The 268,412-nt window shown below is 29.4% G+C and overlaps 28 protein-coding genes, 3 long non-coding RNA genes and 3 pseudogenes across 71 annotated transcripts; 11 read left to right on the top strand and 23 right to left on the bottom strand.

Annotated features, from left to right (window-relative positions):
• Nucleotides 1-6,113: 6,113 nt before the first annotated feature.
• On the bottom strand, nt 6,114-15,687 carry LOC149891239 (uncharacterized). Of its 14 annotated transcripts, XR_016451291.1 has the most exons (5): nt 15,323-15,687; nt 8,529-9,369; nt 8,013-8,077; nt 7,321-7,603; nt 6,114-6,305 (listed from the first exon to the last, which is right to left on the bottom strand). It is a non-coding gene; the product is annotated as an uncharacterized LOC149891239 (long non-coding RNA). The 14 variants fall into 14 exon arrangements; XR_016451298.1 differs by lacking the exon at nt 8,529-9,369 and having other exon boundaries at nt 7,915-8,077; XR_016451292.1 differs by lacking the exon at nt 8,529-9,369.
• Nucleotides 15,688-21,329: 5,642 nt separating this feature from the next.
• On the top strand, nt 21,330-22,688 carry LOC149891238 (uncharacterized). Its single transcript, XM_090083642.1, has one exon. The coding sequence runs from the start codon at nt 21,445-21,447 to the stop codon at nt 22,636-22,638; it is 1,194 nt and encodes a 397-aa protein (XP_089939768.1). The 5' UTR covers nt 21,330-21,444; the 3' UTR covers nt 22,639-22,688.
• A 5,315-nt stretch (nt 22,689-28,003) lies between these two features.
• On the bottom strand, nt 28,004-29,138 carry LOC149891237 (uncharacterized). Its single transcript, XR_016451157.1, has 2 exons — nt 28,746-29,138; nt 28,004-28,262 (listed from the first exon to the last, which is right to left on the bottom strand). It is a non-coding gene; the product is annotated as an uncharacterized LOC149891237 (long non-coding RNA).
• Nucleotides 29,139-29,312: 174 nt separating this feature from the next.
• On the top strand, nt 29,313-33,464 carry LOC145180385 (fibroblast growth factor 18-like). The gene is made up of 5 exons (XM_090083616.1): nt 29,313-29,565; nt 30,094-30,133; nt 31,026-31,215; nt 32,118-32,230; nt 32,970-33,464. The coding sequence occupies exons 1-5, from the start codon at nt 29,516-29,518 to the stop codon at nt 33,255-33,257; spliced, it is 681 nt and encodes a 226-aa protein (XP_089939742.1). The 5' UTR covers nt 29,313-29,515; the 3' UTR covers nt 33,258-33,464.
• Nucleotides 33,465-41,675: 8,211 nt separating this feature from the next.
• On the bottom strand, nt 41,676-61,481 carry LOC145180334 (rho GTPase-activating protein 19-like). Its single transcript, XM_090082782.1, has 9 exons — nt 61,256-61,481; nt 60,768-60,848; nt 60,348-60,563; nt 58,089-58,285; nt 50,608-50,700; nt 46,349-46,408; nt 45,350-45,514; nt 43,131-43,181; nt 41,676-43,053 (listed from the first exon to the last, which is right to left on the bottom strand). The coding sequence occupies exons 1-9, from the start codon at nt 61,458-61,460 to the stop codon at nt 42,073-42,075; spliced, it is 2,049 nt and encodes a 682-aa protein (XP_089938908.1). The 5' UTR covers nt 61,461-61,481; the 3' UTR covers nt 41,676-42,072.
• A 1,503-nt stretch (nt 61,482-62,984) lies between these two features.
• LOC149891236 (uncharacterized) lies at nt 62,985-66,078 on the bottom strand (annotated as a pseudogene).
• A 4,098-nt stretch (nt 66,079-70,176) lies between these two features.
• On the bottom strand, nt 70,177-70,794 carry LOC149891235 (uncharacterized; annotated as a pseudogene).
• A 1,465-nt stretch (nt 70,795-72,259) lies between these two features.
• Nucleotides 72,260-76,198, bottom strand: LOC145202354 (small ribosomal subunit protein eS4-like). The gene is made up of 6 exons (XM_080075265.2): nt 76,093-76,198; nt 75,882-75,959; nt 75,507-75,687; nt 73,044-73,141; nt 72,664-72,910; nt 72,260-72,461 (listed from the first exon to the last, which is right to left on the bottom strand). The coding sequence occupies exons 1-6, from the start codon at nt 76,093-76,095 to the stop codon at nt 72,289-72,291; spliced, it is 780 nt and encodes a 259-aa protein (XP_079931391.2). The 5' UTR covers nt 76,096-76,198; the 3' UTR covers nt 72,260-72,288.
• Nucleotides 76,199-79,542: 3,344 nt separating this feature from the next.
• Nucleotides 79,543-81,591, bottom strand: LOC149891234 (zinc finger BED domain-containing protein 4-like). The gene is made up of 2 exons (XM_090082054.1): nt 79,775-81,591; nt 79,543-79,615 (listed from the first exon to the last, which is right to left on the bottom strand). The coding sequence occupies exons 1-2, from the start codon at nt 81,589-81,591 to the stop codon at nt 79,543-79,545; spliced, it is 1,890 nt and encodes a 629-aa protein (XP_089938180.1).
• Nucleotides 81,592-84,781: 3,190 nt separating this feature from the next.
• LOC145202554 (exportin-4-like) lies at nt 84,782-100,991 on the bottom strand. Of its 4 annotated transcripts, XM_090081806.1 has the most exons (22): nt 100,618-100,991; nt 100,310-100,415; nt 100,036-100,177; nt 99,151-99,289; nt 96,263-96,379; nt 95,998-96,156; nt 95,535-95,654; nt 94,489-94,646; nt 94,209-94,380; nt 93,150-93,329; nt 92,644-92,836; nt 90,151-90,363; nt 89,614-89,953; nt 89,145-89,319; nt 88,574-88,867; nt 88,075-88,141; nt 87,839-87,943; nt 86,389-86,489; nt 86,129-86,259; nt 85,679-85,808; nt 85,301-85,483; nt 84,782-85,139 (listed from the first exon to the last, which is right to left on the bottom strand). In XM_090081806.1, the coding sequence occupies exons 1-22, from the start codon at nt 100,660-100,662 to the stop codon at nt 85,026-85,028; spliced, it is 3,384 nt and encodes a 1,127-aa protein (XP_089937932.1). In that variant the 5' UTR covers nt 100,663-100,991; the 3' UTR covers nt 84,782-85,025. The 4 variants fall into 4 exon arrangements, with proteins under 4 accessions (XP_089937932.1, XP_089937933.1, XP_089937934.1 ...); XM_090081807.1 differs by lacking the exons at nt 96,263-96,379; nt 99,151-99,289; nt 100,036-100,177; nt 100,310-100,415; nt 100,618-100,991 and having other exon boundaries at nt 95,535-95,642; nt 96,050-96,067; XM_090081808.1 differs by lacking the exons at nt 84,782-85,139; nt 85,301-85,483; nt 85,679-85,808; ... (3 more) ...; nt 88,075-88,141; nt 88,574-88,867 and having other exon boundaries at nt 89,163-89,319; nt 89,614-89,688; nt 89,813-89,953.
• Nucleotides 100,983-101,984, bottom strand: LOC145202518 (ciliogenesis and planar polarity effector 2-like). The gene has a single exon (XM_080075487.2). The coding sequence runs from the start codon at nt 101,982-101,984 to the stop codon at nt 101,157-101,159; it is 828 nt and encodes a 275-aa protein (XP_079931613.2). The 3' UTR covers nt 100,983-101,156.
• Nucleotides 101,985-102,662: 678 nt separating this feature from the next.
• Nucleotides 102,663-108,561, top strand: LOC145180282 (uncharacterized). Of its 2 annotated transcripts, XM_080055148.2 has the most exons (5): nt 102,664-103,006; nt 103,176-103,259; nt 104,283-104,456; nt 107,554-107,691; nt 107,794-108,561. In XM_080055148.2, exons 1-5 carry the CDS (start codon nt 102,799-102,801, stop codon nt 108,342-108,344), a joined length of 1,155 nt encoding a protein of 384 aa, XP_079911274.2. In that variant the 5' UTR covers nt 102,664-102,798; the 3' UTR covers nt 108,345-108,561. The 2 variants fall into 2 exon arrangements, with proteins under 2 accessions (XP_079911273.2, XP_079911274.2); XM_080055147.2 differs by lacking the exons at nt 107,554-107,691; nt 107,794-108,561 and adding an exon at nt 105,734-107,122 and having other exon boundaries at nt 102,663-103,006.
• Nucleotides 108,562-111,410: 2,849 nt separating this feature from the next.
• Nucleotides 111,411-130,323, bottom strand: LOC145198432 (nuclear pore complex protein Nup107-like). 11 transcript variants are annotated; one of them, XM_090081882.1, is made up of 38 exons: nt 130,093-130,323; nt 129,960-129,999; nt 127,575-127,688; nt 126,672-126,697; nt 126,473-126,538; nt 126,090-126,174; nt 125,898-125,989; nt 124,870-124,934; nt 124,615-124,692; nt 123,419-123,476; nt 122,932-123,098; nt 122,482-122,563; nt 122,293-122,343; nt 122,120-122,182; nt 121,807-121,897; nt 120,682-120,767; nt 119,914-119,973; nt 119,742-119,819; nt 118,946-119,025; nt 118,315-118,363; nt 118,110-118,179; nt 117,556-117,617; nt 117,423-117,467; nt 117,024-117,062; nt 116,840-116,936; nt 116,695-116,748; nt 116,548-116,600; nt 116,355-116,390; nt 116,092-116,194; nt 113,980-114,068; nt 113,720-113,791; nt 113,473-113,526; nt 113,070-113,144; nt 112,827-112,871; nt 112,636-112,713; nt 112,414-112,527; nt 111,719-111,769; nt 111,411-111,584 (listed from the first exon to the last, which is right to left on the bottom strand). In XM_090081882.1, exons 1-38 carry the CDS (start codon nt 130,261-130,263, stop codon nt 111,468-111,470), a joined length of 2,856 nt encoding a protein of 951 aa, XP_089938008.1. In that variant the 5' UTR covers nt 130,264-130,323; the 3' UTR covers nt 111,411-111,467. The 11 variants fall into 11 exon arrangements, with proteins under 11 accessions (XP_089938008.1, XP_089938010.1, XP_089938009.1 ...); XM_090081884.1 differs by having other exon boundaries at nt 112,642-112,713; XM_090081883.1 differs by having other exon boundaries at nt 125,898-125,986.
• Nucleotides 130,324-130,366: 43 nt separating this feature from the next.
• Nucleotides 130,367-131,811, bottom strand: LOC145202565 (gamma-glutamyl hydrolase-like). The gene is made up of 2 exons (XM_080075545.2): nt 131,020-131,811; nt 130,367-130,907 (listed from the first exon to the last, which is right to left on the bottom strand). The coding sequence occupies exons 1-2, from the start codon at nt 131,708-131,710 to the stop codon at nt 130,603-130,605; spliced, it is 996 nt and encodes a 331-aa protein (XP_079931671.2). The 5' UTR covers nt 131,711-131,811; the 3' UTR covers nt 130,367-130,602.
• Nucleotides 131,812-133,517: 1,706 nt separating this feature from the next.
• Nucleotides 133,518-144,861, bottom strand: LOC145200457 (uncharacterized). Of its 5 annotated transcripts, none has more exons than XR_016450791.1 (6): nt 142,731-143,263; nt 141,901-142,140; nt 137,340-138,647; nt 137,031-137,081; nt 135,196-135,222; nt 133,518-134,101 (listed from the first exon to the last, which is right to left on the bottom strand). XR_016450791.1 is itself a non-coding variant. In XM_090082130.1 (6 exons), the coding sequence occupies exons 2-6, from the start codon at nt 142,975-142,977 to the stop codon at nt 133,539-133,541; spliced, it is 2,385 nt and encodes a 794-aa protein (XP_089938256.1). In that variant the 5' UTR covers nt 142,978-143,015; nt 144,641-144,861; the 3' UTR covers nt 133,518-133,538. The 5 variants fall into 5 exon arrangements, 2 of the variants coding, with proteins under 2 accessions (XP_089938256.1, XP_089938257.1); XR_016450792.1 differs by lacking the exon at nt 137,031-137,081 and having other exon boundaries at nt 137,340-137,751; nt 138,336-138,647; nt 142,731-143,247; XM_090082130.1 differs by lacking the exon at nt 137,031-137,081 and adding an exon at nt 144,641-144,861 and having other exon boundaries at nt 142,731-143,015.
• On the top strand, nt 143,167-151,162 carry LOC149891233 (uncharacterized). Its single transcript, XR_016450794.1, has 3 exons — nt 143,167-143,295; nt 143,541-143,614; nt 150,672-151,162. It is a non-coding gene; the product is annotated as an uncharacterized LOC149891233 (long non-coding RNA).
• Nucleotides 148,660-150,303, bottom strand: LOC145180511 (chloride intracellular channel protein 3-like). Its single transcript, XM_090083480.1, has 2 exons — nt 150,085-150,303; nt 148,660-149,662 (listed from the first exon to the last, which is right to left on the bottom strand). Exons 1-2 carry the CDS (start codon nt 150,241-150,243, stop codon nt 148,991-148,993), a joined length of 831 nt encoding a protein of 276 aa, XP_089939606.1. The 5' UTR covers nt 150,244-150,303; the 3' UTR covers nt 148,660-148,990.
• Nucleotides 151,163-155,543: 4,381 nt separating the features above from the next.
• LOC149891232 (uncharacterized) lies at nt 155,544-156,894 on the top strand (annotated as a pseudogene).
• A 901-nt stretch (nt 156,895-157,795) lies between these two features.
• On the bottom strand, nt 157,796-159,143 carry LOC145180600 (gamma-glutamyl hydrolase A-like). Its single transcript, XM_080055512.2, has 2 exons — nt 158,373-159,143; nt 157,796-158,303 (listed from the first exon to the last, which is right to left on the bottom strand). Exons 1-2 carry the CDS (start codon nt 159,061-159,063, stop codon nt 157,981-157,983), a joined length of 1,014 nt encoding a protein of 337 aa, XP_079911638.2. The 5' UTR covers nt 159,064-159,143; the 3' UTR covers nt 157,796-157,980.
• A 5,703-nt stretch (nt 159,144-164,846) lies between these two features.
• Nucleotides 164,847-171,592, bottom strand: LOC145180758 (uncharacterized). 2 transcript variants are annotated; one of them, XM_090083466.1, is made up of 4 exons: nt 171,533-171,592; nt 171,289-171,366; nt 170,009-170,161; nt 164,847-166,475 (listed from the first exon to the last, which is right to left on the bottom strand). In XM_090083466.1, exons 2-4 carry the CDS (start codon nt 171,332-171,334, stop codon nt 165,049-165,051), a joined length of 1,626 nt encoding a protein of 541 aa, XP_089939592.1. In that variant the 5' UTR covers nt 171,335-171,366; nt 171,533-171,592; the 3' UTR covers nt 164,847-165,048. The 2 variants fall into 2 exon arrangements, with proteins under 2 accessions (XP_089939592.1, XP_089939593.1); XM_090083467.1 differs by having other exon boundaries at nt 164,847-168,821; nt 169,041-170,161; nt 171,533-171,564.
• Nucleotides 171,593-178,263: 6,671 nt separating this feature from the next.
• LOC145196770 (lanC-like protein 3) lies at nt 178,264-184,352 on the bottom strand. Of its 2 annotated transcripts, XM_090082984.1 has the most exons (6): nt 184,086-184,352; nt 182,313-182,528; nt 182,079-182,193; nt 181,698-181,982; nt 179,438-179,779; nt 178,264-179,353 (listed from the first exon to the last, which is right to left on the bottom strand). In XM_090082984.1, exons 1-6 carry the CDS (start codon nt 184,125-184,127, stop codon nt 179,121-179,123), a joined length of 1,233 nt encoding a protein of 410 aa, XP_089939110.1. In that variant the 5' UTR covers nt 184,128-184,352; the 3' UTR covers nt 178,264-179,120. The 2 variants fall into 2 exon arrangements, with proteins under 2 accessions (XP_089939110.1, XP_089939111.1); XM_090082985.1 differs by lacking the exon at nt 184,086-184,352 and having other exon boundaries at nt 182,323-182,528.
• A 314-nt stretch (nt 184,353-184,666) lies between these two features.
• On the bottom strand, nt 184,667-185,101 carry LOC145200438 (uncharacterized). Its single transcript, XM_080074495.2, has one exon. The coding sequence runs from the start codon at nt 185,099-185,101 to the stop codon at nt 184,667-184,669; it is 435 nt and encodes a 144-aa protein (XP_079930621.2).
• Nucleotides 185,102-187,197: 2,096 nt separating this feature from the next.
• Nucleotides 187,198-188,784, bottom strand: LOC145200437 (GPI alpha-1,6-mannosyltransferase 2-like). Of its 2 annotated transcripts, XM_080074493.2 has the most exons (2): nt 188,535-188,653; nt 187,198-188,190 (listed from the first exon to the last, which is right to left on the bottom strand). In XM_080074493.2, exon 2 carries the CDS (start codon nt 188,117-188,119, stop codon nt 187,244-187,246), a length of 876 nt encoding a protein of 291 aa, XP_079930619.2. In that variant the 5' UTR covers nt 188,120-188,190; nt 188,535-188,653; the 3' UTR covers nt 187,198-187,243. The 2 variants fall into 2 exon arrangements, with proteins under 2 accessions (XP_079930619.2, XP_089937860.1); XM_090081734.1 differs by having other exon boundaries at nt 187,198-188,784.
• A 367-nt stretch (nt 188,785-189,151) lies between these two features.
• On the bottom strand, nt 189,152-201,091 carry LOC145200436 (triacylglycerol hydrolase DDHD2-like). 2 transcript variants are annotated; one of them, XM_090081733.1, is made up of 19 exons: nt 200,736-201,091; nt 198,654-198,944; nt 197,834-198,414; nt 196,408-196,615; nt 194,412-194,501; nt 194,178-194,316; nt 193,969-194,071; nt 193,480-193,585; nt 193,310-193,344; nt 193,082-193,170; nt 192,872-193,001; nt 192,653-192,751; nt 192,080-192,303; nt 191,144-191,213; nt 190,287-190,298; nt 189,958-190,048; nt 189,656-189,817; nt 189,351-189,525; nt 189,152-189,242 (listed from the first exon to the last, which is right to left on the bottom strand). In XM_090081733.1, the coding sequence occupies exons 1-19, from the start codon at nt 200,959-200,961 to the stop codon at nt 189,191-189,193; spliced, it is 2,883 nt and encodes a 960-aa protein (XP_089937859.1). In that variant the 5' UTR covers nt 200,962-201,091; the 3' UTR covers nt 189,152-189,190. The 2 variants fall into 2 exon arrangements, 1 of the variants encoding a protein (XP_089937859.1); XR_016450710.1 differs by lacking the exons at nt 189,152-189,242; nt 189,351-189,525; nt 189,656-189,817; nt 189,958-190,048; nt 190,287-190,298 and having other exon boundaries at nt 193,074-193,170.
• A 1,779-nt stretch (nt 201,092-202,870) lies between these two features.
• LOC145180755 (bromodomain and WD repeat-containing protein 1-like) lies at nt 202,871-226,718 on the bottom strand. 4 transcript variants are annotated; one of them, XM_090083445.1, is made up of 40 exons: nt 226,213-226,718; nt 226,056-226,114; nt 225,918-225,947; nt 225,678-225,737; nt 225,170-225,323; nt 223,665-223,754; nt 223,498-223,586; nt 222,753-222,827; nt 222,501-222,641; nt 222,182-222,262; nt 222,061-222,089; nt 221,404-221,475; nt 219,130-219,200; nt 218,909-219,009; nt 218,498-218,538; nt 217,810-217,908; nt 215,420-215,474; nt 215,143-215,311; nt 214,561-215,016; nt 214,168-214,378; nt 213,906-213,987; nt 213,528-213,766; nt 213,214-213,291; nt 209,927-210,170; nt 209,722-209,850; nt 209,255-209,362; nt 209,082-209,154; nt 208,930-208,981; nt 208,770-208,852; nt 208,566-208,677; nt 208,347-208,405; nt 208,124-208,246; nt 207,627-207,771; nt 207,250-207,375; nt 207,048-207,111; nt 205,688-205,762; nt 204,447-204,497; nt 204,180-204,275; nt 203,910-204,062; nt 202,871-203,828 (listed from the first exon to the last, which is right to left on the bottom strand). In XM_090083445.1, the coding sequence occupies exons 1-40, from the start codon at nt 226,244-226,246 to the stop codon at nt 202,992-202,994; spliced, it is 5,046 nt and encodes a 1,681-aa protein (XP_089939571.1). In that variant the 5' UTR covers nt 226,247-226,718; the 3' UTR covers nt 202,871-202,991. The 4 variants fall into 4 exon arrangements, 3 of the variants coding, with proteins under 3 accessions (XP_089939571.1, XP_089939574.1, XP_089939572.1); XM_090083448.1 differs by having other exon boundaries at nt 214,531-215,016; nt 226,213-226,377; XM_090083446.1 differs by having other exon boundaries at nt 226,032-226,114; nt 226,213-226,359.
• A 248-nt stretch (nt 226,719-226,966) lies between these two features.
• LOC145180424 (dehydrodolichyl diphosphate synthase complex subunit DHDDS-like) lies at nt 226,967-230,906 on the top strand. 3 transcript variants are annotated; one of them, XR_016451183.1, is made up of 7 exons: nt 226,967-227,209; nt 229,018-229,160; nt 229,372-229,488; nt 229,565-229,666; nt 229,782-229,900; nt 229,994-230,101; nt 230,488-230,906. XR_016451183.1 is itself a non-coding variant. In XM_090083251.1 (7 exons), exons 1-7 carry the CDS (start codon nt 227,021-227,023, stop codon nt 230,713-230,715), a joined length of 933 nt encoding a protein of 310 aa, XP_089939377.1. In that variant the 5' UTR covers nt 226,967-227,020; the 3' UTR covers nt 230,716-230,906. The 3 variants fall into 3 exon arrangements, 2 of the variants coding, with proteins under 2 accessions (XP_089939377.1, XP_089939376.1); XM_090083251.1 differs by having other exon boundaries at nt 229,018-229,091; nt 229,782-229,896; XM_090083250.1 differs by having other exon boundaries at nt 229,782-229,896.
• Nucleotides 230,907-236,798: 5,892 nt separating this feature from the next.
• On the top strand, nt 236,799-238,014 carry LOC149891231 (uncharacterized). Its single transcript, XM_090082525.1, has one exon. It carries the CDS (start codon nt 236,892-236,894, stop codon nt 237,768-237,770), a length of 879 nt encoding a protein of 292 aa, XP_089938651.1. The 5' UTR covers nt 236,799-236,891; the 3' UTR covers nt 237,771-238,014.
• A 705-nt stretch (nt 238,015-238,719) lies between these two features.
• LOC145202266 (putative peptidyl-tRNA hydrolase PTRHD1) lies at nt 238,720-239,775 on the top strand. The gene is made up of 2 exons (XM_080075155.2): nt 238,720-238,949; nt 239,113-239,775. Exons 1-2 carry the CDS (start codon nt 238,758-238,760, stop codon nt 239,281-239,283), a joined length of 363 nt encoding a protein of 120 aa, XP_079931281.2. The 5' UTR covers nt 238,720-238,757; the 3' UTR covers nt 239,284-239,775.
• A 49-nt stretch (nt 239,776-239,824) lies between these two features.
• Nucleotides 239,825-242,843, top strand: LOC145202265 (mitochondrial pyruvate carrier 2-like). The gene is made up of 5 exons (XM_080075154.2): nt 239,825-239,958; nt 241,794-241,834; nt 242,073-242,157; nt 242,325-242,436; nt 242,522-242,843. Exons 1-5 carry the CDS (start codon nt 239,874-239,876, stop codon nt 242,571-242,573), a joined length of 375 nt encoding a protein of 124 aa, XP_079931280.2. The 5' UTR covers nt 239,825-239,873; the 3' UTR covers nt 242,574-242,843.
• Nucleotides 242,844-242,924: 81 nt separating this feature from the next.
• LOC145202264 (tryptophan--tRNA ligase, mitochondrial-like) lies at nt 242,925-244,298 on the top strand. The gene is made up of 4 exons (XM_080075152.2): nt 242,925-243,200; nt 243,292-243,372; nt 243,490-243,575; nt 243,657-244,298. The coding sequence occupies exons 1-4, from the start codon at nt 242,925-242,927 to the stop codon at nt 244,231-244,233; spliced, it is 1,020 nt and encodes a 339-aa protein (XP_079931278.2). The 3' UTR covers nt 244,234-244,298.
• Nucleotides 244,299-249,145: 4,847 nt separating this feature from the next.
• On the bottom strand, nt 249,146-251,089 carry LOC149891230 (uncharacterized). Its single transcript, XM_090083050.1, has 3 exons — nt 251,056-251,089; nt 250,612-250,860; nt 249,146-250,525 (listed from the first exon to the last, which is right to left on the bottom strand). Exons 1-3 carry the CDS (start codon nt 251,072-251,074, stop codon nt 249,396-249,398), a joined length of 1,398 nt encoding a protein of 465 aa, XP_089939176.1. The 5' UTR covers nt 251,075-251,089; the 3' UTR covers nt 249,146-249,395.
• LOC149891229 (uncharacterized) lies at nt 250,944-251,814 on the bottom strand. The gene has a single exon (XM_090083051.1). It carries the CDS (start codon nt 251,791-251,793, stop codon nt 251,248-251,250), a length of 546 nt encoding a protein of 181 aa, XP_089939177.1. The 5' UTR covers nt 251,794-251,814; the 3' UTR covers nt 250,944-251,247.
• A 2,557-nt stretch (nt 251,815-254,371) lies between these two features.
• On the top strand, nt 254,372-259,471 carry LOC145202522 (uncharacterized). Its single transcript, XM_090082659.1, has 9 exons — nt 254,372-254,494; nt 255,037-255,169; nt 255,239-255,291; nt 255,693-255,765; nt 256,510-256,663; nt 256,928-257,065; nt 257,182-258,664; nt 258,790-258,864; nt 259,028-259,471. Exons 1-9 carry the CDS (start codon nt 254,372-254,374, stop codon nt 259,313-259,315), a joined length of 2,520 nt encoding a protein of 839 aa, XP_089938785.1. The 3' UTR covers nt 259,316-259,471.
• Nucleotides 259,472-263,623: 4,152 nt separating this feature from the next.
• On the bottom strand, nt 263,624-266,379 carry LOC149891228 (uncharacterized). Its single transcript, XM_090083565.1, has 4 exons — nt 265,398-266,379; nt 264,960-265,229; nt 264,551-264,844; nt 263,624-264,417 (listed from the first exon to the last, which is right to left on the bottom strand). The coding sequence occupies exons 1-4, from the start codon at nt 265,450-265,452 to the stop codon at nt 264,266-264,268; spliced, it is 771 nt and encodes a 256-aa protein (XP_089939691.1). The 5' UTR covers nt 265,453-266,379; the 3' UTR covers nt 263,624-264,265.
• Nucleotides 266,380-268,412: the final 2,033 nt, after the last annotated feature.

The raw sequence follows: 268,412 nt of genomic DNA, 5'->3' as shown, positions 1-268,412 counted from the left end.
CGAGCACCTTGTACAATTCCCCAGTTTTGGTTACTTTTTTAGGTTGCTTTATCTCATTAATAGAATTTATGTTCTTGTATTTAAAACTTTTTTCGATGCTTATCTAATTTTCACCGTTGTTTTTACATTTATACCATTTTATAGTTGTAAAGAAAAATGCTCGTCTTTATAAGTAAAGATTGCATATTTCTTTTCTAACATTTTTATACAAAATGTCCAGTTGTTTGAACTTCTCACTTTCTTTCTTTTCGTTTATTTTCTACTGGATGCTTTGAACTTTGAGCTGCTGTCTCAACATTCTTTTTAGATCTTCTTCTTACAACATGAATCTTTGGTTTCTGTTGAATCTATGGTATAGTTTTAGGCCAAGCTGTTTTAAGAAGACTTAAAGAAGGCCATATCAAGTGGTTAAGCTATGGTTTTTGTTGGTGGTAGGCCAACAAACTTTATTTCATTTTCTAAAGAAGCTTACAAAGCATTTGGGGAGATATGTGAGGACAAGATATCGCCAAACAGAACGTCATGTTCTGACATCATAAAACAAGGTATAGCTAAAGAAAAAGCCATCCTTTTTGAGTGCTGAATTATTTTGCTACTTTGGGACGTCCTATGCACCCTAATTAAACAAATCATGAAATAAGAGCTGCATTAAACGTTAGTAGCCCTGTATACTAATTTTATACAAGATCAATATTGATCTGAAACATATAAATGATTAATTGAATTGTCTCAATCGTATACCATAGTGGTCAAAAGTATTTTGACTGTCATTTTTTGTGCATCAATTTTTTATCAAAAAATATTTAAACAACTCTTTCTTTGAATAATTCCTACTAGGGTCCGCTTTTTAAAAAACTGCAGAAAAAATGTGCAATGGGCGTAGCGACACTAGCGGTTTTTTACAACCGTTAAACAGTTTTTGACCGTAATTTTTTCCGACTGCTAAGTTTAAATTTGATATTGATATCTTTGATATTTTTGGCAAAAGTTAAAGCAGTTTATCTGCAGTTCATCTGCAGTTCATCTCAGGCGTCTTCCTAGAAATATTCTTTCTTTGAACGAACTGAAATAGAGTTTTTTTGAATATATTTCAACTTATAGATTTTAATAAATAAAAAATGTTAAAATAAATTAATTTTTCTATACTTGTCGTTCTTTTCTTTGTTTAGGAATAACTTCGTCAACAAAGATTCCAGATATCCAAAACAGAATCTGAACTGTATATCCAAAACAGAATCTGAACTGTATATCCAAAACAGAATCTGAACTGTATATCCAGAACAGAATCTGAACTATCAGTGTCATTTTCTGTATCAGAACTGTCCTAATTGATTTGAAAACAATACAAAAAATCAACTCATTCTTTAATTTGAAGCACAATTGAAAAATTTAATTTACTGGCTGACACCGCAGATATGAAGGAAATTCCGATGCGACTTGAACCGGAAATATCCTTCGATTAACCCGAAGCACATTTGAAATTACGGCTGTGTTATCCGCTCAAATTTTTTTATAAAATTGATTTTTGGTTCATCTTGGGATAAATAGTAGGAGCTAGTTTTATAAAACTGACCCCTATACAAATATGGTTTTAACTGGTAGAAGTTTTTTTTGTTTTTATAAGTAATTGCATCCAGTTTGCAATGTTTTCTTAGATAACTTTAGTTCAAAAGTATTTTTAATGTAATCTTTGAAGTAACTATCTACAAATTCTTATATTTGCAAAGAATATTTTCAGCAAGTTTCATTAAAAATTACTAAAATCTCAATCAAAAACGGGAAAGTGCAAGTAAAGATCTTTGAAATTCAGTAGTAAAAGCAGTTAATAATTTTGGAATAAGCGAAAGCAGCTCATCCATTGAGATGAACATCCATCCTAACGAGTTTGATGTGCATGGATCAAGATACAAGCACGCAAGGGAACTTTAGAAACAAAATCCAGATGCGGTAGACCAAGAATAACTACTGAAAGAGACCATTATCATGTCAAATGTAAAAAAGGTGATGGTCGCACCGTCAAAAGGTGATGGGATGGTCGCCACGACTTCACCGCAAGTTACTTCTGTATGCCATGAATATTCAGAAGAAAAAGATCTGATTCAACTGTGAAAAGACGTTTATGTGACGATAATTAATTTGGAAGACTTCCTAATTGAAAACCGTAGAACTCAAAAACAAACCGGATGACCCAGAATGTTTGCCCAAAAGCCTTTACACTGGATTAAACAAGATTGTACGATAACTATCTCATTCAAATGCAAGAATAGTATTTCGAAGAAGTCTATCTTTCATGTTACGAAATTGAAATCAATCAAGTTCTTTTAAATATTCCAATTCATCAGGTAATGGATTGCATACACTTGATGATCTGGATTTAGAAGCAAGTAAGTTTAGGTGGCCATCTGGTATACCAGAAAAGACAGATGTTGGATAGTTGGAAAGCAATGAGCAGACACATTGGAGTTTGCTAATTCACAACCACTATTATAGTCTTGACCATGCTATTGGAACCACTGACATAAATATGTTTTATAACTCTATGCTTACATTCATCGCTTGATGTGTATCTAAAACGCTATGGTAAACTAAAATGGACATTACTCCACTTACACATTCTAAAATCACAACTTTATCAGTTCAAACTGATTGAAATTGTCTGAGGGAACCTGCTAGACCATCTGGAGTTACATAACTTATCGTTAGCAAAATTGTCAAACTGTACTAAGAAAGTGGGACACTTCCACCCCGGAGAAAAGTTCGCTGCTGGTTGTTAAATTCCAATTCAAGAAATGAAAGTTTTTCTACTGTAACAGAGCTTCGGAGATGAAGAAAACAAGCGCGCAGTGAAATATGATCTTGCAATGCGTAAGCTCGAGAACAGTTAGACGATGCCTACTCAATGCTGATCAAAACCTGTGGTCTATAGTTAAAACTAGGTTGAGAAATCGTGATTGTACGCAAAAAATAAATCTGGGTGAATTCATCATAAACATATGGCTATTTAATGTAGAAGTCCAGAATGTACCAGACGCTTATTCATTCTGTTCCAAACTGTGTTTCATTATTCATAAATGCTTAGGGAGAACACGTTAGGTATTAGGTGCTGTGTATTGCTTAAAAATGCACATCTAAGCGACATTTTGTTTATTTTTAGGACTGATTCCATTAATTTGAGCAGTGCAATAGTATACAGCTTTTTCAAACCACAATTCTTCAATCAATGGTTAAATAAAACTTTGAAACATAAGCAACAGCGATAACATAGCATTTTGTTTTTTATAAGCTGCAACAAATGGAAAAATAGCTTGAACTTATGTTTTTAACGATTGAATTTGCATCAATCGTTGAGCAGTATTACTTATGATAGATCTACGCCTATGAAAACAATTTGATACAATGGTGCTTTAACTTGCATTTTACTGCATTGTTTCACTATATGTGAGAGATGATGCAGTAAAACGCAAAAGGAGACCAATTTCTTAAACTTAAATTAAGATAATAATAAAAAAATATATATAAAGTCAAACTTGATGTAAAAAAGAATAAAATTTATCCTAAAACATACATTTTTTACTTGCAAAAAAATTATATAACTAAGGTGTAATAAATCCTCAAAAAAGGTATTATCAATTTAATCTCAATGTTTGCCAACAGAAGAATTTTAAACATACACACTACAATCCTTTTTTTTAAAAAAATTGTTCATTAGAAACTTATACAAACTTTTAAGCTCCTATAAATAAAAGTAGAACAATTTCTGCAATAAAATTTTCTTTCTTTTTTTTTTTCCATCAACAAAAGTTAACAAAGATATTGTAATTGCTAAAATGAATATATACGTATATGTATGATGCTATAACTTTAGCATCATGCATTTGCATATACATTCATTTTAGTAATTGAGGATAGAAAGGTAGCTGGCTTACTTAAGTAGTACTCAATACACTTTTCTATATTCTCTCCATTTTAAATAGCATGGTTTTCTTTGTTGATACTTTTAAAGGTTTATAAAAACTAAAGAGCAGACTTATAATGTGACATATTCACAAGAGATGAGCAGGACAAATAGAAAACACCATTTATGGGGTCACTATACATAGCTTTACAACATGTAAATTTTGAAAAGGGTCTCTTATTGTAGGTGGCCTGTCTTTATTTTAGCTTTTATATTTGCTTTAAAAATGTTATGAAACATACATTTGTCATGCAGATAAAGAGGTTCACACAGCAAAATAGAATTCACACTTCCGTTAAGTGTATGTCAGCTCATTCGTTCTCAAAACTTCAGCTTTGCGTGCTTTTTTTAGAAAGGCTGAATAAAGTATAAAACTAGTTTAAGCCTCTGTGTGCGGTTATTATTTGAAGCATAATCTAAATATTTGCACTTAGACCTGTATAAAGTAGTGAACAACTGTGTACTCAAGCATGTTAGCTTTGTATTAATACCAGGAAATAATATTACAATTTTAGGTCCTTTTAAATAGGATGGGATTTAAAAGTACACAATTGTAATGCAAAACTTGCATCAAACACTACCTAGTACCTAGTACCCAGTACCTAGTAAGATAACCATCTACTAATATTTGTTCAAAGGCTCTTTTCGATTGATGATTTAGTGAGTATTAGCCTGCCTTTTTTTTTGTATAATGAGGGTACCTGTCACAATTATTCTGTATAACTGTGACATATATATGTCACCATTGAAATTAGGCAAGATTCTGGAAATTGTTTTCAAAGACACTAAAGCACCCTCACTTTTTTAGAAGATCAGAAAAACCGGAATATTTTGAATAAAAACAACTTTTAAAAGAAAAAATAAGCTATGAGTAGATTGGATCAAATCCTCTTCCCCTGACGGTCCAGATATAAAAACAAAAACTTTAAATCAGCTTTATCAACCTTATCAACCAAGCACAAGAAGATGCGCTCTATATTTAAATGAAAAAACTGAAATTGCCATCTATAGAGGCGCAAATTTATTAAACAAAAAGCAAGAGCTGGTAAGTAAGTGTAGGCATATGAATAAATACATGCTTGCGTCATTTGACTGTAAAGACTAATTTGAAGCCATTAATAAGAACAATTCTTTTTTAACGACATTTTTAACGGTTTTTTCGTTTTCTTTAATGTTTTCTTTTTGTAACGTTTTTTTCATTATGTATTTTGGCTGATGATTGCCGGCACGCCGGTATGAAACTTTAAGTTCCAACAAAGTTGTCATCCTTCGCTGTATCTTCTATGTAATTGCTCTTGCCAGCAGGCTATTGAGCACTCTCGAGTGAAGAAGTCTTTTACTAATCATAAATATATATATATATATATATATATATATATATATATATATATATATATATATATATATATATATATATATATATATATATATATATTAGGGTGGGGCATAAAACACCAAAGTCAATAAAAAAATACCATAATAATTTTTCTGGTTCTTTTTGATATGTGTGTTAAAAAAATGTAATTTTTTTAATTAATTAATTTTTTTAACCCATAAAAAAAAAAAAAAAAATTTTTTTTTTTATGGGTATCCCTATGGTCAGTCCCAGCAGTCCGAAAATTAGAAAATTTATGAATTTTGTAAATAATAAGAGGGGCAGGGTCACTTACAAATATTTTAAAGCCATTGGAAATCTAAATTGAAATTTCGTTACTTTGCCACCTAACCAAAGAACTGCTAATTGTATAAAATATACAATTAGCAGTTCTTTGATGAAATTTTCCTGTACAAAAATTTGTTTTCAGCTACAAAAATTAGGTCTTAAATTAGCTCAAACAGCGAAGTAAATAGTTTATCTAAAAAAAATATTGAAGTTTTTATTGGTCCTAAAAGCTGGTTTTTATTTGATCCCAGTGGGCAAAGCGACGTCGGAACAACGTCGGATCGATGTCGGAGCTGACGTCGGATCGATGTCGGATTTACGTTGGAAATGGAAAGGTTGGGCGACATCGAAAAAAAGACATCGGGCGACGTCAGAATTCCGATGTCATTCAACGTCGAGCGATGTTAAACCAACGTCGGAACGACGTCAGATTACTGACGTAAAGACGATGTCATTATGTGGTAGAGCGATGTTAAACCAACATAATAAATACAATTAAAGAATAGCACATATTTTCTGGCATAAAAGCATTCATTACAAAAAACAACTTTCTATTTTGCATCAGTATCTTTCTGGAGACGCCCACCATCCCCGCCAACAACTTTGCTAGGGCCTACCGCAATACCTTTTGAACTTCCACTTTGATATCGACTACCGTAACCTCGCTTCTTTTCGTCATGACGCTAGCTAAATAGAAGTTGAAAGTATAAAGGCATAAATATATAAAGACCAACTTTAATTAATTTAGAATTTTAAATCATATAAGTAAAGTTATTTCGGTTACAAAAACAAGCAACTAATAAAATTTAAAAAAAAGTAATCCATTGACTACCCGACAAGAACAGCTTAAATTGACTGAAAACGTTAAAAACTTTCAGAAAACTAGACCCATTTACCATCTTTATAGGTAAATAAAACAGATTTATATTAAGTCTGTTTTGTTACTTCAGGGTTTCGCCAATGTCGAAATTAGCTAAATTATTGTCAAATTTAGGATCCAATTGTTAAAGGGATATATATATATATATATATATATATATATATATATATATATATATATATATATATATATATATATATATATATATATATATATATATATATTATATTTCTGATTATATGTTTTTTTCTTAGAAGAGGATCCCTTTAACAATTGGATCCTCCTCTAAGAAAAAAACATATAATCAGAAAAATAAGCCACCATAAAATCAACAAAATTTCTGTCCCCTAATAATTATAGCCACTGAAACTGTGAACTCCCTAAAATTAGAAAAATGAAATCAACAATTTTCTTTTATTGACTTTTATAGTCTAAAAAGTTGCTGAGTAATTTTAAAGTATACTTTTAATGTTTTGAAAATAAATTTTTTTAAATTTGCACCAGCTGATGCCTTTTTTTTTACAAAATTTGAAATTCTTAGTGGTTATCAAATATCTGGAGACATGAGTGTGCTACAGACAAGTATATGACATATTTGGTAATTGATCATGTCAATGTGATGTGTAAAAAAATTTGAGTACCTATTTCTCTTGCATCACCTTGTGCCAAATACTTTTTAAAATTTAGTCAAAAAAACCAATCTCAATCAATCAATCTTTAAAAAGTGCAGATTTTGGTGCAAAGTGTTGCAGCTGCCATAGAGACCTAAAAAATGTTTTGCAAGCTCCTTAAGAAAATATATTACCTTTAAAATATATATACTTCAGTTCTTTACTGTGGAGGGAGCCTATTTCCCAATATGACATGTCCAGCTCGCCATCTCTGTATGAGGGATATTGCAGTCATTTTATTGGTTGTATCCATATCATCATCAAAATCTATTGATAAATAAATATTCTTAATTATCAAATATGCATATGCAAACTTACATCAGTTCTCATGGTTTACCCAATATCTTCTTTAATAACAGTAATGGTCTGTCCCTGATATCTGGTTCTCAAATGAAGTGTGTATCCATTCTCTGTATCAGACACTGAAGTTGATTCTAAAAACAAAAGATATTGTTTTTGAAATCAATATATTAATAAATAAATATTCTTAACTATCAAATACGCATGTCAGTAGCACACTCAGGTCTCCAAATATTTGATAACCAGTGAGAACTTCTGATTTTTTTAAATGTTTCTGCTGATGCAAGGTAAAAAAATATTTTTTCAAAAATTCAAAACATACTTTGAAATAACTCATAAATAGCCATTTTTTAAGTTTGCATAAAAGAAATTGTTAAAAAAATTAACATCATGAACTACAATAGCATAGACAAATAAAATTTTATAAACTTGAAAGTTACTCTACCATTAATACGCTTTGACAAATTTTTGTGTTTGTTATTATATTGCCCATTTAATGTTTACTCAGTGCTATCAGTCCCCACAAAAGCATCATAATATTACCTTTCTATTATGTTGTTAATATTTTCTTTTAATTTAATCCCACTATCTCTTAAAAGACGAGCAACCTAAAAGAAAAGCATTAAGATACTATTGATATTATGTTTTATTTTTTATCTTATTGCTTGTTTTACTGTAAATAGTATAAAAACAGATATTTTTATTATACAATTTGTTAATAATTTTAAATTATACTAACAAGACAGAGTTTTTATGTCTATTCACCCTAATTTTTAAACCCTAGTTTTTATGGTTGTTGTGATGTTGATTTGATATGATTTGAGGGATGTATTGAATTATTTTTTTATAAGGATGACTAATAATGTAATAAAACAAAATTAATAACACAACAAAATTCTTACATATTTTAATATGTATTCTAAAGTCTACCCTCTTATTTACAAAGTCATTCACAAACTTGGATCCCTTAACTGTACCAACAGGTTATTGTATTAGGGAGAGTGACCCTAATACAATAATAATGATATTTGTTAATTTTAATAAATAATGATCAATTACTACTGTTAGCTGACTCAGAACGAAGAGATTCAACTTAATTGTTAACAAATTGTACATTGTCATCAGAATCTTTTCGCAGAGCATCATTAATTAGATTATTGATTTCTTGATTCTGGGCTCTCCAATTATTAATGTAAGACATCTAAAGAATAATGTTAAAAAGCTGTTGAAAAAGTTATAGATTGTTAAAAGTTATAGAATTAAACATTGATTGCAAAATAGTTCACTCTGTTAAGAAACACAAAGCGTCCCTTGAGACATTCATTAAGTTCTTCTTTTTGTTTAACAGCTTCTTCAATCACTAACTTTCTAATATTCTCTCTCCAGAGAAACAAAGTTAATTGAATACTTACAGTCTTTCTATTTGTGGAGCAACTCTTTGGTGCTTGGTGGTGGCACGCCTAGCTTTCTACTAAGAATATGTAGCACAGTGCCAGACAATTTTAGTTGGGAGTTAGGGGATCATGAAGTTATATAGTTTAAGGGAAGGTAGAGGAGAGCGCAAGGGAGGTGATATATGATTCTCAGTGATAAGCAACAAAATACCCTATTGCTTATCACTGTTTTAAAGGCCTAAAAATAACATGTCAAACTCCTTGTCCTCCAGTTGGTGCAAACTACAATTCCCATTGTGTCTGGATATCCTACAGCTTTCAGACCATCCTGGGACTTGTAGTTTTGTAACATCTATAAAATCCTTATGAAAATTATGAAACTTTGAAAGATTTTTTTTAAACCGGAGTCGGAGTTGGTACAATTTTTCCGACTTCGACTCCAGCCAAAATGAGCTCCTACTCCGACTCCACGACTCCGACTCCGACTCCACAGCCCTGCAAATAACCTTAAAAACAGTGCAATAATGAATTAATAAAAAAAGTCAGATAAATATTTTTACTAATTTAAATACATACATTATACATACATACATACATACATACATACATACATACATACATACATACATACATACATACATACATACATACATACATACATACATACATACATACATACATACATACATACATACATACATACATACATACATACATACATACATACATACATACATACATACATACATACATACATACATACATACATACATACATACATACATACATACATACATACATACATACATACATACATACATACATACATACATACATACATACATACATACATACATACATACATACATACATACATACATACATACATACATACATACATACATACATACATACATACATACATACATACATACATACATACATACATACATACATACATACATACATACATACATACATACATACATACATACATACATACATACATACATACATACATACATACATACATACATACATACATACATACATACATACATACATACATACATACATACATACATACATACATACATACATGCATACATACATACATACATACATACATACATTTATATATATATATATATATATATATATATATATATATATATTAGGGCCCTGCGAATCGGCGTTTTTAGTTTCGAATCGAATCTCGAATCGGAGCAGGTCTTGATTCGCGAATCGAATCGAATCACGAATCGAATCACTAGTTGAAAGAAATTTAAGTTTTTTATATTTATTTTTATGTATACTATACAAAATATTACAAAATTTGAATGTTATTTGAACAAACTCTTTTTGTTACTTCTAGCCCAAATTAATCGTTCTCTGCCAAAGTAAACATTTCTGATTTAAATCGAGGGTCTAAGAAAGTAGTGGTAAGAAAAACGTCTTCACTTAAATCAAACCTCATTTCCAACTGCGTAATAAGATCGTCAACAAATTTACCCATCCCTCTTTTATCCATCAAGCGAAGATAATTTTTCAAAGTTGTAATGCACGGATAAACTAAACTAATGCTTACGCTTTTTTCCGCACTTAGTATAGTAGTGGCTTCAGATACTGCATTTTTTATAGGAGCGACTGTTGTTAATAATTGCACTTATGTTTCAGTTGGACAAGTCGGTGGCACTTTCATACAGTTTTTTTTTTTGTGAACACTCAACTAGAGCAATCTCTATAGAATCATTTTTTTTTTAAACCCATTTCAATAAGCTAGAAGTGCTGTTAAAGCGCGTTTCCACATCCATTGGAGGCTTTGACTCAGGTTTTCCTTGAGAAATCTGATACTTTTTGAGAGTTGTCTGTCCAACTGATGATGAGTGAAAAAATCCTACTATTTTATGAGCCTTGCTAATTAATATAACAAGAATTGGTTGGTTGTGTATAGCTGATTTCACACAAAGTTGGAGTTTATGAGCACAACAGCCTAGCCAATCAAGCCCAAGAAGTTTAAGTGTGCATGGCATACTGGGAGTAGTATCGGTTGTAGCTCGGAAAATATTATCTGAAGTCAAGTCAAATTTTGACAGCACGTTTCTTAAAAGTTCTTCAGTGGAAGTAGCTTTGTGACAAGCATTTATTACTTCCAGATTTACAACTGATAAACAGCATAACTCTAAAACCCAAGAGGATGAAATAAAGTGGCAAGTAGAAACAAGAAAGTTATCGCCATTGTCGGCTTTAAAGTGATCAAAAGTGATGCTAGTGTGAGGGTGGCGTTTTTCTTATATGTTATTATTATTCTATTTTCTTTTGCAGTAAAGGGGAAGGGGAAGGTTTGGGTTTAGTGTTATGCTTGGATTAGGTAGATGGAGGTTGGGAACGAGGTTAGTGGTCTGGGAAGTACTTTGTCAGGTAATGGCGAGGTTTAGGGATAGTTTGGTTAGGAATGGGCAAGGTTTAATCTAAAAGGGCTAAACTTATAATCGCCGTCCTCAGTATATTCTATAATGTAATAAAACTCAACAAATGTTCTATTAATGTGTAATGGTAGCACTCTTACTCTTATAACTTTTATGTAATACAAATAATATTCTCTTACGCTTCTTGCAGTGTTCAATACTGTTTATTTCAATTACTCCTCTTTCTTTTATATTTTCTTTTATTACAAATATCTCTTCTTTAATTAAATCTTCTGTTTATTCTCCAACAATCAATATTAAAATCTTCTTTTCTTCTTTTATTCAACTGCTTATTAAACTGCTTATTCCTCAAAATACTCTTCTTATCACAAAATTCTTTCTCTTCTTTAAAATCCTCTTTAATTCTCTTAAAAATCTTCTTTTAAATCTCTTTAAAACTCTTTTCTCTTAAAATTCTCTTTTGAATCTCTTCTTCAAAAACTCTTTTCTCTTCTCCAAAAAACTCTAATTCTTCTCCAATTCTTCTCCTAACAAAAACTCTCTCTCCACTTAACTGTCAGATTCTTTCTTTTTTGAGCTTTTATAGTTTTTGCTTGTTTTCCTGTTGCGATATCTTTTCATTTATTTATATGGCAGGTTGATGAGTCTTCGTGTTTACGTCTTTTCTCCGTTGTTTTTAACTTTTCTTCTTTCCGTTTTATCGTCTACTTACGTGATAGATCGGTGAATCATCGTGTATTAGTCTTTTCTGATCGTTGTTTTTAACTTTTCTAATTGTCGCTTTATCGTTTACGAATCTCCACGTTTACGTCATTTCTCAGTTGTTGTTTTTAACTTAATTCTTTTTGCTTTATCATTTATTTATGTGAATAGTGGACGAGTCATCTTGTATGTGTCTTTTCCGATCGTTGCACAGTGGAGTATATCACTTGAAAAGTTGAACAAAATTATTTTATGTTTATTATCGATGTGATATGTAGTAAAAAGAAGTTTAGGGTCATTATATTGTATTAAAAACAATTGGTCATGTATTTTTTGTTTTAATATATACATTTTTTACATGAAATGTAAAAAATTTATATATTAAAACAAAAAATACATATTTTTATACATCTTACATACTTTACAAATATCTATAACTTTACAACTATTTAACATAATGATAAATAACTAAATTTATAATACTAAAAAGGATAATCACACTTGAAAGTTGCATCTAAACCTATACTGGGTTTCTCAATCATTGAACTTTATCCTTAGGTTATACCTGTTGTTATGAATTATTTTTCGTTAAAGGATTAAATCCTATGGTTAATCCGCTACAAGGGGCTAATGATTTGACAACCAAACAGTTTGAAATTAACAATCTAAATTTATTATTATAGCCCTATATTTAATCCAAAATAAAATAAAATATTTTTGTACATGTCAATGCAATCATTTTCAATCAGAATCAATATCTGATATGTCGTCAATCGTCATCGCTTGTGAGTCTTCTAATGTTTCCGGCATCAAGAGTCCTATTGTCTCACTGGAGAACGGTTTTCTTTTTGTCTGGGGCCTTTTTCTCATACTGCTTAGCAAAGGATCCGAAGTTAGCAGAAGTCTGTTTTATACGACATATGCAGCAAGGATTCAAAAACTCTGATTCTTGCGTGCAGTATTGATAGCCCAAAGTTCAGTGTTTCACGGCTTTCTGTCGTTTTTTTATTCAAGTCATTAAAATCTTTTGAAGTTTGCCCACATATATGTTCCCTTAAAACCCTTGTTTTTCGCCTTCTCGTTGGTAAACTCGATTCATAAAATTTTTTTGACGGTCGGCCGGGTTTTGCTACCGTCCAAGTTGGTAGAGCTATGGTGGTGTTGAGCCATTGTTTGTTATTTTTTAAAAAACGCTCTCTTATACGGCTAGCGTTTTCCCATTTTTGTTTAAATTGGAACTTAAAAGGTGAAAAAATGGTTTTTAGTGCACTTTCTTCATTTACAGGGCATTTAGTTATGTTTTTATAATAAAAACATAACTAAATGCCCTGCAAATGAAGAAAGTGCTCTAATAAAAACACGAATTTGTCGTCAATTTTTTCCTCGGAACTTTGCTCCAAGACTTCATAAAGTGATTGTCTAGTCATCTTTATTGTGATAGCTTGAGATTCTACAATAAAAATATGAATTAAATTAAGTAAAAGTTTTAATCACAAAAAAAATGTATTTGCCTTATTGACTAAAAAAGTTAAAAAAATCTTAGGGCGCGTACATGCGCAACTTTTTTTTTTTAAATGGTAAATAGAATATCTAAGGTTTACGTGAAGCACAAGCTCGTAGCTTAATAAGGCTTAATTGATATTCAAAAACACTTTTTAATATCGTGTATATAAAAAAAAACGTTAAATTTTTTACATCAAATATAATTGATGAGAAATGTGACAGTAACATATAAAATAGAGAAAATAAATATACCAAAAAATTGAGCTTACCTTCTTTTTCAATATCCATTATGGTTTTTAAAATTTGTCACTAACCACAAACTCAAAAAACGATTTGTAATAATGCTCGTCAACAGGAACGTTGAAAAACAATTGAATTCATTACCACAATTACTCGATTTTTAAAGCTGCCCCAATAAGGTGGGAGGGAGATGGGTAACCGAAATGACCATTTAGGGATGTAACCTTTATTAAGCTTTAACAATGCACCAATAAAAACAGATTTTGAAAAAATTTTGAAAATTGACTTTGGATCAACTTTTTCGTATAAATACTCCACTGTGCGTTGTTTTTAGCTTTTCTTATTATCGCTTTATCATTTACGCGTCTTCGTGTTTACGTTTTTCCACAGTTGTATTTAACTTTTCTTCTAACGCTTTATCACTTATTTATGTGAAGAGTTAGTGAATCATCTTGTGTATGTTTTTCTATCGATCGTCGTTTTTTATTTTAGTTTTCCCTCCTCACACTAGGTTTGGAGATTAACTGGCTTTTTATACTTTGTTGGAGGTTAATATATAAATCATCGACCATGTCACCTAAATTTCGAGATAAAGTGATCGGATGTGGTGGATGATATTACCCTTGAGTAAGCACCGAGCACAGATTAATAAAGCCAGATCCAGAAGTTGTCTCAAATGATTTTCCATCTTTAATTACAAATCTAAGCACTGCATGATCGTAGTTTTTTTTAATAACTGTATCTATTGGAGGTCGAATAAAATACGAATTTAACAAGGAACTTAATGATTGCTCGATTATGTTATCGGAATTCTTTTATCTTTTAGTAGCAGATGTGCGCTTTTTTGTTGCTTCTACGTGTAGTTTTTTATGGTCACGTTTTAAATGGTTCCATAGATGAGATAAAGTTCCAGTTTTCTGAACAGAATACTTTTTGTTGCAATTTTCTTGTTTGCATTGCCAGAATACTCCTTTTTTTTCAAAGAATTCTTTAACTGCCGATTTTTTAGAAGTCATTTTATAGCTTGATGCGAAAATAGCTTGATGTAGCACAAACAAAAAATATCGAATTTAAAATTACTTTAGTGAAAGCGAAGTCAAACATTAATGACGCAAAAAATAAAACCTAACTTTTGCGTTACTAAGTTGCGTTCCGCTCTGTTTAAGTCCCTAAATGAAAAGTATGTTTACGTTCCAAAATTACTCTACCGCTGAATTTTCTGATAACATAAATATTGATATTTTGAAAACTTTTTAACGCCGTTTGTATGAAAACATAAAGTAACTTAAATAAAAAAATGATTCGAAAAACTCGAATCATTTTTTTCGAATCGAATCTCGAATCGAAGCGACATTTGATTCGCGAATCGAATCGAATCGAAGCGATTCGCAGGGCCCTAATATATATATATATATATATATATATATATATATATATATATATATATATATATATATATATATATATATATATATATATATATATATATATATATATATATATATATATATATATATATATATATATATATATATATGTTTTAAAGTATCACAATTAATTAAATCAAGTAAAAAAATAAACGAACTTTCGCTTGCCATAAAAAGCATGCGTTTTATGGTTTGTTAATATGTTATGGCTGTCAATAGTCTTATGTATTAAATTTATATCTTCCCGGTAAATTTACTTTTTTCCAATAATAATAATTTTTCCGGTAGAATAACTACTTTTTTCTAATAAGATGTTTATTTTCCGGTATTCAAAATTCCAGTTCAAAAAAAATATAATAAAATTACCGTGGTGTTTACATAAAGTAAACATTTAGAGAAAAAAATTTAGTTCTTATATCTAACTAGATATCTAGTTAAAATAACAAAGTTATTTTCCGCAAATGTTTCTTTTACATATACGAAATTTGTCATTTCTTAAATTAGGACTTACTTAAAGCATAGGACTTTGTTAGGTCACACCACGGTATGTAAATTTTATTTATTAGTAAAATTGTCCATTTACGTTATATTTAGGGCAAAAGACATCGCACGATGTCAGAACAACGTTGGTAAGTCAACGTCGTTTTGACGTCGCTATCGCGATGTTATAACAACGTTGTAATAAGTCGGTTGATATTGCCGATGAAAACCCAACGTAAACCCGACGTCTGTTTGACATCGGGTGCCCACTGGGATTTATTAACAATGACATTACATGAGACAGAATGGCTTAAAATCAGTTCATCAAACTGGGAAAAATTTTCGGGTTATATAAGATTTAAAAATTATGTCACTGGTCTTCTAGTTGTAAATGATAGTGCAGAACGTGCTATTAAACTTGGTCAAGACTTCATTGAAACTTTCAGAAACGAAGAAGATAGCCTAGCTAATTTATTAGTTGTTGCAGATCATCAACTAAAATTTCAGACAACAGAAAAAAAATCTTGGTTGAAAACTTTAAAATAATTTTTCTTTAAAAAATAAATGCAAATTTAAAAATATTTTTTATTTAAAATACATTGGAAAAAAAAAAACGCCCCCCCTACCTCCCAAATATAAACATGTATTTAAATGGGTAGGGCTGACTATTTCCATCATCTTTTGCATTAAAACAAAACATAATCTAAAAATAGATATATCAGGCTATAAAAATAACCCTTAAGATATTTTTAAAATATTTGTAAGTGACCCTGCCCTCCTTATTATTTACAAAATTTATAAATTTTCTAATTTTCGGACTGCTGGGACCGACCATAGAGGTACCCATAAAAAAAAAAATTACATTTTTTTAATACACATATCAGAAGGAACTAGAAAAATTATTATGGTATTTTTTTTATTGACTTTGGTGTTTTATGCCCCACAATACAACCGTGTTTTGTGTAAAAAAGTAAGTTAAAAAAAAAATTGCTTTTCAATTTATTATAAAGATAAACTTTCATAGAGAACTCAAGTCTCAAATACTAAGATTACTAAAGTTTAAAGTTTACTTCAGCTGAAAATTTCAAAATATTGGTAATGAAAACTGTAAGACAATTTTCGCATGTTAATGCATAACTTCAGTAATGCGTTAATTTGCGCACGCTTAGTATTATTACGCCTGCGCATTGTAAACATTCACAGAACAAGTCATTTTATGGTGCGTTCGCAGACATCAAGCCGATGATGTTTTCCGATGGAACATAAGTTAATTTACATGCCGCTACATGGTTTTTAGTTTAACGAGGCTGCTGATTGAAACTAGAAACCATGTTTAATATAAAAAAAAAGTAAAAACAATTAGTTTTTTACTTTTTTTTATATTAAACAAAAAATGTTTTCAATTGTTCAAAAATTGTGTCAATGCAATGACTTTTTGTTTACTGTGAATTGTCATTTATTGTCACTAATCGTAAAATTTATCGTAAAATCTTAATTATTGGAGAAATGATTTAATAATGAACAGAAATAATGTAAAGCTTTTCATAACTTAAAATACGTCATTTATGAATTCTACAACGTGTATAATAATTCCGTATCTTTGTAATTATTTTAATAAACAATGCAATTTTAAAAAATGCCAAATCAAAAAAAAGATCTCATGAAAAAAAACAACAACAGAAAAAGTGTTTGCATTCTCTGCATGAAGAAACCACTCCAGACCACTCTCAGCATTTCAGACAGATAGAATTAAGTAAAATTTATAAATCCACATTGATTTTCTTACATGCAAAATATAAACCTCAGGAAATATGTGAAGCATACATAATTGCCCTTTGCAGGAATCAAGGTGTAAAAAGATATTTTCTCATTTGTTTTGTTTTACCTCAACCCAAATGAAAATAGCTACCCGAGATTAAGGATGCTCTTCCTAAATCTGTGAAACCAGCTGCTTCAAGCTGAATGAAAGAACCCATCAGACATCAGAAACCTAATATGATGTGTACACTGCTTTGGCATTCTTGGAAATTTTTAAAGGGAATCTTAAGTAGCTCGCTGTAAAAGATAGCACTGCAGCAGATTATATTGTATCATATGTTATTCCTACAAGAAGCAAGGAACCGAGCAAATACATCAGCCTAAGGGAGGTTGTTCTCTGAAAGTCAATGTGAGTAAAACTTAAATATCATAACATCTTCGAAGACATTCAAGCTTCAAGAAGTTAGTTATGTAATTTATTAGCTCCCCAAACAAAGGTACGTAATGTTTTTACTTTTTTCAATTTAAAACTTTTTTAATTTTACCTTACAAAAAAGAACTAAGGAAAAGTGGTCTGTAGCTGTTTAAATGCCCACGTATTACAGCCAAAGATCTTGCTTAAATTTAGCTTCACTCAATTTTTTAAAATTCAAAAAACATTAAGTTAACAACACCATGAACAAACTTTCAAAGTCATGAATACCATATCCAAACTTCGAATCAAAGTTAAAAATGAGATATCAATCAAATAATAGCAAAAATTGCAAAAATTTGCTGACATCTGTGAAAAAGTTCTTCAAGCCCGTGAAATTTATTCTGATAACTTGATGAAGCCTGAAAGAGACAGAGAGGGTGGTTGCTTAAAAGTCTTTCTTAAAGCATAGGACTTTTTTAGGTCACAACACGGTACCAAACTTTAGTTTTTGAATCTCAATTAAACCCATTTATTAAGGTACTTAAAGAAGTCTCAACAATTTTTATTTAAAGCAGTTTTTTTTTATGTAAAAAAATAAAGATTTTCTTTATTTAATTAGTTCATGAACAATGGATCCATTCGGAACTCCGTCTCATCGGATTTTTCTCGGTTTTTCGGAGTTTCGGAGTTCGAGAGAAATCGAGAAACCTCGACGGAACTTCGACGAGGTTTTTAGAAAATATCAATTTTTACTCGTAAAATAATTAAAGTCTTATTTCATTTCTACGCTGCTTTTACAATAGTTCATGCTGTTTTCAAAATATAAGTGTTCTCTTTGTTCAATATCAACACTAATTTACATCGCAAAGCAATTAGTAATGCACAGTGGGACAGGTGGTGGTGGTGGAAAAAACCTCAAAAAAAAAAGCTTGTTCTATTCAAAACCATATCATAAAACACACTTGAAAGCAAAAGGAGAAACATTTGGACTAACAGGTGACGAATGGTGTAACAATTGAGGTAGAAGATACTACAATTTAAATGTTCATCACGACCGAACATATTGTTTAGAAATGGTGAAGTTGCCATCTTCTAGTTCTGCCAAAACATTTAACATTGTGATAATGCAAAAATTAAAAGAATTTGGTATAGATGATGAAGATGTTGCAGGTAAAACTACGGATGGCTGTAGCTGGATGGTGAAATTGAATACCATATTTAAGTTTCCACATCAAATCTGCCAGAATCATTTAATTCATTTGAGTGTTTGTGATTTGATATACGCTAAAAAAGATTGTCGCGAAATTCTGAACAAAGAAACTGAATATTGAAACAGAAACGGGAACTGATGGAGAGACTGAAGGAGAGTTTCTGTTTGACTTTTCGGAGAATGAAATTGAGTATGAAGAAAATTTCGAAAAAAGTCTACAGAAACTTTGAATACTAATTAAGTTTTTAAAATATTCATCGATATGAAGTTCTTAAAAGAATGATACACAAAATTTACTGATCTTCGCATGACGAAGGACTGTTGCTCAACAACCGCACTAGATGGAACAGTGTTTTTCAGATGATCAAAAGATTTTTGGATTGCTTAGAAGCTGTAAAAAAAAAAAAACACTCGAAGAACTAAACTGCTTAAACATGTTAGATGAAATTGACTTGGATTTCTTAAAATCGCTGTCTGACTTATTGGAAGTCATTGCTGACGCTGTAGTTTGCTTGGAAAAACCAAGTACAACAATTTTGGAGTGTGACATCATTATGGAAACGTTAGTAAGGAAACTGAAGGTTGTAGAAACTGACATCAGTTCTAATTTTGCAGAGGCGTTAATCTCCAGATACGAAAATCGTAAAAACATTATATGGTATCATTGAGTCGTTATTTGCACAATCCCAATTTTTTTAAAAATAAAAGCCACACATTTTTTCACGCTTCCAAAAAAGATATTCAAGTTTATGCTGCAAAATTATTTGATCAACTATTTGCAACAAAAGAATATAGTCTCCAAACAAAATCAGATGATCGCGCTAAAAAGCAAACAAGAAGAACCATCACAATCGACATCTTTTTTTGTCGAAATTCAAGAAGTTTTATATCAAAATCAATCAACAGCTAAAAAGCCAAAAAAAGTCAAGACCTTCACCGATCAGTTAAAAGAATACGAAGTAACTGGTGTGAAATCAGAAGCAGTTTTGAATTTTGAACTAGCCCTCCACAGAATTCAAGCAACTTCCTCGGAAGCAGAAAGAGTTTTCTCCTCGTCTTCCAGATTTGTCACAAATTTTCGTAGTTCGCTTTCTGATGAAATGATAAATGTTTTCATCTTTTTAAAATATTATTTTAAAAGATCTTCAGAATAAATACTTTTTTAATATTCTTTTTTTAGTTTTTACTATAGGTACCCCAAGAAGTGTTAATTACAGAGCACCGCGGAAGGGCATTTAATTGAAAGTTCACGCCTTCTTCCTAACCGATGCCGGTTAGAAAGCAATTTATTAGATAAAACTTGTTTGTTAAAAGATTGCGATAAGAAAGATATTTAAGTACTAAGGAATATAAAAATATAATTTTTTTAAAAATTTATTATAAATTATAAATCGAAATATATAAAAATAAAAAAAGTAAATATAAGAACAATGTTTAATTATCAACTAGATAGTTTAATTTTTTTATTTATAACAAAGTTTTATCGAAGCTCCGATTTTTTCTCGACTCCGACGGAGTTTTTTCTCGATTTTTCTCGACTCCGTTTTTTCTCGATTTTTGATCCTCTGTTCATGAATTTTAAACGCTCGCTTAATATATATATATATATACACACACACACATACACACACACACTGTCAGCGAGCGTTATATATATATATATATATATATATATATATATATATATATATATATATATATATATATATATATATATATATATATATATATATATATATATATATATACTGGGTTCTTCAACACTTAATGAGTCTTACAGGTCTTTAAGTATTAAACACCGATCTTCATCGAAGAACAAATCATGGAAAATATTCCAATTCTTTATCTTCGAATTTTTATTGGTGCGCCAGCTCATTCGTTGTTTTTGACATTGTTTTTTTTAATTGTTGGAACCATTCACTACAACTTCTTTCGGATGGAGTTCACTTAAAATTATCGCAATAAATCTCTAGCGAATGTTGAATTGTTGGCAAACAAGTTGACACATTAAAATTTAGTAAAACAAACACTTGTTGAGAGATTATCCGAAAGACAGCAACAAATTATCAAATCTCATTTACAGTATTATCAATTAAAGTAGTACCAATATATTTGACACTCGGTTAATACTAATGACAATGTTGGTTAAAAAAGCGGATGAAACTTATTCATGCAATTTTAAAATTCATGGTAACAGTAGTGGTTTAGCAATACAACATGGGACCTTTGGCATAATTTCAGATTTGAGCTCTTTAAAAAAATGAAGCTTGTTGTTAGTTTCGTAATTATGCGTTACTTTAATCATAGTCATAAGAAATAGATAGTCTGGTCACTTGGGCCGTAATATCTGGATTTTTCTTATAATCATACGAAACACTTGAAATTTGTCGGGCGGCCAGGAACTGAGTGCACAAAAAATGGAAACGCAGAAAGAACTCTATGGTGAATTTGATAAAGAAGCATTATTTTTTTCTTTGGAGAATGATATTCTTTTTGAAGACGAAAATTTTGTTAAAGATTTAGATGCTTTGGTGTTGGAGTTATCTAGTGAACAAGTTGATTGCACATTTTCTTGCACAATTTGTTCTAAGAAGTGCATATCTCAAAGAGGACTTACAAGGCATACAAATTCAAAGCATCAAAGTATTCCTTTAGATTTAACGATACAAAGTCCTAAACCACCTATTCTTCTTGATGAATTTAAAAATCTGCTTGATAAAAGTATTACTACCTTAATCAACGATGAATGCTATCCTGATTTGTATAGAGATGAGTTAAGGATTAATCATGCAATAATTTTAGATACTTCACAACAAACTCTATCTCTATTAGAGACAGTAATAGCTGGTTTTAAAGCTGATGGTGATGCTGAAAGATTTTATCCTAAATTTTACAAAACTGTTAATCAAGGAATTTTATTTAGCAATCTGACTAAAAAATCGACTAGACTTCTTGGCTATGAACTATGCAATCATGTTTTAGCATTTCTTACAAACTCACTTTACAATACTTCTTTTTTAAATTTAAATGGTTTATCACCTGTTGAATTTTCTGATAGAGACAAAGAAATTATCTTTTATCTAAGTGGTTATGTATTTAGCACATTTTATTGCAGAATTCGCAGTTCTCGATTATGGCAGCAAAAGTTAAGCACAGACTGCCTTTCACTTCTTAATGCTGGTAAAACAGAACAATTATTTGAGAGTCCAGAAACATGCACTGAAGCTTATGATAAATTTGTGAATGCTAAAAATCGTGGTGGTTTGTGGAAAGTGTCTCCTCCAGTTTTAGAAATTTTTACAAAAGTTGAGTTTCTCTTTCGCCATCAAAGTAAAAGTTTTGTAAAAAAAATTGATTCAGAGTTAATTGTAGCTGAAACCTTAAAAAACAGTGGAGTTTTGGCTAACATATCTGAACTTCGTGGTCTTTGCACAAATCGAGTTTCCAAAGAACTGTCTTTAAACTTATTTTATCATCTGATTACACTTTATGTCAGAGTAAGATCTTTTTCGTATGCAAAAGAAAAACTAAGTATCCACAAAATCAAAGAGAATCAAACAAAGTCAAAATCCCTCCGCTCAAAAATGAAAAAAACATCAATTGGATTATAGAAGTTTAGTAGAATATTACACTTAAAAACGGTTATTTTCATAGCCACAAATCTCATGAAAGCATGCTTGGCATAGTAACTTTAGCAACTATTTGTCATTAAAAAGATTATTTTTTAAAATTTTTGTTATTTGTTTATAGAAATAAAAGCTAGGTAAGAGACCCTCCCTTATCTAAAAGAAAACAAAAAATAGTTAAAAATGAAGTCCAAAATTAACTATGCACACTAGTTTTATATTTATAATAAACAACTAATAACTCATAGATCAAAAACAACTCAAAGATCAATTCTACCCCTAATATATATATATATATATATATATATATATATATATATATATATATATATATATATATATATATATATATATATATATATATATGCATACATCAACTAATCTTAACTTAGATCTGCCTGTGAAATCACTAGTTTTTTTGGGGCAAGTGGATACCTGTGGAGGTTTTATAAAAAGAATAATAGGTGCCTGTTTATATTGTAACAAAAGTAAATGTAAGGAAATGTCTACAAAATTAACTGAAATTTAGTTTATTACAAATATAAAAAAAATTCTAATGTAACTAATCAATATTTTATGCCATTTAACATTTTTAATAAGATTTGTGGCTATGAAAATAGCCGTTTTTATGTATGTTCTTTTTCTTTGTTTTCAGCAGTACAAGGAGACATAAGGGAAATTTTTATTGAATCACTTGAAAAGTCAACTTTTCATATTAATACATTTTTCAGAGTTGGTCCATTTTCTGCGTGGTATACGTGTTGTACTCTCCCTTGATATTTTGTTTGATTCATTGACATTTTGACAGTTACCTGCAATTGGGTGAAATATAAGTTGATTTCGAATGGTATTATCATTGAAACCAAAATCAAACAAGGAAGGATTATCTTTTCTTCTACCAATTGACCGTTGTTGTCCAAAGTAATTTTCTAAAGGATCCTGACAAAACCTTTCAGTTAATACATAACTTACATTGTTGTTAATTAAAAAGTTGACAAGTTCAATAACAGAATTAACTGTGATTTTTAAACCTTCATGAGTTTGCCAAGTAATAAACATATTACTTCTCTCACTTTTTGAAAAATTTCCAGATCTTGATTCAATAGAAAAAAGCCAATCAGAAAGATACTTTAAAAATGTTTCTCTAAGCCATGTAAATCGAACATCATTTGTGTCAGAAAATGGTTTCAAAAAAGAGTTGCATTTTAATATACAATCATTTGTATTCCGAACATTTAAGCAATCAAAAAAATCATTAAAATATTTGCAAAATTGTGCTGTCCCAGCTGTATCTGATGGTGCATAGATTTTTAATGCAGTACTACATGAATCACTTAAAACTTGTGCAGCTAAACGAACATTCATAGCTGAAAATGGAGTTATTTTAATGTGCTCAACAGTTAGCTTTGGACATGCATGTAGTTGACATTTTAAATCTTCATAAAATAAATCAGAAATATGGGACCATAAAATATGTTGACCCTGATTCCACATATAACGATTGCTTTTACCAGCTCCAGAATGGTAAAGGTTGTTCCTTGCTGTTTTAATTAAATGAGGAACATCAGAAATAAAATATATAAATCTTTTATCATCATCATCAGCAAATAGATTATCAGTGCGGTAAGTCACATCAACATTACTATTAATATCTTCTTCTTCAGTCAGATTAAAATGCATTTTAAAAAATTTTCTATTCGATGATGCTCCATCACAAGTAACAGCAACTACTTTTAAACCAACAGAGATTTCTAAAATTCCTACAGCTTTCCAAAATAGAGAAAATAATTGCACTGATGTAATATTTGTAGTAGCAAAATTTGAAAAACTGTATTTAAAAGGATTTACAATACTTCTAATTAAAAAAACTAAAACATGAGAAGCAAGCTTATCAGCTTGTTGTAACGTTGCAAAATTAACACTAGGATCACCCAAATCAACATAACCAATTAATTCTCCAGAATGTTTGTCCCAAACAAGATTTTCTTGAATTTTCATTTCATCAAGAACTAGGACTATAAATTTCTCTTGAACTGAAAAATTAATGACTTTATCTTTTAATTCTTCTATTATGTTTTTATTGAATCCCAACTTGGGCTTTACATAGTTTTTATAGTCACGCAATCGCCTACGACTTGGTAAAATTAAAAAACCAGAATGAGTTTTCTCATTTAACCTTATTGCTTCATAAGCAGCTGGTGATTTTGCAGCTAATCCCAAACAGTAACGTATTATTGCTGGATGATAACGAATCCCTTGCTTTGAGCATTTTAAATATTTTTGCTGCTCCTCCCAAAACAGGTTCATAAATGGAGAAATCTGACTTTTATCAGCTTCTGCCATTATTTGAACTAAATCACTTTCAATATTTTTACTAATAGCTAGTGATGAATTTTCAATCTCTTGCTTCATCAAAGCTAATTCTTTTTTTAATTCTTTATTTTCTAGACGAACACTCTGTAATGTAAGCTTCAGACGATCTGGAGATGTAAATGTAATTGGTGCATTTAATTTAGCAGGGATACTAGAAGTAGCTAATCTTTTTTTCAAACATTTAATTTCACTTTTTTCAATACTTTTACATTGTGAACAGCATAACATCCACTCAATCAGCATAATACATGACTGAGATCGAAAATACTCTGTCTGGTTTAAGGGAAACTCACTCCTAGATGAAAATAAATCAAATTTTTTTGAAATACAATGTTTAATATAAAGATTTGATTTTAATGCAAAGACATCAGTTATTCCAGAACAAAGGTTAAAAGAAGTAACAATAGATAAAAGATTAGATGCTGAAATATGTCGCATAGATCTTCTGTATTTTGTATATATTAAATGATCATCTGGAATGAGCCAAGAATATACACGAATGGTGAAAGCAAGACTATCATCAACATATATTTCATATCGAGGACATGTGTGGATTGTATCATAAAGTTTAAACTCTGCCACAACAGGACTCACACTCATGGTCCAGTCACTAATTTTTAACTTGCTAATACGATTTAAGAACTCTTCAAATGATTTATATATAGGCTTAAAGGCAGTAATATTATTTGAAGTCGTTAAAGCATCTTTTTTAGCAATGATGGCAGAGGCAGATTTTCTTTGTATAGGAATTGATGGTGTGAAAGATTTTTTTGGTAAGCACAGAGTCGGCAATGATCCAGGTTTTAATGTCTTTTTTTTATCATTATAAAGTATCATTTCTGGAAGATAATGCTTTTCACAAATAAACAGACGCTTATTTTCTATTTGAGTCTTCAAACTTAAATCTTCATAACGATCTTTGAGAATAATGGCAATCAGACTTTCCCTCCAAGACGTATTAAAACTGTCGTTAGAAGCAGGAACTTTAAATATTGAGACTCCCTTATGCCTCCTAGAAGTACTGCATCTATAAATAGAACAATTAGCACCAGGCATTCAAAATATTGGATGAAAAAGATGTAATTTAAACAAGCAGTTCGTAGATAAACAATCGATGAAAACAAATTTTGTGCACTCTGAAGCGGACTGGACACGAAAAAAATACGAACAAAGAGTTGATCAAAGGAATACCGCAAGTGGCCAGACTATCTATTTCTTATGACTATGCTTTAATTCATATATTAAGTGCGTTCATGCGGAACTATTCAAAAAACGGGTGTGTTATTAACGAGTTTCTTTCACGATAATACATAAGGATCAATTATTGTTGAGTTAAATTGGAAGAGGTATAAGGAGAATAACTTTTTTGAGATGGATAATTGAAATATCTGACTCATCATTTAGGAATGCGATTTGCGCCCTTGCAACGAACTGGTATAGCTATTATGAGTTATCTCACGCTGTTTAAAAAGCTATTGAATATGTTATGTGCTGTGCATGGCCGCCGAGAGAAATTTCGGGCCCCGGGGAAGTTTTCTTAAGGGGCCCTCATTATGATCAATTACATACTCAGGACCAAAAGAAGCGTGCTCTGGCCATTGTAGATGAAAAATAAAATTTAATTAAATCTTTTAAAAGTCAAAACTATTTAAGTATTTTAAAAGTTACTTTAAAAAATTGTTTGTACATACGCAGGGCCCCGGGAATCTTCCCCACCCGCACCACCCCCCCTCTCGGCGGCCATGGTGCTGTGTACTATACTATACTATAGTGTCTAGTTAATCACCCGTCATCCACGAGATTGCTTTGCCCACACACTAGCTGCTCAGTACCAGTGCTCATATCATTATTTTAAAACATTCCGTTCCTCCTTTTTTTAGAGAAACCATTTTCTGATAACTTTTTAGAGTTGAAAGGGGGCTAACATCTTGGGGTAATTTTTTCGAATATCTTCATTTTAATGTCATTGTGATTTCTTCTTTTTAAGAAGTTTAGCATTTATCCGATAAATGCAAAGGTTGAAGTTAAAAATCAAAATTTAATTTGTAAGGTTCTTTTTCGAAATACTTTGTAATGGCAGTGTTTATTTGTTTTTTTTTATGTAAAAGGTCTATAGATGAGTTAAGGAGGTATGTGCTCTATGGTTAAATGGAAAGAAATGTGGAGGTTGGGGTTGAGGTTGTATTTTCCATCCTCAGTATAATCTATTATACAATAATTCTCAATATAGGTTCTAATAGTGTGTGATGGTTAAGCACTCTTTTATTCATTACTTTAATAAAGTTACAAATAATCTTTTTTTACTTTTCTTGTAGTGTCAAATATTGTTTTCAAAAATTTTAAAAATTAAGGTTGTACTTTTTTATGAAAAAACAGTTCCTCATACCAAAGTAGACCCTTTTGTGTGTTTGTGTGTTCTGTAAATTTCGCATTATAAACTGATTGAAATGAATTTGTTTGTATATAATATCGTTTTTATTCCGTCCCCCAAAACATACTTCAATGGATAAAATAATCAAAACTATTGATAGATCAGCGCACTTTTGCAGTACGAGGGGGTTAGACAAGGTTCTGGCAATTGTTTTTTAAAACACTAAAGCACCGTCATTTTGTTAAAAGATCAGAAAATCCTAAATTTTTTTTAAAAAAAATTACTTTTTTGAAGAAGAAATAAGTTATGAGTAGATCAGATCCTCCTCCTCCTATGATGGTCCAGAAATAAAAGTAAATAATTATTTTTAAGCGAAGGAAGTTTTCAAACGCCAATTTTTATGTAAAAGGAAGCGCTGAAATTGAGATTTAGTTTTCTTTTGTTTTGTTCAAAAAAACGAATTAAACGATATATGTATTATTTACGATATAAACGAATTACGATATATATAAACTAAATTACGATATATATAAACTAACTTACGATATATATAAACTACAATAAGTGTAATATTTAGATTTTTAAAAAAAGAAATGACTCGAAAGGTTTTTCATTACCATCCGCTAGAGACAATGTATTTATTTTGCAAATTCTCCATAAAACTAGCTGTTAATATCATAATGAATACATAATTGTGCTGTTCAAAACAGATAACTGTTTTCTATTGCTTTTAAGGGATAAAAATTCTTTCCGACATATTTGTGATACAGACAACCGTTTTCACGAGGATCAGTAGACAACAGACCGGAATCGTTTCGTTACGCTAAACAGCATTGAACTTGAAATAATAAATACGTCAGAGTTCCTTAAATGAAAAATTTTTTTTACAGGTTCAATTTATTGAGAAAAGATCGGTTTTTTATTTTAACAATCTTTACAATGTAAAGCATCATTTCCATCAGAGTTCGTTCTGTTAATTTTTTAAAAGAATCAATTTTACAAAATTTTCTGGCGTAGCAAACAGTTGCAAAAACCTTTAAATGAAGAAAATTATTTTTTGAAAAACAAATTGTTATAATGAAAACCCACCAAAAAAAACTCGACCAAAATAAGATGAAATCATATTAATTTTTAGTTACCATAAAAATCCGATAAATATTTGCTTATCACTATCTATAATAAAAAATTAAAAAACTAACACAACAATACAAAGACACGGGAGATATTAATCTATCAAAGATACGGGAGATAATAATCTATCAAGATTTAAAATGCAAAAATTTAATCATCAAGATCGCACTTTTGCTTGAATGGTTTTAAAAAAAAAAAATTGAAATCTTTTTCTTACCGTAATTTATTAAGGCTATTTTCTCATATCCTTCAAGATCTCTTGGCGCCTTCCGCACTCACGATGATGATGTTTTTTGATTAGTTGGTTTGTTGCTTATATAATGGCTGCTTATATAATGGCTGCTTATAAAATGGCTGCTTTGACGGCGCATTTTTATTTTTTATCCTAACATATTCTTAACTTGATCATCCTGTTTACATTTTCAACAAGTTTGAATAAATGTAACAAGAAAATAAAATTTTAAATTCATTCTTTAGGTTAGAAAATAAATAAATATATAATCTATAAAAATTGGACTAAAAAAATTAAGTATATCAATTAAATCTTATTTAAACAACAATTTCTAAGAATGTGAACTGTTAATGAGAACTGTTTACCTCAAAAATACAGTTTGCATCTTCCAGTTTTCTTTTCTTTTTTTTTTTTTTTTTTTTTTTTTTTTCAGGCTGAACACCTTATCAATGCTTGTTGCGTTTGTCGAAAAAAAATGTCAAAAAAAAACCAGCAACAAACACAAAAAATGTTCAGGAAATAATTTTGTCTTACTTTTCTTATCCTGACATTTTTTAGAGATAATAAAAGTGACTTTGTCAGCTCACAATACGTTAACGATTCTAACGATTGTAGTAAACGCCTCGTGAACGGAAAAAGCGTCGGTGCTCATAGAATTATCACATTAGCTTGTCACTATCCGTCCTTAACAAATCTGATGAAATATTTAATGAAACTGAAACGCACATAACAATTTTATTTACTACTTGTATAGAATGAGAATTTGCAATATATTTCACATAATCACCTTCGGTTTTGTGTTAAGGTAACAGTATTTGACTCTGCGTTCGCTTTATCTAGTAACTTTTGTTAAAGAGCAAGTGCAAATAAATGAACTTTATTTTATCTTGTTCATAGCTCTTTCTTATGCTATATAGTAAAGTATTTTTATATGTAATAGCAACAAATATCCCTGAAAATTCAATAGTTCCATTCAAAATTATTTTTCTTACTACTATTTTTCTCTTTTTTTCTCTTCCTGGGTATTTAACAATCGAGATCGACTGGTGTCCATCAATCTTTTGTTTTCTTGAAGTTTCATTGAAGAAATATATTTAAGAAATATTATTACTATTAAGATTATTAAATTACTTGGGAATAGTCTATTACATTAGGATCGCAAAACGTGGCCTGCGACCAAAAAAAGTCGAGGAATGCTGGTTTAGATAATGGTTTTTACTTAAACAATAAACTTATACAGTATTTTTAAACTTTGCTTTTAAAGTAATTTTTGACTTTTTTTTTTTTTTTTTTTTTTTTTACACGTTTTAAAATTTGTTACTCTATGTTTTAGATCAGTTGTTCCAACAGTACAAGCAGATATTTTCAGTAAGGTAAGGGATAACAGTGAAATAACAGTGAGATAATTGTGAGATAATAGTGTAAACCGTTTTAAAAAACTCTTTTAACCATTATGGTAACAATTTTTTAGAATAAGAACAATATTTTTATTTTTGAAAAGCACTATTTAATAACCAAACGCTTTTTTGGTTTCGTCGAATACTTTCTCTATTATCATCTTAATTACACCAACAAATAGTCATTAATAATAGTATATATGGTTAAGTAAACTCAACTAGAGTATAATGAAGTCGAAACAAATTTAACTAGAGTGTAAGGAAGTCGAGACAAATTATTTCTTCAGATCAACCAAGCTAAATCCTTTGGAATAGTTTTTCATGTTGCGTAATCTGCTACGTAAAATGATCTGCTTACGGTAAAATCATTTGACCAATATTTTCTATTGCCAATATTAAAATCAGAGTTGGTCTTGCGGAAGGATTAAAAAACAGAGCCATGATGGTTTTATGGCAACATTAGGTTTGTTAAAAAATGTAGGTCAGGGTTTATTTTAAAGCAAGGCATTCTTTTTGTAATTTTAATAACAACGAAAAAGGTTCTCAGTGTAAACTTGAACCATTCAACTTAGACGTTTTTTTGCGCAGGGAACGATTCAAATTCATAACCAAAGACCAATCTGCATTGGGTCTTTGATTATGAATTTTAATCGTACCCTGCGCCATCGTAATCGTAACACGCCATTTTTGTTATCAATCAAAAAGTTAAATAAATTGTAAAGCTATCATTAATTGTCTTAAGATGTTAATAATTGATTTTGAAATGTTGTTAATCAAAGATTTTAAGAGTCAGTAATCAAAGATTAACCAGTGCAGGTAAAAAAACCACGACTAAATTTGTTCGTTTTTCTTTTTACTTGAATGATAGGAAAATCAACAATTAAAACTGTTTGATCAGCATTATCACAACAGCTTGAGATCATCAGACCCTTATAGCACGTCTTACAAAAGAATAGCAAGGTTATTTCATGGGCTCATGAAAAAAAACTCCAGTTACAGACATGTTTCCATGAGCAACAATACAGTGAGTACAATTGATAACGATAGAATACCCGAAGGTAATTCATTTATAAATTCTCTTTTACTGCAATTAGCTAGGGACCAATTGACAGGATCTTGTATTAAGCTCTTATTGAGTGTAAAAATTTTGGGCTCCGCTGAAAATGAGAGATTTTATTTGAGACATTTTTTTCATTTTGTTTTTGTTTGCTTTGCGTAAATTTTTCTTCGAAGGTTTCCCCATAAATCATTAAAAAAAGGTTCATTCTTAGAAATAGAAATAGAAATAAAGGATAGCAAGAATATTTTTCCTAATAATAAATTCATTTTTGTTAATTTTAAACTTTTTTTTAACGGAAAGTTTTTTTAAACGACTTATCCGAATGTTATTCCGTGGGATAACGCGCAGCATTGGTTTGATTTGTTGACAAAAAAAATTCCTCATTTAATAATATGAATTGATTGTTTTTATTTGCGAAAAAAGTATTGTCGACGAATAAAATTTAACTTTATTAAAATTTCAAAGAACAATAATTATTCTTATTTAAAAGTTGTTGTTTTTTTTTTTTATTGAAGTTTATTGTAAAGTTCGTTACATTCGCTGTAACTAAAAGTAATTGTTAAGTTCGTCGTAATAAATTTCCAAAAAGCCTTTATAAAGTAACATTTCTGAACGTGTAATTAAATAAGTTTACTTGTAATTTATATCAAAATTTAGATTATATGAAAAAAACAAGTATTTGAAAAATGGAATTATAGCTAATAAATATATAATTTTAATAGTATGGGTTCATGCTGTAAATTTGGAAGTCTGTACTTTTCTCGAGATTCTGGGATCTTCGTATTTTTACTCGTCATTAATTTGTTGGAGCCAGCACGCCTTTGTTTAAACTTTTATTCTCATTGCAAGCATCGCTTAAAGGAATTTAAAAATGCGATTACATCAAAAAATTTTTTTTAGCCCATTTGGTTATTGAATCAGATTCGTTCGGACGCATAAGAATTCATAGCTTTAAAAATCCAACCCACTACCTTTGTATTCGCGATGACGGAAGACCTGTCGGAATACTAAAGGTAATATTTATAAAAGCATTTGGCACTTAAAGAAATATTTTTCTAAAATCAATATTTTTTAATCTTAAGGATTAAGATTGTAGTAAATAGGAAATTATTCTCTAATCTAAGAGATTATTTAAGTGCTTTTTGAGAATAAAACTAAATGCTTAAAGGCTATTTATATACTTCGTTTTATTTATTTACTTCGTTTTATTTATTTACTTCGTTTTATTTATTTACTTCGTTTTATTTATATACTTCGTTTTATTTATTTACTTCGTTTTATTTATTTACTTCGTTTTATTTATTTACTTTGTTTTATTTATATACTTCGTTTTATTTATTTACTTCGTTTTATTTATTTACTTCGTTTTATTTATTTACTTCGTTTTATTTATTTACTTCGTTTTATTTATTTACTTCGTTTTATTTATTTACTTCGTTTTATTTATTTACTTCGTTTTATTTATTTACTTCGTTTTATTTATATAGTTCGTTTTATTTATTTACTTCGTTTTATTTATTTACTTCGTTTTATTTATTTACTTTGTTTTATTTATTTACTTCGTTTTATTTATTTACTTCGTTTTATTTATTTACTTCGTTTTATTTATTTACTTCGTTTTATTTATTTACTTCGTTTTATTTATATAGTTCGTTTTATTTATTTACTTCGTTTTATTTATTTACTTCGTTTTATTTATTTACTTTGTTTTATTTATTTACTTCGTTTTATTTACAATATTTACATATTTAGAGCGATTTGGATTCTGGTAAGAAAGATATCGATAAATGTATTTTTCAAGAAATATTCAAGGATAAATACGTGCAGTTCAGATCAATAAAGTTCTACAAAACATCAACAAATACAGGATGTTTAGGCTTTAACCGGTTTGGAGTTGCTCGAAAAGTGACGCGCTCCAAGTGCTCTCACAGGAGTACGTTTTTTATTGAGAGGTTTTCAAGAATAATAATCGATGTCAATAAAAACAAACAATTGAAAAAGAAATTACTCAATTTCCTGAAATATACTTTTATAAAATAACTTGTTTAAAAGATTTTTATATCAAATCAGAATTTTCCTACTTTAAGAAATACTTTTTAAACAATGTATTAAAAGTGGCGATGACTTTTAAAGACATTGTTTGAAAGCGAGATATTTTTGGGGAACATTCATAATGATCAGTTTAACGCATTTTACATTCGGAAAAATTAATTTTATTTATGATTTCAAATATACAATTTAGATATTGAATATTTATAGTTATGGTTTATGGAAAACTTATTTTACATTGAGAGTATTACAAGTTCCAATATGCTTATGTATGTGCATATACATATACATATAATTACATATATGTATATATATATATGTTCTCTTATTTTGTAAAGAACATAAACAAGACAATTTGTAAAAAAAAAAAGAAAAAAAGAAATTTATAAGCGCTGAAAGTGCCAAAACTTCCTGGTAATATAGGTTGTAAAATAGGCAGGAATGTAGTGTGGTGAATGTGGCCAGAAAATAATTAAATAGTAGTGGATTTCGTTGTCATTTAGTTATTGATATAATAATCAGAAAGATTTTAAATGTGCTTATAAAATGAATTATTCACAGGAAGGATATCAGGCCTCCATCGTTAGACAACGAGACTTTAGATCAAAGCTGTTTGATGATTACTGAGAGGGATTTTATATCTTCTTATATATTTATAAAAATTATTTATAGAATTTGTAAATTTCTTTAAAGTCATGAAAGTTTCATTTCTAAATATTCAAAAACATTTAATGTTTGTAAAAGTATTTTTTTAATGAAAAATCCTGCATAGTTTTTTTAAAAACATAATTTGTGAATAAAATAAATTTATGTTAATAAAATTGCATAGAAAGAAAAAAAGACACGTTTTTAATTCATGATGTTTAGCCGTAGCCCTTTCGCTATTATAAACTTCAATACGCAGGGTAGTTACTGGGGGTGAGGAGAGGAAAAGTCTTTACTGTAAGCGTCTGCGTCTCGGAATCGTTTTCTCGAAATGAACCGGGACAAGTGTCACGAAACGAGAAATTCCCGGGAAAAAAATAACGAGACAAAGGAAAAGCTTTTCCCGGAATAAAGTTATAAATCGGGACATGAGTTTTGTCCCGGAATTTAAAAATTGTGTCCCGGAAAATTATCAAACGTTACGAGACTGATCAATTATATTAACTAGATATCTAACTCGCGCCTTAGCAGTGAAGAAAATTTTTTGCTAGCCAGAAAATGACGTCACAGTGACTCAAAACAACAAAAAAACAAACCCTTCACAACTTTTTTGTAAATGTAGTGCACTTTTTTTAATTATATTAAATGAAAATGATCATTTATTTAAAAAGTAAAAACAGTTTTTTCATAAAACTTATATTTTATATTTTATGGTTAAAAGAAGTTAAAAACTTTAATACCATTTTCAAAGAAATCTAAAAAATGAGATTTTTATTTTGTAAAAATGGAGAACTTTCAATCTAAATTAAAGTCTATATTTACTTTTAAGATAATCTTTTAACTTTATATATTTCAAATGTATTGGATAAAAAAATTTCATCCTGATTTTTATTGTTCAAATTAGAAGAATTTTCTAAAATAATATAGAATACATATTTTTTTGTTTTAAATACCAGCTAAAAAAAATGTTCCACCGAGTTCCAAGGAGATTTTTTTTTCAGTTTATTAACACTTTTACTTTTAGAATATAAAGGAATTTGCTGCGGTCACCTGCGGTATAGGGAGTTATTGAAGAAATACAAATGTCAATAAACCCATAAAAACCTTGTTTTCCGCCATTTTTAAACAGTAGTTTATTAAATCAAAGCAAATGAAAATGGCGGAAAACAAGGTTTTTATGGGTTTATTGACATTTGTATTTCTTGAATTTGATTTTTTCAATTGTATGGCTTGTTTTAACATATCAAATATAGTTTCAAGAAATATATTAAAATGAAATTTGTTAAAATGTTTTTTTTTTTTATATAATGATTTACTATTCAAGAAGTGCTGGATATTTGAAATAGCATTACTTAACAACTTCAGTATTTCCTGTAATGTACAAGTAACATTATTTACTTAAACATTATAGGAAACTTAATTTGATAATTGTCAAAGAAATAATAGCATAAAATGTTAAACAGTGTAAAGTGAAAAATTATATAAAGTACTCAAAAATGTTTCTTATAAGTATATATTAGTAAAATAAAGATTAGATCTTATCGCGAATATACGTGAATTAAGATTGGATAAATTACGATTTTGGAGGGATTTACTTAACGAAATCATATAAAACTGAAGAGAGTAGCAAAGAGAACATACTTTAGATACATTTATTTCAAAAAACTAAAACAATGTAGTAGAAATTGATTCTTTTATAGAAAAAGAATACCAATGGCTTCAAGAAAATCTTAAGACCGATAAAAGTAGCCATTTTGGCTCTGGGAAACCCCATAAACAACGGGTCGTTTTTGGAGAGCAAAGCAAAAGAGAAAAAATAAATGTACTAGGTATTGAACATCATGCTCTATTTTTAGTCTCTACAAGAAGAACATTTTTTAAAAAAAATCAAATGTTTTATAGATCAAAAAAGTTAAAGACACTTTGGATAAAAGCTTTCCCTTAAATATGAGTGTAAAACAAACTCTTGCATTAGAAGCGAATACTGACCTCAGCGACAAACAATCAGAAACTTAGCCCTTGGATACATATTTATTCCCTTCTTGCACGATATTTTAGTGGAAAAAAAAAAATACTATCCTAAAAATAATTTTTTTTCTCTGATTTCAGCTGCTACCATTAATATTGCTGTGTTTGTATAAATGGTATAACAATATTAATAGTAGCAGATGAAATAAATAATGGTAACTCTGCCAGAAACTTATTACTAAATTTTTACATTAAGGATTAACTAGTATGTCTCGTTATGTCTCGTTATGTCCCGTTAAAAAGATATATATTCCGGGAAATTGTAAAGCTCCTACTTTGTCCAGGACATCTCGTCTCGTCTCGGTATCGTCCCGGATTTCAACTGAAAATTTATAATTGTCTCGATATTTATCGCTAATCGGGACAAAGCTTTTAGGATCGCCTCGTCTCGAATAAAAAAATAACGAGACGCAGACGCTTACTTTACTGCCTAAAATTATTACATAATAGATTTGTACTGTATATTATTACATAATAGATTTGTAACCCGTAGCTTTTGCTTTCTTTTACAAGTTTCCTTAATTATACAGTTTCTTTTTTAATAACTGTATGAATGTTTTTTGCATTCAGTACCGGGGTTAAGTCCCGTGAAACCACAAAATATCTTTAACCACACACGTTTTTTGATAATCAAACTTCGATGCGTGCGAAAAATAATAAATTGCTCTTTCAAACCAATACAACATGATTTTGCAAATAAATCATTCATCATCAATCATTCAGCTCACGTTACAGGCGAAAAAAAAATTATCCAGAAACGCAGTTATTCCGAGTTCCAGGTTTCTAAATAATACGTAAAGAAAAAACTTTACGTATTATTTAGAAACCTGGAATTCGGAATAAAAACCATTGAATAGCTTAAAAATATCAAAACAAGAGAGCAAAGTTGGCAGTTTGATTTCGAGGCCATTGTTGAATCTAATGGTTCTCTGAGTTACTGAACTTTTAAAAAGTGTAAATTGAAAAATATTGAATAATGTAAAACCGTTTCATTTAAAACTACATTAGGTTTGAAGCAGAGTTAAAAAAAAAAAAGATGAAAAGTATGATAAAAGTAGAACGGTTGTGTTTTAAACTGTTTTTAAAGACGATAGATAAGAAAGTGGTTAAAGCAAATGATCTATCTTTCCTTTAAACTACTTGCATCACAGTTATGCGAAATTTGCAATAAAACTAACATTTAATAAGGGAGTAGTTGACAGAAATAATAAAAAACAACAAGGAAGCCATAGTAAAAGAAATTAAAAAAAAAAGGTAACTGAGAAGTAAATCAAAAACAAAATGAGAAATTTCCTACGCTTTAAACACAAGTGGCTCATTGAAAATTTATAGTAGGCGAGACCAACCGGAGATATTTAGCTACAGGAGTAAGTTGACACACTGAGTTTAACTTCGGAGTTTTTTACCAAAAATTTCTTGAATTCACATGGAACCTTTCTACTTAACTAATTCATCCTTCATTGAAATTATAGGATCTGTCGGCCATTTTATGAACAAAAGACTTTCGGGGTTAATTGGCATAATAATCATGGGACTAATTGGCAACATGTGCCAACTTACCTCTCCTATTTACATTGGTTGTTAATTGAAGTTATATTACTGCAGATCTGCAGACATGAAAAACTATAAAAGCAAAATAGATAGGGCTAGAGCCTCCCAAAATATTATAAAGAAAGGTGTTTTTTCTATTTTAAAAAGCAGCAATAAGAAGCTATATATCACAGCGTTCCTGAAGTTGTTGAAGAAGTAAGAAAAATGTCTAATTTACTGCTATAACATTTTGGAAAATTCAGATCAGAAAAAGATGAAATATGCTATGAAATAGCATATTCTATCTTTTTCTACATGATCTGAGATTTCCAAAATGGTATAGCAGTAAATCATAGCCCAGAGCAAATCAGATTTATGATCGACTTTCCTATTTCAACTCTTCCGCTAGTAGCGGTAACTACTTAACTCGGTTTTTAATCACTTTTTTGTGGGTTCTACTGCCATGAAGGCCTTTTATTCAAAGCAACAAAGCTCTGTAAAATATTGCAACTTAATAATTTAAAGTCTCAAAGTGGAGAAGTAGTAGGCCTTGTTTGCTTTTCTCCTAAATTAGCAGTTTTCAAGAGTTTAAAACTAAATTCTTTAGAACTACTGTAATTTGCGAATGGTTGGAACGGGCGTCTCCCGTGGTTAAATTTGGGTTGGTATTAATAAGACACACACTCTCCCAATGCCCACTTGGTGGGATAACATATGTTATGAGCTTAGTTAGTGATGAATAATACTGTGATATAAAGTTGTTGATTTTTAAAAAGTTTATAAGCTATTATTGGTGAACGCATCAGACGCAAGCTCTGCAAGAAACCTATTCAAAATGGCTAATGCAAAAGCTCATGATGAGTGCAGGGCATTAGGTTCGCCTTATACGTCTTGAAAAAGGCAACTCAATCGTTGAAATAAAATCAAATTCTAAAAACTTTAACAGAGTTAAATACCACTTTTTAGAATATTATTCTTGCGATATTTAAAACTTCTAAATAGGCTTTATTCAAAAAGTAGAAAGATTTTAGAAAGGGTAGCTCTTGATGCAACTAATGTTGATCCCAAAGCTTCCAGGATATACCTTAATGGATCATTTTTAAAGTTTTGTTTCAACTTTGAAAAAGTTTACTCTGAGCTCATAAATCTCATGAAAAAGAGGTAGTCTTACAGCCAAGGTTTTCATTCAAAAAAGTTTAAAGACTTAGGAGATCAAGAAATTGATTTCTTTGGAATTCATTCAGGATGCAAAGGAAATTTATGAGAACCTTGAGCAAAATATGAAGGAGACTAAACTAAATTCCATTCGTTTCCAACCCATGCAGAGGCTTACCTAGAAGTTCTTTGACAGAAGCAAAAATAAGTTAAGTTTAAAAGATTTTTACAGCTATGAACGTGATCTTCTGTATGAGCTGAGGGTGATGAATTAAATTAATTGATGACCCAAATTATACATCCGATGGAACTCCACATGCATCTTGGACTTGAAAATGACCTTTTTAAGGTTTTAGAGCAACTTTTATTTGCCCTAGATTTTAAATAAACCTTTGATAATTGGCTCAGGCCTTTTGGAGAAAAGAAATTAGAGTATTAAGGAAGCCAATTCAATGGCAATCACATGATCAAAATACAGCAAAATACAGACAAATTTAGAATGCCAATGAACAATGCCCCTTATTTTAAAAAATTGATCTAATTAAATGCCATAAGAATTTTAGAGGGGGTCAGAAATGCATGGTTTTTCCAAACTCTCGATGATGACTATCAAAGAGAAATTGAACAATACGGACACTTGTGCATGGCAGTAATAAAAAAATGTCACTCCCAAAGGTAATGTGCTACTTGTACATTTTCAATAATTTTTTGGATTTCAAAGTCATAGGTCAACAGGTCCAAACAAAAAAACTGGGTTACTGGTCAGAGCATACAATTGAATTTGTATACCATGATTTTGACTCATTTTGGGAGAGTAAAAGCTTTAAGAGACAGCTTGACCATCCAGGCTAAAATTAAATGACATTGAGATGCATCAGCTAATATGCTACTTCTCATATTTAGAATATAAACAAGAATTCTTAGGGGTTTTTTCCTTTTGGGTTTTTCTCCTTTATATTGTTTTTTCATTTTAAAATTTTTTTTAAGAATTGTTAATACAGATTAGGGCTCCTTGTGAAACTGTATGAAAAACGATAGGTTTACTTACCTTCTGGGTCCTTTGAAAAAATAATTTGCATTAAATTCAAATTGTTTCTTGGAAAAAAAGAATGAAAATTGAATATTGTTAAACAACCACTACTAGCTGAAGGGTTAAAGTCTGAAAATCAGTCATAAACCAGGTTTTCTCCGAGTCATTACTTACTGTTACACCATTTTGGAAACCTCAGCTTTATATAAGGAGTGTTTTTTTTATTTAATTGATATGTTTATGAATTTGTTTAGGTGTTCATTGATTATTATAGATTTTCTCCCAAAGTGAAAAAACTGGCTTTCAATTCTAGAAAAGCTAGTGGCATTAAAATTCTGCAGAATTGGAGTAAAAATGAACCGGCAAGGTAAGACCTGAAGCAACAATTCCAGCACGCATTTCCAGTTTTAGTCGCACTGACGAAAATAAGTTTTACCTCAATTTAGCAAAATGTTCTTAATCGTTTGAAGATGAAGTTGTTTGGAATAAATAAAGTTTAGAGAGTATTTCTTAAATGGCATTTTTAATGGAAGCGTAGGCGCTGCTTAAACCCTTCCAGTTGGATTGCTTTTACTAAAGTGCAATCTTTCAATTCAAGAGAGGTTCTGATCCATTAAAATTCACACCAAGACTAAAATGATTTAGAATTAGTTTTTATACTAGGTGCACAACGAGGATTTTTCCACAAGGGAAATTTTCTTTGGTGCATTAAACTAAACTCCCTTTGTCATGGAAAGATCCTGGTTGTACACGTGTACCTAGAACATTACACGATTGTACATCGTGTACCTAGAACATTACACGATTGTACATCGTGTAACAAGAACAGTACACGATTGTAAATCCTAACGACATTTGCTGAAGCTAAGGAGAGCTGCATCGCGATAGTAAAAACTACTCACTTGATGATCTCAGAGAGAGTGAACAGCTTTGACAGCTCACTGTAGGCGTAGAAGTATTAAGTGAGGTGATATCAATAATAATTTTTAAATGTAGGTAACCCTGATAGGTCAACGTGGCGGTCTTACAACATGTTTCCCTATTCTTTACGTTATGAACAAAAGGGACGCACACCAACACTATTTAGTGAGCGTCTTGGTGCACTGGAGTTTGTCCAGTTAACATACTACGGACGATCATGTTTTTTCAGGAAGAAAACTAAAGAGTAATAACAAGAATAATGGTGGTAGCAAAATTGTTTTGCAAAACGAACCCACATAAGTTACGAACGGAAATTCAAATGGAATTCTTCACTTCAAGATAAAAATAGACTTTTTTTTTAAAAAAAAAAAAAAAATCTATTTTATTGTGGAAGGAAACTTTTTCATGAGGACATTGTTTTATGGCTTCTTCATGAGGATATTGTTTGATGGCTTCTTCATGAGGATGTTGTTTGATGGCTTCTTCATGAGGATGTTGTTTGATGGCTTTTTCATGAGGATATTGTTTTATGGCTTTAAATTATGCTTAATTCACGTTTACAAAACAGTAAACAATAAAAATGAACTAACTGCCAAAATAATAAAGGAAAAAATTCGGTTTTGTAAAACTTTCAGAAAAATAATCCTTACATCAGAAGCTTTTTTACAAATATATAGCTATATATTGTTTCATATTTTTAAAACATAAATATTTCTATAATCTTTCTATAATCTTATATTTATTACAATAGTATTCATTTAATTCCAAGCTAAAAAAAAAACTTAAAGATGAAGAAACCAGCTTAAACAGAAACCAGCTTTAACAGAATCTAAACACATTAACTCACGTTTCATTAAAAGTGCGAACCTATAGCATAAATAACACATACAGCATATATTACATATATGCAACACATAAAGCATATATTATATTTTAACTGATATAAAACATCAAAACAGTAATAAAAACAAAGTATACTTGCAAGGAGTACAAGATCAAGAACCGGTATCAGTGATTTTATTCAAAAACAGACGCTTCCATTCATTAAAATGACGACCAGACAAAAGATTTTTAAAAACAACAACAACATTCCAAACACAAAAAGGCTTTTTTTTTCTCCTTTAAAACTTCTTACTTATGTTAGACTCATATGACTTCTTAGTTATGGAAACTTTGTCATTACAAATATTTGAATCACCTTTCAAGTATATTTTTCAAAAAATTTTCATTAGCAACAATATAAATATAATCTAAACAAGTCTAAATACATCTACGGGGGGAATTTTTATCGCGATAAATATATTCAAGTTATATGTACAATATAAGAAACATCTTAATTCGCAAAAGAAACTGTAAAAGCTAAATCTGAATTTCTATTTCTAAAAATCGTCAGTAATTTTACAGGTTGATGAAAACACAAACTACATTAATCAGGAAAATTTAAAGAAAAAAAAAACAAAAAAAAAACAGAGCAAAACAAACTACCTGCATGCTAAGTTATGAAATCATGTCGTCATTTGCTACAAGGACACATTTTTGTAAACCCCCTGTTTCGTGGTTAGCTAACCCATGTTCTGCTAACTTTCTGTAGCTCCTTCGTTCTTTAAATTTTGCATAAGCAGCTTCGTTTAATGTAAGTTTATTCTCTTCTAATGTAAGTCTATTCATTATATCACAACAGTCAAAATTAGTTACTATTAAAGCAGACGAATTAGGTTTTACAATTGTAGGACGAATATCTTTCTGAGCTTTTTTCTTTGACCCAAATCTCTCTGCGAAATTCTCTATTTTACCTTTCTTTTTGAGGTCTGGATAAAGACTTTTACGTATAACAGGAGTTCTCTCTAAAGACTTGCTTTGATCGTCCGAAATAGAATTGCAGCCGAAGTTGATGACCTCTTCATTTTTTTCTCCAAATTGAAAACGGATAGGGCCACCATCAGGAGGTTGCAATTCCTCTAACGTTCTGTTAAAGACTCTTCCTTCGCTAAAAAGTGCACTCTCCCCTCTTTTAAATTTATCACCGTCAGGTGTCAAATCAGTTTCTGAAAGACTTTGCTTCTTGCGTGATAATATAGGAGTACTTACAGATTTTTTCATTACTTTGCCAGAAGGCACTTTGCGTCGGAACACCTCTTTCATTCGTAAAAACATAGGAACATAAGGATCTGGTTTTTCTGGTGTAGGCATTTTAGCAGCTTTTGGTTTAAAGATCTCTGCACTTCTTCTTCGCAATCGTTTTAAGCAAAGTTTCATTCTAGAACCGGGACTGCTTGCAGCTTGTGGTGGAATAGTTTTAGGAGTAGGAGTGATAGTTAATAAATTAGGACAATCTTCTGTTGAATTCACAATGCCAGGAACAAAGGTTTTTGAAGTGTTTATGTTAGCATCACCATTATCAAAATTTATCTTTGATGAATACAAAGGTGTATTCGGGCAAATGTCATCAATAGAGTTCATTGATTCTTTTCGCCTGTTCTAAAATCATTAAAAAAAACAATTGAGAGATCAGCTGAAATAAATCATTTACAGAGTTTATTAAGCAACAATTTCACCTGTATTGATAACGGTATGAACAGAGGGGTACCAGGGTAGCTTTCTTTAAACTAGAAAAATAAAGAAAATTCTTCTTAAATTTCTCCTAAAGCTTCTTCTTGTTACTAATCTTCTAAACAAGAGATATCTTTCTGCTCCTAATGATACAAAACTATATCTACACAAAAATTGTCGGGGCAATTGAAGGATAAACAATAGTACATTCATTTCTACTTACAGCAGGTCTAAATGCATATTTGTCATTTTTACAGTTGGTCAGTTTATGAAATGTAGTTTTTAGTATTTATTTACTAAAAATTTAATAACTGAGAAACTTTACAACCAAAAAAAGGTAGAGTAACTGATGGCTAAAGTATAGTATGAGTAACTGATAAAGTAAGTAATAGTTACTCATACCTTACTTTGTTACTGATATGCAGTAACAAAGTAAGGTATGAGTAACTGATGGCTAAACGAACAGAAGAAATTCTTTGTCATTAGAATGTACACTTTTTGTTACAATTTAAAACACATATAACCTTTTTTTTTATTAAAGAAGTTTTATATTTGTTTTTCTAACCCAAAGATTTTAAAAGCAAGATAAGATTTTTCACAACTTTAATCAAAATTTGAGGTTTTTTGTAATAAAGTTAAAATAAACTGAAAAAGCAACCGTTGAAAGCTGTTCAGAATGAATATTTATAGATGACCAAATAAATAATGTAAGCTTAACAAGTAGATATTGTTTTCATAAAAAAACAATGTAATAATTTGTCACAAACTGAGCATCCACAAAACATCAGTGAAATGATCAGAAACATCAACAAAAAGTTTTTGTAAAACAGAGTTCCATACAAGTAGCTGTTTGCTGTCACAAAAACAAGTTTGCCAAGTACAATTTTTTCTCAAGCAGAATTAGTAAAAGACTTTATGATTGATGGTAATTAAAAATGGGTATTCTTGTCAAATAGAACAGTAACTCACTAGTCTAACTAAATTTCAAAGAGTCTAAAAGAGCAAATACTTCAGATCAGCAGTTAATCTAAGTAATTCCTTTTGACACCAGTTAAGAGCACAAACATACAATATAAACATTAAAATAATCATTATACAAACATTTAAATAATCATTAATTTTAGGAATTGTTTTAAGAAAAATTGTTTAGTGAATCAAATAAAGCCATCATCGAAGGACAGGCTTTGTAAAATTAGACTTTAAAAAAAGCAATTGTTAATCCGTCCTGGATTTCAAAACATTTGATTAATTCTGTCACTTAAATGGTGGATAAAATGAAACAATTCAGAAGTTTCTAAAGGAAATTTCCAGATTAACACATGTTTATTGGCCTTGGAAAAAGTTTTAAAAACAACATGCAATCTGAAAGAAGAAATTATATTGGGAAAAGAAATGGACTTTGACTTTTTAAAAAGAAATAAAACAAAAACAAAAAATAGCTTTTTGATTTGACACTTGTTGTTGATTTTGTTAAACTATACGAACTTAGATAATAAATGTAGGGCAAAAGTATTTTAGCACAGCAGTCACTGGTTGAAGTTAAATCACTTCAAATGCAATTAAAAAATCAATGCATCTCTCTGTGTTGCAGGCACAGTCATAATAAAGGAAACATTATCTTCAAGGTATTAATCTTTAAGCAGACAATACTTTGAAGACTATTTTGAAAAAAGTCTTATGCATAGCATAGATAAACTTAATAAAATGAAAAGTTATGCTAAAAAAATGCAGCTTGGTTCTACATACATCTGTGAATAGACATATTTTCAAGCTTACTGACTCAACTTCAAAAAAAACTGTCTATAAAGTTTGTCTACAAAACCGTAAAAAACAAATTTGGCTTTTTTTAACTAAAGTTTTATAACTATGCATATATACAAAACAAAATGTATAAAATTTGATCAGCATTAAAACAGTCAGGAAATGTGCCAGAAAGTACTTTTTTTTCTACATATTTAAAGGTTTAGTGCCCCCTTCATAAATCCCTCTTGCCTCTTTAATGCAGCTACCTGTCATGCTACCCACTAATGCCACTCTTTCTTGTTGTAGATATTGTTATTTTATATGTCATTTTAAATTTGTATATTGTATTTACTGTATTAGATTAAGTTAATTTTAAAGTATAAGAAGAGTATAAAAAGAAAGTTTATTTATTCTACTAATTTCTTTTTTCATTAGAATTATAAAACAAGGAGTCTTTACATGAACAAATTTATTGACTTACTTTTTCCATAAATTCTCTTTTCTTTTCTCCATCAGGAAGTTCCATCATATGCGCATATAAAAGTATTAATGCATCATCTGTATTATTTTTAGTGTTTTTACGAAATTGCTTGGGGTCAATTTGCCGACAAAATGTTTTCTCCATTGGAATCTCTGCATCTTTTTCCTTAAAATTAACCTTATTCTTTAAATTTTCTTTTATTATTGTAAAAAGTTCAAAGAACTGCCATCAGCTGTAAAGAGGTACTTCAAAGTAGTAAATTAGGTTGTTTAAAAATTTACTGTACCTCCAATATAAAATTTTTGCATTTTTAGTAAGTTTATTACTTGAAAACCATTATTTCACAAGATATTTGTTTTTTTCAAAACTGACAAAAAATTATTTTTTTTTCAAAAAAAGCTTAATAATGAATTTTTTATTAAATAAAATTTTTCAATTCTGAATGATCGACATTTATATTTACCATATTTAAATGTACTATGCAAAGCTTGTACATTGATTTTCATGCCTTTTTTTGGCTGTTTTATTATAGGTATAAAAAAAAGAAGTCACAAAAGATTAAAAAATGAAAAGTACTAATTTTGCTAGATTTTTTTTTTTTTTTATTAAATTTTATATTAACTAGCATGCTTGCACATACAAGAAATTTATGTAACAGTTATCTAATTATCTAATTATATGATAAGAAATTATATATCTTTAAGAAATTTGTTTGATTAGAAATTACATACTTTCAATAATTTATTTAGTAATTTACATTTAAAAAAAAAAGGTAAAAAAGCTTCATTTTTTTTTTTGTTACTAAAAGCAAATTTAATTAATATTAATGGGATTTAGTTAAAGATTTGCATAAAAAAACATTTAAATTATAGCCTCAAAAGTTTAAAATAAACTATCTTATTGTTGATTTGTGAAAAATTAATTTAAGTATTAACATTCTAGACTTTAAAAAATCAGTTAGACAAAAAATTTTCAGTAAGAATTTGTGCGATAACCAACCTTGTTTACGGAAATTTTCTGTAAATATTGCTTTACTTCAGTAAGGAACTCTGATGGAATCTAAATTTAAAAACTTAAAGTCAGAACGCTGAACTGCATTAAATGAAGTGCAGTATGATAGCTCTATTTCAATTTGAATGTTTTATATTGTTGACAGCAATCTTGTTTCTGAGATGTGGGTTGAGTAGAAGAGAAAAATCTTTCTTAAAAAGATTATTTCTTTATTACCATACACAAAATCATGGCCTACTTTATACACGGCCGGATATGTTGCAAAATAGGCCGAAAATTAGAAGGCCAGTTTTTCATGGTTTTTTTTGGCAAGAACGTCATGTTGATCAAGTTTCCAAATTAGTTGTGAGAAATATGGTAAATAAACGCGCTGTGGTTAATTGTCGAACTGGCTATAAATTTAAAAAAAGTGAACCTAGTTCTCTTTATCCAAGTAAAGCTGTTTTTAGTTTTCCCAAAGATACTAATTTAGAAGAAAAATGGATTAAATTTGTAAACAGAAAAGATTGGAAACCAAGCAAACATTCAGTTATTTGCATCGATCATTTTGAAGAAAAATATTTAAAAATATTTATATTTAAAATATGGAAAACGAGTTACTTTAAAACACGAGTTAAAACCTGTTCCATCTATTTATTCTGAAGAAACTTGTATTTTATCTTCTGTAATGCCTAAAGTTTCTAACTTTCGTAAACCACCAACTAAACGAGATTCTACTATCCCAGATGAAATTCATTCATTTCAAGAAATGGATAAAATAAAAAACATTGATATGCTTCATGAATCTAACTCTCCAAATGGATTTAGTTTTCAAAGATATGAAAGTTTTGTTTTATATTATCGTTTGTTTTTTGTAGACTCCACTCCTTTTATTGAATCAATAAGTGTTGATAACAATTTGCATGTAAAACTGCATTATAAAAGTTGTCCACTTCCACTTCCTTATTGGTTTAGAACTATCAACAATTGTAAACTCACAAGTTTATCTATTTTAGATAATTTGGTGTCTTATATGCACAACCTTGTTGAAGGAAATTCCTATTATTTAGTTAATGAACTTTCAAAACTAATCTTTTTTAAATCTAAAGGTCGACCTCCATATTCTTCAAAAGTGTTAGGTTTTGCACTAATGCAAAGATATTCATCATCTCAGGCTTATTCGCATCTTCTGGAACAACTTCCTTTACCGTCAAAGTCACTATCAAAGAAGTTAGTATCAGGTGGAATTGATTCAATAAAATCATTAAAGTTATTGTTAAATGAGGACAAAATAAGCAATGATTGTGTTATTCTTTTTGATGAAATGTATCTGCAGCAATCTTGTGAATACCACAGTGGTAGATTAACTGGACAAGATAAAGAGGGTAATCTCTACAAAGGAGTAATTGTCTTTATGATTGTTGGCCTCAAGAAACCAATACCTTATGTAATTAAAGCCATCCCAGAGACTAATATCACTGGAGATTTCATTAAAAATGAAATAGAGGAAAGTTTAAATACATTAAGATCTGCAGGTTTTAACATTTGAGCATTGATTGCAGACTACCATCCAACAAATGTCTCAGCTTATTCAAAATTGCTTAGCATTTATGGGTCAGATAAGCCAGAAGAAAATTTCTTTATCACTTGTAATGATCATAAAGTTTATCTGATGTATGATAGTGTTCATTTGCTTAAAAACTTAAGAAATAATTTTATTAGTACTAAAATGTTCATTTTCCCACCATTTCAGTTCACTGATTACAGTTTTAATATGAAAGTGTCTGCAGGGGATATCTCTTGGGCTTTGCTTCATAGAGTACATGAAAAAGACAAAACTCTTTCAGCAAACTTAAGAAAGGCATATAAATTAGGGGAAAAGACTCTATATCCAGGTAACAATAAACAAGATGTCAACTTGGCATTAAATATATTCCATGAAACAACTTCAGCTGCAATTCAAAATTATTTTCCTAATGAATACTCAGCATCAAAATTTTTAAAACTCTTTAATTTATGGTGGGTAGTATCCAACTCAAAAATGAAATACTCTAATAATGTTAAAGGAAATGCAGCTGTTATGGGGGATGGTAAGCCACAATTTTTACGTGCACTTGCTCACTGGGTTCAAGAGTGGCAAAATTTACAGTACAGTTCCACTGAAAGATATTGTCTCACAACTCAAACTTCTAATGCACTAGTAATAAAATTGCAAAGTACTTCTAGTCTAATTGAAGATCTTCTATTTGAAGGATATAATTATGTTCTAACCTCACGTTTCCAAAGTGATCCATTAGAGCGACATTTTTCAAAGTATTGTCAAATGAGTGGTGGCAGGTTTCTAGTTGGATTACGTGAAGTAACTACTTCTGAGAAAATTTTGCAAATGAGATTGTTATTAAAAGAGAACTTTGACTTTTGGAAACTGGATTTAAAACCTTTTCATTCAGATGTGAATCTGAATTCAATTTCAGAACTTTTTAATAATGAAATTCAGGAAAGTGAGTTAGATGAAGACAGTAAAGAGGTTACAATTTTTATTGCTGGATATATATGCAGAAAGTTACTTAAAAAATTGAAATGTGAATTGTGTACTTTATTGCTAAAAAGTGATGTCGTTGACATAGATACAGAATATATTGACCTAGTATCCAGAGGAGGTCTCTTAACTCCCTCAAAGTTAATTGCAAGTCATGTTATTAGTTGCTTTGCTATGCTTGATGCAGTGAAACAAAGTCTACTTACGTTGGAAACTCTTGAGATCAGAAAAGTTAGCGAAAATATTTTATATGAGTATAATTAGAACCAAAAATTTCTTTGTGATAGTCATTTTGAGTGGGGACTTTCTCTTGTTAATAGAACAGTAATAAATATTTTTTATAATAATGAACAAAAGATTGTAAGTGGGAGTAAACACAAAGATACTGTATTATCTTTCAAAAGGAGACAAAGAGAAAAGAGAAAATAAGAAATGTAGTGAATATATATATATATATATATATATATATATATATATATATATATATATATATATATATATATATATATATATATATATATATATATATATATATATAAATTGTTTATACAAATAAATTGTTTTAACTACAAATTTGTTTATAAATTCAATATCGTTAATATCTCAACTCCAAATGCTATTTTATAAATGCATCTGTTATATTTTAAATGTTAAAAATTATATATTTGAAATGAACTGTAAAATATAGTTTTTACTTAATATTTGATAATTTAATTTCTAATAAAATATTTAACACAGATGAATTAACCTAAAAAATTTTTAATAAGGAATACTTAATAAACTTTAAACTTAGGAAACGTTAAGCATTACTTTTAAAACTATTTTACAATTTTAAAACACAAAAACTTAAAATACTGAAAAACTGGCCTTCTAATTTTCGGCCTATTTATGCAACATATCCGGCCGTGTATAAAGTAGGCCATGCACAAAATACTTGTTAAAAACTACTTAAAAAGACTTTTATTTAAAAAAACATCATCAATTCTTTGCATAGTAATTAGTAAGAACCAATGTTCTTACTAATTACTATGCATAATTATTACTTTGCATAATTATTACTTTGCAAAAAGTTAAAGTGGTGCTGGTGAGTTGAAAATAACTGTTAGGAAACATTACAAAATTTCACAGTGAAAATAATTTTCTTAAGTTCTGATATTTGTTACCAAGAAGAAGAAGTTGTCTTATGTAGAACCTAAGATAACTAAATACAATTAAAAACAATAAAAAATTGAATAACTTATCCTAGTAATTACAGCTTTATTTTTAAGATAATGTTAATTATATCAATTAAAACTACATTTAATATCTGTTACTTTTACATTAAGTCGCTAATGAAATGACTGTGAGGCAAGTTTTTCAGATCATTATGAGTATTCTGCTAACTTTTTTTATTAGTAAGCTTGATTGCATTAACATAAAAAGTAATTAACTTTACATTTGGTTTGTTTAGGCTTTATTTTTGTAACTAATATGCTTCTAGATTGAATAAATTTTTTTAAACTGATGAAGTAACATAAAAAAAGTATAGTAAAACGCAGTTAATAAAATTTAATTTTAATTAAAGAAATTTTCATTCTTTAATGAAAAGCTTCTAAAATACAAAAAATTCAATTCAACCGTGATATCTTTTTTTGAGTACAAACTTGCAATGATACAGACTTGGCATTTAGTAATAAATATTTTGAAAAATTTGTAATTCAACTAATAGTAAATTGGTATAATACTTTACCTGGAATAACTCAAAAGAATTTTCAATGATAAAACTAACAAGATCAGTGAATGGCTCAACATTATCGGTGAAATCAGACAAGCAATTCATAGGCTGTAATGTAAAACAAAGTTTGATTATATTACAGTTATTAAAACTAATTATCAATTAGTTATATTATAGTTACTATAACTAAATTATAGTTTGATTACAACTATTTTATATTTTATATTGCAATCATATATATTATATAACCAAATTACAGTGGCTTTCAAAAATGTAAGGCCACTTAGATTTTTTAGCAATTACTTTAATTATTTCCATAAACATAAGTTAATTAAGCATAATTTTTTAAAATAATAAAAAAAAAGAAGGGAGATTTTTTTAAATTTTTTATTTGGAATGTGTTGCATAATCGAAATAAAAAAAAGTTTAAAAAAATATTATTTTGGTACCAAAATCAATCAAAAAATAGAATTAGGTCAAAAAACTATACTAAAAAAAGTGTCAAAAATATAAGGTCAGTTAATTTAAACTTAATAACTCTTAAATTAATCCTGAAAATTTGTACTTGCTTTGACCAATACGAATTACAAATAAATTTGAAAAAAAATCAATTTCTAACCAGCATTTTAAGAGATATTTCAGTTGGTAAATTCTTGGCACACCAGAAGCAGAAAAATGAGCAGAAAATTAGTATCACAAGAGTTCATATGCCAAATAGTCTATCCAAATATTTCCATCAAAAGATAATTCAAAAAAGTCAAAAAGAAATAGCAAGAATATGTGGTGTTCATGCTATGCTGTGTCCAAACAATGCTGAAAAACTACAAACTTTCAAATGATGTAAAAGATAAAAAGGTATTGACTGTTATGTTGCTGCCAGAAATGTGCTTTTAAGGGTGACAGGATTAAATAAAATAATTGGTGTAAGGAAAAACTTCACTAGTCATAAGAAGATTGGTCTAAGTTCATTTTTAGTGATGAATCAAATTTTGAGGTGTTTAATCATAAATCAAGAAAAAGATTTTGGATGCTTCACTGACACTGATCACTGACTGACATCTACTTCAAATCTTTATTTTTTCTTTGTGAAAGAAAGATTTCTTTTTAAAACCATCTTTATTTCGTTTGTTTGCACAAAGTTTTTTTGAAATATAAATAAAAAGTTTGAATTTTCTTGATTGAGTCTCTTCATACATATTTCTATTCAAAATTTTGTTTGCTAAGTTTTCTCTTTTCTCTTCTCTTTTCTTTTCTCTTTTAGCTAGAAAAATCAAGGAAAGATTTTGTGTACCAAGAGTAAAAGGCGGTGGCAGCTCAATAGGTTTACAGGGATGCATTTCTCATAAGGGGATAGAATTTCAAAATACTTACATAGGGAGAATTAGACACTATAATTACAAAAAGACTTAAATAAGCTTTAAGCTAAAAAAAGTCAAAAGTTGATCATTTTTTTAGAAGGCATAAAAATTGGATTCTCCAACAGGTCGGTAAAACTGCACATACTGCCAACTCAATGAAAGAGTGGTTTCAAAGGCAACATAGTACTCTTCTACCCTGTCTAGCATAATCACCAGACCTGAACCCTATCTAAAATATTTGGTCATGGATAAACAAGAAATTATCAAGAAAGAATGTGGAAAGTTTATTTTTGACAGATTTTTTTTATTATAGTTTTTTGACCTGATTCTTTTTTTTCGTTTGATTCTGGTACCAAAAGTGATACTTTTTTTTTAATTCTTTTTTTATTTTGGTTATACAATATATTCCAAATAAAAAATGTAAAAAAAACCTCCCTTCTTTTTTTTATTTGTTTAAAAAGCATAGAAACAATTTAAATAATCACTAAAAAATCTTAGTGACTTTACCCAGCAAGCACAATCATACAGGACCCAAACGGGAACCATCTGGGATGTCAAACAGGAACTATACAGGATTTGGCCGCGGGAACCATATGGGCAGAATAAAAAAAAAAAACGAAAAATCTTTCCGGTGCTTTTTTCTTTTCCCTGTATTGACCCCAGATTTCTCTTGAATGTATTTTAAATAGATTTAATCTATAGATTTTTTTTAAATTTGATTATTTATAATTTTTTAATTTTTTTTGATTATTCATAATATTCATTAAAGTTTGTAGACAAGCTCTAAAAAAATGTAAAATATAAACAATCATTATAAATAAACATTAAAATTTAATGTTTGTTTCATTTTAAACCAATTAAATGACCATTTAAATTCTGGTAGAGTGATTATTTATGTAACTTGTAAAAGAAAAATTTGTAGCATGCTTATATGCAAATTAAAAATACAAGGACATATATAAGTATATTTTTATATTTAAAAACTGCCAATAGTTAATATCTAAAGAAGTCGTTGACAACAACAGATTCTAAATCTTTAAAAAAGAATTTTTAAGGAGCTAACTTCAGCACTGCATGAGATGAGGTGTAAGATTCCAGAATTTTTGTATCTAGAGAAATTTTCGCTAAAGTATTCTTAGTATTATTAAACCTAATTCTCTAAATACATTTTTTGGAATTGTGATTGGAAGTAGAATATGAAAAAAATATATAGTAAAACAGGGTAGAATGAAATAGAGGGTAGAATGAAATAGTTATGACTATGCGTATTCTTTTGTTCTTAATTAGTTATTGAATAAACTTTTTGCAAATATTTTTTGACAATGTTGTAGAGGATTTTTTTCTGAATAAGATAATATCAAATTTTAATTTAAAAAAAAAAGTTTTTTGATGATTTGTTAAGCATTCGAATGCAAGATGATATTTTTTTTCTTTTTTTTTAAAAATGGACATAAAACTCTCGGAAATTAAATTTGATATTAATGAACTTAATAAGTATACTGGTAGAACTTTTTACACTGGTCAAGAATCTTTTTTCAAAATTGAATTTGCTATTCAGGGAAAAAAGTTATGACATAAAAACGAAAACGGAGACATGTCGGGTTGAATGAAATATGCTAATTGCTCACTTGTTAAATGCAGCTTTTATTAATTAAATCTCAAGTGACCAATAAATCTCTGTAAATTTTGTGGATAAATTTTAAATTACTTATCATTAAATCTATTCTAATATAAAATATGCCTCGAAACAACTTGCTCTCAAAGAAAAAAGAAAAACTATACACCGAAAAGCAAGTTGCGCTTGCAGTGGCCATAGTACAAAGTGGTGAATTTTCACTTAACAAAACTCCTCAATCATTCAGCATACCAGTAGCAACTCTTCACAGGCGTGTCTACGGCATAGGTGAAACATTTGGGAGTGGTTCAAACACGAGATTGTTGCAACAACTCCTAATCAAATTATCCGATTTGGGCTTTGGTAGAACTTACAATGACATCATCACTTTAGTTACCAACTATTTGCAACACCAAGGTCAATCTCATTTGTTTCCTAATGGTACACCAGGGAGAGATTGGTATAAGCTTTTCATAAACCGGTGGAGTCATAAGTTAAGCATAAGGGCCAAAGGCAATATTTCATCACTCAGAGCTGCTTCTTGCACACAAGAAATAGTAGCAAAGTATTTCAACTTACTGCAAAGAGAATTCAACGAAGCAGGAATCAATGAAAATACTTCATGTCATTTGTGGAATTTTGATGAAATTGGATTTTCTGGTGATCAAGGCAAGCAACATATAGTTTGCCGGTGTGGTGCAAAACGACCATTGAAATTGGTTGGCAACAATGAAAAAATCCATTATACAGTTGGAAATTGCATCAATGCTGCTGATAATTGTCTTGGTCCTATATTATTTTTAAATCAAAAAAACGCCTGTATAGAAATTGTTGCTTAAGTGGTCCAGACGATACCTTTTACACCAGTGAGCCAATTCACGAATTGCTTATGTCCTCCGGATGGATGGAAGATAAGCAATTTGTGAATTGGCTCACTGGCGTGTATGTTCCTGCCATTAAAAGAATCCCAGGTAATTAGTTTAATCTTTACTCTAATCAATTAATTACTTAATTAAATAAATCTAATTATGCTTATACAATTATAGGCATTCATATTTTAGTCTTAGATGGACATGTGACACATGTCACCAATCGGGTCGTACTTATTTGTATCGAAAACAATATCTTTTTAATTTGCTTACCAGCTCATTTGTCACACATTCTGCAGCCACTAGATGTCAGTGTTTATTGTCATCTCAAAAGAGTTTGTTTGGTGTTTATTGTCATCTCAAAAGAATTACTTCAACAGTTTTATACAGAGACAAAGTTCAGCAACTTATCAAAAGAATGTTTTAACCAACTGCAAGCAAAACTTTTTAGCTCTGGTGAAGTTTTTACACGCACCCAAATAGTTAGTGGATTTCAGAATACTGTCTTGTTTCCACTCGACATCAGTAAAATTGATCAGTCAAAATTGCAAATTGCTAATACGTTTGAAACACTGTCATCTCAACCTGAGCCTTCATCATCTCAACCAGAATCTATGAAAGTACCACCACCACTACTAGCACCAGGAACTACACTATCTCAGCCACTGCTATCTGAATCTATATCAACAACATCTAGCATTAGAATGTGTTGCATAGCATCAGCTTCAAAGTCACCTCCAAAGCCAACTCGCCTGCAAACAACCTTCAATAGTCTAGTAACTCCAGCTATTCAAAAGGAAATTCAAAAAGAGATTGTAAAACAAAAAATTCAAAAGGAAATTCAAAAAGAGATTCAAAAACAATTGTATTTGGCCCAATCACTTGCAGCAGCTTTGCAACAAATGTTTTGCATCCAACGCGTTGACAAAAAAAAACGAAAAAATTTAGATGTATCAAGGTTCAATGGGGAGTGTCTCAGTAAACCTGAAATACTCAAAAAATTGAAAGATGCTGAGAGCAAAAAAGCAGCAAAGCAAGCTAAAAAACAACGTAAACTAAGCTTTAATGACAAGCGGCAAACAAATCAAGCAACAGCAGCAACTCCAACAAAAATAACACCTGCAAACCAAGTCAAGTGTAAAAAGTGCCATAAAATTTTAGGCGAAGCTTCAACAAGTCAATACATGGAATGGTATCAGTGTGAAAATTCAAAATGCAAAGTTCGGCTTTGTCAAACATGCATACCAAAGCAATATGTAAAAGGCGCTGAGTTTTATTGCACCAAAAAGTCCCGCACAAGTGTCAATTCAGCTCAACCTCTAGTACCTCTCTACAACTCAACATCATTACAAAAATGAAGTTTTTTTTATTTGGTTGTTTTTTAATTGTTATTATTGGTTGTTTTTTAAATTTTTATTATTGGTTGCTTTTTGTTTTTTTTAGTCAAGCGTTGTTTTAATTAAATATAGATTTGCGTATTTCATTCTCCCCGAATGTGAGGGTAGAATGAAATAACTTTTTTTTTCAATTGAATAAAGTTTCTTAAAAAACTAAAAACTTTTTTTACTTGATTTGTATATATTTAAATACACCTCAAATTTCTTTACAACTTTAAAAAAAAAAACAACTTAAAAACCTTTTTCCCTTCAAAAAAAATTAAAATTCTTAACTATTTCATTTGACCCCATTTTACACTATATTTTATTGAATAAAATAACTAGTATTACACATTTATAAATGAATATATATATATATTTGTTCCCGCTTGACATCTTGTTTGGTTCCCATATGGTTGTGGTTGCTGGGTAAATTCTTGAAAGCCACTGTATTAGAATTATAGCAGAAAAAAAGAGAAAACACACACAAAAAAAAAAGATTCAAAACTTTTTTTAAGTATAACATTACAAAAATTAACATTTTAAACCTTAAGGCGTAATTTGTATAGACTTTTTGTTTTTTTCATAATTTACATAGACTTTATTTGTTGCTTATTTACAAATTATCAACATGCTATTGGATCTTTAAGGAGCCAGCTAGATTTTTGTATGTAAACTCTAGAATACTTCAAGACTCAAGAACACTTTCAAACTCTTGGACAGAACTTAAAAATTCATAAACATTTTTTTGTTTTAAAAAAAAAACCTAAACAAGAACTTTTATTCAAAAGAACAATGTAAATATAATATAAATATTACAGCACAGAATGTTCTGTAACCATTAAAACAAAATGTTAACACAATGTTTTTACTGATTACAGTTTTCTTTTACATTTTCAATTTAAAAAGTATTTCATAGTTTGTTTGTTTTTTTCCTGTTAAATTTTTTTTTTTTCAAGAAATTTCAATTTTTTTCTTTGTCATTCAAAAGAGATTTTTATTTACAAAGTCTTCCTTTTGATGAATTTCTTTGAACTGAGATGAATTTTTACTGATGTCATTGAGAGTTGAATTACAGAATTAACAAAATTGTGTTTGTTTTTTTTTGTTTACCATTTTAAGGGATAAGAAACATTTTCCATTCTTCTGATCCTAAAACTTAGAGGGTAACTCACTTTTAAATTAAATTTATAAACATTAGGATTTCTTTTCTTGTATAATCCAGGTTTCTTATCCTTTGATTTTGATGGGTTCTTGTTTTTTAAAAAACAAGAACCCATCAAAACCCATCTTTTTTCTGAAAAACAAACTTTTTCTCAATAACATTTGGACCATCCAAACAGAGTTCTTGCTAAGTTTAATATGAAAAAGAAACCAAGTAGACTAAAGTAAATTAAAACTAAGAAAAAAAAAAAAAATTATTATATTCCATTTAAATTTATTGTTATTAAAATTTTAATTTTATTTTAAATGATCAAAGTTTTTAATTACATAAAACAGTGTTTTGATACAACATGATGGCAAAAAGTTCATCTAGTTATTCTATGAAATTATTATTTTATGTAAATGTTAATAAGGAGATCTTGATGAAAACATTCAACCATGTTAGTTAGACCAGAAGAGTATTTAAAGCATTATGTTCAAATTTAAAAAAATCTTTCTAAAGTGATTGGCCAAGAAAGTATATCTTTTTTTTTTTTAAAAGTTTACTTTACAATTACATGCCATTATTTAATGCTTTTTTTAACTATTTGAACAAAATATGTTTGAGCTTGTAAACCCTTGAAAATAAAAAATTTCTTTTTTTATTTCAAACTATTCTTCACTATCTATTCTATTGCTAGCTATTTACTTAAGTGTTCCTCATTATTACTGCTATAGTTATGTGTTATAGCTATGGTAATATGATATTTCTATGGTTATGTGTAACTGACATGCTTATTTCATTTCATGTAGACGCTTTTTCATTTAACAAATTATGATGTCTGCATAAAATCAATCTCTTATGATAAAAAAATTCTTGAAATAAATATATTAATCAAAAAACAAATTGAAAATTAAAATGGAGAAAAAGTTCTTTTAATGCAGAACTAAGAGTTAGTTTTTCTATGGCACAACATTTCTGTATTTATCAAAGTACATAAAATAATGAAAATAAATTTAAAAAATTTAATAAGTATTTCTTGAAAAAAACATTTTTAATTCTTAAAAAAACATTTTAAAACATTTTAAACATTTTTTTTTGTAAAGATCTGCATTTAAATTTTATAAAGATTACCTGTCTAGTGCAGACAATATTTGGTGCAAAGACCACCCCTAGATTGTATGCAGTCATTCTGTTTGTCCCATCTTGAGCAACAATAAACAGAAGTTCTAAAAGCTTTTTTAATAGCAGTCTGTTCAATGGCGGTAACAGCAAAAATAAATACTGAAGTGTTTTTATCTTCTGACTTTTTGCGTAAACACTATCCATATCTAAAATAAAAAGACAAAATGTGGGAAAATAAAAAATCTAAAAAAATCTTTTAAAAAATGCGGAGGAATAGAAAATTTAAATTAAGAGTAGCAGAGTTATGAGAAAAATTTTTTTAGTATATGTATAAATTTTTTAAGTTATGTAAATAAAATTGAGAAAAAAAGATTCATTTCACATGGTTGCAGCATTTGACTGCTTTGGTTTTCCTAATAAATACTGAGAAGATTTGTTCACATTAAAGGCCATTTATTAGTAAACTGACTAATTCCAAGTTATAAAAAATATAAAAGTGACAGTATTAGTGTTTAGATTTTCAATATGACACTGCTCTTGCTCATAATATGATTCCAACCAAATGATCTTTTCCATGGTACTTTCAAACTTATTGTTATTCAATATTTAATTATTGATCAAGTTTCTTTTAAATTGATAAACAAAACCACAATTTAAAAGAAAAAGTAAATTTTCCAAACACTTTTTGTGAAATTGACCCTTTGGCCTTTTTTTTACCTGTAAAACCATTAAAAATGCATGAAACAATTTACTTTTTTATTTTTATTCTTTGTTCTAGTAACATTCTAATCCTATATTTAACTAAAAAAATTACAGGCTGTCTAAACTCCTAATCACAATACCTTTTATCCCGATATATAGGTTTTTGAGAATATATAGTTGTGAAACATTTATTACACTTAAATATTTTTTATAATTATTGCTAGAGATATTTTTGTTTAAACCACCTATGCACACATTTGATTTAATGGAGACAATTCCAAAAAAATGTGAGTTATGATAAGTGAGTAAGAGACATTCAAAGGGTAAACATTAAGATCAAGTTTGTTATTTAATGAAAAATACTACAAGATGTAACAGCTGCTAAAAAGACTACTTTTATTTTTTATAACTTTTTGCTTTGCAAATATAAAATTTATTGATAGAATTTGATGGAATTTCTTAGGTTGACAGTTGTTAATGTTAATTGTTGATTTAATTGGTTTCTTTACTTTCATTGTGATATTTCGTTTCTTTTTTTTTAAGAGTTTAAAAATTTTTACACCAACTTAAAATACAATTATCAACCAATTTAAACTATAAATTGTAAAACTGGGTAGATAAAAAGGAATGGTGCATAAATTGACATAAACTCATCATTCAAGAAAGTTTTACAGGTTTATCTCAGGAATTTATAATGAAATTAAATGATTTAAAGTGATCTCAAAAATGATCCGAAAAAACCAGCTGTTTAAATGGTCACAGAATTGCACAAAAATTCACAAAATTAATGGTAAACTTAAACTATGAAACATCATCTGTCTGATTTAGGACTGTTCACAAGATGTTGAATTCTTATTGGAATCATATAGCTCAAATTGAATTTGCCAAACACAAATGAGACAAAGATTTGATCTGATGGAGTGAAATACATTTGATGTCCTATATGTTGAGGATATTACTTCAACTTTAGACTGTTAGATATGGTAGAGAAAGCATACAGATTTGGGGCTGCTTCAGTTGCAACATGATTGATCCTATTCATTATATTGACAGTAGTATTGACCAGTTTATGTACAAGAAAATCAATAACAATATAATGAATCCAATTGATAAATGTAAAATGCCACTTGGATAGATTTATCTGCAAAATAATTATCCAAAACACACCATAAAATCTGTTCAAACAATACTCTAATAAATATTTGCCATCAAAAAGTTCAGATTTTAAACTGATTTGTTGTAATGCGATGGTTGTATCATAATGATTTGAAAAATGTAAAAATATTTTTAAAAATTAAGAAATAACACAATGAAAATATAGAAAGCAAATAAAGTCAACATGAAGTACTATTGATAATCTTCCAAAACAATATCATCAGTTTGTAACAATTAATTTAAAAAGTACAAAACAAAAAGTGAAGAAAGAAGCGATCTAATCTTTTTGATCACAACAGTAAGTAGATAAATATTAAACTTTAAAGACTATCTTTTTGTATATTAAAATTTGAACAAAAATCTTAGTGTTAGAATATAAATTGCTATAAATCCAGACAGTGTTTTTTTTACCTGCCAGTTGCCGATAACAGTCGTACAATTGTATTGTTAACAAAGGTTCAGGAAGGTCACCAAAAAATTGTTTTAATATCCCAGCAATATCATGTGCACTATATTGACAGTTTTCTGAACGCAACTTTATTTTACCACCTCGATTTAAAATAGATTTTAATTCATCTTGACGTTTTTTATTTCCTGATATTCTAAACAAGCCATCTGTACTTCTCTCTAGAAAAGTTTCCCAAAGTTAGGCTGTTGAATATAAACTCAAGAAAAAAAGTTCATAAGAAAAGTAATAATTAGTAAATACATTTTAATAAATGCCATTTTTTAATTTGTTACTATAAAAAATCAGAGCAAAATCTTCAATAAAAAATTTTTTCAAAATTCTTTGATAAATCTTCAAAATAAGTAAAGGTAAAAAAAACCTACTAAGTTTGAGATGCTCTATTAATTCTATAATAAGTTCAACTGTTACTGCAGAGATTGGTTGCCCAAATACAAGTGGAGGATCTGAAAGATTTTACATAATAAATCAGCAACCACAACACAGAAAACTAAGTAAATTCATTCTTTTCTATTCTGAATAATAATTTTAATGGCTTATGTACTAATTTTTGTAAGCACAAAAAAATTACACCCTGAAATTCTAAATCTCATCTAGATAGACTCTTAAAAATCTCAAGTTTACTGCATTGTATCATTAGCCTTTACTTTCAAAATAATTTATCATACACATATATATTTAAGAAATGCAATGTAACCATAAATCTATTGCTACCAGTGGTGAGTTTGAGTATTGAATGAATCTCAAAACAGAAGGGATCTCTAATTCTGCTTAACTAACAATCCTAGAACAATTTTTAATAGCAGAAAAGATCAAACAACTGTAAAACTTTCATATGCAAAATTGATTTTACCTTTAGTTGAAGAAAAATTAAATATTTTCTTCACATTTTGCTTATACAAATTTTGCTGGGCTTGATGACTTATAACTTCATGCTCTTCTAACTCAAGGTTTTGAGAAACATAAGAGCAATCCCCAAGTAACTTAAGATCCTCTAAGTTACTCATTTCAAGTAAACGTGTCAAATGACTTACACATAGTGTTGAAAGGGAATCCATCAAGTTTTAAGTATCTAAAGTTGAACTATTTGTATAAATTTGTCTGTGTACATCCTCCTTATATATATATATATATATATATATATATATATATATATATATATATATATATATATATATATATATATATATTATTTAAAAATGTATATTTAAAGATGTCTGTGAATGTTATATCTTAGTAAATTTAATCTTTATATGCACCATCAAATTTTGTTGCAGCAATAGCTGTGTACATTTTCATATATAGTATTAATTTTGTTAAATGAAATGTACCACTTGTGTTACAGATTGTTGAGTTATAATTAAATATGTAAGTATATAAAGTATCACCAGAGAATAAGTTAATTAAAAATACAATTACATTTTATCCAACAATGTGTTTTTATTAATTTAACTTCAATCATTTTTTAAAAATTTACTTCTATGCGTTACATATATCATATTTTGAGCTATAGTACTAATACTTATTGTTATCAAATCCTAATTATGCAAATAAGTTATCAAATTGAGACATTATCAAATTATCCTTATTTAAGATTTTGATTTTTATATGAAAACACAATATAGATATGTAAAATCAAGTTTCATGCATGCATTTTACGGGTACAATATGTAAATTCTTGTTGATGAACCTAAGATATTTATCTAAATGCATCTAGAAAAAAAGACATGCATTCGAAGTGAAAAGAAGAATACATCTGATTCTTTATAGGACTGAAACTCATGAAAAAGGTTTTAGAATAAACATTTAGGAAGCAAAGTTCACGTTTTGAATGCTTCGCGCTATTTACCTTGTCAATAATAGACATAATGTGCTGTTTACGTTTTACGCTTATTTGCGCATGTCCGTATTTTAGCCAACCTATAGTCGTATTGTCTCCAGGATATCTTTACGTATACATAAAAATCGAGAGGTGTGTTTTGTCTATGAAACAGGTTATTATATATAAAAGAAGCAAATGCTTAATATAAAAACAAGATTACAACAATAGTAAAATCAAAATTAACAACTTAAAGTTTCCCAAATTTTATTACAGATTTACAACATCTATGAGATTGCATGCTTGAAATCCGTCAGAAAAACTTTTCTTTTTAAACAACTTAGTTATTTGTGCTAAAAGGTAATAGCAAGTAATATAAATAGTAAAGGTCAATTTCAATTTCATTTCAATTTCATTTCAATTTCATTTCAATTTCATTTCAATTTCATTTCAATTTCATTTCAATTTCATTTCAATTTCATTTCAATTTCATTTCAATTTCATTTCAATTTCATTTCAAAAAGTGTCAAATTGTATACAAAATATTTTCATCAATGTGCTAACAATATCTATAGTGTCTAGGCCCGCAGAATACTTTTGTGATGACTGGTCCGAAAATTTAATGGATACCTTCCCCTATTCTGAGCCTTTAATAAATATAAAGCAAGCAAATATTTTGAGCCTTTTTTATTTCTACATTTTCATAGAGAAGCACAAATTAAATTTAATTGATCTTGATTTGTAAAAATAAAAGTTACTAACGTTAAACCTTAACACAGAAACACACTTTGCGGGCTTCCCTAACGGTACAATTTGAAATGGTTTCTTCATATGATATTTTACTTGCTAAATTAGATTTAATGGAAAGGATCATTAAATAGCACATTTGCTCCTGGCCCGTTGTTGAACGTAAATAATCTTTGATGATAGCCAGCTAGCTGAACGATCTCTTGCCTTCCGATGCGGAAATGAGCAACGTCAGAAAAATTCGAAGTGAAATACACTTGGAGGAAAACTGAATGCAGTCCCTTCGCATAACCTTTGTTCAGAAGTTCAAAAGGCTTCTTACTGACTAGTATATTTCTTCTTATCGAAGAAAATTGCTGAATTTCCTTAGCGAATTCTTTTTTACTCAAGTCTGCTGGGTAGAGCTTGACAAGATTATTCACTTTTATGCGCAGCTCTTCTTCTGTTAGAAATTTCGGTAAAGAGCAAAGAGTTCCATTCCTCTTCTATTAATTCTCCATTATTTTAAACCTTGCTCTTATTTGACCAGTGAGATTGTCTAGTGCAATACAAAACACATCACAAAGCTTTTTGATGTTTCATTGTGGTTGTAACCAGTAGTTTCGTCGTGGAAGATCTTCTTTTTTCGCATTTCCTTCTCAGCAAATGTAATTTCATCAAACTTTAAAATCTTTGCAACTTCTGTTGCCTTTTTTAAAGTAAGGTTCCAAGTCGAGTAGATTCGATCCAGATCTTTCAAAAAGTGACTCATTCATCATCCAGATTGAGTTGATTGGAGAAGAAGACTCAGGCTATTAACTGCCATCAAAGCATTTAAACCAGAATGTAGTGAAAATAACAAACTCAAAAGAATTTATCCATTTTATCAGAGAATCCACTTCATTGCTTGTTTCGGCAAGAAGATTGAAGTTCTTTTAGACAAATGATTTCAGGATTTAACTTTTTTAGATGGTCTAATGACTTAAACTGTAGCTGAAAAGAGTGTGGAGTTTTTTTAGATGGTCTAATGACTTGAACTGCAGCTGAACAGAGTGTGGAGTTTTTGAATATTTCTGAAGCAGGATTATACTGGAGCCGACGATTCAATAGCATGTAAACCACATAAACTCAAACTGTGGGCAGAGAAAGATATAAAAATTGTTTGGGATTCTTTTGTCTTTTAAAATCCTGAACTCTTTTGTAGATGCCATCCATATTAGCGCCATTGTTGTACCCATGACTATGATAGTTTTTTATACCAACCTCTTTCTTTTCCACAATTTAATACCAACTTAGATATATTAACCTCCATATTTTACCAGATCTTCTAGTTTAAGGAACCTCTCTCTGATTTCCCACTTGGTGGGAAATGGTTAGGTCTGAAACAACCAAACACCTACTCATAGTAAAATTAAAGCAACAATAGAAGCAAAAATTAAAAGCATTCAGTTGCTGGTATGCGGATAATACACACAGAAGAACTTTGTTCACTGACAAGATGCGGAAGAACTAATTCCTCAGAATCAGTTCTGCCGCATCTTTTCAGTAAACAAAGATGAGAGGTCAACATCCGGCTGCTGTAATATTTTTTTTGGGAGGAGGGGGAGTTGCCTTAGATGGGGTTGTTAAGCTTTTTTTTTTGTGAAAAGGGAGTCCAAAGTGTGTGAACGCAATATTATTTTATGCAAGCCATGAAGCTTTCGACAAGATTTGCTTCGGCCCATTAGGCGAATTTGAATTGAAAATCGAAAAACAACGTTCCGAAGCTCATTTCCACGAATCAGACGCTATCGCGTAGCCCAGACCAGAGTCCATCGAAATACATATTGTGGTTCCTGTTAGAGGCTATGGCTTGCTCTTCTCAACACCAAAATATTAAGTCTCTAAAGTGCGCTCTCGTCTAAGCAGTGGAAAATTTCATCATCCATGAGGCACGTGGTGTTATTTATGGCTGGCTGAACTGACTAAGCAAATATTCTACAATTTGTAGCTATTGAATGACTCAACATTTTCAAAAAAAAGGTCTAAAAAATTTTTTCCATTTACATTTAATAAGCAAAAAACCGTAAACCGAATTATTTCAAAAAATATTAGGCAAAAATAATTTTCTCAAATCCAAAACAAGAATTCATGAGTAAATATCTATCAAATTAACATAAAGCAAAATATCTTGTTAAATTTAAAAACAAATATCAGGGTGCGGTAGCGATTTTTTACATTAAAAACGATGATTTCTAGCATCATGACACACTGAGGGTGCTTGGTGTGACACACAGGTGGTGATCTGTAACCCTCTGCACTATGAATCTTTCATTTCGCCTATTGATCACACAATCAACAGTAAAAAGTTTTTCATTAATTTTTAATAATTTTTACTGTTGACTGTAGATGAAGCATGGCTTTTCAGCTGATTCAAAAGCTTTTTTGATCGCTCCAATCTTAAACTTTTTAGCCTTTCTGTTAAAAGTTGGCATGAAGGTCAAGCCACACTGACTTTTCCGAGTGTTTTTAGAGTTCTTTTGACTGTCCTCTCATCAAAATTGAATAGTTATATTGTCTTCCTAAAAGACAGTAGAATTCTTTTCAACATGCTTTTTAAGCTTTTCATTGAACTTTTTATCAACTTTTTTGTTCACTGGAGAGGGCACTTGGGTTCTCTCTAAGCACTGTCACATTTTTTCACTTTGTAAAATGTAGTTTTAGACACTCCAGAAATATGAACTACTTCACGAGCAGGCAAATCTGAGTAAATAAAATTTAAAAGTCCAAGTTCTTTTGGCTTCCATTGTACAACTTTTAACAAAAATATTTTTTATTTACAACTTTATTCAAATCTATAACGTTCATTGAACATCAACCAACAAAAATAAAATTCAGAATTTTTTTATTTACATCACGAAACCTAGCCAAAAACTAGTTCTCAAATCGCTGCCACTGCTCCATAAAATCTCAAGATACTACTTTGAGCTGTGCTAAGAAAATGACTTACATAGGCTGAAAGCCCTATGCAACCAGACTTCAAAAATGTAAAAATTGAAATCCACCTATTTTTTCTGTTGGAGAAAATTAGGTTTTATTTTTTACCTACTTTGCACAATATGAAGAAATGACAGCCTTTCAAAATTTTGCATTTTTACAGCACCATAAACTACATCGAAATATTCCAGAAACATACAAACTTGACCTGCAGACTTTTAGGAGTAAGAATAATAATAATAAACAATGATGTATTACAATTATTGCTGCTGAAGATACAGATAAGTAAGCCCTTTAATCCAGTAAATATTATTAAAAATTCATGCTTACTTGTAGTTTTTGACCCAATTTTTACCCAAACTTCAAACCCAATTACGTCATAATTTTTGCAAATTTGCAAAACCACAGGTAATCTTATAAAAAACCTTCATTTGTTTTAAAATGTGCGGCCTAGCAGGATCTTTTTTAATCGTCAAAATGCCTAAAAAAGCAAAAGATCATGAGGATTGCAGGAAAACCGTATGTTTTATGTGCATGAAGAAGGCTACTAGAGAGCTGACTCAGAGTTTCAAGCGGACAGAGTGAAAAAAATCTTTGAAGAAAATCTTAACTTCCTAGAACCAAGAGTGCCTAGAGGCATTTGTTCAGCATGCCGGATTACTCTTTTGAGAAAAGAACAAGGAAAAAATGTTGAGCTTCCCTCCCTTTTCAACTTCAAGTCTATCAATGTGAGAATGGCAACCAGAGACCAAGAATGTCACTGCATAATATGCCAGATAGGTCACTTAAAGCTGAATGAAAGAAGTCCATTAGAATCCAAGGAAATGAAGGATTGTCAGCCACAAAAACGTTGCTCTACCTGCCTGAGCCTTATTGGAAAAGGTTTGACACACAACTGTAATCAGTTTCAGTACCGACAGAATTTGAAACAACTTGCATCTGAAGACCCAAAAGTAGCAGAGCAAATTGCATAACAAGTGATCACAACCAAAGATGCAACTCCTGGTGGATTAGTCAAAATCTCTAAACCTCAAGGAGGTCGAAAACTTCGTGTAAGAGCAGGTAGCATAATGAAGATCTGATTTGCAAATTGAAAATACTTTGACTTTGTGCTCAACCATTATTTTTCTTTTCCAAATGGTAGTAAAATATTTTTTATGTTTAAGGACCATCCAGTGCAAAGAAATTATTCCATGAGCCCAACATGACAACAGAAGATCTTGTTAAAGTTCAGCTTAATACTGGGCTATTAAACAATGGAATGGAAAAGCTTGCCTCAACCATTAACCAAGTTGCTAAATCAAGGATTGATGAACCCAATTTTCGAGCCAAGTTTCAGCTAAAGCCAAAGCTTTTGTCTGACTTTTTCACTCAGACAACAATTTCATCACAACCAGAAAACAATACTGAACAGACAGAGAACCTTGTTGTTCATTGCAAAAGCTTGGAAGAGCAAATTGATGAGGTTCTCTTGTCAAGAAAAGTTCTCTCTGATCATTTGATCAAGTTTGGGATTGATGGAGGTGGTGGATTTTTGAAGGTTTGCCTTGGAATCATTGAAATGGGTCAGAGAAGGGATGTCAGCTCCCCACGTTCAAAGCAACTCTTGACTCAGAGAATAGCCAAGGACAGTTGTGTCAAACAACAGTTGATTGTTACCATTGCTGAAGAATTACCTAAAAACTATCTGAATGTCAAGCAAATCTGGTCACTAATTCAAGCAAATTCACCAAATTTCATCATTTCATGTGATTTGAAGTTGGCTAACATCATGTGTGGGCTGCGATACCATGCAAGCTCACATCCTTGCACATGGTGTGATGTGGATTCAAGATGCCTTTTAATTTGTGGCTCACTTAGGACACTTGGATCATTGATGAACTGCTACCAAGCATTTAAAAGATCTGGAGGTAATGTCAGAGTGGCAAAATCTTTTGGCAATCTGATTCATGAGCCAATAATCAATGGTTCTTCTGAATCATTGATTTTAGAGCTGATACCTCCAATGAAGCTCCATCTTCTGCTTGGTGTGGTAAATCACCTGTACAAATCTTTAAAGAATGTTTGGCCAAAAGCCAGCCAATGGCCTGCTGTTCTTCATATTAATGAAGACCCTTTCCATGGAGGACACTTTGAAGGCAATCAATGCTAAAAACTCCTAAACAATCTGGACTTGCTTCAGCATCTTGTAGAGAAAGATTCTGTCTTCCAGGCTTTTGGTTTTGTGGAAACCATGAGAAAATTTCAAGTGGTTGTATCTTCTTGCTTTGGCACAAAACTTGGATCAGATTACTCAGAAAGCATCAACCAGTTCAAAGCCTCTTTCTTGGCACTGCCAATGTGTAGTGTTACTTCAAAAGTGCATGCTGTGTTTTTTCACATCAAACAATTTGTTGAAATGAAGAGAGCACCTCTTGGCATTTTCGGTGAACAAGCAACAAAAGCAATTCATCACCAATTTAGTGCCCATTGGCAGAGGTACAAGAGATCTCCTGGTCATCCTGACTATGGCCAAAAGCTTTTGGCCTGCATTAATGACTACAACAGTAAGCACTTGTGAAGAGAACTCGAGAATATGAGAACTAAATATTTTCAGAATAACAAAAACATGATCTAATTCGAAATTTTAAGATTATTTATTTCAGTATAAAAATATTCTGTATTTTCAGTTTTAAGTAACAACAGAATATGTTGCATTATGCTTCAACTGCTTTCTACAGGAATTGAATTGTTTTGAATGCTGTAAAATGCAAAACTTTGAAAAGCTGTCATTTCATCACTATGTACTAAAGGTAATAAAATTTGAAATTGATTTTCTCTTGTGGACAAAATAGATGGACTTCAGTTCTTACATTTTTGGAGTCTGGATGCACAGGGCTTTCAGCCAATATAAGTCATTTTCTTGGCACAGCTCAAAGTAGTATCTTGTGATTTTGTGGAGCAGTGCTGCCACACCCTGTAGATTAGTGCCACCTCGCTTTATAAAACAGTTCATTTAACATTTTAATAAGTGGAAAAGAACAGATCACTAATAATATAAAAAGTTAATTAGTATAAAAAGTTTCTTTTAGTATTCATATAACATTCTCACATTTCTAAATGTGAAACAAAATGCTTAAAGCTTGGTGTCCAATAGTTGTAAGAATGTCGTACAACAGTTGCACGACAACTTTGTTTTATAATGGAAACATTTTCTAGTGTAAGTTGCACAATTTAACGTCGGTTGTAAAACAAATTTTATGTTGTACAACTGCCGTTGTGAGTTTTGAAAAAAGTATATTTCTGCAACAGTATTTTGTTTTTTGTGCAAAACGCACAGCTTGTTAATTTTATTAAAAACCACGTTGTACAAAAATAAAGTTTACAAAATATCGCCATTTTTTACAAAGCATAGCGACGGCTCCATCTTGTGTGTGAGAAAAAATCTCGAAGGCAGTTTTTATGAACAAAGTTCAAAAATTTCCAGTTCTGTATGACAAGTTTGGTAAGGAATTTAAAGAATAAAGGAAAAAGAAAAATGCATGGGATGAAATTGGTCGTCTATCAAACTTATCTGCTAATCAAGCGGAAGAAAAGTATACAAGCATTCGAAGTAGTTATGGAAGGTGGCTGAAATCAAAAAGAAATATTCCATCAGGTTCTGAAAGAAACTCAGCTCCACCTCAGTTTCTTTAGCTCGGTTGGCTAAATACTTTTATAGAACATCGTGAAACAACATCGAATATATGTTCACCTTCTGATTTCTGATTAGAAATAGCGTATTTGGAAGAAAACGTTGACGTGGTTTGTGAGCAAGTAGAAAATAATCATCATCCATTGAACAAGGAGTTAAATAATCATTTATCTGAAGATGCGACTGAAAAAACGATTATATAAATTCTTGTGAGCAAGTAGAGTCAAGTGAATCGACAATTCATACTAATAACAAAGCTAAAAGAAAAAGAAAAAAATTAGATTCTGATAATTTACTTGACAAAACTTTAGTGAAAACATTAGAAATAATTTACTCCAATATTGAAAATCCGACTGAAAAAGAGCAGTATGAAGATTATTTGTTAAATTTATGAAATCATTAATTCCACATCTAAAGGGATTAAACAACTATTCCAAAGCTTTGGCTAAAGTTCCAATATAAGCACTTCTTCTCAAATTAGAGTTTCCAGATAAAGGGGAAACAATCTAGCCTCTCTGGTTTGTTAAATATATCATATTGCCATTCAAAAGAAAGTTTGTTAAAGTATATTACATATACTCTAGTTATTAAATGGATTGTGGCCACATGATTGAACATTGTCTAATTGCAACTAAAGGCTTCCTTCACATGAATTAAAATATTCTTTAAAAGTATTTTTTATTGCAATTGCATCAAAAACAGATTTATTACTTTTTGATTGCGAGAAATTAAGCAAACATGCTTGATCTTGTAATTCTTTTTTCTAATCTCCTTAAATAACAATTCCTGAAAATACTTTCACTATCAACAAAACCAGCAGGGATATAAAGTGCTCCATCTGTTAAACGCAAATAGTTGTGAAGACAGATAGTAGCCTTTATTATATTTTCCACTTTCGATTGTTTTGCTTTAATTGGAGATTTGTAAATTCTCCATCTAGCAGCCATTTTCAATTGTTCTCCGTGCTCTTGATAGGCGTTAATTAAAAACTCTTTGCTGAACGGTAAGGTTTTTACCTGGGTATGGTTTCATTAACCATGGTTTAAGAGCAAATATATCATCTCCAACAAGGAACTTTAGGATCGATTTCAGACATTTCTGGTAAATGAAAATTTCACTTGTTAAATGCTCTACCAAATGTGCTTGCATTTAAAGTGGCAGCATCATTATCCCTTCCATAAGCCCCAATGTCAACCATTATAAAACAATATTTAGTATCACAAATGACTAATAAAATTATGCTGTAAAATCCTTTGTAGTTGTAAAAAGAAGAACATGATTTTGCAGGAGCCTTAATGGGTACATGCTTTCCATCAATAACTCCTATACATTGTGGAAAGTTCCAATTCTGATTAAACTCTTTAATTATATTTTGCCATTCTTTTATGTCATTTGGGGCTCTGAGAAACATTTTTTTGAGAACTTCCCGTATAGCACAACAAGTTTCGGATTTTCAACAAGTTTGAAGATCCGGTTAATGACAAAAGGTGTTCAAGTCTGTTAGGAGATATCGTTAAAAAAGTTCCCCAACAAGTAGCATCATTTCTTGCACCAAAGAACTAAACGCACCTTGATTGACGCATTTTTTAAGTAGTTCTCTGACCCAAAACATATGCTTTCTTTTTTTAACGCTTTTTCAGCGTCTTAAAATTAAAATTATAACAAAAAATCGATAATTTAGAAAGAGATTCTTTTTTATGAAGGCCATTTTTTGTTTGTTTACACTGTTTTTTTTTTTTTTTGAAAGACCTTTGCGCTAATTCAATGCAATGGAAAAATTGCGTTGCACAACAATTTAAACGAATGTTGCACGATTATTGTACGATGTTTCTACAATTATTGGAAACCAAGCTTAAAGCAAAACTTTAAAAGAAAATTTTTAGAATTTGAAGATCAGGATGAAATAGTTACCAATTTACTATAAAAGCATGTTAAATATTTACTCATAAATCATTTTGTTTTATGTCATATGAAAGAATCTACAACACTTGCTTTGTATATGGCAAAATCTACGTACAATAAAAATGTTTTCTGATGGATATGAAGGGTCAATAAAAATTCTACGAAAATTTTCTGAATCTTTATCATTATTACTCAAACGATGTAGGCTTTAGTGTGAATTGAGTGATGATGGAAAATCATTTCGATTTGACCGCATTCCATATAAATAGAACGCGTGATATCGTTAAATGATATTCTGTATGGGCTTAGAACCACCTATTTACTATCAGTCAATGTTATTGAAAGTTTTAATGGCTGCCGTTTAAATAGATAGCCGTCAAGAAAATAAAAAAATGTTCGCTCAATTTTTTAATGACGCGCAACGTCAAAATTTAACGGGGTAACAAGATTTTGAATCTTTCCCGCTTCACCGGAAATCTAACAAGTCGAAAACAGTAATTGACGATTGTGCTCCGGAAAAAATTTAGGTCTCTATTGTATCTTTAATTTAATGAAGAGAGGATGCAGTAGTTTAATAAAAGTGTGAATGACATTTTCAAATTTGTCTACTCTGAAAAACTTGGAGAGATCTTTTTTTTCTTACACATTAAGATTTTTGCCATAATCACTGTTTTAGAATCTATTTTTATGATGCATTTTTGTGCGAATACCTCTTTTCCAGCCTGTATGAGTACTATTTTACACAGACATTAAAACACAAGTACTGAGATGTTTTATTTTCAAAACAGAATTATTTATTAGCCATTCTTCGGTCACGTTCTTCGGCAATTGTTAATCTGACACCCTTTCCACGGGGTAAAGTAACCATAGCTTTGTTTCCTTTTCCAATCAAGAAAATATTGGAAAGACGAGTAGCAAACTGGTTACCGGCAGCATCTTTAATATGAACTATATCGTAGGAGCCTTAAAAAAAAAAGGTAAAAAATTTAACGGGTAGCTGCAGCTATTTGCTTTAACTAAACCAAATATTTTGATTTATATGAATATTCAGCAAAACGACAGATTAAAGTGATAATTTAATTGTATAATAGGTTGGAGTTATGCAAAATGCCTAGCTTAACCACTAAGAAACAATAAACTAAAGAAATCAACATTAGAATTTTACTTGGATGTCGCTCGCGGTTTGTAATGATACCAACACGACCTGTGTTACGCCCAGCAGTCACCATTACAGTGTTGCCTGTGTCAAACTTAATAAAGTCAGTTATTTTTCCAGTTTTAATATCAATCACAACAGAATCATTCACTTTGATTGATGGATCTGGATATCTAATGGTTCGACCATCATGAGTAACAAGATATGGAATAGAGTTTTGACCAACTCCACTTCTTTTCACCTTAGCTAATTTATACTTAAAAAAAAAAAAAAAAAATTGCATTATATAACAAGTGTTAGATAGCATTCATTGGATTAAAATATTCACAAATTGAATGTAAATGTTAGGATTTAACTAGAATTAAATTAAGTGATAGAAACCAACTCACTGCCGATTCATCAACTCCAATTCTGTTGCAAACAAATCTACCCTTCACATCATACAAAAGGCGAAAATATTCTCCAGTTTTTTCAATTGAAACAACATCTAAATTAGAATAGTAAAAATAAAACTAAATATCTAAAAACATTCTACAAAAATTTTTTTACTCTGTTCAGATTGTCAATAGTTAAGTTGTAAATTTATCAAATACTGACTGATAGCTATAAACTTCACCCTAGTAAAACTAAAAGAAAAATGTTAGTCAAGGTAGTCTTCAAATAAAGATTTTGACTAAAAGCCACCTATCACAGTTTTCATTTCCATTTATTTAGATTATCTTTAGATATTTTTCCTTATAACCTTCCTTTTTTTTTTTTCAAAAAAAAAAAAAAAAATTATTTCAAAACAATCATACTAAACAAGAATTACACCAGATTTTGAAGAAACGTTATTTAAACAAAAAAAAAAAGATTTAAAATATGCCATGTTTAAGCCATTGGCTAGGCAAACCAAGGTAACCCATGAAAATAGTAAAAGCTATTGTAAAAATTATCCCTTGAATGAAACATTCAAGGGATAATTTTTACAAAAGCTATTACTATTTTCATGGGTTACTTGTTGGAAGAGTAAACTTGTTGATAATTATTATCAAAAGAAAAACAATCAATTCATTTTTTTTAAAAAAAAAAAAAAAAAAAAAATTCTCTTGCTTATCAACAAGTTTACTCTTCCAAAAAGTAAGTGGTTCTTTTAAAAACTTTTTATGGGTTGAACTTTTATACTGACATTTTTTAAATTAAAACTTATTTTAAGCTGTATTAAACAAACATCAGAAATATACGTACATATTCATAACGGATATGGCAAGAAAAACTAGAAAACCTTCAATGAATCTTTACATTAACACCACACATTCATGAAAATGTCCCAAACTCCTGATGCACTTGACATAGGCCAATTTTTCCTACAACTTTAAGGCCTTTACATAGGCCTCACAGTTGTAAGAAACAGTGCAGCTTCTAGCCAGAAAACTCTGCATAACTAGCTCTTGAAGAGAGTGTGCAGTCCAATCTGGAACCTCTTCTTAAAAGCACTTTCTAAACATGCTTTATTCCACTAAAAAGCTAGTGACTTGGTTATAATTACCAAAAGTGACATTCTCTAGGGAAGCTCTGACTTGTTAAAAGCGTGCATCACATATTTATTCCTCATGTTTGTGTTATTCTTGTCTGTCTTGTAGAGTGAAGAATAATCTTAACCCACAATTATGCAAGCTTTCATGTTCTTTACTGCATTCTGGAATCTTCTGGTTCTTACCACTAACCACTAACATAACATGTGAATTGTTTCAATAGTAGTCTATTAGTTCTAAAAAAATGACCAATTGTGGTCACTTTGAACATTAATAGATAATGGTGCATTTGGGATACTGAATAGTATAACTATACCCAGCTATATTTTAAAAATATATATTTTTTTGTGGGCCCTTAAATAAGAACTTCTGTTTTACTCATGGTATCAAATCTCCAGTATGAGATATGAAACACAATATAAAAGGTGAATAACAATTTTAGTTACTTAAATTAATACACTTAAAGCTTGTAGTTGAGTACTGGTCACCAATCATTTACTACTTGTGATGTTACTATACAAAAATTGATGCTACTTGACTCCCCACCCCCATTTTATGATTGATTCTGATGGAGAATTTTATGCTGATTAAGAATTGTATAAAAACAAAGGTCTCAAAATCAATGGAAAGAATTTTAATCTGAAGTTCAAAGTAAAAGAATATACAACAAATTGCTAATACTCATCACCTATATAAATTTGAATTCAAAAAGGAGCCACAAGAATAACATGAATTTTATAGCTCATTTGTCTGTTTAATTATGCTCGAAAGAACTTTCACAGCTATAACATACCAAAAAACTTTTTTAAATGGTAGAAACCAGGCGGACAATGGTATATGGTTAAAAACAAAATCCATTGTTAAGTAAGTTAACTCAAGATGTAGATCACAAATATCAGTGCTTTGTTTATATTTGTGTACTTTTAACTTCAGATTAGAGCACTTTCCATTTATTTGAGGACCTATGCTTTTATATGATTCTTAACCAGCATAAAATTCTCTATCATAAAAGTAGGGATGTAGAAAGTAGCACCCAAAAACTTAATGTATTGATAATAGTTGGTGTAAATATACCATAATTGATACAATTAAGAAATATTGAGTTTGAGAAAGTTAATTTTGACATTACTAAAAAAATTTATTGACAGACACCTTTTTAATTGCTAGCAGTAAACTTTCTTTTTTTAAGTGATTGACAAGAAATAATTTTGCTTTAAAATAAAATTAAATATTATACAAGTCTAAAAAAACTCTTGGTTACTGTTTAAGGAAGTTACTGTGTTCTCTTATACAACTTACAAGACTTTCAAAAAATGTTACACAAATATATGTCCATACCCATAAATCCTGCTGGATAGCATACATCAGTTCTAACTTTGCCATCAACTTTTATAAGGCGCTGCTTCATTATTTTGGTTACCTCTGCATAATTCAGTGCATATTTCAATCTGTTTCTTAAAAATACAACTAATGGCAAACATTCTCGCAACTTATGTGGACCAGGAGATGGACGTGGAGCCTTAAGTAAAGATTTTCATAGAATTAGATCAAGTATAAATGAACAAAATCAGTGAAACTAGTGAAATTTAGTGAAACTGGCATAAAAAATTTAGTAAAAGAAGAGTAGAAATTTAGTAAATTAGCATATAGATTTTGTAAAAAAAGACATAGGATAATTATAAGTAATAATAATGTCTTGAAATATGTACTCACAAAGTTTCCACTTAATTTATCCAACATCCAATGCTTGGGAGCATTTAGCCGCTTGAGGTGCTTCTTTGGCCCTCGCGTCTAATAAAGAATTAACGAAATTGATAGCAGTTAAATACGCCATTTGTATATAAAACTTAACTGAATTAATTAATTAACTGATTCGTATGATAAATTGTGATGAACTTTATTTCCTCAAACATTAATTTCTCACCATCTTGGCTATCCTCTAGGTAAAAGAACAATTTGCCTCGCTTATTCCAAATAACAACAGCTCGTGAAATCGAAGCAAAACCCAAAGCCATTATTTGAACACACCAAGTTAAAGGCTGGTTTTCACTAAAAAATTTATTCAGAGTTAACGGGTCGCATCGAAAAGTTGACAACGAGAATAATTGGGAAACTACTTGAATAACAAACATATCATGTTCCTTAGTAATTTATCATTCCAGTAGGTTTTTAAAAACTAAATATACTAAACTCACAATATTTTCTTGAGCAGTAGCATTGAGTTCACGGAATTCCAGCATCATGCCATTTGAGGTCATTTGAGGTCATTGAGAATTCAAGAGGCAGATTCAATTAACTCCTTAATATCACTGTTCAATTTGTACTTTGTTAATTTTGGATGTCAAATTCGAATTTGGTATTAGTTTTAAAGTTTAACGTAAAAATGTTAATTAAAAGTTGTTTCTCTATTTGAATTGAATATGTACGCGTTATGAAAAGTGCGATATTACCAGTGCGTATGTAAAATAGTTTTGTCTGTACTATCTCAAAAACATTTCATCACACTGGAGAACTTCAGTGAGAGAACTTTGAATTACGACTTTGAATTAGCCAGAAAGATCAAGGTTTTCTTTTATAAAGACTTTTCATCTCACTGATTTCTTGATGAAACTGTTCACCATGTTCGTCAGATGCACCATATATGTTTTCAGGCAAAAAATAGGGTGGGAATCAATAAAGTGAGGTTTAAGTGACATATTATAACTTGATCTTTCATAGTATTTTATCATATTCTTGATTAGATATTCAAAATTGCATTATTATGTTGTTCAAGAATACTATTGCAAACATTTTGAAAAAAAAGTAACAACATGTTACTTTTTGAACTGGTGTCAGAGTGTCATTAATGTGCTGATCTTGAAGCAGCTGCCTCAACAAAGATCCGATGAAAACACCTTCTGTTACTTTTGCAGAACTAAATTTGTCAAAATTGTATTTGAACCTGAGTTTAGAGAAGCGGATTGAACATTCGTATATGATATGTTTCTAGTTCTCATGGCAGTAAGAGAAAGATTAACGTAGCAAAAATCACAATCATTGAAATGATTTTATGGCTCATGCCAGTTCATAGGAATACCAAATGGTATGGTGCAACCGGTAATTAACCAATTGCTTAGTTGTGAAGAAAAAAGCTAGTGAAAAATATTGTGTTGTCAAAGTTGCCACACCCATTTTTGGATCAAAGTAAGCAGTATTAATTGAACGTTGCTTCTTTTTTGCAGAATTTTTTCCGCTGGAGATGGCAAAATCCAGGACATTCTTAATCCCGAGATTTCGAGATTGAGAAAATTATCATCGGGAAACACCGGGTTAAATGGAAATCAGAAACAATAATTGGCGGTGAAGTATGTGAAAAACAAATTTAGGCACTAGTATTTGGTACAAAACACATCTGGGATTTTGATGAAGTAGCCTGGGCATTATGAAGATAATAAATTACTTAAGTTCTTTTTTTTTAAAAAAAAAGTTCTAAAATTCTTAAATTATATCAGTTACGTTTTTTTATCAGATCTGTAATTCTAACTGAATTTGTTACTTGTGAAAACAATTACCACTTTGAATAACTGTAAAAAAAAAATTTTTTTTTTTTATATAAACCTGCTGTATTTTAAAAACTTCATTAATTTAAACCGTAGTTGAAAAATTTTTGAGTATTGCTCATACATTTCGTCGCATAAGAATTATAGGGTTCTATCTAATTTTTGTTGTTGTTGTTGTGAGAATTTAAACTTTCAATTATTCTTCGTTAAAATGTCTTATTTCTGCCTTTTTTTATAGTTAAAACTATACGTCCTTTTTTTGTTACTTATGTTTCATAATTAAACTGAAAATTTTTAAAAAATTTTTCTTTTTATTATTAACTTATTAAAACTTTTATTAATAAATTCTCATAATATGCAAAAAAAGTAGTTATACCCTTTAATTCTCATGCGATGATTTGGAATTAAAATGAAGCCGAAGACACAAAATTAAATTAGTTAAAACATCGCAAAGAGAATAAACAGCTATGAAACAAATATTTTACCAAAGGCTATATTTAATAGACACTTTATGATGTATAATAAGTTAATGGCCAACTCATCTTCACTTTTCTTTATTACATTTCCGAAATCCCGGGAAAGTTTTGTAAAAAAATCCGCCGGGATTGCCTTCCCTATTTGCCACATATATATAAAAAAAAGTTGTTTCTCTCGTTTTTAATGCTGCAACGAAAGGAGGTTGCTATTTTATTACAACCTAAAGCAATAAAAATACACAATCATATTACGTACATGTAATTTAATTTAAATTCAAACAGTTGATGTTAAACCGGTTTAATTTATTGCATGTTTAGATTAAAAACCTCTATATAATGAAATAAACTTATCCCACTTTAAAACAACGGATAAAATCCGTTATATATTGATAAACATACGGCTGTTGGATAAGAATTTAGCCCGCAGACATAATAAAAAGTTTAGAAAGAGCCGAATATTTACCATTTGAATTTTGTACATAAAGGGAGTGAACTTGGTTTATTGTTGAATTTTAAAAAGAAAAAAAAAAAAAAATTCTATCACTGGAAATATATGATATGAACATTGGGCTAGTTATATTAGCATAAGTTACTATTAGTATATTTATTTGCCGTATAATATTATTTACATTAAGATTTATAATATTATAAGGCCAGGACTTCAAGAAGATCGCAATGATCTTATCACGAAGCCCTTAACAAAAATCTATTTTCTTCTTCAATAAAAACATCTATATACTATATAAAATAAATATATACCGAGAATATATAATCACTAATACCATAAATATATCATAAATTTAATACTCTACATATTTCAGAAGTGAAACTCAAAATAAAAACATGACAAATCAAGGTGTAGTATATAGCAACTGAAAGTATTTTTTTAAAAAAATCAAAAAAAATCAAGAATATTTTTCGTTGAAAAAATTATTTTTTTAACAGATTGCTTGAAAAAGGAATTGGTCAGTTCAGATGAAAAAACAAAATTAGGCCGTACTATTTCGTTCCATAGAAAAGGTCCACGATAAGATATACAAAATTGAGCTTGTTTATTTTTGCAAAAAGGTTTTTCTAAAATGCTATTATTACGTAGGTTATATTTATTTTGTGGTTTAATTTTGTAAAGGTTTATAAAAACATCGGGGGATATAAGTTCTTTACATTTGTACATAAAACACAAAACTAGTGATCGACCGAAACCGAAATTTGAGCCGAAACCGAAAGTACCGAAATTTCGGTTCAGTAAAGCCGTAGCCGAAGCCGAAATTGAAATTTCGGCCGAAATTTCGGCCGAAGCCGAAACCGAAACAGCCGAAATTTGAAAAAAAATGTTAAAAATCCCTGAACCTTTTATGATCACCGAATTAAAGCAAAAAAAACTATTTTACGTATATCTAAGCAATCACCATGTAACATAATTTGATAAAAACTATAATGTCAAAAAAAAAAAGTATAATATGTCAAGACATTTTAATAATTAAAGTTAACAATTGAAATATTTTCTCTACAGAATAAAATTTTTTCCATGTTTTCTGGCAAAAGTCTGTTTCTTTCATTTGAAAGAATGTCTCCAGCAGTTGAAAACAACCTTTCAACTTCGGTAGATGTTGGTGGAGGTGTAAGGAATCTCTTTGCCATTTTTGCCAAACCAAACTTTGCTTTTAATGTTGTTTTTTCTTCATACTCTTTCCAAAACTCTAAACAGCATGAAGATGTTGGGCTTTCTAAGTACTCGTTAAAAACTTCCTTTGCTAATTTGGAAGTTGGATTTTTGGACCTTGTATTTTGTGACTGTGCAATTATATTTTGCATCATTGAAGAAAACCCAGTGTTCTCAATAGACTTAGTATTCATCACAGGAGTAGTTTCATTTTGGCTCAAAATGGAACTGTCTAATTCCAAAAGAACTTGTTTTTTTGCAGCTTGAAAGGCTTCTTGGGATCTAAAGAAGTGGTGCTTGTATCTGGGATCAAGAAGTGTTGCTATTGCAAAATGATCAATGGTTTCTAAATCAAAAAAACGTGCCTCCATTGCTTTCTTTAAAGCATTTTTCATGCCAATCACTTCTTCGTCATCAGAGGGAACTTCGGATGATTTCAGGATAGTTGTCACAATTGGAATACATGCACTGATGCAAGCATCCTTTCCAGAGAGCAATTTGGTGGCTTCTTCGAAAATCGCTAAAATGTGTACCAGCTTTTCACACAGGTTCCAATCCTGTACAGTGAACTCAATGCCGCTGGAAGGACGGATTAGCAGCGTGGTAGCAATTGTTGATTTCAAGTACAGAATTCTTTCAAGCATGTAATATATTGAATTCCAGCGTGTTGGGACATCATTTTTGAGTCCGAGCCTGTCAAAATTGTTCATTTGAACCTCTTGTTGTTTGTAAAGCTCAGCAAAGAAGGAATTTGAAAAAGAAGCATGAGTGCAAAGCTTTCGACATTTTTCTATCAAGTTTACAGCACTCTGGAGTGAAAAAAGTTCTTTTTTAATCACTAGTTGAAGTGAATGATTTAGACACCCAGCAGACTTGTAAACACACTGTGGTTCTTTGAAAGCTGCTTTTATATTTGCAGCATTGTCTCTTAAGCAGAATGTGATCTTGTCCTTTAGCTCCCACTCTTTCACAACATTCTCAAGTCTTTGAAAAATGTTTGAAGCAGTATTTTTTTCATCAAACTTGGAACATGACAGGCAGAACTTGATCCGCTCCCATTTGTCTGAAATGAAGTGTGCCATCATGCCCAAGTACTTATGATGAAAGGATGACCAAGCGTCCAGAGAGATGGAAATAGTTTCAGCATTTTTTTCGTTAAGGATAACTTTCGTTGCAAGCTTAATCTTTTCATAGGCTGGATTGAGCATGCTTCGGTAGTATTTCTCACTTCCAATGTCAAAGTGTGGTGTAAAAACTGCATGATGGCGTAAAAATCCCGGATTATTCACAATTGACCAAGGCTGTAAGTCGAGGATAATCATTTCAAATATAGATCTATGAAACTTAAGACCTTCTTCGGAATTTGAATCAATTTTTGAGATATTGTCAACCCAGCCAGGCATTGTAAATTGCAGCATCTCAGTCCTCTGGCGTTTTGATCTGATGTCAAATAAAGGTATTGTTCTTTTTTTAATTGTAAGAGGCTCAAGCTGATCTGAAGTTGGTATATTTTCAGGATTGTCGGTAGTTGTGAGTATTGCTTTTTCAGTTAGGAGATTTTTCAGAGTAAGCTGTGGATGCCGACTTCTTAAATGTGATGAAAGTCCGCTAAGTGATTGAAGTTTTGGATTATGGGATCCACGAGATATTTTCAAATTGCAGATGTTGCAAGTTGCGTATTTGGAATCACTGGCTGTTACGGTAAAATGATTCCACAAATAGCTTTTCTTTCGATTATTTTCCATTGTAAAATTTAGCACTGAGAAACTTTGATTAAATTATTGATTTTGGTTACTTAACTTAAATGTTAACTTATTTAAAGAATGATTTGAGAATAGTAACTTGAATCAATTATGTAACGTGACTTCAATTAAAATTTCTGCAATTGTTATAATTAAAAATTGATTTACTAACAAACGATTAAAATTAGGAAATCGTCATGATCCCACTCTAAATTAAAAAAAAGTTATCTAGACTTTTAAAAAAAATCTTATAAAAGTTTCGGTTCATTTCGGTTGTGGTTTGAACCGAAATTTCGGCCGAAACAGGAAAAGTAAAAAATTGCTGACGCAGAAATTTCGGCTTCGGCTTCGGCCGAAATTTCGGCCGAAGCCGAAAGTTTCCGTTCACTACACAAAACATTAAATACATTCAGTTGATAAACATTTAAGGTGGCCATTTCTTTAAAAAGCGGTTCAGAGTTCGAAAAACGATTTTTAAAATTTATTATGCGAGCTGCGTGTTTCTGATGCCGATAAAGAGATTTAAGTTTAATTTTATGTGTACTTCCCCATATAATATTTGCATAATTGATATGACAATGAATAAAAGAGTAATATAATTGTGTTAATTGCTTTTTGTTTAAAATACCTCTAGATTTGTATAGAATTCCAATGTTTTTTGCAACTTTATTAGAAATATTATTGATCTGTGATTTCCAAGACAGATTTTCTTCAATAAGAACTCCTAAAAATTTTGTCACTTTTTCTCTTTTTAGGATGACATTGTCTATAAAAAGATCGGGCATAATTACAGGCAGTATTTGTTTTTTAAAGTTTGGATGGAAAAGTATCCATTTTGTTTTTTCAATATTTAAAGATAGTCTATTTTTTTTGAACCAAAATGAAATTTTTTTAAGTTCTCTGTTCATATTATTAAAAAGTATGTTTATATTTTCATGTGACTGAAACAAGTTTGTGTCGTCTGCAAAAATTATAGTTTTCAAATTGGATGCTTTGTTAAGATCATTTATATATATAATGAAAAGAAGTGGTCCAAGTATGGATCCTTGTGGGACACCATATGTTATGTTCATTAATGTTTGAGTTTGGGAATCTTTGCTAAAAACAAATTGCTTTCGGTTGGAGAGATAACTTTTGAACCAACTTAGAGTTTTACCAACTATGCCATAACATTCAAGTTATTTAAGCAAAATATTATGATCGAAGTCAATGAAAACACCAAGTGTAAATTTTTGATTTTTAAAAGATTCGTTAATACAACGTGTTAATTGAAGAATTGAAAAAAGCAAAAGCAAGACAGGTGAGTATATAGGCAGATAAGATCATAAAAACAAAAATACACCCAAAGGCTAACACCAATAAAACAAAAAAGTGCAATTTAAATAAAAACCTCTTGTTCAAGGGATAAAAATAGATTCATTTCCGAAAACTTCATAAAATTTTTCGGTAAATACATGCATTACATTGCATGTAAAAAATAAAAAAAAAAAATTGTCGAACAGTGTTTCATTTTAAAAATAAACTGTCATTAAAAAATGCTAAACTTCTGAAAAAATTGAGTTTAATTTTTTTAAAAAATTGAGTTTCAAAAATTTTTTTGAAACTAAAGTAATGTTTGAAATATTGTGATTGTGATCCAATAGGGAATTATTGAAGATTTATATATCGAATATTAAATATCGAGATTTATGTATCACTTGTTTTAAGATGAGATTTCCATTAACAAGTGTTCATCCAGTAACACTCTTACGAAGTTCATCGATGTAGTATTATGAAACTTGATAAAAATAAGAGAGTTTTAGTAGGTTTAAGAATTAAGGTGTGCTTGGTTTTGTATTTGTTTTAATTTTAAATACTTCGTTGACTTTAAACAACCAATTTACTTTCAACTGATTCTTAGTTAACTATTTTAAGGAGGATTTTTTTACATTTTTAAAAAATTTAAAATATTAGAATCGTCGGCAAACAAAATGCAATTCAGATAATTAATTTAATTTAAATTAATTCAAAATAAGGGGTTGAAAGCACCTCACAGTTTTTAAAAAGTTTTTTTTTCATATTGCATGGGTTTTCATTCTGCTTCTTAGACAATCTCCCAAATAAAGTCTTTGTATTCTATAACAACATTTTTTAACTTTCATGTCATGATTTACGATGTCAAAGACTTTTGAGAGATTAAACTTGATTGCTAAAAGCATTTTTTATTTCATGAACTGATGCAATTATTGCGTGGTTAATTAAGCGTTTTTTCTTAGTTTCTTTCAAACTAAGTTGATTACTATATATTGAGTTGATGCATAATTATTGCGGCTTTTTTTCAACATATTTTATTCAACAAAAACCATAAAAATATTTAACAAAAACATGCTTAAATGGTTGTTCTGGAGCGTAGTCACCATCCATTTCAAGAACTGCTTCTATTTGCTTGGCACTTGGTCGATTCTACGGGCGAAAAAGTCACGATTCTTCGAAATTGTCGTAAAGTTTGTTCCTTTACCAGTTTTTCAACAAGCGATTGACGTGGTAGTCTGTAGGAGCTTTCGGTCGGTGAATATGGCAGATGAGGGAGCAGATTCCATCCCTTGTTGGTAATCGATCCGACGACACAACTTCAACAAGAAAACTAGCGTTATCGTAGTGGAAGACGTAGTCAAGTTGAACATGACAGACGTCATTGTTAATGTTGAACTGCTGCTTGCCATTTTGTCCGGAATTCGCTATTGTTGCCGTATATCTGCGTTGTTAAACCAATAACAAATGCCGTTTGATATGATTTCCTAATGGATGGTTTCGCTTCTGTCCCACCAGATACACCACATTGCCTTCTTTCAGTGGACGTCTTTTGGAATTCCTTTGAGTGAAACACCTCGCGATACGCAAACCTTCTCTTTTGACATTTTTGAAGAAATAACAATTTTAGTGTCTATAAACCATAAATAAACCAAAAATACTCTTCAGGTTTTTACCTTCGAAGACGAAGCGAAGTTAGGCTTTTTCTGAAATGACACGTTATTAGACGGACATGTGTTTTTATGAACTTATAGTGAAATATATACCTGGATCTTCACGAATAAATTTTTATATTCATCTGCCCAAAAGTTGTTTTACTGAAAAGGTAATCCGAGAAAACTTTTATAAACATATATTTTATAGAATAACTAAAATTTCAATATATAAGTTAAAAAAACAAACATTTTTAAATAATTAATTTTGTGAATTCATCGTACAATAACTATTAGTTGATAAAATTCTAGTCCGTGTGCTAGAAACCATAAACTTAAACTCTAAATCTGCGTACTAGAAACCATAACCTCTAGATTAGGTTCTTGAACAAATTTCTGTAAAACCAAGGTTTTAGTCTTATTATTGTATAACCAATCGCATGCGGACATCAGATTGCAGCGTAATTTCATGGCGAGTCCAATAACTATTACGTTTCACTTGAAACAGAGAAACCCTTTAACGTTTTGCAAGAAAACTTCCAAATTTTTACGAAACTGTCGCAAACTTTGACGATTGGGAGATAATTTTAGATCATTAGGTGTCAACATCTAAAATTGAGATTAAAACAAAACGTGGATTTTATATTTATTTATAACAAAGCAGATATTAATTTTTTATATTTTACGTAGCTTTCTTTAAACAACTTTTTATTGGCAAACTAAAATTACTTACTTAGCGGTATATTGTGTCAAAAGTTATTTAAACTTACGTTAAAGGCTTCTGTCAGTTTTAGTTTAAACGTTTCATCAGTTGTGGACTGTTGATCAATTAGAGTATTGGCTAGCTTTAAATACTCTTCTTGATGGCAGCATATAAGTAAAAATAAACACTCAGAGGAAGGTTCAATCAAGTCAACGTCGAATTGGGCCAACACGATATTTCGAAAAACTACCTGGAAAAAACCCCATAGATTTTACAATAAACACATAAACATTCTCAGCTTCGTATTTCTTAAAAAAAAGAGATTCTTTTAAAATATTTTTTCATTAACTTGGAATCACAGTTTTTTTTTCCTGAAAGTTTTATAGAACACATTAAAATATCTCATATGAAGATGCGACTAAACAAAAAAAAAAAAAGAAAAAACCTTTAGAAATTCTTTTAAAGCGGAAAACAGTGGCTGATTAACAGGATCTTTTTTATCACACTCGTTATAACAGTACTTAGATAGCGAGCTTAATGCATCCAATGCACACTTAGCAGTATCAGATGAATAACTTTACACGTTAAAGAATTAAACAAATATTTATAAACATCAAGTCATAAGAAAATTGGATAGATTATATCAAAACCTATGTTATTAAGTTCATAAACAAAGACAAACTTAAGTGAAAGGAAATAACTCAAAGACATAAAAACAAAAGTGAGTGTACACATTAGGACTTACTACAAACACAAAGTTAGTAACAATCAAATTTGATAACAAAGATTCGTTTACAGACGCTAAGCACTAAAAATTGTGTTTCTCTCATTCAAAATTCCATAAAACCAAAGCTGCAAAGTATAAAATAAAAAGTCTGTTACAGGAAAAAGATACTCATCAACAGCCATTTGAATAGATGCCATAAAATTATTGAATAGAACGTCTGGCAAAATCTTCATTTTTTCTGGATATACTTCACAGACAAACGTTACAAGCTTAAAGTACTCACTACTTAGTTTTGGAAACTTAAAAAGAATAAAAAGCACTATTTGATTCAACAGTAAACTTATTTTAGCCAGATTATGGAAGAACATAAAAGAAAAAAATTACAATCTTTTGATTATACATTAAAAATATATATATATATATATTACTCGTATGAGCTCTTGGTTGATTAGAGGAATAATTAAATGTAAACCAAACAAAACAACTTCAACAACACTCGTAGATTCAGCAAGCTTGTCATCATCAGAACCTATTATGATAAAAAATATTTGTATAAAAGTTTTATAGCTAATTATGAACCACATTGAAGCATGTTTTAAATATTCGGCATTTTAAATATGCAGTTTTTAAAGAAAATAATTTTTTCTTAATGGGCTTTACATAAAATAATGTTTTACAAGAAAAAAACAAATGAAGATATTTATAAGTTATCTAAATAATACTTCAAGCTGTCCCATCTACAAACCTAATCAGATTTTTTTCCAATACTTAGAATCTTCATTTTTTATAGCTTAACAAATTCCTACTTCAATAGATAATTTGATTTTTTAAAAGTATAAAAAGAATATTCATCAAACTATTTCTTCTATTGAGAATATTTAACTTGAACAAAAATTAATCATTTTTTAATAAGAAAGAACTCATTTATTCCTAATAACTAATCATTATTTAATAAGAAAGATTTTTTTTATTTATTCATTTTTATTTATTATTTTCATTTATTCCTAATAACTAGGAATTATTTAGATTTGGAGAAGACTTGGGGAAGATATTATACTAAACTCTGTTTTTTTACAATTCTTTGATTCTTAACAACATAAAGCTTTTCTCACCACCTTTTAATTTTCAAATTGCTTATATTCATTTATTTCAATTTAACAAAATATTTTTTTGTTCTTAGGTATATAATTATGTGGTACCTAATGTACCATGTAGTACTAATGTAGGACTTATGTTGCAATTGCTCTGAAACATGACAGTTAAAGTAATAGTAATTTAAAGAAATATTCAAAAATTGATAAAATCATATTTTAAAATGGTTGTATAATTTCAGAGTGTAACTGTCATTAAGCTTTGACTTAAATTTAAACTCAAAGTATAGTTTTTTATATTTTCTGTCAAAATTTTATAGTTACCATATTGTTGATAGAGGCCTGTTTGCAACACTGAAGGACATTACTTGTCTCTAAAAAAACTTTTTTTTAAGGATTGAGTATACACTGACTTGACCTTGTGATGATGGCAGGAGTAAACCCCCCTCCCCCAACATAAAATACAATAGGAATGCAAGTGATTTTAATTTGAATATTATGATATATGAATATATGTAAGTAATGTAACATGTTAGTAAGGTTCTATTTATGAAAATAATTTGATTGTGGAGAGCTTGCGACTAGATCAATAAATCTTTTCAAAATCTTCCACCATGATCTAAAACTTTTCTAAATATTGATTTTGCTCTTAAAGTCTTGAAACCATTGCACTAGTGAGCATATATCATAAGTAGCAACTTTAATCTTAAAAAATTATGCACAAGCAATTACAGATTTTTATTTAGTATAAAAGTATATGTTAACAAGAATAAAAGCATTAAAATACCAAGATCCAAGTAGTCTTTGGAAAGTATTCTTGTTAAAAGTCGCATTAATAGTAAAAGATCAACATATTTCTCTTCCTCTGATGTAGAATCAATCAATCGCTTACCTATTTGTAGAAACATTTAAAGTTAATCAATTATGCATTTGTTTATCTTATTTTTCACTCTACAATTCCATTTTATAAATAGAAATATACAGACACAAAATTGATTTCACAAAAACTGAGAAAAGCTTTACCCAAATTGAACTTTGAGTATTCTGTCATCATTTCTATACATACTTTACACAATAAAGTTGAACTTGTCTAAAGATTGTAATAAATGTAATGTAATGAAAATTTTACAGCAAAAAAAACTTTTAAAACAAAACTGTATTTTAATGCAAAACATTCACAATTTGCTTTGGTTAATTAAAACTACTTATTACTAATGTTTACTTGTTACTATTGTTACTATTGTTTATTTGTCAGTAAGTTACTTTACTCTTTTGCAATTAGTAACAAAGATGCAATAAATAAAATGCAGTTTGTTACTAAAAAAAAAACAAAAAAAAAAACAACAAACTTTTCAGTGATGGATTCAATAAGAGATTTAAAATTAAAAATGAGATAAACCTTTGAAAGAATCTGTGAATGTAAATAAAATCAAACTTTTGAAATATTTGCCTGTAAAATTTATTTTCTCATTACTTTTGTGAAACTTCCATATTTAAAACAAGAAAATTATGGACAGCTTACCTTATTTAAGATACATAGTAATGACTCAACCACATCAAGAAACATCTCTAAAATAATGACTACTATTTCCACAAAATTGTTATAAACTTGAAACAACTTAACAGCATCTTGCAATATTGGGAATATCACTTCAAACAACATGTTTCCAAACTCTACTGTGCTAGCATTTGTTAATCCACGAATACATTCAAATGTTCGCACAACAGTTTCTCGAACAGCAGGTTGTTGAGATATTTGAATAAATTGTGGGTTGGAACGTAGTTCTTTATATTGAGTAACAACAGACAAAAGAATCTTTATGATAAAGAAAAAAGTAAATTAAAATTAACTGCAAGTTAAGTCACAATTTTGTTTGGTAATTTCTGCTTTAGGGAGTGTAGCGCTTAACTTACAAATTCATACATAAAATCTCAGTCTATTGCTTAAACATATCTTTAATGATCTTTGCTTTTGGAAAGGTAGACCCATCTTCATGAATTTCCATCAGATGGAAGTTTTCCCCCAAAGGCTCACCTCACTAGCTGTATATTTAACAATTTAAATAGGCATCTAACTAAAAAGTAATATTTACATTGTTGTGCACTGTTGGCTGGTCTTGATCTTTTTTAGTTGATGAATAAGCTCTCATTAATGCTTGAACAAGTTGTCGATTTACAGAAGGAGAAAGGGAACTTATATCTGAGGTATTTTTTACAAATTTTTCTGCCAATATAGGAATGGTTGGAAATGATAAGCACAGTTCTATTCTGAAAAATAGTTAAAAGTAAATACTAGTGAAATAACATTATTTCAATAAACTTGAGTCTGATAGAAGGCTACAAGAATAAAATCTTCTTAAGTGCCAACATACAGGTTAGTTCTTTAAAAACAAACTATTTCAATAAATTAAGTGGTTCATATAAATAAAAAAGCTTCTTGGCCTTAAAAAGGTTTTTTGAGTATATACTTGAATGCAAAATATAATGTTAAATCGCATGGTATATCATAACAATTCTGTTAAAACTAAAAAGGTTCCTTTTGTTTAAATTTTAAAAATTTACCGGTTTTTATTTGAAAGTAATTGAATTAGTAATTTCACAGCATCATCTGTTGTTTGAGGTTCGGCACACCAGGCACTTAAGAAAACCAAAACAACTTCTAAAACTAATTTTATAACAAATACTCCACAGCTACTCTGTAAATTAAAACATTCAGAAAGAGTTTGACTTGTATCAGAGCTTTCACTGTAAGCTAAATAACCTTGAATCCATCTTTTTAAAAACCAAAGTGTTGAAGAAGCAAGTTCAGGACTAAAAAAATGTGTTAAATTACTCCTTAAAAATTCCAGTTGAATTTCAGTTAGATGCACCACAGATGTGAATAATGCTATGACTGGATCAACTAAAAATAATACAACTAAAATGAGTCTGAAGAATTGTCTAATGAATTCAAAGTCTGAAAAACTAGATGAAATATCTTCTAAAATAAAAACTTTATGGTCTTACAAAATGATTTACTTATTATGCAGAGTTAGATAACAATAAAGCCTCATTATATGAAAATAAATCAAAATAAATTTTCTTCTAACAAAGTATTACCCTGACGAAAATCACCCTCCTTGCCCACTGATATCAGGTAACTCAAAGTGTGCCCAACACTATTAATATTACTTGATAAGAAACTTTTTGTGAAGTCTATTACTTCTAATGGTACTTGTGGACTTTCACTTACATTATCATGAGTCAGTATAAATGCAGTGACCATTAGCAACCAATGTAAGTCTTCAAACAAACATGTGGTCTTCATACTATCTAAATTTATCAGTTATTATAAAAATTTAAAGTATTTTTTACTTAATGAAAGTAAATAAAGCATAAAAAGACCATTAGCCTAACTTTTCTTGTTAGACTATTTGAATCAATTCCTCTCCTTTTAAAACAATAATTAAAAAATTTTATTAATAGTCTCCTTTATTTCATATATTATTTTCACATGATAGTAACATATCTTCACATCATAATAAATCATAAAGAACTTGTTCACATCATAGAAACTCTTAATCTACTACTGATTATTTAATTGCCATATTTATTTTCTGCTGTAAGAGCATTTATTTTATAGCAGTTTGTTGTGAACTGAAAGTCCAAGAATCTGCTCTTACAGTATCTCCATCAAATTCAGATATACATAAAGAAAAAAGTTATAGAGGTAAAGAATGAATTTAAGCGTACCTTTTTAGGTAGAAATGATGGAGACACCGTAAAGCAAAAAAAAAAAAAAAAAAAAAAAAAAAACAATTTTTATGATAAAAGGCTTTTTTAACATGTTTTGTAATTCTAAAAAACTCTAAATGCTTAAAAAATTAAGCACCAGTATAACTTTTAAATTTTATTACATAAAATTAGTTTTTTATTGATTGTTTTTTCAGTTTTTGCATAAACTGTTTTTTCTTGCACTGTTTTTACTGTGCATTCTGCACAGTAAGGAATTTTAAATTAGCCTTAAAATTATTATTTTTTAAGTAATATCTCTAATATCTGCCCTAGCTCACACAAAAATTTCATATCATTTTGTTATACTATTGCTGGAATGCATGTAATTGATGTTGACTGCTTGAAATTTTTTTACCAACTCATCATAATTTTTTATCAGTTCATCAACAAAAAAATAATTGATATTTGGTGATGTTTTTCCTCCAAAAATTTCATCCGTACATGATTCAATAACAAATCTAACACATGATGCTAGCAACCAATATTTTGTGGAAATTCTTAATTCCTGGCTGCAAACTCTTTTTAAAATATACTACAGCATAATTGTCATCAGACTCTGAGTCAGAATCAAAGATTTCTATTTGGGTTTTGCTGACAACAGTTTCTTTATCTTTGATATATTTAGATGGATGAGTTGCATTACTTTCAACTTGCAACTTTTAAAAATTTTTTTCTTCAGTGCTCAGCCATAAACCTTTTTCATTTTTTTAAATTGAAACTAATTTTTCTGTTATGGCTGGAAATTTCAGTTTTGTCCATAAAGAAATTAATTTGCAGGCAACAACTTTGCATCTTCCAAAAACAGATTTCTCTAAAGAGACTAAGTAAGTGCACCTCCTAAAAACTAGTGCATTTGGAATTCTAATAAGCTTGTCTAGTGGTTCTACAACTTTATTGATTTTTGCTCTTTTTGCCTTTGCTTTCTTAAAAGGAACTAATTTTCTATGCTAGGTTTTGTTGTTTTTGTTTATGGCATTATTGCTTGTTTTATACATCTCGACCTAAATATATTTAAATAATTACATATATTTTATATAAATTTATAAACTAGATTTTACAGTTAAGTGATACATAAAAAGTAAACAAGTTAGTTTTTTAAAAAAGTGGTCTATGGGGACATTTTTAAAACTAAGCATCAAGTTATATTTATTTATCAAGCCACTAAAAAAAAGTTTCATCTCTTAATGTTAAGGCTTTTTAAAAAAATTTAAAAATTTGAATAAATTATCACCCTAATGTGTATGTATATGTGAATACATTATATTAATCATTTGACCTATATTTTATCTCTTTTAAAAGTTTGTTTTATGAGTGTTATTTAAAATTTTTGTAAAGTTCTACTTTTACTATGTGACTAGTTTATTTCTAATTTTTTTCTTTTGTCTTTTCTTTTGTCTCAATTTGGGTCATAGCAATTTATTAGTGAATTTCTATTTGCAATGACCTGTATTTTTTTGTAACATCCTTATTATCAAGAAATGTATATATTGATATTGATATAATGATATTGACCCTAAATGCAGTACAATATTATTTTATGAAAGAAAATTTAGACAAAGAAAAGGTTTAATAAAATTTGCTAATTTAATGAGTACATCATTTACTATCTTCCTACTTTAAAAATATAAACAACTGAAGGGATTCAATCACGGGAATCAACTCAAAAGATTTATTTAAATGATCCCACAACCTAACTTTACGTTTTTAGAAAAAGGTTTCTACCCACCATAATTCCTTTACATCATTGGATACCATACAAATTCATACATAAAGACTTACCAAAATTGATAGACTTAACAATGCTCACTACAGACTTACCAAAATTGCAATTGCCTTGTTTTAAACTCAGAAGCAATTCATTCAATTTTTGAATACGAACTTGAAATTTTTCATGAAGTACAGGTAATACATGTGTTAAACATTGTCGAGCAAGATGGCCAATATTAGATAATTCATCTGCATAAGCAATTCTATCTATTTCAACTATGTCACAATCTATTTCACTAGTAACCTACAAAAAGAAGATTTAAAATAGTTACATATAAAATTTTAGTTCAATTTTGTATTTGGAAATAAATATTATGAAAACCAACTGATATAAATATTCTGAGTAAATTTTAAAAATTTACAAACCAGTTTTATTTAATGTTCAATAATAAAATACTCAAAAATTTGCTAATATTAGGAGATATTGCTATAATTCAGAAGTAAAAGAAAGATCTTTTATAAAAAAGATGCTTCAATCAATCAATTCATTGAAACTTCTTATTTTAAAAAAATATCTAGATAAACTAATATATACTATTAGAATTTACACATCGTACATTTTCTGACTTTCTAATTCCTTCTGGTGCAGCTAAATGACTCTTCAGGTATACACCGACAATTTTTAGACTATGCTCAACAAACACTCCTAATGGAAAATCATCTGCGTGTGATACAACTGACATCCATGCATCAAGCAATACATTTGCTGCTTCACCATATTCATTATCAAAGTCATCCTAAGAATATTTAAAATGTTCCTTAAACAAAATAAAATAGTTGCTATAATATACAAAAAAAAAATATCAATATTATTGTCTAGCTTTAGCCACTGACAACAAAGCAATGCAGGATCAATTATAATTAAGATCAGAATGTCGGATAGGATACTGTTTACATATTCCAATTTCAAAAGAATTAAATTTGCTTAATAAATGTTGAAAAATATTAAAAGTGAGTCAAACTTTTGGAAACAACTTATAAATTCTTTTTGGCAATTATAATAAAATATTTAAAATTGGCGATGAAGCTACAAGACCACAAATTCCACCAATTTACAAGACTACAACTTTTACTCAAGTTCTTACATTTCTTTTTGTAAACAAATGAAATAGCAAACTGAAGCATTTAAACTTTTAAGACTTAATCTATTGAAGTCTGGTAGCTAATACATTTTTGTAAAACAAACACAGTTTAGTTATCATTTTAATGGAGAACTCTAATGTGAGGCATTGAGAGCCAACTGACCTAAGCATTAATGACAGACATTAATGACTGACAGAATAAATTCTGAGAAAACAAAATAAGTTTAGAACTGAAACTATAAATCAGATGATCATGTATTGTATAAACAATAACTTTTACTAACAAATACAACTATCCTATAAATAGCACACTTTTTGAGTAGCAAGGGGAGGGGATTGAGGGTAGACCACATAAAATTTGGGAAATTTCAGGGTTAGGTTACCTTAGTTTTCAACAAATCATATAGAAATAAAATTAGAAAGAAGAATTAAAATCTGACTATTTATATAAACAATTTGAATATTCTCTTTTAGAATGCTTAGAAGTGACTCTAAAAGCAGTGAAAATAAAGAATCCAAAACAAATAAAGATACCTTGGCATGCACTGATGCTTCTTGAAATGAACAAGTAAGAAAGGTCATTCCCTCAAAAAATTTTAATAATAACTCTCTAGGTATGGATATTAAAATTTTTATAGGAAAAACATCAACAATTCTAAAAAAAATATTTGATAAGCCAAATGCTTCGTGACTACTCCAATGATGCCTAAATATAACAAAGCAAAATAAGATTTTAAAAAATCATTTATTTGTAATAAAATTTAAACTCATTATTAAAAAAAAATCTGTTTTAGAATTAAAACAAAACTCATACATGTAAATGATTGACAACAAGCATGTCACAAATTTAGTAAGATAAGTAACTGACTGCTCATCAGAACTAAAAACTGCTCCAGTTACTGACGCAAGCTGCACAAGACACTGCATGCAATGGTGAGATAGTTCACTATGACTTACACTAATAAGTTGTAACTAAAGAAAATATTATAATAATAAATGAATATAATAACATATAATAAATGAAATAATATAATATAATACAATAATGTAACCATATAATAATAATTTAATATATAATAAATGAAATAATATAATATGATAATATATAATAAGTGAAACTAAAAGTTTAACATTGAAAATTATGTTTGGTTGCACAAATCCAACCCTAAATCCAAATTCAACAAAAGAAAAAAAAACCCAATTTAATTGCTGTAGAAAAAAAAAAAATTTAAAATCAAATATTTTTTTAAAAGAAAAAGTATTCTGGAAAAATTATGTATTATAACTTAATATGCCATTATGCATAATTTATATGATAATTAATGCAGTTAAAATCCATATAACATAGAGAAGAATACAAGTTGCACTCTAGTTGTTAAGTAAAAGATTTGAAAAAAGTTAGAAAAAAGAATTTTCTATTTGATCTTTAAAACTTTTTTTAATCTGAAATTAGGTCACAACAAGTAAAATATTTTTCTTTCAAAAAATTTAGTTGAGGATTTAAAGTTTAGTTGAGGATTTAAAGTTTAGTTGAGGATTTAAAGGGTCATGGGGGGGCTCTTTACTTTACAATTACATTTTTAAAATTCTATTTTTTTAAAATTTTGTTTATAATATTACATAGTGTTATGAAGATCTCAATTTGAAAAACTATGATCAAATAAAAAACTGTATCAAACAGATTTTAAATAAACTTTAATTTAAATACCACATTTTACGCTTCCATTTTTATTCTAATATCATATATTTTATATTAATATGATAGATTATATATCATGTTTATATTTATACTACATTTCACAACTTTGTTTCATATTATAATTCTTTAATTAAGCTAAAGAACTTGAACTTAAAACTTACCTTAAAGAAAAGATCAAGCAGACTTGGGTTTAACATAATCTCTTGCCAACTCTTGTTTGGCTTAAAGATAACTTTTTGTAAAGTTTCATTGCCACAGGGAACTCTCAACTGGGAAAGAGGTAATCTTATGTTAAAGAAAATATTTCAAAAGGAAATAAACAGTATTTTTTACATGTAAAATTAAAAAAAAAAAAAAAAAAATTAAGAAAATAATACTCTTAGCTTTGATATTATTGGAAAAAAGTATGTAATAAATAATATAAGTTAAAGTAGAAATTATTTAAAAGTGATCATTCCATAAATTTAAAATAAAATCTGATTTGAATTTAAACTTACTGAAAAAGTATATATTCAGGTTTATAACCATCTTTTGCAAAATAAAAAATCCAAATGTTTAAAGTTGTTAGCTCAAAACACAGTAATACTTAACAAACTAGGATTTCATATTAATTGAAAAGATATGATTGCCACACAAGAACTCCCAATGATATATTTGTTCAGCTAAAGACAAATACCTGTTAAAAACTGCTTGATCTTGCCTAGTAAGAGATGTTAATTCTTTATTTGCATATCTTTGAAGTATCTGAACAGTCATCAAAAAAATACTCAAGAGGTCTTTAGTCTATAAGAGAAATTAAATTTAACAAAAAAATTAACAAGTCACTTTTAATCATAAAACAGCCAAAACAAGCTAGTAGACAAAAATACTAAAAAAATCTGTATGAGACCTCAAATGACTTTTTACATTTAGAATGAAATTCTAGAGTCATTCCAAAATTTGTTGATTGGTTTGTTATTGAGTATTCTGTCAACAAAGCCTTCATTATTGAACTGCATGTCAACTCCTTAAACAAAATAATATCAATATAAATCAAAAAAATTTCCAATTGAAATTTCCACTGAAAGTAAAATAACAATTCTTCATAATTTTCAAAACTCAGCAAATAAAAAAAATATATCTTTGGGTTGAGAAAACAGTTATTTTTTTCATAAATATTTTTTCAGATACTTGAAAATCTATTTTAAGAGGGAGTGCAAAGAAGTTGATTGATTAACAAAATTCACATATTGAAAATGATTTAAAAAATTATTGTCCAGAATATTTTACAAAGAAGAGCAGCTGGTGAACCTACTGCAGTTGATGACCAAATTAAAGCAGATTATTCTAAGACATTTCAAGTGATATTTCAATAGAAAAATCACTAGAAATGTCTTAGAATTGTTAAGAAGCTTGATATTTAAGTTTCAATTAAAATGGAAAGAGATTTACTTAACAAACAAATCAGTAATTGCAATATGCACCTCAAATTTATATGAATCGATTTTTTAAAAATATTATCACTGAAGAAAAAAAAAAGGCTTGTCTTCAGTAATATCAGTCACAAATAATAATGATGCAATCATAATAAACTAGAACAATCCATATCAAAAGCTGAATCACATTAAAATAAGATTGTGCTGTTAATTTGGTGGAATATAAAATTTCTTGTGCATTTTGACTTGCATCAGGAAAAGGCAATAAACAATCAAATGTTTACTGTCAATAAATAATGAAACTGAATTCTTAATTATCTGGTTTCTCACTGGTTTTTAGTATCTAAATGAGTTTAGATTAAGCACTTTTTTTTGTGGAGATTTCAAAGGACAAATATAAATTTGAATAATATACTTTTATTAATCCCCTGCAACTTTTTGGACTTTATGGGATTTCATAAATTAGAATTCCTCTAACATATAAGAACTTCATATTGAATATGAGGCATCTTTAACAAATTTTAAGAGGAAATATCGAACAGATAGATCTTGTCTATAAAATAAGATACAAAAAAAAGCAGTTGATGATAAAGCTGAGCCTAGTTCCAACATTGCAAGAAACAATTTTATAACTGTCAGAACTTCTTAGAGAAATAAACTTTTGACAAATCAAGGGAATAATTTTAGGTTAAAAATAACTGCAGAATTTAAAATGTAAATAGAATGCTACAAAATGATAGTTTGATAGAACACATTAAAATACACAAAATCTTCCAAACACCAAATTGTAATCTTTTGAAAGTCAATAATGTAGATGAATAGTCATGTAAAAAATGGTTAACAAAAACCATTTAGCTTTGAGGATTATATATCATAGTCCAGAAACATACAAAATAATAAAGACTTTATTACTTGGTTGAACTGTACTTTTAATGTTTCTTTGAAAAGTCTTTGGGAATCTACAACTAGGGTCTTACAAAAAAGTTTTGCCCTTAATAAAAGTGCTAGTGGAAACAATATACCGTATCTTTCAAATGAATTGCTTCATGAAGATTTTATTTATGTTTTCACTACTTGATTCAATCTGGAATTAAGACTTTTTCTCATTAATAAGAAGCAAAGCAGGTTGGAAAAACAATCCAATTAAAATCTTTAAAATCTTTCACTTTTTTCATTGGTCTCAGAAATTTAACTCAAGGCTACTTTGAATTACAATTAAATATTTAAACTTGCATTTGCATCACAAGATAAACTTGCATCTGAATATAAGATAAACTTGAATCTTTGAACAAATAGCAATGAATATAAGATAAACTTGAATCTGAATATAAGATAAACTTGAATCTTTGAAGAAATAGTTGAATAAAATCCTTTATATACAAGTCTTTTATTTAACACTGAAAAAGTTAACTCAATATTGAAACTCAAAACTTAAACTTATCCACAAAAACCAAATAAATGTTCTCCAATATAGCTAAACCAGTCCTTTTCCAGAATACTGTATGCAATTGCAAATTTTGTATAAGATTTGGCAATTTCAAAACAAATGTAATCCAACAATTTTTATGCGAATAATATGTTGCTGCAAAAACTTTGAAAATAATAAAAAACAAACAAACAAAAAAACACTTAAAAAGTCAAAATTACTACAAATCAGCCAATTATTGGCATTGCCTTGAAATCCCCAAATAGATTGCCAAGATGCTTAATAAGCCTGGCAGTGGTTCAAGCCCTGAATTACTAAGAATCTTTTAAGGTCGATGAGGAAAAAGGCTAAAAAGCTTTCTTTAAGTAATTAAATCATCAGGAAGGGCCTCAAGACCAGATCTAAAGCCAGGATAAAGAAACACCTTGTTTACCCCAATGTTAAAGTGAAATGGTTTCAAAGATCAAAAACCATCCTCTTCCCTGATGAGTTGATTTTGTGTCTAACAGTTAAACATATTGTTTTAATAATCATCAACAAATTGAAGCTGTTCCAAAGCACATAAAGTACACATTTGAAACTAAACAGTGAGCATCTCTGATGCTGTTTGGAGTAGTTTCTTCAGACAGCCTCAAAGTGCCTTCAGTTTTCATCAAAACTGATTTCATTGTAATTAAAATGAATACATTAAAAGTAAAAAAAAGTATATTAGAAGTAGTATACTAAAAGTATACAAAACTTCAGAGGATAATCTTATAAACAAGCAGAATGGAGCTCCTGCTCATACTTTAAAGAAGACTCAAATGTGGCTCCAGAATAACCTCCCAAACCACTGGTCAAAAGACTGTAATCACTAAAGCAGAACTTACAAATATGCTGATTTAAAAAAATGTATATGTATATTATGTAAAAATTACAAAATAAATGCTGGATTACCATTGCTGTATTTTCACTTGCTAGTAGTTGTTTTAATCCATCAACTAATTTTAAACGTGCATCAATATCATCTAGTGTTCCAAGTTTGAAGACGATTGCTATTACTTGTAGTAATTGCTCATGAACATAGTTTTGCAGACTAAATTAGTAATATTAAAAAACTGTTCAAGCATTATAATCAATTAAATCATAAAGTTTTATAATGAATATTGGGAAACAAATAAAAAATTAATAAATATGATGAATGAAACTTTAAATTGCTACATATTTTTGTTAAATTTATTTAAGTGAAACTTATAAAAAAGCAATAAAAGCAAAATTAATACAAAATTTTCTTGCTACAAAACTTTAAAAAACTGAATACACAAGGTTAAAACCTAATTATTATTTGATGAAAGAAAAGCATGATTTGATTGTTTAATTATCCATGTTCTTGTCACTTGATCATATTTAAATCATGTTTATGCGAAAAACTCACCTGTTACAGGCTCTTTCAAACATTTTAGGTATAAAGTTTAAAGATTCTGGAATGATTTTTTAACAGTTCAGAAATAAAGTAATCTTAAATAAAGTATCTTTTAAACAAAATCAAATTTTTATTAACTCTTAGAAATTTTGGAAGAACTTTAACATTTAAGCTCCTTGAAAAATTTGAAATATAAAAATAAAAACTTAAACCATAAGTTAACTTACATTGTAAACTAAAAAGAAACTCCTAAAATTATAAAGTTTTGCAACATAAAAACTTTGTAAAATCTTCTCATTTTAAGATGTTTAAAAAACATAACAACTGAAAAAACAAAAAGTATTAAAAGTAAACTGTGGTTGAACAAAAATTTAGATTTGTTCAAAAATGATTTTTAAATTAAAAAAACCCAATCATACTCCTTTCTTTCAATCGTACAACATAAAAGAAAAGAACACAATGAATCAATCTCTTCCTTTTTCAGCAATGCCCATTCACGAATAATAGCTTCTTTTAATGTAATGGCTGCTTCAAATAACACATAATCAACTTTAGAAGTTTCTAAAATAAAAAAAATCAAGACTTAGGGAATTTTGGAATTAAAACTGTCTTTGATTAATATAACTTCTCCTGCTTTTTTTGTTTAAATTAAATTGAATTTAAAGCAGTCTTCTAACATATTCAAGTACTTACCAAGAATCTGTTTCCCTAGTTCATATGGAGCTCTAGTTTTACGAAACTGTAGAAAAATTTGTTCAGCATTATGCCTTTCTTCTGATGTTACAGCTGTTGGTGGAGCCTGAAAAAATCCCAGTCTTTTTCAAAAATGAATGAAAACCTCATTGTATCTAAAGCAGAACTAAAGTAATTGTTACAAATAATTGCTGTTTATATAATCAGTGCCAATAACTTAATTTTGACAGTAGGAAAAAATATTCCCTTAAAAAATGGGAGTTTATTTTCTCTGTTCTTAACTTTCATTTACAAGCCCATCAACATACCATAACAACAGCAGCCGCCTTTTCTAGTTCACCAATAATATCCATTTATTCAAATTAATTCCTTGTAATGATATTGCATTATAAAAAGTTTTTTAAAATTAAAGTAGGAGTGACATAAATGTAAGATGTGACTAATAAGTAAAAATTATTTTAGAAAGATTTTTTCTGAGCAGTTGTCTAAAGAGTAAGTTTCAATTTTTAAGCACATAAAATAAAAACTGTTTATGCAACCCGAGTCATAATATATACACTGAGTAAAAATATCACCAATATTAGAATATTAAGATAACAGCATCTGATATTGTATATTTTTAAAATTTAATTTTATAACTTTTTTACAAATGTTTTTTTTTAAAACACATTAATTTTTCATTTCTATATTCTATCATTTAGAATGCACACATTTTTATTTACATTTATAGACATATATTTCATAATGCATGACAGATTTTATTGTCAAAAACATTTCAGGACAAATACTTAGTTTGTATAAAAGTTAAAACCACAATAACTATGAGTCAGGGTTTAATAAAATCTTATCAACAAAATGTAGATTTTCCAATATAACTATTTATATTAGTTGTTTTAACACCATCTTTAAAACAAAAATTCACTTGATTCTTTGGAATCAAACCAGCTTTAACTTGATCTCTATACCACAATAGCTCACACAGTTTGTTCATGAATGTACTGATTTCTTGAAAAGATTCAAGCAGTTTACAGTTTTCTTTATTATCATTATTTACAGTTAAAACAGGGAATTTCCAAACCTGTTCAAAGTCTTCAATCATTTTATCAGTTACTTCAACTTTATGAAAAAGAGTCTGTGTATTCTGCACATAACAATTCTGTACACCTGCACATACTTTTAGTATATTTTCACTCACATCCACTCGAGAAATTAACTTGGGTATATCTGCCCATGTAGTATAGTTTGAGAATGAGAACATATAAATAATACAATCAAGCTCTTCAGTGCAACTTGGAAGAACATGATTGTATGTATTTAAAGTCTGTTCACTTGTATCAAAAAATAAAAGTTTAAACAATACATATTGATTTGTGTCAAGTATTCGAACAGGCCAAAAAATAACTGTTGTTTGAATCCCTATGGTCTCTGGTAGATTTTCAGGGATCCTTTGACCTGAAAGCTTGAGTATTGTACTTGTTTTTCCAACAGCTGAATTACCACAGATAAACACTTTGTACTGAAGCTCAGTAGCATACAACTTTCCTGCAGTATTATTAACTGGTGATTCCAATAACCCAAAGTTTCTTCGATGTCCTTTTTTTGTCAATGGGACAAGGAGTTCTTTTATGTAATTTGATGAAAAAATGTTGAAATCAATAAATGTGCCAAATTGCATTTTGCGGTTCTTTACATGATTAACTTTCAAAAGATATAAACAATTTAAAGAAAGAAAAAAAAAGGAAAAAAAAAAAAATTACTGACTCAATAAAAAAATAGCCAATAAGAAATAGTAATACTGTGTCCACGAATGGAGAGATAATTATTTTTTTCTTAAGATTGTACAACTAATTCTTTACTCAACATTTTTGTTAAACATTAGGGACTGAACATTTAACAAAGAGTTTATACCAAATAGTGGTATTTTGATTTCTCAAGTTTCATTTTTTTTTAATTTTCGATACTTTTATTATAAATTCTAAAAACTCATTGAAAAAAGTGATAATGTATATATATGAAATTTAGTTAAATTATATGGTTTAGTTAAACACTTTATTGGCTCCATGTGGAATAAAATTGAAAGATAGCTTCCTTCTTGGGGCATTAAGGAACAAGAGATTTTTGAAAAACTATGAAAGTAAAATTGATTTTCAAGGCCTTCGCTTGTAACTTCTTGAGAATTAAATTTGATTACATTTCTCTGTTTTATGAACTGTTCAAAAACCTCGTGAACAGAACAAAATTTACTCTTTTCTACAGGTCCGAACCAATGTATTACGCGCAACATAGGCACGCATACAATTATTAAGACGACCGATTAACGAAATTAAAATCCAAAACCACTTTGAGTCTTGTTTGTATTGAAAAAAAAAAAAATTGCGCATGAGCAGTTAGAAGTTTAAAAAATTTAGAAAAAGGTGAATATCAGTTAAGAGTTCATTAGCATTAACACATAAATAGACAGATTGTAATATTATTTTGAGCTGTAACAAATGGCAATAAACAGCAGTAATTTCCCAATGCCTGCAATTGATCTAACTGGAAAACTAGTTATCAAAGCTCAACTAGGAAATGATATTCGTAAAATTCCTATATATAACGAAGAAATTACCTATGACGAGTTGCTGCTTATGTTGCAAAGACTTTTTCGTGGAAAAATTAAAAGTTCTGATGAAATTACCATTAAAGTGAAAGATGAAGGTCAGTTTTCTGTAAATTCTATAATAATAATAAAAAGAGAGAAGATAAAAAGTGCAATCGACTAAATGAAACAGATGTAAATGATAATTATCATTCTACATTCCTAATGTATTAGTTTTGAAATCAGTTTTGAAATTCTTTAACAATTTTGTTCTTCAATATTATATAGATGGAGATTTGGTTACTATTTTTGACAGCTCAGACTTGATGTTTGCCAAGTCACTAAGTCGATACCTGAAACTGACTATATTTGGTAAGTCCTGCCTTTATTTATGTAGTTGTAAATTTTTTTCTAATGTGCCTATTTCAATCTTCTCATAGATTGAGATTTAAAATAAAAAGTTTTAAACAAACTTAGAGAATTGAATGTTAAGTCCTATAATATTCACACAAAATCCTACAAAACATTTCATAATCAATTGATATTTCTGAAGACATTAATTGATTTTAAATTAAGGAGTTTCTTAAAGCTACCAACAAAACTCTTTTAAACTTCTTAAATCACACAAACATAAAAATTACCATCTAAAATAATGTCAAAAAGACTTTGTTTTGCTTTACTTTATTAAAGTATAAAATTATGGCTTGAAGGGTGTGCATAAATCAATTTTATATTTTTTGTTCTCTACTGCGGAATTGAACAAACTGTTTTAAAATATAGTCTTAACAAAGAGAAAAGAAACTATTAAAAGTTTTATAATTAGTGCATCCTATACCAGTTACACTGAGGTTCTGTTTTTATTAGACATTTTTCAGTACCTAAATTGTAATGTAAATTTTGGATATTACAATTTTGAAAAATTAGGTTAAGGCTTTAAATAATATACCTTAAAATCTAACTTCTAATAACTAACTTCTTCTTATTCTAATTTCTCATAGTGCTATTTCCTTTTTATTTAAACTTTGGGTGCTGTAGTATTTTAAATTGATGGCATTTGGGTGCTGCATTTTTTAAACTGATAGCATGCTCAACCAAAACCTCTAACTGCTGATCAAAATTCTAAAAAATTTTTTTCTACTCATAAAAAAAATTTTTCTACTTATACCTTTTGATGAGATTATCATTGTTGTTGGTGTTGTTATAACCATAAAGTAGAACAATCAAATTTTGTAATTAGGTTAGAGAAAGTTGAGTGTGACATTTTTTTTCTTCTGATAAATTGTTATGAAATTATTATATTAGAAATTATTATCATGTTAGTGTTTTATGTATTTGCTCTGGTAATTTAATGTTTGGTTTATGAAGATGTTGTGGTTTTTTTTTTTTTTTTTTTAGTTAATGGGAAGCCTGAACCTTTAGAAGATGATCAAGTTAAAGAAATAAAGAGTGAACTTATAAGTATGCGTGATAAGATCAATTCTTTGATAAACAGGCTAGATGAGTTTTCTTCTAAAATTCTCAACAACAAGCAATTAGAAGAGGTTCAAAATGCTAAAGAAGAAATTGCAAGTAAGTATTGATTTGTACAAAAATAGCTTCGTAATGATTATCAAAAAAGTGTCAAAAATTTTTTTTTTCTCTTGTGAATAAAAATATTTTATGAAATCTAACACAAGGTAGCATCTTACTAAAGCCTCTTTATAACAAATAGGAAAAAACAGACTATTGTAGTATTTATGATATTTATGATGTGACAGTAAATGAGAAATTTTGATCAATACAATTGTAATTCTGCTTAAATTATATTGCTAGAGGGTCCAAAGGTCATGGATAATATTGTTGATAAACAGTTGCTTTGAGTTTCTTCACTGTAAATTAAAGTTGTTTTGGTTTTCTTCACTGTAAATTAAAGTTGTTTTGGTTTTACTTATTCTAAAAGATTTTTTTTTATATGTATAATTGGGAGAAATTTTCTAACAACTATTGATATCAAGGTTTTAATCATAAATTTAGGATTTTTTTCTTTAAATAGCTAAAAAATGCTGAAGAAAGACTAATACATACTTCTGACAATTAGTTCAAAAAAATAATAATAATAAAGCATGTGAACAATGAGTCCATGCTGTTTAAAATATTCATCATGAAGCTTTCATTTAGAATCTTTCTAGTTTATGTTCCAGATATTTAAAATCATAGTTGCTAAGTTGTTACTTAAAATTTATTTTATTTTTAATTTATTTACTTTATTTTTCATTTATTTCAAGAACTTAATCATTTTTGTTTATTGAGAATGGATTATTGGAAATGGCTACCTTTTTCTGTGCTCATAAACTCACAGTAACATTTCAGTTAGTATCTTCACTACAATTGAGTTCATTGTTGCAACTGAAACCATCATCTAATTGCTATATTGAATGTTTAAGCAATTATTTTTTAAATGCTAATACTGATCATTTAGATTTACTTCTGATTCAATTAGTACTGATCGTCTACTTTTGCTCGTCTGATTCTATTAAATAATTACTTGCTTTTTTCTAGAGGTAATAGGCATTTAAAGTTTTTACTTTGCTTTAATATCACTTAGCTTGTTCACATCAAATATTTTAGCAGCTAATAAGTTCTTCTATGAATTTTTTTCATGTAGTTTTCATTAAGGTTTTGTGCTTTTACAACTTACTTAACAGAAATCTTTTCATCATTTAAACAGAACAATGAAAGTCTTACTTCTAGTTAATTTTTTTTATTGTTAGTATCTTTCTGGTGCTTAAAATCTTATAGCAGTTGGAAAATACAGTTGTATTTGTTTCCAAAAAAATTTTCTTATGACTTTCCTTGTTTTGTTTTAGAGGAAAATGTATCATCTACCTCTTGTCAATGCAATCAATCGACTTCGTATCGCACCTCTAATCAATCTAGCTTAACATCCATACCAGTTAATACTAGCCAAAGTAATATAGAGCTTGAGCATTTAGTGGGTATCAGAGTCACTCCTGCTTTTGTTCATAGCCATCCAGGTGCTGAGAGGAGAACTGGTAACGAATCTAATGCACAATATAAAAGATATCAATATACTAAAAACTGCAACCATGCATCTGAACAAATCCCAAGTTTTCCTTGCTCTCAATATAATATTTGTTTTGATTCACCTTCTCACATTAAAGGACAGAATAAATCAATTCAACCCAATCTTTCTCACTTGCCTGTAAATTCACCTCATCAGATATCTCCAATATCAAGCCACCACCAAAAGCCTGAAAAGTATCTCTTATCAACAACTAGTTCGCAAAAAAATAATAATCAATCAATGCTTGAATGTATAGGTGTTAATTTGCTTTCTACAGACAATGGAACTACAGTTTCTAATAGTTTTGGAAGCCACCGAATTGATGATAAATCTCAATCTGAAAAGCAGCGTGCTTACTTTACTGATTCAATGAGACTAATGATGCTTGATTGTTATATAAACCAAAGCATTGGAGAAGTAGGTTATAAACAATTTCCAAAGCCTGTTGTAAATAGACTTTCTAAAGAATTAGGTCTCACTAAGGTGCAAGTAAAACAATGGGTTAGAAATAAAAACAAGCGCGTTCGTGCATTGATTTTGAAGCAGTTGCCCGAACAATCCCCTCATGTATCAAATGTGAGTGCTTTATTTAATAGCAAAGAAACATCACAAACTTTTTCCAAGCAAAATATAGAAGAGAACATTGTTAAAGAAGAACCAATGGACGAAAATCCAGTTGTGTTTGTTTTGAATGACCAGAATATTTAAGTTCTGAAAATAAAGAGTTTTTGATTACATAAACTTAAGTGTTAAAAGTTCTGTTTAAATATCTGAAATAGTTTTTCTTTTCTAGTTTTCATCATTTATTTTAAGCTAAAGTTAAAGTAAAGTTTTATATTTATAAAAGTGAAAAATTTTTTTGACGAGAAAAATATTTATGAAATTTTTTTAGAGTCTAATTTCTAAACATATGAAATGAAGTAAATTTTCATCAAATAAATTAAAAGTACAAATATCAATCATTTCTGCAAATGCACTATTTATTTATTTGGGGCAGATATAAAAAGTCTATGGCTTTTATTCTGTAAGATGTACATTAGCAAGAAATCATAAAGCTTGTTCAAAGTACACTCTTTTTTCAAGAAGACCAAAAGTTTATGTGTCTACTTTTAAGGATCTATGTAAATATTTTATTGGAGAAATAAATTTTAACAATATGTCTTTAAAAAAACTGTTTTAATTTCCCTCTTAAATTTTACCATAGTTTATTTATAAAACTGATAGCCCAGCATTTTGTGTTTTTTTTTTTTTTGGTTATATTTGTACTAATATTCAGGCATATAACTTCGCGCCTAGCCTGCATAAAGTTTCTTCTGAAATCATTTATAAAATAAAAAGCTAATTAGTAGGAAATCTCTAAGGTTTCTTTTATAGACAGATGATGAATTTTTATCTCAAAAAACAACTTTTATAAGATATTAGTCTCAAGATTTTCTTAAAAAGCTCGAAGACTGAACTTTTAATAGGCCTTTTTTTGTCTTGGGAAAATGTTTGAAAAAGCTGGAAAAGAAAATCAGAAAGTAAAATACCTAAAAGTTTCTTTATTTTAATGGTAGGAGTTTGATTTAAAGGAGGTGTTTTTCTATTTTTTCTTTTTTACAGCATCTTTGCAAAGCCAAGTTCAACAGCGAGGGACAGCAGAGAAAACTAGCTCTGAGACTTCTCGAGTTCAAGCAATGTTTGATCCATTGAACAATCAGAAATTTGATTCTGAAAGTGCAACTTCATTTCAGCATACAGGTATTAAAGTGCTGGATGATTTATATATTTTGTTTTTAAATATTAGATCCAGGTCACATTATGTAAATTCGATTTAATTCCCCTTTTATTGAATACATTTAGTACACACCAATAACTCACCTGCTGCTCAAACAACATTAGATCGTAACATCAGACAGGAAGCCTATAATAATGATAAAAAGATTTCATCATATCAGCAACCTGTTGAGTATCCTCAACAACAACAGCTTAATACTGCCTACTCTTCAAATCAACAGCCATTCGCCTCAAACTTACAAACTTACGCCCCATCCAGCCAACCCTATACACCTGTACTAAGTAATGAGTCTAATTATTCAGTTGACTACACGCCTCAGTCTTATCAACAATCTGCTCAAACCCAATCTTCACCAGGTTACCAGCTGCCGTTTTCTAATCCCTCTGTGCAGCAGCAATTTACCCAGTCTATGCCTTCTGCTGCGAATCAGAGATCTTATACTCCAGAATATACACAGCCACAACACCAAGTTCATCATCAGCAGGGATCAAATCCGTACAGAACGCCAGCATTCTCAGGAAGGTACCCTCAATCAATGCAATCGTACGATACGCAGCCACCTCAAGGTTTAGTTGCTGGAACAGGAGTTTCATATAGCGGTGTTATCTACCAATAATATTCCAGTTAAATAATTTTCCTTGAATACGTTACAGTTTTTAATGGCTTTCAACTTTTTTCTAAATTAATTGTTGTTTTCTATATCCTTTTTTGTTTTTATGCTTCTTTAAGAATATTTCATTTAAGTTTTAAGATTGATCAAAATTCTTTGTTTTTTTTTTTATCTTTTTGTACGATGGTTGTTTGATTTTCTTAAATAAAAAATTAATTCTGGTTTTGTACACTTTATTAATAAAAAACTCCCTGTTTTTTCGAAATTTTTTGAAATGGTCTTAATATTTACATCAAAAATGATGTTCCTTTCGTAAAGATTTACAAAAATATGGAAGATATATCCTAAAGCTTATCCGGCCATGATGTTTTGTAGTTAATTCAGAGACGTGTTTCATTCTTTAAAGTTGTTTAAGATGTGTTAAAGTTGTTTAAGATATCTTTTTACATTAAAGTTATATCTTATTATCAATGTCAAATCAAATTACAATTTTAACTTATAGCAAACTTAATTTCATAGAGTTTTTTCTTTTGTTTTTAGGTCAGTATTCTTTTTTTTTTGTTTGTTTGTTGGATTAAAGTTTTCCATTTTGTAATAATTCTTTTCTATCCGGTTTGGGTATTACATAACAGCATTTTTACGGTGATTATCTGCGATATATTGTCCTCGTGATTACAGTAGAATAAAAATGGCTCTCCATTAAGAGAAGTTTTTTACATAGTAAGTCAGGAAATAACGAGAAGACATAGAGTTAAGTAACACCGAGATGTTCATTATATCGAGATTCTTCAGAATTTGAAAAGATGCCAATACTGCCAATATTGATCGGCTCAGTGCACACTAAGCTAGCGAAAGACCTAAGTGATTTAATTTTGGATCAACAGCAAATGTCATTGGGCCATTCAAATATTACTTTTATTTAAAATAGTAAGTTTTTAACCTCCTCTTTTGCCTACATTCACTTTTGTTCTTTTTTTTCTCGTCTCCAACATCAAGAACAAAAGTGGAAGTCCCAAATTTTATATACGAACATATCTAGATTTGTAGGTTAAAATAACATATCTGTTGTTTCCTATCAATTTATTTATATAAGCTTTTTGTTTATTTGGTTTTAGTTAGACTAATTAAAGGTAAGATTAATTTTAGTGTTAATTTAATGAAATATAAAATAAACGTATAAATTTATTTTATAAATAGAAATTATGGGTCGTGTAAAGCGTTGTAGTGCAGAAAAGAGACAACTAATTGTTAAGTTAAAACAAGAAGGGAAAACATACAAATTTATTCAAGAGACATTAAGTTGTTCTCCTATGAGGATTAGAAATGCTCTAAAATGGAAAAATGTAGGCGAAACAAGGGGCCGAAAACAAAAAATGACTGAACATGAAGAGAGATTGATAAAACGTGCTGCTGTTGCCGACCCTTTTGTAACTTCCCGCCGTATTAAAGATTTAAATTTAAGCGTTTCTTCGAGAACAGTACGTAGGCGGTTAGTACAAAGTAAATTAGTCGCCAGAAGCCCAAGAAAAGTTCCCCTTTTGAAAAAAAAGCATGTGGTAGCAAGATTACATTTTGCAAAAACGCATGTAGATTGGCCTGTTTTAAAATGGCGTAATATTTTGTGGTCTGATGAAAGCAAAATTCTTTTATTTGGGTCAAGTGGACGCAGGATTTATGTAAGGAGTTCTACCTAACTCTGCATACAAACCGCAATACACCATAAAAACTGTAAAACATGGCGGAGCAAAAATAAATATTTGGGGTTGTTTTTCTTATTATGGCGTAGGGCCAATCTATAAGATTGATGGTATTATGGACCAAGACAAATACCTTCAAATATTACAAAATACCATGTTGCCCTATGCCGAAGAAGATATGCCCCTAAGATGGGTTTATATCCAGGAAAACGATCCAAAGCATACCAGTCGCAGAGTAAAAAATTGGTTCATCGAGAATAGGGTTGCAGTTATGCATTGGCCTGCACGGTCACCAGATCTCAATTCGATCGAAAACCTTTGGACGGATGTAAAAGAGGCAGTCTATAATCAAAAACCAAAAAATCAGCAGGAGTTATGGCAAGTTGTCCAGAATGCTTGGAACAACATTCCTTTAGAACCTTGTCAAAATTTGATTAACTCAATGCCGAATAGATGCAAAGCTGTGATAAAAAACCGGGGGCATGCGATTAAATATTAATTTTTTACTATTGTTTAATTAAATTTATATCATTTTTTTGTCAGTAAAATAAATTATTTGTAATATAACATTAAATAAATTAATACTACTATTATTATGTCCAACCTGTTTTTTATACTTATAATTATTATAAATAAAAGCAAAAATTTAAAATTTTCTACTAATTAGTTTATCATCTCACCTATTTAATTAACAATCCAGTATTACAATTTCATTTTCAGTAACTGTTTAAAGATAATAATATTAATTCGTTAATTTTAATCACACTACTATTATTTTGTCCACAACTGTATATGTAGAGAATGAACTAGAATTTTGATAATTGAATGAATAATTATCGAGTGCTAAGTCTTTTTTGAACCTTGCCCCCTAAAAATTAGTCAATTTTCAGTTTTTAGGGACTTAAAAGAAATATTTTGTTTTTATAATTGATCTTAGTCCGTCCTCTACCTCGTATATCAGATAATAATATCGCAAAGTAGCGAGTTGTTTTAATTAGCCATTCTGGTTTAGTCGTGTTTTGTAAAATAAATAAAAATATGCTTTTTTATCAATTAAATCCTCTTTTTTTTCAATGAACATTTATATTTTATTATTATTTTCATTAAACTGAATTTATAAAACTGATTTTAGAATTGATTGAAGTTATTTTACTAAAAAAAAAAAACATTTCCTGTGAAACCACCTTAATTATTTTTGTTTGCTTTTCATTGCCAGCTCCTATCGTATTTTTTGAAAGGACTACTAAGGATTTTTTCTTGTCCGTCCAGTTCAAATATTTTAAAAAAATATTTTCTCGTCCTCCATTAAAAACATTTAACGGATTTATATATTTCCATTGCTTAAATATGGAAGCTAATCGAATAAACATAACAGTTTTAATTCAAAAACAAGTTCCGCATATTTTTATAATATTAGCCTTAAAAAAACACTTTACACCAAATCAATAGTACGCTGGAAGCCGAGGGGATCATACCCTTCTTGCAATAATACAATTGAAGAGTCTCGTAACAATTTCAAAAACTTCTGCAGCTCGATTTTTTGAAACACCTAAAATAAAAAAGTACAACGTAATCGGTTGAGTAAAAAAAAAAAAAAGCACGATGCTTGAATAAATAAAAAGACGCTACGTCGCTTTTGTTTGGGAAGTCTTAGAATACCAAACCAAAACATTAGAAAATCACCTCGTACAGCTTATGTTGCCTCGATTGAATAAGTTCAGCGAGTTGAAAACACTAAATATATATATAAATATAAGTAAATATATACGCTTATATATATATATATATATATATATATATATATATATATATATATATATATATATATATCAAGAAATTAACTTTGAATATAAGCAAAACTCAGTATTGTTATGTTACGTCCGCTTCTCTATATTAGTGATGGGGGAACCTTTTTTAAATCAAGATAAATCACTCGAAAAATTTTATTATAATTTTGATTTATAATTTTTATCGAAACGTAAAACGAGAATTTAAAAAATATATATCAGAAGGTATCGCGGGGTCATGTTAATAGCCTCGGCAGGTCCTACTTGGCCAGCAGACCGTGGTTTCCCCATCACTACTCTATGACATCTAACACCTTTTAAACGTTTGTGAGAAATCAAAAAGAACCAGTTTTGTATTGCACATTCAAAATATGCCTGAAAAACCCGATAAAAAGCACAATAAACTTAGCAAAATAACATATAGAAAACCAACACCTACAGAAAATCAACACATAAAAAACTAACATGCATCCAGAAAATTAATACATATAAAAACACAAAAACACCTTTAAAACTTGGAGTGAAATTTTTACTTAAGTTTTATTGATGTTTATAAACGTATAATATGCACAAACGACGCCGGAGCCTTACCTGCCTATGATTTTGACTAGCCTGTAAAACAGACATCAATAAGAAAGAAAGGTAAGGTATACATAACTGCCGCAAAAGAATCATTTGCTGACTGCGAGGATCACCTTTAGCAATCTAATATCAATATACAAAATTCACAAGTCAAGTTTTATAAAGAACGTCTTGCAATAAAAAAAATTTGTGAAGGTTATTAAAAGCTACGCTTAAAAAAAAAGGCAACACCATAACTGTAACATGTTTTTCATCCACCATCCAACCGCCTGGGAACAACAGAACATTGTAAATACATTCAGAAACTGACTGAAGAAAAAAAAATATATAGGTTAAATAATGAAGAAATCATAAATGGAAATAGTATAAACGCCTAAAAAAATTTTTTAAAAATTTAGAAATCTTTTTTTGCATTACTTTACCTTAACATGCGATTCTAATGTCTTTAACCATCGTGAATGCTGCAACTGAAAAACAGCGGCATACAAAGAACAGTTTAGAAACACAGATAAAGATTTTAAAAAATTAAATCCTGTTTGTGAAGAACTGTAATTCACATATTTGAGGAAGTTAACATTTTGATTGTCTGTGCAAGTGACTTTTTTTTTGAAGAAAATCTAATAACAACGTGACGATGTTTTTCTCTCTGATTTGATTATATTTACCTTATATTCTTTGGTCTCTTCTTCAAAAGCTACTTGTTCTTTAAATGATTTCCAATTCTTCTGCTCAGGCTCAGACTGACATAAAGAAAAAAAAAATCCTAGATCTCAATTGATTGAATAATAAAAAATAACCAATCAGAAAAGTCCTCTGCTCAGGCTCAGACTAACGTTAAAAAAAAAATTGTCTCAATTGATTTAGTAATAAAAAACAGTATTTTAACAGCGAAAAAAATATTTTAAGCACTTAATTTTCAAGGAGATGATTTTTCGGCAGAAAGTAGGTCAACTTTGTGGTCAGAAAAATACTTAAACGTGTATCGGAACAATTTTGAACACAATATTTTTTTGTTTAAGCATAATTGCTGAAAGATGAAACAAAAAAAAAAAAAAAAGCAGTTCAAACCGGTGCTTGATGGTGATAGTGTTGAAACCAAGCATTAAAGGCATCATGAGCATTCTATAATTACAAAAATAAATATTGTCAAAGACAAAGCATAACAGCTAAAGATAAAAATAAAAAGATATTATGTAAGATAATAACACATCTTTTAATAGACCAAAAAAAAAAATAATAATAATAAATTCAAAATTTGTTTACAAAATGTTAACAAACGTTTTAAAAAAAAAGGTATCAAGTCTCATATACACACTAAATAGGCTTTTATGCACAAGTATTCTCTTATAGCATTGTCATCTTCTAAAGGTAATGATTTTTCACCAGCCTAAAAGTATATAATTTGAAACGTTAAAATCTTTAAACTAACAAGCTAAGTAAAGTGTGCTTAATACTAATAACTTTAGTTTGAGGAAAATGAAAATAAAGTCTTTTTTCTTTATTTTAATTGCAGTTTATCTTGTGGATTTATATCTTAATAAAACTTTTTTTTTAGTAGATGAAACTTACAACTACCTTTTTTCTCCACTGCTTGTAAATAACATTGATTGAATCAGAAGGAACTCGGTTGAACAACATCTGACTAGAATCGTGTTTCTTTTCCGCTTAATGAAAAAAATTTATAGTTTGTTACTATATATTTATTGTTCTTTAGATTGCACATCACAAAACCAAAGCTCAAATGGATAATTAGTTTTCATTAGAATATTTTGTTCAACTTTTTTTTTTTATAGATATAAAAGAAAGTTCTCTTTTCAAACATTTGGAAGTAGAACAAAGAGAATGCAATAGCTCTTATACACATGCATGCTGACAGATGAAAAATATGTATTCCAAACAGATAGTTTAATAACTTCAAAAGCATCTGACTTATATTTAAGCATTGAATGTTGGTAAACAAGTTTGAAATCTTAATCCTGCAGAGTGGAATGAATACTCTAGCTCTTTTCAAAAAGGAAAACAAAATGAAAAAAGAACATGAATTAAATTTCGTATTAAAGTTAGAAAACTTTAACCATTTGGCACAAAAATTAAGATCAACATGCATGATTCAGGTTGTAGAGAAAAAAAAGGAATTCCAAATCTATGAAAATGAGAATAAAGCTCAATATTTCTTTAAAAAAAAAAAATCTTGTCATTTAAAACTTAAAAGAAGCTACTTAGTTTACCTACTTGAAGCAGCAGCCCTAACTTGACTTAAACTACTTTCAAAAATATCTAAAAATTTCAAAGTTTAATCTTAGTTGTCTTTTGTTTTTTTTTTCTGGGGTGGGTGAGTTGCACATATTTGTAAATATCACTTTCCATGATGTGAAGTAAATATGATAATTTAAACATTAAAATTTATATTGCTTCAAATGTTATTTATGAAATTAGCACACTTATTTCAATAAATTTATATTTCAATTTGTCACAACAAATTAATATGTAAAGCCCAAAGTTTGTATATGTGTATGTGGGTGCATTCTTTATAAAAATTCACAGTTTTGATCTGATCCTCACCAAATTTTGCGCATAGGTCTAATTTTTCCCAGGGAAGGTTTTAGGCCAGGTTTGGACCACCCCAGACTCCATGTTCAGGGTGCTTGTGGCTGGAACTAAGTTGCAATCCACTCCAACCACTCCTTGCCCCCTGCAAGGAGGTGATTTTGAAGCTAATAATTTTAATAGTTTTTACCAGTGAAAACCAAAAAATTATAAATACGTTAGCAGTTTTTTGTAAGGATTTTGTAGGGATATTTTTGGAAAAGTGTACAGTATAAATGAACAGGAAAATTTGTAAAGACAGGTTTTTGTTTGGAGGGAAGATTATTGTTATTTGTTATTTAGATTATTGTGATGTGTTTTTTGTGAAAAAGCTACATTACCACAGTGTGGCTTAGTTCCCAAAAACATGATTACATTGCTACAATTACATTTCTGATTAATACAGTAACACTTTATATCTGATAGCTGGAAAACCCGCTGCATTGCACCATGTATTCCAGCTAGAGTAAGTATAAAAAAAGAAACTCAATTTTCAATTTCTTTACTTTAACTAGTATATAATTATCATTTTTAAACTTTATTTTAAATAAAAGTAGAGTAAATAAAAGTATTAAAACTATTCATTTTTTAATTTAAAAAAAATAATAATAAAATAATTATTATTTTAAATTTGATTTAAAACAAAATTAAAGAATAGTAAATCTCTGTATCTGTAACAGACACTTAAAATTAAACACTTAACTAAATATTTCCAATGAGCAAAAATTAGGAATACATAAAGTAACCCAGAACTATACAAAATTAAGCTATATGATATATTAATCTATAAAAGAAACAAACACAGACGTTTTCATGTTTCAACATTTATAATGCAGTACTGTCAACAAATAAGTTTCTCTCAACAACAATAAGTTAAATATTTTCAGGATTATTTTAAAGGGGACATCTTCAAGATAAGATTTCTATTTAAAGAATTGATTACAAAACATTATATAAAGGCTTAATTATCTTTTTCTATTCTTGACGAAACTTTCTTCACATAAAATACGTTCAATTTTCTTTTGTAACTTCAAAAAGTGAATGTTAGAAATATAACTTATAAAAAGAATTTTTAAGCATTTACAATTCAGGTTAACTTACCTAAGAAACCACGAATAATGGCATTGGCCTGTTTCAAAGCTTCAGCTCTCTGTGCAGGATCAAATATCAACCAATCAATAGAATTAATCTTTTGTAAATCCACCTAAAAAAGAGTATTGAATATATACAAAAAAAAAAGGAACCATATGTTTATGAACTTTTCTTCCTATCATTTCAGTTTCAGCTTGGGAGAACTTTCTAATTATTTATTTGTATTTAAAAACAGTAAACATAACTAAAATATTACTAAAAGGGTATATTACTTGAGTACTTTTTTCTTCGTTAGTAATTTCAAAATCCTAAAAAAAAAAAAGAAACAAAAAAAAAAAATAAATAAATAAATTTTAAAGAAAGACAGCAGTAAAGATATATAAAAATAAAGAATGAAATATAATAAAATATAATAAAATAATATGATAAAAATAAAGAATGTTAGCAATTTTTTAAATCTCAAACCTTTGCTCTGATATTTTCCACAATGCATTTTGTAATTAATTGAAGATCAAGGCCTATAAAGTGTAAAAGGAAAAAAATGTGTTATCTCAAGAATAAACAAAGCTTATCTTTAAATAATTAGTAAATAGTTAGTAAATCATAGTTTACCGGCTTCATCTGCAAGGTCTAAATAACTCTGACGTGACTCAATATCATCCACATCTATATAAAAGAAAGTTATACTTCTGCATCTGTTTAATTATCTAGCATGTCTTCTGCACAAAGAAAAAAAAAGAAATGACAAAGAAGTTACCTTGTAAGAAATTAGCATAAACCTTTACTTGCATATCTGGTGGGAGACGTGCTGTATATGTTGCAACCAAATTCTTTTGTTTTATGTCTATCAGCACCTATTCAAGTGTAAACAATAAAAAATCTTAAAATCACTTTGTAATTTTGATTGCTGCTATTGTTACAAAGAAACAATAAAAAGCTACCTTAACGTAACTATGCAACACTTCATTGCAAATCTCTTCCTAATTTTAGATAAATTGATATAAAGTATATTTTAAATATTCACCAGGAAAACCTTATGATTAAAGTATATTTTGAATACAACTGTATATCATGACAAGTGAATGCTTCAAATTATTTTTTTGCTGATTAAATATCATAAAATAATGTGATAAATGTTACAAGAATCAGAGGCTAATAATCTTAAGCTATATTTGTTTGATTTGTACAATCCATACAGAAATTAATGATTTATAACAATAATAAAAAAACATAAATATTAATAATATTTATGTTTCAGAAACCAAGCATTTTTATCTGGTTTGTTTTTCAAAAGTATAGATAAGAAAAAAAAGAAAAAAAGAAAAAAGCAACCACAAAACCTGAGTCTGCATTCCAATAGCTTGTAGAAATAAAACTAGATGTGCCTGAATGAAAACAAGATAATTGGATGAATTATTTTACCATTTTTTTAAAGAAAGGAAAACTCTTCATCAAAAAGATGAACCAAGTTACCATGAATCTAACAAGGTGAGGATCTTTGCTGTGAGTCAAGTTCTTCATTAGCTTGAGAGAATCTATAAGAGCATTTTAGACATTCAAAAATTATCCAAAATTTTGTAACAACTTAACCACCCCAAATCCAACTGAAACAGAAACCTGAAACTAGCAAAACTAAATTTTAACATGAGATCAGCAGTTACTTACAGGCTATAATCATATGAAAAGTAAGTTAATTTCAATTTTGATTTTTAAGTAGGAAAGTTGACATTTGCAATTTTTACTAAAAAATAAACTCAAACTTGAGAATTAAGAGCCTTGGGATCATTTTTGAGAACTATTTTCTGCAGTAATAATAAATAATGCACTAATAATAAATAATGAATCTGAAAAATTTGTTGAATAATTTAACAAAGGTTTAAATATTTTTGCCAGTTTATAATTGAGTTTAAAAATGAATTTAAAAATAATATAGTTTTAACATAACCTTATTTGTAAAAAAAAATAAATAGATAAATAACCTTAACACTGAAAAAGAGTAATGATAATTAAAACATTAAACTATGTACCATCAATATCATTCAGGATGATATCTGTTTGAAAAAGTCTGTATGCATCTCCACATTGCTTTCGAATTTCCTACATTTTTTTAAATATCTGATAAATTGCTAAGATATAATAAACTTTAACAAATAAAAAGAATTTAAAATGTGATGGAGAAATCTTTAAAAATCTTTACAAAACTAAATATGATAACTTTAGGTAGATACTTACGATATTTGGATGACTTTTAATGTGCTCAATTATCCCAAAGGGTGTTAAACTGAAAATAGAGATATCTCTACGTAAAATACCTCAAAATATACCATTCAAAAACCTAATTATTAAAAGTAAACATACCCAACTTTATTGATAAATTACAATAAATATTAATTATTTGATTTAAGATTATAGCAGTTGTACAAGTTAAAAAAACAATAATAAATTAATACTCATGTTGCTACTTTAAAGATGGTTTGCTTTTTTTTTCTTTCCCAAAACTATGATTTATTTAAGATAAGTAAAGTGTACTTAATACTGATAATTTTAGTTTGAGGAAAATGAAAATAAAGGATTTTTATTTTATTTTAACCGCAGTTTATCTTGTGTAAATAAATGACATACTTATTTATATCCTAATAAAACTATAATTATTTTAAAAAAAAGTGAAGTTAAAAAGAATTAAAGTTTTTTTGCATTCTTAAATTTAAACTTTTGTTTGTAACATTTAAACACAAAGGAGCTTTTTATGTGACAATATTAAAACAGAGCAATATTTAAATCAAAGTAATTTTTTGTGTGAGCAAATAAGTATTATAAGTTTATAAAACACGAGGCATATGAGGCACTAAATATTATAACTAACTCGTTTATTTGTAACTGAGCCCAATAATTTTGTGGTAAATCCATCATGTTATCACTTGAACGTGGATGGTTCCGTATTTCCTATAAAATCAAAAAAAATTTCACACACAAAAAAAAACAACATAAGACAATCAAATATATTTATATATAACTTCATTAGTATATTTTACAAAATTTTAGCTAAGTGATTTATTAAAATTTTTAAGCAAGAAAATTTGAATTTGCTTAATAAGACATAAATAAAGATAAAGAAAAAAAAAAAAAAAATTCAAAAATATTTGCGACTGCCTTCTTCAGAAAACATTTACATTATCCATGCAAGTTTGATTGCATGTTCTTCTGACAATTTATAGCATTAAAGATCTCTCTAATAAAATCTTACAGCAGAAGAACTTAGGTAGAAGGGCTTGCTGATGCCCTTAGAAAAATAACTGTAAATAATATTACAAAACAGTTAGGATGATTTTTGTGAATTTATACGCACAAAATGTTAAAAATATTGTGCTGGACAGATCTTTTAACATTAAAGAAAGTTGCATAAATAATCAATTTATCAGTAAGTTAATTTTTTAAATATTTTTTATTTAACTAATAAATAGAAAGAAAACAACTATTGGTTAATTGTTACGATAAACAAAATTTTGAGAGAAAACCTCCCAAGTCAATTTTTAAACTTATTTAGAAATAATGACTTTTTTTCAAATTTTAATAATAAAAAAAAAAGAGCTAAAGTCAACTTTTATAACAACAGTGATATAATATAAAGTTTAAATTTATGTTTAAATCTAAAATTTTACCTCCTCAACTCTTATATCTACAAGTACTTTAAAGTATGCCCATAAGCAATCTTCCCAGGATGAACAAGCAGGTAAAAGCTACATAAGGGAGGAACAAAAAATTTAATATCTTTTGTTAAAGACTATTTTTAAGCACTAGATGTAAAACAAAAATCAATACAAAAAAAACTACCTGGTTTAAGTTGCCGCTTAGAGCAGCATATATTGCTTTTTCATAGAAATGAAAACTCTTCTAAACAAAAATTTTAATTTTTTATTACATAAAACTTTCAAACTTTTCACTTCTACTTAAAATTTGTTATGTACGAAAATAAATCATTATAATTACAGGAAGTAGGAATAAATCTCCTTTTTTTAAACTCTTTTTTTTAAACACAAAATTTATTACTTTTAGTGTTGAAGTGTTTTTTACATACTAAAAAAATAAACAGTTATCTCAATAAATTTAGATGTTCGGCAGATGATGATATAAACAAACCACTATAAGATTGCTTTGTTTAGATTTCATTATTGTACTAAATACAAACTCAAATACAAAATTTAGTAATTTTCCTACAAAATATGATAGATAACTCAAGATCAGAAATGTTTGAGAAAAGAGTGAAAATGCTATGATCTTCACATATCAACTCAATTATATTTTATGTGTATTCACTTGTTACATTGGTAACAATCAATTGCTGAGTGATTTTTAACTACTTATGTTTTTAAGACCACTTTGTTATTTGAAAAACCCCCAAATATTTACAAAAAGCAGTAAGAAAAAGAAAAATTTCAAAATGTGATAAAACAGATTTAAAACTAAAATACAAACTTAACTATAAAAAAAAAAACACAAAACTGTTTATTAAAATGATTACAGTTCAACGAATTAATTCATTAAAACAGCAAAACCTTAATTAAGTCCAATTAGAACCAAAATTAAGTCAGCAAAACCAACCTCTTCAGACATTGCCCAACAGTTTATTTTCCACAAATCACGATTAGGATTACCTTCTGCAGGCTGAATTTCAATATCATCATCAGCTAAGAAATCAATCAAAAACTAAAAACTTTATTAGAATAGATTTAAAACTAAAAGTATTTATAAATGATGATACATGAAAAAAAAAAAGAACAAAAACAGTTTGTGTATGTTTAGATCAGTGCATCAGTTTTAACATCAATAAATAAAAGTGAACCTTTTGTATTTCCTATAAAGAAATACAACTTAAGCTTAGATTAAATTTTAAGTTTATCTTCCACTTGTATTTATAAACTCTCTTATAGTGGTAAGGAAGTCTTTAAGTAAAAACCCATCAAACTCAACATTAATGTTAAGGCATAACTTTGAAATTGATGTTGAAATTGTGTAAACTAGTCTTTACAAGCGATTTTGGATAGAGAATGCTCACAATCACTTTTTCTAACAAACAATGAATTTCAATAGCAGTTTTGTTAAAATTAATGCAAAAAAGCAATGCTTCTAGCAAATGCTGTCTTGCAAGAACAAAATTTGACATTTTCAATGCAAAAAAAGTTATGATGTTAACAGTACTTAGTGACAATGAATGTTTTTAATTGAAAATGTTTTTATATTTATTGGTAGTCATTACAAAATGTGTTGAAATAACATTACATCATTTATTAAAAAAGGTCAAAATTTATCAACAAATCTTTTTTAGATGATTTATAGCACTGTATAAGTGGTTTCTACATTCACTTTTCTCTTTACAAGCTTTTTTTAGTTAATTTTTTTTTACAGTAAAACAATTGTAACCCTTATTTATGCTCTGTTCCATAAACTTTTTGCATTCTAGAAAATCTGGCTGAGTTTTTTAACTAGTTACCTACCTGATTTTAAAATTAAACACAGCATATACAAAAACAACATACAACAACTGCAAGAGCTAAATATATCATATAGAAATATAGCATACAGCAATTTTAAGATATGAATTATTAAAAAAGTAATAAGTTTAACCAACTAAACTAAATACTTTTACAGCTGAAGGTTGTTGTCATTAAATAGTTTCTTAAAATAAATACTTTAGAAACAATTTACTTTTAAACTTAAAAAAATTACTGGAAAAAAAATTGGGATCATGCCACAATCGCCATCCATCCAAGCTTGCTGCTCTCCAAAAATGACCTTGATCACAACATAACTTCTGAGCCTAACAAGAACGAAAACCTATAAAAGTTATTTGTGTAATAATCAACATAATAGTGCTCAGTTACATCTTCTTCACTACTGCAAATCCAATATAGAAGTTCTAAAGGACTTCTAAAGACCTTTTTGTCTTTGGAAGCTTCAGCTGATCTTTTAAATAATTAAACAAATCATCAAATATGAGCACTACCAACATAAACTGAAACATAGAAATTAGTAGTTTTACCTCCTCTAGCTTCCCTGCTCTAATAAATTTAAACATATATTGAAGAAGTTGCTCCTCATCTTGCTAAAAAAAAAAAATGGTGATAGGATATTTATATAAACAAAAAGACAAATATAAAGTGAAACTATTTTGAAAACAAACAGTGCGTCATCAATTTCTACGGAAACTAAAACCTGGTCAAGGTTTGACAAAGTGCGCTGTTGTCTTATTGGAGCATCAGGATCCTAAAATTTAGGAGAAATAATAAATAAAAAAATACCCAATTTACATTAAAATGAAAAAATTTATCTTTAATTATTTTTTTGAACTTGCTACTAAAAGTTTTCTGATGGAATTTAAAGCATTTAAATTTTAAATATTACTATTTCTGTAACAAGATTTGCTGATAATGACAAATCCTTGCTACCCATTTTTATTTGATTTAAATCATGAACTGTGTGCTCCCTAAAAAAAAGAAAAAAGAGAAGCAGTCACTATATTTATACTAAGAAAACAACTATATAGTATTATCTCGAAATGAAAAAGAATATAATTCTTTTATCTCTATTTTCAGTTTAACACCCTAATGATAAAAAAAACTAATAAAATATATTTCATTAATAGTTTCTATTTTGAAAATAGATTATTCAATCAATTGAGTGTCTTTTAAAACTAGTGACTGCATGGACTTGATTTTTAATACAGATTAAGTTATTTTTAATGTAATAACATCATAACCCAATTAGTCAGCATTAATACACATTAGCATTTATTTTGTGCTATGTATAAAAATATTTAAACTCTTTTGCAATCGTATGAAAGACTTGTTTTACCAATACAAAGAATCTGAATGGAAGCGCAAATTTTCTGTGGCTAAAAGATCTTCAAGTTTATCTTGCATGTTCTTTTCTAACCAATCAACAATGATCTGACTCTGTCTTATTGATGCTTCACGTTCAAACAACCGATCAACAATTAACTTCTCACTACGTGTTGAATCCTTCAAAAAAAAAATTAAATACGCTTTCAAGAATAAAAAGATTCCAAAAAAATGACCTGTTTACAGTGATCTGTAAAAAATAACCTGTTTAAAGTGATCTGTAAAAAATAACCCGTTTAGAGTGATCTGTATAAAATGATTTGTTTAGAGTGATCTGTATAAAATAACCTGTTTAGAGTGATCTGTATAAAATGATTTGTTTAGAGTGATCTGTAAAAATGACTTTGATATTTCTTAAAATGTTTTGTCAAAAATTTTATAACATGCAAGTGATAATTTTTCTCAAACAAATTTAACAACAAAAAAGAATTAATCTTTACCATGGCATAAACTTCATCTGCCATGTCAGACTTCAAAACTTCAACTAACATGCGATCACTAAAAAAGAATATTCAATACATAATTTAAAGCTCGATAAAAAAAAACAAAAAACTTAAGTTAAATAAGAAAACTAAAAAAGCAATTAAGTTTATAGCTTGATAAAATGATGGAAGATCAACAAATAAGTCACTTTTTGAAAAAAGAGTAATAATTATTAGACAGCTAATTATTCATCCTAATAAAATTTCTCTTGAAGCTGTTTATATGATTTAAAACAATAATGTAAAGGAAAATATAAAAAGTAATTTAGAAAACTTTATACAGCTTAAGATTGTAAACAATGAAATCCATATCTAAAACAAGTTTACACTCTCAATTTATTTTTATATGGTTTTTTTACAAAACATTTTTTAAAATCATAATTGACTCCCAGTAAAACATTTTAAAAGTATTTAAAAACATCTTTTAAAATCAAACATTTTTTAAAATCATAAACATTTGACTCCTACACCTTTTAAAAATGGAAGGATGATGTAAATTTGAACACTTTTACTTTTTTTTCCTAAATATGATCTGACTTGTGTTGTGAATGAAAATTTTAATCAAGCAGAAATTAGTATGCATTCTTAGCAACTAAATATCACTTTTTCAAAATAAATGACTTTATTTATTTAGATAGACTTTCATCCATGTTTCTAAATGGTGCCCCATAATTTTTCTCATAAAAAGATCAAGAAGATTGATGAAATAAATGAAGTTTTGATGAAGGTTGATGAAATGATGTGGAAGATAACTTTAAATTATTTAGAAAACTCTTCTGTTTCTTTATTGTCTTAAGCAAATTAAGTAATTGTAGTGTAATGAGCTTAGCTTGATCTGATTGCTAATAGTATTTCTACCTCCTCTACATCTTCACCCCTTACTGTTTGTGTTAAAAAATTTAGAAATGTTTGAATAATATTGAGAGCAGGAAAAGAAAGAAGCCAGTTTGTTTTTGTTAGTTACAGAATTTACTCAGATGTATTTTCAAGAAATCAGTTTTAAAATTTTCATTTACAATCACCCTACCACAAAGTTTACAAATCATGCACAATCCAGGAGAATGAAAAAATACAAACTCTAAGACAAAAAGATGATAAAACAATAGCTGCATATTAGAACAAGATACAGTTTGATATAGTATCATAATGCAAACCGCAAAAGAGATCCAACAAGTCTCCATGTATAACATTCTTGGTACAACTGTTGAAGTAGCTTTAGAGACTTGGATGATCTAGATGCAATTCATAGTTAAATATAAATTATTTCAAAAAATTAAAAAATTTATTTAAATATATACTAAGATTAAATATAATATTTAAATTTAGCTGTAGAAACAAATATTTCATTTCTTATTATCTTTTTATGCAAATATAAAGAAGTAAAAGAAATCATAAAACAAAACACAAACCTCTTTCTAGTTGGATCAGTCTTATAAATATGTGCTAGCAAAGATTTTATCTGATTTCGGCATACCTATATATAAATATTTTTTTTTTTACTGATGCAGACTAACTTAAAAAGGGATTTCTAATTTTATGATAACTACAATTTTTGTTATTTTAGTAATTTTTGGTTACTTCTACATTATTCTACTTGTAACTAGAAGTATGAACAACAAACTTTAAATTAAATCCATTAGTGTTTACTAACATTAACAAAGAATCCTTTATTTTGTAGGACAACATAAAACCTTTTAATCTAATATTGATGATTCAATAGATTTTAGATATAAAAAAAAGCAAATTTTATTATACGTTAAGAAACTTTACTTCTGTAAACTTTTTCTCTCTTTTATTACATAATTTATTTTCTGTTAAGTTTAACATAAACAGATATAGAAAGCAAAATGGAAGTTTATGTTTCAGAAATACCTATAATGAGAGATTTGTTTAGATATAGTCTGTATCTTCAAAGTGACATTAACAAAAGAAACTATCTTATTGGACAATTGCCTAATAGTATTTACTTAAATATAATTGAAATATGTCATCCAATGGTCTATTTTAAATACCCCATGATCAACCGTAAAAAATCATATTTCCTCACTGAAAGAGTTTTAAAGACTGGCTGGAAAAGAAGCAAGGAGTAATGTAAGTGAAAAGAAAAGGTGAAAGAAAAGTTGCAAAACTGAATGAATAGTGTGAAATTCTTATGATAAATATTTGAGACACAAAATGGGATGTGTAGATATGAGAAGAGAAGAAGAAAGTCAGTGGAGAATTTAGAACATTTTTAGAATTCCGGGATATTACTTTATGTCCTTAATATACAACTTTTTAATTTTAAATAAATTCATTTCCTGGTAATTAAACACTAATGGATTTTGAACTTTCAAATAAACTTACAGATGCATGTTTTTAAATACCATTCAAGTTAAAAATAAATTTTTAAAATTTTGTTGCAATTGTAATACACCTAAATCTTAGAATTACTCACTTGTTCATACTGTTCTACAAGTTGAAACACATCAGCTGAATGAGGATGGTTTATAAAAAGCTGCATGAATTCTTCAAATATCTCTGAACCTACTTCAAAAATAATACTAACACCATGATCCTCATTATTGTCATAACATCATGATTATCTTCTTTCTGTTAAACATTTTTTACTGTCAAAAGTTAAAACTACCTTCAGTATCTTTTTCGACTTCTTTTTCCAAAAAAAGAGAATTGTTAGCACTAAGATTGGTTTTATAGATGTTCTCAAATGAATTCTAATTAAAACAAAAAAAAAAAAGAGAATTGCTTGCACTAAGATTGGTTTTATAGATGTTCTCAAATGATTTCTAATTAAAACAAAAACTAAAGAGGTTATTTCAACAAGAAGTCACACCACTGTAATTAATATTTGAGTACAGACAACTTTATTTATCAACCTAGAAAATAATTTTACTTAACCAACATAAAAAATAATTTAAAAAAAATACTATTCAACCTATTAAATGAGCGCATAAATTTTTTTTTCTTCATATAAAACTTGAGAGCAATAAAAAAAAGTATTTAATTGAATACTTGTAACATGCTTGAGTTGTTTTTTAGTGAACTATTTACTGTCTCATCCAACAAAGATTTATACAACTAAAGAATCAAAGTTAAAAAACCAAAGTTGATGTTAAAAAGCAAAATTTATATATAAGACATTTTTGAAATAAAAAATTATATTTGAAAATATTAGAACTACTTTGTTATCTCTATCTGAAAAGAAAAATACCTGAAAAGGAGAACTAGCTTCAACATCTATAAGAAGTAAAAAAGAGTGATTTAGAATGTTAAGTACCAGCATTACACAAAAAGACACAGTGGAAACTATAAATATCTACATTGCTTTCAATAAACATAAGTAAATTAGGATTATTTTGTTTACAATTTACTAAAGTACCATAAAATGAGAATCAGTGAAGATATTGATTTTGTTTTTAGATTTTTAAATATTTAAGATATTGATTTTTAGATAATGAGTTAATTTTTTTTCTAAATTTCAAAAAAAAAAATATTAGTAGATAAATCCTGCATCAAAATACAATCAAAAGTATCATACAAAAAAACAACTTTTAACTTTAATGGAGCAAAATAAAAAAATTAATAAAATATTACATTGCACTAAGTATAGACACAATTACAAAAATGTTTCAAACTTTGGTTGTCATGTGTAAACTCCATACACATCAAAAACTAACAAAAAAAAAAAAAAAAAGCTAGAAGAGTTTTTACTAAGATAAAGAAGCTGTATTCTGAATAACTGTAATTGAAGAAGTACAAAAACAGTAAATTTGAGGAAGACTTCACTAAGATGTTTCAAAAAACAGTTGCAAAAAGAAAGTTGATTTTAACTTTAACAATGAATACATCTAGATAAATACAGGGGCCTTATGATGATTCTGCCTTAATCCTAAGAACAGTTAGCATTTCCTTGGGAGGGCTATCCAAATACAAGCAACTGTCTGTGGTTTAGGATTTAGTGAGTATCTATTGACTGTGTAACTTGTCAACCTAAAGTGTCAATCTAACTATTCTTTGGCAATACCTAAATACTACATTAATATTGTCAAAATTGAAAAAAGATACACTGTGTTTTATATAAGCATCAATAAGTGATCAACTAAAGCAAATTTACCATTACTTTGAAGTCTCTCAGATGGCAAGAATGGTCCAGGCGTTCCTGCTTCTCTAAGAAGAGCAGAAGCAGATTTGTAACCTGGACTCACTGATTGTTCAAGCAATTGCAAAGCTAATCAAAGTAACAAAAATTTGAAATCAAAAAAAGTAGCATATTAAGAACAGTATATTAATCAATAAAACTATATATATTTATGTGTATATATACTTATGTGTGTATGTATGTATATATATATATGGGTTAACATGTTGTTTTTCTCCTGGACATGTCCTCATTTTATATCAAAGATCATCCAATATAAAGATTTCAAAATGTGCTCATTTCATTTACTTTTATAATTGATTTTACAAGCTAATATTTACAGCTATTTTGCTTTAATCAATGTGTTGGACCAGATACAATAATGCCAAAAAGAAAAATAACGCTTTCAAATGAACTAAATGAAAAGCATCCATCTTTAAAAAAATTGGGAAATAAATTTGATGCTGAGTCCCTAACTTGTGGATATGGTACATTTGTATCAATTGCAGATAAAGGAGCTCTTTGTCTGACTGATCATGAAGAGACTAAAAACCACAAAAGGTCAATCAGTGGTGAAGCTTAGCAAGTAGACTCACTGATTATTCTGGTACATGTGACACAAAATTAGGTCAAGTAGCAGCTGCTAAACCATCATGGTATTTCACTAAATTAAACATCATTACATTTAACAATCTAATGACTACACCTCAGCATTAGTTGATAAAATGTTTCCAGATTACAAGTTAAAAATTTATGCTTTTGGCTCACACTAAGACTAAAACTTTTTAAACAATTTGCTAGCTCCATTTGCTATTCAATGTTAAATGACATTCAGACACAAGAAATAGTGTATCTTGAGATAGCTACAGATCATAAATCTGCAATTATTTATTTTGTATAGAATAAAGGCGGCTCACAGTCAAAATTGTTGGATATCAAAAGAATAAATAATGAACTTTTTTTTTCTATTTCAACTGAGGTAAAAGATAAATTGGTAAAAAATGAATTGTTTGAAAGTTGTATTTCTTTTACTTGAGACAGTTTTAACACAAACTTTGGTTTTTACAGAAAAAGTATAGTGGTATAGGTAAAAAATTTTTCACCCATTTGAAAAAGGATTTACCTGTTCTTGTTGGTGATTATCAAGCCCATATTCTTAGCAACTGTATTCACTGAGGCAGATCAAATGACCACTGATATTTAGAGGACTATGTACCAGATTTATCAGCATTTCAACACCTATACTTTTAGAACAGAGTATTACTGTTAACAGAGTATACTGTTAGAGCTAAAAGAGTATTGTGATTCAGATATTTTAAATGTTGATTATATCACAGTCAATGAGATGGTTATCATTCCAATACTAAATAAAGTGCTTTAAAGGTATGGTCCATAAGACTTTTTTTTATTTTTTTTGCATTGTGGGATATAATACAGTAAAACATTAATATAACAATTTTAAGCAATTTTTAACAACTCAATAAACAGGTTTCAAAGCTTTTGGTCCTTTTTTCATGTGCTAACATTTCAGAGAATTTATCTTTATTTACTTCTGACTTTTCACAAATTTGTTTAAGTTCTGGAACTGGTCAAACAAATTATCCACTTAACTCAGGAAATGAACGGTCTTTCAGCCCAAGTACAGGAAGCATTCAGCACAAGGATACATTGACAATACATCATTCATAAAAATGCTACATTCTTTACCTTTACCATCTTCTCTGAGTTTTTTTTAGAACTGATTTGGCTTTGATTAAAACTTCTATTCCTACCTTCCTGTATTGTTATTTTACACTATCAGTCTACAACTTTGATAATTAATGTCTTTAAACTTTCAACCTTTAATATCCGTTCATAAGAAATGAACAAAAAACCAAATATCCTGCAAGCAACTTTATAATTTCATTAAAAATGATAGATCCTCTAAAAGATCAAGAGTACAGCAAAATGCACTTGGATGTACAGTCGATTAAATAGTTATTTAGAACTAGAACATATTTTTTTGTATTTCTTTATTGTACTTTATCACACTTTTACAATAACTGTATTGATAAAATATGCTTGCTACTATAAAAATGGTCCTTTTTTGAAGAAATATATCAATAGGTTGTGTCCTCTTTTTCAAAGGAAAATATGGTAACCCTAACATACATATATACATAAATGCATATATACACACATAGTACATACATACATACATACATACATACATACATACATACATACATACATACATACATACATACATACATACATACATACATACATACATACATACATACATACATACATACATACATACATACATACATGCATGCATGCATGCATACATATATTTATACATAAAACTAAACAATTTACACTTCTTTAGGCCTAAATGTTTCCTAAGATCTTTCTCCATCTAAAAATATGAAAATTCAAATGTATTTAGGAACACACACATGCATATGTAAAACAAGATTTGTATGCAAAATTGAATTTAAAAACGCTCTACAAGCATGTTCTTCTTTTCTGCAACTGAAGCAAACAACTCGTTAACATTTTCTTTAGTATTATGGGGACTAAACAAATTTCTTGGAGAGACTTGTGAAAACTCCATTTTTTTAAAGTTTGTTTTGCCGCTATTTACTTTCGCGTGTTTTTTTTTTAAATTATTTTTAGTCATCGCAAATTTTATTCTTTTTTGCAATATCTGTCAGGCTAAATAATGACAGTAAGAATCTATATGTTTAAAAAAAGCATAGAAACAATCGAACAACATCACGTGGTTTTTAAACTGTAAAACACTTATATTTATTATCATAATTATATTTATACTAAAGATAAGTTTAAAACAAACTTTTTACTCTTTGCCGTATAAAAAATTGATGATAAAGATGATGATGATCATCATCATGACGAAAATATGATCATCATCATCATGATTACCATTATGATCATCATGAAGAAAAAGGTGAGGGGATGCAAAGAGTTACGATGATGACGAAGGTTTTGACGATGGATACTACTTAGGGTATTTATTATGTAATTTCTTTTTTAATGCACTTTCGTCTCTGAATAAATATATTTGTTCAAACTTTGTCAAACCACCAGACCAGATAACTTGATAATGAAATACTAAATGTCTTTGTAAATCGCTCGTAGATGCAAACTGGTTTTTGTTTCTTCTTGCTTCGTTCACAAAAAAGTTTGCTAATGTTTGTGATGTTTGAATAGCAGTCGGTGAATGATTAATATTTTCACGTTCTGTCCATTCAAAGATATTTTTCTCTGGATGCCATTGCGTACCATAAAAAGGGTATCTGATTCCTTTTAAAAAATTTGAAAATACTTCAGTATTGTGTTTTCTTTTTTTAAATGAAATTTTTAAAGAAATATAAAAATATTTTTAAAAATAGTAGTTGTTTTAAAGAATATTTACCCTCAATAGAAGAAACAAATTCTTTTCCTTGTCTATCTAGATTGGTCGACAATATTCGAAACATCTTATTTATTTTTTCATTTGTTTTGTAAATGTTAGGACTGATTCCCATTTCGTGCATGTTTATAGTAATATTTTCAACTCCAAGATTTTTCATCAATTCTTTACTCATGCTTTTATACAACCGACTTCGAAACGCAAACTGAGTAAAGTTGACAGATATTGACAAATTCTCAGCATCGAATGGAGTAAGTAGCTTCTCTTCTGCCGTTAATTCATGTAGAACTTCAAATCCTAAACATATCCCAAACAATGGGTAGTAAACACCTTTGTCGTTAAAATCTTTTGCCACATTGAAAGCTATTTTTGCAGCTTTCCAATAGTTTGATTCGTTAAAAGGCGCGGCACCTCCTGGAAATAATACACCATTAACTTTCTTCATAACTTTTTTTATTCTTTTTTTATTCCAGGTTGTAACTATAGGTACAACTTGAGCGCCAGCCATTTCTAGAAACTTAACATACGAAGCAGCAATGTACGTAGTGTTGTATCCAAGTATAACTTCAAGTTCATTGTTTGTTTTTTGAGAAATTACACCAACAACTGGACGCAAATTTAATTCTATTGCTGTGGCATTAGAAACAGTAAACACCAAACAAAATGTGATGAACAGTCTGTTTATAATTGTCATTTTCTCGATTATTAACTTTCTCTAAGCAAACCGATTTCTTCAGAAGGACTACTTGTAAATATTCTATTTAACATTCAAAACAAGGAATGTTAGTTTTATACTCAAAGTGAGAAAAAACGCCAGGAATAGAATTTAAACTCATCGAATCGAATGAACTTCAAAAAAGTTCGAAAGAAAAATGTGTTTAGGGCACATTCAGCGAGAATTATTTGAAGCAGTGAAGATTTGAAAGAAAGAAAATAGGTAAATAAAAAATAAAATACCACAAGTATAGAAAAACAAGAAAAAACTGACATTAAGCCATTTGTATACAGACTTTTTTGTATTGTTTGCAGAATACGTCTGTACTCACTAGTATACTGAGGACAAATGTTTAAAATTATTTAACAAAATTAGCTAATTTACTAATTTTTAAAAAAAAATTAACTAATTTAGCCTTTTTCTTTCTAACATTTAAGATTAATAATAAATAGTTAAGATAATTAAAGCAATCAGCTAACCAATCCTATTACTTGAGAACAAACATTAAAAATTTGATTATTGAGAAGTGTAAAAAAAATCGACGAGTTAGAAAAATTGTATTTTTGAAACCAGCCAATAATAGAGAACTTAGTGGATTAAAATGTGGTAAATTCGGAGGCCAAATATTTTTTTTCTAACAAATATTATACAGTCTAAAAATTGTTAAATTCTTCTCGAATTTTTATTTGTACATAAAAACGGCGTATTGCAACAGACTGAAAATGAAATACTAACGAAAACTTTCATTAAATTCTTACACCATAGACCACCTAAGAAGCCTAAAAAAGCTACTAAGAAATATTGTCTGCATCTAGAAAGGCGACAGAGATTATAATAGTACACCAGTTTTTTCTGATAGTGAAAAAGAAAAACGTTCTTACAGGAAATGCTTCCGTATACTTTTCACAGCGGACATAAAAAATACTGCAAGGGTATATGTTTGTAACAACAAAGAGTCATTATGCCAGTGAATGGGAACAATATCCTAAAAGTAAAAGTTTTTGTATATTAATTGAGGTACTATTTATAATCTAGTTCTGACTATGAATAGCTAACATTACTATTGATGGACCATTAGCTGATTCATCGTAGGTTAATACACAACAATAACTTGGAAAAGTAATTTTTGTTATTCAGTTAGCAAATTAATGCTCATTGATAGTTTGTAGTTCCTAAGTTGTCATGTGGATAAAAAACTGACATTAAGCCATTTGTATACACACTTTTTTTGTATTGTTTGCAGAATACGTCTGAACTCACCAGTATACAGAGGACAAATGTTTAAAAATGTTTTTGACAAATGACAAATGTTTTTTGTAAATTCAAGTTCCTCTGATCTTAGATTTGCTTGCAGCAAATCTAAGTTTAGGGGAACTTGAATTTACAAAAAACATTTGTCATTTGCAAAAGGATCCAAGTAGATCTAGTAAGGTTAAGTGAAGCTAGTAGTAAAAGGTTAGTGGTCGATCATGCATATATATTATCTAAAGTGCTCAAGGGTGATCTAGTGAAAGTATCATCTCGAAACCGACGTAGGTAACTTGTTAAGGTAGTGGTGGACTTAATTAAATATTTGGGGTAAACTTCAGGTATAACTTCAGGAGAATACAGCACTGATGTCAGAATGTTACATGCCAACACGAATAGCATTCTGTTAAATTATGGGTGTTTTTATTTAGAGAAAAGGCATTTTTTATTTTCTGAAAATTTTATAAGATTCAAATCAGTCAGTCAAAAACAAATCTAAAATAAAAATGAAAAACTTTCGACGCTTTAAAAGTTACAATTAACAAATATTATATGTATTTCATGTAATACTTCTTGTAATACTGTAATTTTTCAACTCTTTGATGTTATGAAAATATATTCCATAGAACCTGATCTCCAGCCAGTTAAAGTTCGAACCATCGAGCCATTCACAAAGGACGTCGATGAAGTTCGTGTCTTTGTGAAGGAAAAGTTCAAATTGTTCAGCGAGTCGTATCCAAGGGAGGAAACCTTCGAATTCGTTCTTTGATACAAAAGTTTTACTAATGTCTATCTTCATATATTCAATCGTATTTTTTGGACTCCAACCATCGATCTTCAAAGGACAATAGAAGTAAACGTGACGCACGTTAGTCGAACATTTGATGAGTAAATTTTTCTCGTCCTCAGACAAAGTATTTTTATAAACAGATAAGCATCTCAACTTGATCCCTGCGTCGATGAGTTTGTCTATGAAAAATTTTTCATTTAAAACTTCCTGTTCAGTTTTTCTTTCACGTATCACAATCATCCACTCTCGTTCTTGAAGTGATCTTTTCAAATCCTTTGTTATCGACGCCTGCGCTTCAAAGAAACATTCGATGAACATTTTTTGATCTTCATCTGAATAAGAACAGAAATAACATATTAGCATTGTTTATTTGTAACACTAAGGAATATCTGTTTATCTTTAATGTAGAGAAAAAAAGATGGATTTCATAGTGCGTTTAAACTCTTCAACCTTTAACTAACAAATACTTCACGAAATGTTAAGATATTTGTTGAAACTTGCTATTTTCAAACTTATTGAACGTAAGAATTGTTGGTTTGAAGTTAAATACATGCCTTTAATCTAATAAGACCAAAATCATAACAGGCCAAAGGAAATACTAAACAAACTTTAATGTTAATATTTTTAGTAAGAAAACTTATGCAACTTTCAGCTTGCTCTTTGATTAAAAAAAAACTGCAGTGCCCTTATAACACCCATGAAAATAAAGAGTTTTACACAAATAACAAGGTAAATTAATGAGATCCACTTAACTAATTATGCAACCATTAATAATTATGTTATAACCACTGATACAACTACTGATCTCAAAATTAAATTCCTATCTTAAATCAGTTTTTGTATATCGCTTATTTAAACCTATATCTTCTTTACACAATTTTTCAAGAGACAATTGCATCACATAATGTGTAATGTTATCAGAAAATGATGTTAGCATTGGATGAAACAGGGTCAACTCAAAAACATTCAGACAGAAAATTCCGATAAAAAATATATTTGGCCAACAAATTAATTCACAAAAATTTGAGAGTGAAAAATTTATAGAAATAATTTTACAGACAAGTGTTTTAAAAAAACCTTAAAAGGAATTTTTTTTTTTAATATATATATATATATATATATATATATATATATATATATATATATATATATATATATATATATATATATATATATATATATATATTTTAGAGAAGTTTTTTTAAAATTTTTTCTAGAATCATTTAAATACCCACCAAACTTAGCTAAGTTGGACAACTTCAATTGCTAATTAATGATTTCTTATTAACCCATGTGAATAGTGAGTGAGTCGTCTTACCACAAAGCTCTTACAAAAAGAATTTTCACAGTTTTTACATTTTTTACACCATTTGATATAAAACGATTTCTATTAAGAAATCGAAATAGCAACAACAAAAGTACTTACAAACTGATATTCCTTTTGGAGTCTGATCTAAAAAAAGTTATTAAAGATATTTCAAAATCTTTTTAAAAATATTTTTTTATCAAAGACAAAAAGAAAATCTAAAAGCAGGAGAAAATGATAACTGCAAGCTGAAAAAAATTGCATACCAAAAAAAAAAGCTTTTACATTTAACCATTCTTATTTAACCATTGTTATTAAAGTATTTTTCTATTATTTCTTTTATTTTCAAAAAAAAAAAAAAGTTTATTATTGTTGTTTTCTGTATATATATAAATCATATAGGTATAGTTGTGCATCTTTTTAAAAAATATGAATCTTTGATCTCTTAATCATAAAGCTCAGAAATTTGCCTATAAAGAATCTTATTTTTAAATTCAGTAAATTAATTTTCATATAAATACATTTTTCTTTTAAATTTTGATATTCTTAATGAGGGATGGAACTGTTTATGAACTTTTGCACAGTTATGTTTTCAATAAAACTTGAACTTCTCTCTTTCATTACAAGTTATAATTTTTTTGAGTAAATTATACTATGTGTTCACATTATAGGAACATTTGTTAAAAATGTTATTCATTTTCTGTAAAAAGTCAAAAAGTTATAACAAAAAAACTTAAAAAATTTAGCTGTTTATAAAATCTTGCACACCGTTGTATACATACACACACACACACATACATACATACATACATACATACATACATACATACATACATACATACATACATACATACATACATACATACATACATACATACATACATACATACATACATACATACACACATACATACATACACACATACATACATACATACACACATACATACATCCATACATACATACATACATACATACATACATACATACATACATACATACATACATACATACATACATACATACATACATACATACATACATACATACATACATGTGATTTTTTTATATAAATGACTTCGTATATCATAAATGGATGAACTTTTAAACAAAAACACTAAAAAAGACCTAAATTCCTCTAAATTTTTAAAAAAGGTCACTCTAAAAACTTTTTTATTTGAAGTCAAGTGAGAGAAAAATCACTCTTCATATTTGTTTACATTAGTTCAGTAGCAATACATGTTTCACAAGATAAGTTACACTGAAATACAAAAGAACAAGAATATCTACATCCAGTAATTTGATGAAATTTTAGCAGTTATAGAAAAAACAGAAAGTGAGTCTTCAGAAAGATCACCACTTGAAGAAAAATAGAGAATGCCACTTTAAATGAAATTCAATTTCAATCAAATCAGTTTCTTGTAGTAGAAATCATAAGTAAGTCAAGAATAATAGAAATATCTAAGAAAGTTAAAAAATTATGGAGCAATAAACTGAACTTTCAATGTGTAATATTAAGTAATACAAACAAAACTTAACACAATTCTGAAGCCTTATGATGAAAGTGCCAGAAAACTTGTGAAAAAGTATGAGAAATTGAATTCACAATTTGTCAATCAAACAGAAGAAATATTTGATAAACTAGGTTGGGAAAATGAAAGCTTATATCATTAACATGGAGGTACGATTCTTTAAGAAAAAAGGGCACTTTCTGTTGATTTACTTACAGAAAAACCCTAACATAACCTATCCATACATTTATTCTTACACCTACAACAAAGAAGACTTCAATTTTCAGATTAATTTTACATGACTAGGAAGACTATTGGTTTACTAATCAGGCTGCACCTGATCAATATACCAATAAAAAATGGATTCAAAAACTTGTCAGGAAGAATGAAAACTTAGAAAAAAAGCATTAAACTCATTAGAGAATCACTGGAAACAGAACCCACCCACACTAAACATACCAAGAAGTAATCAAGTGATGCAAGAACTGATAGTGCCTGCAGTAATAAAGACAAACTGTAACATCTATATTTTCTGAACCATAAGCAAAGATATACAAGTAATAGAACATTAGAATCAGTGACCTTTTGATTTTAGGCAAAAGCTGATTGAATTAAGACAGGAATAGAGGTTGTAAAAAGTTGTAACCTTAACATATAAAACATTTGCCTTGTAGAAACAAAGCTCAAATTTAATTTTTTCATTTGAAAACCCAAATCAGATAACATTTAAACAAATTAACAAATTTTGCTCACCACAGATTTCTCTGAGCCATGATTTCTCTTTATGGATAGGTTCCTGTAACTGGGTGATCAAACTTACAAAACTTTGCTCATTGCCATAAAATAATCCACATGTAACAGGTAAACAAGCATATAACTTTTCATGTTTGAATGCTTTTTGAGGATTTTCATAAAGATATAAATGAACAGAAGCACAGAACCTCATTAAGAAGTGTTGAACAAAGTGATATTGATGACTGACATTAGACTTTACAATTAAACCAAATGGTTCAAAGCCATTATCATCAAGAACTGTGTTTAATTCAGCTTTGGAAACTATCACCTTTTTTTCATTTAACAAATTATAAGCAAGTTTACAAACTTTCAAAATATGCTCCTTGTTCATTTGCACAGATAGATTTACTTCAGTCATTTTACTGTTTTTCTGCACAAAGTAAAAAAATATTAATGTTAATAATTCAGTTATAGTCTTCAAAGAACAAATACAAATAGTTGAGCAAACAGCTTTTACATAAAATGGAACAGACAGTAAGGCCTTAGCAACGGAAGCTGATGTATAAAGTTTTAACAAGTCAGTTTTCAGATTTTCATTAAACAAGCAGCTTCTGAAATAATTTCTTATTCCAAAGTTGCTTAAGCCCATGATTTGTATATGTAAAATATCTTTCCATTTTCTGTATAAATTCCGGTATCTATTTATGGCTTCAACTCTTCCTCCAACAACACAATTTCCATTTCTGACATCCATTAAACTCATTAATGTAGTTATTATGGGAAGGTTAGTAGAACCTCCAGATATATGTTTATATAATTGATCCAGATGAATAAAATCATCCAAACCATCTATAACAAACATTACGGTCATTTGCGAAGACATTATATTTTGTTTGTTTAAAACCTTTTTGTAAAACTTATTGATAAGTTCTTTTGTACTTGAAATGTTACAAAACTCATTCAGCTTTTTGAACTCAAAAAAAAAAACAAAATCTATATTTTTCCAAAGTAAACCTTTTGCCCAAAAACATAGGCACTTTTGAAGAAACCATGTTTTCCCAATACCACCAATGCCAGAAAGCAAAAGTAGTTGTGGCTGTTTTGAAAACACTTCACTAAAACTTGCTGGCTTATAAATGTTGAGCTTTTCAAGAAAGTAATCCCATTCATTGCAATTCTTATCAAAAGTATCTTTTGCTGCATCCATCAAAGTCAACTCAATGCTCTTTTTTACAACATCAAAATCAGTGTTTATCTGATTCTTTTCAAACTGTTGTTCATAACCATAAGAGCTAACATAAAATGCTTTGAGTAGGTCACTTGCATCTAAAGAACAAAATAAATATTTTACCACTGACAAATAAATATTTTCCCATTGAATCTCTAATAAAAAATATAAAATTGCCACAAAACAATGATATTTGTGCCAAATAATGGAGTGCATCATATTATCTTACAATTCAAGTAGTCATTGATCTTCAAAAAGTAGACACAAAAAGAAAAGAGAAGCATTATATACTATAATTTAGGTAAAAAAAACACACATTCACAACTGAAACTTATTTTCTATCTTTAACTTACTTATAAATACTGTAGTGTTGATGTCAGATAACAGGCAGCATTTTAACACATACTTCAACACACTATGAGTCTACATAAATTTTTTAAATTGATAGTCAGGAATAAGGGTTAAATTTATAAAACTAACTCAACCAATTTTATTAGTTTTAAAAATTATTAGATATTTAAATTTGTTCAACTATATTTCATTGATTGTACATAACTATGTTTATGGATATATTAGTGATGTATCTCCTAAGTATCTCCTGTATTTTTGTCTAAAAAAAAAAAAAAAAAAAAAAAAAAGTAAATGAACAGTTTATATTGTACTGATTTGTTAAATTATGAGTTCTGTGCTTTTTTAGAAGCATGAACACTTCATAAGAAATACTATAATCACAACATTTGTTTAATAAGAGATCAATGTGAGATTATTACTAATAAGTGACTTCCTTTTGACCAACATTGATGGCTAAAAAATATGTATATTGAACACTTTCCATCATACAAGTTATTGTATGATGGAAATGAAAAGAAGTTTTACTTAGCAGAAAGTAAATTGCAAGACATCCAAAAGTTTAACTGGTTTGTGTATATCCAGCACACAAACAAGTTATACCCTTGGATGCCTTGATCAACATCCAGTTATGGTTTCCTTGTAAAAACACAGTTAACATTTTAGTGATCTAGGGACAACAACATTATAATGATGATACTGATGTAAATGATTTGATTGAAGGGTCTGATCATTATATTTCAACCAATTTCAAGAATACTTTGTGGGGTACCATCTCTGATTTTCCTGATTTTTACATATCATTATCTACACAATGTAAATAGGTTAAATGTGTAATTTCAGAGTTCCAAGTGCAATGGTTTAGAAATTGTAGCCTTACAAACACTCTCAGGTTGCCCCCCTTGGTTCCTCGAATGGTAAAAACAGACAACTTTAAGGCCTTATAACTTTTTTCTAACTTTCAACAAGTGGCTCATTTTTTCTAGAACTATTTTCTAGATATTTCTGTCTTAAAAATAGTGATTTTCATTAGCTTGTGTCATGTTAGAAAAAAACTACAGCCTCCTCAACTTTGGAAAAATTCTGAAAAATCCTGAAAAAAGGCAAAATGAAGTTAACCGTAGTATTTTTCTATTCATCAATAAGTCCTTACATGTTAGTTTTCTGATTAGCTACAATTGTCTGCAACAAATGGGCAAAATATAAGCAGCTTGTTACATTTTAGAAATCAGTTTTATCTAAAAATATATAGTCCACTTGACTAAAAAGTCCCATTTTCAGCCATTTGGGGATAGCTCGTAAATTTTTCTAACACTTTGAATTGATCTGATATTAACAGCAAATAAGGCCATTAGATCTAACTTTATAAAAATGTAAACATTACAAACTTGTCATGTTCACAACAAAAATGGCAGCATTTTTTAATAACCCTATTTTTCAATTATCAGGGTTGAATAGCGTTATTAGAAACCAGTGCCCCTCCAACCTGCATCCTGGCCCATATGAGAGATATAACCTATTGTAAGTCATTTCTTAAAAAAAAAAGATTACAACAAAAATGGCAGCATTTTTTAATAACCCTATTTTTCAATTATCAGGGTTGAATAGCGTTATTAGAAACCAGTGCCCCTCCAACCTGCATCCTGGCCCATATGAGAGATATAACCTATTGTAAGTCATTTCTTAAAAAAAAAAGATATGGTTGGTTACTTTCTCCCTGATCTGGACTTTATACTGGATAGGAGCACAACTAAAGGGGTAATAACTATATAGAGCCTGCATTATTGTTCAAAGGTGATACTCAAAAAAAATTTAGTTGTGAACATGACAAGTTTGTAATGTTTACATTTTTATAAAGTTAGATCTAATGGCCTTATTTGCTGTTAATATCAGATCAATTCAAAGTGTTAGAAAAATTTACGAGCTATCCCCAAATGGCTGAAAATGGGACTTTTTAGTCAAGTGGACTATATATTTTTAGATAAAACTGATTTCTAAAATGTAACAAGCTGCTTATATTTTGCCCATTTGTTGCAGACAATTGTAGCTAATCAGAAAACTAACATGTAAGGACTTATTGATGAATAGAAAAATACTACGGTTAACTTCATTTTGCCTTTTTTCAGGATTTTTCAGAATTTTTCCAAAGTTGAGGAGGCTGTAGTTTTTTTCTAACATGACACAAGCTAATGAAAATCACTATTTTTAAGACAGAAATATCTAGAAAATAGTTCTAGAAAAAATGAGCCACTTGTTGAAAGTTAGAAAAAAGTTATAAGGCCTTAAAGTTGTCTGTTTTTACCATTCGAGGAACCAAGGGGGGCAACCTGAGAGTGTTTGTAAGGCTACAATTTCTAAACCATTGCACTTGGAACTCTGAAATTACACATTTAACCTATTTACATTGTGTAGATAATGATATGTAAAAATCAGGAAAATCAGAGATGGTACCCCACAAAGTATTCTTGAAATTGGTTGAAATATAATGATTTGACCCTGAAGATAGTGTGGCAATCATGATAATTGAGTCTGGAGCAATCAACTCTTGCATCATTCTCATCAGTGCTGATAATGAAGAAAAAAACAGAATCCACAACTAAGTTTGATTGAGACTTAATTTAGATGAACTTATAAAATTAACAATGCCTATAGTTTTTATAAATGTATTACATATATACAAAAAAACTTATTAGTATACAAGTAATAAAATATTACATTCTCACACAATTTAGATTACAGATTTTGTAGAACAAATCTTCATTACATAAATTACTAATACATGACAAAATTACTATGTACATAAGTACATGAATTTCTGTACATTACATTACATAAGCACATAAACTATTGTACTCAGTTTTTGTACCAATATCTATTGCTAAAGCTATGTACAAAGTTTAATATGCTTAAACAAATATGCTAATAAGTTAAAGAAAAAGAAAGAACTAATGATAATTAAAGCAGAAATAAAAAAAAAAGGTAAAATAATGGCTGATTACTTACCAAATAAATTCAAAACATCCCTCCTCTCCATTACATTTAGAGCCTTTTTAATTAAAGTTATATAGCTAGATGGATGCCATTTAACAAGCTCTCGTAGAAAAAATTCCATTTTAAGTTGGTCACTTAGATCATGAAGGTCAATATAGCCAATAATATCATCATTTAAACCAGTGCTCTTTGCAAACAATTTCCATTTTGATGATATGTTGACTAATACATTTTTCAGTCTGTAATTAATTTCTAAAGGCAACTTAACAAATAAAAATTATGAATAATCACTTATTAAACAAATTAATTTTAAAAAATTTTTAAGGTTTTTTTTTTAGATACAGCTATAACATTGTTGGAGTCTATGAACTCCTCATTAAAAAATTTACAATAGTGAGTACTTTTGTAGAAATAGTTTAATTATTCAGTTGAATATTTGTTTATTAATTTATTGATAATAATTTTAAACAAATTTAAACAAACTATTTAGCCCTACTTTTCATTGCTTTTCAATTTTCAATTTATTCTTTGACTGTTAAAACTAAAACAACTAAGTAATGTTACAGTAGATCTATACATACACATGTATTGTTGAACTTGTTGCATGCATTGTAAAGATTAGCATACAAATATTAAATGCTTGAGGTATGCACACTTAATAAACTTAATAAGCTTGAAATATACACAGACATAGAAAAAGAAAAAACTTATACAAAACTTTAATGCCTTAGTTATATACAATCTTTAATAAGCTTAGAAAAACACTCAGATAAGTGAGATAAAGAGAATTTATGATTAGTCCAGAAATGTAAAAAAATAGTAAAATAGTACTAAATGCTTACGAAATGATTTTAATTCTTCTAAAACATCTAGCTTCTCCATTATACTCAAAGAGTTTTCAATTAGATCCAAGAAACATGATGGATGCCATATAACAAGCTCTCGTAGAATAAATTCCATTTTAAGTTGATCACTTAGATCATGAAGATCAATATAGCCAATAATATGAGCATTTAAACCAGTGTTTTGTGCAAATACTTTCCATTCTGATGATAGATTAAGTAATATATTTTTCAGCCTGTCATCCATCTTTTGATTGCAGTACCTAACTCCAAGTAAATACTAAACTAAATGTAAAAACTACAACAATAAATCTAACAACATAAGTTGTTTATCACATATCAAAATTAAAATGTTTAATAATTTATGAGTCATTCTATGTCAATACTCATATTGTTTATTAATAAGATACTGAACTTAATTCTTTAAATACTTAAATTGAATTAAAAACAATTTTAAAGAACTTTTCACTCAACTACTAAAAGTGTGTTAACACCATAAAACAATTTTGAGAACCATTGAAGAAAATTAAGTAATTAAACTACAGTCAAGTTAAACGATAACATGGTAAGCATAAAGATTAACATCATAAAATATGAGTGGAATCTAAAAATTAATTTATTTGCTGTTAAATCAAGCATTTACATGATATCTATATTTCTTTTTAAAAAAACTATAATAAAAACTCATTCCAGTCTGAAAAAAAGTTTTATTGCTATTTTATTGTTTTATCTTATTTTATAATACATAAATTACTCAAATGTAGATTATTATTCCTTAAATCTGTTTTTACCATTTTTTTGCCACCATAGAAACTAGGCAACATACGGTGGCAGACTTTACAGCTTTATCAAGTAAATGAATGTGCTTCATTAAAGAGAGTACAGTTAAGTTTGTTTAAATGTCAATATGTGCTTTGAAATATTTTGTAAAACTGAAAAGTTATCACTTAGCTTTGATATTAAGGGTAAACATCGTTGTTGTTTTTTTAAGATAACTTTTCCAAAGTATATTGTTTGCAATCATAGAGAATACCTGATGTTTTCATTTTTTTATTCTGAAAACTGATGTGTCATTTTTGAAAATAAAAGATATCTTCAGAATAAAAAATTGGTACTTTTATGTAATATGTTAATTCGTTTCTTATAAATGTTGGTAACAGTACATTTCTATATGTAATAAAATGCAGTTACTTAGAAAAAAGCACCTATTCATAAGATGGGGCGGGATGGGGCGGGATGGGGCGGGATGGGGCGGGATGGGGCGGGATGGGGCGGGATGGGGCGGGATGGGGCGGGATGTCATCCCGTCACCTTTTCTAAAACTGCAGCCACCCCATTTTTAGGAGTTGAAATGAGACGGGATGTGATGGGATACCATTCTTTTTAAAAAAAAAGCAAATTGTATCATTTACTTTTTTTGAATATTTGAAATGTAAGAAAAACTAGTTCATATAAAACAATCCTATGTTTGATATCTTCCTTTGAAATAATTTTAAAGGTATAATGTTTCTGCTGTTATTATTGCTATTTGTGTGGATGCCGATAATGAGTTAGTTACGCTATTACTATAATTCCGATAGAACTTTTTTAAAATCCTTATATATACATTTTATTTAGCACAATTTTCAGTGTGAATAAATGTGGGATTCAGGTTCTAATTATAAAACTTCTTATTTTAAATTTTCGGCTCAAAACTTTCCATTCGGATAAAATTAGCAATAACTCGAGAAGTATTTAACCAATTAATTCCAATTTTTTTTATAATGGTGTTCTGTATACATATATTTACCTAATACTATCAGTTTATATGTTTCACTAATACTATCAGTTTATCAGTCCAAAACGAGTAAACAGTTGAATAATCGGAAAAAACGTTTTGGAAAATTTTCTTCAAAATCTAACCTACTTACATTCAAAATTTGCAAAATTGTCAAAAGTCGCTAAATCTTCAGTTGGAGACATTGAGGAGATACAAGGAGACTCAAACTATCGAAAGAAAAAGAGGCGGCGGAAGGAAGAAATGTTTTTTTAACAAAAATAAAGTGAATTCAATCATCCTGTCATTTACAAAAAATCCATGCCAATCCTAAGAGATCTTGCCAAAAAGTTCGAGTACAAGTCGCTTGATTACCAAAAAAGCACTCAAGAGCAAGGGTTTGAAGACTTACATAAAGAAAAAAACTCCGAAACGACCAAGTGATGGAGAATTAAAAGCGATTTGTCTCGCAAGGAAGCGTAAAACTTTTCAACTGAGAAAATTTATGTATTATTAAGGACATTTGGCAACAATTCACTACTCCAAGAAGACAAAGGAGTGGTACAATCAAAATGGCATCGAAATCGTCCGAAAGATGTGAATCCTTCGAACTGCCCTGAGCAACGCGTTATCGAGAGTTACTGGGCACTTAAAAAAAGAACCTTGTTGAAAAGCAATAACTCAGCGAAAGGTGACGAAGAATTTTAGCAAAAACGAATAGCAGTATCAAAAAAGGTCACTGAAAGCAAGATCCAGGCCATGATGACACCTACTTCCAAAAAAATTCAATCACTTTCTAAGTGAAATTGCTTTCTTAATATCAATTAAGCAATTTCTTCACTAATTCTGTAATGAAAACACCCTCTGGTAATTATGACAATTTAAGATTTTGGTAGATCTTTTAAACACAGTTTTACATTCGAGGAAATTTTCATTTGACAACTTTGGGAAACTTGGGATTGATGGTGGAAATGGTTCTTTAACTTTTTTAAATTTAACTCGAGGTTGTAAGACTCAAAGATTATTCAAAAATACAGATGTCAAACTTAAATAATAGCTGCTAAACAAAAAACTTTAAAAAGACTGGGGTTTTGAGAACCTTGGGTTTTAAGTGGCAATCTCATATGTTGATCATAACTGGATCTAATAACACCTTAATCCTTAAATCATATCTCCAATTGAATTACATGGAAAGATGCCACTGTTTTTCGTTGATATGGGTTTAAAGATTAATCAACATGTGTATCTAAATGTTTTGAAAAGTCAACTTCTTCCTTGAGCTAGTTCTCATTTTGGAACACGCATGTGGACATTTCAAAATGATGGCACACCCGTTCATAAGTCTCGAATAGGGCAGACTTAGTGTCAGCAAAACCTGTCAGAATTTTTTAAGTTCTCTGAGTTGCCACCAAGTTCCCCGGATTTAAATCCTCTTGATTATCCTATCTGGTTTGTTCTCGAAGCTAAAGCTGTTTAAAACCGCACAAAAATGTCAAATCCTTAAAGAAATCTCTTTTTAGAGCATGGAAAGAGCTCTACGAAGTCTATTTGCTCGCCACGGTCAAAGCATTCTCCAAACGTCTTAAAGCCAGTATTAATACCGGTGGTTCACACTTTTTAGTTTAATTTTTATTTGTATTTGGTAACCAATAAATTTTGCTAATTAAATAAACTTTTGTCAGTATCATAACATATTTTGGCTTTACAAGAATTATATTGAGTTGCTATAATTCTGGACCATCCTATATTATATTAATTAAATAACTTTCTATAATTTAGATCTTAATCTAAGTTGTGAATACTAACTTTCAGGAGAGGGAAATGCCCCAATCTCTGATTAAGCTATTGAAAATAAATTAGTTTCCGAAAAATTCTTTCTTTGTGGTTTCATTAAAGCAAAACGATTTTTTAGAACTGATTCAAAACCAGTTTTCTTAGCGAGACCACGCTTAATGATAGTACTACCAATACAAATGTCTTTTATTTGCCATTTTGGATCGCAATTAACTAATATTCAGTTTCATTGCGAGTATTTTACTCTTTAAATCCGGGAAATTTAATTTCGGGATACACAAGATTACTATGTGTAACTGAAGACTTTTTGTTTATTAGACCAATATTTAGAAGCTTATCAAAAAATATATTCTTTCAAAGATGTATAAAAACGAGGATGAAGTCTCAAATGAGCTTTTCCCTATTAGCTGATCATAGAAAAAAAAGTAAAGAAACGGAAGTTTCGCATTTACTTAACTCTGAAGGTGACCAATAGCAATGAAGATCGTTCTTTTTATAACGACATTAATAAAAAATAGACTTTCTCTAATATGATAAATGAACATCTTCATGATCTTTCAGTAATGAGAATTGAGTATATTTTGATATTTTACACCAACTTGCTTGTGAAAGTATAATTACTAAATTTAACAGAGTTAAAACTTAAAATGGTATTTTAAAATGAAAGAAAATGTCTTCAACTAATAAAAGTTTTATTGTTTAAAAAGAAATTCCTTTATCTTTTTCTAAAAAAAAATTCATTTGCAATCACTTTCCATTAAAGCTAGGAATTCCTACAATCTATCTTGTCCAAGGTCCCCATAACTTTAAATCCACTCTCTCTCTTGCAATGCAAGCTAGAGCTTGATGGCTCTACAGGGCAATCCAGGGCCGTGGAAAAGCCGAGTAACCCAAAAGAAAACTGATGTGAGTTTGTTGTCATCTTTTCAAGTAATCGATATTACGATGTGAATGACAATTCAAATTGTGTAGAATTGAAAAAATGTAAGATATTTTAAATGAAAGGGAGAATCATGCTGAAGAGCGCATTTGATTTTCACAAAACATATTAGCTTAGTGAATAAAATCAGAAGTTGTTGCTATTTATCATTTTGAAATATTAATTGTTGGGAAAGAAAAAAATTATGCAATTGCGTCATACGCTTCATTTTATTTTTTACGCAATTGTTTCAAATATTCTTTTCTTTTTTGTTGAATATCCATTCATTTTGAAACAATGAATTGGGAAGAAAGTTGCCTCTGAATAAATGTACTGATTTTTGAGTTTATTTTATTTTTTTTGAACAATTTGGGAGAGAGGTTAAAGATAGGGACCTGAAAGAAGACATCGCTCTGATCCCAAAATCCTGTCCACAGCCTTGGAGCGGTCCATTATGCTAGCGTCTGACAGAGGGAAATGTTGGTTGAAGAAACTGTTGCCAAAACATTATGTAAGATATACATACTTTTTTGGCAACAGTTTCTTCAGCCATATCAATTTTTTCAACCCTGTAAAAGCAATTTTACAAGGTGTTCAAGCTCTCTTCTAGGCTCCAAAAAATGACTTGCAATTATGCTTATTTGTGTTGTACATTTTTAGTTTGTAAATGTATAACTTTTATTAGATAAATTTGGTTAGGCATTAACAATCATAAAATTTGGTACTTCCAATTATAGCACCCTATGGGTTGGAATTACTATTCTGTATGTTAACAAGTTTGAAAAGCTAAGTATTACAGGCTTAGTATTAAAAATTCATATCGCGCTGATATAAATATCATGCAACTTAATCAAACTGAAAATTTTTCAGAATGAAGATTTATATAACTTAGCAACCGTACAAAACAAAATGTATGCAGTTCAGGTTCAATAAGCACATTTGGCTCATTGATGCAGTTCAATGATATCACAATAGAATCAATATCACTAGATCCACAGAAGTTAAATTAGTCTTGGTGATAAATTTGTCATTTTTGGTCTAAAAAAGTATTAGTTCTTTCCATAATAGGGCAGTTCCAGTGCACTGTGTGCTGCGTTCGATGGCTTCATTCATGGCCTTACTCAAGCACCTTTGTTCTTCTTTAAATAAAATTTTCGGTTTTCGATTCGGTTTTGGTTGATTCTTTAGGATCAATTTTAATCGGTATATTCGGATTTAAATTGTAATGTCAGAATATCTTTAAGTAGCAAGTTTTTCTTATTTTGTCCTCTCATGAATATATGCAGCTCCTTTATAATGAGCTCAGTTCCTTTGTAGTGAGCTCAACGCATTTGTAATGAAATTACACAGTGTACACTTATTTTTAAAAAAGATGTCTTTAAACTTATGGTTATGGTCTTGAACACCCAAAAACCCTTGATACATTGGCAATCAGGTTGGATAAATAGAAATCAGACAAATTTTTTATTTTAAATTTCATCAAGCTTTTTAATTTTTTTCTTTTTTCAGAAAGGAATAAAAATCTTTACAATAATAACTCCAACAAAAATGCATGTTGTTAAGAAACATTTAGTTTACTTAAACTTCTTAAGTACTGCTATGTAATAAAAATTAAAAACTATAATAAAATCAGAACACTATTTTACAGCTAAAAAACTCAAATAAATTTTATATTTCCAGTCTCAAAAAGACGGATTTAAATAAATATTTATACATAATAGATATTTATTTGTTGTCTGACACTAAAAAATTAAAGCTAAAAAAACTCAGATCAATAAAAAAAGTTCCTTTTTAATGCTTTACTGAGCGCAGCAATTGGACTTTTTTAGGATCACCAACATGTGCGCTCCACCCCTCAAGAATTTCAGAGCTTTCACAGCAAGTTTTTACAAAAACTTCATTTTCATTTGCCACCTTTAAGTAGTTTTGTAAATTGACCAGATTCCTTGGAATGCTAAAATTGTTAAAAAATTTTAGAGTGACCTGCATCTGGTGTAGCTTAGGTAGTAAAACACAATCTGACATAGTCATTTCAGTTCCAGCCAAATATGGACCTGGAATTTTTTTTGAAGAACCCAAATAAGCATCTAACTTCAGAAGCTCCTCATTTAATGAATCACGTAACCGTTCTTCTCCTGCAGGGTCTCTGTTTCGTATTAATGCAGAAAATTTCTGAAATATCTTTTCACCTGCTTTAGATGCACCATGGTCATCAGATAATAGAAGTGGAGGATCAGGGAAATTTTTTTCGATATGAGATTCTATTTCAATTATATCATCAATTACTTTTCCATTATGAACCAAGCATGGTAATTTAACACCTGCATAATATTTTACAAAGAACTCTGGTTTGCGGCGCAAATCAATTGTGGTAACATTAGCAGTAACACCTTTTAAAGCCAACACCATCATAAAACGATGACAATGAATACAATCTCCAAGACCTTTTCCATCTTTTGAAGCCTAATATTTTAAAAGCAATAATACACATATTTTTTTGGTTCTATTTATACACCTACTTTTATGATAATTCATAAGATTGCACAAAATTTCCTATTTTATATAATAAAAAAGCACCAATTACATTCAATATAGCTGGGTTTAGCTTGATGGTTAAAGAATCACCCAGTGCAGGTTACCTGTGATAAAATAACTTACCCTGCTATAATATACAACTAATGTGTAGCTATATATTGAATAATATGTAGCTACATATTGAAGCAGGGTAAAAGTGGACAAATCTTTGAACCATAAGTTTATTATTTTATCAGTGTTTATCTATGAAAATAGATAAATCGCAAAATAGGCAGGATATGGCGGGAAAAGAATTTTCTTATGCAGAATGTAAGTTATTTGAAAAGAAGAGCTATAAACCTTCCCCATACCTTTATAAAAAGTTCGAGCTCATAACCCACATCATCATTCATAGTGCTTTTTTGATAATGCAAGGATGAGTAGCGACTTACGTTCTTTGAATATAAGATTACCGGGTCTAAAAAGACAGCTTGATAGTTTAAAAATTTTGCATTTGCTTTATATTTCATTTAAAAAAATAGTTTGTTCAGACTTGCGCATGCGCATTACACATTAAATTGCAAGCTTTTGATTAATTTTTAAATACACGATTAAATACTGTCATGGATAATATTATTTTAGAAGCCGATTCACTGTGAAGCGAAAAAAAAAATTTTTTTAAATCAAAGTATAACTCTTTTGATCATAGAACCTCAAAACATGCTGCATAATCTAATTATTAGTTGAGGAATCCTATTACAGATAGAAAATTTAGCTTCAACTCTGACTACAAGACAATAGGGGCGGGATCCGGGATATTATATCCGAGGATTTGAAAATCCTCGGATATAATAACCCGGATATAAGAAAACTCCAAAGGTGAAACCTCGGATATAAGAAAACTCCAAAGGTGAAAAATCGTTCTGAGAATATAATTAACTTTTTTTAAAAATTATAGAGAGAGGGCGTCACCGCTCACAAAAGCTCCACTTCTCTGTCCTGAAATTGGAAAAGAACTTGCCAGAGGACGCGACAGATTTTCTTCTGGAATTATCTGTAATTCTGAAAGAATTATTTCCTATCAAGATGACAAGATCGTCATTTGACAACTCAGAGCTAAATAAACTTTTTATTTAATGGGAGAAGCTTTTTTTATTATCAAATATTTGCTATTGAATTGTCAAAATGATAAGACGATTCAATGTATTTTAAATAACGATACTTATCTTTTATACAATAGATAAAACAAATAGTAAAAAAAAAACACATTCTCAATTTTCTATTTTTCAATTCTCTTCGTATTCATAAACATCGAGTTTTGAGGATTTAACAAAAAAATATCAAATGGAAGAATTACCAAACTTTTCTAATTCTTCAATTACTTCATGTCCACATTCTTGAACTGCTGTTCATAAAGTGGCTTCTCTACAGCAAATTGATACCACCACCGATTCGATAGGTTTGCAAAGCCACAATTTCTTTCTCATAGAAACTTTGTACTATTGTGAAGTCAGTTATTAACTTTCTCATCGAAGCGCCATTTCGAGATTAAATATAATTCTTGAACTTCACCAAAAATTATTTGAATAATATTTCAATCATAGTTACTAGTGAACTTAACTTTTTCTTGCAGCTACGTATTAATTTTATTCCTTTTCCAAATTTCTCCTTCACCTACTTTTGTAATTTATTATTTTTCAAAGGACTTTTTAAAATACTGTCCACAACGGTTCGAACTTTGAAAATAATCGGTAGTATTTTGACATAAATTGTAAAGCAACCTTCCTCCTCTTCCTTCTTCTTCCGCTTCCCCTTCAATGCCATTTTCAATAACCAAATTGGTCGTTAAGTCATCAGTGTCATCATTTTTATCATATATTTCGATAATATTAAGCTTACTTGAACTTATGTTAAGCTTATTTGAATACTCAAATACAGTAATAATAGATGCTGACACAGATCATTAATGAGACATATTTGGTTGCTGCTGATAAAAATATAACTTTAAATAAAACTTAAAAAAGCAATATGCGCACTCGTTTTTTAATCCGTGAATAATCTCATATATGTTACGTAATTATAAAACGACAAGTGAAAAAAGAATTCGATTAGGGATTGCAATCCCGCACACTTTTCAATCCCGCGGGATCCGCGCGGAATTTTTTAATTTCTGTGCGGATCCCGCGGGATCCCGCGCGGGATTAGTAGGTTTCTTATGCACATTATAAAAGGCAAAATGACAATTGTATTTTTCTTTCAAGTATTTCAGAACAAATATACTCAACTTATTAAACTGATAAGATAAGGTAAATAAAGCCAAAAAACACAATTCATTTGTAAATCAATATAATTCTTAACATTTAATGAACAGAAAGATAAGCCAAAGTACATAGAACATCTTTTAGCTTTACGTAGAACGTCTATTAGCTTTATTTATTTTTTAAAATATCAAAATGAGAAAATCATTGTAAGAAATGCGCTCTTAAGAAACAGGCCCTACTTAAAGTATCATCACTTAATCTCCCCCTCAAAGGACTGCATATGTAACCAGCAGCTGAAAAAGCTCTCTTGGCCTCTAAGCTTGTTGGTGGTATGGTCATCAAGTAACTATGCGCTATATCTAGAAACTTGCCTCTTACTCCTTTACTTTCATAGGCAGACATTTCCTGCTTCAATAATTTATCAAAGTCTAAAGAATCTAAATTTGGTATCTCCTTTACATTTTCTGTCCAGCTTTTCTTGTCTTTCTGTATTTGATTTTCCAATTCTTTTTTCAGCGATAGAATTGTAAGAGCAAGTATTTGGGAATTGTTAATAGAATCTACAGCTTCTTTTTCTTCGAGTTCATTTTCTTCGTCTTCATTTCTTTTAATTGTATAAACTCTTTTCAATGTTTTTTTTATTTCTTGACGCATAACCGTTCTTTTTGGCATTGAAAAAGTGTCTTCATTTTTTTTTAATTTCTTGTTCATACTTTTTAGGATTTTGTAAGTAAACTAGTAGTCTATTTAAATTCTTATCACGACGTTGTGTAAACCTCTCACGAAGTGCTCAAAAGTGATGATTGCTTTTACAATTTATCTAGCATAAATTGAAAAGTTGTTTCCGCAGTGACAAGGTTCGATTCTCTCCTGCATAAAAGTTCGAGACAAGTTTTAGTGGTGCCAGGCAAATAATTAAGTCATGATTTGGGACCACTCTCAATCAACATCAATTAAGGCTTTTTCAATACACACTTTTAGTCTATGAAATCTTTCTAACATATCGAACATACTGTCTCACCTAGTTTTACAATCAAGAATCAACTGAAGCTTTTTCCCGTGTTCTTGTAGGATATACTTCTGTAAATATGTATCATTTTTGACAGGAGAGTTTTTAAATATTTTTACACCCTTTCTCACTTTTTTCATGAGATCTTTGTAATTGCTAACCAATTCAGCAGATAGTCCGTCCAAAATCATTGTCAAACCATATTCTTTATTTATAACTTCATCATCCTCAGTGTTACCATACTCATCTTCTTCTTCACAATTTTCATATGTAGTAATCAATTCTTCGACTTCTCCGCTGTTTTTCTTGTATAAGATATCAATAACTGCAAGTTGTATTCCAAGAGCATAGCAGAGTTGTTGATAGCAAGACATCATTTTACCGACTTTCACCATCACACTTGCTCCATCAGTGGTCATGGCGATAATGTCTTTTTGGAGGTCAATATCGAAGCTATTTAGCCTTTCTGCAACTGACTTGACCCAATATTCTGCATTACACGATCCATGGATTCGAATCAATCCAAGATAAAAGTGTTTCGCCTCCATATGTACATTTAAGTTTAAGTATCTCTGACTATTTTGTGATGTCCATTCGTCAAACGTTATTGAAAACTTTTGATTTTGCTTTTTTAGTGATGTGAATTTTTGCATTATATCGGCTTTTACAGAGTCTGAGAATTTAACTACCATCGATCTTATAGTATTAGGTGAAGTAGGAAGCCGGAAACCACTCTTTGAAAACAAATACCGTAAATCTGAAGATGTGTAAAAACTATTAAATGTAAAGCCATCTTTTGCAACCATGCGCGATACCATTTTTTCCATAGAAATTTCCTTTACGAAAAACGTGTCAATTGTTCTGACCTTTTTCGATGGAATTACTTTTTCGTCTTCGCAGTCGATGTATATTTTAGGCTCTAGTTCAACTGATTCATGCTGTTTTGAAGTTGAAGCTCTGTCTTGTTGTAAAATGTTTGATTTTAAATCGATGCCATGTTTAGTTTTTAAATGGATAAATAACCCTTTAGTTGATCTTTGACTAATTTTTAAAATTGACGAACATAACATGCACTTTGCATTTTCTTCTTTATCACTTTTTTTAAAATAATTCCATATAGTTTTAATTTGCGACATGCTTAGTTAGAACTTTTGTTTTAAAATCTTGATCTAAATAATTTTTAAAGACTTTTTAAAAAGTAGTTTTTAAAAGTATATTTTTTATTATTATGCACGCACGTTTTCAATTTCACGTTTTCAACATACTCATTAACAAAAATTTCAACATAGTCGTTAGCGAAAATTCCAACATAATCATTAACTAAACAAAAAAAGTTTGAACGAGTTCGACTAATGTTTTGCTAAATAATTGTTTATTTTTGAATGATTTTTTTATATTTATAGCTAAGAAAAATATTTTAATAGCCGAAGATAATTTTTCAAATGGATTTGTTTCGCAAATACATTAAACACTTTTAATTTGATATCTTTTTTGTCTTTTTAGTTTAAAAGAATTGACTTTTTTTGTTTAAAATAAGGGTCTGAAATATCGTTTCAAACGATAAGTTTGAAACGATATTATCGGCTTTTTTTATCGGTTTATCGGAATACATAAAAATAACGAGAATACCGATATTTATTGGTATAATAACGATATTTTTTACAATATTCCAATTTACTTTTTTTTAAAATGCCAAATTTTAGTTCAAATATATAATAAATCTTCAAGTCGAGTCAAGATGTCGTTTTGCCTATCTTTACCGGTTTTAAAAGTTAATCCTTCCCAATTGTATATATTATCTAGATGTCTAACTTCACAAAAATTCTGTAAAGAAAAAGTGAAGCAACACTGTTCTCCAAATCGACCCCCAGGTTGAAACTCTCCCCACTCCTGATTTTTTTACATTTAATCGATCAAATGCATTAGTAAACATAATATATGTTGTCAAAAAAATCTGAACTAAGTGCTAAATATGTATACTTCCAAAATTAAAACACATAATCTTTGGCTTATTTTCTTCCAAAGTTTTAATAAAGTCAGCCATTATTGTAGTCAAAATAACCCATTAATATATATATAGATTAAAGTACCTTTGATATACTCTCTAGCCAGTGTGTGTGTGTGTGTGTGTGTGTGTGTGTGTGTATATGTGTATATATATATATATATATATATATATATATATATATATATATATATATATATATATACATATTGATATTATATAATATACTTCAGGTAGAATAATGTATTTGATAGAAAGTAATGTATTTCAGGTAAATAGGAGTACAATTAGGCGAACCTCTCATATATTTATCCAGACAAATAAATAGCCAGGGTCAAATACTTTAAATGTAGCTGAAAAAATCTGTGGACTCTGCTATTTAAATCTTAGTATAGATTATTTATATTTATGATTTTATAATTTAAAAATAAGGTTAAAATAAGATCAGTTAAATATTTTTTCTCTTTATGCTAATTTATAGTTTGATTCAATATATTTTTTATTGTTTTTACTTATTTCAAAAACTGTTATAAAATTTTTGCTATTAATTTTAGAGGAGTTTCTCATGATTGTTGCAAAAGTAAAGCTGTAACCAATATAGTAGATATTAGTGAATCACTTGGAGATAAACATGCAGAACAAGTAGCATCTGGATTGTTAAAGCATAAAATGGAGAGTGAAAGCATTGTAAGTGTAGAGCAGTTCAAGATGTCTACAGGTGGAAATCTTTTCTCTGTTACAGTTAGAGTAAATGAAATTAAGTCAAAAAGAAAGAAAGTAAATCATATCTTGTTCCAAAATATTATGGAGCTATCAAATGCATTAGAACTCTCTAAAAATAAAACCAAAAAATCATGTTCTACTTTACACAGGAATCTAACAAGTGCTGTAGAATTGATTATTAATGTTAAAATGACTGAATTGCAGGAAACTCTGAATATCTTTAAATGGTGGTCAAAACTTCTTAAAAGTTGTTATTGTTTTCGATCCAAAAAATCATTATTCTTCCTTTGAAATATATGAAGATTCTGGTGTCAAGCAATGCTATATTCTTGCCATTGTGGAGATGGTCTTAGAGGATAATGGCAATCTCCAAAAATTATTGGCATTTCTTCAACTTGAAGAAGTAAACTTCAGTATGGCATTTGACCTAAAGTGTGCAAATAGTGTTTTTAGAACTTTCAAGTCACTCTGGTAAATATGCCTGTATTGTGAAGGAGAATGCTCCCTTGAAGCAGGGAAACTAAGAACGTTGGGCTCCATAGACTTATGTTTTGATCAATATGTATATGGTGGAAAAAAAAGATTGAAAATGCAGGAATACAAAAATGTAATAAATCCTCATTTCATTTACTTAAAAGAAGATCAAGAAACTTTTCTTGAACACATTGTTCCTCCACCTGAGCTTCACATTATGATGGGAGTTGTGGATAAACTTTGTACTTTGCTTTAATACATTTGGCCAGCTTTTCAAAGCTGGTTGAAAACACATTACATATTAATGAGAGGGTATCATGGTGTAGGTTTAGATGGAAACAATTATAATTGATTTATGCTCCTGTTAGATATTTTGGAGAAGGATGTTACCTTAACTGCAGCAATCAATATTTTACCAATAATGAATTGCTTGCGTAAGTTTTCATTAGTGAAATCAGCTGTGTTTGGTTTGGAAATGGGTACAGATATTTCTGTTAAAATTGAAGATTTCAAAAGTTCATTTTCTAGTCTTCAACTATATACAAAAGATGTATTTAGCTATGACTTGACAGTTTCATGGAAAATACATATTTTAGTGTGTCACATTCTCACCTTTGTAGATTGCAATAATATTAGCTTAGGTAGCTATGAAAAGACTTGGATGAACTATAAAAGAAACATAGGACAAAAAAGTTATGGAGAGCTAAAATCTGCTGTGGTAAATTTTAATTTAAACAAGTATTAACTTAAATATCATTTGTGATACAAATGTATTTATATTATGTTTTTTTTGTAAATGAAATAAATAAATATTAATGGGTTATTTTGACAACCATAATGGCTGACTTTATTAAAACTTTGGAAGAAAATAAGCCAAAGATTATGTGTTTTAATTTTGGAAGTATACATATTTAGCACTTAGTTCAGATTTTTTTGACAACATATTGTGTTTACTAATGCATTTGATTGATTAAATGTAAAAAAATCAGGAGTGGGGAGAGTTTCAACCTGGGGGTCGATTTGGAGAACAGTGTTGCTTCACTTTTTCTTTACAGAATTTTTGTGAAGTTAGACATCTAGATAATATATACAATTGGGAAGGATTAACTTTTAAAACTGGTAAAGATAGGCAAAACGACATCTTGACTCGACTTGAAGATTTATTATATATTTGAACTAAAATTTGGCATTTTAAAAAAAAGTAAATTGGAATATTGTAAAAAATATCGTTATAATACCAATAAATATCGGTATTCTCGTTATTTTTATGTATTCCGATAAACCGATAAAAAAAGCCGATAATATCGTTTCAAACGATAACTTATCGTTTGGTCATCGTTTCAAACGATAACTAAACCGATATTATCGTTTCATAGACAAACTCATTCGTTTGATATCGTTATCGTGTCATATTGTTATCGGTTCAAAATAATAACGATACGCATACCCTTAGTTTAAAAGCAATAGTTTCGAAATCCCGCGGATCCCGCAGTAGTTTTTGCGGGATCGCGCATGCGCTAGATTAATGCGGGATCCGCGGGATAGCGAGATCCCGCCAAGCGGGATTGCAATCCCGAAATTCGATTGTTTAAAAATTGAAATTTTAGCACTGCTAATAATATTCCATTTTTTTATTATGTGGACATTTTTTTATTTATTCTTACTACAGGATACTGCAAACCCATAAAACCTTTTATAAAAAAAAATTTTTAAATGTTTTTTCCATAAATTACTTTTAGTAACTTATTGAAAAAATATTTTCGAATTTTTTTAGTTATAATTTTTTTATTTTCAATCAATTTATAGTTTCAGTCGATTTATTTTTGTTTTTCTTTTTCTTCTTATCTATCAAACTTTCGTCTTGAAAAACATATATTTGGCCAAAGGCTGACAATCCGGCACCCCAAATTAAATTATGGTGATAAATCAAAGAACTTTCGAGCTCCGATTCAGATGCGAAAGTATTGTTATTTCTTCTTGCTTCGTTGACAAAAAAGTTTGCCAAATGTTGAGTAACTTGGACAGCTGTCGGTGAATGATTAATTGCTTCATACTTCGTCCACTCAAAAATATTTTTTTCGGGATGCCATTGCGTACCATAAAATGGATATTCAATTCCTAAACATACAACAGAAGACATTGAGATTCTTTCAACAAACACTTCTAATGATAAAAATGTTCACTCACCCTCAACCGTAGAAATGAACTCTCTGCCTTTTCTATCCACGTTTGTAGATAAAATTCGAAACATTTTATTTATTTTTTCATTGGTTCGATACACTTCCGGGCTAATGCCCATCTTGTGCATATTTAAAGTGATGTTATCAAAAAGCAGGCTTTGCATAAGCTCCTTGGTCATATCTTTAAACATTCGACTTTCGTATGCCGCTTGTGTAAAATTTAAGGGTATTGTGTAATTCTCAGAGTCGTAAAAACTTGTAGCATTCTCTTCTCCAACCATCTCATGTAATGTCTCGAATCCTAAACATATTCCAAACAACGGATAGTAGACTCCATTTTGATTAAAATCTTTGGCTACTTCTAGAGCTATTTCTGCAGCTTTCCAATAGGATGATTCATTAAATGGAGCAGCGCCTCCTGGAAATAAAACCCCGTTTACTTTCCTCATAATCTTCTCTATCCGCTTTTTCTTCCAGGTAGAAATGATAGGGACAACCTGTGCTCCTGCCATTTCCAAAAACTTCACATAAGAAGAAGCAATGTACGTAGAATTGTATCCAACAGTTGGTTGAAATACCTCGTTTGTTTTTTGAGAGATAACCCCGAGTACGGGCCGTAGGTTAAGTTTACGTAGTTCTCCACATACGTTTAAAATAACGAATGCAGCAGCAAAAATACCTAGTATGTGGCACTTCATTTTTTCTATTAGGTTACTACAGACCTCATAACTGATTTACACATTCTAAGAGCAAAATAATCGAAGGTTGTTCAACATGATCAATGTTCAGCGAATCGAGATAAACCTATACATAATACTTTTTTGTTATTGGTTAAAGCAATAAACACTTTTCGTTTGTGGTTGTAATTAACAAAAATTGAAACAAACAAAAAAATTTCAAGAAACATCGTTTCCAGAGTAAACATGTTCTCTGAACTGCATATTTAAATAAAACAGGTTCATTAGTGATAAGGCAGATTTAAGTTCTTTGATATGGAACATTTTTCATCACTTACATTTTATGCTTCAGGTGAGCTATTTTTATTTGTTACTCGGGCTAGGTTATTCTGAAAAACTGATAACAATTCAATTAGGGTCGCGACAATTCTGTAACTAGTTATTGATTTTTAAATAAGTCGAGAAAAATGAGAAAAACGTTAATCAAAAGATAACTGGTGCAACTTGTTTCAGAGAACCATGACTCAGAGGTCGAAATAAAAACACTAAACGAACTTAAAAGTAAAATTTATTGTCTGCGAGAAAGACCATTAGTAATTGTCATTATCATTTATTTTTCAATTGAGCAATTGTTATATCGTTATTCTTTATATTAAGATTTTGTTGTCAAGCTTTACATAGGTCAAGCTTTACGTAAGTGTTAGAAGTCAAAAAAATATCTGATCCAAATATGGTAGCAGTTATTTTTCACTATAAAGTAAATGAATTTAGTGTTAGTTTTTTCCGTTCATTTATTTGCTCACTGTTTGTGGTTTCGCTCACTGTAAGTTTAATGAAGTTGATGCACTGATATCTATAATAGCTAAATGATGCAAATCATATAAAGTGAAGCCAATATTTTTGTCAAGCGCCATATTGGAAAGCCCTAAAACTGAGAACGCAGTTTAACAAAACAGTGGTTGCATAGTAGAATCACTCTATAAAAAAAGCAAACAGATGAAAACGTATATGGTTTCTTTTAAATTAAAAAAAGAAAGAATCAAAAACAGTAAATTGTTAATTCAGCTACATTTATCAGGCTTACTCTGATGAATATTTGCACAAAACAAGTGTGAACATTAAAGGATATATATATCCTTTAAAAGAATTACATAAAGAAATAAGATAATAGGTTTATATGTATTTTATTTTAAAGTAGAATTATCGATAGTATATATAATTAGAGAAAATTTTCGAAATGAGCCCCTTCTGCCGTTTGCAGAGTTTCAAGCAATCAGGTACACTTCTGCATACTTTCCTGCACATTAATGGCTGTAGCTCCGCACAGGCTTGCTCAATTCGGCTGTGTAGTTCAACAACTGTAGATGGTTTGTCCCTGTATACTATCCTTTAAGTAGCCCCAAAGGAAAAAGTCTGCTGGAGTTAGGTCAGGAGAATGCGCAGGCCACTCGATAAGGCCTCATCTGCCAATGACTAGGGAACTTTTGATCGAGCCACTCTTTCACTACAAGTGAATATTGGGGAGGCGTTCCATCCTCTCAAAAGTAGAGACAACGCTATTTAACTTTAGGCCATACATTTGTCTTAAGCATTTCCAGATAGGACTTTCCAGTGACAGAACCATCGAAGAAGTATGGTCCAATAAGTCCACCTGAAGTCATTCCACACCACACCATAAGTCCTTCTTTAGATGTGCCGACCTGGAATATTTCATGCGGGTTAGAGTAGGCCCAGTAGCAGCTATTGTGACGATTTATAAATTCATTCAAAGTAAACTGACTCTCATCCGACGACAAAATCTTGTCAATCATACCTGGGTTTGTGGAAAAATTGTCCAATAGTGTTTCACAAAACTGCACTCGTCTGTCAAAGTTGTCTTCACTAAGCTCTTAGAATTTGCTTGGTCTGAAGGGTTGAAAGCCAAATTCTTTAACGGCATTGCAATAGCTGGTCTGTTTCATGCCCAGAGCTGCAGCGCCCTTTCGAATTGAGAGATTGCTTGTTTTCACGAGTTGCTCAGTCACTCTTCTGTCATAGCTGAGCGAGGCCGGCCCGATTTTTCTCAATCATGAACACTACCTTTCTCCTTGAACTTGGGTGGCTGCGTGCCGAGCTATTTTCTCCACTCTCGTTGAACTTGCTCAGAACTCTCGACTTTGGCATAGAGAAAAACAACTTTAATTCTCTTTTAAAGAGATAGTTGATAGCTCTTTTTTTTTCTGAAACTATATTTCCTAGAACCATGCTTAAAAACATATATTACTATTTAAATTGATAAATTGTTATAATGAGGAGAAATTTTTAATCAAAGACTTTAACCGACTTTACGAACACCCTGTATATCCCTTAATGTGTACACTTTGCTTTGTGCTTTCTTCTGCAACAAAAAATCCAATAAAGACAGTTTTTCATTTTGTTGTGTGGATTTCGTTACCATTTTTAGTTTTAAAGCCAGCAACGCACCCAGCAATCAAATAAAATTCTATATATAAAATTTACAAAAATTTTAAATATATTCTTTTTTTAAAATTTTTGATTACGTTTAAAAGAAAAAAAATTTAATAATATTTTATTTTTGGAAATTTTTTACTAAAGCCTGTGGCAATTTTTCTTTATTATATTTATCTGCCCACCTGGTAAAGCTAGTTAACGGTCGTTTTTTGAAATTATTTTTTTGTGTGTGGTAGTGTTTGTATAATAGAACATTTTGGCAAAAAAAATAATTAAAAATATTATTTAGTTTCAAAATGTCAACCGAGCAGACTAAACAAAGATTTTTGATTGTGGACAAACACTTAAAAAATCCAACTTTATCGAATAAAAAGTTGGCGAAATCATTAAAAATATCAAGAAGAACTGTAGATGCTGTTCTTAAACGGTTTACAGAACAGAAAACTATTCAGAGAAAACAAGGAAGTGGTCGAAAAAAACTCACAGCAAATCCTAGAGCTCTCTAACGGTTGGAGACTTCATTGGAAGAACATCCTGATTGGTCTGATAGATATCGAGCGAAAAAACTGAAGGTTTCCAATTTTTTTTGTACATAAATGGCGACAGAGACTTGCATATCAAAGTTTTAAAGTTGTTAAAATGCCAAATTTAAACGATAAACAAAATTCAACCGCAAAGAGTCGAGCTCGAAAGTTGCATGACAACTTGTTAACAAAACATAATGGATGAATTTTGATGGATGTCGAAACTTATGTTAAAATGGGTTTTAAACAAATTCCTGGGCAGTGCTACTATGCTTCTAAAATAAGAGGAAATGTGAGTGATAAATACAAGTATGTAATGACTGATAAGTTTTCGAAAAAATTGATGATTTGGCAGGCACTTTGCTCTTGCGGCAAAAAATCGCCAATTCATGTTTGTTTGGGCACAATTAAATCTTCGGAATACGTGAAATGTTGTCTTTCTCGTATAAAACGACTAATTAAAGCTCATAGAAGTACTTCAGTATTGTTTTGGCCTGATTTAGCCACAATACATTACTCAAAAGATGCTCAAAAGTTTTACGATGATAATGGAGTGATGTTGGTTCCGAAAAAGATGAATCCTCCAAACTGCCCCGAATTATGTCCTATTGAAAAATATTGGGCCATCATAAAAAAGAAATTGAAATTAAGTGGAAAAACAGTAAAATCAGCTACAGATTTGAAGAAAAAATGGGATTACGCTGCTAAAACTTACAAAAATCACTCTGTCCAGAAACTTATGGGAGGCATCAAAAAGAAAGTCAGAATTTTCTGTAAAACTTAATTTTTTTTGTTTTTTCCCTATTAATATGTAATCTATACAGTCTTAATTTTTCAGAAATATATTGATTTAAATACATTTAAGCTTTCTTACATCCTTTTTTGATCAAGAAAGGTGGGCAGATTTTTCCGATAGCATGCCTTAATAAGAAATGCTTTTCCATTGGCCATCTTTTATAAAAGCTTAATACTGATATTTCTTGGTCGAATTAGGTAAAAAAGTCATAAGAACAATTTTCAGCCAAGATGAGAGATCAATATAATTAATAGTATAAGTAGGTTCGCTACTTAGACAAGTGACAACTGGAATAGAAATGTGATCAAAAGTACAAAAGATTTAACAAAAAACAAAAAAAATTTAAAAAAAATCTAATTGCACTTTCCGAGTGGATTTTCCGAGTGGCGAATAGGAGGAGAAGTTCATTTTTAAACACCAAGAAATTTCCATTTTGAAATTTTTTAACGTTTCCATTTTGTATACTTCTTTTATATAAAGTTTAGGATGGGGTTGTAAAGTTATGTATTATGTAAGGTCGAGTTATGTATTTGTAATAGTTTTTTTTTTTAGTTATTACTAATTAACCAAAATAATATTGATAAATTATTAAGTAATGTATATCTTATTGTAAATATATGGGAAGTTTCATTGCAGAAACGTGTTTTTTTTAAAAAAAATCTTTTTAAAGTTATTATGTTTTGTTACTTTTATAAGTTTATCTCATCCTCGAGTTATTTCATTCTTAAGTTACTTCATCGTTGGGTCGTTTTATCCTTGAGTTATATAAAACTAATTAAATTACGTTTGAATAAGGTTTAACTTTAAAATTTTGAATTTTGATATCGCATAAATACTCACATAAATACTTTAAAAAGTAGTGTAGTGGAGTGTTTGTACTAAAAGAGTATTTTGAGCGATTTATTAATAAACTTTTTGTGGAGAAAATCAAAAAAAAAAGTCTTAAATTGTAATCAGATGCCATTTAATGGTAAAAAATAAAGTTTAAACGGTTTAATGAGTTTAACACTATATTTAATTAAGGTTTAACAATCTTGACATAAAGTCAAGAGAAAGATCTTCAGGTTGGCAAAATTCCTATACTTCATATACATTCGCTACTTCATATATATACGTATAATTCATGTATTGTAATGTAATTCATTACATTCTAAGTTTTTTTTTTTTTACACCGTTGTAGAAATGTGATGCCTGAATTCCGAATTTTAATTATTTTTTAAATATATTAAAGTAATTCACTATTATCAAGATTTATCTTTTCTTGTTATTATTAATTATTTTTGTCTAATTTTTACAACTTTTTCTTTGCAAAACGTACATAAATACACAAAACTTGACTGCGATTAAAGAAATGAGACAGTTATTGTGTATTTCAAGGAAAACATCGAGATCAATTAACGGTTAATATATAATACTAACTTGCATTAATTTTGGTAATTAATTTTCATATGCTAAATTCAAATCTGAAGTGAGATATATATGGCTAGTTACAGATTTTTTTGCGATGATTTTGCAAAACTTGCGTAGTTAACAAATGTTTACCAAGGTTCTGAATAAACAGATTTGAAAACTTTTATGTAGTTAAGTTCACGTAAACAGCATTTTTAACTTCACCCACTCATTATGAACTTACAAAAATTTTCAATAAAATAAGTGAAAAATGGTTTCGTTAAATACAGTAAGAAGCATTTTACCAGCTGGAGGGACGAGTATTGTCATTTGGAGTAACTTTAATTTTGACTGAGTTAGTGAGATATCTAAACAAGTTGAATCAACACACCTAAATAGAGACATTAGAGAACCGCATGGTTCTATCAGTAGACATGTTAATTGATAAAAACGAATTGTGTCAGTTTCAACAACATATGGCTTCTACCTACACAGCTTGCTTAGTCAAAACACGGATTAAAGAAAATGAAATAAATTTACTGCCTTAATGGCCAGCTTAATTACCAGATTCGGATCCAATCAAATCTATTTGTGTTTGGGTGGGCAAACAATTAGTCAAGGTCTTAGAAAGAAAAAATGACCAATATCTTTATTAGTTTTTATTTTCAAATCTTAATAACGTAAAAAAACAAACAATATGTAACCAATATACCCAGAGGATTTGTGCAGTTTATAACGTCGTTTGGTACTTCACCAAGGTAAATGGCATTGCGCGGCGCGATCAAATGCACGACGATTAAAGAAAATTTAAATCTTGGCAAAAGAAATGAGACTGCTTTACAATTTTTAATGAGTAAATTTAAAAGCTGCTAAGATACCTTGCGTACGGAATATGGTTAAATGAGCCTCTTGTGTATTACCGAGCGTAGTAATAGCTATAGAGCTGTTGCAAAATTTAATAACAAGCTGATTTGTTAAGAGTATGTTTTGAGGATAGCTGGTTGGGGTATACGAAGTGTTTATGCCAGTTTTCTTGGAAATTTCAATTCTTAAAGGGATCTCAAGTAAGAAGTTTTTTAATTCCTTCTCCTGATTTTTGTAATCTAAGTGCATTTCGAGATCCATCCTTTTATTTGGACATAAGGTAATAATAGGCTGCAACACATAACCATTGTACAGAATTTTCTTATCGGTTGTCAACTTTTGCAAACTTACGTTAAACTTCATTTCTAAACTGTATTCAAGACAAATATCTTTGTTATATTGACTTTGATCTTGGATGGAATGAGTGTAAGCATTTGTTCCATTAAACGGATAAGGAGGTCTTTGAGAGCCGTAATATGGATCGTTATAATCCCATTGATCGTTATAATCCCATTGATTAGGAAAGTTAACATTTTCTTGAACTTGAAATGGGTTGCTAGCTTTATTACTTACGATTTTATTGGTCCCATTTACTTTGGATAGAGATCTGTTCTTTCTTTTATCTGATTCTTTATAACACATAACAGAAGAAGGATATGCAATTGCTTCGATATACCAATTTAAGTAACCAGACCATTTGCTTAAGATAGGATTTGTATGAGATAAGCCATTAGTTAAAAATGGCACATCCATATGTTCATAACGGCATTCAGAAAGAAGGGTTTCGATGTTTTTTTCAGTTTGTCTACTTTCATCAGCTTCGAACCATTTCAATAAAAAAGTAACCACGCTGTTTTCGCTAAAAGCAAAAGAGTCATTCGATTTTAAGAGCATCCACAAGCTTGAGAAGCTCAGTGAGTTGTGCTGTTTATCAAAGATGGTGCGTTCTATCGGATTGAATGTTTTTATAAGAAATTGACCACAACGACTTTTAGCATTTGAAAAAAAATCTTTCTCTAGAATATGCCCGAGAGAGCATTCGAAAAATTGTAAACGATCTAACAGTGCATTGCATTCAGTGAGTGTAGTCACGTTTAAATTTTTAATTAGAGTAAGTCCTTGCTTAATCAATGCATCACACATATATCGATCACCGTATTCTAAGATCTTTAGCAGCTTAAATGTATCAATGTTATTCAACACATTAAAATTGTAAAATGAATTAATAAGCAATTTCACATATTCCTTATCCCCCGGATTAACATGTAATACGATTTTGTTTTCTCTTGCTTCCTTCATATTTGAATCAACCAAAAGTTTTTTAAAGAAACTGCTGTTAATGCACAGCACCAAACTATGAACTGGAAAACTAATGATATTTGAAGAGACTCCAAACGGCATCTTGTAACCTAAATGCAGTAAAGAAGTAAATGAAGTAAATGTTAAAAAAATAACTGTGCAGTAAGTTCTTAAAACTTCTTTTACCACGCTTTTTTTAACATTTTTACTTTCCAAAATCTAGTGCATCTTCGTAATTTAATAAATTTTAAAATAGATTTTTCATTTAACTTTATCATTTTTTTTGCCATTGATTGTTCAGCATTTGTATAAAATAGAATTAACTCCTCTCCATGCCTTTTCGTCTGATTGGCATAGTAAAGATTTATAGAAAGATAGCAATGATGAAAAAGATTGGTTTGATGGTTGCCTCTTTCTTAGAATCAATAAACTAGTTAAGGTTAGTAAGTCGAGGAGATCGAGGCAATCACCGTATTTTGAAGCGCGTGTCTAAGACATGCTCGAAGACATTCTAATGTGCAAGTCGAAGTATTAATAAAAATTCTTTTCTTTGAATAATACTAAAGTTTAATTCTGATAATAATATTTTTAGTGGTTGTATTAAATGTTATATCTATTATCTAAACTATATCTCAGTTTCGGCACAAAACATCTTTTAACTTATGATCAGTAGAATTAGCACTACTTATAAATCATCTTATTCGTTATTTGATAAAAATCGAATAAATATTCCTTAGTGAAACTATTATTTAAAAAAATAAAAATGGTAACTCTACGTTTCCCGAGTAACTTTGTGACTCATTCCTCGATATTATTTTGCCTCACTTCATTGAAGTTATAATAAATATTTTTTGCTTCCAAATAAGATATTTTATAGCTTTATTTTGAGCAACTTAATTTTTTTTGTTATGCCCAATTTTTTTATTTACTCCATCCTCCAAATACTCCAAACTTTCGCTGGGTTTTTTCGCTCAGTCAAAGCATAGGCGGAAAACATGGAAACAAGTTTAATGCCTTGACAAGCTCAGTCAACAGATTTGAAACTTTCTAGGATTGAAAAGACAGAGAATCAGTCAAAGCCCGTGTAAATTTGATACATAATTTTAAAAAAAAACATTACAACAATCTTATAAAATCAGTGCAAAAAAGATGCATAGGGAGCAAAAGAGCACATAGGGGTATTTTAAATACTAAATTTGGCATTTTTTTGTCGTTGTGTGTTTGGGACTTTACATTTATGACGTCTACATTAGTTTACTAAATATTAGATCCCCCCACCCCATCAACACACGCTCCCTTTATAGATAATTAATATCTAACTAACTACAGATAGTTAATATTTAATTCTTAATACAAATCCATTCTCCATTCCTTTTTCTTCCACCCCTTGCATTTAGTTTGTAAAATAGGGAGATAAAAAAGCAGCATTGTAAAGCATGTGCAATAATTAGTATTAAGATTTTAATGACAATATAACAAACTAAATTTTCTTTATAAGAAACAGTTAACTTGTGTCTAGGCCGATTTTTTTTTTTCTTGAAACTAGTTTTACTCTGCCTCAGTTTAAGTTTCGATGCCCAAGAAGAGCAACATTAAAACTTGCTTAATCAATAATGGACTTAAGCCATGGACATCAAAAAATGTCTACTTCCGTGTTTTTAGCATTAGACCGTTTTTAAAACGAATTCTTCACATTGCTTTCATTATGAAGATGCACAGCTCAACTACTGCTGCAATAAAGGTTTAGTTGCTAACCTTTTGAGTACTTAATCTTTCACGCAGCATTTCTTGAAGCTGGTTCCAAGATGCATGGGCAACAAAAAGGTATTATGCATGAGCGGAGAATACATTTAACGGACTTCTTTTTAACTAGTCGCGTTTAAATTAGCGTTTAGGACTTTCTACCTTGTCCAGTCTACAAGAAAATGGAAATTCAAAATAGGAAACTGGAAATGGGCTAGAAAAAAAAGACTGGAATTGAATAGTAAAAAGTTTGTTTTTAAGTTCGTCAGTGAACATGACGTATTTTAAAAATAACAACAGTTATCATTACTTTCTCCTAATGATATAATGTCTGGTTCAATCTAAATATCCACTGGTTCAAATGAAACATTTTAACTGTTGTTTACTCATATTTACAATTTTGTCGCAAGAAAATCGTGTAATCAAATGCTGAAAATATAAATAAACAAAAAAAGCAATTAATTTTGTTTGGAAGTAATTTGTGGGTACAATATGGTGCATGCAAGCCTACCCTTTAAATCCACGTATGTGCTCCATACATAGATAAGGTTTTCTTAGTGTCTGATTGTATACTAGTTGTTAGCTAGGGAATGGAATTAATATACAATGCGAGTACACATGGTACTTTGTGATTCATTTATCGTTTTCTATCGTTCTAGTTCCTGACTTAAATGTTATAGAAGGAAGGCTAACAAATTAAAAAAAGTAATTAACTGAAAACTAACTAGATTAACTGAAAACTAACTAGACTAACTGAGAACTAACTAGACTAACTGAGAACTAACTAGACTAACTGAGAACTAACTAGACTAACTGAAAACTAACTAGACTAACTGAAAACTAATTAGACTAATGAGAACTAATTAGACTAACTGAGAATAAACTAGACTAACTGAGAACTAATTAGACTAATGAGAACTAATTAGACTAACTGAGAACTAACTGGGATTCCAAAAAGAGGATTAAGCACATCAAATAAAGACCTTAAGATTTTTAAACATAACTATTTTGTGGATACTGCAGTAATTATGAAATAAAACATGATTTTGTCTTGTATAACATATTTTAAACTAATGTGGTTAGTTAAAAGCGATTTTTTGGAAGCTGCGAAGCTCTACGATTGCTCTTACCCTTATTGTTACATGCCAAGAGTTTTTTAATGTTGATTTTTACTACAATAGCCTTAGATCAAATATCTTCAATGATCAAAAGACCAATAAGCCTTCAAATCGAAGAAGCAAAAAAAGTACAAGAAGTTAAAAACAAAGATATGTTAGATATATTATCATATGCATCATTGTAGATATGTTATCATGTGCATCATTTATATAAGATGCCTAAACATTCATATTATTCTTAGTAATCTTAACAATTAAAAGGTCTTTTTAGTAGAATCAGCCCATATCAACAATTCAACGACAAAATCTATTATTTTTTAACAATCTACTTAAACATCTGCATTACCGACTTAGACAACAATACAAAAAGTTGTGGCACTTTATTACATACGGCAAGTTAATTTTAATCAGATGTCTGTTGCCGCCCATTGTGGTGAAATACCGGCGCAATTGCCGGCGTAACGCAGACCCTTAAATCTGCTGATAATAAAATTGATCTCTTATTTTCTAATAATAAAACTGGATGAAATAATTTTGGCAAAATCAATAGCATTGACCAACATTGCTTTTTAGTTATTTGATAAAAACTGCTAGTTTCCAGGAATTTACTGGTTTTAAGTCATTTAAAATTAGTCAAAACATCTTAAAATACACACCTTAATATTTCATTCCCTTTTCTGTTTCTTTTTTTCTTTTAAAGCAAACAGAAGACTTGGAAAAGCAGATCTCGTTTTACTTTTTTGACCGAGGAATCAAAAATAAATTACCATTTTGACGCTTACCATTTTGATGATCAAAGTCAATAGTTGTTTCTGTTTTATCCACTGAATCCTCGACAATGTAAAGAACTTTGTCACTTAAATCTTTTTTCTGGTAATAGCTGCTAAGTGTCTTGAGAAATGTTTTTTCCATTTCATTAGTTTCAGTTTTTCTCTCTATAAAAGAAGTTTTTTCCTCTAATGAAAAATAAATTCTTTACATCAGTACTCCGGAGGTATACAACACAAGTTAAGTTACAAATTTTTATAGGATTTTTATAGGAGATATTTATATTTACGGTGTGCTTAAGTCGTTTTCTTTTTTATAGTGTTTCTTTTTTATAGTAAAAACCTCGTTTGCAACTGCAATTTTTGGTTTGTTGATTGCCATTGTCAAAGCTCACTTACTTATTAATTATTTTGTATGCTCTCCTCAGTGATGTCATTAGGAGATGACTTCCTACCGCCATTTAATAATCACTTCTTATCGCCATGTTATAAGCAAAAGATCACTTCCTATCACCGTGTAGTAAGCAAAATGAGGATAGGAAGTGATCTAGTAACGAACTTTTCTTGCAATTTTTTGTGAGAAAGGTAGGGAAGGTAAATTAGCAGGCGTTGATAGAAAATTGATAAAGAATTGAGTAAAGCTGAGACAAAAGCTGGATAAACGCTACAAGTGGGAAAGAAAAACAGAAAGCAGAATTAGATCTTTTTCCACAAAAGCATTTCACTGTCATCAAGTAATGATGATACTGATTCTTTAACATTTTCAACAAAAAAAATAATCTGGAAGATTGATTGTAGGAACCAAATTAACCAGAATGAGAGTAAGAAAAAAATGAACAACAGATGTCATGGCATCATCAAGTCACCTGATCTATTAATTAAAATCAAATGCTGGCTCTTATTTGTATGCTTTTTCATTCATTTCATTTTTTTTCAAAATTAAAATAGGTTAAAAAAATCTTTAATATATTATACATTACAAGTTGACGATTAGTTAAAGTTAAGAAGAATCAATACTTGGTTATTATTAGAAGTACAACATGATTTTTGCTGTTTATGGAGAATTTAACAAAGTCCCCATCATTAAAACTCATCAGACAGCTATCTATGTAAATAATACTTTTAAAATGTCATTTTATAAGGGTATTTACATTTTAGGTTTATAATGTTAATTTATGATACTAATAGTAACATTAATTGACTTTCTGTTCAAAGTAACAAAGTAATCAATAGAAAAGCAACCAAAATAGTATTAGCCATCTAACCCAAACACATTCTTAGAAATACTGAAATACCTTGTTTCTCTGAACCCGCAGCTGTACATGTATAGTTTGCTGTCATTTCTTGTGGGGTCCCTTATTAGTGCAGCTAACCTAAGCAAATGGTAAAACCTATTGTAACAAATACTGAGCAAAAGTTGAAATTAGTAAGTACAAAGTTCTACTATCAATCGAAAAGAGTTATCGAACTTTATATTAAAAACCTTTTTTTTTTCATTACTCAATATCAATTCAAGATAAAGGAAAATAAAACCAGTACTTCTTGCATCCACATCAAGTTTGACGGACTTCTTCGAAAAAACTTTTGAAGTTTTTGTTCACAAAGTTAGTAAATATACTTAATTTATACAAATATTTTGTGATTGGTTGTTGCTCTTTAATCACTCTTCCACAGAGCTTAAGGTTTTCCGAGAAAAATAAAGTTCCATTGAATTTATTTTGATTGGCTATATTACAAGTGGATACAACTCACTAGGAGCTTGCTAATACTGCTAGTGGATCCAACTCGCTATGAGTTGGAGTGGTCTCGTTTAAAGTAGAATGATATTTATTCTGGTCGAGAGGTGTTTTTTAGAATAATATTTCGATAATATAGAATAATCTTTTGATAATCAATCAAAATTTTTAAAAAATGTTTTCATGGTACAATAAAATAAAAAAATTTTTAATTGAAAAGATGACGTAAATTCGCCGATCTGACTTTGAACATAAAATTTAATAACTCTCTTAGTTTATCGCATACCGTAACAGTTTTTTTAAAATAGATAAACTGAAGAACAGAGTGATTCGAACAATATCAAATATATTAATTTCTTTATTTTGATTTTCAAAACCACTTCATTTTTCCAAAGTAATGTTTTTTCCTCAGAAATTTACGAAGAACAAAAAAACTTAAAAAAACTTAACTCAAAACTTACTTAATTTCATATTAAACGTAGTTCTCTAATTTAATTTCTTAAAAAAGAAAAAACGTTTATTATGGGATTTTATAAACATTTTGGGATATAGTGGAAAACATGGTGATAGATATATATGACTTACTTTGAACTAAGTAATGTTAAAAAGAACAATTTTTTTGTAAAGTGAATATTCCGGTTTAGGGGAGACCGGAGCTAGTTGGCTGCAGGGGTAAGTTGACAACTATAGCCAACTAGCTCCGGTGTTTGAAAAGTTTGGAATTTTCCACCAGAAATTTCCAAAATTCACATTGAACCTTCCCACTTAACTAATTTATCTTTCAGTGTAATATCAGGGTTATATGCGCATGCGCATAGAATGCGCATAGCAATTTTTGTGTTTGTTTACTAATTTTGTAACTTTTGTAACCATATTACTTTTTCAATTTTAAAAAACAATAGCATTAGCTACAAGTAAACTCAAATAGATTTAGGTGTTGTATGGTTCATTCTAACCAGTCACATTTTATGTTTCTCATTATTTCGCGTTTTTGAGGATTTATAGGCCATTTTGTGAGCAAAAAGCTTTTTGGGTTAGTTGGCTCAATGATCGTGGAGCTAGTAAGCAACATGTGCCAACTTACAACTTTTCGCGTTAGTCGTAAATTTACTTAAGTTATATAACACTACAGATCTACAGACATGAGAAATTATAAAAGAAAAGTAAACAGGCCTGTAAATTCTAAAAATGTTACAAAAAATGCTGTTGATGCTATTTTTATAGAAGAAAAGTCTAATCGACTGACTTAAGGACAATAAAAGTTAACGTCAAAAAATATTTCATAAGTTTCATAAGTAGCGGATCCAATGAAGCGACCACATTCGAAAATTGTTACAGCGTCTAGCACGACGAACACATTAACATCGACAGACAAGGTTACAGATGCTATACAAGTTATATTTATGGTAATACCATTACCGTTGATTACAATCTTCAATTCTGAGCCATGTAGGTGTTGATCGCTAGTGCTACGGAAGTCAATAGCAAGGAACTGACGCGTACCAGCATACCAATCATAAAAGGATATGGCTTAGGCGGATTGCTGATTAGTAATCATACTTGATTCGGGGGAAACTATACGATTCATACCGGAAAGGCATCGCATAGTTTCTTCATAAATCATGTGTGGGAGCAAACCGTTTGAGTATTAGAGGTGTGCGAAACTCGAAGTTTCGAGTTCGAGTTCGAGTTTATTCAATAATCGAACTCGAATCGAATGTGTTTAGTTAATCGAATATAATTCGAATTTCGAACCTAAAGTTCGATATTTAATAAGTTGCTGTAAAATAATATTAAAACGCTTCAAAATGGAGAACGAGAGAGTAAGGAGCGTTATTTGGAATTATTTTGATAGGCGTAAAATTAACGAGACTATTTTTGGTTTTTGTAAAATTTGAAAATGCAGTCAAAAAATATCTTGTCCTACTTCATCTACAACTGGCTTATTTACTCACCTGAGAAGTAATCATAAGAAAGAATCAGCGTGATAAAATCAGTTTGATAAAAAAGCACAAAAAGCAAAAAAAATGAAAAAGGAAAAAAATGAAGCTGGAAAACAACTGTCAGTTTGTGTCATTGATCTGTGGGCTAAGAAAACAGCGTGGATGTCTGATCACGAAAATGCTAAAGAAATAAAACGAGCTATAGGGCGCATGTTGGCTTCCGATTACCTGCCGTACGATTTCGCATATGGACAAGGCTTTCAGGCACTTACGAAATTGGTTGTTCCTCAGTATCATATTCTGTGCAGATCACTTTTTCTCGCAGTATTGTACCAACTATGTATAAAAGTTTGAAACGAGAAATAATTGATCGCATTACTACTGAGTTTGTTGGCATGCCATCCTATTGCTTCTCCGCTGACAAATGGTCTTCTAGCGCACTGGATTCCTATATATAATTATGTTTGATATATTTAACTGCTGATTTTCAAATGCAATCATATACACAGAAGAATAAACCATTTGTGGCTGTGTCACATACGGGCGAAGCAATATTAGAATCTCTTGAGAAGTCAATTGAAGATTGGTCGCTACCAAGAGCAGTACCAATATACGTTCTTCGAGACAATGGTAGTAATATGAGAGCAGCCATGAACATTTGTTAAAACTTTATGGACTTGCTTTGCTCATACCCTTCAATTATCAATTAATGATGCAGTGTCCGAAATTTAAGGCATGATTAGTATGATAGCGAAATGTAAAAAATTTGTCTCGCACTACCATCATAGTATTCAATCATCTCAATTGCTGAATGAACAAAAAAAGCAATTAAAAAGAGATGAACGTGGGCTCATAATGAATGTATCAACGCGTTGGAGTTCCGACTATTACATGATTCAACGCCTTATGGAAGAGAAAGCGCCCTTATCAGCCAAAATCGCATTAACTGGTAAGGTGGAGAATCTCACAACGAACGAACGGAAACTCGCCAAGGGTTATGTAAAGATTTTAACTCCTTTTGAACAGGCTAGCAGAGAGCTGTGTGGTGAAAGTTACCCAAGGTTATCTATGAAAATACCAGCTCTACATGGATTACACCAGAAATTGCAAGGTTTCATCAGTGATAATCTTTAGAAAGAAGATTTCCTTCTTTTGAAGAGGTAACATAAATAATTATTTATATACTGAGATTCAGTATATAAGTATTTATTATTTCATAATTTTATCAATCTTTTTTCAACATTCACTGTCATTATCAATCACTCACTAATTTTTAATTACCTATATCCCCATAAAGCTTTTCTTTAACTTCAGTTACATTACGGACCATGGTTATACTCATCTAATATATTAATATCTAGTTATCTATATTCCTTGAACTATTTGACGGTTTCTGTAATATTTTATTAGGTTCAGCCAGATGCAGCTTGCACACTGGTAGATCCCAGGCACAAGTCACTTTACTGCAAACAACCTGAGAAGCTGGCGGCCAACTTATCAAAGCTTCGTGAATTACTCAAAGAACTTCCAACAGTGCCAGCTTTAGGACCAAAAACAGTCCAGTCTTAGCACTCAGTGACGGAGTCTACAATAGAAACACAATCAACAGGCTTGTGGGAATCCCTCAATAAAATGATGACAGCAACTGCAACCAACGACATTATTGCTGATGCTCATACGAGTGCGCTTGATGATGATGTGAAGACATACTTGAAAGATATGGCAATTGGGCACAATTGATGTCCACTGACATGGTAAAGGCAAAATAAAAGTTGATTTTCTTATCTTGCTAAGCTTGCTCAATCACTTCTGGAAATCCAAGCGACCAGCGTCAATTCAGAGCTTCTGAATTCAACTTCTGGGAACATCGTTTCCACTAAACGCTGCAGTCTTCTATCAGAGCATGTAGAAGAATTTACCTTTCTTCATAAAAATTTGTAGACTTTTAGCATTAAGATAAGTATGGTTTGTTGATGATGACATTTTTAAATAAACTGAATGTACGCTTTCACTTGTTTGTTTAATAATCTCGAACTCGAACTCGATCGAGTTTTTTGTAATCTCGATCGAAGATAAAAAACGTAATCTCGCACAGCTCTAATACAAATATTGCAATCAAAATGTTAAAGGTATATTTTTCAACTATAAGAGGAACAATCTTAAGGAACGATTGGATACTACATTTGCCATACCTGGAACACTTAGTTACTATCAGTTTGAATCACTTGACCATAAAAAGGTAAAACATATTTATTTTACCTTTTATTATCTTTTAAAAAGCATGCATCATTTTTTCTTAATAAGCTCAGTTCGAAATAATTTTATTTGTGTGAAAACATAGTCAGAAATATGTTTTTTACTTAGCTTCACTGTTTACTTAAATTATCTATAAGTGGACATTTCTGTCTATGACACCCTGAAATAACCATTTGTAAATCAAAGCAGAAAAATAAGGAAAGTGAAGATCTACCCAAGAATTTTTTGTATCAATTTTGATTTTTTAAGTTTTATTTAAATTCAAGTTTTTTAAGTTACTTTTGTGTTATTTTTGTCGTAACGTTTGGTATTGCAACTAACCGAAATTTTGTACAACTCGATAAGCAGAGGTAAAGTAAGGCATTGTGGATCTGCATTCAGACTTGCTTTTTAAACTTGGATTTAATTACGCTGAATAGTTTACTTTTTGTTCCATTTTTTTCATTGCAGAAACCATTTGAATTGGATTAATTTTTTGGGAAGTTGGATCATTTGGCATGAAAGTACCACATTATGGATTTATTGAACAGCAAACTCATTAAACAGTGAATTTCGGAAACTTTAATTTGTTTTGAGTTTGTTAAATTATTTTTGAAATATTTCTGTTGCGGTAATCAAATCGTCATAAAACAATTAATGTCCCCCTGGTTAATATGTAAAAATGTTGCGGTAATCAAGTTGTCATAAACGTAAATCGTTTGGACTGGGGAATATGTCCTGTTGGAACACCCAGGACAACGGCATTTCATAGTCTGTATACGGCAATATCACTTTATCCAATATATCAACATAAACGTGTTGGTCCATAATAGTAGTAATGTGATGAATGGGCCCTACTCCGAAATAAGAAAAGCATGCCCATACCATTATACTACAACCTCCATGCTTAATAGTTTTGATGGTATATTTTGGTTTGTATTCTGCATTCGGCGGTCTTCTGACATACGCCCGAGAGCCTTTTCCACCATAAAGCACAATCTTACTTTCGTCTGTCCATAAAACATTCCTCCATTTTTCGAGTGGCCAATTTGAGTAATTTTTAGCAAACGCAATACGCTTTACAACATGTCTGGCACTTAGAAGTGGAACTTTTCTGGGGCTACAGGCTTTTAATCCATTAACTCGCAGACAACTCCGAACTGTTTGTACTGTTGCATCGATGTTAAAGTCCTTTTTCAGCTCGGTAGCTGTTTTAAAAGGTTCCTTTTTAGCCTGTCGGACTAAGCGATTGGCCAGCAATGTTGAAATAGAACGTTTTCGACCACGTGTTTCAGGCTCTTCTTGAAATTTTATGGCATTTCTTATCATTTTATTAGAACACTCAACTAAACGACCAACTTCTCTATAAGATTTCCCTGCTGATATCAACTTTCGGATCAGTTCTCGTTTTTCGGCACTACAATGCTTTCCGCGTCCCATTTTTGTATGTAAATGTCTCCTATTAATACGTACTAACATAAAACGAATAAAACAGCAAAAAAAAAAAAAACCCAACGCTTGCTATTTTCACAATTATTTTTACCGTTACCAAAGTATTTTACAACAATAGTGTGCCATTTTTTATTAAAATTGAGCAACACCAAGCAGTTTTTTCCCCAAAATGAATTGCTATTAGAAAATAAACATGTTAGCTAATATTTTAAACAGCAAAGCTACAAGAAATTTTTATTTTGAATGGTGTTTTCTTAACAAAAAGGAGAATACGCTTAGTGGTGCTATTTTATTTTTCGCAACTGTATAAATAACGTGATCATCGAAACCTCACTCTCTTGGAGCAACCTGTCAAACAACAACGGACTCGAGCAACTCTTCTATCAGTAGCTGTGATATACGATCTCTTCTTTGTGTTTATCGTATCTTTGTATAACAATACTATTATAACATACTGATAAATTGAACTCGTTTTACAATACGACTCTTACTTAAAACAATAATTTTAACGACGCCTTTGGAAATCTTAGACAGTTAGATTTTTGTGAAAGTCGATCATTTGATCAAACTCACAACCAGTAGATCAACATTGGAAGTTGCTACAATAATTCGAATTTCGAACTTTTTAAGGTGATTTGAGTTGTAAGTCTTCGTTTTAGAGTGATACGAATTTTCCCGAATATTATCGAAACACCCTATAATACAAAAACTAATGTCTAATAGGCTAATCTTACCATATGAAGCTTCTAATATTTGGGGATGTTTCAATGGGTGAAATTCAATTTGACTTGATGTATTTTAATTATCTGTGTATGTTTACAAAAAATGTTGTATCAAAAACGTATTACAGCTTTCTAACTTATTTTAGTAAAACCTCAGATCAATGAATGATGACATCTATTCAGATATTAAAACTATTTTCTGACCAAGTGACCAGGTAGGCAAAAACGAGCAGCCATTTTTTCTAACTCTTAAAATATATTACGTAGAATATGGGAAGCATCTGAACACCTTCAACAGCTTGTAAACCACAGATTTTCCTACTTGAATTGAAGGTTATGAATTATTTTTTGTAAAAAATGCTAATTTTTTGCTGGAAAGATAAACTGACCTTATAAATAAAAAGTACTGCCCTTTGCCTTTAAATGTCTTAACATATATCAAAATAAGTAAAAAAACTTAAAAAAAAAAAACATAGATTTCTTTACAACGTTGTGGATTTTTTGCAATTTTACTGTTTTTGGCCATAAAAAACATACCATTTTTCACTTTTAAGGGGACCTCTCTGATCTCTATAATAAAATTTAATAAGATCAGTGGGAGTTTCAACAGCCAGTGGGGGCCTATTTTCATAATCAGCTAAACTGTGATGGAAACTCGGCTCACATCCATGATAACTATGACCAAATCAAAAGAAGAATTGCAAATTCACTTGTAATCACTTCAATCCACTTATCAAGTGAATTATTGGTTACATCTAAAAAGTTTATTTCATAATTTACAAAACTTTACAACAAAACGCACAACGACAAAAGGAGAAGTTACAAAATAAATTGATTTTAGACATCAAAATGCAAAACCATTTAATTGTGATTTGAGAAATTTCAAACAAGCTTTTGCTTCTTGTAGAAATTAAATTCCTATAACGCAAGATGAATTAATTGAATAACAAGATAATACTAAAAAAACATTTGAAGACGATCAATAAAAATAAAATCTTTTTCTCTTGCTAACCCTACATGAATACGAATCTCGTCATGCTCATAACTCATAGATTTCCATAAACGGAAAATGAGCTTCATCTGGCTTAACAAGATCACTTAAAAAACAGGCTGTTCCTGCAATCCCTTCGAAGAGACTGTATGGTGCATCTGGGACTCTAGAGTTTGATTTGAACTCTTCCGTTTGCATAAAAGCAGCAAACTGTCGTGCTCGTCTTAAATGCTTTTCGTCATGAGTCAGTCGAAAAAGTAGAAGGAAAGAATAACCGTTACCTAAAAGAATTTAAAATACATTAAAAAAGTTGTTTTTTGTAACAAAATTATATTTTGAACTGGAAATTAGTATAAGAATTGTACCTGCAATACCGTGACATAATCCGGGCCCTTTCCTAAGTAGCCCCTTTACCCAGATAAGCTCTCCACAACGCAAAGCTGCATCTAAGTACTTTTGATCCTTCCATACCAAATAAGATTTTGCTAAAAGGTAAATAACACCAGGGGCACCATGACACCAATGCATGAGCTCATTCCAATCATCCCGAGTTTCGTTGGCAACCGGTGGATAATTACCGTTTTCTTCACATCGTAGCAGAAAATCAACTGACATTTTTATATCTTGTTCAATATCAGGTTTGGTAGAATAACATTGTGGGAAATTAAGAAGCATTAACAATATAGAAGTTAACCCGTGTCCTGCGCCTAAACAAGAAGTTGTACAGTAGTTTTCATAAATTTAGACGCACTCATTTTTTTTTACATATATGTAAGAAAATGCTTAAAATAAAAATAAAATAAAAGTGCTACCGCTATGTTTGATATATAAATTAGTAGAGGAAGTGAAACTCTATTATAAAGTACCTTAATTTTTTTTTACAGGATGTTTATTACTCATTTTATACAAATTAACACAAAAAAGTTATTTGATAAGTTTGATTTTATTTTATTCATAAATTTAGACGCAAAATCAAAAAAGTCTTATACCTTGTTAGTTGATAGTTAATTAGTAGTTTTTTTCCCATATTTCTCATTAATAGGCCTAAATTAATTGCTTTTGTCAAAAAACCTTATATAAATATAACTTACCTGGAATTATTTAATCATTATTTAATAAATAAACAAAAGTTAAGTTAGTTTTGCACTAAAAAGACGCGAAAAATGGGCAAAAGGCGTATCACTCAAGCTGAAAGATGGCAAATTATTGCTCACATCAAAGAAGGAACCAAAAGTAATAGAGAAATCGCCAGGTTAATTGGAGTCTCTGAGAAATGCGTTCGGACAACGAAGCAAAACTTTCTTCACACTGGTGGTGCTAGCGAGAAAACGAGGCCAGGTAGACCCTTGTCAACTACCAGAAAGGACGATAGTGCCCTTTTTAGAGCTGTCAGACCTAATCCAAGAATTAGTTACAAAGAATTGAACATAGAATTCAATACAACGCGAAATACATCTATTTCTAAAAGCACAGTCCGTCGAATACTTATCAAATACAAGACTGGAGTCTACTCTGCTTTGAAGAAACCGCTCTTGCGTCCATTTAATGAACAAAGGAGACCAAAATGGTGTCGTGAAAGAAGGTATTGGACAATAGAACAATGGAAAAACATTACGTGGAGTAATGAGAGTAACTTTGAGCTGATCAATCGCAAATCTAACATAACAGTCAAAAGAATGGCTCACGAAAAGTATTACGCCAGGTACATTAGACCGACTGTACAAAGTGGAGGAGGCTCAATAGGAATCTGGTCATGCTTCAATGACAAAGGTGTTGGTATGTGCCAAACATACACCGGAAGAATCAACTCCATAATATACGTAGAAGTACTGGAAAACAAACTCCACCAATTGACCTGTTTATGCTCAATGATAAACCATGGAAACTTCAACAAGATGGCGCTACTGCACATACTGCATACTCTACAAAGAAGTGGTTCAACGATAATAATATCAAGACAACACCGTGGCCTCCATACTCACCTGATTTGAACCCAATTGAAAACATTTGGGCTTGGATTGATCGTGAATTGGCAAAGGTTCAAATTTCCACATTGGCAAACTGAAGGACATCCTTAAGGAGACCTGGTATAGGGTCCCAGAAGCGATGTGCAAAAATCTTGTTGAGTCTATGCCTAGAAGAGTTCTTTGTTTTATTAAAGCAAAAGGCGGATACACAAAATAGTGATTAATTCATAAATTACGCCTCCTAATGTATCGTGCATCTAAATTTATGAACAATTTTTTTTGTCTTATTTTTTTAATACCATGTAGTTGTATCTAAGTATTACTTAGTGTTTGTATTTTTTTTTGTAATTTTTTTTAAATTTTGTATTCTGTATGTATTTATCTAATAAATAGAAAAAAAACTAAACCGAAATCTTTTTTCGTTATTGTTTTATTGTTAAAAAACTAAAAATTTAAATTCTCAAATATGAGTGCATCTAAATTTATGAAAACCACTGTATGTATGTATGTATGTATGTATGTATGTATGTATGTATGTATGTATGTATGTATGTATGTATGTATGTATGTATGTATGTATGTATGTATGTATGTATGTATGTATATGTGTATATGTGTACATATATTTATATAATCTTTAGAAAGATCAATCACACACCAAGATACTCTGTATCATAGTAAGAATACAAAAGTGGAGATTCATGTTTGTAATACCGTGACATGCGACGACCACTTTCAATTGTGATATTGCATATAGTTAGAATCATTTCATTTGAAACCACCATTCTGCTTAAGCGCTTATTGATAGCATATGCAGCAGCAAGATATCCTGCCCTACCAACAAATAACTCATCAGAGCCATGTTTAAAAAATTGAATTGGTTCACAATATTTTTGCATACTGAGGAATTCTTGAATATACTCATTGCAAAGATTTTGGAGGCCTAAAAAATTGTAATAAGAATAAATAAAAATGATGTTGGGAAAAAAACATCAATTGCTTTGGTGTTGTTTTCAATAAAATAACATTTTATATGTACCTAAAGCATCACAAACCATGATATTTACAGCATATATACCAAGATGACCAAGAAGAAATGATGCTCCTATCCCATTTCTGCTTGGATCCATTTTTTTTATTTCACGTAGACTAGCCTATAATTATTGTATTTCAAATACACAGATCATTTCAAAAAACATGACAGACTTAACACCCAATTTTAGACAACATCCACATAATTATTTTTAGATTCAAATAACAACAATCATTAAACCTTAGCATACTTCTCCGCAGCAGCTAGAAAATCGCTTTTCTTATCATCAAACAATCCTGTTTGTGCAACATGATAAAATGCATAAGCTATCCCAGCAGCTCCAACATAAAGACCTCCTTCACAGCTTTCAGGTGTAATTGGACTGTTTTTATTGATAATTTGTAAAAGAATTGGCACATACTCTTTTTGTGCAGATGCTATGATGTCAGTATCCTCCTAAAGATTGTTATTAGGAAATATACCACCTTGGTTATATTTACAGTGGTTTATTATCTTAAAAAAACATTCTCCAAAATCAGAAAAATAAATAATTATAAAAATAAAATTATAAAAACAGAAAGAAAAAAAAGTGAAAGAGGAGAAAAACATATTTCAAAGAAACAAAACAAAAATTGACTGAATGAGATTTTTTAAAAAATATGAAACATTTTTGAAATGAGTTAAAACATTTAATTGCTGACAAAAATGTTCAGGTTTATCATGTGAAAAAAAGAATCAATGAAATGCTAATTTGAATCTAGTACCTTAAATTAAGTAAGAATCTCAAAATAACAAATCAAGATGGGAAATGGAAAAGAATTCATCATACCAAAAGTTCATTATATGAAGCATTTTAGATGGAAAGTTATGTTAAAGAAAAACAAGGTAAAGAGTTTAGTTTGTTGAATAATAGTTATTAAAATTGTCTATCAAGTGAAACTTTTTCAAGAAAAAAACTAAAGACAAAAAGATTTTACAATATTTAACTAATATAGCCACCATCAGCTGCAAACACAACTTTAATCCTGGAACTTTCGCCACACACCCTAGATGACTCTGGCAATTTTAAGCTTCTACTTGGTGATGGCAGCTTTGAGAATGCTAATATTAGGATACTGATAATCACACTCCTTGGCCTAAATGTATGCCCACATTGAGGAACAGAGAGATTAAAAATCAGACAGAGAGGGTGGCCAGATGTGCTTTGGTAAAAAATCATGGTCTCAGACAGCCAGGTTTGCAACTTTTGCTGGGGGACAAGAAGTGTAATCTTAAACAAAAAAAAAATTCTTGTGCATCAGGGAAAGTCACAACAAGGAAGGATACTAGCCTTAAAACTTGCTCTAGATACTCTTCAAAACTTATCTGCAAACTTGTCTTAAGAAAGATAGGTGGAATTTTTTCTCCTGAAGAGGCAATGAATCCAAATATCATGACCTGTGCAGGACTTTTTGATTGATCTGATCAAATCAGACTCTTTTAACATTCTTCATGGTAATGAAACAATCAGTTGCTGGTTGAATCAACAGTGAAATTTTATCTGACTATAACACTCAATTAGGCATTTTTTTCTTTAACAAACAAAAGGGCCTTTTGGAATATTCCAGTCTGAAAGCCAGAAATTTTTTGGGATACACTTCTCACTTATGCTTCAGACACAATGAGGTCTTTTCCTATTAATTGTATTGACTTGATGACCTGATGAAGTTCCTACCAATCTGGCTTTTAATTGCATTGACTAGCCAGGGTATGGCACTTGAAGGCTTTCTTATTTGTCTTGAATTATCAGAAAAAGGATTATATCAGACAATAGAATTATTTTTTGTATATTTTTGACAAGTTTTTCATTATAAATAAAAAAAAATTTATGAAACTTTTTTTTTCCTGCACAAAACAATGTTTGTTTTTTGCAACACAATTAGTATTGATACTTATCATATTAGGAGGGAAGAAGGGGAGGAGGGTTGTTACATCAAGATTATACTACATTTACAAAAAAAAAAAAAACAGCACCTGATCAGAAAGGATGTTATCAAAGTACCTTGGGTGCTGCATCTTGTTAATTTTACTGCAACATTAGTTCTAAAAATTAAGTAAGACAGTAGCATTAAGACATACAAGTCATGCTGAACAACTCTTACTTTAATATAAGGAAAGCTCCTTTACATTATTAGAAACAGAGGTTTTAAAGTGAGAAATTAAAATGAGAAAAAACTCTATTCTTAGTCCTATCTTTATTGCAAACAAAAAGGTTTGTTAAAGTGAATAAGAACTTTTTTTTTTTTTTATCAAATACAATGAAATGATGTCAGCAATTTTGCATGAATTGCAGTCTAAAATCTCAATTCAAAAATTTAAATAATTTTTATTTACTTTCAAACAATATAAGCTTTTTTACTAAATGAATTTTGACAACATTTTTTTACATTAAAGATTACAAATATATAATTGAAACTATTGTTCACAGAGAAATTCTGTCAGGAACATTTTCCTTTTAAAAAATACTTTAAAATGTTCCCTTTCAAAAAATATACACAAATCTTAACATTGTTATTTGTAAATATATGCATATATGCAACAAGATGCACCAAGTATTAACTGGAACAAGCAATACACAAAATTCGATCAATAGGAGTCTCATAATTAGTTACCCAACAGCTAAGGCAGAAAGTATTTTCACAGTAGTCACAAATCTTGCTGCATTTCTCTCTACAAATATTTTTGCAGCAATAGTAACATGAAGAAATCAGAGTACTGTCTGGTTTTAATTGACAAAAATAACAATGCCGTTTTTCTTTTAGAACTTTAAATACTGGACCAATATTAGTTTTTCCTCTGGGAGATTTTTCAATGTTGTTATTTAAATTTTGCACCTCATTTTTTCGTGCTTGAATTGAACCAGCCAACATAAGTTGCTTTGTTTTCTCATAAACTTGTTGTTTGTAGTTTTCTTTACCAACATGGTGCATGTCTATGTGAGTCTTGAGCTGATTATAACTATCTTCAAATGGACATAATCGCTTTGCCATTACAGCAAAATAATATTTTTAACTGAAAAATGATGAAAGCCTAACATTTATTTTGTCTGAAAAATTATGTTAACTGCATTTAATACTATATTAATGGTAAATACTCTGCATTCTTTTTTGCTTTGTAGCTATTCATACTTGTAGAATTAGAGTGTAAGTTTTTATTTGATATTAGTTATTGACTGTATGTTATGCTTAAAACTGTTAAATGTTTACAGTAATAAATTGTTAAATGCTTCAGAAGCTACATAAGTGCTATTTAATATAAAAAACTAGAATTAAAAGAAAAAAGATTATTTTGGAAACTTTTTGATTTTCTACAGTGTGCTGCATAAATGTTAAAAAAAATTTCTGGTGCAGGGGTGACCTTTTTCAAAAACTAAACCAAATTAATACCAATTTTATAACTTAGGAACATGGGAATACAAAAAGTCATAACCTTTTATATATATATATATATATATATATATATATATATATATATATATATATATATATATATATATATATATATAAATATATATATGTATATATATATAAAAGGTTATGACTTTTTGTATTCCCATGTTCCTAAGTTATAAAACTGGTGTTAATTTGGTTTAGTTTTTGATTAAGGTCACCCCTGTACTATATACACACATGCATGTATGTAGTTATATATAAATACATTAAACTAAAGGAAAATTTAAAATATGCTATTATAAAATTATGGGGTTTCGGCAAATTAAAAAAATTCAGCTTCTTGGTGTTATTTTTTCTTTCTGTATGGTAACTGTCTTCTCATTCAGGTTAGCAAACTGAAATTCATCTGGAGGTAGAAAAAGCTCCGAAGGAGGAGGTTAAATGATTGAGTTTTCCGCGCGTATGTAGTAAAAGATTCTAACCCATCGGTTTCAAAGTTTTAAAGTTAGTGACATATTAATATTTGATTAAAGACCAAAGAAAATCAAAAAATATTTTTGTAAACAAAGCAAACGCAGATTAAATAACAAAATCAAATGCGAGATTTAAGAAACGAAAAATCTTTTAATAACGTCATCAAACTCCAATTGATGTAAATTGTCATTTTCGATATTCGTTATACATTTTAGTCTATTTATTTCCACATAAGTTATACTAAAATCTCTCGTCATTCATAGATGACCGAAGACGATTCTTTATAAACTTCATCTTTGAAAATGCATGTACCCTCGTTGTATTGGCGACCATCAACACTATATACAGTCCTTCTCTCTTTGAAAAGTGAAGACAATGTCTGCCAGGGTATAAACATGCAATTTTAAACCCCAGAATATAATATAAAAGTTAAATTAAGAATATACATGAGAAGTTGAGAATTGGCAATAATAGGAGAAATTTTATTGGAAATCTACAATCTTTGAAATTTACATCACTTTGAATGAATTGAAGATTTTTCTTGACTCAAGAAACTTCTTCAATTTATTCAAAGATAAATTTTTTTTTTTTAAAATTGCAACTTAGACAGTCCAGGTCACCGTTTCTTAAGCAGATGATGGCACAAACGGTCTTTCTATACTGTTCATAAGTTTCTGGGAGAATTAAACATTTTTAACTGTTGGAAAAAACCACTAAAAAAAATTAAACGATTCTTGAGATACTTGTGTTTATTTACTTGTTTCCAAACTGTTTTGGCGCCATTTTACTTGCTTTTTACTTTTTTAAAAAACAATGCAATTATATCTTCTATTGAGATTGGAGAATATTTTTTGTTTTGATCTATTAAAAAGCAACAAAAAAAAAACAAACAAAAAAATACAAAAGGAAAAACAATAGCTTTTAGTGGCGAAAATAGTGAAATATAATGAAAAGTTTAAAACTTAAAAGTCTAACGAACGTTGAACTTGGATTTCAAAATTACTTGCAATGGACTCGCATTGGGATGCGGTATCAACGTTCAGAAAGATTTTTTTGGGACGTTTATAAAATATTTATAAATAGGTGGACATTTTTTCCAAACTGTGTGCAGAATGCATGTAAACAAAAAGAAAATTTCAAAAAGTTTTTGATTCGCTTAAAATTACTGATAATTTTGCTTTTTTTTGTCTCCAGAAAAAATGAAAATTAAAAGGCATCACTGCTTTTTTTAGTTTTATCTTTTCAAGATGATATATATAAGATTTTTCATGTCCAAGGATAAAAATTACAATGGAATAAAAGCCCTGAAATGTTATATACAACAAAATATGCTAAAAGACATTTACCTATAATTTGATTTGAGTTTTTATCGAACAGAATAGAGGCTATTGTCCAATATAAAATTGGACACGATGAAAATAGCATTCTTGTCAATATTTGCACATGAAAACTCACCAAACCAAGAGAAGTAAGAAACAAACAATGCACTAAGTAAACAAACAATGCCGGTGCGTTGAGAAATTTTTCTTTAGAAGGTTTAGACTTTACTGTAAATCCCAGGTATTTAAAAGTGGGAAAGGAATCATGGAGTGACAAGAACTTTCGCAAACCAAGCATCACTATAGAAATGACTGGAAAGGCTAGCAAGAAGTTGGGTATTTGTTTAGTATCGTAATATTTTAAAAAACCAACATTCCAATACTTTAATTGAACATAGGAGTAGGATGATGGGATATTTTTATGACACCAATGAGAGTAAGACGAAGTAACCACATGATTACTGTGACAGAAATATTCATAAACACAAAATATGTGGAGAGCAAAAACCGCAACCGGAGCACTTAAGTAAAAGCACAATGGTAAAATAAACTTTAAAAAATCGGTGAGAGATTGTAAGAACATATTTGGATGAAATAAAACCAATATTGAGGCCGGCTCTTTGAAAAATTGTACAATAGAAGTGCTAGCATTCTTTTTTAAGAAGAAATATATCAAAAACACCAAATTTAAAATACCATTTGATCGAGTGACAATCGATAGACAGATTATGGCACTTGCTTTTAGAAAGTGCTTCTTCTCAAGGTAAAAAAGTGAGATGAACTGCAAACTTGAATACAGTGATTCGCTATACGATGAAATCATAAACACATTCGCAGGATTAAATATAAATAACAAACTCGACTTGACAGCAAACTTTTCACCAAACAACGCGTCTGTTAGTAGATAAAGATAATAAGTGGAAACAACAAAAAAAAAAGAATTCAGGAAAAAACTGGCGACATAAATTGCAAAATACTCATTGATAGATAAAACTGCCAAAAATCTTGAAAATAAATTCAGCAATAACGGAAAAGCTGGATAGAAAGCAAGCATTTGTTCATATTGATAACCATACATAGAAATATGAACAAAATAAACGGAGTCCCACTTATTTATACCGTTGAAAAATTTAATACTACTATTGAAACGTGGTTCAAATAGTGGAATTCGATTTGCTGAAGAATCAAAATCTTCAAAACAAGCATCTAGCACGAGTTGTAAGATGAAAAGTACCAACCTCGATGCAGCAGCAAGTTGAATTAATCCTTTAAGTTGAAACAGCGACATGATGTTGAAAATTACCGTATTTGGTTTTCATACCTTTTAAATTCTTCTATTAGCAATTTGTAGAATTCGCAATATTCTTAATTCGAATGTTTAATCTTGACTTTTTTAAATTAAAGTGAAACTGAAGAATAAAAACGATGTTAAAATTTGTTATCATTACATGTTGATGTTATCATTTCAAATATATAAAAAAAGCAAATCAAAAATAATTTTTAAATAATAATTATTTCAAAAATAATTCTTCATTTTTAATATTCTAAATATTTTCAAATAAATAAAATTAACAATAAAACTTATATAATATTGAGAAAAACAAAACAGAAGACATTACAAAACTCGTTCTTATACCATTAGATGAAGTGGAAAAAAAAAAACACCTTTAATTACAAGAGCGTTAAAATAGTAATTTATCATAAAATAATTTATCATAAATTACTAAAAGTAACTGTTTTATAAACGTACACAAAATAGTCAACAGAATGGTGCAAATGTTTATCACAATATTTGAAATAAATGCGCATCATGAACGTTTTTTTTTTTTTTTAATATAAAATTATTTTTTGAATAAAAAAAATTCCTTATTCTAGACGAATATTACGTGTTTCTTTATTTGGAATAAATATTTTTGAGTAGAAGCAAAGCTGTATCTTCTGAAGTCCTAAAAAATAATTTTTGTAAATTTAAAAACTAAATAAAAACTTATAATACAAAAAAAAAAAACCTAAGAATTTTGGGAATAACTACTAGTGGTACGAAAAATTCTAACCAATAACAAGTGTGGCTGCTCAATGCAAACAAATATTCATTTAACATTTCTAAGGGACGCTCTTGAAGAACGTAGTCAACACGTTTGCCACCATTTATCAAACCAAAATTAAGCATTTTCTCTCTTTTTAGTAACTCGACATCATTCTCTCTTTTTAATAACTCAACATCATGAGCTAGAAAAACAAAAATAAAAAATATAAAATTAAAAAAAAATAATAAAAGATGAAAACTCAAACCCTGATGATAAAATAAATAGAAGTATTTTATTGAGGGAACTGCCATTAACCAGTAACGAATTCTTACATTCTTGGACGATATTGCTCGTTTCACTTTGAGATACTGTCTGTTGCTGCTGAGAGGTATGAGCACGTGCAAAGTCATGTATAGAGGACCAAGTACGACTTACTGCATCTATCAATCCTGTTTTTAAGTTGGCCCCAACTCTTGATAAGTTCTCTTTAATTTCTAAAAAATCAAACACTTGAGAAAAAAAAAAAAAAAAGAACACTAAAGTCGTGAAACTTAAAAGAAAATAATATTTAGAATAAAAAAGTATAAGAAAATCTATAAATGATATTGATTTCATAAGCATAGAACAGGCTCACCTAAATGAATCCTTTTCCTTCCTTTGTGATGGGGGATAAGCACAGGAGGTATATCTATTTGCTCGTTTATCAGCGGTTCCAAACGATAGACCTGTTCCCAAGAGTTTTTACTTTGTTAGGATAGAGTGTTTAAATAAAAACTTATGCTTTGTTACAAAAATAGAACTACATTTATAAGCTAATTTTGAACTAATAATAGTAATTAAGGGAATTAATTACTGCTATTTGTTAAAATAAATCAAAAATATAATGATTATTACATTTATTAAATGCAATTTTAAAAAATTACTAACAAACTTTTTTTTTAAAAGTTGAACAAAAATTCTTACCACAGGATCAAACTGCAAATCCCATAAAAAAAAAAAGAAAAGAAAAAAGTGTTAATAAATTTATTGAATTATTTGAAAATAAGAAAATAAAGGTTGACACATAAGAATTTATCACTTTATATAGCTTGAAACTTCTTGCAAACTCTGGTTCACAGTTTCAAAATACTTTTTTTTATTATGAATTTTGCCTAACGAATGTGATTGAAGCTACGTTTTCTTAATTGCAAAAAGAGAAATTTTTGTTGGGGACAAACTTTTGTGTGTATAAACAATGTGATATGGAAGCACTTTAAACTTCCTTTCTACATAAGCTTCATCAGCCATAACATACAGTCATCATCTATGTTTTAGCTGAAGAAAATTGTTTTGTGTTAATGAATGGATTTCACTTTAGATGTTTTAATGTTGTTTTTACACTTATCACAACATCACATTGAGCAAAAACCTGTAGCTAAATTACAGTTGGTATTGTTATCCAGAGCCTTTAGTACTTTCTGCAACAGCAGTGGTTGACAATGACTTCAAGATCCTGTTTGACATCTAAATAACATCTAAATAATGTCTAACTGTGTCTAGGATGATTCTCTTTTTGTAAACACTTAAATTAGGATGTTTTTGTGCTGCAAATTCAGGATACTTTTTGTGTAGCAGTGCAAAATCTTTACTCGTACTTTTTCTTTTCTTAGGCTTTTTGAAAAAAATTCTTTTGAATTTTTTTTTTCCTGAAACTTGACAAATTCTGTTGAGCATATTTTTATTTAAAAAAAAAAGCAACAACTTAAAAGCAAACATTTTTGTGAAAAATTCCAATGTGCCAACCCAAAATTTTAACAATTAAAAGATAATTGTTCTTTTACCGGATGAAAAATGTTAAGGAAATGATTGCAATTTGGCAGCTTGAAATTTTGACCAATAGTGGTCACACCTCTGTAAATTGAAAATTACAAAAATTACTGTTAAATTAACAATTTGGTTCGTAATTAAAAGAGAAAAAAAAAAAAGAATACTTAAATAAAAGATAATATCAATGAGTTTACAAGGGTTAACAAGCTATGCTAGCAACATAATAGTCTTACAAACATACACTTTGAAAAAGGATTTTAAGAATTTTTTGAATTTTTGTAGTTTTTTAATTTATTGTATTTTTTAAATTATTGTAGTTTTTTAATCATGAATAGTTCAAAAATTTGAACTATTCATGATTTTTTTCTTTTTGTTTATGTTAAATCATGTTAAAACAAAAAAATGATTGTGGACACTTTTTACTTCTTATGCGAAATATCTAAAATTTTATTTTTGACTTATGCTTTTAAGACCGTAGTATATTGCCTAGAGCATAGGATTCATTAACTCATTAGCTGATTTATTACATTCAACCATCACACCTGCTTTTTCTGTGAAATAGCAAAAAATGTTAATTTTTTCAAATTTTGTAGATGATACAATTGGAAAAACAAAACAAAAAAATTTTTTTTTTTAAAGTTTGCAAAAGCTGTTGCAAAACTTCTGTTGATGGTATTTTAAACCAAAAGTTTATAAAATTCATAAATGGTTACTTTTAAGGTTACTTTTTTTAGATGTTTTTGAACATGTCTAATTTTTTCTTGACGTATAATTAGATACACACGAATTCCATAATTTTTTTAGCCTATAATTTGAGATTTGTTGCCAAAAAAATGTTCACATGTTGGTGTTTCACAAGAATGAAGAGTATAATGCCTAAAAACAGCAAAATGAGTTAAATATCATAACATAAAAAAATATTATAATAATTTTAAAATTTATTTAGAAACCTGCAAGTCAAAAATAGCCCCAAAGGTGAACCCAAAGCAAACAAGGTATCAGTTAAAAAATCTAATTTTGAATATTTAACTAATGGCTGGCCAGTACCCGCTGTACCCTTTTTGTATGGCATCTGTACACTCTCTTTGTTAAAAGATTCATCTGCATTTACATGTGTCTGAGTTCCACAACTTAACATTTGGATAGATCCGGTTGGCTTAACATTACAGGATTCCTGTACAAAAATCAATGAAAAATTTTAAATTTCTAAAGAAAAAAAAATATATATGGATATTCATGGATATTCATGATTGACTGCTAACAGATCAAAATTCTAAAAAGTTTTTAAAATGCTAATTGAAACAAAAACTGGTACTATTCCAAAAACTGATAGAATATTATGAAGTAAAGATCAAATTTTTTTAAAACTATTATCAGAAGCTAAGTAATTTTCAGAAGATTATTAGATAAAATCTTGAGTTTGTCTTTAATTATTCATGGTATACCCTTTATTTCAAATGAATTCATTTAAAGGTTTCAAATCAAAACCAAAATATGTAATAAACCAAAGCAAAGTATCAAACCTTTCGACTTTGAGCAAAATCTTTAAGAAAAGACATTATTTTTTTCCGAGGACCAAATTGAACACCAAGATCTTTCAAATCAGTCTCAGAACAAAGAAGCTGAAAAAAAAAAAAAAAAAAAAAAAATTGAAATTAATTAAATTGTAAAAAAAAAAATAAAAAATTTAACACAATTATATAATACAAATATGCAAACTCATTAAAAAATAGTAATAATACTAGAGTCTCTGTATCCATCTGTTCCTCAGCAAACATAGATTCAAGATGCAAAAGATTAAGTTGCATAAGTATTCCATTAACTGATGGCAACTTTTCCACTGCATTCTGGGATATTGATGGTAAAGTAGTACTAGTAAAAGAAAAGAAATGAAATTTGAAAATAGAAAACAGTAAACCACAAAAAAAAAAAATTTGCAATAACCTTATTACTTGGTTAAAGGTTGCACATCAAATTTTAATTCACTATCTTCAAAATCCTTTGATGGATATTCATGATTGACTGCTAACGGATCAAAATTCTAAAATGTTTTTGATGAGAATGAGTTGTTTAAAAAGGTAAAAACTTTAATTTGGTTTTCAGCAAAAACATCTCAAATGCTAAAAATGCAGATAACCCTTACAATCTGCAATTATTTTTTTTGTAGCAAAAATGATAACCTGGTTAGCTAGAATATCAAATAAGATGCATGAACCTAAAAATATTAATAATAACTATAATTAATTTTACATAAAAAAAACTTTTTAGTTTAAAGCATGCAACTTTAATTTTTAAATCAAATAAAAAATAAATAAATAAAAAATAAAAATAAAACAAGATAAAAAAGAACCTAAACTGTGTCCAACAACACAAATTTTCCCTTTAAATGATGGTGTTCGGGATAAAAATAATGCATACATGCGATTCATTTCATTTACAATGGTATCACAGATTGTCTAGGAAATATTGATTAAAAAAAGAAAAGAAAATATTTTAATAAATAAGTTAAAGATAAGTGGATCTTTTACGCAAAGCATATACAGTGTTAAAATAAAAATAAATAAAAAAACAGTGCCTAATGCAACTTTTAAACAAGACTTAACAGAGGTTTGGCATAGTGGCCTTAAGTAGCAGAAGCAACAAAACTCAGATCTTACGAACCATCATAAAATTTATTTAAAAATAAGCAGTTTTTGAGAAGCTATTTAACAACAAACATAACTTTGCACATAAAATTGATAAATTGTCTGCGTTTCTCAATATAGATTACCTACATAAAATTTGCTAAGAAAAGTTTCTCAAAAGCAAAACTTTAAAAATAAAAAAAAAAAAAACATACCTGACAGTACAAAGGACTTGTATAAAACAAGATATCTGTTAGTGTCTCATTTGTAAAATTACGCAGCTTACTAATACTTGGCAAAGATAGCATCTTCAACTGGCTATATTAAAAGTCATAAGCTGCTTACAAAAAAAGAAAATATTTAAATAAATGGTGCATTATATGAAAACATTTCAGACTAGACAAATGTATGCTATTTTAAAAACCTGTCCACTCCATGCAAGTCATCCCTTAAACAAGAGTGCCACTGAACTGGAATAAACTCAACTCTACTAGCAGGCTTCTCATCAACAGTAAATCCATGAGTGTAAGTTAAGTCCAAGCTGATTTTGCGAAAATCTTCAACTATTTAAGACAAATAAATTCTCAGAAAATATTTTTCAATCATATGAAAGAATTTTCACCATAAACATCAAAATTAAATAATGTCTGGTTTTTACCACATTCAACAATAGAACGCATCTTCAAATCAGCAACAGGACCAATACCATGAACAACAAATACTAAATGGTCAATTTCTTTTCGCTCTCCTGTCATGTAAATCAAAATAAAATCAATACACATTTTCTTGTAATAAATAACAAATAAGAAATGATTTTTTACTTTTTTATTAACTTAATTTTTTAATGTTAAAATCATAAAAATTAACAAGTTTTTTTTCCAATCAATTGTTAATGTTTAAAAAGTCATTGGTACCAAATTGATATTTGATAAACTAAAATATAGTTTTTTACCATTTTCAAATATCTTATTAGTAAATTGTGACTGTAAATAATTAAATGATTGGTTAGTTAAAATAAAATCTATTGTAAGTTTGTTTATTAAGAAAATATTCTAAAAATCTCAAAATTAAAATTTAAAAAATTTTTAAATATTTAAATTTATGAAAATTTTAAAGGAGTTACAAATTTTCAAAGAATTTATGGCGAGTCATTTTGAATTGACTTAGCTCATGGCTGACAGCAATGATAGTGATGCACCTTTGCTTGTCCTGCTGTGAAATGTTCTTTGATTCAGTGCCAGGAGAAAAATGGAAACAATCTGAGATTTCTAGGCTCATTCAAAGCCCACTGGACATAACACAAATGTGAATTTTGTTTATAACATTTAATAATCATGATTATTTAAAAAAAAAAGTGAATGCTAATGTTGTAATGAAAGTTATATTTACTTTTAAATTTATATTTTGGATAAATCCAATGGTTTACTGAGAGCATTTTATTTTGAATAAATGAAATGGATTCCTGAGGCCCGTTTTACCCATACAAAATATCAAACAAGGTAGTCAAACAAGGCTGTGAAATTTTCAATTCTGACTAAACCCTTTTCCTCACATCTGACTAAAACTTATCCTTTTGCAAGAAATATAATACATATTACTAAATAAAAATTTCAAAAATATTAGATTGCCATTTGCAGCAGATATATAGCTTTAAATATAGTTATAGTATAATTTGAAAGAGATTTAAATACCTTTTTTATGATTTCAAAATTTATTGAAACTTTACTTTCCTAAATGTAATAAAAATTAATTTTACAATATTTTAAATTTTTATTTGTTTGAATATATTCACCTTGCTATGCCAACATTTGGATTCATTTTCAAATTTGTAAATTGGAATGTGGGTATCTTGTCAAGATTACTGTCAAGGTTTATTGATTTTATTGATTATGTCAAGGGTAATTGTCAAGATTTTGAATTTGCAAATTACAGTAGCTAGCTACTAGCTACTTTGCATTTTTTTAAATAAAAATTGATTCAACAAAATGCATATTAGATTTAACTTAAAGTGTATTGGACTTTTTTATTACTTTCGGCAATTGAAAATTAACAAAATATACATTTGAGCCACAGTAGCACACTGGTGGATAAAAACTTTGTAAGATCTCAACTTTGCAAGTTTAGTAAAACATAGTATATGCATTCTTTTTAACTGAAAATTGATTTAACAAAATAGTTTTACACATGCTCTAAAAGATATTAGACCTTTATGCTATTGATGAATATGAGCTAATATAGCATTTGAACACTTTCTCCAACTATTGCCATATGCAAATCTTTATTCAAGTTTTTCATCAAATATATAGCTTTATCTTTTGTTTTATCTTTTACTTTTAAAAAAATAGATAAAATGGCTGATAGAATTTTGTGGATGGTTTTGGATGCAAAAGGAACTGAAATCTTTTCTTATGTATAGCAATATACAACTAGTGGCGTAAATGAAATTCATTCAGTTTTTTAAAACTTACTGGTGTATATTTTGCATCTTAGGCCAATTAAAGTGTTAATACTCATACCATTGTAGTAAAACGAAATGTTTTCCGCATATACTACACTACTGTAATTGGAAGATTCAGAAGTAATAAAGACTTGTTGTCTGAAAGTACAACAAAATTTAAAAAATAATCAAGAAAAAATACCCTCTGCTACTTTACCTTGCTGAATTAACTCTTGTAGCTCTCCTAGTCCACGCTGTATAACTTTTGGTCGTGTTTTTGCATCTGCACCAGTCCAATCAACATGTTCAACATTGGATACATACTGAACAAGCACATTTGGGTTGTGGAAAATTACAAACGTATTTGGTGCAATATCAACTCTAATATTGTAAATTCCACTATGCATCATTTTGGCATATTCTAGCTAAACAACAAAAAAACTTTTGCATCACATAGGTTGTAAATTTCACTTCAGTTAAGCTGATCATAAATTTTACGCACAAAATTGAACTTTTGAAAATTTGTAAAACCACACATAAAGTGAAATAAAAAAAGTTTCGGTAAAAATAGTCAAAGGCTAGCCTCGTTTAACGAAGATAGGTTGTTGATGTTGACAACCCAACAGAATTTTATCAATTTTTATCATTCACTTAAGCATGCATATAGGTAGCTTTATGTAAAACTTTATGTAAACTTTTGTCATTAAAAATTCATTTTTACTACCAGCATGAAAAGATCAAGAATTATATTTTCACTGTCATTGCCAGTATGAAAATACCATGAACGGTAACTTCAATGAACCTGACAGCATAAAAAAGCCATAAATCAAAACTTCAATAGCTGAGCCAGCATTAAGTGATCACAAATCAAAACTTTTAAGTACTAAGCACATTTCTTAGAGATTTTTGATAACAAATTTCTTGCCTAGCATCAAACTTTTAAAATATTTCAAAAAAGATATAAGCAATCGATGAATGTTTCTAAAACAAATAGGTAAGAAAAAAAGTAAAAAAATAATAAACTTTTGTCATGTTTATATTTAATGATAATAACTGCCTTTTTCACAAGTTTTTGGAGCAAATAAAAATATTCACTTGCTCAAAAAACCTAACATTCTCCTCATATTTTTTAACGCTTGACAATTGTCCTTGTTGAGCACTTCCCCTTTATACATTTTTAAGAAATACCACATCAATGTCTAAACAACACAAATTTTATCAGATTACAGAATCAATGACCAAAAGATTTGTTTGCGAGATCAGCTTTTGTATGACAAGGCAAACCCTTCTGTAACTTTCTCAATAAAGCAAAGTCTTTCTTGGTCAGTATCAATGGACTCTTGTAATCGTAAAATGTTAACAATAACTTTACTCTGATTATTGAGGCATGAAATATTTGTTCAAAATGTTAAAAAAAAAAAAAAATAAAAAATAAGAAAAATAAGAAAGGAAATGTGTTAAATATTATCTTTAGAACAACATTTTTTTTGTCACCTTTTTCTGTCATTTCCAACCAAAAGATGTCTATTAAAAATTTACCATAGTTAAAAACTAGGCTTTGGTATATTTTTGGGCCTAATTGTACATAGTATATAAAGATAAAAAAAAGAAAGAGAGGAAAAGTAAGATAAAACAAAACTAACCTCTAGAGTATTGGAAATAGGTGAGCTGTAAGGGATGAACAGGCTTTCTTCCTTATAAAACCATGTACACCTTCGAACCTCACAGTGCGCTTCACACCAGTATACTGCTTTTCGCTGAAGTGTAGACAAATCAACATCAAAACGCCCACCATCTGTAGTTACAATCTTGTTAGATAATCTTTGTACAAATGCTTCCTCAAGGTTTCTTGAATCATAATATGAAAATGGTATCCAACTCTTGTTAAAATAAAACCAGTGAGGAATGACAGGAGTAAAATAAACACTTCCTGCAGATTCAACCGATTGGCCAGCACTAATATTAAGATGGTTCTGATTTCCAAAAGGGTTACCTTCGTTTAACTGCACTCCATCATTGAAAAGAGATTTTGCACTTGTGTTCGGCTGTTTGACATAGTATGGATGACTGGGCTTATTTAAAGAATCTGGAGGAATTGTTGTTGGGGGAAAGACTTTGTAAGGTAGACTTGAAAGTGGAGAAGCAGCTTGTGAAGGCCTTACATTTGGAAGAAATTGATTTGTATAAACTGAGGAACCAAGTGCTGTACCACTAGTGTGTTCAGCTGAATGAAAAAAGATTATAAAACTTTACTCATTTGGATCAGCATTAATTACACACCTAATTTTAAATACAAACATTAAAAAAAAACAAATAAAAAAGGAAAGTTTTTATCAACAATATAAAAGAAAATAATTTTAAAAAACTATAGAATTAAAAAAATTATAGATTCACTTTATTTTTGGGAAGAAAAGTACAATAACATTAAGACAAATAAAAAAAGTACAAATAAAAATAAGTTACCTGGAGTTTCTTGCAAACCAGATTTTACTCCTTGCAAACCTAATGGTGATGCAGATGTTTGCAGTCCAGATAGAGGTGTTAATGCTTGCAGCCCTGAGTAAGGTGGTGATGCTTGAGGTTTAGATGGAGATGCTGATAATTGCAACCCTAATGGAGGTGTTGATAATCCCAAACCAGATGGTGGCAATGTGTTGTGTTGTGATGATATTGAAAATGCTGATACTTGCAATCCTGGTGGTGGTGTAGATGTCTCCAGTAAAGGTGGAGGTATTGATAATGGTGATACCAAAGCTATGTAAAAATTGGATAATGAATTTTAGTACTAATAAAATCTTTTATTTCATATTTTAAATGAAAAGGTTTGTGAATAATCTTTAAAATATTTTTTAAAAAGAAACTCCTTTGCTTATTTACTTTTGGTAATAATAACCAAAAAAGATAATTTTAATAGCTCCTTTGCTTATTTACTTTTGCTAATAGTAACCAAGAAAGATGATTTTTATAGCTTTGAAGTTTAAAGCAATATGTAAAAAAGTTTTGTAAAAAGATTTTTTGATTTTTTCATTATTAAACTCAAGAAAACTATTTTCATTTTTAAAAGTTTCTTAAAGACAAATTAACCACATACAACTATTCTCTATAAGTTTTGATTTAAAGAGATTTATTTTAAATAAATCTTCATTTTTTTTTTTTTTTTACAGGATCAAAAACTTAAATGCTGTAAAAAAAAAAAAAAAAAAAAAAATTTTGAAAATTTCTTTTCAATATCAATTTTTTTTTCCACCATCTTGCCAGCAGTGGGATTAACACTTGACCTAAAGTTAGGTTCTATTAAATAATTCTTGGAATAATAAACCTTCACATATTTTAGCATACAAGGGAGTATGAGGTTGAGAGGGTTGGGGGCAAGTAGAAACATTCATAAATTCATCCTAAAAAATGTAATAACATAGTAGTCATTGTTTACTTTAAACATATTGAAATATATCTGTTTCAGTGTTCCTGTAAATACTTTATTCCTCTATAACACTTTCCTCAATCAAATAACGAATCTTCAGATTAGATTATCTGGACAAATAATAATAATAACCAAGATGCATGGAAATCAGAAACAAGATATGTGAAAAACCATAAAACCCTCTATCACTAAAAGATAGATAAATATCAGATCAGAAAGATTAGAGTGACATTACTATATTTTAGTTCAATTTTCAAATTTTGTAACATAATTTCATAGCTTCTTTACAGAAAATTCATTACTACTAATACAAAATATTATGTTTGTTGATACTAATAGTCTAATGGTTAGCTTTAGTTTAACTATTACATTCCCTGTATATTGCGTAATACTTATAATAATTTATCTTATTTCCATAAACATAATTTTGCTTTCTTACCATCTTAACAGTCTTGTCTTCCTTATAGGAAAAATTTATCATTTTGTAACTCACTATTAATTTAATAACAATTGCATTTGATAATAAAACACTTAACATCCTTTGAAGTAACAAGAACTATAAATGATTAATGTGACAAATTCAGAATATCTAAATCCTTAAAAATAAGTTGGAGTAAAAGAAAACGATCTTGGTAAAATACATGAAAACTCTTCAGTGCTATCTGCCTTAAGTAATAGAAAACTAAAAATGTTAGCTCAACAACTTAGGTAAGAAATGTTAACTTGATTTGTAAATACAAAAATGTTTGTGTTTAGTTTTTATTTTTTTCAGGGGGTTACAAAAAATAGAACTTAAACAGAACCTGGGACTACAAGAACCTTTAGGTGGAATAAATAAATATTATTATGAATTGTTATGGAATTTAAATTTCATTAACTAAAAAGTAAGCAATACCTAACACAAACGTTAAATGTTATAGGAGTCTTGATGTTGTCTTCTTAACTACTTAACAGAAAAATTTCCCCAGTTCATGCAGAATAAAGAATAAAAAACTAAAAAATAGCAGAATATTTAAAGATTTTTCACTTTTAAGTAAATGTATGTATGAAATGCAATATTCTTCAAATTTCTATTTTATCAAAAATCCAAGCTCATTATCTATTAGACATAACAAAATTTTTACCTTGGCGTTCATGTTCAGAGTGTGACATTTGTCTTGATCCTGAGAGAAATGGCGATAAAAGAGTTTCTTGATGTTCACCACTAGGTTTTTGAGAAACTGCAGCTACAGGTAATGGAACAGGAGAAAATATTGTTGGAACGTTACCGAGTGAGAGATTGCCATCTAAGGAATGGCTAAAGAGCCCAGCAGCAGAAGATGGTTCTCTTTTCTTTGCAGAATCGCCCATTTCAGAACAATAAGTCTGGAATTAAAATCAATATCTATTATCTTTATCTATCTACATATTACTTAATTGTACTGTATTTCTATTTATATTTAAGTTCTATGAAATGTCGAGTCTCGTAACATTTACACGAATCAATGCGTTTCGCTTTTTCAGTGCGAAGGAGCAAAGAGGATATCGAAAATTAATATTAGAATGACATTCGAGATTTTCGTACAAAACATAAAAGCGTTTATAAAATATCTACTCAATTTTTATAAGTAAATATCAACTTGAAACATTTTTTCTTAAAGTATTAATAGTATTTATATAACACCGTGATTTTGGGTGACATTACATTGTGTGAATGGGGAGGGGGGGGGGGTCTCAGAGTTGTTATATTGAGCTTTAAAAGAATTTTTTGAAGTTTATTTTTACATATTGGTCTATCAGTCTATGATAAAAGTCTTTAATAAAAAAAATCAGCCCTTGATAAAGAAAAAAAAAACAAAAACATGGTAATCGGAAAGTTTAATTTACTTCTGTTTATTTTCAAAAAATCTAGTGTTTATATCTAATTTATTATAAATATTAAATAGCAGTATAAAGTCACTCCATACCATTAAGTGATTTTACACAGCTTAAAAATAGTAAAAAAGGTTATTTAAAATTACTAATTTTTTAAGTTGACTTATTACCATGACACCATGAGGTATATATGTGCCAGTCTGGAGCGTATTTTGATCATTCACTGCTTAAATATTAAATAAAAAAGGAAAAGACGATGTAATGTCACTCCAAACAACGGTATTCCATCTGTTTTAAATACGTTTTTTAAAGTGATTGGCTTATAATTATTTCTTCATGAAAACGACATTTTTATAATCAGGCTTTAAGAGCTTGAATATGGATAAGGGGAATTAATAACACCGCCTCATACGTCGTAATGGTTTTTATAATATTTGAATGCAGTGGAATACCAAGGATCTAACCTTGGAGTAGGTACAAGTGGATAAGGAAATTTTCAAATTTATCTTGATGAAAGAACCATTATAACTAGACTGAAAAATACATATTAGTTCTGCACTGGCTAGTATTCTATTTAAATATGATTGTCCATCGAAAAATCAATATTATACAAAGTGACCAACGACCATACGTTATATAAGATGAAATTTAATGCAACATAAAAATTAAAAACTGTCCATACTGGGCTCAGAAGATTTAGTCAGTGGCAAACCATTAATTCTTATATTTTAATGACGAACGCAAAAATTATTTTTGTTTATGGCTTATCGCAGACTTGAATCAAACTCTATTACAGAGATGTATTAAGAAACTCTATTACAGAGATGTGTTAAGAAATTAATAATTCAGCGATAGCCCGAAATTCGACTAGGATGCTGCAATAAAATTTTTAATCCCTTTTGTTTGTTAATTTTGAACCAACAACACAACCAGTCTGTGGTAATTGTCAGTAATCTGAACCCAACCAACATGAAGGTCCGATCAAGAGCGATAACTGATTTATGAATTTTTTTTTTTTATTGGAGAGGGAAGATACAATACCCAGCCACTTTTTAATTTTTTTTTTTTAACTTTTAATTCAAACGAAATTCCCAATACTGACTTTTATGCTTTGCTTTTTTCTATAAAAAAATACGACATTTTCAGAAAAAAATTTAAAAATATATATATATATATCTTCGTTTTCATTTCGTATAAATATTTCAGCTCTCAGCTGAGTTGTTAAAGAAATTTGTTTGTTTCTTAAGATAACAAAATGTAGCACTTAAGTTTACGAAAAACCCTTTTAAGTTCTTTAAATGTATTCTACTTTTTTCCCCATCGCATTTGGCAAGAAACTTACAAAATGTGAACCAGCCTACCGTATCTTTTTCCTCTGACGTATTATGCATTTAAAAACATGTTAGTGCTACCACTTTTGTTATCAAATACAAAAGTATCAAATCTAAATAAAAATCTCACTTTAGACAAAAGATCGTAATACGATCAAAAGATCGTAAAACACTTTCGTTAAGTAAAACATCTTGTTATGATTTTTTTAAAAAATAAAGATCTTTTTCACAAAACCGTTTCGCAACTCTACGGACGCGTCCGCGACTGCTTACAGCAACAGCGGCATTTGAAGGGTTTTCTTCTAAGTCTTTATTACTAGTATTTTCGCTAATCGATATTTCATCATTTACCTCGGTTCGTGTTTCTCTATCTAATTCTTGATCAAATGCGTCGTCTTCCATTTCGTAGTAGCTGACTGCAGTTCTAGATCTACACGATGAACGTTTCTGTAATATTTTTTTCTCGGTCAACTTGAGCTTTTTATTTGATTTATTAAATGTTTCAGTCTCATAACGACGTTTTAAAGAAGATTTAGTAAAGTCTTTTTTAGTAACGGATTCTTCTGAATCATCATCCGTATCATACCCATAACGTTTTCTAACACGAGACATACGTTTAGAGCTGCGAGTTCTTTTTGGTAAAGATAGTTTAGCTGAATCCTCTTCATCGGAGTTCGAACTAGAACTGCTCATATCTTTATTTCGATAGCTGTTAAGATTGTTCATAGATCTCGTAACACGCGACACTCCGTTTTGAATAAGATCCGTATCCTTTGAAAGCGGTTTACTGGTTAATTCAGTTAAACTGCGGTTATTTTTTTTTGGTGATACGATCTTTTTAAAGTTTTTAATAGGTCTTGTAGAACGCGATTCATCTTCAGAACTGTCAGGCGTTTTATCAACAATAGTTTTATTTTGTTTAGACTTTCCACGTGTCCAATGAACGTTTGCATGAGAACGTATGTATGCATCACGCACTGCGTCGCATCGAGCGTCAAATAAAGCGGAAAGTCTTAACGTCATCTTAAAGATCTATCATTAAAAATATTTATTATCTAATACCACTTTCATGGTTTAAAGAAGAAAAAAAAAGCAAAGAAAAAAAAACCTTACGTTTGAACGGCGATCTGTAGTATAAGTTTTCGAATTTTTAAAAATAAGTTGGAAGTCACGTATGAAAGTTTCAGCGTTATCGTATTGATTGAAATCTAACCGATGTCTTATGGTCGATAGGTCGATTGGATCATGAATGACACTTAGATAATCCTAAATAGTGTTCACATTTACAGAGAAAAATTTATTAGAGCTTGTAAAGGCAATCTAAAAATGGAAATGGTTTATAAACTGTGTATAAAAAGAAGTATTTTTGCATAGAAAACGCACTGGAAATAGTTCTGTGTCGACTGGCTCTCTAAATGGAGCAGCATCATCTTTCAACGCAATAAATTCAAGTAACGACTTCGCTTCCCGTTTCCAGTCCTAGATTGAAATACAGCCAAAAGTGTGAAACAAAAAGCATTGATTTTTTTTTTTTAAAGAAATTCACAATATAAGAGTTTTCAAAGCTTTTTTTCTTTGCTTACAAAAAGAAAATATTTCATAAAACAATTATAAGCGATATGTTTTTCGAAACAGTATCATTTAAATTACCTCATCTGCATGTGTAGAACCTCTAGACGAGCACGCTTCAGACGAAACACACTATAAAAAAAAAAAGCAATTTATATATATATATATAGATTTATTTATATGTTTGTTTATATTGTGATTGATGTCTTTTCTAAATTTGAAAAAACCTTTGGAAATGTTTATTTAAATTCAAGGAACTTTTTTGCTAACTGATATTCCGATTTTTATATTAACACTGGTCAACAAAATGGAATATTTTGTATAAACATATATATAAAAATACTTTTCTCAAGATGAAATTTTCATGCCAATTCCAAATAACTATACAGTTTTTCTCTATCACGTATAGGTTTTGAGATAAGGACCCTTTTATTTCAGAAATTAATGTATTGTATGAATCTTCATATCCCATCTTTTTAGCAACTTAGATCAAAACATCTGTCAACAATTTTCAGTATTCACATATACCAAGTTTTCTACAATTACCACAAAATTCGCTGAAAATCGCTACAGATATTCCTTTATTTTAAGAACTTTGTCAGACCTCAAATAAGAAAGGCTTAGCGAATTTCGAATTTCAAAAATTCTCCCACAGACAAAGAAAAGGAAGCTTGGCAAATTTTAACTTGCGATTGTAACAACTTTCTTGGTAATCACAAGTCTGCTGGATATAAAATAGGCATACAAAAGCTGTTTGATTCAAATTAATAACTGGGATGTGGGATATTTTTGAGGACGCACTTTTTATACTCCCATCTCGAATTTTAAAATCTAGGTGCTTTGAGTGACAAAGAACAATTTCCTCAAGATATTCAGAGAGAACAGCGCTTTCAAGAGTTTTGAAGTGAAAGCATAATGATTGATTACTGCTGGATGCTGTATCACGATAACCTAGGCAAGAATTCTTTCTTTCAACTTCACTGCACTGATTTATGGAAATTCTCCCACCATTTATTGAAATTCAGCCGAATTACATTCTCCAGTCGTTTTTAAAAAGTTCTTCGTCACGCCAAGTTTGATATTAAGAGGTGGTAAAAAATGATTTGTGGATCTAAGAATATCAGTAATTACCACTAATCTTAAAACATATTTGAAATAAAAAACAGTATCTAGGGTACCCAAAATTGAGTTTAATGAAGAATTGTTGTTAACCAGTTTTATCATACATTTCAACTTTTTTTTAAATTACATAAAATATTAAAGTTTTAAAGCATTTTAAAAATTACAAAAATTATTTGAAAGAAGTTTAGAATTTCACTAACTGGAGCATCACTTTCATATGCATCATCTTCCTCGTCCTCTTGATCTTCTTCTGACTCATCATAAAAATTCTGATCCTAAACATACAGTTAGAGAGATAAGTATCCAAACAAAAAATTTTCTTGTGAAAAATTTTTGAGATAAAACTTTGGAAATAAATAGAAACTTCAGAAAAAAAAATACTCTTTTTGACAAAAACTTTTATGATTTTTCTGAAATCAAATTTAATCAAGATTTAAGATAACAAAAAATAAATTATGTTGATTAACTTTCTTTGCCCAAAATTAAAAAAAAAATATTTTAACTAATATAACAATTATAGCAACAATTGAAAAAAATGTACTAATTTTGTGTCAACTAATTCATATGTAATAAGGAAATTTTCTAATAAACAGAAAGTCCCTTAAAGTGTGTTAAAATCTCAACAAAAGATAATTATTTGAACATAAAGTTTTCTGCAACTTGATTAAAAAGTACAAAAGGTAAGGATGTGAAAAATCACCTAAGACCACAAGCAAAACGCAACATGACACCCAGACTTAATCACCAAATGTCAAAATGTTGCAAGAAAACCAATTTTTTTTATCAGCACCAAGTGTCAAACATTTTTTAAAAAAAGAACTTGGAATTCAAGTGAGCCCATTTACTATTTGAAATTGATTGAAAGAGAGTGCATTTAAAGCAAGAGAGTTTCACACAAGAAATCCTTTCAAAAACTCATTAAGAGTAAAGACTTGTGTTTGCTAAAAAAATATGTAAACATGTCATTATTATTTGGAACAAAGTTTTTTGGATTGACAAGTTAAAATTCTGAAGTTTATGTCAACATTCTCAATAGAGAATATCTTCTGGTCTTAACTCAAAAACTGTAAACAGGAAAACATATGTCAAAGATAACAAAAGAGTTTTTCATCCAGAAGTAGATTGAGTTACTTGAATGGCGGGCTCAAACTCCAGATCTCAATCCAATGGAACAGCTGTAGGTTAATCTGGATCAAAAAGCTGACGCACATCTTAAAAAAAAAGAAAAGCTGAAGATCTTGCTACAAGAAGTTTGGACTCAAAAAGAAGTTAGTTAAACTAATCCAAAGTTGACTTGCAGAATTAATTGAAGTCAATGGTGGCTCAACTTGATATTAAAAACTCACAAAAATTAATCAATGAGAGAAACATTTGATCTCAAAAACTTTGTTTGGATACTTATTTAATATTGAAAATTTGTTAAGTTTTGAGCAAAGAAAATATATATATATAAAACAAAAATAAAAAAATATATAACAAAGATACGACAGTTTACAATACTTAGTGTTAACAACAGATTTTGACATTTTGTTACAAAAATACTGCATATTATAAAGGTACCTTAAATTCATCAACCTCCAGATTACCTTGGCACAATGAATTTATATCTGTTATTGAAGGATCTCTAAAAATTGATGTTTTTTAACTATTAATCATGACTTGATATGATTAATAGTTCTACAATGTCATAAAAAACCTCTGAAATGATATATTAGTATAACAATACTATAAACATTTGTTTAAATAAAATGAAATTCAGTACTTGCAAAACTTGCAAAGCAGCTTCACCAAAAATGCAGCATCACTCACTATAGCACTTCCTTGTTCATTAAACTTAGCTGCATTGGTTTTTAATTGACGTATCTCCCACAAGAGTGCATCTATTCGTCTAAAAAGGAAACACAAATACTATGAGCAATCTAAATTATAACATTTTAAAGTTTGAACTTTTTATTACCAAAAAGCATTTATAAATTAAACATTGAAGCAGCAAAAGCTTTGTTCTTAAATAAGAAAACTTGAAAATGTAAGAACTGTTTCAGAAATAAATTATTATTAATTGAAAACTTGAATATATGAAGAAAAAAAAATCTGTGAGCTCTATTATGACCAAGTGAAACGTTATAAACTTCACATTACCTGTAAAACCTATTTTCTAGCCTTGATTTTATTGTTTGAAGGTCTGTGGGAAATGCCACAACACTCCAGTAAGTTGGATATAGAAGTGTATCAACAGGGCTTGAGAATGATGATGCAATATCCATATTCATTAAATCATCAAGACCTGGAAAACAAATTCATTCTAAGTATTATCATTTTAAGTATTTTAATAAACTTCTACAATAATATATTTTAATAAAATTTTAAAAGCTATTGCCATGATTACATAAACAGTTCTAGGTTTAAATTAGTAAATTCAGATTTAAACTAATTATCTTGCAGTCTTTTTTTTCTGTTGCAATTTTTTTTTCTGTTGTGTGTTTCTCAAATCTATGATACATTTATTTCTAATTCTGATGTTCATTGTTGAAACAATATCTTCAGTATTTACCATTTAACATGGCTTAAATCAATAATAAGGGTATTATGAATAACAAGGGTGTTCTCAAATAAAAAATTTCTAAGAAAATTAACACCTTTTCTAGTTCTAGGTAACAGATCTTCAAAACTTTCGTAAGGCCAATCTAGTTTGTTTGGTTTATACATGTATAAAAGCTTGTCTTCTTCTGTCAATGGGACACCATCTGATAAATCACAGCCTTTATAATAAAAAGTAGAACATCATTTTAATATAAATATCAAGTAGTATTCATGAAAAGAAATTTTACGTACACAAAGTTCTGCGAAATAAAAAAATACCTTCAGAAATTTTTTCTAGATCCCAGGGGCTCACTCTCTCACTATCTCCTGAATCCCATCTAATCAAGTTATAACAGTCTTAAAATTAAGTAGTAAATAGTATTGATAATAAAAATCACATAGCTTAAAAAAAAAAGCAGTGAAATAATTTCACAATAAGATAAACTAATAAAAGTAACACTAAAAGTTGTTTGCCCAACTAATAAATAAACTAATTACTGGACAGTTAAACTTAGGAAAGAGCTGGTAAGAAAGTCTTCTTGAAAAGGACTAACACTTGTTATACTTCCAAAATACCAGGTATCATCAATAATGCATCGGAATCTGTCACCTACAACACAGCCAAAAGCAATTATTCTTTAAATTAAAAAAAAAATTTAAAACTAAAAAATCATCAAAACTTTCATCAAGAAAACAAAATACCTTCTTTCCAGTTATGCAACAAAGATTCTTCAAATATATGCTTTAATACCAAAAAATCCACAACATGAGGCATATCGTGAAACCTTTAAAAATAGAACACACTTTGTAGTTTCAAACTAACACAAAAAAGTATGCAGATATTTGTTGTTATTTGCATTACCTAACAGTAATAGTTCGCTTTCTACCAGATGATTTTTTTTTCCCAATAAGCTCTAGAGAAAAGCAAAATTAGAAAACTCAAGATTTTGTTTTAAAATATGTTGCAATGCTTCTACATGCAACCATAAAAATTTTAAAAGATAATTTTTGTACCTAATTTTAAAGAACACATCTTGGGAGGTCCCACATCATATGATATACCAACCAATTTGCACAACTCTGCAGGCTATAATTTTAAATCTATCTCATGAAGTTACAAACTTTTCAAATACAAATTTTCAATTATTTAAACACATGCACAAAAAAACAACAACAAAAAAACTAACGGATAAATCATATCTCCGATATGCTTGACGTGATTCTTGTATTTCATATTCATTTTGTTTAATAACTTCCAAAACATACAAATGGTGACCTTGTCGAAGGTAATATACCTAAAAAGTTGTAAACATTTACTGCTATTTAATTTATTCTTAATGCAATAAAAAGTGTATACTTGATAGCATTCTACATTTAAAATTGTCCTAGAAAAATAAAACTTTCATAACTTTTTATGCTATTAAGTTATTGGTGTGTATCTAGTAGGACAGAGTGCTTTTTTCAATCTCTCTTAAAAACCTGCAGACAACATTATTCATTTATAAACAAAATTCATTATGAGCAATGTTTTTCAACAATCCATAACCATTTTTTTCAATAACTGAAACAAGTCAAGTAGGAAGTTGTAAAAAAAAAAAGCCATGAAATTATGTACAACCCCAATAACTGTTGATATGAAAGAACAAATCAGTACCTCATCACCTATTTGAGGAAAATATGGGAACTTTTTGCTATGAGTACTTAGAATCCAATCAGTTGGTTGATAAAATTGTAAATATTCTTCTATGTTTTCTTGCAAAGGAACAGGCTTGTGGGTACGTATCTAAGATTTTAAAAAGAATAATAAAGGATCCTGTGGGAAATAAGATTAAAATACAGACACCATAATGAGTTCTCACCTCTTTTTTAGATTTTTTAGAAAACTTCTTTTCAGGAAAACAGAGCTTAGGTGCTTTCTGTTTTCCCCTATTAACTCGTTTGCTCCTTTTGTAAACAATATTTTCTGATCTATCATTTACATTTTCTTCACTTTCAGAAGATGAAGATGTGGTGTGTGAATCTGAAGAATCTTCTCTGTTAACAACATCAACTTCCACCTCATCATTGTCTTCAACTTCAGAAGAGATGACCTTCTTCTTGCGTCTAAGTTTAAAAACAAAAATGATTAACATACTATCTATACTAAAATTATTGTAAAGTAATAAACGCAAACAAAATGCTGTATTTTATTTGGAAAAAATGTGATAGTAAAAAATAGGATTTAAGATTAAAAACTCAAGTCATTTTTTGTCTTTAAGAAATTATAAAATTTAAGACATGAAGAAAACATTTTTAAAAAAAATTTTTTTGTAGGAATTTCTTCTGTTGAAGCAGCCACCTCTTTTTTAAAATAAACCAGTTAAACTGGATACTGAGTTAAATAGGTTTTACTGTTAACAATTAACAGTGTAAAACTTTTATCTAGATTAAACATTTTGAAATAAAAATAACAAAAATTTTGAAGAAAAAAAAGAAACTGGCACCAAAATGTTTTTGTTTGATATTACTGTAAGTTGCGTGAAACTTTACTTAGCAATCAAAATCTCTACTAACAATTACAGCCCTATAAAACATTTTTAAACTTGATTTAAATTCAGTTACTCATAAACTCATTCATAAATACCTATTAAACTTACTTTTTCATAAATACCTATTATTCAGTATTTATGAAAGCTTCATCTTACAACAGAGTTAAGTTTTGTTTGTTTTCACTCATGTGCCAAAAACTGCTTTTTAATTATTCATAAATACCTATTATTATTTACCCAACCAAACTAATTATACTAATGAAATATAAATGTGAAATGCATTCAATTTTAAATCAGAAAAATTTCTAACTATAATTACAACTTCACCAGTGAACCAATAAGGTCATTCTCACACTTTTTTTTTCACCCATTTGCATGTGTAAAATAATGTTCTCCAGATCCTAGTCTCTCAAAAGGAATTTGGTGACTTTAATAATTAGATGGTTGTAATAGAATATTTTTACTGTAGGATTTTTTTTTTCAATTAGAAAGTTGCTTTGAAACTTTTTATTGCAAATGAGCCACTTTTACTGTATTTTATTTCATTTACACAGTCCATAAGGAAACATTTTTTACAAATTTGCTTAATTCTTATGTTTTTGCCTACGATGAATCCAAAAATAAAAAAATCACCATTAATTCACATTTGAATATTTAATTGCATTTAATTCACATTTGAATATCTAATACTTGTGCATTTATTCTTTGATTATCTAATATCTATGCATTTTAATATACTATAGCATACAGTAAATCAAAATGAAACTAAGTATACACTTTTATATAAACCTTCCATGACTAAAATTTTTACAAAGAACAAAACCTTTTTGTATATACTGTGATCACAGAAGTAACACGCCTAATATTTTCTATTAATCTGATAATCTAATGATCCTTCAAAGCTAAATTTTGAATACAAGCTAGTAGGCAGATTTTTTCAGTGTATTTTTTTTAAAAAAATGCAAAACAATGTCACACTACATGATGGATTGTTATTTTATTTCAAAAAGAGACTCTATTATAAAACTAAGCAAAGCATAAGATATGCAACAAAAAGATATATGCAACTTATGATTATTAGAGTTAACTTGATTTCTTTCTTTATTAGGGAAATTAGAAAAATAATATTAATTAGTTAATTTCCATTTATTAGCTATAAACCATATAAAAAATAAATCATTTTTAACTGAAGTGTAAGTGTAATTATTGAAAAGTTTACAAAATCCAATTAAAAGTTGTGATCATAGAAATAGCATATCAAAATAAAAGAATAGCACCGTACAAAAGCCTACACCAAATCATTACAAGTAACATTTGTATTTTATTGGGTAGCCCTTATTCTTCATTACTTCAGCACATCTTGATGGCATACTGTTAACAAATATTTGACATTGTTTGACAGTGGTGGCATTCCAGACTTTCTCCTCAGATTTCCACCAAAGATTTCCTCCAAAAATTTCTCCTCAAATTTCCTCCAAAAACTCAAAATAAAATTAGAAGTTTGTTTATCTCATAAATCTACCCCAATACCATTCCATAAGTTTAGGGCAGCCATTCAAGAACAATTTCATTTTCCTCAAGCCAAGATTTTGCATATCTTGCAGTATGCTTTGGGTTGTGTTGTGCATTAAAATCCTAGTAACAAGTAGGTTATCATCAGCATATGGCTCCATTACATTTTGTAGTATATCATATGGATCGAAACAAATACTGTTTCGATCCATATTTTCATCAAATTTGACCAGCAGATCAATGTTACGCTAGGACATAGCTCCCCGAACTTCATCATTATTCCCATCGTGCTTCACCATCTTTAGAGTATACAATGGGTTATTTTCTTGCTTTATAGGATGCTTAACATATACTTTCCCATCAGACTTGAAGCGACTAAACTTGGATTCATCAGTCCATAAAACAATTACCAAAAGGAAACATTTTTATTTAGAAATTAGACAATAAGTTTTTATTGTTACATTGCTATATTTATGCCCAAACAATAATAAAGATCCCACTTGTAAATTATCATAAGAAATGCCATTAAAATTAAATATGTGGAAGCATGCTAAAAAATGCAATTAAAAGAAAATATTATAGGGTGTGCTAGTTCTATGATCACCATTGCATATAAGATCACCACTGTGCATAATGATCCCCACTGTATATGAGAGCTTAAGTTATTTCAATTTGTGCATACTGTTCTATACAGGCTCCTAGTCTATTTTAAAAAGCACTATTTTCTTCAATCACAGTGTGAGAATTTATAATTTATCTATAACAAATTGGTTCATTTTACAAGTATAGCATTAATTATAAATTATCTGTCATAAAACAGTTCCTGATAAAATCATGCATAAAACTATTTTAGTGCCTAATTTATTAAAAAGTAGAAATGATTAATAAAAGTAGATGATTAATAAGCCTATATATTCTGAATTCTCAAATCAAACAAATTGTTTAATTGGAGAATATAAAATATATAGGCCTATTAATCATTGTCTACTTTGTGTTCTTATATTGTTACAAAATTAGCTATAATATTTCACAAAGCAATATTATGTAAAGTCCACTAAATTTGGAAATAAAAAACAACCTTGAAAATAAAAAAAAAGTGCATTTACTTTTTCCGAGTTGTAAGATCATTTTGATCTTTAGTTATTATCCTATCATCCACCCAATCAGAATCATCTGTTGAATCACTGAGAGAAGAAAAAAAGAATAGAACTTTATTAATTTAGCTCAATAGTGTAGAAATAATGAAGATAATGAAAAGAAAGAATGTAGAAATAATGAAAAGAAAGAATGTAGAAATAATGAAAAGAATAAATAAGTTTAGGAAGTTTTTAACTTTAGGAATCTAAAAAAAAAAAAAAAGCTGAGTGATGACATTCAGAATAATTGTCACAGGGAGTTAAAATAAATGTCCCTTTACTACCTGCTCTCCCCTTGCCAATCTTCTGGCTCACTTTCACTGACACTTGCAGCCTCCTCAGCTAGGTTCATCACTTCTCGACCACTGGATGACATAACATGATCAAATGAACCCATTGCAGATGTTCGGACATATGACACAGGTATTCTCACTTTTGACTGACGAGTATGAATACGCCCACGACCATTACGCATTGATCGTAAGTTTTGATTATCGCCAGCTATTAAGGTGTCTTCTGAAAACTAAACAATTAGTAAAATAATAGAATGAAAAAAAATAAAAAAATAAATAAAAACTTTCAAATTTCTGATCAATATTAATAAAATAGACAAGAATCTTAAAACATCAATAAGTGGTCTTAATAGCAGTAGAATTATCAACCTTTCTTTGTTTTTTTATTTGCTCCTTTTTATACAAATGAACTTCATGTTTTCCTTGATCTAACCTTTTCTCTTCTTCCTCCCTAAAATATTTTGATGTCTATTTAAGTTTTAAATAGAAAAATATTTAATCACACAAAAATCCTTTAACATGAAATTTTTTAAAAATCTTTAGACTAATTTTTTCCTTTATTGATTTCTATTATAGTTAACATGGATTACTTAAATCATGAAGACATGTTGAAATTAAATAAACTACCTACTTTTCATTATATAAATTATTTTTGGGGATTATTGTTCTGTTCCACCATAACTTCGCATCTGCATCAGTTATGTCACCAGAGACATATGAATTATTTTGTTGACGAACTCCTTCAACATCCCCACTCTCACGTAAACCTAAACCTACACCACTAGGACTTAAAAGACCTCCGATTGCAGAGTTGTTGCGATTTCGCTGTTGAACAATTGAAGCTAAAACAGTAATAAAAAAAAAAGATATAAATCTATTAAAAAATGAATGACACTTTGTACTAAGAACCAAAGAATAATAACTGCTTGTCTTTGGTCAATTTACAAAGAACCACTTGAGTATATACAATTATAACAGGTGGAAAAAAATTCACATGTTCAACATTATTTTCCATTCATTATACCCTCAGCTGCTGCAATCTCAGCCATTAAAGGAGGAAGGTTCACATTAACTTGAGGAGCACGCATGTGAGGAAGGTTGGCAGCTGTTCTTCCAGGTATTAGCAACTGATAATTTTCAGTATGAGGATTACCATCAACATCAACAAGAAATGGTGGGTACATTAAATGTGGTGCTGTCTGTGTTTGCTCATCTATCACATAATTATTAGCATCTCTTATGATAGGTCTATAGTCAGTATGAAAAAATTGCTCATAAGGAACATTTAGAAATTGTTCATTAGATCCAAATCCAAGTAAAAGCAAATGCCCATGGCTGTCTGTTGCACTAATGGAAAATCCATCTGGTGAAAATTTGCAGTCAAATATTGCACCATGACCTTGACCTTCAAGCATATTAAAAAATGATTTTAGCTTTATGCACTTGTATATATCCCAAAGTATAATATTTCCATCATGACCTGAAAACACAAACAAGAAGTCTATTTTATATATATACATGCAAATGACTTTTTCATAAAATATATTATCTTGTTTACTGGAAAGTAAAATTTTAAACATTAAATTTGAAATAATTTAATTTTCACCTGCACTAAGAATTATTTGAGGTAGAGTAGGATGAGGCTCTAAAATATATACTTCCTCTGTGTGACCTTTAAGTGAATCAACAAATACAGCAGAGCTGGAATCCCAGACTCTTAACATGCAGTCTGTTCCAGCAGTTACTATAAACTTGTCATTGGTATTCCAACATATCTCAAAAAAAAAAGAACCAACAAAACATAATACAAATGAAATTAGATTTCTAAACTAAACTGCAGGAGAAATAAAAAGTATATTTATTATGAAAACTCAACAGCATACCATTGTCACTTTAAGCTTTGCTTTTGCTTCAGATTCATCATTGAGTTTAGGATCACTAAAAAAAAGAAAAAAACAACTAATCTATAATTTTAAAATGAAAATTTAAATCAATGGGAAGGACAAAATGCTATGGTTTTAATATACATTTAACTTAATTGCAGCAATATATTTTTATTTCACCAAAAGAACTAAGACATGCACCAGAAAAAATCTGCATGAACATTATAAAGGATATTTATTTAACTATTGTATTTCAATATTGAATGTTATATATATTTTGAAACACATATATTAACATTATTAAATTTCACTTTAGAAAGTTTGTGAAAATTTGTACGTGAGAACGCACGCACTTTGCGTTTTACACTGGACATCAGCTTTTGCACAGTCTTCAGCTGGACTTTCTTGGTAGCTCTAATCTATTTATTTTTAAAGTCTTTAATGTTTTTGGCTTCTTTTAAATTGAACCTTAGTTTTCTTTTGACAAGAGCCTAATATCTTTTGATAGGAAGTGGTTCAGGACAATTTGGTGGATTGCAGTGTTTTTCAACAAAATCTACTTTATGTTCTCTAAGCCAGTTTAAAGTTGTCCCAGAGTATTTTTGCCCAAGCTAACATCATGTTGCGACATGATGCTAACTTGGGCAAAAATAACGGGTTACCTGTGTGTTCTTAAAAACAGCAAAAGACATTTCTTGAGGCATTCTTTTATGTATATTTTGGTGTTATTTATTCTCATAGTCACAAAACAAGAGTTTCTTTCACCACATTCACAAATTTCTTGCCAAACTAAGAATTTTTTAGCGAATTTTTGCATTCCAATGCATTTGTATTTGGAATTCAGTTTCTTGCAATTAATTGCTGAATAATATTGGTGTCCTGGAAGAGATCAGAAATATGCAGCACAATTAGTTTCATCAATAATCAAACAAGATTTTTTAGCTCATAATTTTTTATAGAACAGCTTTGAACATTGAACTGTGACATTTTTTTACTTTTCTTCACAATGAGGAACTTTTTTCTTTTTATAAGATTTATAGCCACAACGCTCTGCACTGTTTTCAAAGCAATCTGCAGCTCTTTAGAAACTGTTTTGTTTGATACACCAGGATTTTCAATAAAAAAATAGAAAATTTTTTCTCACTTGTTATCTTGATTTGATGACATTTCAATTAAAACTAATTGTTTTAATAACAGAGTTGTTTAAATTTTAAACAACATTAATACAATGACATTTTAAAACAATTAGCTATTTAAAATGATGCACGGTTTCCGTAAACACCACATCAGAACACGCGCAGATTTTTTCTGGTACATGCCTTATAATTATTGTAAACTTATAATTATATAAATTACAAGAGCAGTTGAACAGATTTTATTAAAATATTGTTTTTATTTTCATTACTAAACAAGTTCTTAAGGTAGTAATTTGAATTAAAGTTTCCATTAAAAAAAAACCAAAGTCATTACAAATCAGTCCAAAAGCCAAAGGATATCCAGATCCTAATCTGCTAACTATTAATTTTCAACAACAATATTTTAATGTTTCAAAATTAATGAATAAGACAAGAGTTTACAAACTCAGTGAAATGAGTCCCATGCTAGACTTTCTTAAATGATCATCCCAAATCTTTCTTTTGTGTAGCTTAATACCTGTTTTACCTGAACATTCTTTTTTGAGTATAAGAAGTACAAAGCCATTTAGAAAGTTTTAGGCCATTAGTGGCATTATTGTTTTTAAAATCGACATGCTAAACTACATAGGCTTTTCATCAATGTTACCTGTATTTACAATGCTAAAATTATTTTACTGTTGTTTACTTTAACAAGTAAATTTGAATTTTTGTTTCTAAGCTTTGTAATTGATGGGTCATTTTTGTTTTATCAAGAAATCATAACATCGCATGGATCTAAAATACCAAGAACATCCACCATTTTTTGCTTTTTAATCTAAAATTCAATTTTTGTAAACGAAATTCTTCATGGTAATTTTGACGTTGAGATCACTTTTTTGACACCTTCTAAATGTTTCAAGTTTACATTAAAAAAAAAAACAAGGTGTTTAACAGGTTTGCACCTAGCAAAATGTTTTTCCTAATAAAATAATACTTGAATTCTAATACCACGTTATCTTTTAAATTAAAAAAATAACTTAAACCTTTTTTAGTGTCATATAAAACCTGACCTTATACTCTCTCTCTCTCTCTCTCTCTCTCTCTCTCTCTCTCTCTCTCTCTCTCTCTCTCTCTCTCTCTCTCTCTCTCTCTCTCTCTCTCTCTCTCTCTCTCTCTCTCTCTCTCTCTCTCTCTCTCTCTCTCTCTCTCTCTCTCTCTCTCTCTCTCTCTCTCTCTCTCTCTCTCTCTAAGAAAGGTAAAAAATGATTTTAGTACCCTTTTAATCTTGCAGATGCATCTAAACAAGTAGCATGCCACTCAGAATTTCTATAGCACCATATCATTGCAGTGCCATCTCGAGATCCGCTAAGAAATCTATAATAAATTTTAAGCAAAATAATACAATAATCTACAACATCAAAATTTTTAGTGAAGAAAAAGTTAAAACAATCTTTAAATGTATTCTTATGCAACTTAACAGACTGCCTATAATTTTAAACTATATGATAGGATTAAAAGCAAATTAATTCCACTTTTTAAAATAATTTTTATAATAACTAATTATGATAACAGTATTGCCAATGAACACTACAAGATAATCTTAATTTTATTTTGCTTAGGCTTGATTCCAGCATTAGAGGAACAAAAACTGTATCATGTTGCATGCATGTAAAAATCATCATGATATATTCTCCTATGCTTGTGGTTTATTGCAAATGAATCACAAACATAGCAGAAAATATCATGATTATTTTACAAGCATGCAGCATGATACAGTTCAATATATATAAGAATCTCTAACAATGACAAAATATTAACATGTTAAACAGATTTATTTAACATGTCTAACAGTATTAGTATTGTTAAATTGGTATTAGTATATTATAAATCAGTGTTCAAAATATTTTTGTTGACCAGTGTAATTAACTTAAGTAAATATTTGCAAACAGTAGCATAAACTTACTTATCCCCAGTGTGGTTATATAAAATACTGTCCACATGATCCTACAAAAAAAAAAAAAAACAATATAAGAAAATATTCAAATGAAGTGCAGCAAACTGCAGAGATGTATTTTTATTTAGTTTACTTTTAATTACCTTTATTATGCAAAAACACATTAACGTATAAAAACTGAAAAATGAGAAATTTTCTTTATAACAGAAAAATAAAAGGTAACTTAAGAAACAAAACCCTTACTAGTTTTAATTTATTATAAAGTCATTATTATAAGCTTAATATAAGAAAATAATTAAATATAAGATAACAATTAAAAAGTTCTATCAATACCTTTTTTAAACCTAGACTAGAGGAATGACAAATTTTCCTGTTAAAAACCCAAAGCAATGTTAAATCTACATTCATATAACAATTTACCACATGGTTTGGTAGTTCCACAATCTTCTCAGGACCATCTGGATATAGTTGGTATATACGAATAAAATTATCAGAGCTTCCAGTTACCAAAAAACTACCACCTAAAAAGTCACATTTTAAAAGGAGTTACTTTGTTGTTTACAACCTTTAAATTCCAGTACTTCACATTTGGAAAATGGATGGAAGCAAAGCAGGTGGAAAAGGAGACTTCTTTAACTTACCAGGACTAAAGGAGGAACACAGCATTTGTGCACCAGGTCTTGATTTCTCATTGAACTTATTTGGTGTCAAACTAAAAAAATAGAATTTAAAACATACTTTAAACAACAAAAATGAACAGATAAAAGTAAATCATTTTTGAATGTTTACTAAAAATTCATTTCAGTATCTAAGAATAAACCCATAATCAAATCATGCAAAAAATGGTTAAATTGGTTGAATGGTCAAAAATGTTCAATCCCATTTAAGTCATATTTATTAAATTGAAAACTCTACAGTAAAAACTGAGGAATCTTGTAAAAATATACTTTTTAAAATGTTTCTGCAAACATTTCTGTAATAAAAAAAACAACCAACTTCAAAGAGAAAACTATTTATCAAAATCTCATATAAGTATAAACCTCATATTAGTATAAACCATATATTAGTATAAACCTTATATTAGTATAAACCTTAAATGGAAAAAAAAAATTCATTAAACTTTTGTACAGAATGTAAATGAAAATACACTGCCAAAATAAAAACTAAAAAGATGATTTACTTTTCAAAATTGGCAACAACTACTGAAAAAACATGTAATATGTTAAATTAAAGTCATAACATATGAAAAAAAATTTTATTATAAATGATTACACATAATTCAACAATGAATGTATCCACCCTTTTTTTTTTATCAGTTAGATAATTATTCATGGGCAAAATTAAATTAAAAATTGTTTGAGTTTTTCTTGCCCAGCAGTAAGTACTTGGTTCCATAATTCATTCCTTGTAGTTACTAGATTAGCATTTCTCAATTTGCAACTTCCTATTATATACCAGAGATTCTAAATTGGTGATAAATCTGGAAAATATCTCATGTGTAAGAGGAGGAACTCTACAGGTTCTAACACATTTTCTAAGTAACTGGTGGCAATTGTACCTGGAAGCAACACAGGATATTTTCTAAGTAACTGGTGGCAGTTATTGTACCTGGAAGCAACACAGGATTCATTGCTAAAAGTGATATTTTTCTATTTATCATCTTTCCTTACAACAATTCAGATGTTTTAAAGTAATGGGTAAGCTCAATTAAAGTCTGTACCTCTTGAATCCTATTTGAATCATTTGATTATAAGCAGTCCTCCAGGATATTCCCCTTCCTAGTGAAGACCACCATTCATGGGTTACAATGGTCATAGATGCAAAACAGTTAGGTAAAATAATTTTTTTTGACAAAAAAATCTTCCCTTTGGATAGTACTACCCCTAAACCTGGTTTTCTTGCTTCTGTTTGCTCACTTATCCAAGAATTCTAAAATCTGATAATAGCTGAATAGTTTTGATGTAACTCACAGGCATTTTCATAAAACAAAATATTACCTTCATGCAGTCTGATAATGCTTTCCCATTCAAAATTAAGATTGGTTATGATGCAATTAATATAGGTTATGATGTTGACAAGTCATTTTAACATGACAAAGACAACTGAATGCTGAATAATAAGTGATTAAAAATTTTTTTTTACATTCCTAAAAATAATATTTTAATAGTCCATTATTTCAAATAAGCATTGGACAACCAGCCAATTAGATTGTAAAAACTGTCACAAACGAGGAAAACCGAGTTGGGTTTGTGTTATGATGTTAAGAAAAAAATTGGTTTAATAACAGTATTAAAAAAACAATTAAAAATGACTTGATTAAAAAAAGATCATTTTAATTTTTAGTTTATGGGTCAAGGTACCATTAATCAAATAATAAACAGCCTTTGGTGGTTTTTTCAAAAGCAAAATTTGGTTATGTGACTTGTATTTTTGTATATAAAGATATATCAATAAAGTTGTTTTAGTAATAATTTTGTTTTTTACAGCTAAGCAAACGGCATATAACATTAACATTTTACTTGTTCATGGGATGATGACACAGTTATATTTTACGGTTATATTTCAAGGCAAAAAAACAAAAATCAAGTTAGCCTTGTAAAAAGTATAAAAATTAAAAAGCTGATTTAACCATTTGGATGTATGGTTGTTTATGACCTAAAACGGTTTTAAAAATGAGTCAAATAAAAATTTAATTTGGTTCAAATAAAATCAATTGAAACTTGAAATTGATGGTTGTCCAATTCTTAATTTCAAATTAACGCATCATAGAAATTCATAAGTAGACCAAAAATAAATTTTATGGCCTTAAAAGATTTTATTATTGAAAAGTATGTTAACCAGAAGCAATTGCTAAAAATTAAAAATAGTTTACAAACCGTGGATAGTGCATTTAGAGATAAACCTATAAAACTAACCTAAACTCTTTAGAGATTGGACACCAAGACCAGAAACAAATATTGCCATCTCCACCAGTTGACATCAAATACCTTTAAAAAGAGAACAATTCAAGAAACTACTTTTACTCAATCTCTATCTTCTACAATCAAGGTTGTAGCCTCTTTAATTTATCTTGGTATAATAATACAGAGTTCTAATAATACAATTCATCTTAGTATAATAATAATTTGTTTCTACATCAAATAAATACCTTACAATATCTTATAGTTATTGTATGATATTGTAATTGGCTTAAGAAAATATAACAGTGTTAAACTTATAATAGGTTTAAGAAAAAGCAATAAATTAGTTAAACTAAACAAAGGAATATTCATAGGATAGATTTAAGAAGTACAAGAATAAAAGTTATAAACATTGCCTAGTGTACTGGTTCACTTGGATGCATGGATTTTACAAAGCTGTTAAATTATATTGAATCGGTTCCACAAAATGGAATGCAACACAAAAAAAACTTGTTTGAAAAGACTGATTAGGAAAGTCTCTGATAAGACCTTTTTACATGGATTTATGTTTTTTGTCTCAAAAGTGTCTTCTGCTTCATGTATAAAAAAACAACCATGTTTGCTGCGAAATATAAAATAGTTCATAAAACTTTGTACAAGCAAAATTAATACCTCACATAAGGATCAGCACCTGGACAAAACTAAAAAACAACAGCATTAATTAATAATTTAGTTATTCTTCAGATTTAGTTAAAACGTTGAGTTGATAAAATATCTAACAAACTTATCTTACCTCTAATGAAGTGATCATCCCTGTATGACCTTGTAAAACTGCAACAGGGTGTGTATCTTGAAGTCTCCAAACTCTTATAGTCTGAAAATTAAAGTTCACTCTAATAACTTGTTTATATTAAAAATTCTCTCTTTGGATCTGATTTATATAAGGTGATGCTAAGAGTTTAAATGTACATAAACAATTCGATCATTTTGATTTTACCATCTTGTACCTGTACACTTATTAGAGTATCTTTGCCTCAATTTTAAGTATCATTCATTTGATACTCTCAATAATTTAATTGTAGATTACTTAAAAATACAAAATTTTGACATACTTTGTCTAGACTTCCTGAAGCTAAAAGGGTGTTTTCCATATTTATTGAAATATCAGTAATTTGGGCAGAATGCCCTCGCAATGTTGCAATAAGGTGACCATCTCGAGTTGACCACAATTTCACAAGAGTATCATCAGCACCCTTAATTAACAAATGTAAACAATAGCTACTAGATAAAATGAAAATATTTGATCCATAAATTTTAAAAAAGCTACATCAATAAAAATTTAGCATGCCAATCTTCTATATTACCGTAACAATAATACTGCCAGTTTGATCAAACAAGACACAATATACAGAAGCCAAATGTCCCAAAACACGTTTATGCTATAACAACCAGAAAATAACATTATTTCTAAAAGAAAACAAGTTTTGAATATTAAAAATTTTCAAACTCTTCAGAGAATTGTATAAAACAATAATAGACATTTATGATAACAAAAGGAAAACAAGAAGAAAAAAGCTTTGATACAGTTTATAGAATAAATCATTAAGGATTTCTAGATATATTTAGCTAATCATTTTAAAAACAACTTATTATATAAACAAAATTGTGTGCAAACATTTGTGCATATCACAGAAAATTGTTTTTTAAAATTTCAAAGTTGAAAAAATTTAAATTTACAGTTCCTAAAATTGGATATTGAATAATATCAAACAAAATAATTCTTGTCTCAGAAACTTTGATCTCTAAAGGAATAATTTTAAAATTACTTTTACATTGTCTTCTTTCTATTAGTTCAATTTTGATACAAGAAACTTTAAATAAGTGTTTTATAAGTTTAAAATTACTTATTCTAAAACTTGTAAATTTAACAACAGTATATTAGCAAAAGCATACACAGATAATAATTGTTTCCCTGCATATTTGTTTAAATTATGTTAAATTATGGTCATTTTAAGTCAATTTTTTATTTTATGATATATATTTTAAAAGAGTAAACTAAAGATGGATACTACACACTTTAAAATAAATGTATAAAAACTAAAAACTTACTAATGACATCTTAGAAAAGAGGTTGCAGTTTAATGTAAGATTGAGATTTCCTTTCCTCCCTGAAAATTCTCTTCCAAATAATGTGGGAACTAAAAGTATCAGGATGTATCATAAAATGTTGTAAACAAAAAATATTTTAAAGATCAGACAAACAATAAAACTCATACCAAAAGATGTGCAATTTATATTGGGTGGAAGAAGCTGAGGTGCACCATTTCGGGTTACTGAATGCCATGATGATTTCTTTAACTCGATTTCTAAAAATTAATAAAAATAATTCTAACACAAACTTTACTTTGATAAGTATTTTTTATATTACTCTGAAATCTAAAATCAATATATAAAAGACATTAGAATTAAAGTATTTTTTCCCTAAGTTGCTTTTTAAAAATGTGTTTATAGCATTTCTTTAAATTTATCAGAACTTTTACTAAATTTAATACTTCCTCTTTAAAATGTTTATTTATTAACTAATAGAGAAAAGAAGGGTAAGAGTAAACAGAAAAAAAAAAAAAAAAAAAAAGGAACATTTCAGCAATTTTCTGCTCTATCTAAAGGTGCTAAAATTATATTAAATAATTTAATTGTGCCTTTGCAAACTTTAAAATTCTGACCCTCAAATTTGTAGAAAATTTTATGAGAATCAAGTTCTCTTTTTAAAATTGAGTTCACTAGTTCTGGAAAAAAGTTATGAGAGAAAAACAGAGGAAAGGTTTTTACCTTAATGCATAAGTGTGAGCAATCGGCAAGATTACTTAATCTTGCCGTTTGCTCACACTTATGTATTAAGGTAAGTGCATCTACATACATTTGAGCTGCTTGAGAATCTAAAGCCAGATGATGAGACCAAAAAGTCAAAGCAATTTAAGAAACATAAGATTGACTTCAATAAAGCTTTAGATGAAACTCATCAAGTCTAACATTCAAAAAAATGGAGACAAGACAAAGACATCAAAAGGTGCAAATTTGTCACAGAGTTTGAAAAGAAGCACTGCCAACTCAAAACAATGTGGTACCAATATGAAGCTTCTAATTGCAAGTCTTGGGTTTTTCAATTGCATTTATCCAAAAATAAAAAATTACTAGAGTTTTTTTGTAAGAAAAAATGCTGCTGACCTGCTTCTGAACATTAAATAACTAAAATTTAGCAAATATTTTTTTATTTTTTTTTTGCATAATTAATTTCTAAAAACCTTTGTTTTCACTTTATCTTTGATTAATTTATTTTGATTTTTTTTATATCTTAAGTACTTTTTATCATAATTTAACTAGGTAAATATTTGCTTATGATTTTAGTTGCAAAAACTATTATCAACAGCTCCTATTTATAAGTAATTATAAGATTTAAGAAGCAAATCTTTATGGTGAACAATTTAATATTTCAAATATAGAATGTTAAAAAAGGAAAAGTAAACATCACCAAACAAAGATAAAAATGGTACTCCATATTATTTTTACATTTCAAAACAAGAAACTTCTCAAACATGAAGTCAACGGAATTGAAAAAGCCACACTTTAGAAACTAAGAAGGACAAATGTAAAAAAGAATAAATAACTTATAGTGATTTTTAAATTATCATATTTTTATAACTTCAACTTATAATACTTTTTACTGGAAGATTATTTACATTTTTACTGAAAATCTGTTTATCAAAAAATTCTTAGCCCTCACCTGCAATTCCTTTTCTTAACAAAGAAGCTGAACCTCTTCCTAATAAAGAGTTCAATGATTTTATACTGGACGGAAAACATTGCTCGACTAATGGATTAAGTCTTTCAATTAACTGAACTAGGTATTGTGAGGGTATGTGCGTATTTTTACGGTCCTAAAAAAAGTTAACCGTTAGTACTCGATAAAAACAAACGCTACCATTTTTTTTTAACACTCAAACCAAAAAAGTACGCATAATAATGACGTCACTTATGCAAAACTCATTCTTATTGGTTTATTAAATTAGCTCAGAAAAATTATGCAAACATTCAATAAGTGAATCTCAAATGCTTATTTTTAAATTCATGGAAATATTTTTCTCTAGACCCGTTAAGCGTTTCTTCAAATATAGAAAAAAAAAAAAAAAAAGGTATTTTCTAAGATACCCTGATAAACCAATTATTTTTTGAAAAGCACATATAAAAAAACATTCAATTTTTTATCCCCATTATTTTCATATTTTACTTACAAATTCTTCATAATTTTGTTCATGGATGTTCCCCTTCCAATCTAATCGGGGAGCAATAAGCTGAAATCGAAAGTAAATTCAAAAATAAACGAAAAGCTCTGAGATTTCGCATTTAGTAAGAACATTTTCGTTTTACCGCAATAAAATTGCTCTTTAACCTTTCCTTTTTCAAAAGAATGGCATTTTTTAAACAATCATTTTCGACATTGATTTAGAATCAGAAAAGTCTGAACTACCAACCTTATTTTTTTGCAGTTCCTCTCGTAATATCTAAAAAAAAAAAGGAGGAAAATTCTTCTTTAAATCTCATAGCTACGTTTGCAAAATACCAATTATTTTAAAACAGAATCAAACCTCTTAAATATTAATACATTTTACCATGCCTGCCTCTTTACATGGACCATTTTCCAAATACTTGGCAATCACGTAAAGAATCTCTAAAAAAAAACCAGACGCAACGTGTTTTTAAAATAATATGAAGACTTTTGAACATTATCAAGTGCTGGACATGACGGTCAATATCCCATTCCTATACCTTTCTCAAGATTTCGACTTCTATTTTCGTTCATCTTTTTTCTCACTTTTCGTATTCTTAGGATAAGAAGTTTAGTAGAATTTGATAAAAGTTTGAAGGAACTTTCTTATAGCTATATTTTCCGCTCTCATGTTTCTTTCATAAAAAGAAAAATACGTTTTCATTGCAAGTCGTTTGAATGCGCGTGACGTGAATTTTATTCTTTATTTATCACGTGTTTAAGAAGTAAACCAATTCAACTATCATTCCAATATGAAAGTAGCTAAGCAGTGTCTGTAAATTTGCTACTTCGTAACTTAATAAGTTAAAAATCATCAAGGAAGTTTCAAAATAGAATTACAACTTAAAAGCTTTTCTGCCTCACTAACGGGTATAATCTCCATTTAATTATCTCCAATATTTTTGTTTTCATGGCTTAGTTTCAAAGGTACTCTAGTTGATCTACCTATTTGAAGCAAGAGATCTTTTTTTATTTTAACTTAAGACACGAATTCTTATTACTTCCTGTAAATGAAATCTGAAAAATAAATTTGCTACTTTAAGTAGCTACACATAATATAAGTATAGTTCACGACGTAACTACTAAGTTTATTTAAATGATATGAAGCATTAAAAGTAAAATGAGGTAAAACATATGTGTATATATATATATATATATATATATATATATATGTATGTATGTATGTATGTATGTATGTATGTATGTATGTATGTATGTATGTATGTATGTATGTATGTATATAATGTTTTATATTCATAAACTAAGATTTTAAGAACACAAAATAAATAAAGAACAAAGCATAATATAATGTCCTGGTTGTTCAGTCATCATGATCGTAAACCTGGTATTTTACTAAGTTTTATGTATCAACTTCTTAAAGCTGGCACCATACCCCAGCATGTTGCATTTATTATGGATGGAAACCGTAGATTTGCATCTAAAGAGAAAATAGAAAGAAAAGAAGGTCATAATAAAGGATTTAACAAATTAACTGAGGTACTATTTGTAAATTACATCTTACATATTATTAAATACATAGCTTGTAACATTTATTCACTTTAAATTAATCTCAATATTTAGTTTAAAGTTAATCATGCACAACAAAGTCAATTAAAACAGCCTGTTTTGATCTTCTAAATATTTTTCACAGATTGTTAATTGTTTGCTTTAACATTTTTAAATCTTGAAAGAAAGAAAGAGGTAGCAAATTTAAAGTTTAAAAAGTTAAAGAAAAGAATCAAATGAAAATGTGACCGGCTGAGAGAAAAAATACCATATGTGCGGTCACTAAATAACAAGCTTAATTTACAAATAATACAACTCAAACAAGCCATTTTTGCAAAAAATGCATGTTTAAATAGTATTATTTGTAAATTTAATATTTCCAGAATTTGTAGGAATATCATAGTGATTTTTTTTTTACATTAATACCAATTACTACAGTGAACATATTGATATCCTTAACTCCATCCCACACTTTTGGTACCTTTTCTCTCATCCAGTAATAAAGGTTTAATTGAAGAAAAAACATCAGTTTGATTAAGTTATTTAAATAACTTTTTAAATAATGGCGGTTGTTTTTTAAAGTTTGTTTTTAAAACTTTTTTTTGTTTTTTGTTTTGTTTTGTTTTCTTTTTTTGTTTTTGAACATTTGTACTTATTAGGTGTATAACTTTGCTTCCACCATTTTTTTCTCAAAATTTAAGGTTTAGTTTTCAAATATTGATATTATGTTTATGATTCAAAGTAATTGCCATTGCTGGCCACTATTATTTCCCATCTATGTGGCAGCAAACAAATCTGCATTGAAAGAACTCATCATCCTTTGAGGCGATCTAGGAATCAATTAACTTTTTTACTTTATAAGAACTGAAATGCTGATCAGCCAGGCCATGCACCATTGATCTGAAAAGTTGGTTATTAGTTGTCAGGAAGTATGGTGGGTGTGGTAGAACTTTCCATTTCACCATTTCCAAATACGTTTTCACCAGTTGCTTCACATGGGGGCAAGAATTATCATGTAACAAAATCACTTTTTCATGCCTTTCCTCGTATTGCAGCTATTTTTCCTTCAGTGACTGTCTCAAATGCATTAGTTGAGTTCGATATCATTCGCCTGTAATGGTTTCACTTGGTTTTAGCAGCTCGTAGTACACTACACTAAGCTGGTCCCACCAAATACAATAAATTGGATGTGGCTGTAAATGTGGAAGCATGGCTGGGCAAACTTCATGATTTTTTGCATTTGGGATTATTGTAGTGAACCCATTTTTGTCCCCAGTCATGACACAGTGTAGAAATTCTTTCTGCTGTTGCCTTTGAAGCAGCTGTTCACAAGCAAACAAACGCAGTTTTAACTTGTATGGCACCTCAAAGCCCTGGAAATGGTTGGCTGAGTCACCTGAAATGATTCTGCCATCTCTACTTAAGTTTGGCATAAGTCTTTGTTGTGTAAAGTTGTCAACTAATCATCTTAAGACACCTTTTCCCTTCCACTGCCATGCCAGTCTTCAACATTGAAATCACTATTCTTGAAGTGTTGAAACCATTTATGACACATTCTTTCACTAATAGCTGCCTCACCATTTGTATCCAAGAGCATTTGATGAGCCTCAGCTGCAGATTTCTTCAAATTGAATGTGTAAAGTAAGACTTTCTGCAAATGATAAGAATTTGGCTCGTAAACTGACATTTTATCAAAAAATAGGGGAAGCAAACTTATTTACCTAATATTTTTTTGCTACAAATCTGTGGAACATTTTTATATCACCATTTTTTTGTCTTTTAAATGTTTTCAAATCTAGGTGCTTCAGTGGTGTTATGAACTTGGAATTCCAGAAGTGACTGTCTATGCCTTCAGCATTGAGAATTTTAAGAGGTCTCAAGATGAAGTTGATACTTTATTTGAGATTTTTAAAAAAGAGTTGAACAAACTTTTGGAAGAAAAGTATGCTTTATTTGTTTTACCTGCTAACTCTAAGATGACTTTTAATCAAATGAAGCTACTGATTTAATCTTTGGTCTCAAACGAGTTTCAGAACTACTGTGTAAAATTGATGTAAAAAAAAAAAAACTTTAATTTATGAATGCAAAATCTATCAAATTTATAAACAGATAATTAGAACATTTTGCTGAAATTTAAAATATTTAACTTATAGGGATGCCCTCATGGAGTACAGTGTTTGCATTCGATTTGTTGGTAACATTGCATTGTTTGATAATGATATTTGTGACATTATTGCTAAAGTTGTCAACCTAACCAAGAACAATAATAAGTGAGTTTAAAAACAAATACATAGACAATACTTAAATTTAAATTTTTTTATGACAGGTATATTTTCATATATTTAGATCATTTTTGAATATTGCTATGGCCTATACTTCAAGAGATGAAATTGCTAATGCTGTTAGAGAAGTTGCAATGGGTGTAGAAAATGGAGATATTTTAGAAAGGTTGTTAACTTTTTTTTTTTATTTTGTTAACTAAGAAAGTTTGGTATTATAAAGTATTATGAATGATCATTCTTCATTGATTTTATTATTTGTCAATGTTAAATTTCTCTAATAGTGATATAGATGAGGAGTTATTGGAAAATTGCTTATACACCAATAAATGTAAACCAGTTGACTTGGTCATTAGAACATCTGGAGAAGTGAGGCTTAGTGATTTTTTACTTTGGCAGGTGGGTAAGTCAATAAATATCTTTTTTGTAATGGAATCTTTATGTATAACTTAAAAGGTTTCTTTAAATAGTTATCTGAAAAAAATTTTATTTATAGACATCATTTTCTATATTGTGCTTTGTTGATGCATTATGGCCTGAGTTTACTGTGTGGAACCTACTTTTTTGTGTTTTCAAATTTCAGTTAGGTTATAGCTCAATAAAGGTATAATTTTTCATGGCTTTCTAAATTTTTCTTTCTTTACCATAGTACCTTCATATTTGATCAATAAACTTTTGAATAGTTACATAAGAGAAATATTTTTGGATTAGACATGAATCTTGCTAATAATCTAATAAACCCGAATTATCTTCCAAAAAAATTAACATTCACATGTTCTTTAACTAGCAACTGATTCTGTAGCTAGCTATTTTAAGCAATTTTAATTCGTATTTGTCAAATTTGTATAATATGCATTACATTTTAGATTTAAGTGCAGTCCACATGAAAGCAAATATAATGTTGTATACTACTTTAAGTTAAATTGGAATGTGTAAAATGATGATCAACGCATGTTTAAGAATTTTAAATGGTTATTTGATTATTTTTAGAATGCTAAAGCAATGAGCAAGCTCAAAGAACATCAAGCTCAATTGGATGTTGATTTGCAGTCTGTTTACAAAACTATAAAAAACTCCGAAGAATTTATTGATAAAGACACTCTAGAAAAACTTATAGAAAAACAAACTCTATTGAGGACTGAAAGAATTAGTAGATTCCTCAGCATGGTTGAGGATAGGCGGAACAAATTACTATTTATGACTAAAGTTCATACATGAAAAAATTATTAATTATATTCTCTATTTTTATTCTCATATTTAAGAAATTTTAAATAGTTTTTTGTATATTTGTAATAGAACGCTACAGCAGAAGCTACTCTATTTTTAAACTTGATAATAATCTTGATCGTCGTATTTTTTACAAGATTTTGTAACGTGTAATTGTTTGTAAGAAACCAGTCTATTTTAGACTTAATAGTTCTTGTTAGAACCTTTGACCCTCCTATTTTGGGAGATAGACACATTTACTAAAATCAGCGTAGGTATATTTATTCAAGAGTTACTTTTTTCTGAAGGTAAAAATTAACTTAAATAAAAAATTCTTTCATCTACTTTTTAATTAAATTTAAGAGTCCATGCTTGTAGACTTTTTACTTCAATGGCTTTTTGTTTTTTGTCTTGCCTATTTCACTTAAGTAAGACTTTGAGAATATTATGCACACTTTAGGGTTGTTATTACTTTGTAGTGAATTGTGTTTATTACAAATGTGGTATGTTATAACTCTAGGAAATAAATTATCACCAAAAAGACCCGAGTTTTAAATAGACACTCGTAAAATTTATTTACAAAAAGGTCAGTGGATGAATTTAAATTCTTAAACATTTTATAGCACTGCCCAAAGTTTTGCTACACGGCTTTTGATGTGTTATTAATGTAAAACTATGTTATAGATTTGTGTTAAGTTCAAATTTATTCATGCCCGGGCAAAATATAGTTCCGGGAAATTTGTAGCAAATACTTTAAGGACTTATACTTTTTCATCGCTTTTCTTACACTATTCTTTAATATTTACTTGCTAAACCTTTATATTTCATCTCTGTTGTCATACGGTGTTTGCAATTTGATGTACAATACACATGTTTGTCAAAAGATCCCATCTCACTATTACTTATTTTTCACTGTTTGACCTAAGTCATGACCTGAGAAAACCACCATACTGGGTTAGAGTACAATCATTCCAGTTTTCAAAAAAGATAAGATTTAAATGCTACGTCAAAATTCCACCTAAAACAAGAGATCAAGGTCGTAGCTGATTTGTATTTGTATAAAATACTTTTTAAACATTTGTATAACGTGGCTACAAATTTCCATTTTCCTTTTATCCAATTTTTACGAAAACAGCCTAGCAAAGGTTGTGTCATTGTGCTGTCGAACACATTTTTAACTATTCTACGCGGTGTTGAACAACCAACACCTTTAATCTGTGTAATCTAGAGAAAATAAAAAATTTGGTTAAAAAAAATTTCGTAAGAAAAAATGAGGCAAGTTTTTAAAGTTTTTAAAGCCGGTATCCGCTTTATCTAAACTGACAATAATTCATTTTTGTTTTGTTTTGTTTTTATCATTGCCTCATTTCTGGCTGGCAAAACAAACCTGGTTGGCAAAAAATTTGCTTCACTGCGGAAGCGCAAGTTATGTATTTAGTGATATACATAATTGGCTCAATGATATGTTAACTAGATGTTAAACTTCACAAAAATTCTGTAAGAAAATGTTAAGCAAGTTTTTAAAGCTTTTAATGCCAGCAGCCGTTTTATTTAAACTGACAATACTTCACTTTTGTTTGGCTTTTATTTATAATTGCGTCATTTCAGGCTGGCAAAACAAACCTGGGCTGGCAAAAGATTTGCTTCACTGCGGAAGCGCGAGTTAGATGTCTAGTTAATATATATCATTGCATTGGCAAGCACGCTGACTCAATAACAAAAAACGATGGCGGTTAATAGTTCGCGCAAGCGTGTTAAAAAAAAAATGTCCAAAAAATTTTATTCGGACGTCAATAGACGACCGAATTAAAAATTAAGACGAAATTCGAATAATTTAGGCCTCCACGGACGTTTAACTAGGTCGCGGAAGTCCGGACAAAATTCGTTCTTCTTTCTATGTCCGAGGACGTCAACTGCCCACTAGGCGGAATGTTGAGCCGAATCTTGCATTCGACGAATGTAAATACATAAGTAATTATTTTGTGGTTCATTGCAACAGTTTGTCAAATTTGGTTGAATAGCTCCTCCGTAAACGGAAAGTGTTTTTTAATTACTTGGTCAAACCTGGAGTTGATGAAAGTGGTGGCTTTTTGAAAATTTGTCCTGGTATTATTGACATGACCACTGGGAATGATGTCTACTCACCACCAAGCAAAAAATTGCTTGCGCAAAGAATGCCCGAAAACAACAGTGTTAGGAAACAGATTCTAGTTGCTGTATCAGAGAATTTTCTTGAAAATTAGCAAGTATTAAGCAATTTGGTGTTTCATTCTGTTTAACGATATGAACTTTGTCATTTCTCGTAAAATGGCTAATATTCTGTATGGACTACAGTCTCATGCAAGCACACATCCTTGCATATTGTGTAACATCGACTCAAAAAATCTCTCTAATGGTATCATTTCAAGCATTCAAAGCTGTTGAAACTAATGAAAAACAATATGGAAAGAAATTTTCATAAGCCTATCGTATCCGGACCATCCAACACACTGATTTTAGAAATTATTCCACCAGTGGAGCTACATCTCCTAGGCAATTTTAATTATTTGTTCTGATCAATTAAGTAAATCTAGCAAAAAACACAGCAATGGCTGACAGCACTCTATAATCAAAAAGAGCATACCATCGATTTGCTGGCAATAAATGTCACACATTAATAAATAATGTTGACCTACCCCAACGATTGATAGAACAAGCCTTCTGCGATTTCTTTGACATTTTTAAAACCTTTTAGTCAGTTTTTACAGCTTGGTTTGGAATGACACCAGAGGAGGATTTTGCAGAAAGAACTTTTCAATTTAAAAACTCTGACATGAGATTGTCAAGCTTCAGCATCATCCCGAAGGTTCATGCAGTTATTCATCGTATCAAACATTTCATCAATCGGAAAAAAGCCTCTTTCGGTTTTTAAAGTAAGCAGGCTACAGAGTCTTCCCATAATCTTTTTAATTCTCACAGGCAACGGTTCAAAAAAGCGATTGGTCATCCAGATTGGTCATCTCCAAAGATTTCAAAACCACATAATTGATTTCAACAGCAAACATTTGTAGAGATGTTCAATTTTTTTTCAAGAAGTATTTGAATTTTATTATTGATTTTAATGTAACAAGAAAGTATTGTTTTGTACGTAATTTCTCCTTAAACATTAAAATTTTTACAACCTACGATCATAAAATTATTGAATTTCGGAATAGTTAAACTTTTGTTTGCTTAACTAAAAGACCTCAACTCCTCAAAATTATATATATATATATATATATATATATATATATATATATATATATATATATATATATATATATATATATAACATTTTATATTGTTGTGGTCAAAATATGACCAGTGTGAATAGGAGGGTAAGATGGTACATGTTGCCAACTGCCACCGCGAACATTGCCCAGATACTACACTGAAAAATGAATCAGTTAAGTAGGAAGATTCCATTTGATCCTGGAAATTTCTGGTGGAAAACTCCAAAGTTAAACGCAGTGTGTCAACTTACCCATGTAGTTGACTAGCCCCGGTCTCCCTCAAACAATTAAGAAAAATGAAGAAAAAACTAAAAACTCCTAAAAGTACTAATTAACAGTTAAAGAGTAATAAAATGTAACTAAATAACTTGAAAAACATCTATAAAAAAAAAAGTTTCAAAAAAATGAGTCTTATTTACAACATATACAACATATAGCAAATGAATATTTCGGAATTTGTTTTATTTAAATTGTTGTTTACAGAAATTTTTTTTTTAAGTTTCAAAAGTAACTTTTTATATTTTCCTACAAAAAAAGTAAAGAAAGATACAGCCATTTTGAAAATTTTATCACTTATAAAGCTATTGAACTCGGTAAAAAGTAACTAGAATTTGTGGTACAAGCTCTTAAGATGCCTAACCAAGCAAGATGTTTAATTTTAAGTCTATTCATGTCAGAGTAGATATTCGTAAGCAAGACTTCAACTATTTGATCAGCCAGATTGGACACGAAAAGCATAGTGATTCTCTCATTACAATAGTCAAAAAAGGAAGATAAATCCCCCAGTGTGAGAAATTCAACTTCCTTGACCCCCAGTATAGAGAGGTTTATCTCACTGCAGACATTCCGAGACAATTTGAAAGGTCTAGCAGCAGATTCTCCAATTTCTAAAAATTATCTCAGAGTTTCTCCTCATATTAGACATTGATAGAGGTAAAGGGTCCTTAAAGTTTTCCCTTGGTCTTGTTGGGAAAGATTTGATAAGAGATGAGGCTTTGAGATCCCCTCCCCAAAAGAGATTGCTAACTCAGAGAGTAATCAGAGACACAAAAGTGTAAAGCGCTTGCTTCTTGTAGTAGTTTTGTAAGATTTTTTTGAAAATTTTTTTAAAACTCTTTAGGGGATCTGACCACAGTCAGATAGCTGGTCTGTTTGGCTCACCATTCAACGAAATCCATATCATAGGTGCCAATTTAAAGGAAATTACTGAGAGAAAACTTCTCAGGAATGTTGACACACTTCAGCAACTTCCTCAAAGTTTTTCGGCTTTTTAAGTGTTTGGAACCATTGACACATTGAGGAAATTAAACTCCGTTGTTAAAGACGTTTTGATATTAAGCAAGATGATGATTTTGCGGAAAAGATTCACCAGCTCAAAAGTTCATATTTAAAAATGCCCAGTGGAAAGTGTTACTCCAAAAGTGCATGTAGTGTTCCATCAGGTCAAAGAGCTCATTTAACGCAAGAAATCTCCACTTGGTTTTAAACTGAACAAGCTGTTAAAACTGTGCATCAAGACTTCAGCCATAATAGACAAAGATACAAAAAGTCTCCAAGCTATCCAGAATATGGGAACATGAAAGCTGTCTTGTTAACTGCACCAGTAAGTATTTTTAAGAATGTTATTGTGAACGTTATTTTGTCATTTATTTGTCCATTTTTAAATATTATTGACTGTTTCATTTGTAACAACTGCTAACTCTTTTGCTACTGCAAGCCGCTAAGAACGAGTTATGATGTTCTTTGAGCATGTAAAAAATAGTCTTAGAACAACTATACAACAAGCACATAAACCCAGTTCTTAACGAAACACGTGTACAGCACGTGCACAACGTAAGCACGGATGCGTGATAGGCAAGATACGCAGTGCACGGAGCGTGTACTTGTTTCATTGCTTTTTAAAACACGATTGGAAAGTGAATTTTTAAATCGTTTTTTAAAACGCTATGATGGAAGTAAAATATGAATTCACTTTTTTTTTGTCAGCATCAATGCGTGTATATAGACTAGTTTTTTTCGATGATCTCTTAGAAGGAGGGTTTGGGGAACATTTTTTTACCCGACTATTTGTCAAGAAATCAAAACACGTTAGAAATGTGATATAAAATAGCAAATAAGTAGAGCAAATAATGTTGTAAAGATTAGATAATTAAAGATCTTATAATTATAATTTATTTAAAATTAGTTTTAATATAACGAAGTTTTTTTATAAAAATATATTTGTATAATTACATGGACGGTTAAAAAAATCTTCGGATGAAATGTTTTTTTAGCGTCTATATAAATATATAAAACTTACTTAACCAAACCACTAATAAATAATGTTTTGTAAGTGTGAATCTATTAGTGACGTTTTCTGTTTTTTCGAGCTTCTACGCTTTTAAACTTCGAGAGTTTATTTAAACTTCGAGAGTTTATTTGCTTTATGAAAATTTCTTTATTCATTCTTAAAAGGATTTGTTAAAAGTTTTTAGTTGAAGCAATTTATAAGAATAAATCCTATGTGACTATGGTGATATTGCGATGGGGTCTATCTATATAAATCTACTTTTATTTTAGCGCGTTTTAAAGTTAAAATAACGAATGTTTTCCGGTAATATCTACTATACAAAACAGAAAATCCATTTTACACAATTATTTTGCATACACAGTTAACTTTTCTAAAAAACGTTGTTTTTGATTTGTTATTTTATATAGCAGAAAAAATTTTATCATAATCTAACAAAGATAACTTAATCAAAGTAGTAGCTTTGTAAAGTTCATCGTTAATTTTATTGGATTTTATTTTGATATCTAAAAATTTCATCAGAATTATGTCATACTGATATAAAGCCTAACGTTATGAAGATAAAACTTAGTTGTTTTTTTATTTTCAAACATTTTAGAATATATATATTTTCCTAACATTTTATAGCTAATGCATAAAGCATAAAAGTTATGAGTTTTCATGAAATTGTCTCTTTTCCTAATATTATTTGGTTGTGTCTTCAAAGTACTGGAAAAGCGCTTCATGAAATTGTTGTTTACTCATACCATCAGCAACAGCCCAGTTTGAAGGAAAAGTTCTTTCTTGTAGGATATAAGCGAAGAACCAGTCATTGCAGGAGACAAAAGTTAAAATTATATGACAACCCATCAGTATCAAAGTTAGGTTTTAACATAAAATGGCTTCTAAGGAACATTCGATGGCACAAAAAGATGTATGCAAAAAATTTGAGGATGTATGAAGATTCATTAAAAGAGATTGTTGATTTTTTGCTTATTGATATTTTCGAATGTGGATTTGCTGAGTTAAGAAATGAGATTAACAAGTTAGAGTTTTTAGCCAGTTACTGCTTTGCTGCTTGTTTAGAGCTTGTCACTGCAATATTAGAATCAGACTATTACAAGAGTATATCTAAAGTAGTTTTGCACATTAAATCAGATATTGAAACTCAATTTTTGTGTTTGAAAAAGTTTAATGAACAACTTGTGACAGGCTCTCTTGATATACAAGGGGTGATTGATTTTATGAACAGTGAAAATTCGATGAAAGAACTTGAGGAAGAAAAAAGTAATAAAGAAAAAGAACAATTGAATCATTTTGAATCTGTTCAATTGAACAGTGACCATTTGAAGTATGTTATTGAACATGAAAATAAACATACCGATATTTCTATAGATAGTAGTATAGTCTTTATTGACCATGTGGAAAGTTCTCCTTGTTCCTTGATTATGGAAAGCAATATTTCACCATCAACTAGCTTGTTAATTTTGCAAGAAAAAGAATCTTTTGGTGATATAATTGAAATTGATGAATCATATGAGCTTGTATGAAAGTATATGGAATATATGAAGTCAAATCTGAAAAACTACAGCAACTTGCTTACAACTATTTGTCCAATATGTATAAATAATAATATATGTTTATTGGTATATGTAAATGTATATGCATTTTCTTAATTTCTTAATGTTTTACTATCTTTTTTTTATATATATATTCTTTATCAATAATCTTGTTTATATTTCTTGCATTTATTTTATATTTATTGTTTATATATGTATACTAATCATTTATGTTGCCAAATAAAACTATTCAAAATATGAAAGTATGATACATTTTGGTTTGAAAAAAGTTTTTTTTAATTTTTTTTTTTTTTTTGATATCTTCATTTACTTTTAACTTTTATTTTTATTTTATGTTTTATTTATCCAGTTTAAATTTTATTTTGATCTTTTTACATGAAATTTGGGTATTTATGTATATTAATTTTTTAGAGGAGATCCTGTGTAAATATTTCACTTATAAGAGACAAAGATTTGTATAATAAATGGAGTTGAAAGTTACAATTATTACTTATCAAAAGAAATATATTTGAAAATTAATAGTTATCAATAATTAAATCTTTTTTAGTTGCTGAATTTAATAAAAATTATTTCATTAGCTTTCATCCCTGACTATAATGTTAAAACTAAAATACAGTACATAGACAACATTTTTTTTGTTTATTTAATACATATACTATTTTGTTATACTTTGCTATTTGACTTTTGATAAATATAGTTTAGACTGAGATAACATTAGCAAAAGAGAAGAAAAAAAGAAAAAAACTTTTTAACAGTGTGCATTTGCAATTTTTTTTTAGTCTTTTAAAATTTTTTTTTATTGTACATAGTCAAATAGTTATAAAAGTTGTAGGTCTGCTTACACATTTAGAGATTTTTATAATAAGGTTACTTTTGTGTTTTATTTACATAATAATTTTTTTCATTTATCTTATTGTGATTACTTATTAATGTGCTTTTGTATAGTTGTCATTTTAAATGTCTTCACTAAAAGTAGTTCAATATGTCATTATACGAAGAGACCTTATTGATATATTGAAATGGTCTATTGGAGCTGTAATAGCACAAGCATGTCATGCAAGTGTAGCTGTAATACACCTTTCAAAAGACGATGAACATACAAAGCTTTATTTAGAAGATCTGGACAATATGCACAAAATTGTTTTACAGGTTAGACTTCTTTAGGTTGTTCATTAAATTTGAAGTTTACTTTAAAATCTTTATTATATAATTTTTTGGAAGGACTGGTGATAAACCTCTATTTATATAGTTATAGATAAATGATTAATGATTATCTTCAAGTTGATTTTGTTGTTCAATTTTTTTTTTGTAGGCTGATAATGAATTAAGCTTGAAAAATCTTGCTTTGTTACTTCAAGAAAATGATATATTTCATAAGGTGTGGACTGAGCAACCTGAAAATTACCCTACATGCATTGCAATTAAGCCATATCCTAAGGATGATGTGCAGCAGTTTGTAAAAAAATTCAAGTTATTTAAATGAGCAACATTTTTTTTTTTTCATTCTCAACAACAACAGCTAGGACTTCAAAAAGAACAGAGTGCTATAGTTTATGATGGTAAAGCGGTATTAAAATATATTTACAATGGAAATTAAAAGGAATTGACATGCACACCACAAGAATCACTTTGCTTGAAATTAAAAATCTTTTAACAAAAGTTTCGTAAGCACTGACTCTTTTCAGTGAAACAGCTGTTAATTTTTTCATAAATATTGGCTTTTGGTTTAGTTCACACTAACCCCTTCAAAAAACACTCAGACCATAGTCTTATCAAACAGGGTGTTGTTTTCTCAGTATTTTTTCAGCCATTTTTATTAGTTTTTATTTTTACTTTATCTTTTCTCACTCTACTTTAGGTTAGGCAGAGTTTTTTTTAAATTTTTGTTGTTAAATATTCACACCAATAGCCATTAATATGATATTTGTAAATGGATAACTGTATAATTAGATTTTTAATCAAAATAATTTTTAGATATTTAGCATTTAATGCTGTAAATAACTGCAGTAACTCAGATTTAATTTTTTAATTAAATTTTTTCACTACATCAGTTTATTTCAGCAACATAACAAAATGTCTGCAGTTTACACTAGAGTGATTACATTAGTGGAGCGTCGGGTTCCAACTAAATTGCTCCCATTATGGCATCATCCAGCTGGTAATTTTTATATAGCTTAAATTGATATTTAAAATCAGCTTAGTAAATTATATTAAGTTGATACTAAATTGTTTTATGCTACATACTTTGATCATATCATCTTTACATAAATCAGTTTTAATGTATAATTTAGATTAAAAATATATTTTTTGACTAAATTGTTTTATGTTTTAATAAATTGCAGTACTTTTGTTAAAAATGGTGGTTATTCTGTGTAAAAATATGAAAATTATTATTTTTTAAGTTTTTAAATATGTATTCAATCCTCTAGATGTTTATAAATTTTGTAAATTTGTTTACCATCTTTGAAAAGTAAATTTAATGGATTTTTTTATTAGCACTATTAATACAAATCTTACAAATTTTTACAAAATTTTTGTTGATTGTAAATTTTTTATTGTTTATCAACTAATTTTCTCTGCTTCTTCCAAAAGTGTAAAAAAAATTTTCTATATCATTGACCATTTCAAAGTTAAAATGTTTTTTAAAGTGCCAACTGACAACTGAGCGCCCATACATCATTGGTGCCTCAAAATATTTCATGGGAGGTTTTTAGTGTGCTTCTCTCACACCCTAGGCTTGGATTAGGAAAGAAAAGTATTGGGTTACAAGACATAATAATACATATATTGTAGACAGAAAAATATATCATTAATAGGTACTTTAAATACGAGGTTTTCTGTTTCCTTTTCATAAAGTCTTTCCTAAAACTTATAAAAAACGCTTAGCATGCCTGTTAGCAAATATGCATTTAAAGTTTGCGCTCAAAACCAAAATAATTTGTTTTTAAAACATCTTAAGCTACTCTAAATGCATATCTAACATGTATTATATATGTATTTTTGCCAACTAAGTTCTGTTCTTCTCATAATGGCTACTAGAGGATGTTGAAATCCTCCTGATATGTTTTGCTATGTATGTGGATATTATATTGGCAAAAAGCAGGTATTATATAAGATCATAAAAGGTACCATATTGTGGATAGCATACAAAAAATATTTTGGAATGGTTTTGGGTGATCAGGACAAGCCAAGGGCCCCTCATGTGATATATGGAACCTGCCGAACTACTCTAGCAGGATGTTACAAGGTAGAAAAAAGGCAATGCCTTTTGTTGTTCCCAGAGTATGGAAAGAGCAGAAGAACCATTACAATGACAACAATGACTTTTCAACCTTACTTTCCAAATCAGAGTGAGCAAGATGATTTAATCAGAGATTTAGGTCTTACTAAGTAAGGAACTGAACTTCTTTCTTCAAGACTGATGGAATGGAGTCTAATAGGCAAAGACTGCAGGGCATTTGTGTACTGGAAACAACATAAAGAAAGTGTAATTTACTATGACTTGTGTAATGATATATGTTATTGTAAAGATGTCACTGGTTTGTTTACTTCTCTTAGACTCGAACATGATCCTGCACAATGGCAACTGTTCATAGATAGCTCAAAATGGAGTCTCAAAACAGTGTTGCTCCACAATGGAAATCACAAGGACCCTAAAATACCATTCAATATATGAAAAAGTGCTATATGCTTTGTAATTATCCTTATAATATTCGAATAGACTGATATAACATACTGACGAGATGGAGAAATTTTGTGCTTATATCAAGAAAATGTGAAATTAAGCATAAATAAAAATCTATCAATTTTATGTCAAAACAAATGTGGTTTTCAAATTCAGTGGCAAAAAATGCATAAATAAGCATTGAAAAATCTAAGTGGGCAAAACTTTTGTTAAATTGTGCAGTGGAAAACCCAAGTATTGATGCTTAACAAATTGTTAAATATAAGTTGACATTAGCTTTTTAATTTTTTAATTTTTTATTTTTCAAGGTCCAAAGACAATTCATTTCTGGGCACCTGTATTTAAATCAGTAAGGTTTTTTTATTTTTGATTGTAGGTTTACCAAATTACCAAATTACTGTATTTGAGAAAATTGATCAAATTTTGTGACGTTTAGAAGAAGATTTTGCTATGACCATTTTTAATTTAAAAAAATCTTTGTAAAGATTCTCAAATTTTTGTTTTGGCATCTTAAAATACTTTGTGATTTTTATCTAATACAAAGTTGTCTAATGTTTGTTTTCTGTTTCAAATGAGCCATTTTTTAGGGTTTAGTAGTTGCTGGTTTGTCAGACTTAAAACGTCCTGTAGAGAAGTTGAGCTTCTCCCAATCATTGTCATTAGCTTTAACTGGTATGGTTCTGCTAACTACAATCATCAATTTTTTTTTCTCATTTTGGTAGAAATAGCTTTTTAATATTTAGATGTGAATTTTTGTTAACTTAGATGTGAATTTTTTATATCAAAATTTTACTAGTTCGTGGTTTGATGTCTTGAAAACAGATTAAAATATTACATAGGTTGCATCTGGAGCAGATACTGCACTGTAATTATCCCTGTTAATTGGTATTTGTTCACTGTAAACCTGTTTCTGGGTGGAGTTGGCCTTACTCAGTGCGCCAGAGTGTTGTTGTAAGTTACACTATGCATTTTCAAAATATTTTGATTTACTAAGTTAATTTAATCATAATTTTTTATGGTTTTTTTTCTTATTTAGATACCGTCAAGAGTTAGAAAAAGAAGGAAAGGCTGTTCCACCATTGTTTTAGTTAACTGTTGCTAACGTAACAAGGTGGTATACTACTTACAAAAATATTGTAACATGTTTTTTAAATATGAATAAAAAAGACTTTGCTTTATTAAAATAAAAAGAATTTAACATTTTAATTATATCTTTAATTTGCTTTCACGAAAAAATCTTATTAGTAGGAATTGTGATTTACATGCATGTATTCTTGTTATAGCATATTTTTTGAGCATTTTGTAAAATTGTCAAATGTATATTTTAAAGATAGAATTTCCACATTGTTGATTTTGAACAAGGATTGTTTTTCTTTGTTACCATACGAATAGTAATAACTATTTTTTAAGAACAAGTTATCTTAGGCTTAAAGTCTTCAATGAGTCTTACAAATATTCGACGAATTTTTTCTGGAATTCAGCCTACAGGTGTCCCTCATTTGGGAAATTACCTCGGTGCAATTCGCCACTGGGTTGAACTTCAGTCTAAAAAAGAAAATGAAAATAACTTATTAATGTTTTGCATTATGGACTTACATTCATACACTCGTGTCCTGGACTCCAATGAAATGAAAGACAATATATTTAATATGCTTGCTTCTCTTTTGGCTTGCGGTTTAAATCCAAACAAGTGCTTAATCTTCCAGCAATCACGGGTAAGCTATCTCGATCTTTAAGTGGATCGCATTAAATTTGTTACTTTAATATAGTATTATTTGATATATTTGGTGTGACTTTTAAATGTAGGTTTCTTATCACGCAGAGCTCTCCTGGTTTCTTGGTTGTTTAACTGCTGCTGGAAGACTTGATAGAATGCATCAATGGAAGGTAAATTTAAATTTAATTTTTTGAGTATGAAACCTGTGTTCTTTTTTTTTATTTCTCTCTAAGTTTTCTTCCCTTCTTACGTTGGTACTGTTGTTAATCTAGTTTAATCTCTTATAGTCAAAAAGCTTGGAAACGAAAAATGACACCAACTTAGGATTTTTCGCTTACCCTGTACTAATGGCGGCAGATATCCTTTTATACAAGTATGTATGAAAATTTATTTATTAATCCTGATGATAAGTGGTATACAGTAGTTATAGTTACATTTATATTTTTAAAACAAGATCGACGCACGTTCCTGTTGGAGAAGATCAAGTTCAACATATGGAGCTAACACGTGATATTGCCTCTATATTTAATAAAAAGTACACTCAGACCTTCCCTATTCCAGAAATACTATTGACATCTACTCCAAGAATTTCTAGTTTACGAGATCCAAATCTGAAGATGAGTAAGTCGGACATTAATGAGAATTCTAGAATAAAATTAACTGACTCTCCTGACACAATAGCCAATAAAATAAGAAAAGCAGTGACTGACTCAGAACCCTATATTAGTGATTGCTTAGATAAAAGGCCTGGTGTTCGAAACCTTATTGAAATTTTAAGTAGCCTTAGCGGAAAATCAAAGCAACATTTAATAGATAGATATCGCCATGTGGAATACTTTGCACCTCATTTAAAAAAAGACGTTACAGAAATTCTGGTTAATAATTTAAATAGTGTGAGAATAGAGTTTAATTCGCTTTCCCAAGATAGTGATTATTTAGAGAAAGTTCTTCTTGATGGTTCCTTTAAAGCTAACCAACTTGCAGAAGTGACTATGAAAGAAGTCTTTCAGAAGATTGGTGTGCGTAGATAATCTTATTGCATTATAAAAGTGCTGATGTATTCACAAAAAGATATTTGCCATTTGAAAATCTAAAAGTTCTTTTTTTATTTGTATGCACGTCAGATTCCTTGCTTCTATTACATTTTAGTCTGTCAATAATTGGATTGCTTTAAAGCAATTCTTGCATAGTTTTTTATATCAGAGTTCTAACTAGTCTTACATTTTTGAAAAAATATAAGGGTATCAACTTGTGTCGTCCAGTTTCCAAACATCCTATTAGTTACCTCATTTTAGGATCTCTAATCATAATTTTTTTTGATAACTCAGGCTAACATGGAAATCCATCCATCATTTTACAGTTTCTAAGTGATTTTGTAATGATGATTTTGAAAATCCGATCTAATTTTAACCATTATTCTTGTGTTATTGAAATCTCTCATGCTGCATGAGTGTAATGGAGTATAATTGGTATCTTTTTCTTCTTGTGGCAAAAGATGCTCTTCTTATGAAGATGAACCGTCTTCGAATTTTTTCAGGTTCAAAATGATCAAGTGTTAATATTTTACCACTAGATTGATTCGCTAAATAGAATTAGTATAGTGTTGTGACCAAAACTAAAAATTGTAACTAACTTAACTAAAAAAACCATAACTAAAATTAGTAGACTAACTTTTTAGCTTCACTAAATTTGTCGGCTAACTTTTTAGTCTAACTAAAAATAGTCGACTGACATTTTAGCCTAACTAAAATTAGTCGACTAACTTTTTAGTCTAACTAAAGTTAGTCGACTGACATTTTATAGTAACTAACATTAGTCAACTAAATTTGTAGTCTAACTGAATTTAGTCGGCTAAATTTTTAGTTTGCGAAAAATATATTGTTACTGTTACCAAAAATTAATTTTTTAAAATCTTGTTATGCGTTAGTTGTGAAGTGGTTAGAGCGCCATGTTTTTAATTACCAATTGCTGTAAGTTACAATTTCTATCTGCAGGACATCTATTTCAAGGTTCGATTTTCAGAGTTTTTCATGTTTTTGGAGAAATGTTTGCGACATATACACTTGGAATTTTATAATAGTAATAAAACTGTATCCAATTAGTCCCCCCTTATTACTAAGTAGTTGTTTTAACTTTCAATGAAAAGCGGTTTAGATCTGCATTTTTTCAATTTCCAATTAAAGCGAATTATAAATTATAAAACACGTGAAATCATTTATAAAAAAAAATGGTGCCATATTTGAAAGGTGTGTTATGCATTTTCAGATTTCCTTTATGTAATAGCTGCAATGATTTTTTGAGAAGTAACAATGCGAAATTTATTTCTTTCCACACTCATAAAAAACGCAGATATTTACAGTGACAACAATAAGATTGTAAGGGTCAGGCAATTAATGTTTTCTATTATTTCTATATTGTTTAATTGAATGTATATCTTGTTCAACTCTCAATTTTGTTTTTCTTTTAAAAATTATTATTAAAATGCTAATAACTAATTATGTATTCGGTATAAAATATCAACTGTTTTTGACGGAGTTTTTCTGCAAACAAACTTATTTTTATTTAATTCAATAAAAGAAAATTTGGGGCAATACTAGGTACAAACAAAACATTTTTATTACCTAATTGTCACAAATTATATTACGTATTTCAAATTTCTTAAAAACAATAAACTTTGATGTCTTTAAGTTGGTTTATTTGTCATAATTTATATTATGTTCATATAATTTCTCAACACAACAAATTTTAAGGAATCTTTTAATTGACACCTCAAAGTAATGGTTTCCCGCTATACATAAGATAAACCGTTATTCTCAACCAATATCTTTAAACTTACTTTAAGAAATTATATTTTTAAATTATGTCGAAAAATAATACGTTTTCTCCAATTGAACATGCCACTCCAATATTTGATTTAAAGAAAAGGTTGCAGAAAAGAAAGACCATAGATGAACAAAAACCTGTAAATCATAACAATAGCGAAACAAGTTCAAGTTTTTCATCCGTTTTTTTTTTTTTTTTTTTTTGAGAAATATTCTCCTTAAACATAATCATGAAGGTATTTATGTTTGTAGCTCTCACACTCATTAAGTGTCATATCTGAAACATCAAAAAATTCTGCCTACGCCAGTGTAATTTACGGAAGCCCTGGATTAACTAGAGAGCTTCAAATATTTTCCTATTTATAGAGCACTTCCAGAACTTAGTGATGAAAAAGTGAAAATCAGTAATTTTTACTTTCTATTAATGATATAGCTAAAAATGAGATAGCTAAAAGATTCTGTTGTAAATAAAAATAATAACAGCTTTTTTTAAAAGCTATCACAGCTGAGTTCGAAAAGATTGCTGCTTCACAGAACAATTAACGTTGAATGGTGATGTCCAAGACTATTGAGAAAAGCTTCTTTCCTTTTGAATAAAGCTTTGTTGATGGTCGCATCACCATTCTTACTGAATTGGACATGTTTTTGGCTGACACATTGCGAGTTATTGATTTTCTCGTTCACTACCTACTGCAAAGTTATTGTTTCTTCGTAAAAATTCGAGCATGCCACTTTGCACTAGTAGTTCTCATAAGTTTTTACTGGAAGTTTCTCTTCATCACTAAAATGAATTATAAAAAATCCAATGTGGTGTTTTTTAACAACTTATCAAACTTTTGATTATCCGAATAAAAAGGTGACACACCTTACAGTAATTCCACCTACGCATCTATCTTCTTGTCATTTTCGGCATATTTCAAAAAGTGACGTTCAATATGCTACAAAGGAGTATGTTTGATTTTCAATTAGCACGTACCCATTAATTTTTGAAAAAAATTAATTGTTAAAAATGGATTTTTTAAAAGAATAACTATCATAGAACAAGGTATAAGAGTCCTGTTTTATAAAATAAGTAAGGAAGTGGAAAAAAATATGCATTTTTTGGTCATAGTATACAATAAGCAACTCTAGCATATAACCCTAACCGATCTGGATTAATTTCCGGCAAATTTGGACGCAGTGAGTGACGAATAGGCGAGAGGTTTTTTCAAGATATTTCCTTAACGGAGAAGCGATATGAAGGGAAACGATTACTATTGGAGATTTAATAGAGCTTAACCAGAAGCGAAAAATTTATAAGTGTTTATTGTACATTAAAAAGCATACTTTCCTTAAGTGTAGCTGATTTTTGTACTTTTTACGAAAATATTTTGATACCAAAAGGAAACCTGATGTGTCATTTTTTTCATTGATATATTATTGTTTGGTGCCCTTAATACATATAAGATTTGACTTTTTTTTTCATCTGACAAAAAAAAGTTGATACTTTGTTAATTAGAGTTATCAGGCATTGAACACTGTTGCTATCTAATACAATTTTTATTTTTTTGCAATTTCACCAAGTAAGCTTTGCAAAGCTGACTTACAAAAGACAGAAAGGAATTAATTAATGAACGAATGAAGGATTGAATTAATGAATGAATGAAGGAATGAATTTTTTTACTATTAACTCCATATAATTCTTAAACTTACTGTTTCCATGGAAACAGTAGCTATTTCGTGAATAAGAAATTTGCTCAAGCCCTGGTGCTATTTCCATTTTTCAACAATCAATTCTAAAAATAGTTTAAGATAAGAAGGATAATTTAAAGATAGCGACAGTTCTGTAAATAATGTTGTTGTTGCTTGTAATTATAATTAATTTTAATTACTGGATTGCTAGGATTCAAAATAAATAGACTTAATTGTGTAGGATATTACCAAAAGAACTTGGAAACAGTGCACAATCTTCGAGTAACAATTAGAGGCCAGCAGGGAGTCTCATAAAAGCAATATGGTTATTTTAGCAATATGTTAAAAATATCAGCAATATGTATATTTTTTTAAGCATGAGCTTTAAACATTTAACCAGTTGTTTATTCCAACAAGATTGTAAAACTAAATCTAGCATAATTAAAAGCGTAAGCACATTAATACGATATTTTTGAAATAATGACTTCATAAAAAATTTTCTGTCAATTCACGCAATGTGTCGTAACAATAAAGTGTTTATATTGAATTGGAGCCGAAGCCTGCTTACAGGTATCAAAATGCCAAACCTTTCTACATACCTTCATAAATTTTTTAGTTGAAAGCACTTTAGCCTTTAAGTCATTTTTATAATTGATGGTGACGTACTAACTACCGAGTAGGTGTTGAGAAAGCGTCAACAAAATCTGAAATGGAAAAAGGTCATGCTTGAAATTCCTGTTGATGGCGTTTCAAAGCATTAAAATTTTCTAATGCAGAAAGTATTGAGGGATAGAGTAAATGATGATAAAAAACGTGGAAGAAAATAAACGACGAAATTTCCAAATTCAACATAACAGGCGCTACCAAAGAATGGCAACAATTCAGAGACAAATTTACTGAGCTTAAATCGAAAGTGAAGCAGAAGGAAGCAGTGAAAAATAGGCGAACTACACAAACTGATGGAGGCAGTTCCCATGATATACACACATCACCATGATATACACATATCTAAATTACAGGTAGACGGGCCCCAAAAACTCATGGACCCCAAAAGCCACACGCTCACATTAGTACCTGTAACTCATAGATCAAGCCTTATCAAGCAGCAAAATAGATTTTTTTATTTGACAAGATAGTTTTTTGAAAAGAAACTGTTAAAAATAACCAAATTAGCATAAATTTTTGAAAATTACACTAAAAACAATATAATTTTTTTTTTTCAATTTTATAACATTTTGACATTGTAGTCCATAATTACTTGAAATTTTCAATTAAGTTTGCGAAGTAGTGTTTTTTGTAAAGATTTAAGTCATAATTCTACAAAAAAATCAAAAGAAAATAAATGAAAAAGACAGTTGCTAAAATGTTTTACCTTAACCAAAGTAGTGTTTCTGTGTGGTTTTGGGGTCCTTTACCAAAAAATATATATACATGGATCAAAAACTCAATATTAAAATGGAGATTTGCTTTTTTCTATTAACATTTATTTTTCTATTAACAATCAAAGAAAATTACTTTTTTACTAGTTATTTGTATAAAAAAAGTTGAAATGTTGCTCTATTAGTCTTTTTAAGACAATTTAAAACTGTTTTTATACATCTTCGAAACTATTGACTCTTTAATAAATTGATCAACTAATTGACTAAGAATAATGGAATTATCTCCTTATCACTGTAAGGTCACTTTCTTGGTGTATCCTACTAACTGCTAGTATCTTCATCACTTTCATGCTCAATAACCTTACGCTTGAGTGAGTTGTTGGTTACTGCAGCAGCTAAAAACATTATTGGTTTCTTTCCATCCACTTTACAAGATAACTTTCCACAGACAGATTTTTGTACATTGTGACAAGAAGAGCATTGCTGTAGCTTTATGGCATGACACACACCTTCTCCACAGTTGCATTCATTTTTACACTGTAAAAATGCTTCTTTTTGTTTTTCTTTGTTCCATCTTTTTTCTTCCTTATCTTTTATTTCTTGATTTTTTTTATCTTGAATTACCTTTACTAAGTCCAACACATTTTTTCCTTTCATTGATCCGTGAACCTGCGTAACCCTCGTAGTAAGTTTGGAAACTTTCGGCTTAACTTTCTGTACTGTCAGGAAGCCAGGAATTTGTTCAAGTTGAATGCTTTTTTCGCTTAGCTCTTGAATTAGCTCTTGCGAACGCTCATATTTTTCTTTCCAATACTGAGCTGAATTTTTTCTTTTATCAGGAGATTTAATAGTATATCTTTCAGGAGTTGTTGTACTGGGTGTAACACTTTTTGGAAAGTCAATACATAAAGCAGCTTGTGCAAACTTGTCTTGTTGCATGTCATTGACATTTAATGATGTGGAAGTTACTCCTACACATCTTGCAGCTTTAATTATAGATTGCCTTGGGGCCCAGTTGTTCCAAATACGTCCTAAAATCATCATAAAAGCTTCTTTATTTAGTAAATTGAAATCATTAAAAATGTTTTCTTTCATACCATGATACTTATGATGAAGGTTTTTGTTGAGTTGGTCTAAAAGCTGTGTCACACCAGTGGCATCTGGTGGAGTTAAGAACATACGTATGTTTTTTGATTGTAAAAACTTTAAGACATCAAAATTAAAGCGTGAACAATGCCCATCAGAAAGCAAAACTACTGGTCGTGCCACTTTTTTTTCAGTAAGATATTCATCAAACTCTTTGTACATATCTAATAATGAATTGTGATCAGATACACCATGATTGCAAGTTGTTATCAGAAGATGCGGAATATTTGCCACAGCTTCCTTTGGAACCATTTGATTAGTTATTCCAACAGTACCAAAGAGTACTTGACAGACACAAAGGTCTCCTACAATTACAAAGAAAGATGATACATATCATCTATTCAATCTTTATTAAAATTATTAATCAAAAAAGTGATAAGGCAATAACTACCTGAAAATGATACTAGAGGATGTATGGTGACGCATTCACGGTTCTCTCTGATCATTTTACAACATGTTTCCCCTTTTGCAGCAAAAGCAAGACCAGCAGGAGTACCATCAACACCAAAATTGATGAACTGTGGTGTTTCGTCATGATTAAATATTCTGCATGTATCAATATTTCCAGACCAAACTCCTGTCCCATTTTGTGATGCTTCAGTCATAATGCCAGCCTCAATCAGTTCTTCTGCAAGAGCGTCTATAAAGGCAACCATGAAAATCAACTTTGATAGAACTATTTTTATAGAACTCAGTTTTGATAGAACTATTTTTCATGAATGTATAGTACAGTAGCAATACATAAACTAATAAAAAGGTGAAGCTCTGGGTTAAATTTTAAATGAACCTAGTGTATACTATGAAATACAATAAAAAACTCAATATTTACTCATACCAAGGTGGGAACATGCCATTTCCCTCGTGCAATTGAGAGCTCTATTTATTGACACATTTCCTTATCGCTTAAGTGTTAAACTTGGATTCTTAGCTTTAAAGCGCATCCAAAACAATTTACCTAACCTGTGTTTGAAACAAAAATAAAAAATTAACTAAAAAAGCTTCTCTTACAAAGCTTCAACTCCTGGAACTACGAGCAATCTCTTAATATCTTAGCATGTTGACTATTACTACCTTTTAAAAATATATATAAGAAACATAAATACTTGTTTTTTGTCAAAGCATTTTTTGCATTTGCTGATAATGCTATGAATTTTCTGCCACCTTTCAATCTTTTATTTGTGTATTGTCTAACTTTCAGAACATCAAGGACAAGTTTTGTTAGTTCTGTTTTGTTTATACCTTGCATTGCCCAATTTTTATTCTTAATGTATGAAACAATTGACATCTCTTCTTCCCCTAAGTGAATTTCACAGTAGTGCCTTTCAAGACCATTGACTATTTTTCCATCAAGTCTACGGTTTGTTGTTTCACGATCTTTAACAAGTGGAAATTGTCTTGTTTTAATTGCAGCATGTCCTCTTACATTATTTTCTTTACACCATTGAACAGAAGCTTCAAGTTGTTTGTTTTTTTCAAATATAGCTTTTCTTTTAATAAGTGCTTCAGCATTAGAACTTGGATTTAGTGACTTCATTTGCAAGCGAGTTTTGAATTTTTTGCTGCTGTTACTCATGTTTATTTATTTGCTTACAAATAAAATAATATCGCAAATTCACATACTGTAAACTGAACTAAAACTATCCTCTAAGCAGGAGCGTAAAATAAAATCTCTATATAAATTCATTATCATCAAAAAGATAACTAGTTATAACTTCTACAAATCTAAGTGATATTACAAAAATTCATGATTTAAAGTAGATTTGTAGTTATAACTACTACAAATCTACTTTAAATCATGAATTTTTGTAATATCACTTATATTTTTGTTACAAATAAAATAATTATTGTGGTTTTTGGGGTCCCAAGCATGTGGTTTTTGTAGCGCCTTAGGTACTTCCCTAAAATATAAGTTTGCAATCAAAATACTATATGAAGGGGATTTTAATATAACAAGCTATTCCAAAAAATGGGAAAGTTGCAACTAATTTCAAAAAAGTTATAAACAATTTAAGCCATGCGGTTTTTGAGGTCCCCTTCTAAAATATAGCGAAACTTTACTGAAAAAAAAAAAGTAAGATAAAAATACCAAAATACTTCTAAACCCCTGGGAAGAACTTTTACCATGTAAAAGCATATAAGAAAGCAAAATAAAGTTAAATTATTTGTTTTGTACAAAAGATAAGACAAAAGAAAAAATCATGTGGTTTTTGGGGCCCGTCTACCTGTATAGTTAATTGTTAAATTATAGTGTCATTATTTTAGTAAACACTTTAGCGATTAAATTATAATGTCAAACTTTATGTTTACTACCTTTTTTTTCATGTGTTTTTCTATTTAATTTTTTTAAAAGCTGTTAAAAATTTGCTTTTAAAATCTTCCATGAATCCGCAATAAATAATTTTCTTTTGAAATCTTAAGCGATCTTTTAGGAATATAATCTAAAAATTTCAGCTTCGAAAGTTCAATGTTTCTTGTTGAAAAATTAGCATAATAATTTCAACTTATTTTAGGTGTTTTTAAATTTGTATTGATTATTTTTAAGAAAAATTTAATAAAGGGCATAACCCTAGAGACTTAGGAGATGAACGCTTGATCTTTTTCTTAAAATTTTGCCGCCAATTAAATATTTTTTATAGAAATTGGCATTCACTGAAAGCAAATTACTCATGTCCGCTTAGTTTAAAGAGTATCTAATTGCCGTGCATTCTTGTGATGTTCAATGCAGCAGCTTCTTTAGCTGTTAAAATTAATTTTTTTGTTGAGTGACCTGAGAAAATAAACGCCGTTTACTTTTTTTTATTACGTCGTATTTTTTGTTACAAAGCTATAAAACAAAGTGCAATGCTTTGAATTTTTTTTGTTTTGTTTTTTTTTTGTTTTATTTGCTAGTTTTTGCTATTGAAAAACCTTGATTACTACTCCAAGAATTGCTTCCATAACTTTTGATAATTATAAACTATATAGCAAAATCACCTCATTCAAAAAGTATGTACATCTCTATCAGTACCCTACATTCTCTAAACAATATCTAATCCGATCTAGTGACTATAAAACTTTGTCCAATCCAGGTCGGTGTCTATAAATCTTTATCAACCTGACCTGAATATCATCAAAACACTCTATATATCCCATCATGCCTCGTATAAGTAAAATCTGATATTTAGCGTCCTAATTTTTGGTCACATAGAATAATCAACATTATGTAATAACAAGACCTTTTGAAATGATAAAAGAGGTGCATCGACCATGAAACTCTTACACTTAAGAAAACTTTAGTTTAACGTTTGATTAACAAGTCTTTTAATCTTTAATTGATTTTTATCCTAAGTATAATAATGATTATGGATAAGATTGTGACTAAACAAGCTTGTAACAAATTTTTCAAAACATTCGGTCCATTTAAGTGTACCCAATATAAGTGCATTTTTAAATATTTAGGAAAATTTTTTTACCTAGTTAGCCTCGTTCCCAGAATACAAAAAAATAGTGTCCTGAGAACGAGGTAAAACGAAATAACTGCGACACTCAGAATTTTAATTAAGTGCCATGGGAATAACAAGTTCCCCTATAAGAACATTTACAAGACATTATTTAAGACATTGTTTAAGAAGGTATATAATATAATCTTCGTTCCTGTTTTAATTTTAATGACTACTTTTTTGCAGTTATTAATGACACTTTGCAGTTAGTCTCAGTCAGCTATTAATGAAAACCTTATTAAGTCAATTTTATCACAAAGGATATTAACTATAATTCCTTTAATCAACTTTTTTTAAACAAAATTCTTGAGAAAACTGTTGTTTGTAGTAAAAGCTTCTCCATAAACTTTACAAATACAAGTGAAGATTTTGATGAACTTTTTTTTCTTGGAGTCAGAAAAATTAAAATTATTGATTCTCTTTAAACTTTGTTTGTCAACTTTGTTTCTAAAACTTTGTTAGCAAACATAGTTACGTAACTTCTTATGCTTTATGTATTTTTTGCCGTATTCATAACGAAAATTTAAAACAAGGTCATTGGTATTTGTTTTAAATGACCGGCACAACTTCCCTATTAACTTATTTTAAGGAACAAACACAGTAATTGACACTTTTTAAACCTTTACGTCATTTTAGACTTCTGAACCTGACATCTGATGCTACTTCAGAGCAATGGATGAATATAATCAGTTGACAGTTTTGGGAAAAGGTTCTTTTGGTTGCGTATGGCTTGCCAGGAATAAAACAACCAACAACAACTGCGTTATAAAAGAAATATCGATCACAGCTCTTAAGGTAGTTTTTTTTAAGCAATTTTAGACATATGTCAAAGGTGGTAAGGCTGTGTTAAGATTCAATTTCTATCAGCACATCGGGAAATAGAAGATCTCTCCTCAAAACTATATTAAAGAACGAATTAAAGTAGCTCGAATGCTACTTATTGAGGACCTTAGTTGCTTTGATTTGAAGCCTATAAAAATTGTACACCAATTCAAGTTCTCTCTAACCAACTTGAATCTGTTTCACAAAATAGCACCCTTAAAATTGAAGTAAGGTTCATAGGCGAACTTAAATTCAATTTTTTTCCAAAATCAGATCGGTTCGTATTTAAATCAAACCAAAGTAGGATTTCAAGTGTAATATTAAAGCGAGAGTTCAAATTATTCATCCAGCTGTCTCCATTAGTTAGATACGTTTCCTTATATGATGCTTTATTTGAGTTAGTTGGATTAGCGAATAACGTTATGAAAATGCCCTATTTTTGACTTTTTTTTTTAATAAATATAGGTTTAAGGGATTTATTTATTCAATTCTTACGCTTTTTTTTTTAATATCAGCTTCAAGAAAAAGAAACAGCAATTAATGAAGTGAAAATTTTAGCAACTCTTCGTCATAAAAATATAATTCGTTATCAAGATGCATTCATTCAAGAATCGAAATTATGTATTGTGATGGAATATGCTGATGATGGTATGTGTTGCTGAATAAGACTTACGTTTGTATCCACTAAGCAAAAATAAAAATCGTTTTTTTTTTTAGGTGATCTCGCGCACAAGATCAAACTGCAAAACGGAAACTTATTTTTAGAGTTGGTAAATAACTTTAAACCTTGTTGGTAATAACTTTTAGTCAGTTTATCGTCATGATTTCCAGAGTTTTGACCAATTTAGAGGAGAAAAACATGGAAATTAGGTTGATTACTTATTTCATTTAGTAGTCCATACCAGGGACCAACCAAATACTCAGCAAAAAAAAAGAAAAAAAAAAAGAAAAGAAAAAAAAAAAAAAGAAAGCCACAAAATGCCATAATCTTTTTAAGACTTCTTTACAAGAATGTGGCATTTTGTTGCTGTGCTTTTGTAGTTTTCCTTTTTTTTTTTTTTTTTTTGCCGTGTATCTGGTTGGTCCCTAATCATAAGTGGCTTAGATACTTAAATTTTCATTCTTTTAAATTATTCTTATTACAACACTAATTAATGAATTTATTTGTTAGCAAATTATTGATTGGTTTGTTCAAATCTTAATAGCAGTGAAGTACATACACAGTTTAAACATATTACATAGAGGTAATAAAAATATTTTTTTATACCGGTTTTACTAAAATTAAGAAATGATAAACTTTACAACCATCTTTCCTGGTTTTATATTCTTGCTGAGTTTGCAGATTAGTAATTGTTCAATTAATTTTCCCAGCGATTTAAATTTGGATATGTCTGACACGTACGGTGCATATGCATAGTTATCACGGAGTTTACAAAACGAAATTTAAAAACTATAAAAAGATTTTTTTCGAAAACATTTTATTGGTGTTTTAACTGAACTCTCCTCGGACCATTAGACTTTGGTTCGGTTTTTTAATGGAACTCTAAACTATGAATGTATTGTCAAACATGGCTTAAAAAAGAATGGAAATGTATCTTTTTAAAAATTTGCATTAATATATAATTTTTGATTCAAAATACTTCAGATAATTTCTTTGATGTGAAATTATTTGTTTATTAAAATGGATACTTATATTTCAATATACTATATATTTAAATTATATATCATTATATTTTCGATATTTTGATATTTCGAATAGGTATTGTTGGGAGTCACCAGTTCGTGATCAATTTTGTCAATTTTGTTTACATGTGTTAAAAAAATATCTAACTTTTTAATTAGTTTTCTCAGCAACTATCATTCCAACCAAAATCATTATTCCCGCGAGAGACAGCAAAATAATCATTTAAAATCATTACTAAAATTTTAATGATTTTAAATGAGTATTTTTTTTAAAAAAAAATCAAAAACATCGGTCGTTTTTTTAGATATCAAATCACAAAATATTTTTCTCACCAAGACTAACCTTGTAAAGATTGGAGACTTCGGCGTATCGCGTTTTCTCAATGGAAGATTGCATCAAGCGCAAACAGCTATTGGAACTCCCTTTTACTTGTCTCCAGAAATATGCCGACGAAAACCGTATGGTTCTACAACTTTAAATATATACCAACTAGTTTTGTTTTTTTCTTGTTTTGTTTTTTTCTTGTTTTGTTTTTTTTGTTTTTTTTTTAATTTTTTTTTTTTAGCTTCTTTCTTATTTTCTTACTTTCTAAGCTTCCTAAAAATATTATTATGACTTTTATAGTCTAGACAACATAAGTTTGAGCGGTAAATAGTTTAAACATTTTAACATCAAACTCTTCTAGAGATTACCTTCTTTTAATTAGCACTAAACTTTTCTAGGTACAACCATAAAAGTGATATGTGGAGTTTGGGTGTTCTTCTTTACGAGCTCTCCACCCTTAGGCATCCATTTCAAGCGGAAGACTTTTCAAGTTTGGTTTTACAAATCATTAAAGGAAAATATCAACCCATACCCGGGTATTCAATCTTGCTGCAGCTTACATTAAGAGTATCAAGCACTATTTTTATAGTTATTATACTTAATTCTCCCGAGATTTAATTTATTTCCTGAGTCATTTTCTTTTTTTGCATAGATGTTACGGACCTCTTCTTCAGGATTTGCTGCTTGTGCTTTTACAAGTTAAACCTTCAGACAGACCAACTGCATCTCAACTGCTCAAAATCCCCTCTCTGCAACCTCATGTTGAAAGCTATTTAAGGCGTGTTAAGCATAAAGAAGCACCGGTGATTCTGGATTTGTCATTACCACGTGATAGACATAATTCAGAACGAGATTCTGGCGATGATTTAAATAATAATATAGTTAAATCTGAGAACATTCGGAGCCACTCTGAACGCACGAACAAATCTGAGCAGCCTAGAGCTGAATCTTCTTTTTTCAGAAATAAGCTAAAAGTCTCAAATGAAAATGCTATACAATCTATCCAAAATAGTTGTCAAAAACCAAAACACGAAACTGCAAAAATTGAAAAAGAAAAATGCCGAACAAAAAGCTTGCCAGATCGAACGTCACAAAACGATAACATGGAGTTACAGAAAATTAAAGACACGATTCATGTGAAAATAAAACCTGCTAGCACTGCTAAAGGTTCTACTCAAATTTCTTCAAGCCCAGAAAAAGATGAAACATTGGTGTGCGTAAATAAAACTTTTAAAAAACATTCCGCGCAAAATGAAACAAAAATCATAAAAAATGAAACAGTTTCAAAAGTAAAAAAATCAAAGGTCGAAGCTAAATGTAAAACTGAAAAAAATACAACCTCAAACAAAAACAAATCACCTAAAACAAATTTCATTGAAAGAAATCGAAATCTCGCATCCACTCCACCTTCCGCTAAAAAGGAATTTGTTAAAAATTGTTCTTCAGAAAACACAACAATAAAAACAACAGCAAAAAAAGCGATTCTTTCGCCAGCAACAACCCCATCAAAGCCAAACAGGAAGTCTCCTGTTTTAAAAAAAAATTTGGAAAATAGGAAAAGAAACCTACGTTATTTTAAGAACGGAAAAGAACCGTTTGAGATGCAAGAATACGAACATTCCCCAAAACGATTGACTGCTTTTAATAGTCGAAAATTAGAATATAATAGTAACTCAGAGAAAATCCATCAGGTTCATCAAACAGCTCAGACTGATCTTTCTTTAGAATTCTTTGACGTTTACCAACAAAAAGAAAGCCCTTTTTTAGTTGGAAACTCTTCAACCAATCAGAAACAGCCTTGTGAAAACAATGTTCTTAATATAAAAGCTCGCCCCTCAATTCAAAGAAGCCAAACTGACGTCATGTACGAAAAGGTTCATCGACGTACAATGATTCTGTCGGAAGGTTTGAAATTGGCAGATAAAATTAAACTGAAAATTAACAAACGGCTAAGTAGCGCGAGTGATGCCTCAAAAAATTATTGCAAGCTCCTTAATGAAGAAGAGGACAATGAAAAGTTTTTTAATGAATTAAACAGCCCTAACCCAAAAAAAATTCACAACGTCGACTCAAACAAAACGGACAATTTATTTAATGATATTCAAAACTTTTGTTCATCAATAAATTATAAACAGGTAAAAGATAAAAATCTATTAACTTTATAAGTCCTTTTTTTTATAAATGCACGAAGAAAAAATATGAGGATATATTACATTATGATGATAAAGTTATAAGGATGACCAAAAAAAAATTTTTTCAGGACTGTAAACTGCAGCTTCATAGCACTCTTGATGATTGTAATTCTATTACCTCGGTTACTTTAACTGATAGATCGGTAAATGCTTTTTTATTTCAGTGACTTTTTTGAAGTTGTTAAGAAGGTAGTCATTTAAAATCATGTTATTACAAATAAATTATAAATTAACAATTAAAAAAAAATTTTTTGGATAGAACAACTCGAATATTTCTTAATTTCTTTGGCTTTCAAATCATTTTAGGAAGCAGACGATACATATACAGTGTCAACCAACCAGAAAAAAAACTTAACGACTGTTCACGCGACTACATACACAATACTACCGGGAGCGCAAGAGATAACTGATATATGTGAGAGAATGGGAAGGGAGAAGATAGAAAGACTTTTAGAATGTTTGCGTCAGTTTCAATCATCATCAAAATGGAAAACAATTGTAAACGAGTTAGCCGATGAGTATCTTAAGTACTTACCAGTTCTTTTCAAGTACGTCCTAAACGAACAACAAAAGCAACAGCAACAATGTCGATAATTATAGAATAAAATTTGGCTTTATAAAAAAAATTATTAAAATTTCATTTTTTTTTCTGGTAATTATGTATCGTAAAATTCACCATTTATTTATGAAATATTATTCAATTATATTTACAAAAGTTTATTTTTACATTAAGTGTAAGTTTTTATCTGAGTTTCCTGAATTTATGTTTTATTCTCTTCAAATTTCTTTACCAAAAAATTTTTTATATAATTTTATTACAAGCATTATTTTTGTTTGAAACAAGGTTTTTAAATTTATTTAAACTTAAACATAAAAATTATTATACCAGTGCATTGAAAATGATGTTATTAAATGTAATTTTTGAAATGTATTTTTAAAACAAATTTTTAGAGAAGCAAGTGCATTTCAAATGTTAAAATGTCATATTTTAAAACCACATTTTAATTTCGTTTCAATCTCATATTGCGTATTGCTGATTAATGTTGTGAACATTATGATTCATACAAGATAACCAAAATTTACGCTTCATATGGTCTGGAATGCAAATTTTTTTTGATCTTCATTTGCAAAATACGATGTGAAAGAATGAAGAATCGATGACTATTACTACATACATCAGTTCGCAACGTTGCTTTTGCACCAGGCTTATATCTCATACCGCAAGACTTGGCACTCAAGACAAACTGTAATTTCAAATATCAAAAAAAGCTACTTAAAGTACCACCAAGTGCATTTGGTCAATCCCTTCAACAGGTGGTATAACAGGCTGCATGACTGGTGGTACGACAGCTAGCATGACAGGTAGAACAATGAATGAAAGCACATCAGGCAGAGCAACAAGTGTCACAACAGTTAGCATGATAGGCGGAACAACAAGAATATCCAATATTCGTATCTTCCAGAAAACAATGTAGCCAACTGTTTTAAACACTTTTCTAGAGTATCTTTGTAGCTATATGGATTTATTCTTCCGGTATATACAGGGGTTGGACAAAATTATAGGAACACCAGCTTTAAAAAAGCAAAATTTTCAAATGTCTGTAAAATCTTCAAAATTAAGTATTTTCTGTGGCTTATTTGTTAATTATTTTTGTACTTTATCCTGTTGTTTTAAAATCTTTGTTTATTTTTAGATATCATGAGTAAGAAGTAAAAAAAATTTAGCATAATGACGGACTTATCCAATTTCAAAAGAGGAAAAATTGTTGGTGCTCGTGTAGCAGGCGCTACTCTTACAAAAACGGCAAATTTGTTTGGAGTTTCAAGAAGAATTGTCTCGAGAGTAATTTCTGCATTTGAATGGAAGGGAAAAACATCTTCTTCCAAGCAAAACTCCAGAATAAAGATAGAGGGACTTTTCAGAAAGGGACCATAGGACACTAACATATATTGTAAAACAAAATCATCGAACTACTATTCCTAAAATTGTAGCAAGACTAAATGACTATCTTAAAAATCCAAAGCACCAATCAATGATGTTGGTGGTCAAGAGAATCCTGAAGACTATCTCACTATGAGACGTGATTCAATCATCTTAAAACAACCAAAAGTTTCAATGTGCCTGCGCTTGCTATTCCAGCACAAACACAGTGTTTGCGCTGGAGATTCGAAATCGTATTGGTAGAGTTGCGGCAAATCAGTACGCGCAAAACTCACAGTCTTGTAAAGATAAATACCAGCTAAAATAATTACCAGATCAGCAACCAATAAGCGAATTTTTTTTGTTTCGCACTAAACGCAAATGCTTCGTCTAGACGAACTTTCTCACAAACTATGGGTTCAATATTTGATTGTTCTTTTTCTTTGTCTTCACTGGTTTGCAGTTCTGGTGGTGCTAGACAGGATTGCAAAGAAGCCAGACCAAGATTAATTTCTTTTTATCAGCCCAGTTTTTGAATGAGGATCTCCTGTCTAGCTTTTCAAGCACGAGCCAACGCCTTTCCACCTTTAATAGTTTAGGCATCCTTAATTTACTGTGCAAGCTTTGGCGTTATGTACTGATTATCTTCATTACTAAGTTTCTCTATGTTATCCTTACCAATGTCTTAAACACATTCAATTGAGTCAGCTTCTTCTTAAACTAGTAGGTTGAACCCAAGCTCGACGTGTTGCATCTACATGCTGAAGTGTGCTTCATAACCCTAAACGGTGCAAGAGCTAATCTGATTTTGTGATTGGCTCTCCTCCTGTGATGATAGACAGTGCATGTTGCAATACTGGGTCTTAATCATCCTGAAGGCAATGTGGTCTCCCATCGAAAAAACATTTTAGACTAGATCTGTATATGTTCGTGTTGCAATCTGTGAAATTCCTTTTTCCATACTTTGCCCCGTTCACGTAGTATTGTTAGCATACAATCTAATAATTTTGTCAGGAATCTAACGCAAAATTTGACCGGGTTTAAAGCACGTCCGAGAAGATTTTGTGCGTTCCCCCTAAAATGGCCACAGCGAAGCACTCCTTATTGAACTTGTTACTTGGTGTATCACAATAGCAATTTTGTTGCAATTCCCGTATTTGTTGCACTGTTGCGATCATCTAATTTATCCTCCAAAGTAAGTTCATCAGGCATTTTTTTCAATATATACTCTATTAAGTGTTGCCTCCAATTAATCGCGGCGGCAGTACAAATATCTAGCAGCATTTCCAAAGTGAAATGTTTTTATGGCTTTGATATGTAATAATTTTTGTGTATGGTTTCGAATTGAGGCGCTTCCTAATTTTCTAGATGTTGTTCATGTTTAATGAACTTCCATTCTCCTCATTGTAAGGTAAAGGAAGGTCAAGGAAGCTCTTTCTTTATGTGGGAGGATTACAACCGTATCAATCTGGTCGCAAACAAGTAGTGGTATAGCTGTGTAACGCTAAATTGTTATCCAGGGGCTACTACTACGATGATAACTTGAAATAACAAGCTTCGCAAAAGCACTTCACCTCTTGTCAAAAAAGTTATTATACTCTCAAGACTAGCCACCAAGGCTGAGATAATCTCGAGGATTTTCTATACACCACCGCACAAAGCACTTTCTGCGCGCGTGGCTATCCAAGCTGGTGGAACAATGTGGAGTTGCTTCCCTCGAACGATTGCAGCATTCCAATATGTCAAGTTAAAGTTTACCGTTGGATAGATCAAAAATATTTATGCCGTGGGACTGTTCTTTAAGAGATTCAAGATAAGTTCTATTTTTCCTGAGTTAGTGCAACCCACAGGTGTCCTTCTAGCTGAAGTTTGGGTTCTCTCTGTAATCTAAGTGTCATTCTAGCTGTAGTTTCTCTATGCGTTCTACGTGCAGTGACATAACATTTTTAAAAAACCCTCTAGTAATTTATAGTTCTTCATCAAAATCATTTAACTTAAACAACGTAATTGTCATAGCATCCGAACCCGCACAATTACCTACCATTCAAGATGCATGATTATTTACAAACATGGTACGTCGTGGGGATAAAAACGAGTTGAAGAGTTTTGCAAAAATTTCATCGTTAATAAAAAACGGCTGTATGAAAAAGATTTTTTCAAAAACCACAATGCGGTATATTGAAAGCTCGATATGAAGTGTTTGCCACTATTCTCGGAACTATTTCATTTGGAGAAAATTTAGTGATCTAATGAAACGTATAACGTACAAAGATGTCTGATGATTATAAAAAGACTGTTGCTGATATATTTTACCATACCACCGTCGTAGACGCCAGTGAAGATGTTGTGTAATTTGCCCTCGAAAAAGGAAAACTTGTTGAAAAAAACTGAAATTTAACCAGCGAGCGTATAAGCCCGGGGAGCTTATAAGTCACAAAATGGTGAAGTGGGTTGAATAACTGGCCGCAAAAGATATCACAACAAGACAACTTGATTACTATGTTGAAGCCAGTCAACTTTAATCAGAAATTAAGAACAACAATTGACAACAACCAGACAAAAAATTACTAAAAATTTCAACCAATGCTTCACAACTCAGTGAACATTACACACCAAGAGAGGACCAAAAATACGCATATATTTTTGTCACAGGTGGTACCATTAATTTGGCCAATAATGTCTAAAAACTGGGTTTCAAATATTTGAGTGCGCAGCTCCAAATCTCATTTACATACCCAAAATGATATGACCCCTTGTCACAAATGTAAATATTTAACTCAAGTATATTCGTTTGATATTTACAAATACAGATAATAGTATGCAATCAAAAAACTTTCATAAATATTCTCTCACCACCTTTGGAGCTCATGGCCAAATTGTTTAACTGTATTAGAACTATTCTCATTTTAAAAATCTTCTCTTTCAATATTTCCTTTCACATTCTTTTTCTTTGCCTTTTCTTTTAAATTCTTTTGTCTCTCTTTTTCCTAAAAAATTCTTCTAAAAAATCCTCCTATCAATTCATTAAAAATCCTGCTTAAAAATCATAGAAGATTTTCTCAACCTTTTTCTATGAAACTACAGATGTTTCTTAAATCAGGTGTTGCTCACAGACAATGAATCTTATCTTCAAGTTCGTTTAGTGTTTTTGTTTTGATCTCTTAATCATGGTTTTCTAAAACAAGTTTAACCAGTTTGATAAGCATGCCTTTATTTTTCTTCTTTTTTTGCATTAAATTTAAATGTATATAATGTAGGCCGCTCTATTATGTATTGATTTTAAATTGGCAAACTAATATAATTTAATGGGGAACAAGTCAGGCTTGTTTCAAATTTGGGTCAGTATAGCCAATCTGTGCAGATATAATAAAACTAAAAAGTTATCTTTTTATAAACAAAATTTACAAAAAAGTAAAAATAGAAAAAGAAAAGAAATAATAAAAATGTTCCAACATATAATTTGAAAATTTGAAAAAAACAAAACAAAAAAAGGTGAAAAAAGGAATAGTTTTTTGGAATAATTCTGATAAAACGTTTATAAACTTAACTAAAAAATTTCTCTAAAACCTTTCTTGAAAGTTATTTTAAAAGGCTGTCTTAAATTTTAACGTAAAGCAACTTCTTTATGAATTGTTTTTGCATTGTTCCTTGGCCAATTCACGCAAACCGATTTCTCTATGATGCACCCAAAATGCCAAAATGAGAAAAGACAGCAACAAGACGACATTGTCTTTATATCGCGAGCAAATGCACTTCCAAAAATCAAGAACTTGACCTTAAAACAAAAAAGATTTTTATTTTAAACAGAAAAAACAAAGCTATTTACATATGGAAATTTAGGCTGTCGCAAGTTTTTGAGAAATGCAGCAGGTTCTCATTTAAGTAAAACTCAAAATCAAAACACTCACCAGTGAAGACAATGACTTCCACCTCAATTCTTGAAGAACATTGATTTACTTTGTAAACGCATTCATAGAAACCTTCATGGTTTAGTGAAACGTGTTTAATTTTTAAAATGCTCCCATTAACATTAACGTTATTACTTTCGTCAACATCGACAAGCTGCAAAGCACTTTTCTCATCCGAGTTATTTCTGAAATTCCATTCAGATTTTCCATAAACGTTTGCCATTACTTCAATGGAGATGTTACTCCCTTTTTTTACATAGATTTTACTCACTGTCCTAAGTTCCAACCGGGTATCTATTTAACATAACAACGGATGCTTACACTTATAATGTGATCACGCATAAAGTTATTTAAGTGATCTTTTTTATTCTTTTCAACTCAAATTTAAAAATGTAAGTCTAATAGATACCTGGAACTACCAGCTCAAACAAAAATGTTTTTGTGTATTCAGATGACTGCAAAGTCAAGTTGTAAATCCCGCAGTCATTCAAGTTAACTCCAAATATTATCATAGAGCCATTTTCGTTAAACTGAACGCGTCTTTGTTGAAAGACTTGCTTTCCAGCTTTCGTCCAAATAACTTTTGATCCTTTTATAAATGATTCTAAGTGCAAGTTGTTTAAGTCAAACAGCGCGTTGTCCCCCAGACAAACAACTTGTCTATAATATCCTTGAATCGCTGAAAGTTTATACATATTTTATAAAAGTTTTTATTGTGTATATATATATATATATATATATATATATATATATATATATATATATATATATATATATATATATATATATATATATATATATATATATATGTAACCGGCTGATAAAAATGATGAAAAAAAAATCATACTGTTGTTAATGCTAAACCAGTAGCAGAATAAATGAAAAATATTGAAAAGCCACATAATTGCAGTTACACTGACTAAGTTCCAAAACTTGAAAAAAAGTCAAAAAGAAGGAAAACATTTTCAGAACATTAATTTGACGTCATTTGAAAGTGACATCGTTTCTTTGTAAGGACTTCACCCACGTGACTAAATTGCGTGCAACCTTTGTTGAATGTTTCCAACAAGCTCAAGAGACTTCTTGTATTGCACATTTTGCAAAAAAAACCAGGAATGTGTTTATAATTTAAAAAAAAAAAAAATTATTTATTCTTCTAAATTCATTTCATCTCCTTAAAAGTAGCCCATCGGATGTTATACACTTGTGGCAACGTTTTTTCCAATTTTCAAAACAAGCTGCAAAGTCCGCTTCCGGTATAGCCTTCAATTCATTTTTCGTTTTGGTTTCTATCACTTCTTTCGATTCAAAACGGCGTCCACAGAGCGATCTCTTGAGTTTAGCGAATAGCCAGAAGTCAGATGATGCTAGGCCAGGCGAATACGGTGGCTGTGGAACGATGTGGATCGAGTTTGAGGCGCAATGACCACGAATTACGAGTACAGTGTGAGATGGTGTATTATCGTAATGCAAAAACAAAGAATTTTCTTTCCACAAATCCGGATTTTTTTGACACACAGCATTAAGCAAACGTCGTATAACACCCAAATAATATTCTTTGTTGACAATTTGGCCGGCTAAAAGGAATTCATAATGCACCACACCACGATAATTGAACAAAACAGTCAACATGACCTTGATTTTTGACTTATTTTGACGTAGTTTTTTTGTCTTGATAGTCGGAAAGCATTGTTTCACACACTTCAACGCGGCGTTGTTTTTCCATGAAATTGAGAGTTTTTTTGGCACCAATTGAGATTTCATTTTTCTGAGGCCCAAATGATCACTTAAAATGGTTTTCACAGTTAAAAGTAGCAGAAGGCACACCCTGAAAATATCAGTTTCATTAACCGAATTAATTTCAAAAACCACAAATCTGAAAATCGAAAACCATTTTTTCTTGATGTGAAATAAAGCTGTTTCTAATAATAATTTTTTCATTTTCTGTTTTTGTCATAGAATAGTAAGATAAGATAATATGGATTTTGGTGTTTTGAATTCAAATTTTTTAATTAATTAGTATAAGTGCGCGTTTTGGTTTGAGGAATCCAAATTTTTTTTTATTTAGAGTAATCTTGCGCGCGTAAAAGACTCTAAAAAGCATACGCGTGTGTAGTACGCGCCTTAGATACACGTAAAGTTTATTTAAAAAATACGTGGTAAAGATTTTATACGTGGTATTATATAATGTTTGGGATCGAGGAATCCAAATTTTTTTATTTAAATCGTCAATTGCGTGCGTTAATGGCACTAACACGCGTACGCGCGCGTAACATGCGTTTTGTGCACGCTTAACATTTATTTCTAATAAAAAATTTAAATTTTCTAACCCAAAAATACTAGAACTGATGCATCACATTTTTATATTTAATAGTTATATCATTTTTGCCGTTTTTTTCACCTTTTTCACTGTGCGACTTATTAGGCTCGCCGTAAACATAATCGTTCTTGTTCCTATTGGTTTAAATCGAATTTTTAGACACTGTATTTTCTAAAAAAATTTTTAAATTTTTAAAGTAAATACCTCTGATAAGTGAAATTTGAAAAATTAAAGCTGACTTTGAGCTAATGATAGAAGTTGACACCTGTTTATGGAAATTGCCCTACGTGGCGGGATCTCGGTGTTATAAAAAAGACTTGCAAAGGCCAATAAAGTGCCCACAGTATGAAAGATCAAAGCCTAGTAATTAGATCATAAATCTCGAAGCAAATAATTTAGCGGTCGAATTCAGGCAAAAGCCAGCACAAAGTTTAAACAAGATTTATCTAAATAACGCAGTCTTTAGCAAAACGATTGTTAACCTAGTCTACGGTTGTGAGCTAGAAATAATGCGTTGCCTTGTTGCAGACCCAACTTATCTATCGCACAAAATATTTAACGGAGAAGTTGTAGCACTATACAGCACAAAAACCAAACTCAAACTGAACATCCGATATAAGTTGCTCAGGTGTAATTTTAAATAATTTTACTAAGTCATTTTAAAATTTTTTTAACTATAAATGATTTTAGTAAATAAGTTAAACCATTAAAAGAATTTTGATTTTGGATTTCAATACAGAAACCCAAATCAAAACTTAAAGTCGAATCCAATTAAGAATTTTGGCTTTTTCCATGATGTTGTCATTTAAGATGAAATAGAAAGCTCTAAGAAATAGATAAAAAAAACAAAAAACAGTCATTTGAACCTCAAGCCCTCCATTGTGTTTCTCAAACCCTTTCAAAATGTTTCTCATACCCATTCATAACGCTTCTCATAATCTTACATAAAGTTTCTCATACAAAAACAGAGATTTACCCACAATGTCGTCTCGAACATTAACTACCTCGAACATGCCAGTAAAAAATTTAACAAGAAATATTGTGAGGGCGGTGGATTTTTAATTATTTTTATTGTTATATTATGTTTTCTTCTTTTGCAGTAAAGGCGAAGGGGAATGGGAAGGGGAAGGGGAAGTTTGGGTTTAGTGTTATTGTTGGATTAGGTATATGGAGGTTGGGAGCTAGGTTGATGGTCTGGGGAGTATTTGGTTAGGAAAGGGCTAGGTTTGGGAATAGTTTGGTAAGGAATGAGCAAAGTCTAATCAAAAAAGGCTTAACTTAAATTCGCCGTCCTCAGTATATTCAATAATATAAAACTCAACAATTGTTCTATTAATGTGTAATGGTAAGCACTCTTATATTTGTGTGACGTAAGTGTAATAGCGCGGTAAAGCATCAAACTTTTCAATAACAATATTTAACGCATATAGTAATAACAACAATAATATTAATAATCGAAATGCAAACAAAAGTACTTACTACTGGTTCTTCTACTCTTACTTATTTTTCTTAATAAATATTCTCAAATATTCTCATCAATAT

Source organism: Hydra viridissima, unplaced genomic scaffold (genome assembly GCF_058129835.1).
Source record: "Hydra viridissima isolate aposymbiotic clone 2 unplaced genomic scaffold, HvirCarnegie_v1 scaffold_3, whole genome shotgun sequence".
Classification (NCBI taxonomy): domain Eukaryota; kingdom Metazoa; phylum Cnidaria; class Hydrozoa; order Anthoathecata; family Hydridae; genus Hydra; species Hydra viridissima.
The sequence above is the reverse complement of the archived record's forward strand: the minus strand, read 5'-3'. Positions and strand labels throughout refer to the sequence as shown.

Bases quoted from the DNA above. Each gene is read 5' to 3' on its own strand.
- LOC145180282 (XM_080055147.2), top strand. From the start codon at position 102,799: ATGGCAATAAACAGCAGTAATTTCCCAATGCCTGCAATTGATCTAACT. The intron at 103,007-103,175 runs GTCAGTTTTCTG...AATATTATATAG, and splicing joins CATTAAAGTGAAAGATGAAG to ATGGAGATTTGGTTACTATT. The intron at 103,260-104,282 runs GTAAGTCCTGCC...TTTTTTTTTTAG, and splicing joins CCTGAAACTGACTATATTTG to TTAATGGGAAGCCTGAACCT.
- LOC145202265 (XM_080075154.2), top strand. From the start codon at position 239,874: ATGTCTGCAGTTTACACTAGAGTGATTACATTAGTGGAGCGTCGGGTT. The intron at 241,835-242,072 runs GTAAGGTTTTTT...GCCATTTTTTAG, and splicing joins GGGCACCTGTATTTAAATCA to GGTTTAGTAGTTGCTGGTTT. The intron at 242,158-242,324 runs GTATGGTTCTGC...AATATTACATAG, and splicing joins ATTGTCATTAGCTTTAACTG to GTTGCATCTGGAGCAGATAC.
- LOC145202518 (XM_080075487.2), bottom strand. From the start codon at position 101,984: ATGCAATTTGGCACATTTATTGATTTCAACATTTTTTCATCAAATTAC.
- LOC145198432 (XM_090081882.1), bottom strand. From the start codon at position 130,263: ATGACTAAAAATAATTTAAAAAAAAAACACGCGAAAGTAAATAGCGGC. The intron at 124,935-125,897 runs GTGAGTAATTCT...ATTTATATATAG, and splicing joins TTGTAGAACAGTATGAACAA to GTATGCCGAAATCAGATAAA. The intron at 124,693-124,869 runs GTTTGTGTTTTG...AATTGCATCTAG, and splicing joins ACTGATCCAACTAGAAAGAG to ATCATCCAAGTCTCTAAAGC.
- LOC149891231 (XM_090082525.1), top strand. From the start codon at position 236,892: ATGAGTTTTCATGAAATTGTCTCTTTTCCTAATATTATTTGGTTGTGT.
- LOC145202266 (XM_080075155.2), top strand. From the start codon at position 238,758: ATGTCTTCACTAAAAGTAGTTCAATATGTCATTATACGAAGAGACCTT. The intron at 238,950-239,112 runs GTTAGACTTCTT...TTTTTTTTGTAG, and splicing joins TGCACAAAATTGTTTTACAG to GCTGATAATGAATTAAGCTT.
- LOC145180758 (XM_090083466.1), bottom strand. From the start codon at position 171,334: ATGACAGCAAACTATACATGTACAGCTGCGGGTTCAGAGAAACAAG. The intron at 170,162-171,288 runs GTATTTCAGTAT...CTTCTTTTATAG, and splicing joins TGCGGGTTCAGAGAAACAAG to AGAGAAAAACTGAAACTAAT. The intron at 166,476-170,008 runs GTAAGCGTCAAA...TACTGCATTTAG, and splicing joins TGACTTTGATCATCAAAATG to GTTACAAGATGCCGTTTGGA.
- LOC145180600 (XM_080055512.2), bottom strand. From the start codon at position 159,063: ATGAAGTGCCACATACTAGGTATTTTTGCTGCTGCATTCGTTATTTTA. The intron at 158,304-158,372 runs GTGAGTGAACAT...TTGTATGTTTAG, and splicing joins GTTCATTTCTACGGTTGAGG to GAATTGAATATCCATTTTAT.
- LOC145202264 (XM_080075152.2), top strand. From the start codon at position 242,925: ATGAGTCTTACAAATATTCGACGAATTTTTTCTGGAATTCAGCCTACA. The intron at 243,373-243,489 runs GTAAATTTAAAT...AATCTCTTATAG, and splicing joins ATAGAATGCATCAATGGAAG to TCAAAAAGCTTGGAAACGAA. The intron at 243,576-243,656 runs GTATGTATGAAA...TTTTAAAACAAG, and splicing joins GCAGATATCCTTTTATACAA to ATCGACGCACGTTCCTGTTG.
- LOC145180424 (XM_090083250.1), top strand. From the start codon at position 227,021: ATGTCCTGGTTGTTCAGTCATCATGATCGTAAACCTGGTATTTTACTA. The intron at 229,667-229,781 runs GTTGTTAACTTT...TTTCTCTAATAG, and splicing joins AATGGAGATATTTTAGAAAG to TGATATAGATGAGGAGTTAT. The intron at 230,102-230,487 runs GTATAATTTTTC...GATTATTTTTAG, and splicing joins TAGGTTATAGCTCAATAAAG to AATGCTAAAGCAATGAGCAA.
- LOC145196770 (XM_090082984.1), bottom strand. From the start codon at position 184,127: ATGCAGCACCCAAGGTACTTTGATAACATCCTTTCTGATCAG. The intron at 182,194-182,312 runs GTTTAATGATTG...CAATAATTATAG, and splicing joins CTGCGGAGAAGTATGCTAAG to GCTAGTCTACGTGAAATAAA. The intron at 179,780-181,697 runs GTGTGTGATTGA...CTTCTTGTTTAG, and splicing joins CTATGATACAGAGTATCTTG to GCGCAGGACACGGGTTAACT.
- LOC145200437 (XM_090081734.1), bottom strand. From the start codon at position 188,584: ATGTCGCTGTTTCAACTTAAAGGATTAATTCAACTTGCTGCTGCATCG.
- LOC149891238 (XM_090083642.1), top strand. From the start codon at position 21,445: ATGGAAACGCAGAAAGAACTCTATGGTGAATTTGATAAAGAAGCATTA.
- LOC149891230 (XM_090083050.1), bottom strand. The intron at 250,526-250,611 runs GTAGTTATTGCC...TTGTAATTGTAG, and splicing joins TCCTCTAGTATCATTTTCAG to GAGACCTTTGTGTCTGTCAA.
- LOC145180334 (XM_090082782.1), bottom strand. From the start codon at position 61,460: ATGGATTCCCTTTCAACACTATGTGTAAGTCATTTGACACGTTTACTT. The intron at 60,849-61,255 runs GTAAAATCAATT...AAAATCTTTCAG, and splicing joins TAATTTTTCTTCAACTAAAG to ATCCTCCACTTGTATTTGGG. The intron at 43,182-45,349 runs GTAAGTCAATAA...TTATTTTTCTAG, and splicing joins AAAGAGAATTTATGGAAAAA to TTTAAAGAAAGCTACCCTGG.
- LOC145180385 (XM_090083616.1), top strand. From the start codon at position 29,516: ATGAGAATTTGCAATATATTTCACATAATCACCTTCGGTTTTGTGTTA. The intron at 29,566-30,093 runs GTAACAGTATTT...TCTATGTTTTAG, and splicing joins ACCTTCGGTTTTGTGTTAAG to ATCAGTTGTTCCAACAGTAC. The intron at 32,231-32,969 runs GTAATATTTATA...TTACATATTTAG, and splicing joins GACCTGTCGGAATACTAAAG to AGCGATTTGGATTCTGGTAA.
- LOC149891228 (XM_090083565.1), bottom strand. From the start codon at position 265,452: ATGTGGCTTTTCAATATTTTTCATTTATTCTGCTACTGGTTTAGCATT. The intron at 265,230-265,397 runs GTATGATTTTTT...ATAAACTTTCAG, and splicing joins CTGGTTTAGCATTAACAACA to CGATTCAAGGATATTATAGA. The intron at 264,418-264,550 runs GTGAGTGTTTTG...TTTTGTTTTAAG, and splicing joins GGAAGTCATTGTCTTCACTG to GTCAAGTTCTTGATTTTTGG.
- LOC145200436 (XM_090081733.1), bottom strand. From the start codon at position 200,961: ATGGGCGATTCTGCAAAGAAAAGAGAACCATCTTCTGCTGCTGGGCTC. The intron at 194,317-194,411 runs GTAAAAACCAGA...TGTCTTAAATAG, and splicing joins GCGTTCTATTGTTGAATGTG to TTGAAGATTTTCGCAAAATC. The intron at 189,243-189,350 runs GTTAGAATTTTT...ATTATTTTTTAG, and splicing joins AGCAGCCACACTTGTTATTG to GACTTCAGAAGATACAGCTT.
- LOC145180511 (XM_090083480.1), bottom strand. From the start codon at position 150,243: ATGAAATATAAAGCAAATGCAAAATTTTTAAACTATCAAGCTGTCTTT. The intron at 149,663-150,084 runs GTATGGGGAAGG...TTAAAATATTAG, and splicing joins AGCTCGAACTTTTTATAAAG to GCTTCAAAAGATGGAAAAGG.
- LOC149891229 (XM_090083051.1), bottom strand. From the start codon at position 251,793: ATGAGTAACAGCAGCAAAAAATTCAAAACTCGCTTGCAAATGAAGTCA.
- LOC145202565 (XM_080075545.2), bottom strand. From the start codon at position 131,710: ATGACAATTATAAACAGACTGTTCATCACATTTTGTTTGGTGTTTACT. The intron at 130,908-131,019 runs GTAAATATTCTT...ATTTTTTAAAAG, and splicing joins ATTTGTTTCTTCTATTGAGG to GAATCAGATACCCTTTTTAT.
- LOC145200438 (XM_080074495.2), bottom strand. From the start codon at position 185,101: ATGGCAAAGCGATTATGTCCATTTGAAGATAGTTATAATCAGCTCAAG.
- LOC145202554 (XM_090081806.1), bottom strand. From the start codon at position 100,662: ATGGATATTATTGGTGAACTAGAAAAGGCGGCTGCTGTTGTTATG. The intron at 88,868-89,144 runs GTAAATATTACT...TTTATCATAAAG, and splicing joins AGCCAACAGTGCACAACAAT to ATTCTTTTGTCTGTTGTTAC. The intron at 85,809-86,128 runs GTATCTTTTTCC...TAACGTGTAAAG, and splicing joins ATTCAAATGGCTGTTGATGA to TTATTCATCTGATACTGCTA.
- LOC149891234 (XM_090082054.1), bottom strand. From the start codon at position 81,591: ATGGAAAATAATCGAAAGAAAAGCTATTTGTGGAATCATTTTACCGTA. The intron at 79,616-79,774 runs GTTGTTTTCAAC...TTGACATTATAG, and splicing joins ACATCTACCGAAGTTGAAAG to TTTTTATCAAATTATGTTAC.
- LOC145202354 (XM_080075265.2), bottom strand. The intron at 73,142-75,506 runs GTATGGACATAT...ATTCTAATTTAG, and splicing joins CTATCCAGCAGGATTTATGG to ATGTTGTTTCAATTGAAAAA. The intron at 72,911-73,043 runs GTGAGTTGGTTT...TTTTTTTTTAAG, and splicing joins TTGGAGTTGATGAATCGGCA to TATAAATTAGCTAAGGTGAA.
- LOC145200457 (XM_090082130.1), bottom strand. From the start codon at position 142,977: ATGGATGACAGGCTGAAAAATATATTACTTAATCTATCATCAGAATGG. The intron at 142,141-142,730 runs GTAAGCATTTAG...AGTTGCCTTTAG, and splicing joins AGAAGAATTAAAATCATTTC to AAATTAATTACAGACTGAAA. The intron at 138,648-141,900 runs GTAAGTAATCAG...TTTGTTCTTTAG, and splicing joins GGATGTTTTGAATTTATTTG to ATGCAAGTGACCTACTCAAA.
- LOC145202522 (XM_090082659.1), top strand. From the start codon at position 254,372: ATGGATGAATATAATCAGTTGACAGTTTTGGGAAAAGGTTCTTTTGGT. The intron at 256,664-256,927 runs GTATGGTTCTAC...AAACTTTTCTAG, and splicing joins GAAATATGCCGACGAAAACC to GTACAACCATAAAAGTGATA. The intron at 257,066-257,181 runs GTATTCAATCTT...TTTTTTGCATAG, and splicing joins AAATATCAACCCATACCCGG to ATGTTACGGACCTCTTCTTC.
- LOC145180755 (XM_090083445.1), bottom strand. From the start codon at position 226,246: ATGAACGAAAATAGAAGTCGAAATCTTGAGAAAG. The intron at 225,324-225,677 runs GTAAGTAAAATA...AACTTTTTTTAG, and splicing joins AACAAAATTATGAAGAATTT to GACCGTAAAAATACGCACAT. The intron at 210,171-213,213 runs GTAAATGCACTT...TTTTAAACTTAG, and splicing joins GATCTTACAACTCGGAAAAA to ACGCAAGAAGAAGGTCATCT.